Here is a 288,358-nt window from a genome sequence, read left to right as displayed (position 1 = left end):
TACCAGATTAAACCCAACTGGTTCGCTAATGTCCTTTAGGGAAAGAAATCTGATGTCCTTACCCGGTCTGGCCTATATGTGACTCCAGACCCACAGCAATGTGGTTGACTCTAAACTGCCCCTCTGAAATGGCCCAGTGAGCCCCTCAGTTGTATTCAGAAAGATGGCTCACCACCACTTTCTCAAGGGCAATTAGGGATGGGCAATAAATGCTGGTGATGTCCGCATCTTGTGAATGAATAAACAAAAGTCAACCTTGCAATGTAGGCCAGTCCAAGCAGGGTTGGTAGACTCCCTTCCCGTCCCTGAAGGATAACAGTGAACCAGTTGGGGTTTTTATGATAACAACGATCATTTTCTTTGGCCTACCTATGGCCAGACTTATTGAATTCAATTTAACAACTTTCTGCGGTGGGATTTGAGCTCGGGACCTCAGAGTTGCTAATCCAGTACCATAACCGGTACTCTTCGGAAAGCATGCTGCCTCTGCTGGCTGGCTCATAACCCTACCTCAATGGCATGGCTGAGATCAGGACCTCTGGGTGTGAGGGGCCACACTGGATGGCACAGCACCATGGCGCTTTTTCTACTTTTACTGGATATCCTGAAGTTACAATTAGGGTGAAATTTAACAACAGTTTGCAATCACTCCAGAGATTCTCCATGTTGTGTCCCTTATTCTTGTCTTCTCACTCCGCCTCAGTAGTCCCTCAGCCAGAATTTAAACATCCGGATACATTTTCCACAGGGGCTTAAGTCCTCGGGGGGTGGGGGTGGGGGTGGGGGGGGGGGGGGCGGGGGCGCGGTGATGGTACAATTGGGGGGAGGGGGGGTTGCCCGGGAAATGGGGGCGGGTCCCTGGAAAACAAGGAAGAGAATTTTGAAATCGAGGTATTGCTTAACCAGGAGCCAATGTAGGTCAGCGAGCACAGGAGGTGAAGGGTGAGCGGGACTTAGAGCGAGCTAGGACACGGGTAGCCGAGCTTTGGATCACCTCAGGTTTACGTAGGGTAGAATATGGGAGGCCAGTCAGGAGTGCGTTGGTCTAGAGGTAACAAAGGCACGGATGAGAGTTTCAGCAGCGGATGAGCTGAGGCGGGGGAGGGGGGGCGACGGGCCATGTTACGGAGGTGGAACTAGGCGGTCTTAGTTATGGTGCGGATATGTGGTTGGAAGCTCATTTCAGGGTCTCATGAAGCAATTCTGTGGGTAATGAATTGGGGCTATAGGAAACCTTTTCTACACACAAATCAGCTTTTCCCCCTATCGCCCTTTCCTCTGTCAGCAGAAAATAATAATGTAGTCATTTTACTTTAGCCAATAGGCTAGCTATATATCACATATAAGGGTAAATTAATTGATGTTCAAAAGGAGTATGGCTAAGATATAACACTACAACACTACGAACATACGAACACTGACGGACAGGTAAAGACATCTGTCCCATTGAGCCTGTCCCACACAATTGCGATACCTTGTGTATCACAACATATACACTCCACCCACCTGAAACCATGAGATCTCCTGGGAGAGGCAAAAAAAAAAACAGATTAAAAAAACACAGGCCAAATTGGGAAAAAGAAAATCTGGGAAATTCCTCTCTGACCTATTCAGGCGATTGAAACTAGTCCAGATCACTCTGGCCTTGAATTCCCTGCAGTACTTACCTTCTGTTAGAGGTGATCTCCGCCGCAGCCAGAAACAAATCCAGCTTTTGCTTGAAGGAATTCAGCGAGTTCTGTATCCGCCACCTGAAACAGAAGCTTGTTCCAGAGACCTACTATTCTCTGGGTAAAGAATCACCCACTGTCGTCTGTCCTAGATCTAGCCACTAGTGTTAATTCTCCGACCTGCGCTTTCTTCAAGAGAGGCTGCCCGGTGGCAGTGCGGGATTGGTGTATAAAAGCCATAAATCTGTCTTTATTTGGGTAACAAAAGATATTGAAAATGCACCATTTTCTCTCTCAATACTTTTGGAGTCAGGATTCCTTTAAACACTAGTGTAGTGACCCTAATTCTTTTTAGATCGTATTTACAGTTTCACTAGAAATACTGAGCAAAGAAGATCTTGGCAAATGTATTTACCATAATCACTTCACATAGTGACCAGAGGAAATGTTCCTTCTGTGTGCTAAACAGGTGCATGATGGCTCAACAGTGCCAAAAATACAAGAATAACCAAACGACAGAAGCAAGGTGCCCTGGAAGAAAAGAAGATTTAGACTTTACAGATGATGGGTCAGAAAAAGGTAAGAAGCTCATTATTTCTTATCAATACTATTTGTAGCAAATAGAAATATACAAGAACGGGTAAGCTGGACGGTAAACGCTACAAAAGTTCAGCCCGACTGCCTAACTCTCTTCTGCGGCTACACTCGTATCAGGATTTGCCTGGAGATGGAGCACGCGGTGTCCACCGGTACGCTCGTGGCCTTCCGTGAGAGATGGGCGCCGGAGGAACTGGAGTGCATCATTTCAACAGGGAACAACATTTTAATTTAATTTGATTTGACAAGGTTCTCTTTAATGTTTAATTGTTAATTTGTCAGTTTTGGTGCTCTTTAAAAAAAAAGGGGCACGATTTAAAAGTTTTACAAAAATAGTTGTAGAGCTGTTGCATTGTGAGTGGCTTAGCCAGTCATGTGATGTTCACAAGACTCAATAAAACCCCAGTCAGTTGGGTCGAGGCTTTCCACGATGAGGTATGCAGTTATGAGCCTGGTGGATGAACTGGTAATGTGTAGTGTGATTGTTAAACCTTTGCTAATAAACCAGCTAGTTCTTTATAGCAATGTGTTGCTATGAATTCTTAAACAAAGAACCCTTGAAGCAAATACATTATAAAAGGTTAGTTAGACATTTTAAACTTGAAAAGGTAAAATAAATAGGAAAGGGCAAGCAAGAGGAAATGGCGGAAGAGGAGAGTCAGAGGTAACGAAGGGTTTTACAATATTTATTTTCTTATAAAATGGTGTTTTAAATGTTTATTTTAGTTGTTGAGAGCTAACATTTAACCAATAAACCTGCTTCTGTTGTTTGAGGAGGTTTACTTTTGGAATATGATTTTTTTTCTCATGTTACAATGCATGAACTCAAAACAATAAAAAAACACGGTCAGCCCTGGGAGACAACAATTCCCCTGGCCTACGCTGACTGCATAAAGGTTAATACAGTCAACCCTTATCACATGTATTCTGCATTGAAATGCAATACAGGAAAGAATACAGGATACCCAGCACAAAGAAAGATGGTTGTGGTTGTTGCAGGTCAATCATCCCAGCCCCAGGACACTGCTGCAGGAGTTCCTCAGGGCAGTGTCCTAGGCCCAACCATCTTCAGCTGCTTCATCATCATAAGGTCAGAGGTGGGGATGTTCGCTGATGATTGCACAGTGTTCAGTTCCATTCGCAACTCCTCAGATAATGAAGCAGTCTATGCCCGCCTGCAGCAAGACCTGTATAACATTCAGGCTTGAGCCGATAGGTGGCAAGTAACATTGGTGCTGCACAAGTGCCAGGCAATGACCATCTCCAACAAGAGAGAGTTTAACCACCGCCCCTTGACATTCAACTGCATTACCATCGCCGAATCCCCCATCATCAACATCCTGGGGGGTTACCATTGACCAGAAACTTAACTGGACCAGCCACATAGTCACTATGGCTACAAGAACAGATTAGAGGCTGGGTATTCTGCAGCGAGTGTCTCGCCTCCTGACTCCCCAAATCCTTTCCACCATCTACAAGACACAAGTCAGGAGTGTGATGGGATACTCTCCACTTGCCTGGATGAGTGCAGTTCCAACAACACTCAAGAAGCTCAACACCATCCAGGACATAAGAACTTGAATGAGAACATAAGAAATAGGAACAGAAGTAGGCCATACGGCCCCTCGAGTCTGCACCGCCATTCAATGAGATCATGGCTGATCTGATCATGGACTCAGCTCCACTTCCCTGCCTGCTTCCCATAACCCCTTATCCCCTTATTGTTTAAGAAACTGTATTTCTGTCTTAAATTTATTCAATGTTCCAGTTTCCACAGCTCTCTGAGGCAGCAAATTCCACAGATTTACAACCCTCTGAGAGAAGAAATTTCTCCTCATCTCAGTTTTAAATGGGCGGCCCCTTATTCTTAGATTATGCCCCCTAGTTCTAGTCTCCCTTATCAGTGGAAACATCCTCTCTGCATCCACCTTGTCAAGCCCCCTCATAATCGTATATGTTTCGATAAGATCACCTCTCATTCTTCTGAATTCCAATGAGTAGAGGCCCAACCTATTCAACCTTTCCTTATAAGTCAAGCCCTTCATCTCCGGAATCAACCTAGTGAACCTTCTCTGAACTGCCTCCAAAGCAAGTATATCCTTTTGTAAATATGGAAACCAGAACTGCACGCAGTATTCCAGGTGTGGCCTCACCAATACCCTGTATAGCTGTAGCAAGACTTCCCTGCTTTTATACTCCATCCCCTTTGCAATAAAGGCCAAGATTCCATTGGCCTTCCTGATCACTTGCTGTACCTGCATACTATCCTTTTGTGTTTCATGCACAAGTACCCCCAGGTCCCGCTGTGCTGCAGCACTTTGCAATCTGTCTCCATTTAAATAATAACTTGCCCTTTGATTTTTTTCTGCCAAAGTACATGACCTCACATTTTCCAACATTATACTCCATCTGCCAAATTTTTGCCCGCTCACTTAGCCTGTCTATGACAAAGCAGCCCGCTTGATCGGTATCCCATCCACCACCTTAAACATTCACTCCCTCCACCACCGGCGCACCGTGGCTGCAGTGTGTACCATCTACAAGATGCACTGCAGCAACTCGCCATGGCTTCTTCAGCAGCACCTCCCAAACCAGCGACCTCTACCACCTAGAAGCACAAGGGCAACAGGCGCATGGGAACACCATCACCTGCAAGTTCTCCTCCAAGTCACACACCATCCTGACTTGGAAATATATCGCTGTTCCGTCATCGTTGCTGGGTGACTAATCTGGAACTCCCTCCCTAACAGCACTGTGGGAGTACCTTCACCACACGGACTGCAGCGATTCAAGAAGATGGCTCACCACAACCTTCTCAAGGACAATTAGGGATGGGCAATAAATGCTGGCTTTGCCCGTGACGCCCACATTCCAGGACCAAATAAATGTAAAAAAAAGAAAAATAAAATAAAAAGAAAGACATTTATAGAGCGCCTTTCATGACCACCGGACGTCTCAAAGCGCTTTACAGCCAACTAAGTACTTTTGGAGTGTAGTCACTGTTGTAATGTGGGAAACACGCCAGCCAACTTGTGCACAGCAGCTCCTACAAACAGCAATATGATAATGACCGGATAATCTGTTTTTGGTTATGTTGATTGAGGGATAAATATTGGCCAGGACACCGGGAATAACTCTCTTGCTCTTCTTCGAAATAATTGCCATGTGATCTTTTACGTCCACCTGAGAGAGTAGACGGAGCCTCAGTTTAATGTCTCATCTGAAAGACCGTACCTCTGACAGTGCAGCGCTCCCTCAGCACTGCACTGGGAGTGTCAGCCTAGATTTTTGCACTCAAGTCCCTGGAGTGGGACTTGGACCCACAACCTCCTGACTCAGAGACGAGTGTGCCACAGCTGACAGAATAATAATTAGTTAGTTGAAATACATACTTGTTTAAAAGAAATTGTGCCCTTTTCCTCCACAGGAGGGACGTCAACGTCAGAGTACGGTTCACTCAGGAGTGATGGAGAATGGGAGAGAGACGGTGAGACAGTGATGAGTGACACATCTCCCAGCAACTCTGATCATGAAATACTTAAATCAAAGAAAACTCCAGCCTGTTCAGGGGAGGACAGAAGGAAATCCAACCTACCATACGATGCAGGGCAGCGGAACATCAAACTCAAAAGTAGATGGGCGTTGAGTGAGACTTTGAAGACAAATAATACCACTCAGAGTCTGGACTCTGATGGCGAAGGTAGGCTGCGAAAGATAAAGGCATCGATGAGAAAGACAGTAAAGAAAAAGCCATGCCAAAGAGCAGAGAGGGTGGATAATACTAAGTGCAGTAGGCAAGAGTCTGCTGACAATGATGCAAATACTGGGAGGAAACTACTGGAAAAGTATTGGAAGAAAGGCCCTTTAGGCAAAGATAGGGATAGCATTGATCAAGATAGTGGGGACAGCAGTGACTCTGGTAAAGGCAGGAATATGAGGAAGAAAGCAAAAAAGAAGAAAGTAATGAGACGGGAAGCGAGAGAGAACGCTGAGGTAAACGGTGAAAGATTTGATGATCGTGTGAGTGAAGATGTTGGGAAGAAGAGACGAGGGACAGAGAAAAGGCAGAGGAAAGGAAATGATCTGGAAGATCGAGATGTTGTCTCTGTAACACAGAATGAAGCAGTGGAAGATGGTGAGTAACGAGAGTGTTATTTAGTTTGCTAATTTTGCGTACATCCATTGAAATCGCGGCAGCAATGTGAGTGAATGGGCTAGGCTTTGACTTTGTGCGATAGTCTAAAACCAGGGATAGCGGGTCAGCAGGCCGTTTTACATCTCTCCCCATCTTTGTTTCCATTGACGTATACGTCTACCGCAATACCACACAATTACATCATCTCCATAAAATATTTAATAGACGGCTGTGAAGAAATGTTTCCTGGTAACAAAACAGGAGCCCTGTGCAATATGCACATCAATCCATTTTCCACCAAAGGTGAAAACGTGCACCTAACCATTAGCATTTTTAAGTTCCAGTTTTTCTCCTTGTTTTTCCTTAAGTGCTCCACTTCCATAGCAATCTCTGTAGCAAGTGACCATTCCACATGGACAGTATGGGCCTAGATAGTAATTAAGGATCTAGACAGCAAGTATGGGCCCAGACCACAAATATGGGCCTAGACCACAAATATGGTCTAGGTGCTCAATATGGGCCTAGATAGTATGGGATCTAGATCTTCAGTATGGGCCGAGATAGTAATTATGGGCATGGACAACCAGTATGGACTGAGGCAGTCAGTATGGGCCTAGCTGGTCAGTATGGGCCTAGATGGTCAGTATGGACCAAGGTAATCAGTATAAGACTAGATGGTCAGTATGGGCTGAGGTGATCGGTATCGGCCTAGCCAGCAGTCTTGGCCTAGATGGTCAGTATGGGCTGAGGTGATCAGCATGGGCCTAGACAGCCAGTATGAGCCTAGGTAGTCGGTATGGGCTTAGACAGCAGAATGGACAAGCTATTCAAATACAGCTGAGCTTGATCTGACCCTCAACCAATACCCACGGACAGGGGCCACTGGATTATAATCAGGGAAGTGAACCATGGCTGGTTTTCTCTCCCTAGCTCAAGACTACAGAAGCCAATTATAGCACGCCAAATACTCTCTCGACTGAGAGCAGAATGAGGATTGAACGAGGGACCCACTGGTATGTGTAGCTCAGTGTAACACCAGGCAGTGCCAATGACCACTAGGTCATTGGGAGAGCGATCTTTATCATTTTAATTTTAGTTGCTTAAGCAGCATGTTGTATGAAGGGGATACACGAGGTAACGCCACTGGTTATGACCCATGCCACACCTGTGCCACTTGCTATAACTCATTCACGACTCACCTGTCAAAACCCAGTGTGATCAGTTTCTGATGTTAATTTAATATTTTTAGAACACATACTGTCGACATTATCATCAGGCTTTGTGACAAATGAAGCTGAAGTCCTTGACAACAATCCCAACAGCGTCAAAGGAGAAACGCCAATCATGCAAAGTACAGAGAGGCTGCTCGGGGCTGACATTCAGGCACGGAATTCAACAACGAATAATGGGGGGACATCAGTGAAAGATGGAACCGATGTTGTGCAGCAAGTATCGATCGACAAAGACCTGAAACGAGAAGATGCTCTTGGTAGAGAACTGAAAGAAGAACGTGCGGAGGGGAAACTTCAAGGCAGCAACATTGACAATGCAGATGGACCCGGTAAAAAGATTAACCAGAAACCAGAAGGTGACAAATCAGAAGCCCACCTTGACAAAGACAACCAGCTCAATAAAGATGGTGAGTAGTGTAATGTATGTAGCTGTGAGTATGCTTACAGGTTTGTAGAGCTGTTGAGTTGTGAGTGGCTTAGCCAGTCACGTGATGTTCACAAGACTCAATAAAACCCCAGCCGGTTGGGTTTGGGGAATCTACGGTGAGGCAAGTGGATGTGAGCCTGGTGGATCAACTGCTAATGTGTAGTGTGATTGTTAAACCTTTTGCTAATAAACCAACTTAATAGCGATGTGTTGCTATGAATTCTTAAGCAAAGAACCCATGAAGCAAATACATTACAAGTAGGAAAGATTTAGATGTCTGACTGCTACTCTGATTAATAAAAGATTAAATCCATTATCATGACCTGGATTGAGATCAATAGGGCGAATGGGACATAAAAACACTAAAGGTCGGAAACACCCTGCATGTTGGTCCGCATCTTAAGGAGGAATTACACAGAATGTACAGCACAGAAACATGCCATTCAGCCCAACAGATCCATGCCAGTGTTTATGCTCCACACGAACCTTCTCCCACCCTAACCCAATCTCACCCTATCAACATACCCTTCTATTCCTTTGTCCCTCACGTGTCAATCTAGCTTCCCCTTTAAATGCATCTATGCTACTCGCCCCAACTAATCCTTGTGGTAGAGAATCACACATTCTCACCGCTCTCTGGGTAAAGAAGTTTCTCCTAAATTCCCTGTTGGATTAATCAGTGATTATTTTATATTTATGGCCCCTAGTTTTGGTTCCCCCATAAGTGGAAACGTCTACCCTATCAAAGACTTTCATAATCTTAAAGACCTCTATCAGGTCACCCCTCAGACTTCTCTTCTCTAGAGAAAAGAGCCCCAGCTTGTTCAATCTTTCCTGATCGGTATACCCTCTCAGTTCTGGCATCATTTTTGCCCCTTCCCCAGTGCCTCTATGGCCCCAAGTTTCCACATGATTTGCGCCTGATTTTTAGGAGCAACTGGTGGAGAACGGACTATCTTAGAAATCGCAATTCTCCACATTTTCTTTTCTGCAGTTCAAGTCAGTTAGAACAGTTTCACTTTGGAACAGAATTTTTTCTTCAAAAGGGGGCGTGTCCGGCCACTGACGCCTGATTTCAAAGTTTCCACAGTGAAAACGTACTCCAAACTAACTTAGAATGGAGCAAGTGAAGATTTTTGTAGAACTGAAAAAACCTGTTCGACACATTAAAAAATCAGGCGCAGGTTACAAATTAGGCGTCCAGAACGAGGTGGGGGGGGGGGGGGGGGGGAAGGGAAGTCATTAAATTCTACAATAAATCCTTATTTATACTTCTACAAATATTATACAAATAAATCCAACCTGAATAAACATTTATAAGCAAAGAAAAGATTAAATAAACCATCTTCCTACCTGTGTGAAAGTGCTTCAGCCAGGGAGAAAGCTGCAGGAAGCCTCACAAGTTGAGGCAGCCGTTCGTTCCCGACGGCAGGGGGGGGAGGGAGGGAGTGCGGGCCCGACCGACCGAACGCAGCGGGGGGGGGGAGGAGGAAGCCGTTCCAGACGGCGGGGGGGGGGGAAGGAGACAGTGAGAAGGCTGCAGGAAGCCTCACAAGTTGAGCAGCCATTCCCGACGGCAGGGCGGGGGGGGAGGGAAACGGCTGCCTCAGCTTTCTGAGGCTTCCTGCACCTTCTCACTGGTGCGAGAAGCCTCAGTGCTGATCATGGAAGGGCAATGTGCTTTTATTAAAAAATGTTCAAAAATTAAACAGCTACAAAGAACTACAAAAATGGCCGCGTGCCAATGTTTCCTTCTCACTGCGCGTGCGCGAACGCTCCAACGAGCACGCACAGCGTTGCCAGCAGGAAAAAAACTAATTTAAATAGTACCCGCCCCCTCCCACTTACAAAATCGGCGCGAGTGGTAGGCTCCGCCCCCCCTGGGCGCCGCGCCAAGCTGCCATGGAGCTGCAGGGCACTCCAGAATCGCGCGTTTTTTTTTCCGGCGCCGTTTCCGGCGCGAAAAACGGGCGCCCAGCTCGGAGGGGCGACCGTTTTGTAGCGTGTGGAAACTTGGGGCCTATATATTCTGAAAGTGTTCATTTCTGGAGTAGTGCTGGGAAATACAGAAGTTTCTATTTCAGGCACCCAATCTTGGCATGTCACTCTCTGGGTTGGAATAGAATAGCTAGGTGTTTAGTAAATCTTGCTTGGCTTTGCCCCCAAAATGTGCCTTTCCCTCAGGCTCAGAATCACACCCCGAGTGTCCCAGTGTGACAATTGTCCATTTCCCATAAGGACCATCCTGTGGCATCTCTGAGTGCAAACGATAATTAGTGCTAAATTGGGGCCAGTTTGGTGCTGTGGACAATGGCCCTTAGGAATCAAATTGAGATGATGACAAATTCACCACACCAGCATTTTCTGTTTTAATTTCATTTTTTTTTAAACCCGGGACAGATCAGAGAGTTTCCTAATTAACTGCGCCACTTAGTCCACTTATAGTCAAATTAATTTGTTTTGTTCTAAAACACTCCTGTGAAGCACCTTGGGGCGTTTTACTACGTTAAAGGCGCTATATAAATACAAGTTGTTGTTATAAAGTGAATGCAAAACAGCATCGCTGAGGGGGGAAGAGAGGAAGTTCGATTCGGTATCTCACCATGCTTTGCCTGACCAGAGAGTGCTTGCGGGAAGAGAGAAGGACGGAGGATGGTACCGGGAATAATACTTTTTCAACTTGTGTGATCACTTTGCACCTTCTCTCTTGACCTGTGACGCCTCATGGGAATGTTTCCTTTATATAAATTTGACTCTTCAGATTTCTAACATTTGTTTCTGCAGTGGCGCTGGCTGCGTGGGTCCGAGTGAAGCTGGCGTTGGCCCTCAAATGTGTGGCGAGCGCCTGGTCCGACCCGGAGCTCAGTGAGACGAGTGAGGCCAGCAGAAGCGAAGACTGTCAGGAGAGTGGGGAAGAAAGGAAAAAAGCAGCGCCTGAAAGAACGAGAATCGGTGAGGAAAATAAACAAGCAAAACTTTACAGGGTGGGGCTGGGGTGTTCTACGAACATACAAAATTGAAGAAAGAAAGACTTGCATTCATATAGCGCCTTTCACGGCCGCCGGACATCTCAAAGCGCTTTACAGCCACTTTTGGAGTGTAGTCACTGTTGTAATGTAGGAAACGCAGCAGCCAATCTGTGCACAGCAAGCTCCCACAAGCAGCAATGTGATAATGACCAGATAATCTGTTTTTAGTGATGTTGATTGAGGGATAAATATTGGCCCCAGGACACCGGGGAGAACTCCCCCTGCTCTTATTCGAAATAGTGCCATGGGATCTTTTACATCCACCTGAGAGAGCAGACGGGGCCTCGGTTTAATGTCTCATCTGAAAGGCGGCACCTCCAACAGTGCAGCACTCCCTCAGCACTGCACTGGGAATGTCAGCCTAGATTTATGTGCTCAAAAAAAACATAGAAACATAGAAACATAGAAAATAGGTGCAGGAGTAGGCCATTCGGCCCTTCGAGTCTGCACCGCCATTCAATGAGTTCATGGCTGAACATGCAACTTCAGTACCCCATTCCTGCTTTCTCGCCATACCCCTTGATCCCCCTAGTAGTAAGGACTACATCTAACTCCTTTTTGAATATATTTAGTGAATTGGCCTCAACATCTTTCTGTGGTAGAGAATTCCACAGGTTCACCACTCTCTGGGTGAAGAAGTTTCTCCTCATCTCGGTCCTGAATGGCTTACCCCTTATCCTTAGACTGTGACCCGTGGTTCTGGACTTCCCCAACATTAATAAGAACATAAGAACATAAGAACATGGAACAGGAGTAGGCCATCTAGCCCCTCGAGCCTGCTCCGCCACCCAACAAGATCACAGCTGATCTGGCCGTGGACTCAGCTCCACTTACCCGCCCGCTCCCCGTAACCCTTAATTCCCTTATTGGTTATTGAATAATTTTACAGTGGAGTTGAATAGATTTTTGAAGGATAAGGGAGTCAAGGGTTATAAGGAGCGGGCAGGGAAGTGGAGTTGAGGCCAAGATCAGATCAGCCATGATCTTATTGAATGGCAGAGCAGGCTCGAGGGGCCAGATGGCCTACTCCTGCTCTTATTTCTTATGTTCTTATGTTCTAAGTCCCTGGAGTGGGACTTGAGCCCACAATCTTCTGATTCAGAGGCAAGTGTGCTACCCACTGAGCCACGGCTAAAGGGAAAGACCAGCTGGTCCATCAAACCTGCCCCACACCATAATGGTTCCCTCACCCACCACCCCCGCCCCCCGGCACCCGCCCCCCCCCCCCCCTCCCATCCCACCCCCGCAGCCATGCAATCTCCTGGGAGAAGCAAAAGAACAGAAAAAAACCCAGGGCCAATCAGGGAAAAAAATATTCCAAAATTCCTCTCCGACCTCGCTCAGGCGATCGATACATACCAGGAAATCGCTGGGAGCAAGTGTTACCTATGAAGACACTTACTTCCCGTATGATACAATCATTAGCCCAGTCAGGGACCGGCCCAACTCCCTTGGACCTACAACCATGGTTTAATTGTTAAATTTATAACAAAAAGTTTAATTCAATCTATTTGAAATCCCTATGTCAAAATTGATACCTTTATTTTGTCTCAGAAATAATCAGGCCGATATATCAGTCATGCAACATGTGAGATTACACCCCCAGCTCACCCACAGAATATGGCCCAGTTTATTTTGACACATAACCCGATATCATTGTCTAGGGCAGATATCTGTTTAAATCTAATACAACTTTCTTGTGAAGTTTGTTTGTTTGATTCGTAGCTCTTTATTTCGTTTAAGAGACACATATTTAAATTTGCTTTGTTCCAGTCATTCTTTTGAAATGTATTTCTCGGCCTGTCTTGCGAAGGTAAGTAGCCTATTTGAAGCCATCATAGATAAGTCAGGGAGAGACTCTCTGATTGGTAAGTAAAAAGAGGGTTAATATTTACATTGTGCTCACTGACCTACATTGGCTCCCGGTCTGGCAACGCTTCGATTTTAAAATTTTCATCCTTGTTTTCAAATCCCTCCATGGCCTCGCCCCTCCCTATCCCTGTAATCCCCTCCAGCCCCACAACCCCTCGAGATCGCTGTGCTTCTCCAATTCTGGCCTCTTGCACATTCTCGATTTTAATCTCTCCACCATTGCCGGCCATGCCTAAACTCTGGAAATGCCTCCCTAAACCGCTCCGCCTCTCTCACCTCCTTTAAGACCCTCCTTAAAACCTACCTCTTTCGCCTGTCCTAATATCTCTTTTTGTGGCTCGTGTCAAATTTTGTTTGATATTCGTGCCTGTGAGGCACTTTAGGATGTTTTACTGCATTATAGGTGCTATATAAATGCAAGTTGTTGTTGTTTATCCCATGTTGCGCAGAGCAGATAAATCTAAACTATCTGTGTGGCTTCCGTCTTCGCAGCTTGAGCCCTGTTTCCCTGGTTCTAGAATTTGTGTCAGCTACAGAAGTATAATTGGGCTTTATGTTATCTATTCCCTCAAGAATTTTAATTGGAGTTACCAATAGCTATGGATAAAAGATATTAAAATACAATGTGACGCACACACACACACACACACATATGTCTGTCAATCTATCCAGACAAGTAATTCAACACATTTGTGCCACCCGCTAGCTCCTCCGGGGGGCGCTAATGGGGCGTGAATGCGTCACCACGGCGCTGGAAACGACGACTCCTGCCATATTGGGCGTGAGATTAGCGGCGGCACTGCGGCTTTGCGCCAGATTTCCTGCGCCCGGGGGTCGTGATGTCATCACCGCACGCATCACCCTGGTCCCAAAATGCACTTTCGCCCCCTGCAGCAGCAGCGCCGGGCGGAAACACCGGCAGCTGTAGGAGGAGCGGCTCGGCAGGCCGGCCGTTACCGGGGTGATGGTTAAAGGCGAGGCGGCTGAGGTAAATTGTTGGCGGCTGCTGCTCCGGTTTCTTCACGGAGCCCTGTCCGCGACCGCTCAGCCTGGCGCTCTGCTAGAGAGCCGGGCTGATCACGTGGTTTCCCCCCCCCCCCCCCCCCCACCCCCTGCTCCAGGTAGGTCCCTCCAGAGTCGGCAGCATGGGTCCTTCCCGTTAATTGAGGGAGGTGCCCCTCGGGCGCGGCAGTGCGTAGCGTTGCTGAGGCCCCGCCCTGTTAGCGTCCCAGGAAGGAAGCGCTTGATTTCGCGCTCCACATCCGTCCGGGGAATGGTAACCCGAATTTTGGGGGTGAGACCTCAGCGCCTGGCCTCCCAACTGTTACCGTCTCCAAACAGGGCGATACTGAATTTCTAGCCGGCAGTGGTGATTTAACAGGCAGGTGTCTTCTCTGTGTTACCATTCGTTTCCCGGCGGTAGTGGAGCGGCCGGAATAATTAGATAGCAGCCCGTTAGGCTGGCCCCAATCCCCTCCCCCTCTCCATTTTCAAAACTGTTCTGGTTTTCCGGTGATTCTGGCAAATGTTGGAGAGGAAAGGAGAAAGCTGGACATTAAAAACAGGATTTCCTCTCCGACTCAGAGCTGAGCAGCTGCTATTCACATGGATGATACCAGAACCGAGAGGTTATAACTATCAGGAACGACTGAACAGACTTAGGCTCTTTGCTCTAAAAAAGTTAAGGCTGAGGGGCGACCTAATAGCGGTCTTCAAAGTTCTGAAAGGCGTTTGATAGGGTAGACGTAGTGAGGATGTTTCCACTTGTGGGCAAGTCCAAAACTAGGTGCCATTAATACAAGATAGACACTTAAAGGTCCAATAGAGAATTCAGAAGGAGCTGTCTTACGCAGAGAGTAGTGAGAATTTAGAACTGAGATGAGGAGAATTTCTTCTCTAAGAGGGTCATAAATCTGTGGAATTGAATATATTTAAGGTGGACATCGACAGATTTTTGAGCGATAAGGGAATAAAGGGTCATGGGGAACGGGCAGGGAAGTGGAGCTGAGCCCAAGATCAGATCAGCCATGATCTTATTGAATGGCGGAGCAGGCTCGAGGGGCCAAATGGCCTACTCCTGCTCCTATTTCTTATGTTCTTATATAGAATAGAAACATAGAAACATTGAAATCTACAGCGCAGAAGGAGGCTATTTCTGCCCATTGTGCCCACACCGTCGACAAAGAGCCGCACGGCCCTCGGTCAGCAGCCCTGAAGGTTACATATAAACCTATGAACAATGAACGATGGTGGAAATGTAAAGAGCACCCGGCCCAACCAGTCCGCCCCCACATAACAGCGGCACCCCTTACACCAAAACATTTTACACTCCACCCCAACCGGAGCCATGTGATCTCCTGGGAGAGGCAAAAACCAGATAAAAACCCAGGCCAATTGGGGAAAAAAATCTGGGAAAATTCATCTCTGACCCATCCAGGCGATTGAAACTAATCCAGGAGATCACCCTGGTCGTATTCAATTCCTTGTAGTACTTTCCATCGTATCTGCGCCGGCCAACAAGAAGTTATCCAGTCTAATCCCACTTACCAGCTCTAGGTCCGTACCCCTGCAGGTTACGTCACTTCAAGTATCCATCCAAGCACCTTTTAAATGTGGTGAGGGTTTCTGCATCCACCACTCTTCCAGGCAGTGAGTTCCAGACCCCCACAACCCTCTGTGTGAAGAAGTCCGCCCTCAAATCCCCTCTAAACCTTCCACCAACCACGTCCCCTCGTAATTGACCCCCCCCGCCACAAAGGGAAATAGGCCCTTGCTATCCACTATATCCAGGCCCCTCAAAATTTTGTACACCTCAATGAGGTCTCCTCTCAGCCTCTGTTCCAATGAGAACAAACCCAGCCTATCCAATCTGTCCTCATAACTAAGATTCTCCATTCCAGGCAGCATCCTAGTAAATCTCCCCTGCACCCTCTCTAGTGCAATCACATCCTTCCTATAATACGGAGACCAGAACTGCACGCAGTACTCCAGTTGTGGCCTAACCAAAGTATTATACAATTTAAGTATAACCTCCCTGCTCTTATATTCTATGCATCGGCCAATAAAGGTAAGCATTCCGTATGCCTTCTTAACCACCTTATCCACCTGGCCTGCTACTTTCAGGGATCTGTGGACAAGCACTCCAAGGTCCCTTTGTTCATCTACACTATTAAGTGGCCTACCGCTTAATGTGTATACCCTTTCCTTATTAGCCCTCCCCAAGTGCATTACCTCACACTTCTCCAAATTAAATTCCATTTGTCACTGTTCTGCCCACCTGACCAGTAGATTGATATCCTCCTGCAGCCCATGACTTTCCTCTTCATTATTATCGAGGAAATATTTAGCTTAAATTAACTCAGGCGGAGACTTTCAAAATTGCACTTCGAGAGAATTTTATTTTTAAAAAAGCGAGATATCTCGGAGAGCCTGCTTGGACCGTACCAAGGCAGAAGACTCTGCTCTACAAGCAAATTGTCCCTATCTTTATACAGAAATAGAATACAGAAATAGAAAAGGAATCTTATTCATTAGTTCCGTGAGTACAAAGGTCATCTCGGGAGGCACACACTCTATCTGTCCTTGCATAATTTCTCCCTGTTCACAGTCTGATAAGCAGAATATCAGGAGACTCCCTTTTAATACCAGATAGTCATTTAATTACATTTCTAAGTTTCAAGGCTAAAAAGTGTGGGTGTTGTTCTAGTCCTATTATTTCTTCAAATATAGCAAAAACAGAATTTAACCCTTCCCTTTACCATAAACCATAGATTCATAGATTCTTTCTTCCACAATTATCAATGTGGAACTCGCTGCCCCAAGGAATGGTTGAGGTGACCAGTGTAGATGCATTTAAGGGGAAGATAGATAAGTGCATGAGGGGGAAAGGAATAGAAGGATATGTTGATGGGGTTAGATGAAGAGTGGTAGGAGGAGGTCCGTGCGGAGTATAAACATTGACATGGAGCTGTGGGCAGAAGGGCCTGTTTCTGTGCTGTACATTCGATGCAATTCTATTTTGCAGAGGTGCTGTATTAGTTAACACATGGAATCTCATAAAAGAAATGAAATATATATCTACTAATGATTCATCCTTGAATAATTTACATCCCTCACGAAAGGTAACACCACTGAACTCGCTATCCACCGATCTCCGTCACCAGCGCACTGCGCCTGCAGTATGTTCTGTCTACAGGATACACTGCATAACTGAACAGCCTCACATCGACAGGCGCTCCCGGCTCTGTGACTCCGTCACCAAGTCTTACACTATCGCCCAAAGTCAGTATTAGTGAGTTTAAAACATCAGCCATTCATTCACGTGGGTGTTGCCCATCCCCCAAACCTATCGCCTATGGGGTGCGAAAGAGATCACTGCACTCTTCTAACTCTGGCCTCTTGAGCATCCCTGATTATACTCATGGTCACTATTAATGAATCTAAAATAACTGATTTAATTTGCTGCAATTACTGATTTTCTAATTTTAACGTAATTTATAATTATGGTAATATTATTTAATTTTGTTTAATTGTAATTAATCTTTATACTGATTTTACTATTGTATACTCCTTATTGTATTATTTCCAATGTCATTTCAATTTTTAAATTTGTTTTTAGTTTTTAGTTTTTTCGCCTGCATGCACATTTTGGCTGCCGCTTCAGACCCGAGCCTTCAACCTCTTTTGACACTTCCTTCTCACGCTTTTTCTCATTTTCCGTCAATGGTCATGTAAAGTCCGGACCGGAACCAATGTCCAAGGGGGAGTGTTTGCTAGTGCTGTTGGAGAGGAGTTAAACTAGTGTGGCAGGGGGATGGGAACCAATGCAGGGAGACAGAGGGAAACAAAAAGGAGACAAAAGCAAAAGACAGAAAAGAGATGAGTAAAAGTGGAGGGCAGAGAAACCCAAGGCAAAAAACAAAAAGGGCCACTGAATATAAAGGGGCTGCAGGAGGGGTCAAAACTAAAAATCATGGATTAAAAACGAGTATTAAAACACTATACCTAAACGCACGCAGCATTCGAAATAAAGTAAATGAGTTGACGGCACAAATCATTACAAATGGGTATGATTTGGTGGCCATTACAGAAACGTGGTTGCAGGGTGGCCAAGACTGGGAATGAATCATACAGGGGTGTCTGACGATTCAGAAAGATAGACAAGAAGGGAAAGGAGGTGGGGTAGCTCTGTTAATAAAGGATGATATCAGGGCAGTTGTGAGAGACGATATTGGCTCTAATGAACAAAATGTTGAATCATTGTGGGTGGAGATTAGAGATTGTAAGAGGAAAAAGTCACTGGTGGGCGTAGTTTATAGGCCCCCAAATAATAACTTCACAGTGGGGCGGGCAATAATCAAGGGAATAATGGAGGCATGTGAAAAAGGCAACGGCAGTAATCATGGGGGATTTTAACCTACATATCGATTGGTCAAATCAAATCGCACGGGATAGCCTGGAGGAGGAATTCATAGAATGCATACGGGATTGTTTCTTAGAACAGTATGTTACAGAACCTACAAGGGAGTAAGCTATCTTAGATCTGGTCCTGTGTAATGAGACAGGAATAATAAACGATCTCCGAGTAAAAGATCCTCTCGGAATGAGTGATCACAGTATGGTTGAATTTGTAATACAGATTGAGGGTGAGGAAGTAGTGTCTCAAACGAGCGTACTATACTTAAACAAAGGGGACTACAGTGGGATGAGGGCAGAGTTGGCTAAAGTAGACTGAAAACACAGACTAAATGGTGGCACAATTGAGGAACAGTGGAGGACTTTTAAGGAGCTCTTTCATGGTGCTCAACAAAAATATATTCCAGTAAAAAAGAAGGACGGTAAGAGAAGGGATAACCAGCCGTGGATAACCAAGGAAATAAAGGAGAGTATCAAATTAAAAACCAATGCGTATAAGGTGGCTAAGGTTAGTGGGAAAATAGAACATTGGGAAAATTTTAAACGACAGCAAAGAATGACTAAGAAAGCAATAAAGAAAGGAAAGATAGATTACGAAGGTAAACTTGCACAAAACATAAAAACGGATAGTAAAAGCTTTTACAGATATATAAAACGGAAAAGAGTGACTAAAGTAAATGTTGGTCCCTTAGAAGATGAGAAGGGGGATTTAATAATGGGAAATGTGGAAATGGCTGAGACCTTAAACAATTATTTTGCTTCAGTCTTCACAGTGGAAGACACAAAAACCATGCCAAAAATTGCTGGTCACAGGAATGTGGGAAGGGAGGACCTTGAGACAATCACTATCACTAGGGGGTATTAAAAGAGATGGCGGAAGTTATAGCAGATGCATTCTTTATAATCTACCAAAATTCTCTGGACTCTGGAGAGGTACCAGCGGATTGGAAAGCAGCTAATGTAACGCCTCTGTTTAAAAAAGGGGGCAGACAAAAGGCAGGTAACTATAGGCCGGTTAGTTTAACATCTGTAGTGAGGAAAATGCTTGAAGCTATCATTAAGGAAGAAATAGCGGGACATCTAGATAGGAATAGTGCAATCAAGCAGACGCAGCATGGATTCATGAAGGGGAAATCATGTTTAACTAATTTACTGGAATTCTTTGAGGATATAACGAGCATGGTGGATAGAGGTGTACCAATGGATGTGGTGTATTTAGATTTTCAAAAGGCATTCGATAAGGTGCCACACAAAAGGTTACTTCAGAAGATAAAGGTACGCGGAGTCAGAGGAAATGTATTAGCATGGATAGAGAATTGGCTGGCTAACAGAAAGCAGAGAGTCGGGATAAATGGGTGCTTTTCGGGTTGGAAATCGGTGGTTAGTGGTGTGCCACAGGAATCGGTGCTGGGACCACAACTGTTTACAATATACATAGATGACCTGGAAGAGGGGACAGAGTGTAGTGTAACAAAATTTGCAGATGACACAAAGATTAGTGGGAAAGCGGGTTGTGTAGAGGACATTAGAGAGGCTGCAAAGAGATTTAGATAGGTTAAGTGAATGGGGTAAGGTTTAGCAGAAGGAATACAATGTCGGAAAGTGTGAGGTCATCCACCTTGGGGGAAAAAAACAGTAAAAGGGAATATTATTTGAATGGGGAGAAATTACAACGTGCTGCGGTGCAGAGGGACCTAGGGGTCCTTGTGCATGAATCCCAAAAAGTTAGTTTGCAGGTGCAGCAGGTAATCAGGAAGGCGAATGGAATGTTGGCCTTCATTGCGAGAGGGATGGAGTACAAAAGCAGGAGGTTCTGCTGCAACTGTATAGGGTATTGGTGAGGCCGCACCTGGAATACTGCATGCAGTTTTGGTCACTTTACTTAAGGAAGGATATACTAGCTTTGGAGGGGGTACAGAGACGATTCACTAGGCTGATTCCAGAGATGAGGGGGTTACCTTATGATGATAGATTGAGTAGACTGGGTCTTTACTCGTTGGAGTTCAGAAGGATGAGGGATGATTTTATAGAAACATTTAAAATAATGAAAGGGATAGACAAAATAGAGGCAGAGAGGTTGTTTCCACTGGTCGGGGAGACTAGAACTAGGGGGCACAGCCTCAAAATACAGGGGAGCCAATTTAAAACTGAGTTGAGAAGGAATTTCTTCTCCCAGAGGGTTGTGAATCTGTGTAATTCTCTGCCCAAGGAAGCAGTTGAGGCTAGCTCATTGAATGTATTCAAGTCACAGATAGATAGATTTTTAACCAATAAGGGAATTAAGGGTTACAGAGAGCGGGCGGGTAAGTGGAGCTGAGTCCACGGCCAGATCAGCCATGATCTTGTTGAATGGCGGAGCAGGTTCGAGGGGCTAGATGGCCTGCTCCTGTTCCTAATTCTTATGTATGTTCTGACCCTGCAGTACAGACTTACATGAGGCACATGCTGAAGTCAAGGTCACTCTGGACCTGCACCTTTATTTCACAGCTCTCCAGTGCCACACTTGCCTGAGACCTGCCTTTATATACCTGTGTGGAACAGGTATGCAGTGTCTCCTGCAAGTGCACCCCTGGTGGTAAAGTATGCTTGTGGTTACAGGTCATATCTAGTTACAGTCATGTATAGCATGGTATACAGTTATATACAATAGTGTGAGATACATGACATCACCCTCCCCCAAAGTGTTATTGTCTTTATAGATTCAGTCTCTCAGGTGGTCTACGCTCTTCCATGGAGCATCTTAGTTGTGGTTCAGTTGTTTGCCTTGGTGCCTGTTTTTCTTTCGGTGTGATTGCTGGTATCTCACCTGGGCTGTCTGTTCCATTCAGTATGATTGCTGGTATCTTGCCTGCTTTCCTCAGGTTGTTCCCTCTGTCTGTCCACCAGGTGTGGTGTGAGTTCCACATTGTAGTCTGCCTCTGGTTCTGCAGTGTTGTTGGTAAATCTACTTTTTACTTGGTCTACATGCCTCCGGCAGGTTTGGCCATTGTCCATTTGTACAACCAGTAGCCTGTTTCCTTCCTTGACTGTTACTGTCCCTGCAAGCCATTTGGGACACCTGCCATAGTTTAGCACAAACACTTTGTCACCTATCTCATTCCACCTTCACCTCGAATTTCGGTCATGGTACTCAGTTAGCTTCCGGCGCTTTGCCTCAACAATTTCATGCATGTCTGGGAGGATTAACGAGAACCTTGTCTTTAAGGTCCGTTTCATCAATAGTTGCGCGGGGGGGATCCCAGTCAGTGAGTGCGAACGAGATCTGTATGCCAGCCGCAGTTGCAACAGGCGGCTCTGCAGCGTGGGACCTTGGATTTTAAGCATGCCTTGTTTAACGATTTGCACTGCTCGCTCCGCCTGGCCATTGGAGGCCGGCTTGAATGGTGCCGTCTTAACGTGATTTATGCCGTGGTGAACTATAAAATCTTGAAATTCTGCGCTAATGAAGCACGGACCATTATCACTGACCAATATGTCAGGAATTCTGTGCGTTGCAAACATGGTTCCAAGGCTCTCACAGTGGTGGAGGTGGTGCTCGAGTTTAAAATGGTGCACTCGATCCACTTTGAAAATGCATCGACGACTACGAGGAACATTTTGCCTATGAATGGGCCCGCATAGTCTACATGCACCCGCAACCACGGTTTGGTGGGCCAGGGCCAGAGGCTTAGTGGGGCCTCCCTGGAGGCATTACTGAGTTGGGCACAAATGGTGCACCGCTGGACGCGGAGTTCCAAATCCGCGTCAATGCCAGGCCACCAGACGTGGGATCTGGCTATGGCCTTCATAAGGACAATCCCCAGGTGCTCGCGGTGGAGCTCCCGGACAAACGCCTCTCTGCCTCACAGAGGCATAACTACTTGGCTGCCCCACATCAGGCAGTCTGCCTGTAGTGATAGTTCATGCATGCGCCTATGGAAAGGTTTGATCTCCTTGGGGCAGGCATCGCGAGCCTCTGCCCAGTCACCGGTTAGGACACATCTTTTTACTAAGGATAACGTGGGGTCGCTGGTCGTCCAGGCTCTGATTTGGCGAGCCGTCATGGGCGAACCTGTGGATTCAAACGCATTGATTGCCATGACCATCTCACAGTCCTGTTCGTAGGACCCTTCCATGGTTGCCAGGGGTAGCCTGCTAAGCGTGTCGGCACAGTTGTCTGTGCCTGGTCTGTGCCTTATTGTGTAGTCGTAAGACGCCAGCATGAGTGCCCACCGCTGAATGCGCGCCGAGGCGTTGGCGTTTATTGCCTTGCACTCGAATAGCAGGGACGTGAGGGGTTTGTGGTCGGTTTCTAACGCGAACTTGGGTCCGAAAAGATATTGGTGCATCCTTTTGACACCGTACACACACGCGAGCGCCTCCTTCTCAGCCATACCGTACCCGCGCTCTGCCCGCGGTAGTGACCTGGAGGCATAAGCAATGGGTTGTAATTTACCCGCCTCATTGACATGCTGTAAAACGCACCCGACCCCGTATGCTGATGCATCACACGTAAGGACTAACTTTTTACCTGGGTCAAAAAAGGCTAAAACACTGTTGGAACATAGAAGGTTGCGTGCCTTATTGAAGGCGCGTTCTTGGGCATCCCCCCAAAACCAATCGCACCCCTTCCTGAGTAGCACGTGGAGAGGCTCCAGCAGCGTGCTCAAGTTCTGCATAAAGTTCCCAAAGTAATTGAGTAGCCCGAGAAAGGCGCACAGTTCCGAGACATTCCGGGGCCTGGGTGCCAGACGAATTGCTTCGGTTTTGGATTCTGTTGGGCAGATTCCATCAGCGGCAATCCTTCTGCCCAAAAATTCAACCTTGGGCGCGGGAAACAGACACTTGGATTTCTTAACTCTTAGGCCTACCCGATCCAATCGACTTAGTACTTCCTCCAAATTTCGGAGATGGGATTCGGTGCCCCTGCCCGTGATAAGTATGTCGTCTTGAAACACAACCGTCCCCGGATGGACTTGAGCAGACTCTCCATGTTGCGCTGGAATATAGCAGCTGCTGACCTGATGCCGAATGGGCATCGATTGTACATAAAAAGGCCTCGTTGTGTGTTGATGGTGGTGAGTAGCTTAGACTTTTCGGTCAGTTCTTGCGTCATATATGCAGATGTGAGATCTAGTTTCGAGAAAAGATTTCCTCCAGCCAATGTGGCAAATAGGTCCTCTGCTCTGGGCAGCGGGTATTGGTCCTGTAGGGAGACTCTGTTTATGGTAGACTTGTAATCCCCACAGATTCGTACGGATCCATCAGGCTTCATGACGGGGACAATGGGACTTGCCCAGTTGCTAAATTCCACGGATGAGATAATGCCTTCCCGCAGAAGCTTGTCCAGTTCGTGTTCAATCTTTTCCCTCATCACATCAGGCACAGCTCTAGCCTTGTGATGGACCAGTCTGGCATCCTGTGTGATGTAGATTTTAACTTTAGCCCCTTTGAAGGTGCCCACACCTGGCTGAAAGAGATGGTCAAAACGACTTAGAACTGTTGAGCAGGAGGTCAGTTCCTTTGACGACATGGCGTGAACATTATCCCATTTCCAATTTAGTTTTGCCAGCCAGCTTCTCCCCAACAGTGCTGGAAGATCTCCGGGGACAATCCACAGGGGAAGTCGGTTCACCGTCCCATTGTGTGTGACTGAGAGCATGGCGCTGCCAAGGACTGGGACGATTTCTTTGGTATAGGTCCTTAGTTTGGTGTCGACCCTTGTGAGTTTTGGTCTGTTGCTTTTGTGCGGCCACAGCTGTTCAAATTGTTGGACGCTCATGAGAGATTGACTAGCTCCCGTGTCCAGTTCCATGTTGACGGGTATCCCGTTGAGTAGGACCCTCATCATTATTGGAGGCGTCTTGTTGTAAGAACAGTGGACATTGATCGTGTTGACCCGCTGTACCCCGGTATCCCGGGTACTGTCCCCACCGTCTTCTGGTCCGCTTTCCGACCCTTCCGATTCGTATACCAGCCGAGCTGCTGTTTTTCTGCACATGCGAGCCAGATGCCCTGTATAGTTGCAGTTTCTGCAAACAGCATGCTGAAATCGACACCCTCTTGTTTAGTGCCTTCCCCCATATCTCCAGCACAGACCGCTTCCATTGTTTCCGAAGGATGAGCTGCATCTGGCTGATCTCTCTTGAGCTTCTCTCAGTCTGTAGTTGATTGCTCGCATTGTGGGTTGATGAGGTGTGAATGGCCGTTCCTGTGGCCCTTGATGGCTTCTGGTGCCACTGCCTGCTGTTGAAGGCCTGCTCTCCTGCCTTTGTCTGTGTGTGGGGGTAGCAGCTTGTTTCACGCTGTGAACCCCTTGTTCTGATGTTTCGTTAGTTGTCGTACCCGCAGTATAGATCAACCTCGTTTCTTCTTCTCCTGCCAAGAATGTCTGTGCGACCAGTGCTGCTGCCTCTAGGGTCAAGTTCTTGGTCTCTATAAGCTTTCGGAATATGCCTGCATGGCCTATTCCTTCAATAAAAAATCTCTCAGTACTTCTCTCCTTAGTTCATCGGAGAAGTCACATAAACTAGACAGACTCCGAAGTTCCGCCACAAAGTCGGGTATTCTCTGGCCCACACAGCATCTGCAGTTGTAGAACCTGTGTCTGGCCATGTGTAGGCTGCTCGCTTGCTTCAGGTGGTCTCTCACCAGTGTGCTCAACTCCTCAAATGACTTGCTTGCTTGTTTCTCGGGTGCCAGCAGGTCCTTCATTAAAGCGTATGTTTTCGAGCCACAGCTGGTCAAGAGATGGGCTCTTCTCTTGTCTGCCTTATCATCGCCCAACCAGTCTTTGGTTACAAAGCTTTGCTGGAGCCTTTCTATAAAGTCCTCCCAATTGTCTCCAGCATTGTATTTCTCATCTGAGCTGTTAATAGCCATTCTGTGGATTCTGTAATCCCGTAACTCGTCGCCACTGTAAAGTCCTGACCCTGCAGTACAGACTTACACAAGGCACATGCTGAAGTCAAGGTCACTCTGGACCTGCACCTTTATTTCACAGCTCTCCAGTGCCACACTTGCCTGAGACCTGCCTTTATATACCTGTGTGGAACAGGTATGCCGTGTCTCCTGCAAGTGCACCCCTGGTGGTAAAGTATGCTTGTGGTTACAGGTCATATCTAGTTACAGTCATGTATAGCATGGTAAGATACAGTTATATGAGATACATGATAGGTCAATGTTGTAAAATTGTTGTGAAGCGCCTTTAAAAAAGTTATGATTATTATAATCGCTACACCATTGTCAGCTATGCCTTCAGCTCTTGAATTGACCCCGTAAACCTCTCTGCCTCCCTTAAAACCTACCTGCATTGTCCATTACCTAATTGCCCTAGAGAAGTTGGTGGTGAGCTAGCTAGCTTCTTGAATACAACTGAGGGGCAGAGGGCAGTTAAGAGTCAACCACATTTCTGTGGGTTTAGAGTCATGTATAGGCTGTACTGGGACAGGATGGCAGATTTCCTTCTCTAAAGGCATTTAACGACAATCTGGTAGCTTCATGGTCACTATTACTGATGTGAGCTTTTCAATTCCAGCTTCATTTAATTGAATTTAAATTCCCCAGCTGCCATGGTGGGATTTGAAGTCGCATTTCTGGTTTAATAGTCGAGTATCATGACCACTATGCTACCGTACACTGGTTACAGGTTCGAGTGAGGAAGTTGGACAACACTATGTGATTGGATCAGTTTGTATAACTGACACTCTGAGTGGTCAGTTTTTCCAATTGCGGCAAATGGCACTAACTCTCCTCTGGGATATTTAAGGAGCTGTTGAACCCAACACTGACACCAGGTCTTGGAACATTCAGCTGTCGAGAGGATTCTGTCACAGGGGCAGCAGCTAAGCCAGTGATACTGAACTCTGCACATCGACAGAATCGACTGGTACAGTCCCTCCATGGCCTCGCACCCTCCCTATCGCTGTAATCTCCTCCAGTCCCACAACCCCTCGAAAAACCTGCTCTCCTCTAACTCTGGCCTCTTGAGAACCCCGATTTTAATCGCTCTACCATTGGCGGCCGTGCCTTCAGCTGCCAAGGCTCCAAGCTCTGGAATCCCCTCTCTAAAGCTTTCCGCCTCTCTACCATATGTTCCTCCTTTAAGACACTCCTTAAAACCTACCTCTTTGACCAAGCTTTTGGTCACCTGTCCTGGCCAATATTTATCCCTCAATCAACATAACAAAAACAGATTATTTGGCCATTATCACATTGCTGTTTGTGGGAACTTGCTGTGCGCAAATTGGCTGCTGTGTTTCCCACATTACAGCAGTGACTACACTTCAAAAGTAGTTAATTGGCTGTAAAACGCTTTGAGACATCCGGTGGTCATGAATGGCGCTATATAAATCCAAGTCTTTCTTTCTTTTTCTTTCTAATATCTCCTTATGTGGCTCAGTGTCAAACTTTGTTTGATAATGCTCCTGTGAAGCACATTGGGACGTTTCACTACATTAAAGGCGCTGTACAAATTTGCTGTTATTGTACAAATTCCACAATACCCCCCGATATGAAAAGGATGTGGGAATAGTTATAAACCCTGAGCCATCCTCAGCAAGCTCCTTGTGTGATTTCCAATGGGAAGGGGAGACCGTTTTCAAAAATCACAGCGAAACACTGCCTCGATAAAGTTTTAAACTCCCGAGAGAGAAATTTAGCTTGAAGCCTCGAACAGATATTTTAGTATAGGCTCCTGCTGTGGTTAGAAATATTAGCAAATAAACAGTGTGCATATAAAGGTATTCTACAAAGGAATTGTTTCTTATTAGATTGCAACCTTTTATTGTCTTGAGAAGTTGTGTAGAGTTATTTCTATTGTAACGATATATAATGGCATATCTATTATAACACTATTATGTATCACGTGTAAAATACATTTGCTCAATATAAACTTAAAAACAATGGTCTAATCTGACACTCTATTCTTCACTGAAGATGAAAGAGAGACATCATATAATTCCAATTGCTAAAAGTAATTAACAGAAAGGCTATTCTGTCCGTGTATTACCAAATGCTTGCTTAGATATTAAGGTAAATAAAAATCCTCTGTTGGGAGTAAGGGACGAAGAGTGATCTGAGGTCTGAGAGATGATCAGTTTGGAGTAAGAAGGATAGAAAAAAATATAACATGTATTGTCCAACCATAGACCAGAGAGGTGCCATTGGCCATTCCTCTGCTGAGCTGGCTGGAGTGGTGATGGGATTCTATAATTAGCCTCAGTGCGACTGGAGATGAGAGGAGACAAAAAAAACAGTCCGGGTCCCCCCTTGTGATTGGCACAGTGACTTCTGTTGGATAGTGTGCATATGTGGAGGTCGGGTTAGGTCAGTGTAATGTATTTGCTTCATGGATTCTTTCCTGAAGAATTCATAGCAACACATTGCTATTAAGAACTAGTTGGTTTATTAACAAAGGTTTAACAATCACACTACACATTACCGGTTCATCCACCAGGCTCACAACTACCTGCCTCATCGTGGATCCAACTGGCTGGGGTTTTATTGAGTCTTGTGCCCATCATGTAACTGGCTAAACTACTCACAATGCAACAGCTCTACAACTGTTTTTGTTGTCATACTTTAATCAAGTGCCCCCTGATTAAAGGACCGGGGGGTGGGGGACACTCCAAAAACTTTTCAGGTGCCCACTTGTTTTAGAAACATAGAAAATAGGTGCAGGAGCAGACCATTCGGCCCTTCGAGCCTGCACCACCATTCAATATGATCATGACTGATCATTCAACCTCAGTACCCCTTTCCGGTTTTCTCTCCATATCCCTTGATCCCTTTGGCTGTAAGGGCCATATCTAACTCCCTCTTGAATATATCTAACAAACTGGCTTCAACAACTTTCTGCGGTAGAGAATTCCACAGGTTAACCACTCTCTGAGTAAAGAAGTTTCTCCTCATCTCGGTCCTAAATGGCTTACCCCTTATTCTTAGACTGTGACTCCTGGTTCTGGAGCTCCCCAACATCAGGAACATTCTTCCTGCCTCTAACCTGTCCAGTCCCGTCAGAATTTTATATGTTTCTATGAGATCCCCTCTCATTCTTCTAAACTCGAGTGGATACAAGCCCAGTCGATCCAGTCTCTCCTCATATGTCAGTCCTGCCATTCCAGGAATCAATCTGATGAACCTTCGCTGTACTCCCTCAATAGCAAGAACGTCCTTTCTCAGATTAGGGGACCAAAACTGAACACAATATTCCAGGTGTGGCCTCACCAAGGCTCTATACAACTGCAGTAGACCTCTCTGCTCCTAAACTCAAATCCTCTAGATATGAAGGCCAACATGCCATTTGCCTTCCTCACCGCATGCTGTACCGGCATGCCAAACTTCAATGACTGATGTACCATGACACACAGGTCTCATTGCACCTCCCCTTTTCCTAATCTGTCACCATTCAGATAATATTCTGTCTTCCTGTTTTTGCCACCAAAGTGGATAACCTCACATTTATCCACATTATACTGCATCTGCCATGCATTTGCCCATTCACCTAACCTGTCCAAGTCACCCTACAGTCTCTTAGCATCCTTCTCACAGCTCACACCACCACTCAGCTTAGTGTCATCTGCAAACTTAGAAATATTACATTCAATTCCATCATCTGAATCATTGATGTATATTGCAAATAGCTGGGGTCCCAGCACTGAACCCTGCAGCACCCCACTGGTCACTGTCTGCCATTCTGAAAAGGACCCGTTTATTCCGACTCCCTGCTTCCTGTCTGCCAACCAGTTCTCTATTCACGTCAATACATTACTCCCAATACAATGTGCTTTAATTTTGCACACTAATCTCTTGTATGGGACCTTGTCAAAAGCCTTTTGTAAGTCCAAATACACCACATCCACTGGTTCTCCCTTGTCCACTCTACTAGTTACATCCTCAAAAAATTCCAGAAGATTTGTCGAGCATGATTTCCCTTTCATAAATCCATGCTGACTTGGACCGATCCTGTCACTGCTTTCCAAATGCTCTGCTATTTCATCTTTAATAATTGATTCCAACATTTTCCCCACCACTGATGTCAGGCTAACCCGGTCTATAATTACCCGTTTTCTCTCTCCCTCCTTTTTTAAGAAGTGGTGTTACATTAGCTACCCTCCAGTCCATAGGAGCTGATCCAGAGTCAATAGAATGTTGGAAAATGATCACCAATGCATCCACTATTTCAAGGGCCACTTCCTTAAGTACTCTGGGATGCAGCCTAACAGGCCCCGGGGATTTATCGGCCTTCAACCCCATCAATTTCCCTAACACAATTTCCTGACTAACAAGGATGTCCTTCAGTTCCTTCTTTTCGCTACACCCTCGAGGGCACCAAAACACAAATTATACAAGTGCACTCCGGCTAAAAGGGGAAGGGGGCACTAAAAACCCCCAAATTAAACAAATTAACCTTTAGACATTAAAATCAAATTAAAATTTGGTTGCCGGGGGTGATGATGCACTCCAGTCCCTCCGGCGCCCACCTCTTGCGGAAGGCCGCGAGCGTACCAGTGGACACCGCGTGCTCCATCTCCAAGGACACCCTGGCGCGGATGTACGCGCGGAAGAGAGGCAGGCAGTCAGGCTGGACGAGCCCCTCGACCACCCGCTGCCTGGACCGGCTGATGGCACCCTTGGCCGTGCCCAGGAGCAGTCCTACGAGGAGGCCCTCGGACCTACCTGCTCCCCTCCGCACAGGGTGCCCAAAGATCAGGAGTGTGGGACTGAAGTGCAGCCAGAATTTCAGGAGCAGCCACTTTAAATAATGGAACAGGGGCTGCAACCTCGTACATTCACTAAAAACGTGGAACACGGACTCTTCCAGACCGCAGAAATTGCAGGCGGCCTAGGAGCCAGTGAACCGGCTTAAAAACTTATTGCACGGGACTGCTCCGTGCACCACCCTCCAGGCCATGTCCCCAATAAATAGAGGGAGTACTCCCGCGTAGAGTGCACTCCATTGGGGCAACGGTTCTACAACACTTTTGGGCAGGGAGGGGCAAAATAAACATTAGATCGAGTGCCCCCTGATCTGGGGGACACTCCAGACACTTTTAACTGCCCTCTTTTTTTTTTTTGTTTTTTTGGGGGATTTTTTGTGGGGTATTTTGGCTTTTGTGATTTTTTTTTGGGCATTAAAATCATATAATTTACAAGTGCCCCCTATAAAAGCGGAGGGGGCACTAAAACCCGGCAATTAAAACAAATTAAACTTTCAAACATTAAATCAAATTAAAATTTGGTTGGCGGGCGTGATGATGCATTCCAGTCCCTCCGGCGCCCACCTCTCGCGGAAGGCCGCGAGCGTACCGGTGGACACTGCGTGCTCCATCTCCAGGGACACCCTGGCGTGGATGTAGGCACGGAAGAGAGGCAGGCAGTCAGGCTGAACGACCCCCTCGACCGCCCGCTGCCTGGACCGGCTGATGGCCCCCTTGGCCGTGCCCAGCAACAGTCCTACGAGGAGGCCCTCGGACCTACCCGCTCCCCTCCGCACAGGGTGCCCAAAGATCAGGAGTGTGGGACTGAAGTGCAACCAGAAATTGAGGAGCAGCCCCGTTAAATAATGGAACAGGGACTGCAACCTCGCACATTTCATAAAAACATGGAACACGGACTCTTCCAGACCGCAGAAATTGCAGGCGGCCTGGGAGCCCGTGAACCGGCTTAAAAATTTGTTGCACGGGACTGCTCCATGCACCACCTTCCAGGCCAAGTCCCCGATAAATAAGGGGAGGACTCCCGTGAAGAGTGCACTCCATTGGGGCAACAGTTCTACAACTCTTTGGAATAAACAAAATTAAACATTAAATCTTGCCGCCCAATCTAGGGGACAGTCCAAACATTTCCCAAGGCCCTTTTTTTTTTTGTTTTGTTTTTTTGTATTTTTTTGTAGCTTTTTTGGGTTTTTTTGGGCACTAAAATCATAATTTTTCCAAGTGCCCCCTATAAAAGGGTAGGGGGGCACTAAAACCGGCATTTAAAACAAATTAGACTTTAAAACATATAAAAACAAATTAAAATTTGGTTGCCGGGGGTGATGATGCACTCCAGTCCCTCCGGCGCCCACCTCTCGCGGAAGGCCACGAGCGTACCGGTGGACACCGCGTGCTCCATCTCCAGGGATACCCTGGCTCGGATGTAGGCGCAGAAGAGAGGCAGGCAGTCAGGCTGAACGACCCCCTCGACCGCCCGCTGCCTGGACCGGCTGATGGCACCCTTGGCCAACGGCTCTACAAACCTGTGAGCATACACACAGGTGCAGACATTACAGTCAGGATCAGGCTTAGGCGTGACTTGTTTCATGCCCGAATAGCTGGCCAGTCCTTTCCGGCTCACACAATAAGAATGGCCGATTGGATGGGGTGCTGAATGTTTGCTGACATCAGTGGAATTATTGTCTTTAATCGGGTGGAGGGGCGGGGGGTGGGGGGCATGATATTGTGGGGGTGGGGGGGGGGGGGTTTAAAAAGGAAATGGGAATTAGCACCTTAGAAAATCTGCTAGGTAAGTTAGGGTGACCACATTCTTACATGAGTTGGAATAGATTGTGAACTTGCTGTTTGAAGAAATGGTGCTACAATCATGCCATCTTTAAACATGCCAATAATACCAGAAACACTTCTTTTGTATCATAACTTTTTGCAGATGAGATTGGACAACTTTCACCCAATGAGCTGATGACGACCAAAGTTGCCGTTTACATGGACGCCGCTTCATTGGCTGCGAGGATGGACAGTGGGACAGCAGCGGGCAGTGACTCTGGGCAGCAAGCTACAACAGAGGTCCCCAACCGGAGAGAACTGGGCCCTGCACAAAATGGTGGGGGTGGGTCACATACTAACTCGCAGCCCCCGTGGGATGTTGTGGACTTGGCTCCCACCGACTGGTTGAAAGAAGGTCATGAGCCTTGTCGCTTTTCAGGCAACAGGTCTGAGGTGGTGGGGAACGAGGACGTGACTGGGGAAAATGTCCCAAAGCAGAAACCGAAAGGCTCTGAACAAAACGATGAGCGTCTCCCTCTGCCGGAGCCGTTGGAAAAGTTTGTAAATCCACCCGGCGTCATCGAACTCCAGGGAGGTGGAGAGAGACAGATTGCAACTGGCCACAGGTCCAGTTTCCAGCCGCTTGACCACTTAGCTGGCCCGGCTGAACCAGACGGGGAGCATCTCCCAGCTGCACCGTGCAAGGGGGAGCCCGAGGATGGCTGCACAGGCACCAAGCCAGGAGTACGCGAGGGTACGGGTCAGAGCGCAGACACTGAGCAGCTCCCGGCAAAAGCGGCGACAGAAAACAATGAGGAAGAAGAGACCGGGTTAATTGTCAGGCCGCGGGGCCAGCAAGCAGCAGGCACGCTGAGAAAACATGTAATTATTCTCCCCCTTTGTCTTTTACTATAGAGTGCAGCAAGGTGCTCTCGCACATGCTGCGGTGTGTATGAGTACAGAATCATAGAATAGTACAGCACAGAAGGAGGCCGTTTGGCCCATTGGCGCAAGCTCTTTCGACGAGCAATAAATACCGCGGCAAGACTGGATATTGAAATGAGACACCTTTGCCCGTTTGCGAAATTTGTTCCACCTACAGGGAGTTTACATTGCCGCAACTCTGCATCAGCTTCGAGAGCGACCTCACCAGCAGTCCTTAAAGGTCCGCTGGAGGCTGCGGAGGAAGCCAGAGGGAGGGGCAGGAGTGCTCCTCCTGCTTCCACCATAAGACTCTGGCCACTGCCGCCCTCCCCCGATCCCTCCCTTCCTGATCCCACCACCCTCCTGATTTCTCCCCTCCTGATCCCTCCCCCCTCCACCCCCGATCCCTCCCCCTAATCACTCCACCCTCCTAATCCTCCCGCCCCCCCCCCCTCCCCTTCCCCGGACTCACCTGTCGACCTCGATCCAGCTCATATTGGTCAGTCTCTGACTGCGAGCAATTATAATGATGAGGCCCGAGGACCAATTTAGGGCGCACGGCGCACATCTCGCGACCGGTTTCGCTGCTAATGGATTTGGACCCCTGTGTCTTGTGTCATTTGCTAAATGTTGATCCATTTTGTCCAAGAACAAGCTCGGACTGCAGTCTGAATAAATGATCAACACAGGGCGCTCTGGTGGTGTAGCATGTTGCAGCATCAACACTAGACTGTTTCAGTGAAAGCCCTTCACCCCATTTGATCAAACTCTCAGAATACCAACCCCATCATCTACCCATTGCAGAATCTAGCTGTTTCTTACATAGAGCCAATGTCCTGGCCGAATCACCCTTCCAGGAAACCTATTTCCTACTACTGATCACCCTCTGTACAAGGAAATATTTTCTAGTGCCTTTCCTACACTTGCCCATCCCTCCCTCACCTTTCTTTTCCTTCATGGGGATGTGGGCGTCGCTGGCATTGCCAGTATTTATTGCCCATCCCTAATTGCCCTTGAGAAGTTGGTGGTGAGCCGCCGCCTTGAACCGCTGCAGTCCGTGTGGTGAAGGTGCTCCCACAGTGCTGTTAGGGAGGGAGTTCCAGGATTGTGATCCAGTGGCAATGAAGGAACGGCGATATATTTCCAAGTCAGGATTGTGTGTGACTTGGAGGGGAATGTGGAGGTGGTGATGTTCCCATGCACCTGCTGCCCTTGTTCTTCTAGGTGGTAGAGGTCGTGGGCTTGGGAGGTGCTGTTGAAGAAGCCTTGGCAAGTTGCTGCAGTGCATCTTGTAGATGGTACACACAGCAGCCAGGGGGCGCCGGTGGTGGAGGGAGTGAATGTTTAAGATGGTGGATGGGGTGCCGATCAAGTGGGCTGCTTTGTCCTGGATGGTATCGAGCTTCTTGAGTGTTGTTGGAGCTGCAATCACCCAGGCAAGTGGAGAGTGTTCCATCACACTCCTGACTTGTGCCTTGTAGATGACCCTGCCTTGTCCTCCAGCTTTACCATAAAGTTAGATTTGGACGTCTTGGCTCTGAGTGTGCACAGTGCGAAATCCCCTGCGTATCTCCAAGAAAGGAAAGATAGGTTACGAAAGTAAACTTGCGCAAAACATAAAAACAGTTTGCAAAACCTTTTACCGATATATAAAATGGAAAAGAGTGACTAAAATAAATGTTTGTCCCTTAGAAGATGAGAAGGGGGATTTAATAATGGGAAATGTGGAAATGGCTGAGACCTTAAACAATTATTTTGCTTCGGTCTTCACAGTGGAAGATACAAAAACCATGCCAAAAATTGCTGGTCACGGGAATGTGGGAAGGGAGGACCTTGAGATAATCACTATCACTAGGGGAATAGTGTTGGACAGGCTAATGGGATTGAAGGTAGACAAGTCCCCTTGTCCTGATGAAATGCATCCCAGGGTATTAAAAGAGATGGCGGAAGTTATAGCAGATGCATTCTTTATAATCTACCAAAATTCTCTGGACTCTGGGGAGGTACCAGTGGATTGGAAAGTAGCTAATGTAACGCCTCTGTTTAAAAAAGGGGACAGACAAAAGGCAGGTAACTATAGGCCGGTTAGTTTAACATCTGTAGTGGGGAAAATGCTTGAAGCTATCATTAAGGAAGAAATAGCGGGACATCTAGATAGGAATAGTGTAATCAAGCAGACGCAACATGGATTCATGAAGGGGAAATCATGTTTAACTAATTTACTGGAATTCTTTGAGGATATAACGAGCATGGTGGATAGAGGTGTACCGATGGATGTGGTGTATTTAGATTTCCAAAAGGCATTTGATAAGGTGCCACACAAAAGGTTACTGCAGAAGATAAAGATATGCGGAGTCAGAGGAAATGTATTAGCATGGATCGAGAATTGGCTGGCTAACAGAAAGCAGAGAGTCAGGATAAATGGGTCCTTTTCGGGTTGGAAATCGGTGGTTAGTGGTGTGCCACAGGGATCGGTGCTGGGACCACAACTGTTTACAATATACATAGATGACCTGGAAGAGGGGACAGAGTGTAGTGTAACAAAATTTGCAGATGACACAAAGATTAGTGGGAAAGCGGGTTGTGTAGAGGACACAGAGAGGCTGCAAAGAGATTTAGATAGGTTAAGCAAATGGGCTAAGGTTTGGCAGATGGAATACAATGTCGGAAAATGTGAGGTCATCCACCTTGGGAAAAAAACCAGTAAAAGGGAATATTATTTGAATGGGGAGAAATTACAACATGCTACGGTGCAGAGGGACCTGGGGGTCCTTGTGCATGAAACTCTTTTTGATCCTTGTGCATGAATCCCAAATAGTTAGTTTGCAGGTGCAGCAGGTAATCAGGAAGGCGAATGGAATATTGGCCTTCATTGCGAGAGGGATGGAGTACAAAAGCAGGGAGGTCCTGCTGCAACTGTACAGGGTATTGGTGAGGCTGCACCTGGAGTACTGCGTGCAGTTTTGGTCACCTTACTTAAGGAAGGATATACTAGCTTTGGAGGGGGTACAGAGATGAGGGGGTTACCTTATGATGATAGATTGAGTAGACTGGGTCTTTTCTCGTTGGAGTTCAGAAGGATGAGGGGTGATCTTATAGAAACGTTTAAAATAATGAAAGGGATAGACAAGATAGAGGCAGAGAGGTTGTTTCCACTGGTCGGGGAGACTAGAACTGGGGGGCACAGCCTCAAAATACAGGGGAGCCAATTTAAAACCAAGTTGAGAAGGAATTTCTTCTCCCAGAGGGTTGTGAATCTGTGGAATTCTTTGTCCAAGGAAGCAGTTGAGGCTAGCTCATTGAATGTATTCAAATCACAGATAGATAGATTTTTAACCAATAAGGAAATTAAGGGTTACGGGGAGCGGGCGGGTAAATGGAGCTGAGTCCACGGCCAGATCAGCCATGATCTTGTTGAATGGCGGAGCAGGCTCGAGGGGCTAGATGGCCTACTCCTGTTCCTAATTCTTATGTTCTTATGTTCCATCACTGTGGACAAGCACTGAGCAGAGGCCAGGCCTATCCCAGAAGGAGGAAAGGGCAATCAGAGGGAGAGTCATCCTTCAAGTCACTCTCATGCGATGAGGAACAGAGCAGAGGTCAAAATTTCAACCTTTCTGGTCTGTTTGGCTCAGTTTGTTGGCATATTTATGCGGATTGCATCTGCTTTGAGTTCAAAGGAATTTAATTAAACCTATGCCTTCAACTGGGTGTTCCTGGATGGGATCCATTGTCATATGATTTTGGATGCTACATGGTCAAATGCCATGTGGTCAAATCCCCCCCCCCCAGGAATATGTCCAACCAGAGTTGGCAACCCTATTCATGTATCTTCGAAAGGCCTGTTTCAGAAGTCTGGAAGAAGGAAGACTATCTGATATCTAGTTGCAGGTGATCCATCCTGTTGAGCACCGAGGAATAATTAATTTTGATAAAAGCAGTGGGGTCTTAGCATGTAAAAAAAGTTAGCAACTTTTGAAAAGTATTTTTTTTAAACAGGCTTGAGATACTGGTAAGTATAATAGTTAGTCCAATAAAATCACCATGACAGAGGGTGGGCAAGTGAATGACACAAATAGAACTTCTAACTGAAAATGTCATCTACTTTCCCCTTACTAAGTAAACTTGGGTGACACTAATCCAAATGCTTGGACTGAGCAGGGCTAAGTGGTAATTTTCTCATCTCTATATCAGAATGTTGCGGGTTCAAGCCCCACTGCAGGACTTGAGCACATAACCTAGGCTGATATTTCAGTGCAGTTCTGAGGGAGTGCCACATTGTCCGAGATGCCACCTTTTAGATGAGACATTAAACTGACACCCCTTCTGTCTGTTCAGGTGGCGTAAAAAAAACAACAGCACTATTTGAAGAAAATTAAGGGAGTTCTCTGGTTTCTAGCCAACATTTATCCTTCAACCAACACCATCATAAACAGATTAACTGGTCACAGCACGTTTTTGTGGGATCTTGCTGCGTGCAAATCTGGCTGCTCCGTCAAGTCTCTGAGTCAAAAGGTTGTGGGTTTAAGTCCCACTCCAGGGACTTGAAAGAAAGACTTGCATTAATTTAGCGCCCTTCACGATCACCGAACGTCTTATGAGCGCATAAATCTAGGCTGACACTCCCAGTGCAGTACCGAGGGAGTGCTGCACTGTCGGAGGTGCCGTCTTTCAGTTGCGACGTTAAACCGAGGTCCCATCTGCTCTTTCAGGTGGACGTAAAAGATTCTACGGCACTATTTTCGAAGAAGAGCAGGGGAGTTATCCCCGGAGTCCTGGCCAATATTTATCCCTCAATCAACATAACAAAAACAGATTATCTGGTCATTATCACATTGCTGTTTGTGGGAGCTTGCTGCGTGCAAATCGACTGCCGCGTTTCCCACATTACAACAGTGGCTACACTCCAAAAGTACTTCATTGGCTGTAAAGCGCTTGAGACATCCGGTGGTCGTGAAAGGCGCTATATAAATGCGTCTTTCTTGCATAACAACAATGAGTACGCTTCAAAATTAATTGGCTGTAAAGCGCTTTTAGACATTCTAAGCATGTGCATGGCTCTAGATAAATGCAAATTCTTTCTTTCTTTGCGAGTATTGACTCTAAAGCAAGTATTGTCGATACAAGTAATGAAGCCTGTCCATCTGGTCACCCTGAACAAACATTTCTATACATTTAACCGGCTTTTTTTCTAGTAATCCACATACGTCCAAATAAATGATCTTGTTGGCTACTAAGGAATACGTTCAATGCCAGTCTTTGCCCCTCCCTCCGCCCCCCCCCCCCCCCGAAACCCCAAGATGGAATTACCAGCGCAGGGTACATAGATGTCTCTGCACAATCACGATGATTGAGAAAGGGCCTGAATGGCAGAGCAAGCTGAATGGGGTGGATCGGCTTTTCTTTTACCTCCATCCCTATCTACGTGCGGGCTGCAACAAGTAACCGATTCATACAGCAGAGACCACAGCTACAGTAGTCTCTTATTATAAGCCAATTCTACAAAGTTGCACTTCCAGTTTGGAACCTCACCCAATGGAGTACAAATCAGGAATCTGCCGGTACGTTCCCAACAACTTTCTGTCCACTTCTAATGGACTGATCATTGGAGACATTTCCCAATATGCACTCCCATGCATGGACCGTCATAAACGTGCCTCTCTGTTTGACATTGAATTCTCATGTATTATTCACGGCGTCCCCATTAAAAGTTCATTATCTCTGGTGATGAAGTCATTCCTCACATTGCAGAAGTTACTCTTCCCTCCAGTTAGTCACAAGTTTTCAGCGCTTTCCGTCGATATGTCTTTGCTGCTCAGGCCTTGGGATGTCGTTTTATGTTCAAGGCAGTTGTTGTTATTTACATCATCTGCATTACCATGACTTTTTCTGCTCTGAGGCAGTGTGGGATTGTTGACCCCTTGCAATTGTTGACCCCTTGGGTGTGGCTGGCAAGGCCAGCATTTATTGCCCATCCCTAATTGCCCCTTGAGAAGGTGGTGGTGAGCCGCCTTCTTGAACCGCTGCAGTCCGTGTGGTGAAGGTGCTCCCACAGTGCTGTTAGGGAGGGAGTTCCAGGATGTTGACCCAGCGACGATGACGGAACAGCGATATATTTCCAAGTCAGGATGGTGTGTGACTTGGAGTGGAACGTGGAGGTGGTGGTGTTCCCATGCGCCTGCTGCCCTTGTCCTTCTAGGTGGTGGAGGTCAGGGGTTTGGGAGGTGCTGCCGAAGAAACTGTGGCGAGTTGCTGCAGTGCATCTTGTAGATGGTTCCTGGGACTTGGGAGCCCATCCTAACTTACTAAAACAGTGTCAGTGAAGAAAGCATTTGTTGGTACACAGTAACAGAAATAACATGTATAAAAAAATTATCAAAAAAAAACTGATCTCTGTGGCAAACATTTTAATGTCTGGTACCACCATGGTCTGGTGATATGATTCATAGAATCTTACAGCACAGGAGGCCACCATCTGGCCCATTGTGCCTGTGATGGCTCTTTGAAAGAGCCATGCAATTAGTCTCACTCCCCCTGCTCTTTCCACAGCAATTGTTTTCCTTTTCAAGTATATAGCCAATAATTGAAGGTAATATATTAGAAAACTCATAGTCGCTATGAGCAACCTTTCAGTTCCTTCACAGTAACTCTTTTTCAAATGAGAATGATCTCTAATGGACCTAGCTTTATACAGGAGCTCCTTCTGCAGTATTTAACCAGTAATAACAGTACTTGCTTTACAATACTCGCAAAGAAAGAAAGAACTTGCATTTATCTAGCGCCTTTCACGTCCTTAGGATGTCCAAAAGCGCATCACACCGATTAATGACAGAGCGGTAATCTGGGATGGGACGTGTACAAAAATGTAGGGGCCTAAGGAGTATGCAACAACTGTGCAATACCCACAGTAATTGGACAAATAGACTAAAGAATGGAATAAATGCTTTCACCCGAGTGGTTTAATTCCATTTTAGTACAAAACTCACATTCTAATATAGATCTCATGCTTTTGTACGGGTCCCAAGCATAGTAACAGTGAGCGTTTACATGCAGCCAATTCTCAACCCCTACTTTGCTGGCTGTGGGTTGTCTGAGGCAGAGGTCAGAGGTCGTGCAAACCAAGATTTATTTGAACGGGAGTATTTCTGAAGCTGAGCAAATAAAGTAAAGTGACATTCGAGTTAGCTGTTCCTTCAGAAACTTGAGGAGTGACGTTCAATTAGCTGGGCTGAGGGAATGTTTCACAGCCCAGTTCCTTTGTTTCCCCTGAAGGTTACAGACACAGTCGCTGTGCTCGAGGTGTGCAAATCGGTGGAAGAATTGATCCTGAGGAACACGGGGCTGACTGATGACCTCCTGGAGATGCTCGTCAGCACGCTTGTAAGCAACAGCCAGTCGGAGGTGGAAACAATTAACCTCAACTTAAATAACCTTGGGCCGCACAGCGCCCAGCTTCTGGTGCAACTTCTCAAAGCCAAGCCCTCAGTGAAGTGTCTGCTGTAAGTAACGCCTTGTCTACACTGTCTGTAACATACAATTCGCTCCTGGTTAAGCAATGCCTGCATTTCAAAATTCTCATCCTTGTTTACAACTCCCTCCATGGTCTCACCCCTCCCCATCTCTGTAACCTCCTCCAGCCTTACAACCCCCCCCCCCCCCCCGAGATGTCTGCACGCCTCTAATTCTGCCCTTTTGAGCATCGCTGATCATAATTGTTCAACTATCGGTGGCAGTGCCTTCTGCTGCCTGGGCCCCAAGCTCTGGAACTCCCTCCCTAAATCTCTCCGCCTCTCTTTCCTCCTTTAAGACGCTCCTTAAAACCTACCTCTTTAACCCAGCTTTTGGTCACCTGCCCTAATTTCTTCTTATGTGGCTCGGAGTCAAATTTATGTGTTTTGTCTATAACACCGCTGTGAAGCACCTTGGGACGTTTTACTGCGTTAAAGGCGCTATATAAATACGAGTTGTTGTTGATTTTTCTTATTCTGATTTATGAAAGCAGGGGCGAGTTAATTTTTGGGTGGGTTAATTGTTTTGAAAAGTTACAAATTTTAATTCAATTACCACTTCCCAATGTAGAGAATCCAATGAACAGAATCACTGCGGATGCTGGAAGTCTGAAATAAAAAAAACAGAAAATGCTGGATGGAAACGCTCAGCATGGAGTGAGAGACACAGAGTTAACGTTCCAGGGCGATGACCTTTCAGTGGAACTGCTGACCAAACTGCTTTTCCAATCAGCATTGCAACTGAGAATTTTAAAATCGAGGCGTCAGTACCAATAAGTATTTAGCAGTCATGTGGCCCGTGGGCAAAAAATCTTTTGTTTGCCGATTTTTTTCTTAATCCTGTCATGTGATATAAAACCACATTAACAAAAGAAGCCACTTAATGAAACATACAAACCTCAAACACAACACTCAGCATTACAAACAAACAATTTGAAAAGGGGTCCAAATCTGTGGTCCAATCAAGGGACTACGTACATAGAATTACATAGAATTTACATCACATAAACAGGCCATTCAGCCCAACAAGTCTATGCGGCCATTATGCTCCACAGGAGGCTCCTCCCACCCTTCTTCATCTCACCCTATCAGCATATCCTGCTATTTATCTAGCTCTTAAATGCATCTTCGCTATTCGCCTCAACGACTTCACATGGTAGCAAGTTCCACATTCTAACCACTCTCTGGGTAACACAGGACGGAACAACACCCTCAGGGCCTATCTCCAGGTTTGAAAAGAGTACGAGAGAAGATGAAATACATCAAGAAGTTGTGATGAGGTCATGATAAGTTTTGCTTTAAAATGGAAAAGAAAAGGACTTGCATTTATATAGCGCCTTTCACAACCACCGGATGTTCCACAGCACTAAGTAGTTTTAAAGTGTAGTCACTGCTATAATGTGTAACGCAAAAGCCAATTTGCGCACAGCAAGCTCCCACAAACAGCAATGTGATAATGACCAGATAATCTGCTTTAGCAATGTTGGTTGAGAGATAGATATTTGCCAGGATACCGGGGATAAATCCACTGCTCTTCTTTGAAATAGTGCCATGGGATCTTTTATGTCCACCTGAGAGAGCAGACGGGGCCTCGGTTTAATGTCTCATCCAAAAGACGGCACCTCCAACAGTTCAGCACTCCCTCAGCACTGCACTGGAGTGTCTGCCTAGATTTTTGTGCTCAATTCTCTGGAGTGGGAATTGAACCCACAACCTTCTAGAGACAAGGGTGGCTACCCACTGAGCCACAGCTGACACACAAGGTCTGAAGAACAAGGTCTAAGCAATTTCACTAATCACAATCCTATTGGGAATCTGCAAACATCAGAATATTAAGTTCCCTTCTATGTATAATTGCTTATATAGCCTTCAAAGTGTGTGGGGAGGGTTGCTCTATATTTAGTCCATTTTTACTACCTGTAGAGTCTGCAGTGCAGAGTCTAACCAGCCATGCACTCCACACCATTTGAAGTTGTATGGATTTCACATGAAGGAATTGAATGATTTGTGGTACATATTACAGGGTTATTGTCTGCATTTGAATACACAATCCATGTGCTGCATCAATAGATGGTTGGGTACTAAGGGAACCAAGGGAAAATGAAATTGAGGTAGAAGATCAGCCATGATCTTGCTGAATGGCAGAGCAGGCTCAAAGGGCGAAATGGCTTACCCTTGCTGCTAATTCTTATATTCTTATGTTCAATCATATCCGATTACTACTGTGATTGTTACTTTTTCAGATTATATGGAAATAGATTGGGTGACAAAGGCATCAGCATCTTGATGAATGGGCTCATTGACCTCTTCACGGCCGAGAAGGCAGAAGATGCCAAGGCTGGCGTTCTGGTGGGCGAACAGCCTGGTCCCCACCGAAAGAGGCTGCAGCTAACTGAGCTGGACATTGGCTCCAACCGACTGACCAACGAAGGCTTGAAAAGTGTGGCTGCGTTTCTCAGACTGAACCCGCCCCTTGAATATTTGGGATTGTCCCAGAACGGCGCCGTTGGCTTGACGGGCTGGTGCCAGCTGTTTGATATTCTGAAAGGCAATGGGCGTGTTTCTCACGTGCTCCTTGACGAGAACGTGCTGGGCAACGAGGGAGCAAAACACTTGGCGGAAGCGCTCCGTGTCAATGGGAGTCTCCGTAAAGTAGACCTGGACCGGAATGAAATAGGGGATGAAGGCGGCCTGGCTCTGGGCCAAGCCTTGTCCTCCAATCCTTGCCGATCCCTCACGCACTTGAGTCTCGCTGGAAATAAGCTCAGCGTTGGCGTGAAGGAAGCACTGAGCGCGTTACTCGTAGCCAATGATCAGGGGTTGCCCATACCACACAAGTCATGAACTCAGCACATCTTTTTTTGATAGACATACATAATATCAAAGGGTGGGGGTGGAGAAAGGTAGCTAATGTATGTTGGAGAAATCCTTTCATAGTTGGTAGTCCACAGCTATTTCTATATTTGCTATATTACAGTGATTTGCCAAGATATTTGCAAAATAATGAACCGAAGACTGTATGGAGAATTACTTTGTGCAAACGTCAGTTATAACAACAACTTGCATTTATAAAGCGCCTTTAACGTAGTAAAATGTCCCAAGGCGCTTCCCAGGAGCATTATCAAACAAAATCTGACACCTAGCCACTTGAGGAGCTATTCGGACAGGTGATGTAAGGAAACCTCTTAACCTTAATTAAATGATTCCTTGTGATTCAGGCTCGAATGTATTGTCCAAATGCAGGTTTATTACCCAGACACCAATAGTATAATAACTATTACGGTTATACAATAGACTCAGACAACCTGGTTTCCTGCAGATCCAAGGTGATCAAGCTGGGCCTCCGCAGTGTTGGACTTCCGACCGTCCTATGAGCTCTAACCGCAAGAAGGCTGCTACCTGCACTTTGTATATTTCGTTTGTCATCTGTCACGTGTTCAAAAACCTCCCAGTCATCCTTAAAGTACCCTCCCCCTTTTAATGTGACTCTTATCGCATGATGCCAGGGATGTGTATTGAAGCCAGGTTCCTACACACCAAACTTGACCCAATAGTCATTTTGATGGTTTAACTGTTAATCAATTTAACCTGACATCCTGCCTTAACATTACAAAAGAAACAAGATGACCTAGACAATCCCAGGTGGTTAATGTGATACTGCTTGGGGCTTGCCATTGTTCTGGCCAATTTCTGATACTAGCACCTCCACATGGGATTTAGCCATCCTGTCTGCCATTTGCTACTCCCATTGTTCTAACTAATCTCCAATATTATAATAATACTAATCGAACAATGGGCTCTACACAGAAGCAAGTTCTAACAGGAGCACATTAAAGGAGGAAAGAGAGGTAGAGAGCTGGAAAGGTTAGGGAGAGGATCCCAGAGCTCAGGGCCTCAGCAGCTGAAGGCATGGCCATCGATGGTGATGCATTGAAAATCAGAAATGCACAAGAGGCCAGAATTGCGGGACGCAGAGATCGAGGAGGGTTGGAGGGCTAGATAGGAATAGGTGGTCGTTATATAAAGAAGATATTCATCTAACCTAAGGAAGGACTGCCTCATGTTTAGAGTTGTGAATTTGCGAAATATAGAGAGTAGGTAATGGCTGATGGATGAAAAAGGGAAAAGATCAATTTCTGAATTAGCAAAGAGCAACAACAACTTGTATTAATATAGCGCCTTTAACATAGTGAAATGTTCTAAGGTGCTTCACAGGAGTATTATGAGATAAAACAATTTGACACCGAGCTGCATAAGTAGAAATTAGCGCAGATGACCAAAAGCTTGGTCAAAGAGGTAGGTTTTAAGGAGCGCCTTGAAGGAGGAAAGAGAGGTGGAGAGGTTTAGGCAGGGAGTTCCAGAGCTTGGGGCCTAGGCAACAGAAGGCATGGCCACCAATGGTTGAACAATGGAAATCAGGGATGCTCAAGAAAGCAGAATTAGAGGAGCGCAGATATCTTGGGGAGGGGGGGGGGCAGGGTTGTGGGGCTGGAGGAGATTACAGAGATAGGAAGGGGTGAGGGATTTGAAAATAAGGATGAGAATTTTGAAATCGAGGCATTGCTGAACCGGAAGCCAATGTGGGTCAGAGATAAATGAATGTGACTGGGGAAAGACTGCTTCTGTTTACTATGGACGATGAAATGGTAAACACGTAAACAAATAACACAGGAAATGTACACTAGAATGAGCTTTTAAGTTCTTAACCTGTAAAGTCCTGTCCCCTCAGTACAGATTCACAAGAGGCATGTAGTGAAGTCAAGGTCACTCTGGACCTGCACCTTTATTTCATAGCTCTGGAATGCTGCACTTGCCTGAGACCTGTCCTTATATACCTGTCTCTTGCAAGTGCGCCCCTGGTGGTAAGGTATGCTGGTGGTTACAGGTCATATCCAGTTACAGTCATGTATAGCATGTTAGGATACAGTTGTATATAATAATGTAAGATACATGACTCACCCTCCCCTCAGGTCTTATTGTCTTTATAGGTTCAGTCTCTCTCTCGCGTGGAGCGTCTGAGTTGTGGTTCAATTGTTTGCCTTGGTGTCTGTTTTTCTTTGGGTGTGGATGCTGGTATCTCGCCTGGGCTGTCTGTTTCGATTGGTGTGATTGTTGTTGACTCGCCTGGGCTGTCTGTTGGGATTGCCCTTTCCTCAGGTTGTTCCCTCTGTCTGTCCACCAGGTGTGGTGCGAGTTCCACATTGTAGTCTGCCTCTGGTTCCGCAGTGTTGTTTGTAAATCTGCTTTTGACTTGGTCTACATCCCTCCGGCAGGTTTTGCCATTGTCCATTTGTACTACCAGTAGCCTGTTTCCTTCCTTGCCCATTACTGTCCCTGCAACCATTTGGGACCCCTGCCATAGTTTAGTACAAACACTTTGTCCCCTATTTCATTCCATCTCCCCCTCGAATTTCTGTCATGGTACTCAGTCAGCTTATGGCGCTTTGCCTCAACGATTTCGTGCATGTCTGGGAGGATTAATGAGAGCCTTGTTTTTAAAGTCCTTTTCATCAATAGTTGCGCGGGGGGATCCCAGTTAATGAGTGCGGACGAGATCCGTATGCCAGCAGCAGTCGCGACAGGCGACCCTGCAGTGTGGGACCTTGGATTTTAAGCATGCCTTGTTTAATGATTTGCACTGCTCTCTCCGCCTGACCGTTGGAGGCTGGCTTGAACGGTGCCGTCTTGACGTGATTTATGCCGTGGTCAATTGTAAAGTCTTGGAATTCTGCGCTGGTGAAGCACGGACCATTGTCACTGACTAGTATGTCAGGGATTCCGTGCATTGCAAACATGGTTGTGAGGCTCTCCACAGTGGTGGAGGTTGTGCTCGAGTTTAAAATGGTGCATTCGATCCACTTTGAGAATGCATCTACAACTACGAGGAACATTTTGCCCATGAATGGGCCCGCATAGTCTACGTACACCCGCGACCACGGTTTGGTAGGCCAGGACCAGGGGCTCAGGGGAGCCTCCCTGGGGGCATTGCTGAGTTAGGCACAAATGGTGCACCTTCGGACGCAGAGCTCCAAGTCCGTGTCAATACCAGGCCACCAGACGTGGGATCTGGCTATGGCATTCATGATAACGATCCCCGGGTGCTCGCGGTGGAGCTCCCGGACAAATGCCTCTCTGCCTCGCAGAGGCATGACTAGTTGGCTGCCCCACATCAGGCAGTCTGCTTGTAGTGATAGCTCATGCATGCGCCTGTGAAAGGGTTTTAATTCCTTGGGGCAGGCATCACGAGCCTCTGCCCAGTCACCGGTTAGGACAAATCTTTTTACTCAGGATATTGTGGGGTCGCTGGCCGTCCAGGCTCTGATTTGGCGAGCCGTCATGGGCGAACCTGTGGACTCAAAGGCATTGATTGCCATGACTATCTCACAGTCCTGTTCGTCAGACTCTTCCATGGGCGCCAGGGTTAGCCTGCTAAGCGCGTTGGCACAGTTGTCTGTGCCTGGTCTGTGCCTTACGGTATAGTCGTAGGACGCCAGCATGAGTGCCCACCGTTGAATTCGCGCCGAGGCGTTGCCGTTTATTGCCTTGTTCTCGGATAGGAGGAACGTGAGGGGCTTGTGGTCGGCTTCTAATGCGAACTTGGCCCCGAAAAGGTATCGGTGCATCTTTTTGACACCGTACACGCACGCGAGCGCCTCCTTCTCTACCATTCCGTACCCGCGCTCCGCCCGCGAAAGTGACCTGAAGGTATAAGCTATGGGTTGTAATTTGCCTGCACTATTGACATGTTGCAAAACGCACCCGATCTCATACGCTGACGCATCGCATGTGAGAACTAGCTTTTTACCTGGATCAAACAAAGTCAAAACACTGTTGGAACACAGAAGGTTGCGTGACTTATTGAAGGCGCGTTCCTGGGCGTCCCCCCAAAACCAATCGCACCCCTTCCTGAGTAGCACGTGGAGAGGCTCCAGCAGCGTGCTTAAGTTCTGCATAAAGTTCCCAAAGTAATTGAGTAGCCTGGGAAAGGCGCGCAGTTCTGAGTCATTCCGGGGCCTGGGTGCCAGGCGAATTGCTTCTGTTTTGGACTCTGTTGGGCGGATTCCATCAGCGGCAATCATTCTGCCCAAAAATTCAACCTCGGGTGCGAGAAACAGGCACTTAGATTTCTTGACTCGTAGGCCTACCCGATCCAACCGCTTTAGTACTTCCTCCAAATTACGGAGATGAGAGTCGGTGTCCCTGCCCGTGATAAGTATGTCGTCTTGAAATACAACCGTCCCTGGGATGGACATGAGCAGACTCTCCATGTTGCGCTGGAATATGGCAGCTGCCGACCTGATGCCGAATGGGCATCGATTGTACATGAAAAGGCCTCGATGTGTGTTGATGGTGGTGAGTAGCTTGGATTCCTCGGTCAATTCTTGCGTCATATACGCAGATGTGAGGTCTAATTTTGAGAAAAGTTTACCTCCAGCCAATGCGGCAAATAAGTCCTCCGCTCTGGACAGCGGGTACTGGTCCTGTCGGGAGACTCTGTTTATGGTAGATTTGTAGTCCCCACAGATTCGTACGGATCCATCAGGCTTCATGACTGGGACGATGGGACTTGCCCAGTCGCTAAATTCCACAGGTGATATAATGCCTTCCCGCAGAAGCCTGTCTAGTTCATGTTCAATCTTTTCCCTCATCACATAGGGTACAGCTCTGGCCTTGTGATGGACCAGTCTAGCATCCTGTGTGATGTAGATTTTGACTTTGGCCCCTTTGAAAGTGCCCACACCTGGCTGAAAGAGATGTTCAAATCACTTTATAACTGTTGAGCAGGAGGTCCGTTCCTCTAATGACATGGCATGGACATCATCCCATTTCCAGTTTAGTTTTGCCAGCCAGCTTCTCCCCAGCAGTGCTGGGGGGTCTCCGGGGACAATCCACAGGGGAAGTCGGTTCACTGTCCCTTTGTGTGTGACAGAGAGCATGGCGCTGTCGAGGACTGGTACGATTTCTTTGGTATAGGTCCTTAGTTTGGTGTCGACCCTTGTGAGTTTTGGTCTGTCTCTTTTATGCGGCCACAGTTGTTCAAATTGTTGAGCGCCCATGAAAGATTGATTCGCTCCCGTATCCAGCTCCATGTTGACAGATATCCCGTTGAGTAGGACCCTCATCATTATAGGAGGCGTCCTATTGTAGGAGCAGTGGCCATTGATAGTGTTGACCCGTTGTACATCGGTGTCCCGGGTACTGTCCCCACCATCTTCTGGTCCGCTTTCCGACCCATCCGATTCGTATACCAGCCGAGTTGCCGTTTTTTTGCACATGCGGGCCAAATGCCCTGTATTTTCAGAATTTCTGCAAACAGCCTGCTGAAATCGACATCCCCTTGATGAGTGCCCACCCCCACACCTCCAGCACAGACCTGTTCCATTGTTCAAAGTGTTCCCAAAGAATGAGCTGTGTCTGGCTGATCTCTCTTGAGCTTCTCTCAGTTTGTAGTTGATTGCTCGCATTGTGGGTTGATGAGGTGTGAACGGCCGTTCCTATGGCCCTTGATGGCTTCTGCCTGCTGTTGAGAGCCTGTTCTCCCGGTTTTGTCTGTGTGTGGGGGTAGCAGCTTGTTTAGTGCTGTGAATTTCTTGTTCCGATATTTTGTTAGTTGTCGTACCTGCATTGTAAATCAACCTTGTTTCTTCTTCCCCTACCAAGAATGTCTGTGCAACCAGTGCTGCTGCCTCTAAGGTCAGGTTCTTGGTATCTATGAGCTTTCGGAAAATGCCTGCGTGGCCTATTCCTTCAAAGAAAAAGTCTTTCAGCATTTCTCTCCTCAGTTCATCGGAAAACTCATATAAACTAGCCAACCTCCGAAGTTCTGCCACAAAGTCGGGTATGCTCTGGCCCACACAGCGTTTGTAGTTGTAGAACCTGTGTCTGGCCATGTGTCGGCTGCTCGCTGGCTTCAGATGGTCTCTTACCAGTGTGCTCAATTCTTCAAACGACTTGCTTGCTGGTTTCTCGGGTGCCAGCAGATCCTTAAAGCGTATGTTTTCGAGCCACAGCTGGTCAAGAGATGGTCTCTTCTCTTGTCTGCCTTATCGTCGCCTAACCAGTCTTTGGTTACAAAGCTTTGCTGGAGCCTTTCTATAAAGTCCTCCCAATTGTCTCCCACATTGTACTTTTCATTTGATCCGTTGTTCGCCATTCTGTGGATTCTGTAATCCCGTAACTCGTCGCCACTGTAAAGTCCTGTCCCCTCAGTACAGATTCACACAAGGCATGTAGTGAAGTCAAGGTCACTCTGGACCTGCACCTTTATTTCACAGCTCTGGAATGCTGCACTTGCCTGAGACCTGTCCTTATATACCTGTCTCTTGCAAGTGCACCCCTGGTGGTAAGGTATGCTGGTGATTACAGGTCATATCTTATTACAGTCATGTGTAGCATGTTAGGATACAGTTATATATAATAATGTAAGATACATGACATAACCTGAAAAAATATAGATCTTTTAAGCCCTCAAGACATGAAGGAACAGAACTGGAAGATGTGTTTCCAGTCAGCCTTAAACAAGAGCCAATGAAAATGATGTGCTTCTGATTAACCTGAACAGACATCAACCAACCAGCCATGAAGCAGCACCTGTGTTCATTTTACAGTTAAATGGTCTCATCGACACATGGCAATTAACCAAATCACCAGGAAGCCTTTTGCAATTTAAGTATCCATCAAAGCCCTCAAATTAAATATTACAATTCCCTCTCTGTCCTCAGCCTCCTACACTGTTCCAGTGAAGCTCAACGCAAACTCGAGGAACAGCACCTCATCTTTCGTTTAGGCACTTTACAGCCTTCTGGGCTCAACATCGAGTGCAAAAATTTCAGAGCGTAACCACTGCCAATCTTCAGCTCCCTCCCCCCCACCCCCTCCTCACTCAGAGCCTCTTTCTTTCTTTCTTTTTTTCTCCTCGTCTCTAATGGCAGTCGGTCATTATCCCGCCAGTCACACCCTATCTCGACTAATGTTTCTCTAACTCCCGGCATTACCATTTGAATTTGGGCTATCATCCCTTTTGTCCCTCTAATCTCTCCTGTCTTCCACCCGATCACAGACCTTCCCTTTTGATCTTTCCACTCCTCCCCCTTTCAGTGCTTGTTAAGAATCTGTTCTTTCCGAACACTCTCCAGTTCTGACGAAGGGCCAGCGGCTCTGCTTCCTCTCCACAGATGTTACCTGACCCGCTGAGATTTCCAGCGTTTTCTGTTTTTATTCCAGGTTCCAGTATTTTGCTTTTGTAAATATTACAATTGACTTGAGTTGTTTGTATTAATATTTGCATATGCTCCAATATGTAAACCTCTCGCTCCCCGAGGAAATGGAACCAAGGCAGCAGGTAGATCAAGGGGACATCACTGAGCCACTGCATGGGCAGCACTGTTGGTGGAGTCTATTAGGAGCGCACAAATTGGCAGTGCTGCTCACTGTTGGCAGTGGCTCACCATCTCCACCACATGTCAAACTGAAGTCAAAGTCTGCGACAAAGTTGTGGGACCGATTTCCCTCAAATCTTTAACATGTGACTGAAACATTTCATCCGGCCATTAGTCATGGTAACCATGTGACTTCTCCCAGCAGCTGCTGCTCAATTGCCCCTGCCAACCACATGCCCATTTCCACGGTAACGGCTGCTCATTGAGCCAGTTATTTGACATTTTGTCTGCTTTACATTAAATATATATATCCTACTCCATTATTCAGGTTTTTACTTGAGATGCTGTGACTCATGTATTCCAGTCCAATACTTTCCTCTGTAATCTACAGCACGGAAAAGCAACTGTTTCAAAGGCGGCTCGATGACATCACTGGGTTTGTGCACTCGGGATGCTAAATAAAACACTGTGGAAGATATGTGCAGCTCAGAGGGCAACATGAACGGGTCAAGCTCATGATTATGTACAAACTAGGAACCGAGTCACCACACTGCAGCCAGTAATTATGTGAAGCGCTGATGTGATAAATGCCATAAAAATGCAAGTAGTAATATAGTATTTGTAACATCGTTTTTTTTTACTCTAGTACAGTACTGAGGGAGTGCCACACTGTTGGAGGTGCTGTCTTTCGGTTTGACACATTGCCTTCTCTGAGGTGGATATAAAAGATCCCGCGGCACTATTTCGAAGAAGAGCAGGGGAGTTATCCCCAGTGTCCTGGCCAATATTTATCCCTCAATCACCAAAACAGATTAGCTGGTCATTATCACATTGCTGTTGATGGGAGCTTGCTGTGCGTAAATTGGCTGCTGCGTTTCCTACATTCAACAGTGACTAGACTCCAACGAGTACTTCATTGGCTGTAAAGTGCTTTGGGACGTCTGGTGGTGGTGAAAGGCGCTATATAAATGTAAATCAAAAAGACCTGACAATTCATCCATTTAATTCCAGCATCAGTGTTAGAGTTCAGATTCTAACAATGAAACGACATTCTCTCTTATGAACGCCTCGTACTAGTTATTAATTTCTTTTTTCATACAATGAGAGCACAAGAAACGCCCCATGTTACACCCTCTGACACGGCAGAGGCAACGTCTGTCATTTTAAAACTGTGAAACTAAGATGGTAGAAGTGGGTGTGGGAGGGGGATATACCTTCACATATTCATATTTGTTTCCACAAACAAGGTTAGACAGAAGATTTAATGCAAAACTGGAGCAGAAAGCAACAGTAAGAGCTCAGTACAATTAAGCCACACAGATACGGAGGAGCCTAGATTCATGCCCCAGTTGAGTTTGCAGCCAAGGTATTAATCGGAACGCTACACGTTCATGAAAAATTGGCCAGGGATCCTATTATGTCTTTCGACGCTCTGATAATGACTCCACGAGGCAGTGTGTTGTACTTGAACTGCAGTGACCTTAGTCCATTTAATGTAACTTCAGAGTGAGGATCACACCGAGTGGCCTGCCTTTTATACTAGGCCTGGCACACCTGTACAGGTAATCTACAAGTCTCCCACTGCAGTGCCCTCTGGTGGCACATCATATGTAATAGTACAAGCAGTAAACATGTAGGATACATGACAGATCCCGTCCCTCACTACTAGCCAGCCACTGAAGCATCCACGTGGTTGAACATGATACTTAGGTGAACACCTGTGCAACCCTCATCATCATAAGCAGTCCCTCAAAATCGAGGAAGACTTGCTTCTACTCTAAAAGTGAGTTCTCAGGTGGCTGAACAGTCCAATACGAGAACCACAGTCCCTGTTGCAGGTGGGACAGACAGTGGTTGAGGGAAGGGGTGGGTGGGACTGGTTTGCTCCTTCCACTGCCTGCGCTTGTTTTCTGCATGCTCTCGGCGACGAGACTCGAGGTGCTCAGCGCCCTCCCGGATGTTCTTCCTCCACTTAGGGTGGTCTTTGGCCAGGGACTCCCAGGTGTCGCACTACCTGAGCGCACATCAGTACCTTCGGAAGAGGAAACAAAAAGCTAGGTTGTCACCATGGAAACTGCTTGATCGATAGATCCTTCTTATGACCATTTAAAACAGAAAATTGAAGGCAATAGCTCACGACTCAACCACTGATATAGTCTGACGAAGGGTCGTCGACCCAAAGCGTTAACTCTTGTTTTTCTCTCCACAGATGTTGCCTGACCCGTTGAGATTTCCAACATTCTGTTTTTATTTCAGATTCCAGCATGCGCGGTATTTTGCTTTTGTGTTGCACTGATATAGTCACAAGACCAGCAGCTGTGACAAACCAATTACAGCTTTTCTTTGTCATTGCTAAGGCATCTACAACTTTCTCTACTGTAAGCATGATTCATGGGTCTTGAGCGAGAATAATGTGCGAATGTCACTTCAACACTTGTCTGGACCATCTGGGCTGCTTTCCGGCAACATTCTAACCACCAGAAAGCAATTTCCTTTCAGTCTGCAACACAACTCAAAGAAAGTGCTGGAATTTACTGATAATCTTAGTATTGTCTGCTAGTGGCTCAGTGGGTAATACACTCGGCTCGGAGTCAGAAGGTTGTGGGTTCTTGAGCGGGACTTGAGCACAGAAATCTAGGCTCGCACTCCAGTGCAAAGCGGAGGGAGCTCTGCACTGTTGGAGGTGCCGTCTTTCGGATGAGACGTTAAACCGAGGCCCCGTCTGCTCCTTCAAGTGAACGTAAAAGATCCCATGGCACTATTTCGAAGAAGAGCAGGGGAGTTATCCCCGGTGACCTGGTCAATATTTATCCCTCAATCAACATAACAAAAACAGATTATCTGGTCATTATCACATGGCTGTTTATGGGAGCTTGCTTGTGAGCAGATTGGCTACCGTGTTTTCCATATTATAACAGTGACTATACTTCATTGGCTGTAAAGCATGTGGTGTGCATGTATATAGTTACATTATCTAACCTAAACACACCCTTGTGTAGGCACAATGACCTGTTTACAAATATAATTGAGGTATGTCACAAGAGGATCAGATGCCTGCTGTATTCGCACTTGTACTTCCTGTGGAGGATTAGTGAGGAGGCTTTCCTACAATAAAAGATGCCACCTGGGCGTCCCGTGATGTAACAGATTGGAGAGAGTGCTTCTTCCAGACACAATCTGTGAAGTTATTTAAGAACTCCGCAGGGCAGGAAACAGACTTTCGGGTTCTAAATGACAGTGCCGTTGCTGTATAATTAATTAATTAGTCCAGACCATGGGCACAGAAGGGTAAACCTCGCCCTCCTACACAATCAACCTGCACTGGAATCGTGACTTTCAGATTTAGTTTTGAAGGCAATACGCAGTTTAAAAAAAATTATTTAACCTTTCTCCATGTCACCCACTGGTCAAGTGGCAGCTTGACAGCTCTCACTCATTCTCCTTAAACCTACTCTTAAACCAGCTGTCAGCAGGACTTTGTGGCTTTTTTCCAGGGAAGCACCTAGCTTTGGGCCCACACCTCTGCACTGAGGCAAGATCGAGCTGTAACTCCAATGAGTTGAGGAACGCAGGGAAAAACAAACATACATCCACATCCTAACCCTTCGTGGCACCACCCCTCCCTCATACCTCAGGGTTGGGCCTATACTCATTGGAGTTTAGAAGAATGAGAGGTGATCTTATTGAAACATGTAAGATTCTGAAGGGACTCGACAGGGTAGATGCAGAGAGGATGTGTCCCCTCGTGGGGGAATTTAGAACAGGGGGCATAGTTTCAGAATAGGGGGTCACCTATTTAAAACTGAAATGGGGAGGAATTTCTTCTCTCAGAGAGTCATGAATCTTTGGAATTCTCTGCCCCAGGCAGCTGTGGAGGCTGGGTCATTGAATATATTTAAGGTAGAGTTAGACAGGTTTTTGGAAGATAAGGGAGTCAAGGGTTATGGGGAGCGGGCAGGAAAGTGGAGTTGAGGTCAAGATCAGTTCAGCCATGATCTTCGAAGTGCTCCTCCCAGCTGGCCCTGACTGCCTCCATGTCCTTAATGAGTGCCTCTCCATTCTTGGCCAGCAGTGGGGTGGGGCCTTGGGTTCTTGAGCCGTAGGTGGTCTTGACTGCGCTGATGAATCCTCGCACGTCATGGTTGTCAGCCAGCTGCTGGGTCTCCTGTGACTTAGCCACCCACCATCTATTCTTTAGTTCGTGGGGTTTTTTTGGACCTCGGCCTTCAGCCATCTGCAGAGCTGCTTTAGGTTTAGAAATGCCTTGCGCTTGCGGCTTATTAGCGCCTGGATCCCCTGGTCATTCTCGTCAAACCAGTCTTGGTGTTTCCTGGTTGAATAACCGAGTGGCTCTTGGCAGGCGCTGGTTATGGAGGCCTTGAGAGCAGACCAGGAGCTCTGGGCACTCTGCGTCTCAGGGTCAGCGAGGGTCGGCAGGTTGGCAGTGAGGCGATGGCTGTATAGGGCTTTCTTAATTGGGTCTTTGAGTGCCCCGGCTGGCGTTGATTTTTCTGTGGCACTGCTTCTATTGCCATCGCTGCTTTGGGGCTATATTGATGTTGATGACGGAGCAGATTAGGCTGTGGTCCATCCAGCAGTCGTCGGCTCCTGTCATGGCGTGGGTGATGCGCACGATCTTGCGGTCCCTCGCTCGGATAATGACATTGTCGAGCAGGTGCCAGTGCTTGGAGCGAGGGTGTTACCACAATGTCTTGTACTTGTCCCTCTGGTGAAACAAGGTGTTGGTGATGACAAGGTCCTGTTCTAGGCATTTTGTCAGGAGCAGGGTACCGCTGGAGTTGGTTTCCCCTCCCCCCTCTCTGCCGATCACACCTCCCCAGAGGTCTGTGTCCTTACCGGCTCTGGCATTGAAGTCGCCGAGGAGGATCAGTTTGTCGTCCGTAGGGACTCGGGACAGGGATTGATCGAGGCTGGAGTAGAATACCTCTTTGGTTTCATCTGTCGCATCAAATGTTGGGGCTTACGCACTGATAACTGTGGTGTACTGGTTCCGGGCTAGGGTGAGTCGGAGAGTCATGAGACGTTCGTTTATCCTGCAGGGTGAGTCTCTGAGACGGCCCACCAGCTCATTCGTGATGGCGAAGCCAACTCCATGGAGGTGGCGTTCTTCTGGTTTGCCTTTCCAGTAGGTATAACCACCACCTTGTTCTTTGAGCTGGCCATCCCCTGCCCGCCGGGTCTCGCTTGGGGCGGCGATGTCGATGTAGAAGCGTCTGAGTTAACCGAGACTCTTCCTTCGACACGATGTTCTCGACACCATGTCAGCAAAACCCCAGCCCTGCACTAGGTCGAAAAGGCCATCCGTCAGCTCAAGAACAGCATGGCGTCAGGAGCAAATGGAATCCCCGCTGAGGCATTAACGTATGGCGGAGAAGCACTATTGGCACAAATGCATGACCTCATCTCTCTTATCTGGAAGGAGGAGAGTAGGTCAGGAGATCTCAGAGATGCCGTAATTGTGACCATCTTCAAAAAAGGGGACAAGTCCGACTGCGGCAACTACAGAGGAATCTCCCTGCTGTCGGCCACTGGGAAAGTCATCGCAAGAATCCTCTTCAACCGTCTTCTCCCTGTGGCTGAAAAGCTCCTCCCAGAGTCCCAATGCAGATTCCGTCCACTAAGGGGTACAATGGACAAGATCTTCACCATGTGACAACTACAAGAGAAATGCAGGGAACAGCACCAACCCTTATACATGGCCTTCTCTGACCTCACAAAGGCCTTTGACACCGTCAACCGTGAGGGACTATGGAGCGTCCTCCTCCGTTTCGGCTGCCCCCAAAAGCTTGTCACCATCCTCCGCCTGCACCACGATGACATGCAAGTCGTGATCCTGACCAACGGATCCACCACAGACCCAACCTAAGTCCGGACCGGGGTCAAGCAGGGCTGTGTCATCGCACCAACGCTCTTCTTGATCTTCCTTGCTGCAATGCTCCATCTCACTATCAACAAGCTCCCTGTTGGAGTGGAACTAACCTATAGAACCAATAGGAACTTGTTCAACCTCCAAGCGAGATCCAAGTTCGAGCTATCCTCTTGTCATCGAACTACAGTACGCGGCGACGCTTGCGTCAGCACATACTCAGAGGCCGAACTCCAAGCCATCGTCAACGCCTTCACCAAGGCGTACGAAAGCATGGATCTTACGCTAAACATCCGTAAGACAAAGGTCCTCCACCAACCTGACCCTGCCACACAGCACTGCCCCCAAAATCCTCAGCTCGGCCTTGGACAACATGGACCATTTTCCATAACTCGTGAGCCTATCAGCAAGGGCAGACATCGATGACGAGGTCCAACACCGCCTCCAGTGCGCCAGTGCAGCCTTCGGTCGCCTGAGGAAGAGTGTTTGAAGACCAGGACCTCAACTATGGCACCAAGCTTATGGTCTACAGGACTGTAGTGATATCCTCCTCCTTTTTTTGGCTCAGAGACGTGGACCATATACAGCAGACACCTCAAAGCGCTGGAGAAATACCACCAGCGCTGCCTCCGCAAGATCCTGCAAATCCACCAGAAGGATAGACGCACCAACGTCAGTGTCTTTGTCAGGCCAACATCCCCAGCATCGAAGCGCTGACCACACTTCGGTGGGTCACATCATCTGCATATCCGATACGAGACTCCCTAAGCAAGTGCTCTACTTGGAACTCCTATACGGCAAGCGAGCCCCAGGTGGGCTAAAGTGTAACATCCCCACCGACACCTGGGAGTCCCTGGCCCAAAACCACCCAAAGTGGAGGAAGAGTATGCGGGAGGGAGCTGAGCATCTCGAGTCTCGTCGCCGAAAGCATGCAGATAGCGGAAGGAGCATGCGGCAAACCAGTCCCACCCACCCTTTCCTTCAACCACTGTCTGTCCCACCTGTGACAGAGTCTGTAATTCCTGCATTGGACTGTTCAGCCACCTGAAAACTCACTTTTAGAGTGGAAGCAAGTCTTCCTCAATTTCGAGGGATTGCCTATGATGATGAATGGCGGAACAGGCTCAAGGGGCCACATTGGCTCCTATTTCTTATGTTCCTTCCAGATCCTGTGCAAAAATGCATTAAACAAATATGGACACAAATACTGAAACTGCAAATATATCTGATTTGGTGATGACACCAGAAAGGTGTATAGAGACACTTATTTCAGCCTGTTATTTGTGCCACTAGGAGTCCCAAATAGTTAACCAAGAACAAAACCCTCAAGCTTGGTTTTAACTCCAGCATGCAACTTACACCAAGGTCACGTCACATATCCTGCAGTAGTATGGCTTACATCCAATGTTCCCCCTCATTTTATTTTGGGGTGCGTGGTCACTTTAGGGGCTGCACGGCCCATTCAAAGACGGGCCCGTGCTGCCCAGGACCTCCAGACAGCTGTGGGAACACTGCTTACGCCCACGATACATTTAACCTGGGATAGTTACGCAAATTTTAAAAATTTTCATGTTTGAAAATGTTCTAACTATACAAATCACAATCTTGATTTGCTTCCAGACAGCAATCCACTTTTTTTCTTTTCGAACAAAATGTACATTTTCTCCCCATTTCTGTTGAAGGATTTGACTCTTACTAGGGTACAGTTCCACAGGTGGTGGCTGCTTCCAGTACATTGCTTAAATGCCCATTCCCCCGCCGCCCCCCCACCCACCCCTCCACTTGACGTGTGAATCTAGACAGTAAGTGCAGGCAGGCCATTGCATCATGCAAGCCTTCACTCAATGTGCTCTCACCCAACATCCACAGACACAAACACACACACTCCAACATGCAAAACTGGATATTGATCAGCAGCAGGAACCAGCGGTACATTGTTTTCCCACCACTTAGGCCGGGGACACTGTTCAGTGCCCCTACCTTTCAGGCAGCGTTTATAGAAGTTTTTTTTAAATTTTAAATTTGGAATGAGGAAATTCAGCACCGTGGAAACTTTTTTTGAGGGGGGCGGGGAGTGAGGGGAAAGAGAGCGGTGGAAAGCAATGTTCTTCCTAATACAAAAGCAAAATACTGCGGATGCTGGAATCTGGAATAAAAACAGAAAATACTAGAAATCTCAGCGGGTCAGGCAGCGTCTGTGGAGAGGAAGCAGTGTTACCGTTTCGGGTCGATGACCCTTCGTCAGAACTGGAGTGTTTGAAAAGAACGGATTCCTGGGATGGCAGGACTGACATATGAAGACAGACTGGATCAACTAGGCTTATATTCACTGGAATTTAGAACAATGAGAGGGGATCTCATAGAAGCATATAAAATTCTGACGGGATTGGACAGGTTAGATGCAGGAAGAATGTTCCCGATGCTGGGGAAGTCCAGAACCAGGGGACACAGTCTAAGGATAAGGGGTAAGCCATCTAGGACCGAGATGAGGAGAAACTTTTTCACCCAGAGAGTGGTGACCCTGTGGAATTCTCCACCACAGAAAGTTGTTGAGTCCAGTTCGTTGGATATATTCAAAAGGGAGTTAGATGTGGCCCTTATGGCTAAAGGGATCAAGGGGTATGGAGAGAAAGCAGGAATGGGGTACTGAAGTTGCATGATCAGCCATGATCATATTGAATGGTGGTGCAGGATCGAATGGCCTACTCCTGCACCTATTTTCTATGTTTAACAAGCACTGAAAGGGGGAGGGAAGAAAGAACAAAAGGGATAGGCTGGAAAACAGGAGAGATCAGAGAGACAAAAGGGACGATGGCCCAAATTCAAATGGTAATGCCAGGAGTTAGAGAAACATTAGTCGAGATAGGATGTGAATGCCTGCTACTTCTGGCTAGATTTTGCATGACCAATTATCACTTGGTTAAAGTTCCTAAGGGAATCTATGTCCATGGAATAAGTCAGTGCCTTTGGGCGATTATGAACATTTTTGAACTATAGACTAGTTCACTTTTCTTCACCTGAATACAGCTACAGAGATCGTGGTGGAGGTGCGGCGAATTTGGGTTCGGGGCCCAGAAGAGGCGAGGGCCCAGGAGCAGCACAGGCCTGCCCGCACTGCTTTATGTGTGTGCACTAGGTCCGTGCAGCAGAACAGGTCTCCAATCGTCCTGGTTAACCCTTGCTACTGGATAAAGGCCGAGCTCTGTCGAGCCCGTGTGGTGCAACAGTCAACACACGTTAAAAAAAATCCACGCACAGGTATCTTCCACTCCCTCAACGAGTTCAGGACTGGAACATCGGGTCCTTCATTGAAACATCTGTGAACTCATGTGGAAGCAAGTCATCCTCGTTTGAGGGACCGCCCCTGATGAATAGTGGGATAATGCTGCAGCTCCTGACAGACCGCATGACGACACTGGAGCTGCGGATGGACTTACTCTGGAGCATGCGCGATGCTGAGAATGTTGTGGATAGCACATTTAGTGAGTTGGTCACACCGCAGGTAAGGATTAGGACAGATAGTGAATGGGTGACCAAGAGACAAGGCAAGAGCAGGAAGGTAGTGCAGGAGTCCCCTGCGGTCATCTCCCTCCAAAACAGATATACCGTTTTGGATACTGTTGGGGGGAGATGACTTACCAGGGGAAGGCACCAGCAGCCAGGTTCATGGCACCATGGGTGGCTCTGCTGCACAGAAGGGCGGGAAAAAAAGTGGGAGAGCTATAGTGATAGGGGACTCTATTGTGAGGGGAATAGATAGGAGTTTCTGCGGCCGCAACCGAGACTCCAGGATGGTATGTTGCCTCCCTGGTGCAAGGGTCAAGGATGCCTCGGAGCGGCTGCAGAGCATTCTGGAGAGGGAGTGTAAACAGCCAGATGTCGTGGTACATGTAGGTACCAACGATATAGGTAAGAAGCGGGAAGAGGTCCTACAAGCTGAATTTAGGGAGCTAGGAGTTAGATTAAAAAGTAGGACCTCAAAGGTAGTAATCTCTGGATTGCTACCAGTGCCACGTGCTAATCAGAGTAGAGGGAGCAGGATAGTTAGAATAAATACGTGGCTTGAGCAATGGTGCAAGAGGGAGGGATTCAAATTCCTGGGACATTGGAACCAGTTCTGGGGGAAGTGGGACCTGTACAAAAGGGACGGTCTGCACTTGGGCAGGACTGGAACTGATGTCCTGGGGGTAACATTTGCTAATGCAGTTCAGGAGTGTTTAAACTGATATGGCAGGGGGATGGGAGCCTATGCAGTGAGACACGGCGAAGTAATACGGAGTCAGAAACAGATGGTAGAAAGGTAAAAAGCAATAGTGGAAGGCCGAGTAAACAAAGACAAGAAACAAAAAGGGCCACACTATATCATAATTCTAAAAGGACAAAGGGTGTTAAAAAAACAAGCCTGAAGGCTTTGTCTTAATGCAAGGAGTATCCGTAATAAGGTGGATGAATTAACTGCAAATAGATGTTAACAGATATGATGTGATTGGAATTACAGAGATGAAGCTCCAGGATGATCAGGGCTGGGAACTCAACATCCAAGGGTATTCAACATAGAATAAAAGGAAAAGGAGATGGGGTAGCATTGCTGGCTAAAGAGGAGATTAATGCAATAGTTAGGAAGGACATTAGCTTGGATGATGTGGAATCTATATGGGTAGAGCTGCAGAACACCAAAGGGCAAAAAACATTAGTGGGAGTTGTGTACAGGGGAGGGCATCAAACAGGAAATTAGGGGTGCATGCAATCAAGGTGCAGCAGTTATCATGACTTTAATATGCATATAGATTGGGCTAACCAAACAGGAAGCAATACGGTGGAGGAGGATTTCCTGGAGTGCATAAGGGATGGTTTTCTTGACCAATATGTCGAGGAACCAACTAGGGGGGAGGCCATCTTAGACTGGGTGTTGTGTAATGAGAGAGGATTAATTAACAATCTCATTGTGCGAGGCCCCTTGGGGAAGAGTGACCATAATATGGTGGAATTCTACATTAGGATGGAGAAGGAAACAGTTAATTCAGAGACCATGGTCCAGAACTTAAAGAAGGGTAACTTTGAAGGTATGAGGCGTGAATTGGCTAGGATAGATTGGCAAATGATACTTAAGGGGTTGATAGTGGATGGGCAATGGCAGACATTTAGAGACCGCATGGATGAACTACAACAATTGTACATCCCTGTCTGGCGTAAAAATAAAAAAGGGAAAGTGGCTATCAAGGGAAATCAGGGATAGTATTAAAGCCAAGGAAGTGGCATACAAATTGGCCAGAAATAGCAGCGAACCCGGGGACTGGGAAAAATTTAGAACTCAGCAGAGGACAAAGGGTTTGATTAGGGCAGGGAAAATAGAGTACGAGAGGAAGCTTGCAGGGAACATTAAGACGGACTGCAAAAGCTTCTATAGATATGTAAAGAGAAAAAGGTTAGTAAAGACAAACGTAGGTCCCCTGCAGTCAGAATCAGGGGAAGTCATAACGGGGAACAAAGAAATGGCAGACCAATTGAAGAAGTACTTTGGTTTGGTATTCACTAAAGAGGACACAAACAACCTTCCGGATATAAAACGGGTCAGAGGGTCTCGTAAGAAGGAAGAACTGAGGGAAATCCTTATTAGTCAGGAAATTGTGTTGGGGAAATTGATGGGATTGAAGGCCGATAAATCCCCAGGGCCTGATGGACTGCATCCCAGAGTACTTAAGGAGGTGGCCTTGGAAATAGCAGATGCATTGACAGTCATTTTCCAACATTCCATAGACTCTGGATCAGTTCCTATGGAGTGGAGGGTAGCCAATGTAACCCCATTTTTTAAAAAAGGAGAGAAAACAGGGAATTACAGACTGGTCAGCCTGACATTGGTAGTGGGTAGAATGATGGAATCAATTATTAAGGATGTCATAGCAGCGCATTTGGAAAGAGGTGACATGATACGTCCAAGTCAGCATGGATTTGTGAAAGGGAAATCATGCTTGATAAATCTTCTGGAATTTTTTGAGGATGTTTCCAGTAGAGTGGACAAGGGAGAACCAGTTGATGTGGTGTATTTGGACTTTCAGAAGGCTTTTGACAAGGTCCCACACAAGAGATTAGAGATTAATGTGCAAAGTTAAAGCACATGGGATTGGGGGTAGTATGCTGACGTGGATTGAGAACTGGTTGGCAGACAGGAAGCAAAGAGTAGGAGTAAATGGGTACTTTTCAGAATGGCAGGCAGTGACTAGTGGGGTACCACAAGGTTCTGTGCTGGGGCCCCAGTTGTTTACATTGTACATTAATGATTTAGAGGGGATTAAATGTAGTATCTCCAAATTTGCAGATGACACCAAGTTGGGTGGCAGTGTGAGTTGCGAGGAGGATGCTATGAGGCTGCAGAGTGACTTGGATAGGTTAGGTGAGTGGGCAAATGCATGGCAATGAAGTATAATGTGGATAAATGTGAGGTTATCCACTTTGGTGGTAAAAACAGAGACATACTATTATCTGAATGGTGACAGATTAGGAAAAGGGGAGGTGCAACGAGACCTGGGTGTCATGGTACATCAGTCATTGAAGGTTGGCATGCAGGTGCAGCAGGCAGTTAAGAAAGCAAATGGCATGTTGGTCTTCATAGCGAGGGGATTTAAGTACAGGGGTAGAGAGGTGCTACTACAGTTGTACAGGGCCTTGGTGAGGTCACACCTAGAGTATTGTGTACAGTTTTGGTCTCCTAACCTGAGAAAGGACATTCTTGCTATTGAGGGAGTGCAGCGAAGGTTCACCAGACTGATTCCCGGGATGGCGGGACTGTCATATCAAGAAAGACTGAATCAACTGGGCTTGTATTCACTGGAGTTCAGAAGAATGAGAGGGGATCTCATAGAAACGTTTAAAATTCTGACGGGTTTAGACAGGTTAGATGCAGGAAGAATGTTCCCAATGTTGGGGAAGTCCAGAACCAGGATAAGGGGTAAGCCATTTAGGACCGAGATGAGGAGAAACATCTTCACCCAGAGAGTGGTGAACCTGTGGAATTCTCTACCACAGAAAGTTGTTGAGGCAAATTCACTAAATATATTCAAAAAGGAGTTAGATGTAGTCCTTACTACTAGGGGGATCAAGGGGTATGACGAGAAAGCAGGAATAGGGTACTGAAGTTGCATGTTCAGTCATGAACTCATTGAATGGCGGTGCAGGCTCGAAGGGCCGAATGGCCTACTCCTGCACCTATTTTCTATGTCTATGTCTCGAATGACCAACTGCTATTAGAGACAAGGAGAAAAAAAAAAAGAGGCTCTCAGTGGGGAAAGGGAGCCAAAGATTGGCAGCGGTTACACTCTGAAATTGTTGAACTCGATGGTGAGTCCAGAAGGCTGTAAAGTGCCTAAACGAAAGATGAGCTTGTGTTGAAACAGTGTCGGAGGCTGAGGACAGAGAGATCAGAGTGGGAAAGCAGTGAAGAATTCAAGTGACAGACGACTGGAAGCTCGGGGTCACACTTGTGGACTGCAAGATGAAGCTGAAAGGGTCCCGCACAGGCCGCTCACCGGCTTTTACACTGTAAATACCGCGCATGCACAGAAATGTAAAGGGACCGCAGATTAAAAGAAACGGGTCCCGCAGAACAAAGTGCCCTGAAAAAAAAAGGTGCATTATTACTGCAGCTGCAGGACAGATCAAGATTATACTCCACAGAGCATGGGTAAGGAAAAATAAATCGCTGGGGGGGGGAGAGGGAGAAGGAAGAGAAGGAACCAAGAACGCTGATTTGCACACAGACCCTTTACCAGGGATAATGTCCTGTTGAAATGATCATTTGCAGACAGCAGCAATCGCTCAGCCCTCCCTTCCTTGCACAATCTGGTAAAACACCCAAATGTGGCAACAGCTAGCCAACGTTACTTGGCTTAGCTCATCGCCTCTGGCCCGATTGGTGTTCAACACCAGCGGCCATTGCTTTTCACCTGGGTACCGAATTTCTCTTGTAAATTCCGACTTTGGTACAACCCAGTTTACAAAATAGCAAAACACATCCTGCAACTTCGCAAAAACCAAAGTGGTCATGCAGAAATCTGATCCAGACTCACTTACTCTTGAACCCATTTCAGGTCAACACTATACTACACAGACACTTCCCCTGCCTTTGAAATTGCAGAAGTCAGACACCACAAACTCCAGTGGAGTGCTTTTCCATTATCCTCCAAACAAAAGGTCACATGTTGCAAAACAGAAAATCATGTTTTAGTTGAAACTTGCTGCACGTGTGTAAGCTGCCTGGAAAGGTTTCCCACAACTTGCTTAGTGATCGAAGCCATGCAAATGGCACTGAGCTGCCAAGAAAACGACAGACTTCACTTTACAAACTTTAAAAGCTCCTTTTTACTACATAGAAAAATGGTGATTTACTGCTGGAAAAAGAGTTAGGTGGATGCTGCATGAGAAAATATATTGTTCTGGCCCAAAATCTCAAAATGATAGGCGTTTGTAATATTCCGAGCTGCGTATCTGACCATTGCCCCGTGGTTTCTTTAATAGCTCGGGAGGGAAGGGCGAGAGGAAAAGGTGGTGAGAATTCCGCTTGATTGAAGCTTCTGTTTGAAGCCAAGCTTCCTGCAGCGTGTCTCTGCAAAACTTCAGTAACAATTCATTTAAAAGACTTAACATCTTTCGGTTAACAACACCTTTAATGATCAGGCTTGGGTGATTACTCTCCCCCTTCCACGGCAACGGTTGCCACCGCTTTCACAAAGTAAGGGCCTTCCCGCAGGTACGCTCGCAGCTGCAGGTAATGTTGATTCCCAAAGATTTCGGCGATTGTTTTGGAAGCCGCAAGAACTTTGACCAGTTCGAACTTGGCATCCTTTGAGGCTTTGTCGGGTTCAGCCGACCGGTCAATGATGTATTCCACAAATCCTGGCGTGCTGATCATCAGCCTCTGGCCCCACGGCTGACTAGCGATTGCCTGCATTTCGAGGGAGATGGAGGAAAGGTCAGTTAAAAAATATATCAATTGCAGCAACAAAAAGAACCTTTTCAACTCAATAAGAATGTGTGGTTGAGAGCGGATAAAGATCCAACCCTTTTTTTCATTGATAAAAGTGCACTCATGAGAAAAGTAGAGTTAAAATGGGCAAAGCTGGGATAGAGCTACCATCAGCACCGTGAAAGACAGACTTGCATTTATATAGCACCTTTCACAACTACTGGATGTCCCAAAGCGCTTTACAGCCAATGAAGTACTTTTTGAAGTGTAATCACTGTTGTAATGTGGGAAACGCAGCAGTCAATTTGCGCATAAGCAAGCTCTCACTAACAGCAATGTGATGATGACCAGATAATCTGTTTTTGTTATGTTGATTGAGGGATAAATATTGGCCAGGACATCGGGGAGAACTCCCCTGCTCTTCTTCGAAATAGTGCCGTGGCATCTTTTACACCCACTTGAGAGCCGACGGGGCCTCGGTTTAGCGTTAAATGTCTGCTCTCTGAGGTGGACATAAAAGATCCCATGACACTAAGTCAAAGAGGAGAAGGGGGGTTATTCCTGGTGTCCTGAACAATATTTATCCCTCAATCAACATCACAAACAGATTATCTGGTCATTTTCACATTGTTTTTCGTGGGAGCTTGCTGTGCGCAAATTAACTGTCGCGTTTCCTACATCACAAAAATGACTACACCTCAAAAAAAATGTCATTGGCTGTAAAGTGCTTGGGGACGTCCCGAGGTCCTGAAAGATGCTATAGAAATGCAAGTCTTTCTTTCTTACAAACAAGCACACCTGCAGTTAAATCTAATGGCTCAATCAGTGTTACTGCTCACCCTGCTAAACACACGCGTGACATCTGGAGTTTTAAGTTAGGTCAGGGCATTTAAACATTTGACAAGAAAAACAAAATTGGATTTTTCATGCTCACGATCAAAGACTCACAGTGAAGACCTTTAGCGCACCAATGTGGATCTCTGGGAAAGGCTGGGTGCTCATACTGCGGAATGCTTCCATTGGGTGGCTGTGCAGAGCTTGGAACCAGGACTCGGTCATCCCGAGAAGGTCCTCGGTTTGCTGGTCAGTCTGTGAAATTGATGGGAAAGTAAGTCAGCAATGGCATAAAGAAAAGGTCACAGGTGACTGCGGGTGAAACCTCCGATACAGTGCTGCACCGCATAGGGATGCACAGCACGAGTATGTGTGTTTCGAAGAAGCACGACAGACCAGAGTGTCCTACGGGGAGAGATTGAGCAGACTAGGTCTATACTCTCTAGAGTTTAGAAAAATGAGAGGTGATCTCATTGAAACATACAAAATTCTTACAGGGCTTGACAGGGTAGATGCAGGGAGGATGTTTCCTCTGGCTGAGGAGTCTAGAACCAGGGGTCACTATCTCAACATAGGGGGTCGGCCATTTAGGACTGAGATGAGCAGAAACTTCTTCACTCAGAGGGTGGTGAATCTTTGGAATTCTCTACCTCAGAGGGCTGTGGAGGCTCAGTCATGGAGTACATTCAAGACAGATATTGATAGATTTTTGCATATTAAGCCTGGGGAAAAAAATCAGTCTACAGGAAGAGGAATTTGTTTCGCAAAACTTAATGCGGCAATATCTATCCACTGCTACCAGAAGGAACAACATTCACCCAGCTCACTTTGGAGTCTATACTGGCAGAAACCTAGTATAGCACCCGCAACCGTTGCAGCCTGAAGCATCTTTTCTTCAGTGTATTATAGGAGAGACATTTTGGACTATAAATACCAACAGAATTTTTTGATTGCAATCCTCACATTCATCTATGTCTGCGCAACTCTGCTCCAGACACATGATCCAATTGACCAAAGATGTCCCGGACACAGCTCTGCAACACTATTTCGCCTTCAAAAAGGGAATTGGATAAATACTTGAAAGAGATAAAAATTGCAGGTAAAAGGAGAAAGAGGGCTTAAATGGATTGCTCTTCGAAAGAGCAATTGCAGACTCGATGAGCCGAATAGCCTCCTTCTGTGCTACACTGTTCTACTGCTGTTATACTGTCATTGAACTGCAGTATGCGGGCGATGCCTGCTTCTGCGCACTCTGAGGCTGTACTCCAGGATATAGTCGATGTATTCACCGAGGCATATGAAAGCATGGGCTTTACGCTCAACATCCGTAAGACAAAGGTCCTCAACCAACCTGTCCTCGTCGCACAGCACAGCTCCACAGTCATCAAGATTCACGGCGCGGCCCTCAACAATGTGGACCACTTCCCATACCTCGGGAGCCTCTCGTCAACAAAGGCAGACATTGATGCGGAGATTCAACATCACTCCAGTGTGCCAGTGCAGCCTTTGGCCGCCTGAGGAAAGAGTGTTCAAAGACCAGGCCCTCAAACCTACCACCAAGCTCATGGTCTACAGGGCTGTAGTAATACCCACCCTCCTGCATGGATCGGATCATGGACGATATACAGAAGATACATCAAGTCGCTGGAGATATATCACCAACGATGTCTCTGCAAATCCCCTAGGAGGACAGACGCACCAACATCGCCCAGGCTAACATCCCCAGCATTGAAGCACTAACCACTCTCGATCAGCTTCACTGGGCAGGCCACTTAGTCTGCATGCCAGACGCAAGACTCTCTAAGCAATTGCTCTACGCGGAGCTCCTTCATGGCAAACGAGCCAAAAGTGGACAGCGGAAACGTTACAAGGATACCCTCAAAGCCTCCCTGGTGAAGTGCGACATCATCACTGACACCTGGGAGACCCTGGCCAAAGACTGCCCTAGGTGGAGAAAATGCATCCGGGAGGGTGTTGAGCTCTTCGAATCTCAACACTGCGAGCGTGAAGGGATCAGGCGCAGGCAGCGGAAGGAGCGTGCGTCAAATCAGTCCCCCCGCCACGAATATCTGTCCCATCTGTGACAGGGTCTGTGGCTCTCGTGTTGGACTGTTCAAGAACTCACTTCAGGAGTGGAAGCAAGTCTTCCTCAATTCTGAGGGATTGCCTATGATGATGATGACTGTTCTATGATTCTATGTCCAGTCTGGCACGGAGCAGGTCAGCCTGATACAGCCCAGTCACCATGATCTGCACAGAGTGCAGGAGCGAGAGATCGGATTTCTCCACCGCATGCCAAACAGGGCTACAGTATGTCATCAATTGGTGGGTACAGCCCTCGCGATTGTGACTGTGTTGTCCACACAGCTCACATGCTCTCTGAAGCTATTCCAGTTATTTTTGCCCCATATTCTTCCCGGCAAAGATCAGCTCAACTGAGATTATCAAGCCGTAGTAAATTATATTGGTTTGTTATAGATATTAGATAGGCACATAGATAAAGAGGCAGAAACCCTCACCAAATTTAAAAAGTACTTGGATGTGCATTTGAAGTGCTATAACCTGCAGGGCTACGGACCATGAGCTGGAAAGTGGGATTAGGCTGGATAGCTCTTTGTCGGCTGGCGCAGACACGATCGGCCAATTATGGCCTCCTTCCGTGCTGTAAATTTCTATGATATTTAAATAAAGATCTTTAACAAACCAACATAATTCACTACGTGCATTTAACATGAAATACGATCCAGAGTTGCGACTGAATAAGTAACGCCTTATATTGCTATTGGTAACTGGCGAAGTCTGGCTTGCACTTTAATAGACAGCTGGGCGATCAGAATTTAGTACAGTACAATAGAAGTTAAGTCTAGCGATTTGAAATGTACTTTATAACCGTCAAACAGTCGAGAGTTTCGGGGGAAACATCTTGCTTCCTGGCTTTGTTTTCAGTTCACACATTGTGACACTGAAACCCCCCTGCTGTAACATTAGTGCTAAAACTACTCAAACTGCGGGGGTAGCTATGACTGTAATACTCACCCTACACAACTAAAACCACTTTACATAAACACTTTACCTGCATTTGCCCAGTCACTCCATTTTCTCCTGTCCTCTCCTCTTCCCTCTGTCCTAGTTTAAGTTTTAAAAATGTAATTTTACTATTTTACCAACTGACAAAACTCTAATCTAACTTTTTCTCCTATATTTCGCGAAGTTTAAAATCTACATGACTTCACCGCTCGTTCAAGAGATGAAAGTGACTTTTACAAGATCCGTTGCTTGACTGAAAAAGAGCGACAATCAAGTGACAGTGTCCTGAAGATTGGTGGTCACATTGACCACATAGGCAACACTCCAAATTCACGTCACTCTGAAGGGGAAGTGTCAAAATGGATGCTTCTGGGCCACTTTTAATCAATAATTTAAAAACACGGAACACAATAACAAGACTATGACTAAGGAACATTAATATGTGGCCAAATGCATCTTCCTGCACAACATTCTTTTTACGGGAAGTGGGTGTTGCTGGCAAGGCTGGCATTTATTGCCCATTTCTAATTGCCCTTGAGAAGGTGTTGGTGAACCGCCTTATACAACTGAGGGGCTCGCTAGGCTATTTCAGAGGGGCAGTTAAGAGTTAACCCACATTGCTGTGGGTCTGGAGTCACATATAGGTCAGACCGGGGAAGGACGGCAGATTTCCTTCCCTAAAGGGCATTAGTGAATCAGATGGGCTTTTACGACAATCCGGTCACCATTACTGATACTAGCTTTTTATTCCAGATTTATTTAATTAAGTGAATTTAGATTCCCCTGCTGCTGTGGTGAGATTTGAACTTGTCATCGGATCACTAGGCCAGTGACATAACCATTCAGGACAATATGAATTCAGTACACTTTCTATTTAAACAAGGGATGACTCTGGAGACCATTTATGAGCAATGCTCCCTTTAGCTGCAAGGCCGTGCGGCACCTTGGATTTCCCGTGCAGCTGGCGTACTGGTTTTGCAATGGGAAAAAAAACCACACAAGCGCGGTATTTTGAATAGGCTGCGCAGCACCTTAAAGGGGCCGTGCACCCCCCAAAAAAGGGGAACTTTTGAGTACGAGAGCATCCTTTTATAAAAAATAGGTAAGCCTTATTGAATTATACAGCAAATGTGGACTATACAGCTTGCTTTGGCAAAAGCAGTAATATTTACCAAGTGCATTCACAAATTTATTTTACAAATTGGACATGAATTAAGCAGCAAAATGCCTGTAAATTAGCAATCTAGTTGGGCGGGGCCCCTTGGGGAAGAGTGACCATAATATGGTAGAATTCTTCATTGTACATTAATGATTTAGACGAGGGGATTAAATGTAGTATCTCCAAATTTGCGGATGACACTAAGTTGGGTGGCAGTGTGAGCTGCGAGGAGGATGCTATGAGGCTACAGAGTGACTTGGATAGGTTAGGTGAGTGGGCAAATGCGTGGCAGATGAAGTATAATGTGGATAAATGTGAGGTTATCCACTTTGGTGGTAAAAACAGAGAGACAGACTATTATCTGAATGGTGACAGATTAGGAAAAGGGAAGGTGCAACGAGACCTGGGTGTCATGGTACATCAGTCATTGAAGGTTAGCATGCAGGTACAGCAGGCGGTTAAGAAAGCAAATGGCATGTTGGCCTTCATAGCGAGGGGATTTGAGTACAGGGGCAGGGAGGTGTTGCTACAGTTGTACAGGGCCTTGGTGAGGCCACACCTGGAATATTGTGTACAGTTTTGGTCTCCTAACTTGAGGAAGGACATTCTTGCTATTGAGGGAGTGCAGCGAAGATTCACCAGACTGATTCCCGGGATGGTGGGACTGACCTATCAAGAAAGACTGGATCAACTGGGCTTGTATTCACTGGAGTTCAGAAGAGTGAGAGGGGACCTCATAGAAACGTTTAAAATTCTGACGGGTTTGGACAGGTTGGATGCAGGAAGAATGTTCCCAATGTTGGGGAAGTCCAGAACCAGGAGTCACAGTCTAAGGATAAGGGGTAAGCCATTTAGGACCGAGATAAGGAGAAACTTCTTCACCCAGAGAGTGGTGAACCTGTGGAATTCTCTACCACAGGAAGTAGTTGAGGCCAATTCACTAAATATATTCAAAAGGGAGTTAGATGAAGTCCTTACTACTCGGGGGGATCAAGGGGTATGGCGTGAAAGCAGGAAGTGGGTACTGAAGTTTCATGTTCAGCCATGAACTCATTGAATGGCTGTGCAGGCTAGAAGGGCTGAATGGCCTGCTCCTGCACCTATTTTCTATGTTTCTATGTTTCTATGACACAGTTAATTCAGAGACTAGGGTCCTGAACTTAAAGAAAGGAAACTTCGACGGTATGAGACATGAATTGGCTAGGATAGACCGGAGAATGATACTTAAAGGGTTGACGGTGGATAGGCAAAGGCAGACATTTAAATATCACATGGATGAACTACAACAATTGTACATCCTTATGTGGCGTAAGAATAAAAAAGGGAAGGTGGCTCAACCGTGGCTAACAAGGGAAATTAGGGAAAGTGTTAAACCCAAGGAAGAGGCATATAAATTGGCTAGAAAAAGTAGCAAACCTGAGGACTGGGAGAAATTTAGAATTCAGCAGAGGAGGACTAAGGGTTTAACGAGGAGGGGGAAAATAGAGTATGAGAGTAAGCTGGCAGGGAACATAAAAACTGACTGCAAAAGTTTCTATAGATATGCGAAGAGAAAAAGATTAGTGAAGACTAATATAGGTCCCTTGCAGTCAGAATCAGGGGAATTCATAATGGGGAACAAGGAAATGGCAGACCAATTGAACAAATACTTATGTTCAGTCTTCACTAAGGAAGACACGAATAACCTCCCGAAAATACTAGGGGACCGAGGGTCTAGCGAGAAGGGGGAACTGAGGGAAATCCTTATTAGTTAGGAAATGGCGTTAGGGAAACTGAAGGCCGATAAATCCCCAGGGCCAGTACTTAAGTAGCCCTAGAAATAGTAGATGAATTGGTGGTCATTTACCAACATTCCATGGACTCTGGTTCAGTTCCTATGGATTGGAGGGTAGCTAATGTAACCCCACTTTTTAAAAAAGGGAGAGAGAAAACAGGGAATTATAGACCAGTTAGCCTGACATCGATGGTGGGGAAAATGCTGGAATCAATTATTAAAGATGTAATAGCAGCGCATTTAGAAAGCAGTGACAGGATCGGTTCAAGTCCGCATGGATTTATGAAAGGGAAATCAAGCTTGATAAAGCTTCTAGAATTTTTTGAGGATGTAACTAGTAGAGTGGATAAGGGAGAACCAGTGGATGTGGTGTATTTGGACTTTCAAAAGGCTTTTGACAAGGTCTCACAAGAGATCAGTGTGCAAAATTAAGGCACATGGTATTGCGGGTAATGTATTCACGTGGCTAGAGAACTGGTTGGCAGATAGGAAGCAGAGTGGGAATAAACGGGTCCATTTCAGAATGGCAGGCAGTGACAAGTGGGGTGCCGCAGGGTTCAGTGCTGGGACCCCAGCTATTTACAATATACATTAATGAATTAGACGAAGGAATTGAAAGTAATATCTCCAAATTTGCAGATGACACTAAGCTGGGTGGCAGTGCGAACTGCAAGGAGGATGCTAGGAGGCTGCAGGAGGCTTGGACAGGTTAGGTGAGTGGGCAAATTCATGGCAGATGCAGTATAATGTGGATAAGTGTGAGGTTATCCACTTTGGTGGCAAAAATAGGAAGGCAGATTATTATTTGAATGGTGACAGATTAGTAAAAGGGGATGTGCAACGAGACCTAGGTGTCATGGTACATCAGTCACTGAAGGTAGGCACGCAGGTACAGCAGGCAGTAAAGAAAGCAAATGGCATGCTGGCCTTCATTGCGAGGGGATTTGAGTATAGGAGCAGGGAGATCTTACTGCAGCTTTGATGAGACCACACCTTGAGTATTGTGTGCAGTTTTGGTCTCCTAATCTGAGGAAGAACATTCTTGCTATTGAGGGAGTGCAGCGAAGGTTCACCAGACTAATTCCCGGGATGGCAGGACTGACATATGAAGAAAGATTGGATCGACTAGGATATATTCACTGGAATTTAGAAGAATAAGAGGGGATCTCATAGAAACATATAAAATTCTGAATGAGATTGGACAGGTTAGATGCAGGAAGAATGTTCCCGATGTTGAGGAAGTCCAGAACCAGGGGTCACAGTCTAAGGATAAGGGGTAAGCCATTTAGGACCGAGATGAGGAGAAACTTCTTCACTCAGAGAATTGTTAACCTGTGGAATTCTCTACCACAGCAAGCTATTGAGGCCAGTTCGTTAGATATATTCAAAAGGGAGTTAGATGTGACCCTTACGGCTAAAGGGATCAAGGGGTATGGAGTGAAAGCAGGAATGGGGTACTGAAGTTGCATGATCAGCCCTGATCCTATTGAATGGTGGTGCAGGCTCGAAGGGCCGAATGGCCTACTCCTGAACCTATTTTCTATGTAAAGTTTGTTTGGCAGGGGGGTTGGGGGGGGGGGGGGGGGGGGCGGTGTGGGAGCGGGGCGGTGTGGGAGCGGGGATGGCAGGAAGAAGTCCATGCTTTTTTTTTGATCACAAGGGTCGATTCAAGTTCTGTTCTTGCCGTGGGCGGAGTATAAACTCATCTACAACCACGACTCAAATCCAGAACCTTTTGAGCTTGCTCTCGCTTCCATGTGCCAACACTTTTACTGGCTTCTTACCGGCAGAGAGAGGAGAGAGGCAATCGTGTCGAGGCAGCGGATCCGTGTGTCAGTGGAAGCATTGCACGAGATGGAACCCAGCCTTCTCAAAATCTCCTGGAATGTACGACCTAAGGGTATATTTGGAAAAACAGGGATAACTTTAAATTCTAATTCTGCATTTAGTGCAGGATCAGAAAAAAAACTCCCGACAAGTATTGCGATATTTAAGCAAGACTGGTGTTATGATTTGGGTACTCAAGATAACTTGTGCCCAGCGCAAAGAATCTGTGCCACAGGCAGGTTCCTATGAAAGCGACCTTATTCGTCAAGTGATATGGGAGGCACTGTGCCCAGGAAGATTGGCCATTAATGTTGCTGGTGGGCTCACCAGAAATGAATAGGACACACCCCATAATCTTCTGTGTCAGCTGTGGCTCAGTGGGCAGAACACTCGCTTCCGAGTCAGAATATTGTGGGTTCAAATTCCACTCCAGGGACTTGAGCACATAAAATCTAAGCTGACACTCTAGTACCGAAGGAGCGCTGCAATGTCAGAGGTGCCACTTTGTGGGTAGACGTAAAAGATCCCAGGGCATTATTTCGAAGAAGAGCAGGGGAGTTATCCCCGGGGTCCTGGCCAATATTTATCCCTCAATCAACATAGCAAAAACAGATTATCTGGTCATTATCACATTGCTGTTTGTGGGAGCTTGCTGTGCGTAAATTGGCTGCCGCATTTCCCACATTACAACAGTGACTACACTCCAAAAATAAAGCGCTTTGAAACGTCCGGTGGTTGTAAAAGGCGCTATATAAATCCAAGTCTTTCTTTCTTTAAGCAAACTAGACAGGGGCTGCCAGAACTGTAATCTCACTTTCCTAAAGTCTCCACCCTTCGCACTCCATTTGCCTCCAGAACCAAAGACAACGCGTAAAGATAGCCCGAGTCTTGGTAGGAGTGGTGGCAGCCCAGATCCCACTCCTGCTCCTGCTCCTGCTCGTTATTCAGTGACTTCTTAATGGAAAGTGCAAATGCAAGTCCAAGTGCAGATGCAGAAAGAAGACCACCAGTTTCGGCTCTGACATCCTGTGTCAGCTGTGGCTCAGTGGGTAGCACACTCGCCTCTCAGTCAGAAGGTTCTGTGTTCAAGTCCCACTCCAGGCACTTGAGCACATAAATCTAGGTGGACACTCCAGTGCTGAGGGAACGCTGCACTGTCGGAGGTGCGGTCTTTCAGTTAAGACGTTAAACCGAGGCCCCGTCTGCTCTCTCAGGTGGATGTAAAAGATTCCATGGCACTATTTCGAAGAAGAGCAGGGGAGTTATCCCCAGTGTCTTGGTCAATTTTTATCCCTCAATCAACATAACAAAAAACAGATTATCTGGTCATTATCACATTGCTGTTTGTAGGAGCTTGCTGTGCGCAAATTGGCTGCCGCATTTCCCACATTACAACAGTGACTACACTCCAAAAGTACTTCATTGGTTGTAAAGTGCTTTGAGACGTCCGGTGGTCGTGAAAGTCGCTATATAAATTCAAGTCTTTCTTTCTACAACTGCACAGACTGCAGGCATTTACTGTGAAGGCGCACATGAAAGGCAGTTGGGTTAGGGAACAGAGGGCTGCTAGCACCCAGAAAACTATACTCCAGTGCAAGTCAGCGGCTTCAAGAGAGGAGAGGAGATGAGGGGAGCAAGGGGAGAGAACTGGAAAAAATAGTAAACTCAGAGGCAAGTCAATTTGGGCAATTCTGTGGCAGCCGCTAATGAATAATTACATAGCAGCATTGAAAAGGAGCAGGTTACCATCTCGTCTAACCGATTAATGGCAGCGGTATAGGACAGATGAGAGAATAGATGGTAAATAATGCTCAATGAAAGGGCAGAAAAAAAATCTAATTATAAATGAACCCTTAGAATACTGATGGGTTATGAGAAACTGCTTCTGTAAATAAATTCGACAACAGCATGCTAAATGTTTAAGTCTATTCATCAGAAGGATTGTGGAAATTAGTTATACATAATCCTGCATATTAGCATTACAACATAGAAACATAGAAATTTACAGCGCAGAAGGAGGCCATTTTGGCCCATCGTGTTCATGCCGGCCGACAAAGAGCTGCACGGCCCTTGGTCAGCAGCCCTGAAGGTTACATATAAACCTATGAACAATGACGGAAAGGCAAAGAGCACCCAGCCCAACCAGTCTGCCTCACACAACTGTGACACCCCTTATACTAAAACATTCTACACTCCACCCCAACTGGAGCCATGTGATTTCCTAGGAGAGGCAAAAACCAGATAAATCCAGCCTATCCAATCTGTCCTCATAACTAAGATTCTCCATTCCAGGCAGCGTCCTAGTAGATCTCCTCTGCACTCTCTCTAGTGCAATCACGTCCTTCTATAATACGGCAACCAGAACTGCATGCAGTACTCCAGCTGTGCCTAACCAAAGTATTATACAATTTAAGCATAACATCCCTGCTCTTATATTCTATGCCTCGGCCAATAAAGACAAGCATTCCATATGCCTTCTTAACCACCTTATCCACCTGGCCTGCTACTTTCAGGGATCTGTGGACAAGCACTCCAAGGCCCCTTTGTTCATCTACACTATTAAGTGGCCTACCGCTTAATGTGTATACCCTTTCCTTATTAGCCCTTCCAAAGTGCATCACCTCATACTTCTCTGAATTAAATTCCATTTGCCACTGCTCTGCCCACCTGACCAGTAGATTAATATCCTCCTGCAGCCCATGACTTTCCTCTTCATGATCAACCACACAGACAATTTTAGTGTCATCTGCAAACTTCTTAATCATACTCCCTATATTCAAATCTAAATCATTGATATATACCACAAAAAGCAAGGGACCCAGTACTGAGCCCTGCAGAACCCCACTGGAAACATCCTTCCAGTCACAAAAACATCCATCAACCATTACCTTTTGCTTCCTACCTCCAAGCCAATTTTGGATCCAACTTGCCACTTTGCCCTGGATCCCATGGGCTTTAACCTTCATGACCAGTCTACCATGTGGGACCTTATCAAAAGCTTTGCTAAAGTCCATATACACTACATAGTAGATACTACCCGCATCGATCCTCTTGGTTACCTCCTCAAAAAATTCAATCAGGTTAGTCAAACACGATCTTCCTTTAACAAATCCATGCTGACTGTCCCTAATTAATCCTTGCCTTTCCAAATGTAGATTTATCCTGTCTTTCAGGATTTTTTCCAATAACTTTCCCACTACTGAGGTTAGGCTGACAAGTCTAATTACTCGGCCTATCCCTTTGTCCCTTCTTAAACAAAGGTACCACATTAGCAGTCCTCCAATCCTCCGGCACCATGCCCAAATATAAAGAGGACTGGAAAATGATGGTCAAGGCCTCTGCTATTTCCTCTTTTACTTCGCTCAACAGCCTGGGATGCATTTCATCCGGGCCTGGGGACTTATTTTCTTTAAAAGCTGCTAAACCCCTTAATACTTCCTCTCTCACTATATTTATTTTATCCAGAATATCACACTCCTCCTCGATAGCAGTAGCTGCATTGCCCCTTTCCTTTGTGAAAACAGATGCAAAGTATTCGTTAAGAACCTTACCAACATCTTCCGCCTCCACACAAAGATTACCCTCATGGTCTCTAATAGGCCCTACCCTTTCTTTAGTTACCCTCTTACTGTTAATATATTTATAGAACATCTTTGGGTTTTCCTTAATTTTACTAGCCAAGAATTACTCGTGCTCTCTCTTAGCATTCCTAATGTCCTTTTTAATTTTGCCTCTTAACTTTCTGCATTCCTCTAAAGATTCTATAGTATTTAGCTGTTGGTATATGACATAAGCGTCCATTTTGTTCTTTATCCTCCCCTGTAAGTCCCTAGACATCCATGGGGCTCTAGAATTATTATTCCCAATCTTTTTCTTTAAGGGCACATGTTTGGCCTGAGCCTTCCAGATCTCTTCCTTGAATGCCTCCCACTGTTCCGACACTGATTTACCCACAAGTAGCTGTTTCCAGTCCACTGTGGCCAAATCACTCCTTAACTTAGCAAAATTAGCTTTTCCCCAATTCGGGACTTTTATTCCAGACCTATCATTGTCCTTATCCATAACTACCTTGAATCTGACTGAATTATGGTCACTGGCACCCAAGTGCTCTCCCACTAATACCCCTTCAACCTGCCCAGCTTCATTCCCCAAAACTAAATCCAAGACTGCCCCCTCTCGTGTTGGGCTTGCTACATACTGACTAAAAAGTTCTCTTGAATGCATTTCAAGAATTCCGCACCCTCTATACCCTTCACACTATATTTGTCCCAATCAGTATTTGGATAGTTAAAATCCCCTACGGTTTTTGGACTTCACAGCAATTTGCCTACATATTTGCTCCTCTATCTCCCTCCCACTGTTTGGGGGTCTATAATACACACCCAGCAGTGTGATCGCCCCTTTTTTATTTTTCAATTCGACCCATATGGCCTCATTTGATGATCCCTCTAAAATATCATCCTTCCTCACTGGTGTAATAGTTTCTTTAAACAGTACTGCGACACCCCTGCCGCCCCCGTTTTTATTTTGTCTAAAAATCCTGTAACCAGGAATATTGATCTGCCAAACCTGCCCCTCTTTCAGCCATGTTTCTGTAATGGCTATAATGTCATACTCCCAAGTGTCTACCTGTGCTCTTAGCTCATCCGCCTTATTCGCTATACTCCTTACATTAAAGCATATACCATTTAGCACAACAATGAATTGTAATTGGAACTTTTATATCGCACCTTTCACGCCCAACGTGAAAGAGAAAAATAATTCATTTATTTACCTTTAGTTCAACTGGGAAATGAAGCAACAACATTGTTTACCTGTTTTATGGAGAACTTGCTTTCCTTCAGTACACGATCCAAGAATCCCAATGGTATCCAGACCCACTCCAATCATGGTTGGCTCCTGCCCTTCAATCATCTCAAACACCTTTTCAATAAAGACAGGATAACGCTCACAGATCTGTTGAGGGCCGTCAACCATTGCCAAATTGCCAAAGAACTTCACTAAATCTACAAAGAGAGCAACAAATACAAGCTCAGATGGCGGCGTATACACAGACGTCAGTGTGTCAATTCAGTGCAAAGGAAGCATAAAAGCATAGTATGACTGGATTAATGCTCATAACCCCAAGTCACTAATCTCAACATTGACGTAGAGCTGCAATGCTCCCTCTAAATAATACCGCGGTACCTTGACATTTACAGTGTGGCTGCAACAACAATTTGTATTTATAAAGCACCTTTAACGTAGTGAAACGTTCCAAGGCGCTTCACAGGGGTATTATGAGATAAGAAATTTGACACCGAGTAGAAATTAGCGCAGGTGCCCAAAAGCTTGATCAAAGAGGTACGTTTTAAGAGCGTCTTGAAGGAGGAAAGAGAGGCGACGAGGTTTAGGCAGGGAGTTCCAGAGTTTGGGGCCTGGGCAACAGAAGGCACGGCCACCAATGGTTGAGCGATTATACTCAGGGATGCTCAATAGGGCAGAATTAGAGGACATCTCGGGGGTGGGGGGGGAAAGAGAGGCCTGTGGGGCTGTAGGAGATTACAGAGATAGGGAGGGGCGAGGTCATGGAGGAATTTGAAAACAAGGGTGAGAATTTTGAAATCGAGGCGTTGCTTAACCGGGAGCCAATGTTGGTCAGCAACACGCTGTATCTTCAACCGGACAGCTTGTGAGCGGTCTGCGCGATACCTTCACAGGTTGCTCCACGGCCGCACACCTTACAGGGAACACTGCATACCACAAGGGAGTGAAGTTTCCGCCCCCCCCCCCCACCCCCCAATCGCATCCTTTTCCGTTTTCTCCTAAAGGCACTGACCCACGTTCTGTGGACACCCACCTCTGGATATTCAAACAAGTGACCATTTACGGTGCGAGTCTAAACAATAAACATCAACAGGCCCATTCTACCAAACAGGACATCACAGCCCAACCAATCCTAGTCTCCACCCACATGCACGTTCTAGCAGAGGTTACTGTATAACGACCGGCACAGGAATCCTGGTCAATGCTCCCCCTTCCTTCGCCAACGGGCGCTGCTGGAGATTGCGCTGGGCTCCCAGAGACCCTTAAATAGATCAGCGATTCAGAGTAGTTTTTTCTGTTCGTCGAGCTTTACATGATCCGAATTCCTTGATTAGATTCATGATCTTATTGAATGGCGGAGCAGGCCTGAGGGGCCAAATGGCCTACTCCTACTTCTTATGTTCTTATTAAATTACAACTTTTAATTCACAGCCAGAAATGTATTGACTACAAAACAACTTGCTTTTAACATGGTAAATCTTCCCACGGTGTTTCACAGGAGCGTTATCAGATTAAAAAACAGATTAAGCCAAAGAAGGGACAGGCGATCATCAGCTTGGTCAGAGGTAGGTTTTAAGGACCGTCATAAAGGAGGAGAGAGGCAGAGAAGCGACTTTGCATCGCCATTCTTGTATAAATACATTTTGAAGATTGAATAATATTTTTTTTAACTCATTTTGGAATGTAGAGCAAGTACATCAAGGGTCATTTAAGGGAAAAAAAATCTTTACTCGAAGGGGATGAACAATTGGAACAATCTACCAGGAATTGGGGTCCAAAAAACATTAGGGGAATGAAAAACTGAAGCGAATTCTAAGTTGGGTGAGTTGGAAGCCAGGCCGGGGGGATTGGATCACCAGAGGAATGAGCTTTCTTGCCCGTAAATTTTTCTTATTACTGGGTTGACAAAAAGTGGGAAGTACAAAAGCAGTGTCCTTTACTTACTTGGTAGATAAAAGCCAGAGAAGGGATCTGAGTCTGCACCAATGATCATGTTTGAGATTCTATCAATGGTGCCTTGCTGAGCAAGGTACTGCCGTCCGTGCTGACTCTGAGCGAGTGCAGTAACCATCGCTATAGCAGTGGCTCTGAAAATGAATCAACACACTTGTAATTCATTGACTTAGTCATTACAACAACTTGCATTTAAACAGCATCTTTAACGTAGTAAAACATCTCAAGGCTTTTCACAGGACCGTTATCAAAGAAGATTTGACACGAGCCACATAAGGAGATATTAGGACAGATGACCAAATGTTTGGTCAGAGGTAGGCTTTAAGGAGCGCCTTAAAGGAGGAGAGGTAGAGACAATATTCAAGTAACAGACACCTCCAAAACTTGCTGCTTAAGGTTAGTAACTGAAAGTTATCCGGTTCATTCCAAAGCAATGCAACAAAGCTCTAACAAGCAATCACCCTCTCACCTGACCAGAACGTCATTCCCTGCAAGCTCACCGAGCAGCTGAGATATGAAACCACTGTTGGCGCAATAACCCAGGGAGACAGGTGACACAGACGAGATCTCCACCACCAACTGCAAGGCAATAACACAAGAGAGCTTAACGCTGCTCGCAGAATGAGATGTACAATGGTTACATTACTTTAGGTGAATAGAATTGGATTATTAAAGAAAGACTTGCATTTCTATAGCGCCTTTCACGATCACCGGGCATCTCAAAGCGCTTACAGCCAATTAAGTACTTTTGGAGTGTAGTCACTGTTGTAATGTGGGAAATGCGGCAGCCAACTTGCGCACACCAAACTCCCACAAACAGCAATATGATAATGACCAGATAATCTGTTTTTGTTATGTTGATTGAGGGATAAATATTGGCCCCAGGACACCGGGGATAACTCCCCTGCTCTTCTTCGAAATAGTGTCATGGGATCTTTTACATCCACTTGAGAGCGCAGACGGGACCTCGGTTTAACGGCTCATTCGAAAGAGGGATCTCCGACAATGCAGCACTCCCTCAGCACTGCACTGGATTTTGAGTGCTCAAATCCCTGGAGTGGGACTTGACTCAGAGGCGAGTGTGCTACCCACTGGCCGCAGCTGAATTGCACTTGTTGGCAACAATAAAAGAAATAAAAAACAAAATAATAACGCAGTTTTCTCCGGTTTAGCACACAATGAACTGCACTAAGCAAAGTTCCTGCTAAGCTGCATGGTTGCGGTCTGGAGGTCCCGTGCAGGCTACTCACCTTTTACAGGCAAGAAACCGCATATACGTGAAAATCTGAATGGGCTGTGCAGCCAATTAAAGGGACCCCGCTCGGAAAAAAAAAAATTAGCGGGAATATTGGTACTCAGATCAAACTGCATAGTCTGAAGCTGTAAATGATATATAAAACACAGTGCCACTGAAGAACTCCAGGTGCTAGAGATGCAGCATGGCAACGTAGGCTTTGACTTGCCTAATTTGCAGTGTTACGGCTGCACTGAGCGAGTTAACGGCGCCCTGTGTGTGCTCGGAACAGAGGGAGAGGTGCAAAAAGGGGGGTAACTCGTGCAGCTCCATGCAGCCTAATAAGAGTGGTACGGACAGATAACCGAGAGTAGGTCTCCTCATCTGTTGCCTGGGGAGATCAAAAGGAGGGACTACAAAAAGTAACGTTCCTGTCACATATAAATTCAACAACCAAAAAAGTGCAAGTGGTACAGACAGCTGCAATGCCATTGGTGGTTCCCTTTGAAGGATTCAACCTAAAGACTCATATCGTTAAATACCATAGGCACAGGCGATAAATTGAAGGTTACAAAATCAATGGGGATACATTCAAAGCAACGGAGACTTGAGAAAAGCAAGGAAGAATATACCAAAAGTTGAACATTATTGAAAGGAGAAAAATGTCAGAGCTCAACTCCAGCAGGTGCACTGTACCTCATAGACTCGGTACCGTACCACATCATTGATGCCCATGACAGTCTTCAACTCTTCCAGCATATCGGTCATGAACAATGCATCAAGTCCCGCTTTACTCTGGGCGACCCTGGAAAGGGATTTGATTGCCTGAAGAAAACAAAAATGACACCATTAATTAAAAATTTCCTACCGCTGTTTCCTTCACCCGAGACCAAAAAAAAACGATGCATATAGCGCTGAATGCATCTATATAGTTGCCCGTCTCTGTAACAGTCACGTTTGCAGCATTGAATTTAGGATCATGCCGTTAAAATCAGAAACATATGCAGCCCATCACACTAAAAAGGACAGAAAAGGCACAGGCACAGGCACAGCCAAAGTCCACCAGGAAGGTATTTTGCTACCATTCCAAGTTCAGGGCCCATCTGCCAGCCAGGAACAGGCAACAGAAACAAAAGCTGACCCAAACGTGCATCAACATTGCTATAGTTGTCCTAGGCACCAATCAACTTGCAATGCAATATTCAGAGTTACTGTAGGAAAGACTGGTTCCATTTTTTGACCAAAGACGACAAATCACTGGTACCGTATATATAAATACACTGCTTGATTTTTGATATTTTTTTAATATCTGTGGCAACAACAGCAGGTCAGAAGCTGGGTATTCTGTGGCGAGTGTCTCACCTCCTGACTCCCCAAAGCCTTTCCACCATCTACAAGGCACAAGTCAGGAGTGTGAGGGAATACTCTCCACTGGCCTGGGTGAGTGCAGCTCCAACAACTCTCAAGAAGCTCGACAGCATCCAGGACAAAGCAGCCCGCCCGATCGGCACCCCATCCACCACCTTAAACATTCACTCTCTCCACCACCGGCGTACGTGGCTGCAGTGTGTACCATCTATAACATGATCTGCAGCAACTCACCAAGGCTTCTAAGGCTTCTTCGGCAGCATCTCCCAAACCTGCGATCTCTACCACCTAGAAGGACAAGGGCAGCCGGCGCATGGGAACACCACCACCTCCACGTTCCCCTCCTAGACACGCACCATCCTAACTTGGAAATATATCGCCGTTCCTTCATCATAGCTGGGTCAAAATCCTGGAACTCCCTCCCTAATAGCACTGTGTGGGAGTACCTTCACAAGGACTGCAGTGGCTCAAGAAGGCGGATCACCACCACCTTCTCAAGGGCAATTAGGGATGGGCAATAAATGCTGGCCTTGCCAGTAACACCCACATCCCAGGAACGAATAAAAAAGTTTAAAAAAAAAATACAGGTTTACTCTTTTGCAGCAAGCTAGGAACAAGCATTTTATTTTAATTTGTTATTTACACTTTTTTTTTCTCCCAGGCCTGTCAATTCTGCTCTGTATTCAGCCATGATGAGATGCACAAGTGCACTTGCCTCCAGGTTTCAACCATCCTGGTGCTCAACTTTCCCTCCACACCTCCGTCAGAAGTACCGGCCCATGTCACTACTTTGCAGTAAATAAACATTTAAAGGCAGAGGAAAATACAGATCTATGCGGAGAGAACAGGGCAGTTGGATTTGTTCAGAGTTTCTCTTGCAAAGACCCCCACAGACACAATGGACCAAGTGGGCTTCACCTGTGCTGAATACTTCTATGTTTCCACCAAATATTTGCACCATGCATACCTTGTTATACCAACAGTATCTCCAGCTACAATAAGAATTTGTTTTAGCACATCAAGAGACATCACTGCCCCTTGTGGTGGAACGTTAGACGCCAAAGAGCTTTCAGAGGGCATCAATAATTATGCTGAGAGGTTGTTTCCCGTGGCTGGAGAGTCTAGAACTAGGGGACACAGATTTAGGATAAGGGGTAGGCCATTTAAGACAGAGATGAGGAGGAAGTTCTTCACTCAGAGGGTTGTGAATCTTTGGCATTCTCTGCCCCAAAGGGCTGTGGATGCTGAGTCTCTGAATATAATTACGACTGAGATACAGATAGATTTTTGGGGTCTAGGGGACTCAGGTGATGTGGAGATCGGGCGGGAAAGTGGAGTTGAGGTCGATGATCAGCCATGATCTTACTGAATGGCGGAGCAGGCTCGAGGGGCCGTATAGCCTACTCCTGATCCTATTTCTTATGACTTGCACCCCACTAAGTGTAACCTCACCTCTTTTGCGACAGATATTCTCTCGCCACCAATACAATGAATCATTTCCTTGAGCAACTCAGGCGATCCGAGAACTTCTGTGATTGCATCTGCATTTTCAACAATTCGCCCAATCTGGAAAAAGTAACACGCAATGTAAAAAGTCCAAAATGAAAGGTGTTCTTCCGACTGAAAGAAATTACAGATTTTATATAGAAGCAGTTGCACCTCAATATTAAAAAGCTTTTGTTTTTACTGCCCACACCCCCGGCTTTTCCCCAACCCTACATGTTGTGTACTATATATTTTTTTTTAAATGTACTTTAACCACAATTCTCACACTGCATTATTGCTAAACTGCTGTGAGTGGCACTAAAAACAGAAATACATATGCATATCTCTTACCAATCATGGGGGCAGGCGGTACCTATGCCAATTCCAACGTATAAATAAGGTATATTATACAAATAAGACAAGGGTTGGCTCTCCAATGTACAGAACCTTGGTTAGGCTGCTGTTAATGTACTGTGCTCTGGTCTCCATACTATAAAAAGGACATAGCAGCACTGGAAAAAAAAGTACAAAAATGTTTTTACCAGGTTGGTACCAGAATGGAGAGGTTACAGCTAACGGGAAAGATTGAACAGGTTGGGGCTTTTTCCTTTAGAAAAAACTTAGGTGTGACCTGATCGAGGTCTTTAACATTATGAATGGGTTGGACAGGGTAGACGTGGAAAGAATGTTTCCACTTGTGGGAGAATCCCAAAGTAGGGATAACTCCTAGTTAGATAACTCCTATTTAGTAACATGAATACAAGATAGTTATTGATAAATTCAATAAAGAAAGACTTGGATTTATATAGCGCCTTTCACAACCACCGGCCAAAGCACTTTACAGCCAATGAAGTACTTTTGGAGTGCAGTCACTGTTGTAATGTGGGAAATATGGCAGCCAATTTACGCACAGCAAGCTCCCACAAACAGCAATGTGATAATGACCAGATAACCTGTTTTTGTTATGTTGATTGAAGAATAAATATTGTCCAGGATATCAGGGATAACTCCCCTGCTCTTCTTCAAAATAGTGCCATGGGATCTTTTACATCCACTTAAGAGAGCAGACGGGACCTCAGTTTAACGTCTCATCCGAAACACAGTGCAGCACTCTCTCAGCACTGCACTGAAATGCCAACCTAGATTTTTTTTGTGCTCAAGTGTCTGGAGTGGAGTCCCTGAACCTTCTGACTCGAGAAGGTTCAGGGTATCACTCTGAGGCGAGAGTGATACCCACTGAGCCACGGCAAAAATAAGGAGAAATTTAAGAGTGTTTAGAATGTGGAACTTGCTACCACAGGAAATGTTTGAAGGAAAATAGCTTAGATGCTTTCAAAAGGAAACTAGACGAGTACATGAGAGAAAAGAGACTGGAAAGGTATGCTGAAAGGCTGAGATGAGGTAGCTGGAATGGGAGGAGAATCGTGTGGTGTATAAACACCACAGGCTAGTTGGGCCAAATGGGTTGTTTTTCTGCTGTATATTTTATGTAAAAACTAATGGTTCAATAAAAACATTTAAAAGAGGAGCAAAAACCAAATAATTGATAAAAGGTCATCGACCTGAACCATTAACTGTTTCTGTCTCCACAGATGCTGCCTGAACTGCTGAGTTTTTCCAGCATTCTGTGTTTTTATAACCAATTGTTCCCCAGTCTACAGCTAAATAGCACAGAGAAGTGTCTACCTCTGTTGTGTCGTGTGCACTGAAATTAGTAACAATCATTTTTCATTCAATTAAGTGGATTTGTCCGAAATAAAATAGAATATGGTTTTAGATTACACTTTCGGGAGATTATTTAAAGCCCTCAGTCACTGCAGTCGTTGTGCCAATCATGTGCAGTTTGACTTTTCTTTCTCCAAACACTTTTTTTAAACTGGGGAAACCAAGGGAAAGGCACGGGCCCAAAGTGCAATCAGCGTCATGGCGAGAAGATGAGGCAATGCCAAGCTTAAGTTTCAAAACACAATTGTAAACGATAAGAGTCATTGACATTTTTTTAAGGAAAAAACACACTTCCGCCTTACTTGGGACACTGCCAGGATTTTAACATTGTCATCTGAATGCTGAAGTCCCGCCTGGAGTTCCACCTTGAAATTCTGAGCCAGGTAGATCGGTTCCAAAGCTTGCAGAAGTCGCTCAAGAATGGCAACGCACACATCAATCTGTTCCCTGAACAAAGAGGAACAACTGGATTTAGATAAACAGTGGAAGCATGACCAGATTAGCAAACAAGGGAAGATGCAATCATAGAATCAGAGAAATCTACAGCATGGAAGGAGGTCATTTCAGCCCATTGTGTCTGCGCCGGCCGACAAAGAGCTATCCAGCCAAATCTCACTTTCCAGCTCTTGGTTCGTAGCCCTGTAGGTTATGGCACTTCAAGTGCACATCCAAGTACTTTTTAAATGTGGTGAGGGTTTCTGCCTCTACCACCCTTTCAGGCAGTGAATTCCAGACCCCCACCACCCTCTGGGTGAAAAAACTTCCCCTCACATCCCCTCTAAACCTCCTACCAATTATTTTAAATCTATGCCCATTGGTTGTTGATCCCTCTGCTAAGGGAAATAGGTCCTTCCTATCCACTCTATCTAGGCCCCTCATAATTGCATACACCTCAATAAAGGTTTCCCCTCAGCCTCCTCTGTTCCAAAGAAAACAAACCCAGCCTATCCAATCTTTCCTCATAGCTAATATTCTCCAGTCCAGGCAACATCCTCCTAAATCAGTTAGGCAACACCACTGCATGGCCAGTGGAAACATTTTTGAGCTTTATTTTTGTTCCTGGTAGATGGGAGACAGTGAAAAGGCAGTATTTATTGCCCATCCCTGATTGCCCTGAGAGCATTAAGAACCAACCGCATTGTTTCGGATTGGACCCATATGTAGGCCAGATTGTGTAAGGGTAGTGGATAAGGGTGGCAGCTTCTGTTCCCTGAATGGAATTCGTGAACCAGTTGGGTTTTTAACAAAAATCAGCAGCTTTCACAGTCATTTTCTGATACCAATGCACAAATTACCAGATTTATTGCATTCAACTCAGAATTTTCCAAAATCACAGCATTCATTAAAAAATGAAACAGTGGGGAAACTTCATGAATAGCATTTTTGATTGAAAAAGGTGAGAAAATGCAAATAGCTTTAAACAGAGGGAACATTTTTTTTTAATTAAAATGAGCTATAATTGATCAAAATACATTGTATTATAATTCAAAATGAAGACTCACAAGTCATGTAATAAACTTGCAGTTATATAGCACCTTTCACATCAAGATGTCCGAATGCGTTTCACAGCCAATTAACTCGTGTAGTCACTTGTTATAATGTAGGTAAACATGACCGCCAATTTGCGCACAGCAAAGTCTCATTATCAGCAACTGAGATAACGTTGGACATGTTGACAATAATTTTGGATGAATGATTGGAGCTTGCTAGTGTAATACTTCCAATGCTTTGTTTTGGAGATCAGGGGGTCATTGAACATATTGTAACTGTGTGAAAGTTTAACTTTGCGTTGGAGAAACTCGATATAGTTTTAAACCACAATATTTTGAAGTAGTTAATTAATGTCTGGAGTATTTGGGCAGCTTCCCAAAGCTGAATAGTTTTCAGAAAAGGAAAAGATGTCCAGGTGGAAAGTAGTCGATGGTTACCGAATCTTATTGTAAGGACGCAAAGGTACCAAGCCAGCAACAGGGGCGCCAGTTGCTCAAACACGTGTAATAAAGTTCATGTGAAAGATGAACAGAAGGGAATTGCAGCATAGCTGTCACACAGCAATAAGGGTCTGGAGGTCTGAAGCAGAGAGGAGAGGACGGACGAGGCACAGAGGAACGGGGAGGTCGGAGCCCAGAGGTGGAGAAGGATGGACAAGACCAAGGGAAGACACAGCACAGGCCAATAGCGAGGCTGCGAGGGCATGAGGCTCACATTGCGTACTATGAATTCCATGTAGAAAGAGGTCATGTGGGAAGGAGGAAGGAAGGAGGACATTTGAGTTTGTGTGTCTGTATTGGCACATGCGGCAGAGCCTGGTCTCCAGTCGTCTTGGATCCCCTTGCCAGTGGACCAAGACCGTGCTCCGTCAAGCCCGCGTGGTGGCTGGTGTGCAACGGCCACCCCACGCTTAAAGGATTCACGCACGGGCATCTTCCACCGTTTAAAATAAGTTCATCAGTCACCTGAGTACTCATTTTTAGTGTGGAAACAAGTCATCCTCGACCCCGAGGGACTGCCTATGATAATGAATAAAGGTATCAAGGGAAAATGTCCACACAGACAGGGAGCCAAGCTGCATCGTTCACATTCAAAACCAACCTGTTTTCACTGAAATTTGCCTTCCTCCAATTAAATATTTTTACCCTAGATTGCTCTCTGTCCTTTTCCATAGCTAATCTAAACCTTATATTATAATCACTGATCCCTAAATGTTTACTTACTGACACTTGCTCCACCTGACCTACCCCATAGAGTCAGCTGTGGTTCACTGGGTAGCACACTCGCCTCTGAGTCAGTAGGTTGTGGGTTCAAGGCCCACTCCAGAAATTTCAGCACATAAATCTAGGCTGATACTCCAGTGCAGTGCTGAGGGAGCGCTGCACTACTGGAGTTTTCTTCTTTCGAATTAAACGTCTCAGGTGGATGTAAACGATCCCATGGCATTATTTCGAAGAAGAGCAGGGGAGTTCTCCTTGGTGTCCTGGCCAATATTTATTCCTCAAGCAACCACAACAAAAAAAACAGATTATCTGGTCATCATCTCATTGCTGTTTGTGGGAGCTTGCTGTGTGCAATTTGGCTGCCACATTTCCTACATTACAACAGTGACGACACTCCAAAAATACTTAATTGGCTGTAAAGCGCTTTGTGACATCCGGTGGTCATGAAAGGCGCTATATAAATACAAGTCTTTTTCTTTTTCTGCTGAATTGTCCACAGAAGAAACCAACATAAGGAACTGGCATAGTTCTCAGGACAGAGCTAATCATTGTGTCCTATTGGTAATGTTGCCCTATAACAGGAATGTCGTGCAATGTCCTCTTACTGCTATAGTCATGTTGTTGCTTTGCTGGTATGTTTGAAGTCTGTCATGAATGAAGATTAAATGGATTTTTAAAAATAAATATGTAGTCAAGTCTGATTCTAAAGGCCTTAACCCAAATTATGAGAGACACGGTATCATATAACCAGCAGATAAATGTCCAGATAATCTATTTTAGTGGTGTGGCTTGAGGGACAAATGCTGGCCAGGACACCAGGAGAATTCCCCAGCTCCTCTCCGCATAGTGTCATGGGATCTTTTACATCCAATTGTTGTGGCTGTCATTTATGTTAATGTGTTGCTGTTGACAAAACCAAACCTCAAACTAGTCAACCGAATATCTGAGTACTGAATGCCACCCTGACCATTCTGCCAGTTTATTAGTGCCCCTTGCAGCTTCAAGTTGTGCTTTCTGCCCCCACACCATGAGCACTTGTTATGTGTGCGCTCACTGTGCAGAACAAGTTTGGGAAACTTGTTGGCTATCGGAACACATCACATCTATTACCATTAGCACTGTGCCGACAGGAGACTTGAGATCGGAACAACAACAACTTGTATTTATTTATTGACAGAATAGACGCATCAACGTCAGTGTTCTCGCTCAGGCTAACACTCCCAGCATCGAAGCACTGACCACGATCGATCAGCTCTGTTGGGCAGGCCACATCATCCACATGCCCGACACGAGACTCCCAAAACAAGCGCTCTACTCGGAGCTCCAACACAGCAAGCGAGCCCCAGGTGGACAGAGGAAATGCTTCAAGGGCACCCTCAAAGCCTCCTTGAAAAAGTGCAACATCTCCACTGGCATCTGGGAATCCCTGGCCCAAGACCACCCAAAGTGGAGGAAGAGCATCCGGGAGGGAGCTGAGCATCTTGAGTCTCATTGGCGAGAGCAAGCTGAAGCCAAGTGCAGACAGCGGAAGGGGCGCGTGGTAACCCAAGCATCCCACCCACCCTTTCTGTCAACCACCACCTGCCACAGATGCTGTGGGTCCCGCATCGGACTCTTTAGTCACCTGAGAACTCATTTTTAGTGTGGAAGCAAGTCATCCTAGGGACTGCCTGTGATGATGATGATGACGATGATGATGATGATGATGATGATGATTGATGATGATGATGATGATGATGATAATTATTTATCATCATCATAGGCAGTGTCTCGAACGAGGATGACTTGTTTCCACGAGTTCACAGGTGTTTCAATGAAGGACCCGATGTTCCAGTCCTGAACTCCAATTGAGGGGGGTGGAAGATGCCTGTGCGTGGATTTTTTTAACGTGTGGTGACCGTTGCACATCAGCCACCACACGGGCTTGACAGAGCTAGGCCCTTAACCAGTGGCAAGGGTTAACCAGAACGACTGGAGACCTGCTCTGCTGCACGGACATAGTGCACACACACATATCGCAGTGTGGGCTGGCCCGTGCTGCCCCTGGGCCCCTTGCCTCTTCTGGGCCCCATACCCTCATTTGCCATCCTAGCACGAGCTGCTCCAGTTATGTGACGGCTTCGAGGTGGACAACTGGACTGGGTGACATCAACAGGACCCAGGTCTCCATTTGGAGCGTGGGCAGGAGCATCGGCGGGGCCCTGGTCTAGCGGAGGAGCGAGAAGGACGTGGCGGAGGTGCGGCGAGTGATCAAGCCGGAGGAGCATGGAGGGATCGTGGCTGAGATTCGTCGGGTGATCGTGGCGGAGATGCGGCCAGTGTTTTGAGGCGGAGGAGCGGTGGGAGGTAGTGGTGGAGATACGGCGAGTGTTTTGTGGCGGAGGAGTGGCGGAGGTGCGGCGAGTGTTTTGTGGCGGAGGAGTGGCGGGAGGTAGTGGTGGAGATACGGCCAGTTTTGTGGCGGAGGAGTGGCGGGAGGCAGTGGCGGAGGTACGGCCAGTGTTTTGTGGCGGAGGAGTGGCGGAGATACGTCCAGTGTTTTGTGGCGGAGGAGTGGCGGAGATACGGCGAGTGTTTTGTGGCGGAGGAGTGGCGGGAGGTAGTGGCGGAGGTACGGCCAGTGTTTTGTGGCGGAGGAGTGGCGGAGATACGGCGAGTGTTTTGTGGCGGAGGAGTGGCGGGAGGTAGTGGCGGAGGTACGGCCAGTGTTTTGTGGCGGAGGAGTGGCGGAGGTGCGACGAGTGTTTTGTGGCGGAGGAGTGGCGGAGATACGGCGAGTGTTTTGTGGCGGAGGAGTGGCGGAGGTACGGCCAGTGTTTTGTGGCGGAGGTGCGACGAATGTTTTGTGGCGGAGGAGTGGCGGGAGGTAGTGGCGGAGGTGCGGCGAGTGTTTTGCGGCGGAGGTACGGCCAGTGTTTTGTGGCGGAAGAGTGGCGGAGGTGCGACGAGTGTTTTGTGGCGGAGGAGCGGCGAATGATTTATTTATATCGCGCCTTTCACGTAGTAAAAAAAGCGTCTCCCTGGCCGGCGCTAATCCACGGCACTGACTCGCCTGTCGCCGCTATCCAGCAGGCCGAACAGCATTCCGAAGCGCAGGCCGGCCGCCAGCTCCCTCAGCGTGTTGAGCGGCACCGAGTAGACGACGGTCTTGAGGCTGCGCAACTCCTCGAGCGGCTCCTCCAGCTCGGCGATCTCCCGCAGCAGCTCGGTGACGGAGGCCGCCATCTTGGTGTGGCCCCCGGGCGGCGGGGCAGCTCTCGCGAGTGTTCACATAAAGGACCCGCCCCCGGGATTTTGTTGTTGTCTCTCCCGGTTGCCAGGGGCAACCCCTGCCGCCTGGCCTGGCCTGGCTGACTTGTTGTACCCTCCAAATGCTGCAAAAACAAATGATCAACTAAAGTTTGGTTTCGGGCTCATCACAAAACGGGGGATGGCTGAGCAATGATTATGTTTTCAGGTAAGCCACTGAATGCATTTGTGTCTAATAAAGGTCTTTGAAATCATGAAAGGGTTTGACAGGGTATTTCCCCCAAGAACTGCTGCCTCAAGTCCCATCTCAAATTCAATTTGAATTTAAGAACTATTGCTTTTATTATTTTATTATCTGGTAGATGTGTTTTTCTATGTGATCAACTGCTTTTCTTGTTTCTTTGTACACGTTCTCCCCCATATTGATTGTTGCATTGGATGTATATGTGTTCAGTTCATTCTGATGACATTTAGATATACAAGTTACCCTATTGGAATGTTGGTTTTTTAATTAAAAAACACTTTTTGTATAATTAAAAAAAAAACACAGCGAAGTTGTCATCCTGCTGGGGGAGACCAAAAATATAACATAGTCACCAAAAAATCCAATAGGGAATTTAGGAGAAACTTCTTTACCCAGGGAGTGGGTAGTGTAATGTCTGTAAGCTTGTAATGTTTGTAGCACCACACTGTGGATGTGGACGTATTGTGTACTGCAAGTGCAGAGTTAATAATAAACAGAACCAGGCCCATGTTCCGGACGCTTCCGACAGAGCTGCCTGCCATGTTAGGAGCTGTGTGTGCTGTGCTCTGTGAATATATCACATTTGGTGATGAGATGGGATTTTTCCGATGATTTGAAGCTTAAATTTTGTTGGTGAAGGATTCAGCCAACCGGCAGAGAGATTTTGAAAGTTTCTGTCTTTGGAAAAAGCTACAAAAATCCAAGGTAAAATACAGCACATGGTGTGAACAGCTAGAGATTAAAATGGCAGGTGTAATGGGACATTTGGGTGAATATAGACCACGACCGGGAACATTTTAAAGCGTATGTGGATCGGCTAGAAATGTATTTCATTGCAAATAACATAATCGAAGTTCCAGACAATGCAGTCCAGAACCGGGCTGTGTTGGAACGTAAGAGAGCAATCTTCTTATCGGAGGCAGGTCCGGCATTGTATGATACCCTTGTAAATCTGCTTGTGCCTGACGAGCCACAGGACACAACGCTTCAAGAGATTTTAACGAAGCTAGAGCAGCACTATAACCCCAAACCGTTAGAAATTGCTGAAAGCTATCGTTTCGGGATTCGGAATCAAAAGACTGATGAAAGCATCAGTGATTACATCGCAGCATTAAAAAAGCTATTGATGCACTGTAATTTTGGAAACTTTCAAAACCGAGCATTACGGGATCGTTTTGTTTGTGGGGTGAAAAATGATGCGATCAGAAGGAAGTTATTGACAACGGATGACTTGACTTTTGAGATTGCTTGTCAGACAGCGAGGTCGATGGGCATGGCCGATAATATTCCCGAGAATTAAATAATAATTATGGTCGTCAGTCAACCGAGGTAAATCGCCTGCAGGTTCAAAGTAAAAGGCGGTGGGGGCCCAAAGTCTCAGAAACTGGAAATTCTGACAGAGTGTCGAAGTCGTGCTATAGGTGCCTGGGACAACGCATTGCTCAAAGTTGTTCATACGTGAAGGCAGAGTGTTTCTTCTGCAGAAAGACTGGGCAAGTTGCGAAGACATGCCGACTGAAGGGTAAATCAGCGTTCAAAACTATGAAGCCAGCGTTCAAAGCTATGAGTAGAAATCCCAAGAGACTACATAGCATGGAAGAACAACAACAGGACGAGGAGATGTTAGAATTACACGTCATCGGAGCACGAGGTTAACGGACAGCGATTCGGAAAGTATCAAAATCCAAATAGATGTTGCGGAATTCAAGATACCAATGGAAATCGACACGGGTGCATCTGTGAGCGTAGTACCGGAGTCGCTGTACCTCGACAAATTGCGTGATTTCCAACTGGAGAAATCCAAGATAGAGCTGCGAGGCTACTCGGGAGAGAAAATTCCTGTGGTAGGTCGTATCACCGTACCGGTGAAATATAAAGATCAATTTCAGAACTTGCCTCTAATAGTAGTGAAAGGAGACAAGCCTGCCTTACTAGGAAGAAATTGGTTGAGATCACTGAAGCTGGATTGGAGTGAGATTTTCTGTGTGGAAGCGAGATTTTCATCAACGGATGAGGTTATCAAGAAGTATCTGAAGGTGTTCTGCAAAACGGGCAGTCCGATCCAAGGCTTCAAGGCGAGTGTCAGGGTACAGAAGGACGCTAGATCGGTTTACTACAAGCCACGTTCCATACCATATGCACTCGAGGAGAAAGTTGAGCAAGAACTCAAAAGACTAGAGACTGAGAACATTATTTGTAAGATAGATCGATGTAATTGGGCTACACCCATTGTTGTTGTACCTGGCAGGTGGTCAGATCTTCTCAAAACTGTATCTTACGAATGCCTACTTACAGCTTGAACTAGATGAGGAGTCCAAGTCATGTTTGACTATAAATACTCATCTAGGCCTATATCAGTTTAATAGGCTACTGTTGGAGTGTCTTCTGCCCCAGCCATATTCCAAGGGGTGATGAACCAGATTTTGCAAGGTATTGAAGGGGTAGTATGTTATTTGGATGATAAACTAATTTCAGCTCCAAATAGGCAAATTCATAACAACATATTGAATGAAGTCCTCAAACAGCTAGAGAAGCACAGTGTCTGCTCGTAAGTGTGAGTTATTTAAAAACTTAGTGGAGTAGTTAGGGTACAGAGTAGACAAAGATGGTTTACATCCAACCATTGAAAAATTGGATGCAATTAGAAATGCACCCACTCCCAGGAATGTCACTGAACTTCGTTCATTCTTGGGTCTTTTGAACTATTATGGGAAGTTTCTACCAAATTTGGCTACAATATTACATCCACTGAATGAACTTTTGGAAAAAACAGGTCCATTGGAAGTGGTCAAAAGAATGCGATACAGCATTCAAGGAGTGTAAAAGCAAATTGGTAGAGAGCACTATGTTAGTTCACTATGACATATCTAAGGAGATTAAGCCAGCATGTGATGCCTCTCCGTATGGAGTTGGGGCAGTGATCTCTCATGTATCACTTAGTGGGGAGGAGAGACCAATTGCTTTTGCTTCACGCACTCTCAATGCCAGTGAGAGTAATTATGTGCAAATTGAAAGGGAAGCTTTGGCATTCATTTTTGGGTCAAGAAGTTTCACAAATACTTGTATGGTCGTAAGTTTACCATCGTTACGGACCATAAGCCCCTAACAGCAATCCTCCATCCAAAGTCCCCAGTTCCAACATTAGCTGCAGCCTGAATGCAGAGATGGGCTTTGATTTTGTCAGCATGTACATATGATATTGAATATAGACAATCAGCTGATCACAGTAATGCTGATGCAATGTCTAGATTGCCTTATCCATCACAAGTTACACCCGATAGGGAAGAAGTGTTTTATTTTTCATACATTGATGAACTGCCAGTCACAGCTGAAGAGATTGGTAGAGCAACCAAACATGATCCAGTGATGTCAAAGGTGTATGATTATATTACAAATGGATGGCCAAACCAGGTAACAGACAAAGATACACATTCATTCTTCATTCGTAGGAATGAATTATCAGTCGATAAAGATTGTATCATGTGGGGTGCAAGAGTGGTTATATCAAATAAATTCAGGTCCATATTATTAGGAGACCTCCATGACCAGCACCTGGGAATGTGCTTGACCAAGAGTTTTGCACGCAATTATTTATGGTGGCCAGGTCTTGATAAAGATATAGAGTACATCGTGAGTCAGTGTACGACATGTCAATCGGTAAGCAAGCAACCACCATCAGTATCATTACAGCCTTGGAAATGGCCTCCCAGGGTGTGGCAGAGGCTACATATTGATTTTGCTGAGTTAGAAGGACAACAATTGTTCATTGTGATTGATAGCCATTCGAAGTGGTTTGAGGTGTTCCCAATGTGGAAAATAACAACAAGTAAAACATTGGACATTTTACGAAGATTATTTTCTTCATTTGGCCTCCCTGAAGAAATAGTTTTGGATAATGGACCACATTTTCGTTCAGAAGAATTTGCACAATTCCCGAGCAAAAGTGGTGTGAAACATACCAAGGTTCCACGATCCTGCCTCGAATGGTGCAGCAGAGCGCATTGTTCAAATTGTAAAACGTGCCCTCATAAAACAAATGTTGGATCCAAATCCAAAGAAACGACAGTTGTCATTGGATCACAGATTGGCTAATTTTTTGATTACATATCGAAATACTCCTCATACAACTACTGGTAGAACACCAGCAGAGTTGTTTCTCAAACGACAGCCACGAATCAGATTCTCGTTGTTAAAACCAAATTTGGCACAGTCCGTAGAAGAGACACAATTAAGACAGAAAGAGAATCATGATAGAGGTAGAGTAAAAGAGAGAATGTGAAATTAAGCCAGAAGGTGAGAGTGAAGAACCATCACCATAAATGGTTAAAGTCGTTACTAGGAAGAGTGGTGAAGATATGTGGTCTTCGCACATATTTGATAAAGATGTTTGATAATGGACAGGTTAGGTTTGTTCATATTGATCATATTTTACCTACAGACATGGAAGGAGTTGAAGGTGGGAATGATTCAATTGTTTCTGACTCATCAGATAGTTTTGATACACCAGTAGCAAATCCTAAATCCAATGTACTGGAAACAAATCCAGAAGAGAATCAGAATGAATGTCTGAGTCCAAGTCAGGAAAACAAAGAGCCTGAAGTTAGAGTGAGTTCAAATGAAAATCAAGGAAATTCCGTGGAGGGAAACGTTCCTCAGGATGAGCCTCGAATGAGTGTGAAATCGACACCATGTTTGGAAGGTTCTGTTCGAGAGCAAAGGTACCCTCTTCGAAACAGAAAACAAGTGGGGAAGTTAAATTTGTAAATATGGAAAAAAAGTGTCTATATCCAGTGTTATGTATAAAAATGAAAGTTATGTATGATGTTTGTTATAATAACTTCTTCATTAAGGAGGGAGAAGTGTAATGTCTGTAAGCTTGCAATGTTTGTAGCTCCACACTGTGGATGTGGACGTATTGTGTACTGCAAGTGCAGAGTTAATAATAAACAGAACCAGGCTGTTCCGGAGGCTTCCGACAGAGCTGCCTGCCATGTTAGGAGCTGTGTGTGCTGTGCTATGTCAATATATCACAGGTACAAAGTGGAACTTGCTGCCACAAGGAGTTGAGGCAAATAGTATTGCTAGCTGGCTTCAAGACAGAAAGTAGTGAGTAGGGGTAAAGGGTAGCTATGCATATTGGCAGAAGGTAGGCAGTCGTGTCCCACAAGGATCAGTGCTGGTACCACTGCTGTTCACAATTTATATTAACGATTTTGTGTCAGCTAGTGACTCAGTGGGTAGCACAGTTGCCTCTGAGTCAGAAGGTTGTGGGTTCAAGTCTTGAGCACACAAATCCAGGCTGACTCTCCAGTGCAGTGCTGACGGAGTGCTGCACTGTCGGAGGTGCCATCTTTTGGATGAGACGTTAGTCCGAGGCCCCGTCTGCTCACTCTCAGGTGGATGTAAAAGATCCCATGGCACTATTTCGAAGAAGAGCAGGGGAGTTATACTCGGTGTCCTGACCAATATTTATCCCTCAATCAGAATCACTAAAACATGATCTGGTCATTATCATATTGTTGTTTGTGAGAGCTTGCTGTGCGCAAATTGGCTGCCGCCTTTCCCATATTACAACAGTGACTACACTTCAAAAAGTACTTAATTGGCTGTAAAGCACTTTGAGACGTCCGGTGGTCGTGAACAGCGCTATATAAATGCAAGTCTTTCCTTTTTATTTAGACTTCGGAATCAAAAACACAATTTCTAAATTTGTGGATGATACCAAATTTGGGGGGGTTAGTCAATACCAAGGAGGACTGCAACAAATTACAGGACATTAATAAAATTGTAGAATGCGCATATAATTGGCAGATGAAGTTCAACACAGATAAATGTGAAGTGTTATATTTTGGTAGGAAGAATAGGGTGCTCACAAGAATAGGGTGCTCACTTATTACATGGAGGGTGCGATTCTAGATGGGGTAGAGGAACAAATGGATCTCAGAGTACAAATGCACAAATCACTAAAGAGTTGAGACGCAGGTTAGCAAGGCCATATAAAAAGCATTCGGGTTTATTTATAGAGGTATAAAATTGAAAAGTAGGGAAGTTATGCTAATCCTGTATTGAACCTTGGTTAGACCACACTTAGAGTACTATGTATAGTTCTGGTCGCTATATTATAAAAATGAAATAGAGGCACTGGTGAGGGTGCAAAGAAGGTTTACGAGGATGATACCAGAAATGTGAGGGTATACATATCAGGAAAGGATGAACAGGTTGGATCTCTTTTCTCTTGAAAAAAGAAGGCTGAGGAATGACCTAATAGAGATCTTTAAAATTATGAAAGGTTTTGATAGAGTAGATACAGAGAGAATGTTTCCACTTGTGGGGAAGAGCAAAACTAGAGGCCATCAATACAAGATAGTCACCAAGAAATCCAATAGGGAATTCAGAAGAAACTTCTTTACCTAGAGAGTGGTGAGAATGTGGAACTCGCTGCCACAGGGAGTGGCTGAAGCGAATAGTATTGATGCATTTAAGGGAAGGCTAGACAAGCATATGAGGGAGAAGGGAATAGAGGGTTATGCTGATAGATTTGGATGAAGAAAGATGGGATGAGACTCGAGTGGAGCATAAACGCTGGCATGGACTGGTTGGGCCAAATGGCCTGTTTCTGTGCCGTATTACGATGTAATCCTATGTAATTTAAATGGAAAGCTAGATAAACACATGAGGGAGAAAGTAATAGAGGGATATGCTGATAGGGTGAGATGAAGTAAGGTGGGTGGAGGCTCGTGTGGAGCATGAACACCGGCATAGACCAATTGGGCCGAATGGCCTGTTTCTGTGCTGTAATTTCTATGTAATTATGTAATTCTATGTGATCGCCACATGTTGAGTCAAAAAAAAAAACAGCTGGAGATGATTCCTTCTGCTTTTGTATACCTTTTAAAATGATTCAGCTGTGGTTTGTTGCTGTTCTTTATACAGAGTCTGACATCTGAAGTGTGATTGATCTGCTAAGTGTAAGATATACAGTATATAGAGATTAGCAACAGAAACAATCAAGTTGTGATCTGGAGCACCCGCATCCTCACTTTCTGGATTTGGTGTCTCTTGGAAGGCAGAGGGTCACGATTTGGTAACGGGATTGCCAATCAAACAAGCTGAATCCTGGACTACAGAAATTGCAATTTTGTTGGTGATAACTTTCCCGAGAGCCCCTCAGCACCCGATTGCCTGCCCAGAAAAACCGCTAACGTTCAGTAAGTAATGCTGGCAAAAATGTCCACTTTTAAGTTAAAAATAATCGCCCGGCGAGAAAATGGATCTTGCACCATTATTCTCAGCGGTTTTCTCGGCGGTAAAGGGGAAATTAAGTAAAATGGGCGTTTTAAAAAAAACTTAGTCGGAGGCTGCGGTTGGGTCTAGGGAGGGTGAAAACTTAAAAAAGAAATGTCACTAAAAAAAGAAGTTAAAAAATATTCCCAAGACACTTTTACACCGAATCGGCGTTTTACAATTTAAAAAATAACTATATAAAGAACCTTTAACTTGCCTTTCTTTGGCAAAGTGCTCACCAACCGCCACTTTTACAGGGCGGTTCCCATGGTGATCTGGACGGGCTTCTATTGAGGCCAAACTTATGCCCTGCCGATTTTTTCAGCGGTGCACGTCGGCGGTTTGGTCCCAGCGGGTGTTTTGAGATTTGGGTGATACCATTGAAAAACTAAGGGGGAAACTTTCGCTGGGCGGAAAAACAGCTGTACTGCCAAGAAAATCGCCGAAAACCCGCCGAAAATGAAAGGAAAGTTTAGCCTATTGACTTGAAGATCCACAGGTCCCTTCTTGAAAACTTGTATTTTAGGAGAATCAGAGCATTAGAGTTAGGTTATATGCTGAACAGAAAAGTTTCCAAAGAACTGTTAATGCTTCACATATTTTTATTGAGGTGGGGGCTGTAGGAAAGGTTGCAGATATAAACTCATACAGATATTAGCATATTATATTCCTCTCTGTTTTTGCCAGCACTATGGCTACCTCCTGTATTTGCCTCGGTTTCCTCTTTAATAATGTTCTCTCCATCCATTTTAGGAGGTTGCTTTCTTGCCTGATGCTGATTCATTCTGCATGACGAAAGATTGTCCCATTCCATGATGAGTGAAGTTCGTGTTGTACCCAGTGGAAAGGTCTACAGGCAAATCTTTGATGCTGAGGTAAAGACAAAATAGACACAGTGTTATCTTATAAGAACATAAGAACATAAGAATTAGGAACAGGAGTAGGCCATCTAGCCCCTCGAGCCTGCTCCGCCATTCAATAAGATCATGGCTGATCTGGCCGTGGACTCAGCTCCACTTACCCGCCCGCTCCCCGTAACCCTTAATTCCCTTATTGGTTAAAAATCTATCCGTGACTTGAATACATTCAATGAGCTAGCCTTAACTGCTTCCTTAGGCAGAGAATTCCACAGATTCACAATCCTCTGGGAGAAGAAATTCCTTCTCAACTCGGTTTTAAATTGGCTCCCCCGTATTTTGAGGCTGTGCCCCCTAGTTCTAGTCTCCCCGTCCAGTGGAAACAACCTCTCTGCCTCGATCTTGTCTTCTATCCCTTTCATTATTTTAAATGTTTCTATAAGATCACCCCTCATCCTTCTGAACTCCAACGAGTAAAGACCCAGTCTGCTCTATCTATCATCATAAGGTAACCCTCTCATCTCCGGAATCAGCCTGGTGAATCGTCTCTGTACCCCCTCCAAAGCTAGTATATCGTTCCTTAAGAAAAGTGACCAAAACTGCACGCAGTACTCCAGGTGCGGCCTCACCAATACCCTGTACAGTTGCAGCAGGACCTCCCTGCTTTTGTACTCCATCCCTCTCGCAATGAAGGCCAACATTCCATTCGCCTTCCTGATTACCTGCTGCAACTGCAAACTAACTTTTTGGGATTCATGCACAAGGACCCCCAGGTCCCTCTGCACTGCAGCATGTTGTAATTTCTCCCCATTCAAATAATATTCCCTTTTACTGTTTTTTTTTCCAAGGTGGATGACCTCACATTTTCCGACATTGTATTCCATCTGCCAAACCTTAGCCCATTTGCTTAACCTATCTAAATCTCTTTGCAGCCTCTCTGTGTCCTCTACACAACCCGCTTTCCCACTAATCTTTGTGTCATCTGCAAATTTTGTTGCACTACACTCTGTCCCCTCTTCCAGGTCATCTATGTATATTGTAAACAGTTGTGGTCCCAGCACCAATCCCTGTGGCACACCACTAACCACCGATTTCCAACCCGAAAAAGACCCATTTATCCCGACTCTCTGCTTTCTGTTAGCCAGCCAATTCTCTATCCATGCCAATACATTTCCTCTGACTCCGCGTACTTTTATCTTCTGCAGTAACCTTTTGTGTGGTACCTTATCGAATGCCTTTTGGAAATCTAAACACACCACATCCATCGGTACACCTCTATCCACCATGCTCGTTATATCTTCAAAGATTGCAGGACTAGTGCTGTAATAGCGGTTATCAGTCTGCCAGGATGTTAACTGCAGGTGTGATTGCAGGGTGCGGAGGAGGCCAGGGCAGATGGGAAGTTCCAGGAGTGAAGTTAGGAAACACTTCTACACGCAAAGGGTAGAAGAAGTTTGGAACTCTCTCCTGCAAATGGCTGTTGATGCTGGGTCAATTGTTAATTTTAAATCTGAGATTGATAGAGTTCTGTTAACCAGGCATATTAAGGGATATGGGGTAAAGGCAGGTGTACGGAGTTAGGTCACAAAATATAAATGGCGGAACAGGCTTGAGGGGCTAAACAGCCTACTCCTGTTCCTATGACTCCGGTGGCGTGAAGTCTGGGCCATGTTAAGTCCCAGGCCATTAATCAGGACGTGAGATTTCGCATGGCGTGAGGCTGCTGCTGGGGACCTCAGGGAATGGTCCCTGGATGTAAGGTGAGGAGGGCATCCAGAGCCTATTGCAGGCAAAGGAGGAAGAGGGCAGCCCGGCCCAAGCTTCCCTTGCGGTGCTCGGAAGACCTGCTCCTACAGCAACAACAATAACTTGTATTTATATAGCACCTTTAACGTAGTGAAAGGTCCGAAGGCGCTTCACAGGAGTGTTATAAGACAAAACAAATAAATTTGACACTGAGCCACATAAGAATAAATGACAGCAGATGACCAAAAGCTTGGTCAAAGAAGTAGGTTTTAAGGAGTGTCTTAAAGGAGGAATGAGACGTAGAGAGGCGGAGAGGTTTAGGCAGGGAGTTCCAGAGTTTGGGGTCTAGGCAACAGAAGGTACGGCCACCAATGGTTGAGTGATTATAATCAGGGATGCTCAAGAGGGCAGAATTAGAGGAGCGCAGACATCTCGGGGGGGGGGGGGGGGGTTGTGGGGCTGGAGGAGATGACAGAAATTGGGAGGGGTGAGGCCATGGAGTAATTTGAAAACAAGGATGAGAATTTTAAAATCAAGGTGTTGCTTAACCGGGAGCCAATGTCGGTCAGCGAGCACAGGGGTAATGGGTGAGCGGGACGTGGTGCGAGTTAGGACACGGGCTGCCAAGTTTTGGTGACCTCTAGTTTACGTCGAGTAGAATGTGGAAGGCCAGCCAGGAGTGCATTGGAGTAGTCAAGTCTAGAGTTAACAAAGGCTTGGATGTGGGTTTCAGCAGCAGATGAGCTGAGGCAAGGTGCGGAGATGGGCCATGTTACATAGAGCTCATTTCAGGGTCAAATATGACACCTAGGTTGCGAACAGTCTGGTTCAGCCTCATTCAGATGCTAGGGAGAGGGATGGAATCAGTGGATGGGGAACGGAGGTTGTGGCCTGAAAGAAAACCGTAAAAAACTAAAACCTACCCGAGCCTCTTCTAGCTACGATCCTGCCTGCCACCAGCTTTCACTGGCGACCTCGGCATTGAGCATCACTGCGGCGATCAGCAGGTAATATCACATCAGGGCCCGAATCACATCATCAGACTCCGCAGTTTAAATAGTAATGAGGTCTCCCGGCCCACGACACTGCAGAAAACCCGACAATTGAAATAGCGTAGTGCGTAAATGCAGCAGGAAAAGCCCGACCGCCATTTTAACCACCTGCCTGCCTCATTCCTGCTGGCGGGCAGGGTTAAAATCAGCCCTGATGTAGCGGTTGACCTTTGGTTGGCAACATTTTTATGTTTGGAAAGCTTCAAAAAAAATCTGAGTTACTGAGCAGATCTCACTTTGATTGACAGAGACGAGAATGGACAGCATTTAGTAACAGATTGAGTGTTATAGAATGGACGTCAGTGGTAGTGCCAATCAGTCAGAATGTGGCCCTGTTATTGACAGAGCAGGTTCTGTGGAACAATCAGCTCCGTGATTCACAGAGCAAGCATTATGGAGTGGTTCTCATTATTATTGACATGGGGCTGTGATGGGCAGCCACCATTGTGATTGAGTGAGTAAAGCTGAATTGATATAAATGGGATCGTTACAATGCAATTCAAAAAGGCTGCAGGCAGAAATTCCCAAATTGTTCCGGTGATTCGTGTCACTCGTATGACTAAAATATATTATTGGAAGAATGGTCACTGCACAGAGCAGCTTTAAAACCATTCGCATTAAAATCAAGGGATAAACCTTAAGGTAATTTTAATCAGACTAATTAGATTCATCCAAACTCCAATATCACTTTGAACTGAGAGTTGCAAGTGTTATGTGTTGAAGGTGAGAGAGAGAGAGAGAGAGAGAGATAGTGATGCAGTAGTACGGGACATCTTTTGTTCTTTTCATCAGGGACTCATCCTGGAATATGGCCCCACAGACTGAAAGAACTTTGCTGTCTCTGCCCTTGATCTTATCTGGAGGGTGGGGGGTGAGTGAAAAGGGCCAGTGTGGATAAAAACCTTCCGATGCATGTGCCTTCTGACCGGACACAACATCTAGAAACATAGAAACATAGAAAATAGGTGCAGGAATAGGCTATTTGGCCCTTCGAGCCTGCACCACCATTCAATATGATCATGGCTGATCATGCAACTTCAGTACCCCATTCCTGCTTTCTCTCCATACCCCTTCATCCCTTTAGCCGCAAGGGCCACATCTAACTCCCTTTTGAATATATCTACTGAACTGGCCTCAACAACTTTCTGTGGTAGAGAATTCTACAGGTTCACAATTCTCTAAGTGAAGAAGTTTCTCCTCATCTCGGTCCTAAATGGCTTACCCCTTATCCTTAGACTGTGACCCCTGGTTCTGGACTTCCCCAACATCGGGAACATTCTTCCTGCATCTAACCTGTCCAATCCTGTCAGAATTTTGTATGTTTCTATGAGGTCCTCTCTCATTCTTCTAAATTCCAGTGAATATAAGCTTAGTCGTCCAGTCTTTAGAAACATAGAAAATAGGTGCAGGAGTAGGCCCTTCGGCCCTTCGAGCCTGCACTGCCATTCAATAAGATCATGGCTGATCATTCTCTCAGTAGCCCTTTCCTGCTTTCTCTCCATATCCCTTGATCCCCTTAGCCGTAAGGGCCATATCTAACTCCCTCTTGAATATATCCAATGAACTGGCATCAACAACTCTCTTCGGTAGGGAATTCCATAGGTTTAACAACTCTCTGAGTGAAGAAGTTTCTCTTCATCTCAGTCCTAAAGGGCCTACCCCTTATCCTAAGACTATGTCCCCTGGTTCTGGACTTCCCCAATATCGGGAACATTCTTCCCGCATCTAACCTGTCCAGTCCCGTCAGAATCTTATACGTTTCTATGAGATCCCCTCTCATCCTTCTAAACTCCAGTGAATAAAGGCCCAGTTGATCCAGTCTCTCCTCATATGACAGCCCAGCCATCCCGGGAATCAGTCTGGTGAACCTTCGCTGCACTCCTTCAATAGCAAGAACGTCCTTCCTCAGATTAGAAGACCAAAACTGAACACAATATTCCAGGTGAGGCCTCACCAAGGCCCTGTACAACTGCAGTAAGACCTCCCTGCTCCTATACTCAAAACCCCTAGCTATGAAGGCCAACATACCATTTGCCTTCTTCACCGCCTGCTGTACCTGCATGCCAACTTTCAATGACTGATGTACCATGACACCCAGGTCTCGTTGCACCTCCCCTTTTCCTAATCTGTCACCATTCAGATAATAGTCTGTGTGGAAATACCAGAAAGGATTAAGAAGTTAATTCAGACCTGGGGTCTAAAAAAAAAACTAACAAGCTCTCTTGCACAAAAAACAAGCAGGTGTTAACCTCAGGGTCAATGAGATAAGGGATGAGGTAGAGTTGTAACCATCAGGGAAAGTCACGGGATAATAAAGCCAAATGCCAGTTAACAAAGTTCCAGCAATTGCTAATGACCGAACAAAAGGACAGGCTAGGAATAACAGTTTGAAGACCAATGGACAAGAGGGAGTTACCTACCATCACAGGACCAGCTGTGGCCACAGCAGGGAGGGTGATAAGAAAGATTCCAGGGATCAAATTAATGGTCGGGGAAGGGAGACTCCCAACTTGGTAATAACTTTTGGAGGAGAGAGACAAGCTGAGATAACAGCAGAATGTCTCTGTATCTTGTAGAAACAAGCAGGCAATTAGTAGCAACCTATATGGCTAAGAAAGGGACAAAAAAGGTATAAAAATGGACACGTTGGGGCAGTCCGTAGCGAGAACCCGGGACTAACACTTGACAGAAGCAGGGACCAGGGAGTGACCCTTGAAGGAACAGTGTCAGGACCGGATTGATCACCTGGGACGTATTGGGTAACTATATTAACAGTGTTGAGTTGGACAGAGTATTTTGAACAGCAAGGAACACCCTTTGGAATGCCTTGTTTGCAGAGTTGAGTTAAACAGAGTTGAACAGAGAGAGTATTTGGAGCGGAGAGGAACATGTTTTGGAACACCTTTTCTGCAGAGTTAAACAGAGTTGAGTTAAACAGAATTGAACAGAGTTAGTATTTTGAGTGGAAAGGAACAGCCTCTGGAACGCCTTTCTGCAGAGTTAAGCAGAGTTAAATAGAGTATAAGTAGTGAGTCTTATATTTCCTTTGTATTGAGTAACTATAGAGTATAAGTGGTGAGTCTTGTACTTTTCCTGTATAAAACGAACATTAACGATACTGTCATTTGTCAAGTGTGTAATTTGGTATTTAACTCAGGAACCGTCGAAGGCAACTACTAGTCACACGACTAGCGAAATTGCCACTTGTGCAACATTCTGCCTTCCTGTTTTTGCCACCAAAGTGGATAACCTCACATTTATCCACATTATACTGCATCTGCCATGCATTTGCTCACTCACCTAACCTGTCCAAGTCACTCTGCAGCCTCTTAGCATCCTCCTCACAGCTCACACTGCCACCCAGCTTAGTGTCATCTGCAAACTTGGAGATATTACATTCAATTCCTTCGTCCAAATCATTAATGCATATTGTAAATAGTTGGGGTCCCAGCACTGAACCTTGCGGCACTCCACTAGTCACTGCCTGCCATTCTGAAAAGGACTCGTTTATTCCTACTCTTTGCTTCCTGTCTGCCAACGAGTTCTCTATCCACGTCAATACATTACCCCCAATACCATGTGCTTTAATTTTGCACACTAATCTCTTGTGTGGGACCTTGTCAAAAGCCTTTTGAAAGTCCAAATATACAACATCCACTGGTTCTCCCTTGTCCACTCTACTAGTTACATCCTCAAAAAATTCCAGAAGATTTGTCAAGCATGATTTCCCTTTCATAAATCCATGCAGAATTGGACCAATCCTGTCACTGCTTTCCAAATGCACCGCTATTACATCTTTAATAATTGATTCCAACATTTTGCCCACTAATCTGACAGGGAAATACCAGGTGGGGGGGGGGGGGGGGGGGAGGGGCAGTCGTAATATTCTAACCATGGGACGTCTTAGAGCCAATTTACTACATGTGGCAGATGTTAGTCTGGCCGTCAAGGTGGCTTTGGCTTTGAGGTCACAGTTTAAAACTAAGGAGGACACAAACAACCTTCCAGATATAAAAGGGGTCAAAGGCTCTAGTAAGAAGGAGGAACTGAGGGAAATCCTTATTAGTCGGGAAATTGTGTTGGGAAATTGATGGGATTGAAGGCCGATAAATCCCCAGGACCTGATGGACTGCATCCGAGAGTACTTAAGGAGGTGGCCTTGGAAATAGCGGATGCATTGTCAGTCATTTTCCAACATTCCATAGACTCTGGATCAGTTCCTATGGAGTGGAGGGTAGCCAATGTAACTCCACTTTTTAAAAAAGGAGGGAGAGAGAAAACAGAGAATTATAGACCTGTCAGCCTGACATCGGTAGTGGGTAAAATGATGGAATCAATTATTAAGGATGTCATAGCAGCGCATTTGGAAAGAGGTGACATGATAGGTCCAAGTCAGCATGGATTTGTGAAAGGGAAATCATGCTTGACAAATTTTCTGGAATTTTTTGAGGATATTTCCAGTAGAGTGGACAAGGGAGAACCAGTTGATGTGGTACATTTGGACTTTCAGAAGGCTTTCGACAAGGTCCCACACAAGAGATTAATGTGCAAAGTTAAAGCACATGGGATTGGGGGTAGTGTGCTGACGTGGATTAAGAACTGGTTGGCAGACAGGAAGCAAAGAGTAGGAGTAAATGGGTACTTTTCAGAATGGCAGGCAGTGACTAGTGGGGTACTGCAAGGTTCTGTGCTGGGATCCCAGCTGTTTACATTGTACATTAATGATTTAGACGAGGGGATTAAATGTAGTATCTCCAAATTTGCGGATGACACTAAGTTGGGTGGCAGTGTGAGCTGCGAGGAGGATGCTATGAGGCTGCAGAGTGACTTGGATAGGTTAGGTGAGTGGGCAGATGCATGGCAGATGAAGTATAATGTGAATAAATGTGAGGTTATCCACTTTGGTGGTAAAAAGAGAGAGACAGACTATTACCTGAATGGTGACAGATTAGGAAAAGGGAAGGTGCAACAAGACCTGGGTGTCATGGTACATCAGTCATTGAAGGTTGGCATGCAGGTACAGCAGGCGGTTAAGAAAGCAAATGGCATGTTGGCCTTCATAACGAGGGGATTTGAGTACAGGGGCAGGGAGGTGTTGCTACAGTTGTACAGGGCCTTGGTGAGGCCACACCTGGAGTATTGTGTATAGTTTTGGTCTCCTAACTTGAGGAAGGACATTCTTGCTATTGAGGGAGTGCAGCGAAGGTTCACCAGACTGATTCCCGGGATGGCGGGACTGACATATCAAGAAAGACTGGATCAACTGGGCTTGTATTCACTGGAGTTCAGAAGAATGAGAGGGGATCTCATAGAAACGTTTAAAATTCTGACGGGTTTAGACAGGTTAGATGCAGGAAGAATGTTCCCAATGTTGGGGAAGTCCAGAACCAGGGGTCACAGTCTAAGGATAAGGGGTAAGCCATTTAGGACTGAGATGAGGAGAAACTTCTTCACCCAGAGAGTGGTGAACCTGTGGAATTCTCTACCACAGGAAGTTGTTGAGGCCAATTCACTAAATATATTCAAAAAGGAGTTAGATGTAGTCCTTACTACTAGGGGGATCAAGGGGTATGGTGAGAAAGCAGGAATGGGGTACTGAAGTTGCATGTTCAGCCATGAACTCATTGAATGGTGGTGCAGGCTCGAAGGGCCGAATGGCCTACTCCTGCACCTATTTTCTATGTTTCTATGTTTCTAAAAGTGGCAATGCAGGTTACTAAGGGCATTAAACAAAGCACTGGGGTTCATTTCCAGAGGGATAGAATTGAAAAGCACGTAGAGAACGTTGGTTAGACCGCACTTGGATCACTGTGAACAGTTTTGGTAGCCATATTATAAAATGGATATAATTGCACTGGAGAAATTGCAAAAAAGATTTACTAGAACGATACTAGAACTGAGAGGTTATACCTATCAGGAAAGATTGAACAGGTTGGGGCCCTTTTCTCCAAAAAAGGGAAGACTGAGGGGTGACCTGATAGACGTCTTTAAGATTATGAAGTATTTGATAAGGTAAATGTAGAGAAGATATTTTCAAATGGGGGCAAGACCAGAACTAGAGGCCATAAATATAAGATAGTCACTAATAAATCCAATAGGGATTTAAGGAGAAAACGCTTTACCTAGTGGTTAGAATGTGGAACTCGCTACCACAAGGCGTTGTTGAGGCGACTAGCATTTAAAAGGAAGCTAGTAGGCACATGAGTGAGAAAGGAATAGAAGGATATCATAGAATCATAGAAATTTACAGCACGGAAGGAGGCCAATTCAGCCCATTGTGTCCTTGCTGGCCGACAAAGAGCTGCCCAGCCTAATCCCACTTTCCAGCTCTTGGTTCATAGCCCTGTAGGTTACAGTACTTCAAGTGCATAGCCAAGTACTTTTTAAATGTGGTGAGGGTTTCTGCCTCTACCACCCTTGCAGGCAGTGAGTTCCAGACCCCCACCACCCTCTGGGTGAAAAAGATTCCCCTCAAATCCCCTCTACCAATTACTTTAAATCTATGCCCACTGGTTGTTGAACCCTCTGCTAAGGGAAATAAGTCCTTCCTATTCACTCTATCTAGGTCCCTCATAATTTTATACACCTCAATCAGGTTTTCCCTCAGCCTCCTTTGTTGCAAAGAAAACAACCCCAGCATATCCAATCTTTCCTCCTGGCTATAATTCTCCAGTCCCAGCAACATCCTTGTAAATCTCCTCTGTATCCCCTCTCGTGCATGTTGATATGTTGATGGGTTTAGATGAAGAATGTGGGAGCTCATGTGGAGCATAAACACCAGCATGGACCTGTTGAGCTGAATGGCCTTTTTCTGTGCTGTAACTAATTTGCAATACTGTGTAATACCTCTAATTTAGTGTTAAAATAGCAATTTCAACAACAACAGGGCCGAAATCCAGGGTCTCAAAGAGAGGTGTTAATGCCCGTTTGCGACGGCCTTTCCTAAAAATCGAATGGCCGCCACTTTGGGGTCAACAGGTCGACCCGAGCAAAATTCAGGTCGGGGATTTTTCAGCATGGACCCCATCCCGCCCAAGTAGTTGCACCACCAATGTTGAGCAATAAAAAAATACTTACCCATCAATTTTCACCTGAATCCGTCAATCTCCCGCTGTGCGGTGCCCCTGACAGGTTATTCTGCCAGTGCACCATCTCCACACTGAGTGCGGCCCGGCAGCGCGGCCGCCCTTAAAGGGGAGGACCCACTGCCGCAATGGAAACGTTTTTGCCTGCCGACTTGCCGATCAGCCGGCAAAATACTGCCCCTGGGTTCAGCCGGGCCGCCAATGGGCAGCCTGGCACCCCCTATTGGGTGGCAGGCTACTGGCCCGGCCAAAACTCTCCCTGGTGGCCCAGTGGCCAAAGTTTAAAAAATGATAGAATCTCTCCCCTTTAACAGAGGGGAGAGAGCGTGGTGACGCACACGCGCTGTGACGTCACCACGACTCCACCGATCATTGATAGTGACAGAGGCCCAGACCCACCCATTTTCAGCCAGTCAGCCTGGCTTTGAATCTAAGGCCTGTCCCATTATGACCCATTTGCTGTAGGACTTTGAAAAAAATGTCAAAGTCCTGAAAATGGATCTACTTATCGTACCAGTAGTTCCAGCGGTAAGTACCACTCCAAAACGTTCTGGTGCACCTAAATTTCGCCCCAGTCAACTTTTATTTATATAGTGCCTTTGACGTCCCAAGACGCTTCACAGCAGTGTAATAAGACAAAACACTGAACCGCTGTTGTGTGAAATAGAAAGCTAGTGCAGTGGAGTTCCTGAAGTAGAACATGTTGCAGTTCAACATCTCTCATCTCGATTCTAGCAAAGCTTAAAAATATCACCAGTCTGAATAATGTGAAGAGAAATATTATTTTTGGCACTATAGCATTCAAAAAGATATATTTACATTTTTTTAAATCTGCACATCTGTAAAGGTTCAGCTCGTGCGTACACTGGGTGAAACAAGAAGAAAATCCGTTCACCATGGTGATTCCTTTGAAAATGGGAGGATTCCCATTGTCCGGAATCTGGACACACCACCAGGACAAATCCTCTCACTTCGTCAGCGTACATGGATGAAGGGATTACTAAACGATGGCTTCACTGAAAACCCAGTGTTGCACAGGTAACTGTGTTTGTGTCAATCTCAGCGGGGCACTTTGAAGTACAGGTATATAGATTCATTTTGACGGGCTGGGCTCAGTCTGCACTTTATGACACCAATAGCAACAGAGAGCACAGACTGATTATAAGGCAGCAATCTCGTCAGTGGGTTTCAGATGGGCTTTGATTATCATTTCAAAAAGGACATAACAGTCACCCATTCCACAAGATGATTCTCATGTGAAATTTTGTTTTTAGCATAATATGCTTTGTGATTTAATGGCTTTTGAATTTTCTTCCTTCTTGTGCCCCACCTCTCCTGAAATCACAAATTCATGTTTGATAGGCAGCACTCCCAATACTTGGTCCAAGTCGCCATTCTTTGTGTGTGAGCCTTGACGGTAAGTGTCAGCAGGCTACCGAGTTGTGGGAGCACCGCGGCTGAACCTGATCCAGGCCTCGCCAGGTGTCAACGCTTAACCACTTCCAATAAGGATCAGAAACAGCGACCGCGACTGTTTCGACGCCCCCCTCCCCCCCGATCAGGGTGTTGAGCCTAATGGTCGCACTCTTGCTCCCCCAACTTGCTGAGCACAGTGTAAGATTCACAGGGGCAGGCATGGGTGTGATCTACAACCTATTCAGGCAGAGGAACACCGGCAGCATTGTAAGGCTTCAACTGGGAGTGGCACAGTGGGGAAACAAATGATTTTATAATTTGAAGGGTTTTGAAGAAAGACTTGCATTTATATAGTGCCTTTCACAACCTCAGGATGTTCCAAAGTGCTTTAAAATCAGTGAAGTATGTTTTTGAACTGTAGTCACTATTGTAATGTAGGAAACGCAGCAGCCAATTTGTACACAGCCAGCTCCCATAAACAGCAATGAGATAATGGACAAATAATCTGTTTTTGTTATGTTGATTGAGGGATAAATATTGGCCCAGGACACCCTGCTCTTATTCGAAATGGTGCCATGGGATCTTTTATGTCCACCTGAGAGAGCAGACGGGGCCTCGGTTTAATGTCTCATTAGAAAAACGGCACCTCCGACAGTGCAGCGCTCCCCAAGTACTGCACTGGAGTGTCAGCCTAGAATTTTTTGTGCTCAAGTCTTTGGAGTGGGATTTGAACCCACAGCTTTCTGTCTCAAAGGTGAGAGTGCTACCCACTGAGCCACAGCTGACAGACAGATTAATATTTGCTAATTTTATATCAGTACAATTTTTGTTGTTGTCATCGTTCATCGCTTATTTTGTTTCGGGAAAGACTCTTGATGCGAAAACAAAGATTCACATCCAAAAGACTTTAAAAAAAAAAAAATGCTCTGAGCTCAAATAGAACCAATTTAGCTGAACTACAATGAATAATAGGATAAACATTTTATTTAGGTTGGTCGTTACAATGTTTAGTGCATGAATATTAAAGGGGGGATTTTTAACTGGCAGCATGTTTCGGGTGCAGGGGGCAGTGGGGTGAGAATCAAGTCCCTCAATCCTTTCTTCACCCACCCCCTCCAACGTCATCAAATTGAGGTCCAGCCTATTTTGACTCTTGGGTCTCATTTACAACTCACCGTTCAGCCGTTAGCGGTTGAAGACTGGGCAGCCCGGAGACTCCCCACTAACAGTCTGGTAAGTCGCTGCAGGGATTTTGGCAGGGTCTCATGGGTAGGATGGTGGCAGGGGGCGGGAGAAGCCTGGGGCAACAGAGGCTCAGTCTTTCCCTGTGGTGCCTGGAGGAGCACTCCTGCTCCTGCTAAGGAAAGTGTTACATTGGCCTCACAGGATCTCTGCTTCCTGCAGACCAGGTTTCACGAAGCAGGCCAGCTGTGACGAGCACCCCTCTCAATCAGTGGTTAAAATGACATCAGGGTCTGAACGACGTCATAGAACCCCGATTTGCACGTGTTAAGAAGGCCTAAAAAAAAGGGCTCAATTAATATGGTGGCAGGTGGGAATCGAATGGGAATGGGGAAGTCATTTTTCAGAAATTATTTTAATTGAACAGCTGCCCTGTTCCCACCGGTGATGGGCTAAAATTTCCTCCTAAGTCTCAACCTTGGCTCAGTGGGTGGCACTGTCGCCTCTGTCAGAAGGTTTTGGGCTCAATCCCCACTCCAGAGACTTGAGCAAATAATCTAGCCTGACACTTCAGTGCAGTACTGAGGGAGAGCTGCACTGTTGGAGGTGCAGTCTCTCGGATGATATTTTAAACTGAAACCCTGTCTGCCACTCCTTGGTGCACATAAAAGATCCCAGGGCACTATTCGAAGAGCATAGGCATTCCCCTGGTGTCTGAGCCAATATTCATGCCTCTACCAACATTGATTATCTGTCCATTTCTCTCTATTCTGTTTGTGGGACTTTGCTATGTGTGAATTGTCTGCTGCCTTTCCCTACATTACAGCAGTGACTGCACTTCAAAGGTACTTCATTGGCTGTAATGAACTTTGGGATGTCCTGAGGTTCTGAAAAGCACTATATAAATGCAAGTTCTTCTTTATTTGTCCATGCTTACACAAAAGAGGTATATAAGATTAAATGCTTGTAACTCAATCCAAAAACTTTTTCTGTTGTTGCATTCTTACATTTCAGAGACGCAGTCCTCTCAGCCATTAAACCTAAAGCGGTTGTTGAGCTGGACTGTGCAGTGAGGGAAGTGAAAGGTCTCCCAGATGTAATAGGTAAGCATGCTTCGATATATGCATTCTGAACATAGACACGGACACTGACAACACTTCAGTACCTCATCCAAATGGTCTTCTTTATGTGTGAGCCGGGACAATGAGAGTCAGTCGTCAATTTTCCAGAGAGGGCATAACATAGAATTACATAATTACATAGCATGTACACTAGCGAAACAGGCCATTCATAAGAACATAAGAAATAGGAACAGGAGTCGGCCATATGGCCCCTCGAGCCTGCTCCACCATTTAATACGATCATGGCTGATCTGATCATGGACTCAGGTCCACTTCCCTGCCCGCTCCCCATAACCCCTTAATCCTTTATCGGCCTAACATCAACAACAGCTTTTATTTATATAGCGCCTTTAACGTAGTAAAACATCCCAAGGCGCTTCACAGCAGTGTTATAAGACAAAACAAATAAATTTGACACCGAGCCACATAAGAAATTATGGTTGATGACCAAAAGCTTGGTCAAAGAGTTAAGTTTTAAGGAGCGTCTTAAAGGAGGATAAAGAGGTAGAGAGTCAGAGAGGTTTAGGGAGGGAGTTCCAGAGCTTGGGGCCTAGGCAGCTGAAGGAACGGCCACCAAATGTTAAGAAGTTATAAACAGGGATGCTCAAGAGTGCAGAATTTGAGGAGCGCAGACATCTCGTGGGGTTGTGAGGCTGAAGGAGATTACAGAGATAAGGAGGAGCGTACCGGTGGACATCCCTTGCTCCATCTCCAGGGGTACCCTGGCGCGAATGTAAACGCGGAAGAAAGGCAGGCAGTCAGGCTGAACAACCCCCTCGACCACCCTCTGTCTGGACCTGTTAATGGCCACCTTCGCCAGGCCCAGGAGCAGTCCTACCAGGAGGCCCTCCGACCTGTCAACAGCTCTACAACTATTAAGTAGAAACTTTAAATCATGCGCCCTCTTTTGGCACTAGAACCCACAAATTTCCAAATAAAACTTTAATGGAAACTTAGATCAAATTAAAATTTGGTTGCCGTGGGTGATGATGCACTCCAGTCCCTCCGGCGCCCACCTCTCACGGAAGGCTGCGAGCATACCGGTGGACACGGCGTGCTCCATTTCCAGGGACACCGTGGCTCGGATGTAACCGCGGAAGAGAGGCAGGCAGTCGGGCTGAACGACCCCCTCGACTGCCCGCTGCGTGGACCGGCTGATGGCCAGGCCCAGGAGCAGTCCTACCAGGAGGCCTTCCGACCTGTCAACAGCTCTACAACTCTTTTTGTTGAGAGAACAATAAATAAACATGAAATCAAATACCCCTGAATAAAAGGAGGCGGGGGGTGGGGGGGGGAGGACAGTCCAAACATTTTTCAAGTGCCCTTTTTTTTTTGTTGTTTTTTTTGTTTTTTTGGGGGGCACTAAAACCACAAATTATACAAGTACCCCCTGGCTAAAAGGGGAGGGGGACACTTAAAAACCTGGCACAATAAACTAATTAAACTTAAAACATATAAAATCAAATTAAAATTTGGTTGCAGGGGGGGGTTAATGCACTCCAGTCCCTCTGGTGCCCACCTCTCGCGGAAGGCCTTGAGCGTACCGGTGGACACCGCGTGCTCCATCTCCAGGTATACCCTGGCTCGGATGTAACCGCGGAAGAGAGGCAGGCAGTCGGGCTGAATGACCCCCTCGACCGCCCGCTGCCTGGACCAGCTGATGGCCAGGCCCAGGAGCAGTCCTACCAGGAGGCCTTCCGACCTGTCAACAGCTCTTCAAACCTGCATACTCACAGGTGTATACATTACAATCAGTTACCTTGAAGTAATCTCTTTTCCACAAAAGAACAAGCTCCAGAAATCACTCGAGGTACTATGTTTAAAATGCGTTGCTAAGCATAGTCTTTTCCTTTAAACTGCAGTTCCTGCAAAGATAGGCAGCACCATTATTCAGCAGCTGGCTGAGGTTAAACAGAAAAGCTATGAGACAGCAATAACGAAGTTGGAAGACGAACTGGCCACCATCAGCGGGGTATGAAAACATTGTCTTTATTTCTTTCCTCAGGAAATCAAGTTTAACACCATGTGTAATAGTACTAGGTGCTCTGAGATGTGACGTATGGTATGTCCCGCACCTGTTGCAGCGATGTACCTCCCTCTCACTTTCCATTACCCTGGCAGCATGCCTATAGTTCCATCTTAAAGACTAAGAGCTGGAATTTTGGGTGTTCTCCACTCTGTTTTCTGCCCCGGAGCGGCAGCAATGGCGGCGGTGAGGTGTTTTGGCCGAGTGGTCAGCCTCCAGCGCCCCGCAACGATCCTCGGGTCCGGCTTTGCTGCGGCGCTGAGCAGCGCCACCCTGAAGAGCTGCGCCCGGTGTGCAACGCCGCTGGTTGTGACGCCGGCGCGAGTCTTGACTCTTGCCCGACCCGTCCGCCCCGCAGCGCGCCCCGCACTGACCGCCTGGGAAATCAGGACGGTCCAACCATCATGTTGCCGAAAAGGTGAGTAATGGACTCCTAAAGTAGTGTGATTGTTTTTTCTTTTAATTTGTTTTGTGATGTGCGCTGTGGTGGTGTGGACAATGTTTTGGGAATGTTTTTGTAGGTTTTTGTTTTAAGGTTTTTCCCCCCCCCATCTCAAGTGTCTCTCTTTAGCTCGGGAGTTTCCCATGCTAGCACTCAAGAGAGATGTACAACGCCTCCCTTAGCGCTGCGCCCCCTGACACAGGGCCCAGCTGCGCAAACTTAATTACTGAGGCGCAAACTATTCCCTGGCACTAACTTTCCTGCCCCGCCGCCATTATCGCCCCAAAAACATCAAAGCTGAAAATACAGCCCAAAGTATGGCATTTGTATTCTCTCATGTCAGAGCTGAGATGGTAATAGAGAGAGAAAACATCAAATCATTGCAAAGGATTAATTTAGCGTCTGATGCGTTCACAATAAAGGATGAAACTGAGTACTGTGTACAATGAGCAAGTGTGACCTTAGCTCCTTTAATAAGATTCCAGAGTGCAGGTACGAGGATGACCTGCTTATATACCATGCTCCCAAGGAATGCTGGAATCCCTTGGGACTCCAACAGGTAGACCCTCTGGTGGTAGTGTAATATAGGTTGCAAGGGGTTAAATACATAACAGCGTCCTTTTTTTTAGTGGACCAATGGCTGTTTTGTTTAAATATTTTTGATGCACAGTGAATCCTGAAAGTACTGCGTAACACTGCGAGAGAGCAGGTCAGGGGAAAAGGAACCTTGGGCCAATGCAACATTAGTAGTTATTACTGTGGAACCTGCATTATCCTCAATCAAATTACCCCCGTCCCACCCCTTTCCTATGATACACTAGAATTTTTTTGGGGAAAAGCCTTGCGTAAGATGTTGCATCATTGCACAGCCCACTAAGACTAATCTTCTCCTGACGGTCACATCTCAACAAACCTTAAATTCATTTGTTGTTATTTATTCTGCGTTTGTCTTCATTGCCATGCCGAGGGCATTGGTTCAACCACATTTTGCAGTCGTGGTTTTATTCAAGTTCCCATTATCAATTGAAGGGGTGTTAATTGAGAGCCAGAAAATATGAGGGTCAGGAAATAGCAAGGAGATGCATTTTGGAATTGCAACTAATGTATGTCAGGCTGACTCTTTCATTGCTTTAAAGTCAACCTTGTGCCCTCTTGTTAAAGGGGCACAACCAATAAAACCTGAAAGTTAACGAAAAAGTTTAAAGGAACCTTAACAAATTAAATTAATATCCTATTTCCCGGTGGTGATGGTGCACTCCAGTCCCTCCGGTGCCCACCGGTCGTGAAAGACCTTGAGCGTGTTGACAGACATCACATGCTCCATCTCCAGAAACACCCAGGCACGAATGTAGCTGCGGAAGAGAGGCAGGCATGTATGTCGGGCTGTGTGGTGTACAATAACAATTTATATTTATATAGCACCTTTAACGTAATGAAACATCCCAAGGCGTATTATGAGATTAAAAATTTGACACCGAGCCGTATAAGTAGACACCCCAGGAGCCATTTTGTGTATCGTATACAGAACAACAATAATTAGCCATCAGTTATTTTGGCTTCGTGGCCAATTAACCAATTTAATATTATGACCATGATTTCTTTTCCTTCCACTTGAAACAGTTGTGGACCACCAGATATAACCACAACCATTGTATTTCAAAATAATCTTGCCTCATGTATGTTAACTGGAGATCAGCATATTATCTAGCTTTAATGCTGTCATTAATTAGCACTGCAACTTAAATAAGCCATCTGATTATGGTAAGAGAATAATTAACCTTGAGTGCTTAGAGCCTGGGGTGGGGTGTTAATTATGATTTACTGCTGGAACATGGCTAGGAAAATAGCTTTTTTTTCCAGCTGTGTGACTAAATCAGAATTTTTAAAACAAACTATAATAATCATTTGAAAAGTAATCATATTCCAGCCAGTGATAATCAGGCCAGCTGTAGATTGGCCCATTGACTAGTTACTGCGGCTTTTTTTTGTTATTCATTCACAGTAAGGCCAGCATTTATTGCCCATCACTAATTAGCCTCAAGAAGGTGGTGGTGAGCTGCCTGTGAATGCAACTGAGTGGCTTGCTAGGCCATTTCAAAGGGGCAGTTAAGAGTCAACCACATTGCTGTGGGTCTGGAGTCACATATAGGCCAGACCAGGTAAAGACAGCAGATTTCCTTCAAGGAAATTAGTGAGCAAGATGGGTTTTCACAACAATCCAGTAGTTTCATGGTCACCATTACTGCTACTAGCTGTTTATTCCAGATTTATTTAATGAATTGCATTTAAATTCCCCAGCTGCCGTGGTGAGATTTGAACTCACATCTCTGGATCATTGGTCCAGGCCTCTGGATTACTAGTCCAGTGACATAACCCCTATGCTGTCCATTGCCACTCCTCTGGTCAGAGCTTCCCATGCACAGTCCCAACATCTCACCTTTGGCCCTAAATGTAGCCTTTTCCTATTCATATTTTAAAGACAGAAATAAACTTTATCATTTTGACTCTCCTAGGCTTTGGAGAATCAGTTTACTGAAGCTGCAGAGCGTCTATTGCAGGAAGTGGAGGAGTCCCACCAAACCGTTCACAAACTATTGTCAAGTGCAGAAAATGACAGCAATGTGTCTGCATTAGCATTTCAGGTACAGTTCAAAGCTCTCTTCATTTTTAACACCACTCTACAGTCAGCAAGAGGAAGCATACAGCAGCACGAAAGTTATGCAAAGTGTTCCATCTTCAAATGCAGAGTTAACGATCACTTGCTCAACCAAGGGTCGCTGGAGTCTGTAGTGGGCTGTGGAATGTATGCCATTTCTTAATAAACGAGAAGGGTTGCCCCAGTGCCACTCAAACAAAAAAAAACTAACCAAAGTGCCCCCTTTTTAGAAGGGCGCAGCTTATCGTAAACAAAATCATAAATAAAACAAAGGGTGCTTATCAAATTAAATAATGGGGCATAAATTGCGGCCTCTCCGGGGCGCGTACGATGTGCGCACGTGCCCGAAGAGGTCCCGCAAGTTCTGGGTTTAGGCGTGTGAAGAGTATGCGCCTGAACCCGGCACTTGCGCTCTGTCAAAATCAGATCCCGTGCCTCCCCGGTAGAAGGGCCTTCGCAGACGGAGAGTTGAGCTATTTGCCTAATTCTTGCCCAGTGAATGTCCTTCAAGCTCTTACACCAGGTAAAAGCAGGCGTAAGACCTGCGTTTAACAGCGTAAGAGTTTTAAAAGATAGAAAAAATAACTTTTATTACTCAATTTTATATTAAAAACCTTGCTCATGAAGGTAAGTTTATATTTAACACTATTAAAACATTTAAAGAATTAAAAAGAAATCTTTTTTTTTCTAAAATTAAATTTAAATTTAATTCAATTTTTATTAATTTAAAAAAAGTAAAGTGTCTTTTAATTAATGTTTGTGTTTTCTTTATTTTTACGGATATTCTCATTCATAATAATAGGAGCTCTGAGCTTCTTTACTGCGAATGAGAATACTACATTTTCATTGGTGGTTCAAGCCCACGTGATCCCAGGAAGCGCTTACGCCCCTGGGATGCGTGGGCCTCTGCGCTGAGCTGCGCAGCTCGGCCTGGGACCCAAAGTCTATGTTGGAGAGGGACCACCAGTTATTTTTGGGTTTTTTTGTGGTCGGAGGCTTCTGCCAGCGGGATGTCTCCTACCGCAATTTTTGGACCAATAATAGTGCCACACGTGCCCGATATACCCTCCAGTCTCGGAAGTCCTCAAGTGTACAGGCGGATCCAGGGCCTGTGGAAGGTATGTAACTTGCCTATTGGTTTCCCAGTCATGTTCTCCAATTCTTTCTGTCCTGCCAGTGACCACTAGTATCAAATTAAGTGAAGCGCCTGTCCTTGTCACTCTTTCCTGTTAACATTGCTGATTAATGTTGGATAACACACAGACACACACTGGTAGGCTTCACTTCCCTGAAGATTTATCTCCTGTTTGTAATTAGTTAGCTGTTACAAAAAGATATCGAGTGAGTAATGGTGTCACTGTTGAACGACTGTAAAACTATTTATATATGCTCTGGGAAAAAAAAAACACAATGATTCACGTCTAAGATATCAGAGCTCCAGTCCTCAAAGCACTTTTTGTGCCAATGCTGAGGTTTTTTTGCATATTGTGTGAATATATTTAGCTCTGTGTATAAAGTTAAAGAAAAATTATTTTAATCATCTTTCATTATCATACTAATGGCAATGTGATTTCGCCCAGTTTAATTCTACATTAGGGTACGGAATCCTTCACAATACAGCACAGGTTGTGCTATATGAAAACTATTTTATTCAAGTGACTTATACATTATTCCTGATGGTGCTACCCCAGCCTCTGGGACTCTTAATTAGCTCAAGGGAGATGCACAATAGTAGTCTGAGATTGACTGTCTCTACTTTATAAACTGAAGGTGTTTGACATGCACACCAGGTTAATCAGCATCTAAAAGATAAATAAAAACAGAAAATGCTGGAAATACTCAGCGGGTCAGGCAGCATCTGTGAAGAGAGAAACAGAGTTAACGTTTCAGGTCGATGACCCTTCGTCAGAACTGAAAAAGTTAGAGATGTAACAGGGGAGAGGGGAGGAAAGAACAAAAAGGATGGTCTGTGATAGGATGGAAGGCAGAAGAGATTAAGAGACGAGTGGGATGATGGCGCAAGGCAAAATGAGATGGTAATGGGACATGTTAAGAAACAAAAGATGAGCCTAGATAGGGTGTAAATGGCAGAATCATCAACAGCTGCCGTGAGAAAGAGAAAAACACAGAAGAAAAGAAAAAAAATATAGGGGCAGAGGGTACGGTCTGAAATTGTTGAACCCGATGTTGACTCCAGAAGGCTGTAAAGTGCCTAAACGAAAGATGAGGTGCTGTTCCTCGAGCTTGTATTGAGTTTCACTGGAACAGTGCAGGAGGCCGAGGACGGAGAGGTCAGAGTGGGAGTGGAGCGGAGAATTAAAGTGAAAGGTGACCAGAAGCTCGGGGTCACGCTTACGGACTGAACGGAGATGTTCTGCAAAACGGTCACCCAATCTGCGTTTGGTCTCCCAATGTGAAGGATTACGTATGAAACATAACCTATTGTTTTCAGAGGCATGTCCATCATTTTCTGTGCACTTGTCAACATTACTCTTTTCCTTCCCTCATCCTCTCTTGAAGGAGCTGACTCTTGGGTGTATCTCTGTAATCTATTTCAGCCTCACAACCCCACGAGATGTCTGCGCTCCTCAAATTCTGCCCTCTTGAGCGTCTCTGCCTCTCTTTCCTCCATTAAGACGCTCCTTAAAACCTACCTCTTTAACCAAGCTTTTGTTCATCTGCTGTGATTTCTTCTCTGTGTCAAAAGTATCTCTTTTGTCTTATAACATTGCTGTGAAACTCCTTGGAATGTTTTACTACGTTAAAAGCGCTATATAAAGATAAGTTATTGTTGTTGTTGTTCCATTGGCAGCAGTCATCCTCTTGATACCCAAGTAGTCGTTCTTGATCTCCAGATAGTGAGTGTTGGCGGGATATTTTTATTAAGAAGAACATCAGAGCCAGGCCCATTCCTGTCCTTGCTTGATATCCACATGCACACTTCTAGTAGAGGTCACTGGATACTGTTCAGGAGTTGAAACCTAGGCTAATTATTTTTCTCCCCCTCCCTAGACCAGGGCAGGATGGTCATTGGTAGAACCCCTACTCCCGACCCGGACAGTGACCAGCTAACTCAACACATTGGGAAGGAAGGAAGCTGTGATCTACCTGGTCTATATTTATCAGCCAATCGCAGCTTTAATCAGCTATATTTTTAAAAACCTACACTTTTGATCTTTTGTGTTGTTTCTTTTCCAACTCTCTTAACACAAAGTTTAACAAAAAGGCCCAAGTCAGCTTTATCATACGAAAGGTCCTCGACCTGAAACGTTAACTCTGTTTTGCTCTCCACAGATGCTGCCTGACCTGCTGAGCATTTCCAGCATTTTCTCTTTTTACTCCAGCTTAATCTCTGTGTTTGCAGAGTCTGCAGGAATTATGGGAGGTTATTATGAAACAAACACTGCAGAGGAGGGAATGGATCAAAGAACTTGACAGAACTTACAAGGAATATGAAAAAGAAAGAGTGAAGCAGGTAAGTAACTATTAATTAATGTCTGAATGCCTTTTTCTGCATGCTCCATGTTTTGCCTGCCTCCCTCCTCATCTTTGAGCAGCACGTTGTTTGAGCTTTGGGGCTCTCAACAAATCCCAAAGCCAATCGTTCTATGAAATCCGTGGGCTGGAAATTCGGTTCGAGGCTAATTAGTGTGCTAATGGGGTAAGTTTTGCACCGGGAAATGGTTTGCGTCTGCAACCACAAAATTCAGCAGCTGGGCCCCCGAGTGTGGAGCGCAGCGCTAAGGGTGGCGTTCCACACCTCTCTTAGGGCGCTAGGCCGGCTGAGCAACTGGAAACCCTGAACTAAAGAACCAGCCCGGGAGCGTCCTGAGCGAGGCTTCGCTGGAAGAAAAAAAAAAATTGCCAAAAAAACATTCCCAATACCACAGAAACATAAATCGCAAAAATAAAAACAATCACACTTACCTGATGTAGTCATTCCTTCCCTCACCGCCGCCGGAATAGCTTGGACTGCCCGCTTTCCCAGGCAGTTCCACTAGGGCACGCTACTGGGGCACTGCAGCGTCAAACTAAAATCACCGCGCTGTCGAAACCGGGGATGTTGCACACAGGCTTGATCCCGGGCAGTACTGATCAGCGCCGCCAGTACCGGCACACTGAATGTACCGAGCGGCGCAAATGCTGGTGCTCGCGGCTCTGACCCCTTTAGCGCCCCTGTTCCGACCCGTTCCAGGGGCGCGAAGCTAACAAATTTCCACCCCCGTAGGTTTTCAAACAGGAATCCTTGGATCGCAGGCAATCATGCAAAATGATCCCAGATGTTTCACAAGATGGTCGGATTTCCAACTGTTTGTCTATCAGATTTCTCCTCAGTAATTGTTGGCTTGTAACCATGCTATTTATGTTGCTTATAGTAACAGAAAATGTTTCTCTGCAATGATGGGACTATTTCCATTTGGTTAGCTGACACTGTGGCCTCGATATTATCTTAGAGGCACGTTCGGTGAAAGGGTGGGAGGGGGGTGAGGAGTTATGGACGGAAACTCGGAAGTGCAGGTTGGCCCAAATAATTTAGGTTCTGACCAAGGGTCGCCGACCCGAAACGTTAACTCTGTTTTTCTCTCCACAGATGCTGCCTGACCCGCTGAGATTTCCAGCATTCTCTGTTCTCATTCCAGATTCCAACATCCGCAGTATTTTGCTTTTATATTAATTTAGGTGGACACCAGGGCTGGTTATGTCACCACTGCCCCCGCTGGGGGGAGGGAAATGGCCATCGTAGCATGGCTAGTGGTGTCGACTGAAGATTCATTTGTAAAAATAATTAATTGCACTCGGTAAAGTCTCCTTTGAAGGAGAATTTAGAGTGAGAGTAATTTGCTAGTGCTGCTTGGGAATCAGAGTGCAAAGTTCTATCTTGCTGAAGATTGCAGCATTTGACTGAAGTTAGTAGTTCAGTCAAGTTGCTGCGCTGGTTGGCTCAAGTGTGATTGTATCCCATTTTTCAAGGCTGTCATCCACTGGAGGATTCATTGCAAGGAGAAACAAAATGGTTCCCAATTTCAGTGACACTTGACCTCCAAACCCTCCTGGGTCACGTGATTCCCAGTGACCAAAGAGGAGTTGTTGCGAACCAATGACAAATAAGATTTTGGAATCGCATTGTTCTCACAGGCCAATCGCAGCATTCTAAACCAATGATTCCCACAAACCAATGAGAGATGCATTCTCACTCCTGACCAGCCTTCCTTTACTGGCATTGGAGCTGAGCCCTGTCAATCAAACATAGACGCAACCAAGTCAGTCTGGAGCAGCCAATGAGATTTCTCGATAGTGACATAAACCGAATGGTCACATGATTACTACTGCCCAACGAGTCTTCTCAAAAGCATCACTAACATTGATGCATCAATATTGTCCAGTGAGTTCAAGGAAGTGTTATAAACAATTGGAAAAATCACATGACTAATATTGATCAGTAAAATTACGCAATAGCGACAGCACACCAGCATTTTTATTATTACAGATATTATTCAGTAACATTAAGTAAAGAGAAACTGTTCTCTCGCAGGAATTCTGTTGATTAGAAGTCTTTAAAAAATAATAGGTGGTCTCCAGTACCACTGTTGCAGATTGTTAGGGGTCTGTCCTTGCCTCTTCCTGATACTTCTCTCGGATCCGATTGGTGAAAGATTAATAGCCTCTGATCAGGTGTCCTAATTGACGAAAATGACACTACAGCAATATATCCCATGTTCACACAGACTTTTAATAATATAAATTTATATTATTCAGATAACAGCTGTGTTTAAGGACTGCGTGGTGACTTTAGAAAAGAATACTTACTTACTGCCAGATGATATTTATCAATATATAGATAAAGAAGCCATGGTAAGAACAAAATAATTCTGTCGTAACTGCTCATTTCAGAACTGAGATCGCAAGGGGGCGGGGGGGGGGCGCGGGGGTGGTTAGTGATAGGGGCAGGTGATGGGAGGGTTTGGGGGAAGATTGTGGAAGTGAGTGGGGGCTGTTAATATATTAGCATGGATAGAGGATTGGCTAACGAACAGAAAACAGAGAGTAGGGATAAATGGTTCATTCTCGGGTTGGCAATCAATAACCAGTGGAGTGCCGCAGGGATCAGTGCTGGGACCCCAACTATTTACAATCTATATTAATGATTTGGAGGAAGGGACTGAGTGTAACGTAGCCAAGTTTGCTGACGATACAAAGATGGGAGGAAAAGCAACGTGTGAGGTGGACACAAAAAATCCGCAAAAGGACATAGACAGGCTAAGTGAGTGGGCAAAAATTTGGCAAATGGAGTATAATGTTGGAAAGTGTGAGGTCATGCACTTTAACAGAAAACATCAAAGAGCAAGTTATTATTTAAATTGAGAAAAATTGCAAATTGCAATTTTGTACAACAGGACCTAGGGGTACTTGTGCATGAAACACAAAAGGTTAATATGCTGGTACAGCAAATGATCAGGAAGGCCAATGGAATATTGGTCTTTATTGCAAAGGAGATGGAGTATAAAAGCACGGAAGTCTTGCTACAGTTGTACAGGGTATTGGTGAGGCCACACCTGGAATACTGCGTGCAGTTTTGGTTTCCATATTTACGAAAGGATATACTTGCTTTGGAGGCAGTTCAGGGAAGATTCATAAAGTTGATTCCAGTGATGAGGGGGTTGACTTATGAGGAAAAGTTGAGTAGGTTGGGCCTCTACTCATTGGAATTCAGAAGAATGAGAGGTGATCTTATCGAAACGTATAAGATTATGAGGGGGCTTGACAAGGTGGATGCAGAGAGGATGTTTCCACTGATGGGGGAGACTAGAACTAGAGGGCATGATCTTAGAATAAGGGGCCGCCCATTTAAAACAGAGATGAGGAGAAATTTCTTCTCTCAGAAGGTTATAAATCTGTGGAATTCGCTGCCTCAGAGAGCTGTGCAAGCTGGGGAATTGAATAAATTTAAGATAGAAATAGCCAATTTCTTAAACGATAAGGGAATAAGGGGTTATGGGGAGCTGGCAGGGAAGTGGACCCGAGTCCATGATCGGATCAGCCATGATCGTATTAAATGGCGGAGCAGGCTCGAGGAGCTGTATGGCCTACTCCTGCTCCTGTTTCTTGTGTTCTTATGTTTACAGGTAAGCTAGTTTGGCCTGGAGGAAACACTCCTGCTTCTCCTGGCTCACAAGCTGTAAATGCATTTACCTGATAAATCCAGCCCTTCTCACCTCAGGATAACAAAGAGAAGAGAAGCAGAATATATTAGTGCTACTTGGCCATCGCCACAGCCTTCTGCCTTTAGCCATCTTTATGTTTTTGCAAGAATGGACACCCCAGGCTTGGGACTGAGAATCCCCCCTTAGGATTTGTCCAATGTTGACAGCTGTATTGACAGCATGAAGTTCTGCTCCAGTGATACTATGAATGGAGAGTGCTGGCCACTGATCCTCGACAGAATGTCACTGAAGTAAGATGTTATGACATCACAAAAGCTGTGTTTCGTACAAGGCAGTCTCTAGCCAGCAATACTACAGTACGAGGCATTGTAACATGGATAATTGAGAGATACTTCATTAGTTCACCTCCCACCAAGTTGATGAGCAGTCGCATTAACTACATTTGTTAATCATCTTATGGTTCCTGGTCTGATTCCAATCAGGATTTCAGTAATCATGGGTGTGTGAAACCTTTGTGCTATTTTCCCTTGAACTGTCTACATCTACAGTGCAGTTATGGGATTTGTCCTTCTAAAGTCTGGCTCTTTCTCAAGAGCATTTTAAGCAAAATTACACTAGGGAGAAGTACAGATCATGGCAACAAGTTGAGACAATGAAGTAGGCTACTGGCACAAAATTAGAGCCAAATAGGGCTTAAGTGCAATATTGTCAAAGGCATATTCTACCAATGCACAAAATAAGTCGAATAACAATACTGCATTCTATTCTGATTTGGCACAGCTGGTAAACCAGGCCTTGCTGGCAAATCACAGAGCAATGAATAAGCTGAACGTTAATCTGATAGAGGCTGATCTGAAGCAGGAGTTGTCAGATCGGCAGGAGTGGAACACTAAAGTGGAAAACTTGAAAGCCCTCAAGAAGCATGACGTCCTTCAGAGATTCAAGTGGGTCTTTGTGTTACTGTAACTATCATTGTATGGAGGAAGAACTGTTTAATGGTTATGCTGACAGGCTAATTTGATAACCACATTCTAGAAGTAAAAACGGTCTACCATAATGGTCCACCATCTTTATTTTATCATTCTTTTGCCCATTGGTTCTTGGTCTCAATCATCCTAAGCTACAAAAATGCCATTGTGCGTGCATTTCCTCCTCTGTAAGCTCAATGTGTTGAAATCAAGGTTCATCTACTTCAACTCATTCTTTCCCACAACCTCAAAACCATAAAGCGCTTGATTTACCTCACTCAGTCTTTCCTTCCCTCTGCAGTTTTCAAGCATTTAGAACCCAAACCTGGCAACACATAACCACTAATACTTGATTTACCTCCTCTTCTCTCCTACTGCTTTCACCTTTGGCATGAACTTTGGCCTTGCACTATGAACTTTAGCCCTTTGCCTGTATTTTTCAAGAAAAAGTGTTTCTGCATTACCTTCACCTTTAAAATGCTGTTGTGATTTTCATGTGTCCACTTGACCATTAGCATATGGGAACAAAAGGAAAATCATTGTCAGAATAATGTTTTGTACCTGTGTGTTTTTTGGCATTGGTTGTTGGAGTTGCAGAAATACTAATCACTGTACTGATTTTTTTTTAAAAACCTGCTGCTTGAGAGGCGGAGAGGTTTAGGCAGGGAGTTCCAGAGCTTGGAGCCTAGGAAACAGAAGGCACGGCCACCAATAGTCGAGCGATTATAATCAGGAAAGCTCAAGAGGGCAGAATTAAAGGAGCGCAGACATCTTACGAGGGGGTTGTGGAGCTGGAAGACATTACAGAGATAGGGAAGGGTGAGGCCATGGCGGGACTTGAAAATAAGGAACATAGTTGAATCATAGAATCATATTGGTGAGAAGGGGGACATTCAGCCCATCGCACTTGTGCCGGTTGTCTGAAACAGTTATCCACTTAGTCTGACTCAGCTGCCCTTTCCCCGTACCTTTTGAATTTTTCTTTTTTCAAATATTTGAGGTGAGGGATTTCAAAGGATTTGTATCTTTAGCCCTTTCTCCTGGAACGTTGGTGATCCCGTGATCTGCCTCTGTCAATGACCCACCGATTCTGAGGAACTCATCCCCTCCCCACATTCCTACCTCTCTCCTCATCAGAGTTTCCCTAATTCTCTTTGAGAAATGGCCAATGGACAACTGAAACTGCTCAATTTTGCGTTTTAGTGTGACTGGAAATGGATTTACCAGATGGCTACTCTGTCCCACTATTATAGAACAAACATCCACGCCTTTCATGCTACCTTATCTTAATCTTTTCACCCAATGTGTTTGACATTGTACCGACAGCACTGCTGAATCTGTACATCTGTCTTATTTTCTAAAATACAGCAGTGCTGTGAACAATGGTACTAACTCTTCTTGGGTAGGCGTATTTATACATTTTCTTGTGCTGTTTTCTTTTAGATTTTTATATATATGAAAAAATTGTAAATAATTTATTTTTGAAAGTTGGTTAGTTAAGCCTTTCACTCATGGATAGCTCAGTAATTTTGGCCTGCGTTTGATAGTTCACATATATAATTTAGGGCTTCTTTAATATAATTGTGTAATGTTGATGCTTGTCCACTGGAATCCTAATGTTGGCCACCAATATCATTGCAAGAATCGGTAAAGTTTTAGGTAATCGTTTTCAGTATAATGGCATATCTGTTTGGCTGTAGGGATTATTTTTGTAAATACATTTGGCTTTTTGCTTTATTTGTTCCATTCGCAGCGATTTTTTAGTAAAGGATTGGAATGCTGGATTAGCAATGGACAAGGAATTATTGAAGAAGGAACAGCAAGGACTAAACAACAAACGGGTCCAGCTTCTTGAGGATATAATGTGAGTTTTAAGAAACAACGGTTCTGATGAAGGGTCACACCTGAAATATTAACCCATCTCTTTCAGATACTGGCAGACATGTTGTACATTTCCAGCATTTTCTTTTTCTTATTTCAGAATTCCAAGTTATGCAATGTTTCTTTTTAACCATCAGGAAAAATTACACTCTGGTCTGGGGGAAAATCATTTTCCTGCGGGTGATTGGACAGGTTGGTCTTGATGTTTTGATCCCCTTTGATTGGGGTGCATTTCCGATGGTGGTGGGATATCTTCCTCCCATCCTGGAGATACACCGCTGACCCTAGCCAAACCTACAGCCTCAGGAACATATCGCTGTGGCAATTGCCAAGTGGAGACCGGGCATTGTCCCCATAAAGAAAAAAAAATAAAACTATAGTACAAACAGTTCTATTAAATAGTCCCATCCTGGTTCCATTCTTATCTATCGTAGCCAGAGAATCACCTGCAACGGCTTCTCTTCACGTTCCTGCATCGTTACCTCTGGTGTGCCCCAAGGATCTATCCTTGACCCTGTCCTAATTCTCTTCTATATGTTGCCCCTTGGCGAAACATCGAAAAACACAGCATCAGTTTCCACATGTAGGCTGATGCCACCCTGCCTAAACCTCTCCGCCTTGCTACCTCTCTTTCCTCCTTTTAAGACACTCCTTAAAACCTACCTCTTTGACCAAGCTTTTGGTCACCTACTCTAATTTCTCCTTAGGTGGCTCGGTGTGAAGCACCTTGAGGCATTTCATTACATTAAAGGCGCTACACAAATACAAATTGTTGTTGTAGGGCCCCTTGACTTGCTGCATAAAAGCTAGGATAAGTCTGTCAGTAATTTTGCCTCATCATAGCAATCTCTTGCCTCATTTTGTTGAAATTAAGAAAAGCAGAGATACCAGCATTGAATGTCACCTTTTTCAACAACCTGTAAGCAGATAGGAGCTATGAATGGAGGCCAAATGACATTGGTAATGGAGAAGGTGCTACAAATGGCACTCTGGATATTTTATAAGTATCACTGCTTTAAGATAACAATATGGTCCTAATTTTTCAGTTAATGACAACATCTGAACATAAGAACATATGAAATAGGAGCAGGAGTAGGCCATTTGGCCCCTTGAGCCTGCTCCGCCATTCAATAAGATCATGGCTGATCTGATCTTGGCCACAACTCCACTTCCCTGCCCGCTCCCCATAACCCTTCACTCATTACTCCTATATCATTTACTTAGAAGCACAACAAATTGTATTTATGTTGTGATCTTAACATAGTAAACATCTCAAATGTTTCTCAGAGGAAAACAAATGATGAGTGATAATAGAAGAGTTTGGAAAGATGGCTGAAAGCATGGTTCAAAGAAATGGATTTTGAGTAAGCTTTCTAAACACTAGGGGAGAGGTGGTGAGGGTGAGGGGATTTACAAAGGGAGCTTCAGATAGTGGGGACCAAGACAGTTGAAGACTCTGTCACTGATGGTGGAACAAGGAAAGGGAGATGCATAAGAGGCCAAAGTTGGAGGACTGAAGAGCACTGGTAGAATATAAGGCTGGAATTTTTTTTTTAATTAGTTCGCGGGATGTGGGCATCTCTGGCAAGGCCAGCATTTATTGTCCATCCCTCCTTGCCCTTGAGAAGGTGGTGAGCCGCCTTCTTGAATCGCTGCAGTCCGTGCAGTGATACAACTCAGAGGGCTGTCAACCACATTGCTGTGGGTCTGGAGTCACATAAAGGCCAGACCCGGTAAGGGCAGCAGAGTTCCTTCCCTAAAGGATATTAGGAACCAGATTGGTTTGTACGACAATCGGTAGTTTCATGGCCACCATTACTGATACTAGCTTTTTATTCCAGATTTATTTAATTAACTGAATTTACATTCCCCCTCTGCTGTGGTGGGATTTGAACTCATGTCTCCAGATCATTAGTCCCAGCCTCTGGATTACTAGTCCAGTAACGTAACCATTATGCTGCCGTTCCCGCATAAGTAAGTTGAGACAAGGCCGAGGAAAGATTTGAAAAGGAGGACGAGAAATTTGAATTCAATGCATTAGGCGGGGTAAGCAATAGAGGCTGACGAAGATGGTGAAGCGAGAGTTGGGGAAGTGTGGAGGAACAAGAATGTGAATAAGGGTTTCAGCAGTGGTGGGGATGAGTAAGGGTGGATACTGTAATGTATTTGCCGCATGGGTTCTTTGCTTAAGAATTCATGGCAACACATTGCTATTAAGAACTAGTTGGTTTATTAGCCAAAGGTTTAACAATCACACTACACATTACCAGTTTATCCACCATCACAACCACCTGCCTCATCGTGGATCCCCCGAACCCAACGGGCTGGGGTTTTATTGAATCTTGTGAACATGATGTGACTGGCTAAGCCATTCCCAACTCAACAGCTCTACAACTATTTTGTTGTATCCGTAAAACAAATGTAAATAAAATGCCCCCTTATTAAAGGGGCCTAAAACCGACGAATTAAACAAATTAAACTTTAAACGATCAAATTAAAATTTGGTTGCCGGAGGTGATGATGAACTCTAGTCCCTCTGGCGCCCACCTCTCGCGGAAGGCTGCGAGCGTACCGGTGGACCATCTCCAGGGACACCCTGGCTCGGATGTAACCGCCGAAGAGAGGCAGGCAGGCGGGCTGAACGGCCCCCTCGACCGCCCGCTGCCTGGACCAGTTGATGGCCATCTTGGTCATGCCCAGGAGCAGTCTATGAGGAGGCCTTCCGACCTGTCTGCTCTCCTCCGCACAGCGTGTCCAAAGATCAGGAGTGTGGGACTGAAGTGCAACCAGAATTTGAGGAGTAGCCCCTTCAAATAATAGAATAGGGGCTGCAACCTCGCACATTCAACATATACATGGAACACGGACTCCTCAACAGCTCTACAACTATTTTAGTTGTGAATATTAAACAAGTTCCCCCTGATTAAAGGGGGGGGGGCACACTCCAAAAACTGTTCACGTGCCTCCTTTTTTTTTGAGGGCACCAAAAACATAAGTTATACACGTGCCCGCTGGCTAAAAGGGGGGTTGGGGGGGGGCACTAAAACCGACAAACATAGACAAATTAAACTTTAAACATTAAGGATCAAATTAAAATTTGGTTGCTGGGGGTGATGATGCACTCCAGTCCCTCCGACGCCCACCTCTCACGGAAGGCCGCGAGCATATCTGTGGACACCGCGTGCACCATCTCCAGGGACACCCCGGCTCGAATGTAACCCTGGCTCGGATGTAACCATGGAAGAGAGGCAGGCAGTCAGGCTGAACAACCCCCTCGACCTCCCGCTGCCTGGGCTGGTTAATGGCCCCCTTGGCCAGGGCCAGGAGCAGTCCCACAAGGAGGCCCTTCGACCTGTCAACAGCTCTACAACTATTTTAGTTTCAACAGCTCTACAACTCTTTTGGTTGGTTGCAATCAAATTAAACAAATAAGTCAAGTGCCCCCCTGATTAAAGGGGGAGGACACTCCAAACATTTTTCAAGTGCCCTTTTTTTTGTTTTTTTTCCTTTTTTTTGTGGGTTTTTTTGTACTTTTTTTAGGCCACCGAGAGGCAAATTATACAAGTGCCCCCTGACTCGGGGGACACTAAAACCGGCAATAAAAAACAAATTAAACTTTAAAATATATAAAATTAAATTAAAATTTGGTTGTCGGGGTGATGATGCACTCTAGTCCCTCCGGTGCCCACCTCTCACGGAAGGCCGCGAGCGTACCTGTGGACATCGCGTGCACCATCTCCAGGGACATCCAGGCTCGGATGTAACCGGGGAAGAGAGGCAGGCAGTCAGGCTGAACGACCCCCTCGACCGCCCGCTGCCTGGACCGGCTGATGGCACCCTCGGCCATGCCCAGGAGCAGTCTTACGAGGAGGCCTTCCGACCTGCCCGCTCTCCTCCGCACAGGGTGCCCAAAGATCAGGAGTGTGGGACTGAAGTGCAACCAGAATTTGAGGAGCAGTCCCTTCAGATAATGGAATAGGAGCTGCAACTTCGCACATTCAACGTATACATGGAACACGGACTCCTCAACAGCTCTACAACTATTTTAGTTGTATCAGTAATCAAGTGCCCCCCTGATTAAAGGGGAGGGGCACACTCTCAAAACTTTTCAAGTGCCCCCTTGTTTTTTTTTGAGGGCACTAAAAACACAAATTACACAAGTGCCCCCTGGCTAAAAGAGGGGGGGGGTGCACTAAAACCGACAACTTCAACAAATTAAACTTTAGACATTAAAATCAAATTAGAATTTGGTTGCCGGGGGTGATGATGCACTCCAGTCCCTCCGACGCCCACCTCTCATGGAAGGCCGCGAGCGTACCTGTGGACACTGCGTGCATCATCTCCAGGGACACCCTGGTTCGGATGTAACCGGAGAAGAGAGGCAGGCAGTCGGGCTGAACGACCCCCTCGACCGCCCGCTGCCTGGACCGGTTAATGGCCCCTTTGGCCATGCTCAGGAGCAGTCCCACGAGGAGGCCCTCCGACCTGTCAATAGCTCTACAACTATTTGAGTTTCAACAGCTCTACAAAACCTGTGAGTATACTCACAGGTGCATACATTACAGATACGGAATGCATTGCAGAGGTGGGAACGTTTTGTTAACGATGGATAGGCTATGGTGTTTGAAGCTTAGTTTGGTTATTTGTTAAGTCGAGTACAGCTTAGTTCGTACTTATTTGGAATATAAACATTTCTGTCTGTCATTGGTTTATTTGTGCCTTCTGCAGAAAACTGAATCCTTCTGACTGCAATAAAGCCTCAATAACTGAGTGGTATGACTCATTAAAAGCCTTAAATCTGCAGATAGGTAAGTGTATACAACCGAAGTGCGCAGAAGTTATCAAGGGCTTTGATTTCCTTTTGGTTGGATACTAGTTAACACAATCACTTACAATTTCCTAGTGATTTTTAAAAAATCAGTTGTTAACTCATAAGATAAATAGGTTAATGAGTGCATTATTTCATCGGACACTGGCACTAGTACTGGAACAGGAAGGAGCTGTTCTGCTGGGATAAAGGGGAGCAAAGTCCGAGAGGAAAGGATAAAGGGCTCTGGATAAGACTTTACACGAGTAAGACGTGAGATCCGGTGAAAATAACATAAGCCTGAAGATAAAAGAAATAAGAGATGAGAGTAAAGGTACAGTTGTAGAACATAAGTATAAAATGACTGGTAAAAATAAAGCGGGAGGAACGATTAATAAAAACAAATTAAACTGCCTGTACAACAAAACGGGGGAACTGGAGGCAATAATTCATTGTGAGTATAGAAATAGGATAGAGCAGATGAATGCGTGGCTGGAGAGATGGTGCAGGAGGGAGGGCTTCAGATTCCTGGGACATTGGAAGAAATAAAGGACGCTATCCAATTAAAAACAAGGGCATACAAAGTGGCCAAAACTAATGGGAGGACAGAAGACTGGGAAGCTTTTAAAAGCCAGCAAATAATGACTAAAAAAATGATTAAGAAAGGGAAGTTAGACAATGAAAGTAAGCTAGCACAAAATATAAAAACAGATAGCTAGAGTTTCTATAGGTATATAAAAAGGAAAAGAGTGGCTAAAGTAAATGTTGGTCCCTTAGAGGACGAGACCGGGGAATTAGTAATGGGGAACATGGAGATGGCAGAAACTCTGAACAAATATTTTTTATCAGTCTTTACGGTAGAGGACACCAATAATATTCCAACAGTGGATAGTCAAGGGCTATAGCGGGGGAGGAACTTAACACAATCACAATCACTAAGGAGGTGGTACTCAGTAAGTTAATGGGACTAAAGGCAGATAAATCCCCTGGACCCGATGTTTTGCATCCTAGGGTCTTAAGAGAAGTAGTGGCAGGGATAGTGGATGCATTGGTTGTAATTTACCAAAGTTCCCTGGATTCTGGGGAGGTCCCAGCAGATTGGAAAACTGCAAATGTAACGCCCCTATTTAAAAAAGGAGGCAGACAAAAAGCAGGAAACTATAGACCAGTTAGCTTAACATCTGTGCTTGGGAAAATGTTGGAGTCCATTATTAAAGAAGCAGTAGCAGGACATTTGGAAAAGCAAAATTCGGTCAGGCAGAATCAACATGGATTTATGAAGGGGAAGTCATGTTTGACAAATTTGCTGGAGTTCTTTGAGGATGTAACGAACAGGGTGAATAAAGGGGAACCAGTGGATGTGGTGTATTTGGACTTCGAGAAGGCATTTGACAAGGCGCCACATAAAAGATTACTGCACAAGATAAATGTTCATGGGGTTGGGGATAATATATTAGCATGGATAGAGTATTGGCTAACTAACAGAGAGTCGGGATAAATGGTTCATTCTCTGGTTGGCAACCAGTAACTAGTGGGGTGCCGCAGGGATCAGTGCTGGGACCCCAACTATTTACAATCTATATTAACGACTTGGAAGAAGGGACTGAGTGTAACGTAGCCAGATTTGCTGACGTTACAAAGATGGGAGGAAAAGCAATGTGTGAGGAGAACACAAAAAATCTGCAAAAGGGCATAGACAGGCTAAATGAATGGCAAAAATTTGGCAGATGGAGTATAATGTTGGAAAGTGTGAGGTCATGCATTTTGGCAGAAAAAAAATCAAAGAGCAAGTTATTATTTAAATGGAGAAAGATTGCAAAGTGCTGCAGTGCAGCGGGACCTGGGGATACTTGTGCATGAAACACAAAAGGATAATATGCAGTGATCAGGAAGACCAATGGAATCTTAGCCTTTATTGCAAAGGGGATGGAGTATAAAAGCAGGGAAGTCTTGCTACAGTTATAAAAGGTATTGGTGAGGCCACATCTGGAATACTGCATGCCGTTTTGGTTTCCATATTTACGAAAGGATATATTTGCTTTGGAGGCAGTTCAGAGAAGGTTCACTAGGTTGATTCCGGGGATGAGGGGGTTGACTTATGAGGAAAGGTTGAGTAGGTTGGGCCTCTACTCATTGGAATTCAGAAGAATGAGAGATGATTTTATCGAAACGTATAAGATTATGAGGGGGCTTGACAAGGTGGGTGCAGAGAGGATGATTCCACTGATGGGGAAGACTAGAACTAGAGAGCATGATCTTCGAATAAGGGGCTGCCCATTTAAAACAGAGATGAGGAGAAATTTCTTCTCTCAGAGGGTTGTAAATCTGTGGAATTCGCTGCCTCAGAGAGCTGTGGAAGCTGGGACATTGAATAAATTTAAGAACGAAATATAGTTTCTTAAACGATAAGGGGATAAGGAGTTATGGGGAGCTGGCAGGGAAGTGAAGCTGAGTCCATGATCAGATCAGCCATAATCTTATTAAATGGCGGAGCAGGCTCGAGGGTCCGTATGGCCTACTCCTGTTCCTATTTCTTATGTTCTAGGGGAGGTGGGACCTGTACAGGCCAGATGCGTTGCACCTCAACAAAACCGGAACCAATGTCCTCGCGGGGCTGGTGTGGGGGGTGGGGGGGGTGAACGGTTGCTAAGACTGTTGGAGAGGGTTTAAACTAATTTGGCAAGGGGGTGGGCACCAGGATATAGCATTAGAAAGGAGAAACAAAGCGCATAAAGGATTGGGTGAGACAGATAGCACTTGAGTAAGAAATAGTAAGGTATTGGGTGGGGTCAGACTGAGAGGAAATACAAGATCTAGGATAGGTTTACAGTGCATGTATGTAAACACACAAAACATATTAAATAAGGTTGGTGAGCTGCAGGCGCAAATAGTCACATGGGAATATGATGTCATGGCGATAACGGAGACCTGGCTCATAAGAGAAGTAAGCATTGAGGAACATCTAGGTGGCAGCAATAAATTCAGTAAGGAATTCAGGATAGAATTCAGAGAGTGGTTAGAATGTGGTACTTGCTACCACAGGGAGTAATTGAGGCGAACGGTATAGATACATTTAAGGGAAAGCTAGATAAGTCCATGAGGGAGAAAGGAATAGAAGGACACGTTGATCGGGTGAGATGAAGTAAGGTGAGAGGAGGCTCGTGCGGAGCATGAATGGATCTGTTGGGCCGAATGGCCTGTTTCTGCGCTGTAAGTTCTAAGAAAAAGGAATTTTAATTTAGTATTTGAAAAAATAAAGTGACTTTTACCAACCTTTTTTATGAGAAAGAATACATTAATGCCACTTGGCCATCACTAGTCCGTGTGATAGTTATCTCTAATTTGCCTCAGATGTATAGATCAAGATTGAAAATAAAGGCATGCTACGTTTTGGGAAGAGCAATTTACTCTATTATGAAGTTACACAATATAATTTGTACAATAGGGGATCTTTGATAATAAAAATAGTTTACATTTCTATTCTTTCCAGATTCGCTGCATATTCAGTACATAAGTAAAGTGCAGGCATATTATGAAAAACTCTATCGTGACTGGATGATTGAAATTGACCGCTGTAAGGTGGGTACACGTGTTAAAGTGGTGCAAGGTGGGAGAAGGACGAGGAGGAATGGGGAGATGAACTGTTAGGAAGGGTGTCAGAAAGGTGAGCTCATTGAAACATACAAAATTCTTACAGGGCTTGACAAGGTAGATGCAGGGAGGATGTTTCCCCATGGCTGGGGAGTCTAGAACCAGGGGACACAGTCTCAGAATAAGAGGTCGGTCATTTAGGACTGAGTTGAGGAGAAATTTCTTCACTCAGAGGGTGGTAAATCTTTGGAATTCTCTACCCCAGAGGGCTGTGAGGCTCAGAGTATATTCATTCAGAGATTGCTAGATTTTTGGATATGGGGATAGTGCAGGAAAGTGGAGTTAGGGTAGATGATCAGCCATGATCTTATTGACTGGCGGAGCTGGCTCGACGGGCCGAAAGGCCTATTCCTGCTCCTATATTCTTATAGCAAACTGAACAGACATGATCCATGTATTACCTGTTCAGATTAGAGTAATTCTGCTTCATATATAAGTACACATGTCTCCTTTTGTATATTGAGGGCAAGGGGAAGAGTTTGACTGCAGTATTCAAAACACAGTGGTTGAGGGAGATCCTAACATTTCTCTGATCTGCAAATGAGTCGTAGTTTTGATTAGAAACTGTGACTTACCTTGGAAAACGTGCAGAAAAGAGCAATACAATTGATCTCAAGCGTAAAGTGAATGAGGTATAAGGAAAGATTACAAACTAGAAAGAAGATAGATTCTTAAGAGTATATTAAATGGTACAGATAAACTGGGATTATTACTTCAAAGAAATTAGGAACCTTGACCAGAAATGGAAATGAGTGAAAAGTACATTTAGAATAGATATCGGGGAAAAGTTCTTCATTTAAATAGTAAGAAATATTTGGAAGAATCTACCAGGCACAATAATAGAAACAAAAACACTGGAGCTATTTAAAATACAATTAGATACCATCATGGCAGAATCGGTGTACTTGGAATGAGCTTCATTGAGTTGAATGACCTTTTCTCTTCCCTGACTTTTCTTAAATTTTTACCTCCAAAGATGAAACTGGTGAGATAGAGTCCTTAAAATAATGGGGTTATGCGCTATGTGTGAAAGGAAGGGCCAGGTGATCTTTCCCATTCCTGATCTTCCATGCTGCATGTTATATATGCAGACTATAGATATACTCTCTGTGTAGTCACTGTATAGTTGCATAAGATGGAGACTGGTTACCTGATGTACTATCAATAAGGTTTAAACTGTGTATATACTATGCTGGCACCACTAGAGGGTGCAGCTGGTGGAGACTGGGGTTTCCTGCCCCTGTGGCAGAGGCTGTCCACCAGAGGGCACTGCGGTGGGAGACCTGAGGGTCACCTGCATGGGTGTGCAGGGCCCAGTATAAAAGGCTGCCCACCATGCTTGTGCTTCACTCTGGAGTTACGAATAAAGGACCAAGATCACGACAGTTTGAGTACAACACATTGCCTCGTGGAGTCATTCATGTGCATTACAGACCTAACACTGCGTTACAGTGCATGTGGTGTACATGTGGCCTACAGTAAATCCAGGGGACCTATTATTTCATAGTAAGAGTATGGGAGAGTGGTTGGGGGGAGGAATGATGAAATATTGAACTGGATTTTCGGCTCTGATGATTTTGGGTGGTAATGATGGCGGGGCAGTAAAGTTTGCGGCCAGAAAACGTTTGTACCTCAGTCATCAAAATTGGGCAGCTGGGCCCTGAGTCTGGGGCGCAGCACTAAGGAAGGCATTGTACACCTCTCTTAGGGCGTTAGCATGGGAAAATCACGAGCTGAAGAGCGGGCCCGGGAGCGCTCCGAGAGAGACCTGGGGAGAGAAAAAAAACCTGGGTCGGGCGGGACTCAGACAGCACGCCGGTGTCGAAACCAGGAGCATTGCACACCGGTGCAGTTCTTCCGGATGGTAATTCTCCGCACCGCCACAAAACCGGCCCCGAAAATCCCCACAGGGCGCTGGAGGCTGACCGCCCGCTTGCCCGCCCAGAAATCCTCATTGCCGCCATTGCCGCCACTCTGGGGCGAAAAATGGAGCACAAAAGACTGTAAAATCCTCCACAAAACAGACTATTTCTCCCAAAGTCTGATTTTATCTGAACTCCAAACTTGGATTTTTCCCATTGTTCAAACCCCTTAATAAATGTAGGAGACATGCTGGTTAGCAGCAGGTAATTGGGGTTCATGAACATGCCACAAACAAGGTATCTTGCTTCTGTGTGAAGTTGTCCAGTAAAGTGTTTTAACAAAGGATGACAACAGATTTGTTTGGTGTTGCTGTGAAACAACGAGTGACCAGTTTATGTTGTGCTGAATTGCATTAAATAGAAGAGGTTCTGTATGTGTCTGTAGAATCTGCCCTGTTTATACTACAGGGTAGATTTCAAAACATTGGTGAGAATACAAAAACCTGCCTTTTAAAGGAGGTACAGATGTCACTTGAGGCATATGTAGCAACTCACATTTATTACAGCAGTGCTGCTGAGGCTGAGTGAATGGCGATGGTGACAGTGGCATTTGTTAGGCATTCATTCATTCCTTAATTGTGCCAGGTTCTGATATAACTAGAATATGGAAGTGGAACAGTCTGACTGTCAGTGCACATGATGGCCTCTGTCACTCCTTGTCAAGATCTTCTTCTTAGGCAGTCTCTTGGAGTCGAGGATGACTTGCTACACGCTAAAAATGAGATCTCAGGTGACTGAAGAGTCCAGTGCGCGACCGACAGTCTCTGTCACAGGTGGGGCAGACAGTGTTGGAGGAACGGGAGGTTGGGGTGCCTGGGTTGCCACGCGCTCCTTGCGCAGTTGAAGCTTGACTTCAGCTTACTCTCGGCGATAAGACTCGAGGTGTTCAATGCCTTCCCGGATGCTTTTCCTCCACTTTGGGTGGTCTTGGGCCAAGGATTCCCAGGTGTTGGTGGGGATGTTGCACTTTTTCCAAGGAGGCTTTGAGGGTGTCCTTGAAATGTTTCCTCTGCCCACCTGGGGCTTGCTTGCTGTGCTGAAGCTCCGAGTAGAGCGCTTGTTTCGGGAGTCTCGTGTCAGGCAAGCAGACGATGTGGCCCGCCCAACGGAGCTGATCGAGCGTGGTCAATGCTTCGATGCTGAGGATGTTGGCCTGAGCGAGAACACTGATGTTGGTGCGCCTATCCTGCCAATGGATTTGCAGGATCTTGCGGAGGCAGCGCTGGGGGTACACGTCTCCCTCATGTACTTATCTAGCTTCCCCTTAAATCCATCTATACTGTTTGCCTCAACTACTCCATGTGGTAGCAAGTACCACTACTGCTCTGTAGACCATGAGCTTGGTGCCGGGTTTGAAGTCCTGGTCTTCATCCACTCTTCCTCAGGCGACTGAAGGCTGCACTGGTACACTGAAGGCGGTGTTGGACCTCGTCGTCGAGATCTGCCCTTGTTGACACTAGGCTCCCGAGGTATGGAAAATGGTCCACGTTGTCCAAAGTCTTGTCGTGGATTTTGACAACTGGGGAGCAGTGCTGTGTGGTGGGGGCAGGTTGGCAGAGGACCTTTGTCTTACGGATGTTTAGTGTAAGGCCCATGCTCTCGCACGCCTCAATGAAGGTGTTGATCACGGTGGTGGTGATGATAGGAGAATTCTTTCGTTTAGTGTTGTCAGTCAGTTTTATGTAGATTTAGTTGCACACGATGTGATTCACTCTAATGCCCTCTAAAGAGGCCCAGTGAGCTGTTTAAACAAAAAACAATTGCTGGAAGGCCCACCATCAGGAATGGGCAATAAATGTGGCCTTTCCAGCATTGCCCATGTGCTGAGAACAAATATTGAAAAAAGTGACCATTTACAACTTTGCCTTCCCTGATAGTCCATTACAAGATAATGGGCTGGATTTTCGGATTGCTTGCGCCTCTATTAGCGTCCCGGAGGTGTAACGGCGGGTGTACACCTTTTACCGCGCAATGGGCATTTTTGGCTAATGGTTTACGGCGGCGCAAAAGCTTAGTGCCCCGTTCTCGAGTTTCACTGAGATCATGACATCATTCCTTGTGCAACGCTGTGCTACCGCTCCGGATGCAAAACTCGGCCCTAACGCCTCATTTAACGCCCACACCAGGAAACATCAGAAAAACCAAGGCATGCCCAGGGGACAGCAGGCAGTATTGGCAGCGTATTTAAATGGAGGGATGAGGCTCCTACATCGCAGGTCACATTGACTGCAACGGTTGCACGCAGCGCGCTGTGTGAAACTCTGACTGGCAAACGGCACTTTTATCTGCCATTACAGTGTCCTTACAACTTCAGTGAGAGAATTTAATGGGGCATTAGTAGTTTGACAGCGTATCATGCTCCATGCTATTGCCAGGCGGCATCAAACTAGAAGGGCTCTTGGCCATGTTGGCCCACAGATGAGGAGAGGCCGAAGACATCTGGAGAGGAGGTCCTACTCCCCACGGGTTTACAGGCACCAACGCTCAGACCTCCAGCTTTCTGAGGAGCAGTGTTTGAGAAGGCTACGCTTCCGAAAGGAAGTGCTGAAAGAGATATGCCATCTCCTACAGACAGACCGATGCCTGGACTGCTCTGGAGGCAGCCTTCAATACTCCCCTCAACAGGTGTCCGTATTCATTGTGGTGTGCTGCATGTTGCACAACTTGGCCATCATGAGGGGCCAGGCATTGCCAGTGGGGATTGCAGGCCCACCTCAGGAGGAGGAGGAGGACGACAAAGAGGAGCCTAACGAGGCGCCCATTGGATAGTCGCACCATCCACGGGGGAGACAGCGTGGAGATGTGGCCGGACCAAGAGTCGCACAATGCCAGCTCCTAAATGGAGAAAACTGAGGGATGAAGTTAATACTGAACACGCTATGTGCCCCCATGAAGGCACATCTCCGATGAACGTTGGAATGATGCACAAGACACCGATGGCAAAGGATGAATCATAACTTTTACTGCAACAAAGTAACAAAAACTCCCCCTGCCGCCCCCCACCCCCCCCAAATAAAACCATACAATATACAACATTATGTTACAGCGCACTGAGCAACAGTGAAGTTCATTAAATCAATGAAACTTTTTTAACGCTGTGATTTTCGGCTGGGGCGCAGAAAGTTCTTTGTGTAATGCCTGATTTTGCGCCCCCGATCATAGAACCTCATTTTTTGACGAATTTTGCACATGAGGACGCAAACTTTTTCCACACGGGAGTTAGATGTGGCCCTTCCGGCTAGAGGGATCAAGGGGTATGGTTGAGAAAGCAGTGATGGGGTACTGAAGTTGCATGATCAGCCATGATCATCTTGAATGGTGGTGCAGGCTCGAAGGGCCGAATGGCCTACTCCTGCACCCACTTTCTATGTATCAGGACTGCTCCCGCCACCCGAAATCTCAAAAGCCGAAAATCCAGGCCAATAAGTGAAATGTCCCGCTGTGCTTTCTTTAGCATTTATAAGTTGGCCAAATTCCATGATGTCATTTTATTAGTTTTCTGGTACAGCATGTGTTGGAGTTGCTGTACTGTCAGGTTAATTATAGTAATATTCTTTCTGCATGTATCATGATTCAGGAGGAGCTCGTGCGCTCACGGGCATGTACGGAAGAAGAGGCCAAACAGCTGATGATCACTAACTTTCTTCCACTTGTTGGCAACTTGCAACGTCAGTTTGAAGAGGAGCAGTCCTCTGTAGATGTAAGTCTGTTTAATTTTTTTTTGAACAGGCAGCAATATCATACCGTTTGTGGCAACTGAATAAATGAGGAGACTGGGAGGTCCCAGTGGGAAACCCCACACATGGCAGATACTTACATTTAAATCCAGCTCAGACTGAAGGGATGAAAGTCTCCTTTCTCTGATGGCTACGAAATGACATCCGAGCAGTTTCTTGGAAGTACAAAAGCAAAATACTGTGGATGCTGGAATCTGAAATATAAAACAGAAAATGCTGAAAATCTCAGTGGGTCAGGCTGCATCTGTGGAGAGAGAAACAGAGTTAATGTTTCAGATCTGCGACCCTTCGTCAGAACTGGAAACATTCGAGATGTAACAGATTCTTAAGGAAGGGCAGTGAAAGGGGGAGGGGGTGTAATGTATTTGCTTCATGGGTTCTTTGCTTAAGAATTCATAGCAAGACATTGCTATTAAGATCTAGTTGATTTATTAGCAAAGGTTTAACAATCACACTACACATTACCAGTTCATCCACCAGGCTCACAACCACCTGCCTTATCGTGGGCCCCCTGAACCCAACTGGCTGGGGTTTTATTGAGTCTTGTGAACATAACGTGACTGGCTAAGCCATTCACAACTCAACAGCTCTACAACTATTTTAGTAAAACAATAAATCAAGAGCCCCCTTATTAGAGGGGCACTAAAACCGACAAATTAAACAAATGAACTTTTAACAGTAATGGTTCAATTTAAAATTTGGTTGCCGGGGGTGATAATGCATGCCAGTTCCTCTGGCATTCACCTCTCGCAGAAGGCCGCGAGCGTACCAATGGATACCGCATGCTCCATCTCCAGGGACACCCTGGCCCGGATGTAACCGCGGAAGACCTACCCACTCCCCTCTGCACAGAATGCCCAAAGATCAGGAGCGTGGGACTGAAGAGCAACCAGAATTTGAGGAGCAGCCCCTTCAAATATTGGGACAGGGGCCGCAACCTCACACACTCCACATAAACATGGAACACAGACTCCTCCAGACCGCAGAAATTGCAGGCGGCCTGGGAGTCTGTGAACCGACTTAAAAACCAATTGCACGGGATTGCCTCGTGCTACATCCTCCAGGCCAAGTCCCCAATAAATAAAGGGGGGAACTCTTGCAAAGAGAGCACTCCATTGGGGACCCCTGCCTCCTCTGGAAGGCAAGGTGGTCAACAGCTCTACAACTATTTTAAGTTGATCTGTAAATCAAGTGCCCCCTGATTAAAGGGGGCACTAAAACCGACACATTAAACAAATTAAACTTTGGATAGTAACAAATCAAATTAAAATTTGGTTGCCAGGGGTGATGATGCACTCCAGTCCCTCCGGCGCCCACCTCTCGCAGAAGGCAGAGAGCGTACCTGTGGACACCGCGTGCTCCATCTCCAGAGACGCCTTTGCTCGGATGTAACCGCGGAAGAGAGGCAGGCAGTCGGGCTGAACGACCCCCTCGACCGTCGCTGCCTGGACTGGCTGATGGCCCCCTTGGCTGTGCCCAGGAGCAATCCTACGAGGAGGCCCTCGGACCTACCCGCTCCCCTCCACCCAGGGTGCCCAAAGATTAGGAGTGTGGGACTGAAGTGCAACCAGAAATTGAGGAGCAGCCCCTTCAAATATTGGAAGAGGGTTGGCAACCTTGCACATTCAACATAAACATGGAACATGGACTCTTCCAGACGGCAGAAATTGCAGACGGCCTGGGAGCCCATGAACCAACTTAAAAACTTATTGCATGGGACTGCTCCATGCAACACCCTCCAGGCCAAGTCCCCAATAAATAGAGAGAAGACTCCCACGTAGCGTGCACTCCATTGGGGACCCCGCCTCCTCCGGATGGCAAGATGGTCAACAGCTCTACAAACCTGCGAACATACTCAGAGGTGCATTACCGTAATGGCACAAGTTAGGAAACAAAAGATGAGTCTAGATGGGATGTGGAAATGGTGGAAGCATCACCATGGGAAAGAGAGAGAAAAAAAAGGGGGGGAGTTTGTAAAAAAAAAAAGAGGAAAGGGTAAAGAAATATGGATAGAGATTATAATGAAGTATTATGCTGTGGGAATGGAAAGGAATTTTAGTATAGCAAGTTCTTGTCGAGGGTCATAATCCCAACCAATGTCTTTCTTAAGAGCTACTCTCGGGAATACTGCAACACGCTTCAGCACGGAGTATGGTGCTCAGGTCTGTGCCTGGGATTCCCCACGCAGTGAGCAGCTGGTTCCCCACACAGTGCGCCTTCCCCACACAGTGAGCTGCTGGTTCCCCACACAGTGAGCCTTCCCCACACAGTGAGCCTTCCCCATGCAGTGAGCTGCTGATTCCCCACACAGTGAGCCTTCCCCATGCAGTGAACTGCTGACTCCCCACACAGTGAGCCTTCCCCACACAGTGAGCTGCTGATTCCCCACACAGTGAGCATTCCCCACACAGTGAGCCTTCCCCACGCAGTGAGCCTTCCCCACACAGTGAGCTGCTGACTCCCCTCACAGTGAGCCTTCCCCACACAGTGAGCCTTCCCCACACAGTGAGCTGCTGACTCCCCTCACAGTGAGCCTTCCCCACACAGTGAGCATTCCCCACACAGTGAGCCTTCCCCACGCAGTGAACCTTCCCCACACAGTGAGCATTCCCCACACAGTGAGCATTCCCCACACAGTGAGCCTTCCCCACGCAGTGAACCTTCCCCACACAGTGAGCATTCCCCACACAGTGAGCATTCCCCACACAGTGAGCATTCCCCACACAGTGAGCCTTCCCCACACAGTGAGCTGCTGATTCCCCACACAGTGAGCATTCCCCACACAGTGAGCATTCCCCACACAGTGAGCCTTCCCCACACAGTGAGCTGCTGATTCCCCACACAGTGAGCATTCCCCACACAGTGAGCCTTCCCCACACAGTGAGCCTTCCCCACACAGTGAGCTGCTGACTCCCCACACAGTGAGCATTCCCCACACAGTGAGCCTTCCCCACACAGTGAGCTGCTGACTCCCCACACAGTGAGCCTTCCCCACACAGTGAGCTGCTGATTCCCCACACAGTGAGCATTCCCCACACAGTGAGCCTTCCCCACACAGTGAGCTGCTGATTCCCCACACAGTGAGCCTTCCCCACACAGTGAGCTGCTGATTCCCCACACAGTGAGCCTTCCCCACACAGTGAGCTGCTGATTCCCCACGCAGTGAGCCTTCCCCACGCAGTGAGCTGCTGATTCCCCACACAGTGAGCCTTCCCCACACAGTGAGCTGCTGATTCCCCACACAGTGAGCCTTCCCCACACAGTGAGCTGCTGATTCCCCACACAGTGAGCCTTCCCCACACAGTGAGCTGCTGATTCCCCACACAGAGCCTTCCCCACGCAGTGAGCTGCTGATTCCCCACACAGTGAGCCTTCCCCACACAGTGAGCTGCTGATTCCCCACACAGTGAGCCTTCCCCACACAGTGAGCTGCTGATTCCCCACACAGTGAGCTGCTGATTCCCCACACAGTGAGCTGCTGATTCCCCACAGTGAGCTGCTGATTCCCCACACAGTGAGCTGCTGATTCCCCACACAGTGAGCTGCTGATTCCCCACACAGTGAGCTGCTGATTCCCCACACAGTGAGCTGCTGATTCCCCACACAGTGAGCTGCTGATTCCCCACACAGTGAGCCTTCCCCACACAGTGAGCTGCTGATTCCCCACACAGTGAGCTGCTGATTCCCCACACAGTGAGCTGCTGGTTCCCCACACAGTGAGCTGCTGATTCCCCACACAGTGAGCTGCTGATTGAGCTGCTGATTCCCCACACAGTGAGCTGCTGATTCCCCACACAGTGAGCTGCTGATTCCCCATGCCGTGTGTAAAATCCTGTCCCTGCAGTACCGACTCACACGAGGCACATGCTGAAGTCAAGGTCACTCAGGACCTGCACCTTTATTTCACAGCTCTCGAATGCCACACTTGCCTGAGACCTGCCTTTATATACCTGTGTGGAACAGGTATGTAGGGCCCAAGTTTCCACATGATTTGTGCCTGATTTTTAGGAGCAACTGGTGGAGAACGGACTATCTTAGAAATCGCAATTCTCCACATTTTTTTTTCTGCAGTTCTAGTCAGGTAGAACAGTTCTACTTTAGAACAGAATTTTTCCTTCAAAAGGAGGCGTGTCCAGCCACTGACGCCTGATTTCAAAGTTTCCACAGTGAAAACGTACTCCAAACTAAAGTAGAATGGAGCAAGTGAAGATTTTTGTAGAACTGAAAAAACCTGTTCTACACATTAAAAAATCAGGCGCAGGTTACAAATTAGGCGTCCAGAACGAGGTGGGGGGGGAAGGGAACTCATTAAATTCGACAATAAATCCTTATTTATACTTCTACAAATATTATACAAATAAATCCAACCTGAATAAACATTTATAAGCAAAGAAAAGATTAAATAAACCATCTTCCTACCTGTGTGAAAGTGCTTCAGCCATCGTTCGAAGGAAACCGCCGTTTGTTGCCGCGCAGGGGAGGGAGGGGAAGGAGACAGCGGCTTGTTGCCGTGGAGGGAGGGGAGGGAGGGGAAGGAGACAGCGGCTTGTTGCCGTGGAGGGAGGGGAGGGAGGGGAAGGAGACAGCGGCTTGTTGCCGCGCAGAGGAGGGAGGGGAAGGAGACAGTGAGAAGGGAAGCCTCAGTGCTGATGTGCTGATGGCAATGTGATTTTATTAAAAAATGTTCAAAAATTAAACAGCTACAAAGAACTACAAAAATGGCCGAGTGCCAATGTTTTTTTTCACACTGAGCATGCGCGAACGCTTCAATGCGCACGCGCAGTGTTGCCGGCAGGAAAAAAACGAATTTAAATAGTACCCTCCCCCTCCCACTTACAAAATCGGCGCGAGTGTAGGCTCCGCCCCCCTGGGCGCTGCGCCAAACAGACAAGGAGCTGCAAAGCGCTCGAGAATAGCGCGTTTTTTTTCTGGCGCCGTTTTAGGCGCGAGAAACGGGGCGCCCGTTTTTTATCCTGTGGAAACTTGGGCCCGTAGTGTCTCCTGCAATTGCACCCCTGGTGGTAAGGTATGCTTGTGGTTACAGGTCATATCTAGTTACAGTCATGTATAGCATGGTAAGATACAGTTATGTACAGTAGTGTGAGATACATGACATCACCCTCCCCCAAGGTCTTATTGTCTTTATAGATTCAGTCTCTCAGGTGGTCGACACTCTCACGTGGAGCGTCTTAGTTGTGGTTCAGTTGTTTGCCTTGGTGCCTGTTTTTCTTTCGGTGTGATTGCTGGTATCTCGCCTGGGCTGTCTGTTTCGTTCAGTATGATTGTTGGTATCTCGCCTGGGCTGTCTGTTGAGATTGCCCTTTCCTCAGGTTGTTCCCTTTGTCTGTTGAGATTGCCCTTTCCTCAGGTTGTTCCCTCTGTCTGTCCAGCAGGTGTGGTGCGAGTTCCACATTGTAGTCTGCCTCTGGTTCTGCAGTGTTGTTGGTGAATCTGCATTTTACTTGGTCTAGATGCCTTCGGCAGATTTGGCCATTGTCCATCTGTACCACCAGTAGCCTGTTTCCTTCCTTGCCTGTTACTGTCCCTGCAAGCCATTTGGGATCCCTGCCATAGTTTAGTACAAACATTTTGTCCCCTATCTCATTCCACCTCCCCCTCGAATTTCAGTCATGGTACTCAGTTAGCTTCCTGCGCTTTGCCTCAACGATTTCATGCATGTCTGGGAGGATTAACAAGAGCCTTGTCTTTAAGGTCCGTTTCATCAATAGTTGCACGGGGGGAACCCCAGTCAATGAATGCGGATGAGATCTGTATGCCAGCAGCAGTTGCGACAGGTGGCTCTGCAGCGTGGGACCTTGGATTTTAAGCATGCCTTGTTTAATGATTTGCACTGCTCGCTCCGCCTGGCCATTGGAGGCTGGCTTGAACGGTGCCGTCTTAACGTGATTTATGCCGTGGTCAACTATAAAATCTTGGAATTCTGCGCTAATGAAGCACGGACCATTATCACTGACCAATATGTCAGGAATTCATTGCATTGCAAACATGGTTCCAAGGCTCTCCACAGTGGTGGAGCTGGTGCTCGAGTTTAAAATGGTGTATTCGATCCACTTTGGAAATGCATCGACGACTATGAGGAACATTTTGCCCATGAATGGACCCGCATTGTCTACGTGCACCCGCGACCACGGTTTGGTGGGCCAGGGCCCAGGGGCTTAGGGGGCCTCCCTGGGGGTATTACTGAGTTGGGCACAAATGGTGCACCGCCGGACGTAGAACTCCAAGTCCGCGTTAATACCAGGCCACCAGACGTGGGATCTGGCTATGGCCTTCATGAGAACGATCCCCAGGTGCTCGCGGTGGAGCTCCCGGACAAACGCCTCTCTGCCTCGCAGTGCCCCACATCAGGCAGTCTGCCTGTAGTGATAGTTCATGCATGCGCCTATGGAAAGGTTTGATCTCCTCGGGGCAGGCATCGCGAGCCTCTGCTCAGTCACCAGTTAAGACACATCTTTTGACTAAGGATAACGTGGGGTCGCTGGCCGTCCAGGCTCTGATTTGGCGAGCTGTCATGGGCGAACCTGTGGACTCAAAGGCATTGATTGCCATGACTATCTCACAGTCCTGTTCGTCAGACCCTTCCGTGGTCGCCAGGGGTAGCCTGCTAATCGCGTCGGCACAGTTGTCTGTGCCTGGTCTGTGCCTTATTGTGTAGTCGTAATTCGCCAACATGAGTGCCCACCATTGAATGTGCGCCGAGGCATTGCCGTTTATTGCCTTGCTCTCGGGTAGCAGGGACGTGAGGGGCTTGTGGTCTGTTTCTAACGCGAACTTGGCGCCTCCTTCTCCACCATACCGTATCCGCGCTCCGCCCGCGAAAGTGACCTGGAGGATAAGCAATGGGTTGTAATTTACCCTCACCATTGACATGCTGTAAAACGCACCCCACCCCGTACGCTGATACATCACATGTAAGAACTAGCTTTTTACCTGGATCAAAAAAAGCCTAAACACTGTTGGAACATAGAAGGTTGCATGCCTTATTGAAGGCGCGTTCCTGGGCGTCTCCCCCAAAACCTTTCTGAGTAGCACGTGAAGAGGCTCCAGCAGCGTACTCAAGTTCTGCATAAAGTTCCCAAAGTAATTGAGTAGCCCGAGAAAGGCGCGCAGTTCCGAGACATTCCGGGGCCTGGCAGCCAGACGAATTGCTTCGGTTTTGGACTCTGTTGGGCGGATTCCATCAGCTGCAATCCTTCTGCCCAAAAATTCAACCTCGGGCACGAGAAACAGACACTTGGATTTCTTAACTCTTAGGCCTACCCGATCCAACCGCTTTAGTACTTCCTCCAAATTGCGGAGATGGGAGTCGGTGTCCCTGCCCGTGATGAGTATGTCGTCTTGAAACACAACCGTCCCCGGGATGGACTTGAGCAGACTCCCCGTGTTGCGCTGGAATATAGCAACTGCCGACCTGATGCCGAATGGGCATCGATTGTAGATGAAAAGGCCTCGTTGTGTGTTGATGGTGGTGAGTAGCTTCGACTCTTCGGTCAGTTCTTGCGTCATATATGCAGATGTGAGATCGAGTTTCGAGAAACGTTTTCCTCCAGCCAATGTGGCAAATAAGTCCTCCACTCTGGGCAGCGGGTAGTGGTCCTGTATGGAGACTCTATTTATGATAGATTTGTCGTACGGATCCATCAGGCTTCATGACGGGGACGACGGGACTTGCCCAGTCGCTAAATTCCACGGGTGAGATAATGCCTTCCCGCAGAAGCTTGTCCAGTTCATGTTCAATCTTTTCCCTCATCACATAGGGCACAGCTCTAGCCTTGTGATGGACCGGTCTAGCATCCTGTGTGATTTAGATTTTAACTTTAGCCCCTTTGAAGGTGCCCACACCTGGCTGAAAGAGATGTTCAAATCGACTTAGAACTGTTGAGCAGGAGGTCCGTTCCTCGGACGACATGGCGTGAACATCATCCCATTTCCAATTTAGTTTTGCCAGCCAGCTTCTCCCCAACAGTGCTGGGAGATCTCCAGGGACAATCCACAGGGGAAGTCGGTTCACCGTCCCATTGTGTGTGACTGAGAGCATGGCGCTGCCAAGGACTGGGACGATTTCTTTGGTATAGGTCCTTAGTTTAGTGTCGACCCTTGTGAGTTTTGGTCTGTTGCTTTTGTGCGGCCACAGCTGTTCAAATTGTTGAACGCTCATGAGAGATTGACTCGCTCCCGTATCCAGTTCCATGTTGACGGGTATCCCGTTGAGTAGGACCCTCATCATTATTGGAGGCGTCTTATTGTAAGAACAGTGGCCATTGATCGTGTTGACCCGCTGTACCTCGGTGTCCCGGGCACTGTCCCCACCGTCTTCTGGTCCGCTTTCCGACCCTTCCGATTCATATACCAGCCGAGCTGCTGTTTTTCTGCACATGCGGGCCAGATGCCCTGTATAGTCGCAGTTTCTGCAAACGGCATGTTGAAATCGACATCCCCTTGATGAGTGCCTTCCCCCACATCTCCAGCACAGAGCGTTTCCATTGTTTCCGAAGGATGAGCTGCGTCTGGCTGATCTCTCTTGAGCTTTTCTCAGTTTGTAGTTGATTGCTCGCATTGTGGGTTGATGAGGTGTGAACGGCCGTTCCTGTGGCCCTTGATGGCTTCTGGTGCCACTGCCTGCTGTTGAGGGCCTGCTCTCCTGCCTTTGTCTGTGTGTGGGGGTAGCGGCTTGTTTCACGCTGTGAACCCCTTGTTCTGATGTTTCGTTAGTTGTCGTACCCGCAGTATAGATCAACCTTGTTTCTTCTTCTCCTGCCAAGAATGTCTGTGCAACCAGTGCTGCTGCCTCTCGGGACAAGTTCTTGGTCTCTATGAGCTTTCAGAATATGCCTGCGTGGCCTATTCCTTCAATAAAAAAGCCTCTCAGTACTTCTGTCCTTAGTTCATCGGAGAACTCACATAAACTAGCAAGCCTCCAAGGTTCCGCCACAAAGTCGGGTATGCTCTGGCCCACACAGCATCTGTAGTTGTAGAACCTGTATCTGGCCGTGTGTAGGCTGCTCGCTGGCTTCAGGTGGCCTCTTACCAGTGTGCTCAACTCTTCAAACGACTTGCTTGCTGGTTCCTCGGGTGGCAGCAGGTCCTTCATTAAAGCGTATGTTTTCGAGCCACAGCTGGTCAAGAGATGGGCTCTTCTCTTGTCTGCCTTATCGTCGCCTAACCAGTCTTTGGTTACAAAGCTTTGCTGGAGCCTTTCTATAAAGTCCTCCCAATTATCTCCAGCATTGTATTTTTCATCTGAGCCGTTGGCCGCCATTCTGTGGATTCTGTAATCCCGTAACTCATCGCCACTGTAAAGTCCTGTCCCTGCAGTACAGATTCACACGAGGCACATACTGAAGTCAAGGTCACTCAGGACCTGCACCTTTATTTCACAGCTCTCGAAAGCCACACTTGCCTGAAACCTGCCTTTATATACCTGTGTAGAACAGGTATGCAGTGTCTCCTGCAAGTGCACTCCTGGTGGTAAGGTATGCTTGTGGTTACAGGTCATATCTAGTTACAGTCATGTATAACATGGTAAGGTACAGCTATGTACAGTAGTGTGAGATACATGACACAATGAGCCTTCCCCACGCAGTGAGCTGCTGATTCCCCACACAGTGAGCCTTCCCCACACAGTGAGCCTTCCCCACACAGTGAGCTGCTGATTCCCCACACAGTGAGCCTTCCCCACACAGTGAGCTGCTGATTCCCCACGCAGTGAGCCTTCCCCACACAGTGAGCTGCTGGTTCCCCACACAGTGAGCTGCTGATTCCCCACGCAGTGAGCCTTCCCCACGCAATGAGCTGCTGATTCCCCACACAGTGAGCTGCTGATTCCCCACGCAATGAGCTGCTGATTCCCCACGCAGTGAGCTGCTGATTCCCCACACAGTGAGCTGCTGATTCCCCACGCAGTGAGCCTTCCCCATGCAGTGAGCTGCTGATTCCCCACACAGTGAGCCTTCCCCACGCAATGAGCTGCTGATTCCCCACACAGTGAGCTGCTGATTCCCCACACAGTGAGCCTTCCCCACGCAATGAGCTGCTGATTCCCCACACAGTGAGCTGCTGATTCCCCACGCAGTGAGCCTTCCCCACGCAATGAGCTGCTGATTCCCCACACAGTGAGCTGCTGATTCCCCACACAGTGAGCCTTACCCACGCAGTGAGCTGCTGATTCCCCACACAGTGAGCCTTACCCACACAGTGAGCTGCTGATTCCCCACACAGTGAGCCTTACCCACACAGTGAGCTGCTGATTCCCCACACAGTGAGCCTTACCCACGCAGTGAGCTGCTGGTTCCCCACACAGTGAGCCTTCCCCACACAGTGAGCCTTCCCCACACAGTGAACTGCTGATTCCCCACACAGTGAGCTGCTGGTTCCCCACACAGTGAGCCTTCCCCACATAGTGAGCTGCTGATTCCTCATACAGTGAGCTGTTGATTCCCCATACCCCATACAGTGAGCTGCTGGTTCCCCACGCAGTGAGCTGCTGATTTCCCCACACAGTGAGCTGCTGGTTCCCCATACCCCATACAGTGAGCTGCTGGTTCCCCATACAGTGAGCTGCTGGTGCCCCATACAGTGAGCTGCTGGTTCCCCATACCCCATACAGTGAGCTGCTGGTGCCCCATACAGTGAGTTGCTGGTGCCCCATACAGTGAGTTGCTGGTGCCCCATACAGTGAGCTGCTGGTTCCCCACACAGTGAGCTGCTGGTTCCCCATACAGTGAGCTGCTGGTTCCCCATACAGTGAGCTGCTGGTGCCCCATACAGTGAGCTGCTGGTTCCCCATACCCCATACAGTGAGCTGCTGGTGCCCCATACAGTGAGCTGCTGGTTCCCCATACCCCATACAGTGAGCTGCTGGTGCCCCATACAGTGAGCTGCTGGTTCCTTATACAGTGAGCTGCTGGTGCCCCATACAGTGAGCTGCTGGTTCCCCATACCCCATACAGTGAGCTGCTGGTGCCCCACACAGTGAGCTGCTGGTTCCCCACACAGTGAGCTGCTGGTTCCCCATGCAGTGAGCTGCTGGTTCCCCATGCAGTGAGCTGCTGGTGCCCCACACAGTGAGCTGCTGGTTCCCCATGCAGTGAGCTGCTGGTTCCCCACACAGTGAGCTGCTGGTTCCCCATGCAGTGAGCTGCTGGTTCCCCATGCAGTGAGCTGCTGGTTCCCCATGCAGTGAGCTGCTGGTGCCCCACACAGTGAGCTGCTGGTGCCCCACACAGTGAGCTGCTGGTTCCCCATGCAGTGAGCTGCTGGTTCCCCACACAGTGAGCTGCTGGTTCCCCATGCAGTGAGCTGCTGGTTCCCCATGCAGTGAGCTGCTGGTTCCCCATGCAGTGAGCTGCTGATTTCAATTATGTCACTGCATCAAAACCATGGGGGTCGAAATTGGGTATCACCGCCTGAGTGCTGATTTTAGGCGATAGGCGCAGCCTCAAAGTCCTCAATTCGTTTTTTACGCCAAAGATGAGAGAGCAGCGCTAAAAAGTGGCGTTGTACACTCATCCTTGGCTGGGAGCTCAGGAGGTCAACTGATTTTCCTGACTGCTAGAAAAAAAAACAGGAAGCAAATAAAAAGAACTCAAACTTCTCCGATCCACACACACACATTTCCCCACTCTTAAAACTAATGAAAACATGCAGAAATAAATAAAGTGAAAAACTTACCTTCCTTTCTGGGCGATTCCGCCTGAGATCCGCTCTTTAACGACAACTGTTTCCTGGCTGTACGGCCGCCTGCCGGGACGGCAGCCGTACAAAGCAAACACCACAAAAGAGGCGTCAAAGAGGCGTTGTACGCTGGATGACGTCACCACGCGGGTGGCATTAGCTGGCGCAGTGTTGTCTCTTGGCGCCTTTGCCAAAGAGCCGACTCAATTTAGGTCGAGACTTGGCGCCTTTGCCACCTACCGCCGGCAGTAACGGGAGGTGTACACAACCCAATTTCAACCCCATGGTTCTGTTCAACTCATTTTATTGGGGCCTTTTCATTTGCTGTATGGATGCTGGGATAACCTTGTGTCCTAATAGCATTTGCTTCCCTTTGTTTGCTGGAGAGAAAGGAAAAGAGCAGGCAAAATCATAAATACCTAGCTCTGGCAGCATCCTGCAGCCAGGCAGGGTATGAATGGAAGCACAGCTACCAGGAAAAGTAGACAAGGCAGGCAGTAACTGACGTCTGGGCCATATTATGCATCCTACTGGGCTGTTGCAAATGTTCTTCACTGTGAAAGCATTGATTCCTGATGCAAAACGGTTCTTAAGCACCCACCAGTACCTCTCTGCAGTGGCCATTCCTCGCGTGTAAACTTAGTCAGTGGTGCTGGTGGGCTTTTGGGGAAGGTGTGGATTACCAGAGCCAAGCCCAATCCTGTCCTCAAATGGCACTCAAGAAAGAAAGAAAGTCTTGCGTTCATATAGTGCCTTTCAGAATCTTAGGACATCCCAAAGCGCTTTACAGCCAATGAAGTACTTTTGAAGCGTAGTCATTGTTGTAATGATGAGACGTTAAACCGAGGCCCCGTCTGCTCTCTCAGGTGGACGTAAAAGATCCCATGGCACTATTTTGAAGAAAAGCAGGGGAGTTATCCCCAGTGTCCTGGCCGCGTTTCCTACATTACAACAGTGACCACACTTCAAAAGTAATTCATTGGCTGTAAAGCACTTTGAGACGTCCGGTGGTCGTGAAAGGTGCTATAAAAATGCAAGTTTTTCTTTCTTCTTTCTTTCTAATGTCGGAAACACGGTAGCCAATAACCGCACAGAACGCTCCCATAAACAACAATGTGTTAATGACCAGATATTCTGTTTTAGTATTGTTGATTGAGGAATAAATATTGGCCAGGGCACCGGGGATAACTACCCTATTCTTCTTCAAAATAGCACTATGGGATCTTTTACGTCCACCTGAGAAGCAAGATTGCTACCAACTAAGCCATGACTGACACTTACACACACGCATTTTCCAGTAGGGGCTGCTGGATAGTGATCGGGAACAGATACTTTGGCTGATTTTTCCCTTCCTAGTCGCGAGTGCTAAGGTCTTACTGCTACTCCGAATGTGTAATGTGACTGGATTAATTACTGATCTCATAGTAAAGGATCCTCTTGGGATCCTTCTGAGGAAAGGTTGAGCAGGTATACTCATTGGAGTTTAGAAGAATGAGAGGTGATCTTATTGAAATGTATAAGATTCTGATGGGGCTTGACAGGGTAGATGCAGAGAGGATGTTTCCCCTCGTAGGGGAATCTAAAACTAGAGAGCATAGTTTCAGAATAAGGGGCCGCCCATTTAAAACGAAAATGAGGAGGAATTTCTTCTCTGAGGGTTGTGAATCTTTGGCATTCTCTATGACATAGAGCTGTGGAGGCTGAGTCATTGAATATATTTAAGGCGGAGATAGACAGATTTTTGAGCGATAAGCGAATAAAGGGTTCTGGGAAGTGGGCGGGGAAGTGGAGCTGAGTCCAGGATCGGATCAGCCATGATCTTATTGAATGGCGGAGCAGGCTCGAGGGGCCAAATGGCCGACTCCTGCTCCTATTTCTTATGTTCTTATGTTCGACGCAACACAGACCAGCAATCAAGTAAGAGGACCTTCTCATTGCTGAGGCATCAGGGAGCCGACGTAGAGATTTTTAAGAGGAAATCATCAGATAGTGAAATGCCTGGAAGATGCTCTGACTTTGTGCGCACAGCTACTGCAACCTCCCTTAAATAACTTGTGTTCCATTTGTTCCACATTGACAGCAACACATGGAGAGCTTAGCCAAGTACATGAACTTTCAGTGTAAAGTGATATATAATATTTGCAAGGGCGCCGCTCAACTGTGGGAGGTGCACAAAAAGAACCTGGATAGCAAAGAACACCAGCTGAAAAGACAACTAGACGAATGTCGCAATAAACATGATAAATTAAATCAGGTAGGCAGAGAGTCCCGGTGCTCAATGTGGAATCATACTGGGGGTCACTTCCAACTCGCCATTGGTGCGTTTATTCCACTGATAGATTGCAGCAGGTTTGCCAGTAGACCGTTGGATTTACATTTACTAGGGATCAATAATCTTCTCATTCCTGAACGGAGATCCCGGTATTCAGAGAGACAAATATCGCTTAATACTGTGCTCGCTGACCTACATTGGCTCCCGGTTAAGCAATGCCTTGATTTCAAAATTCTCATCCTTGTTTGCAAATCCCCTAATGGCCTCGCCCCTCCCTATCTCTGTAATCTCCTTCAGCCTCACAACCCCACGAGATGTCTGCACTCCTCAAACTTTGCCCTCATGAACACCCTTGATTATAACCGCTCAACCATCGGTGGCTGTGCCTTCAGCTGCCTGGGCCCCAAGCTCTGGAACTCCCTCCCTAAACCTCTCCGCCTCTCTACTTCTCCTCTTTAAGACGCTTCTTAAAACCTACCCCTTTGACCAAGCTTTTGGTCATCTGCCGTAATTTCTTCTTGCGTGTCTCGGTGTCAAATTTATTTGCTTTGTCTGCTGTGAAGCGCCTTGGGATGTTTTACTACGTTAAAGGTGCTATATAAATAAAAGTAGTTGTTGTAGTGCATACAATCTCATGCCAATGGTCTCCTGTTCTTAAAAAAAATGTTGGCGTCGTGACCTTTGCATCAGTGTGATACAGATACATTTCACTAAAGTAACTATTTGCTTGGATTTCTGGATGTCTTGAAATATTAGGAATTGGTAATATTTCAAGATTTAATGGCATTTGATGGCAAATCTAATCATTTTAAAAGGGATGTGTGTAATATCTGTTGACCCTACTTAATTAGTATACTTTTCTCATACCCCCATCCCATGCAAAAAAAAGTTGTCAAATTTTCATTCATTGGACATTTTATAGCAAAGCTCCTGTATTTGTGTATCTGTTAAAAATATAACCGTTTTATCAGGCGAGAGAAGCACAGCTGGATATGCTTATTGATCAACTAAGACAGAGAGACACGCAGTCGGACCTTAAGGCAGACCATAAGAAGGCCGTTTGCATGCTGGATATGATCAAAAAAGGGCAAGTATTTCTACGTTGCAAAGTTATTTTTAAAAAGATAAGTTTCTCTGCTTTTCTTTTTTTTAAAGCTCTTTCAGCAGAATTTAATGCTCTTCAACTGAGAGCAGGTTCTGAGACCCTGCTGAGATCTCTGGCAATTCACCAATTGTTCTGATACACAGGGAAGCAGGGTAGGCCAGTATTTCAGCAGGTACCATCCTTCACATTGACTTGCAACTTCCTGCTAGTAGATATTTCCGACTGCTGCAAAGGGTGTACCAGTTATGATTGAAGAACAGTATTTTCTTCCCATCTCTAGCCATCCGTTTCAAATAAATCACTATATTTTCAGCGAGTGGGAAATTTAGATTGAAATTTGCTCTCTGAAAAATGCCTGTCCACTGCCCCTGCCCCGTATCACATTTATGACATATTTTTCCAGGGAATTTTTTTGCATTTCCCTGGATAGTAGGATCCTTTATGAATTTCTAGCATATTTATTAAGAATGTATTATCTTTAAAGAAAGATTTGCATTTATATAGCGCTTTTCACTACCACCGGACGTCTCAAAGCGCTTTACAGCCAATGAAGTACTTTTGGAGTGTAGTCACTGTTGTAATGTGGGCAGCCAACTTGCACACAGCAAACTCCCACAAACAGCCATTGATAATGACCAGGTAAACTGTTTTTGTTATGTTGATTCAGGGATAAATATTGGCCAGGACACCAGGGATAACTCCCTTGCTCATCTTCGAAATAATGTCATGGGATCTTTTATGTCCACCTAAGAGGGCCGACTGAGCCTCGGTTTAAGGTCTCATCTGAAAGACGGCATCTCCGACAGTGCAGCACTCCCTCAGTGTCAAGATTTATGTGCTCAAGTTCCTGGAGTGGGACTTGAACCCACAACCTTCCGACTCAGAGGCGAAAGTGCTACCCACTGAGCCACAGCTGACACCCTTTATGGTCAAAACACCCTCTCCTTTCTCATGAATAAAGTGGTGCTGGGCTGGTGTTCCTCTCCCTCCATCTCTATCTCATTCCCTGTGTCGAGACTCACTCCATTTGGCTAGTTTGCTGGGAAATGCTCTCCGATTTGCATAGGCTTGGTTCCGTGAGTTTATCAGGCTGTTTTCTTTTCAACCCTAACGGCTCTCACCATTCTTGCCCTTTTTTCAATAACTAGATTGAGACTTGCAATTTTTTTTCCTGAAGCGTACAGTTAAAGGCCAATTTTAGCCCAGCCGCCCACCCCCCCCACCAATGGAATGTGCGGGGGTGCTTGGTAAAATAGAGGCACCATTGGTAACCACATTCATGCCAGCCAATATTTTAACTCGCAGGTTTCAGGAAACATGTCAGGCCCTTCCTGCACGATGGCAACAGCCTCATTAAAATGTAGACGCCCGGGGTCTCATTCCGCCAATTTTAACTTTGTGTCACAGGGTCAGCGACCTGGTGTAGGCATCGCTGGGGAAACCCGGCACGAAGGAGCAGCAGGCCCAAAGAGGACCAGAAGGGAAAGTCATTTCTTTTTGAAAAGAAGGTTTTCTTGTGGGCCAGGAAGAACAAGAGTGCTCCTCTGTACCCTACAATAGTGTCAGCTGTGGCTCAGTGGGTAGCACCCTCGCCTTGGCATCAGAAGGTTGTAGGTTCATGACCCCACTCCAGGGACTTGAGCACATAAATCTAGGCTGACACTCCCAGTGCAGTGCTGAGGGAGTGCTGCACTGTCGGAGGTGCCGTCTTTTGGATGAGACATTAAACCGAGGCCCTGGTGTCCTGGCCAATATTTATCCCTCAATCAACATAAACAAAACAACAGATTATCTGGTCATTATCACATTGCTGTCTGAGGGAGCTTGCTGTGCGCAAGTTGGCTGCTGTGTTTCCCTACATTACAACAGTAACTACACTTCAAAAGTACTTCATTGGCTGTAAAGCGCTTTGAGGCGTCTGGTGGTCATGAAAGGTATGAATAATGCAAGTCTTTCTTTTACAAGAAAACCTAAGACCTGGGCGTCCTTTCCCTGACCACGAGTGGCGACCTACTTCCCCCGCCCCACCCCTTTTGGTCATGCTGGAATAGAGAATGTGCTATCTTTGGATTAGAGACCCTTCCAAATCACTCCGATTGACTATTTACTGAGCTCAACTTAGATGCTTTCTTACTTTCTTTTTTATTTCCAATGTTCTTCCCTGCTTCCTGCGATACAGTCTTCTGGGCAAAGGAAGCCCTGTGGATTCGCCCCCATGTGGCCATTTGACCATAGCAGGCATTGCAGTCAAGCCCAAGCTTGTTCTCACGTAAGATCCATATATGCACACTTTCTGGTAGAAATCACTGGAGAGTGAGCAGGAGCAGAAAGCCTGGATGCTTTTTTCCTTCCCAGCACAGGTTTGTAGCGAACAACTGCAGCATCCCAATTATTGCATTAATATCAGCTTACTCTATATAGATTGGGATTCAAATTTGGTCCTTATTGATCAGCACCACTTAAAAGTGGGGAGAGTGGATGCTTTCTCTGTTTTATCAAGCTGAACTTTTGCTAAAATGCACAAGTTTCACTATAAAATTCACAAGTTTCACAATAAAATAGTTCTTCTTATTTATAGTACATTCATTTTAATAAGTTCATTGTAATTATATAATGCTGTTAGCTGTTTTAACTTATGGTTTTAACTTATGGTTTTATTCCATACACAGATACAAGAGCTTTTACCAAAAACTGCTGAATATAGTTAATAATTACCCTTCCATGTCGGAAAAGGAGCTGTACAGATTCAGCACTGCTATCAGTAAATATTTTGAAGTAAACGAAATCTATAAACTGGTATGAAAACTCTTCAACTTGTGACAGAAGTAATAAGATACTTGGGAGAATATTTTCCTCTATTTGTTGTTCGTAACCAAAAGTCAATATGAGTATAAAATAAAATTACTCCCAGCTACGGCAGAGGAAAATATATATTTTTACAATCGACTTTCAAATCATCGTCAAATGAAATAGAATTGGAAAGTAGTGAAGTTATGCTAAACTTGTATCGAACCTTGATTAGACACACTTGAAGTACTGTGACAGTTGTGGCCGCCATATTATTAAAAGGATATAGAGGCCCTGGAAAGGGTGCAGAGAAGATTTACAAGGTTGATACTAGAAATGCGAGGGTATATCTATCAGCAAAGGATGAACAGGCTGGGTCTCTTTTCTCTTGAAATTGTGAACAGTTTTGATCGAGTAGATACAGAGAGAGTGTTTCCACTTGTAGGGAAGAGCATAACTAGAGACTGACAATATAAGATAGTCACCAAGAAATCAAATAGGGAATTCAGAAGAAACTTCTTTACCCAGAGAGTGGTGAGAACATGGAACTCGCTACCAGAGGGAGTGGTTGAAGCGAATAATATCGATGCATTTAAAGGGAGGTTAGATAAGCATATGAGAGAGAAGGGAATAGAGGGTTATGCTGATGGATTTAGATGAGGAAAGACGGGAGGTGACTCAAGTGGAGCATAAACGCCGGCATGGACTGGTTGTGCTGAATGGCCTGTTTCTGTGCCCTATATCCAGTGTTATCCTATGTAATATATATTTCCTGCTCATTTGTTGCCTTCTTTTCTCCTTCGTGCTCAGCACTTGTTCCAACAGAGTCCCTAAGATTCTGTAAATGCCACTCTCTAAGTGATGTCCTTAGAGAGATGCAGCACATCTGACCCAAAATAAAAACAGCAAATGCTAGAAACACACTGCACGTCCATCAGCATCAGAAAAGAGTTACGGCAGGTTAGCGTTCCAGGCTTTGTCAGAAGATTGGAGTCTTTATCCAATACATTTTTCTTTCTCTTTTCAGAAGCTGACAGATTTCTAGCATTAGTAGTTTTTTTCTTGGTTAAACTAACCTGCAGTTGTCAAGCTATCAAGATAGGATTTCCGTCTTTAATTGAGTCCAGAGACAGGGGGCGCGGTAACAATGGGGAAGTGAGTGAGTGAGATCGTGCGTTGAGTTCTGATGTTTAGTTTTCTGTTGGTGAAAATGAATTGAAGGCCTTCCTAACTAATGCCTCTGCACCATAAGACATATAAGTGTGATACGAATGGACTTGTAAGTTTAAAGATTTGATGTGTGGTTTGTATTTTAGAAATTTTCGGATAATACACTCCAAAACCGAGCTGTTCAAAAATTGGATTGTTTGTAACCAAGGCAGGCAGTGACAGATCATAAGCTCCATGACTTTCTTGTGTTACCAGACTTGCATTGTAAAATTATTAATATGCATTTTCATTGCTTTGTAGATTAAACTAAAGATAATAATACAAAGCCCTTCGATGCTGAAGGTAAACATATTGAATGAAGGTATGCTTCTTTAATAACATTAATTTATAAATGTATCAAGTTCAGACATAAGCATATGCCTTGATATTAGTAATGGAAGTGCTTTCATGGTCAAATGAAATCTCTCTGTCTGCCATTTTAACAATATTATTAACCCGTTTCTGCTTAGTATCTTCATTAAGGTAGTTGACAAAGAAATTTCATATCAACGTGTTAATGTAGTCATGGAAAGTGCACAATTTCAAGACAACAGCTTTATTACAATTATGGTAGCTTTCAGAAGAATTTACCTGTATGAGCTGTACGCTAGTTAGTTCGATTTAAGTTTGAACTGCAAAAATATGCAGGCATTTTCAATGTGTCTTCGCTACATTAGAGTATACGACGCATTTCAATATACTGATGGGAGAATATTCTGAACATGTGAGCAGAAACTTCTAAAAATTTTTAACGATCCAGCTGACTTCTAAAATAATAATTCAGGAGAGAGGTGAGACTGTTTCCCACGTGTAGGGCACTGAAATCACTTCACAAGAACACAAGAAATAGGAACAGGAGTAGGCCATTTGACCCCTCGAGCCTGCTCCGCCATTTAATAAGATCATGGCTGATCTGATCATGAACTCAGTTCCACTTCCCTGCCCGCTCCCTATAACCCTTTATTCCCTTTATCACTCAAAAGTCTGTCTATCTCCGCCTTAAATATATTCAATGATCCAGCCTTCACAGCTCTCTGGGGCAGAGAATTCCACAGATTTACAACAGTCTGAGAGAAGAAATTCCTCCTCATCTCAGTTTTAAATGGTGGCCCCTTATTCTGAGACTATGCCCCCTAGTTTTAGTTTCCCCTATGAGTGGAAATATTCTCTCTGCATCCAACTTGTCGAGCCCTCTCATTATTTTATATGTTTTGATAAGATCACCTCTCATTCTTCTGAACTCAATGAGTATAGTTACAACCTACTCAATCTATCTTCATAAGTCAACCCCCTCATCTCCGGAATCAACCTAGTGAACATTCTCTGAACAGCCCCCAATGCAGGTATGTCCTTCCTTAAATAAGGAGACCAAAACTGTACGCAGTACTCCAGGTGTGGCCTCACCAATACCATGTACAGTTGTAGCAGGACTTCTCTGCTTTTATACTCTATCCCCCTTGCAATAAAGACCAACATTCCATTTGCCTTCCTGATTACTTGCTGCACCTGCATACTAACTTTTTGTGTTTCATACACAAGGACCCTTCAGGTCCCTCTGTACTGCAGCACTTTGCAATTTTTCTCCATTTAAATTATAATTTGCTTTTCTACTTTTTCTGCCAAAGTGGATAACCTCACGTTTTCCTACATTATACTCCATCTGCTAATTTTTTGTCCACTCACTTAGCCTGTCTATATCCCTTTGCAGATTGTTTGTGTCCTCCTCACTATTTGTTTTCCCACCCATGTTTGTATCATCAGCAAACGTGGCTGCATTATACTCGGTCCCTTCATCCAAGTCATTAATATAGATTGTAAATAGTTGAGGCCCCAGCACCGATCCTTGCGGCACCCCACTAGTTTTTGTTTGCCAACCGGAAAATGACCCATTTATCCCGACTCTCTGTTAGTTAGCCAATCCTCAATCCATGCTAATATATTACCCTCAACCCCATGAACTTTTATCTTGTGCAGTAACCTTTTATGTGGCACTTTATCGAATGCCTTCTGAAAATCTAAATACACCATATCCACTGGTTCCCCCTTATCCATCCTGCTCGTTACATCCTCAAAGAACTCCAGAAACTTTGTCAAACATGATTTCCCTTTCATAAAACCATGCTGACACTGCTTGATTGAATTATGCTTTTCCAAATGTTCTGCTACTGCTTCCTTAATAATGGCCTCCAGCATTTTCCCAACAACAGATGTCAGACTAATTGGTCTATAGTTTCCTGCTTTCTGTCTGCCTCCTTTTTTAAATAGGGGCGTTACATTTGTGGTTTTCCAATCCACTGGGACCTCCCCAGAATCCAGGGAATTTTGGTAGATTACAACCAATGCATCCACTATCTCTGCAGCCACTTCTTTTAGGACCCTGGGATGCAAGCCATCAGGTCCAGGGGACTTGTCCGCCTTTCATCCCATTATTTTACCGAGTACTAACTTGTTTATTGATAGTGATTGTATTGAGTTCCTCCCTCCAGGCAGCCCCTTGATTATCCACTATTGGGATATTTTTAGTGTCTTCTACTGTGAAGACCGATACAAAATATTTGTTCAAAGTCTCTGCCATTTCCCTGTTCCCCATTATTAATTCCCCAGTCTCATCCTCTCGGGGACCAACATTTACTTTAGCCACTCTTTTCCTTTTCATGTACCTGTAGAAACTCTTATTATCTGTTTTTATATTTGGTGCTCGTTTACATTCATAATCTATCTTCCCTCTCTTTATTATTTTTTTCGTCGTTCTTTGTTGGCTTTTAAAAGTTTTCCAATCCTCTGGCCTCCCACTAGTCCTGACCACATTGTATGCCCTTGTTTTAAATTTGACATCATCTCTTATTTCCTTAGCTAGCCATGGATGGTTATCCCTTCTCTTACAGCCTTTCCTTCTCCTTGGGATATATTTTTGTTGAGAGTTATGAAATATCTCTTTAAATGTCTGCTCATCAACCGTCCCACTCTTTAATCTATTTTCCTAGTCCACTTTAGCCAACTCTGCCTTCATACCTTTGTAGTCTCCTTTATTTAAGCTTAGGACACTGGTTAGAGATCCAACTTTCTCACCCTCCAACTGAATTTGAAATTGAACCATGTTATGGTTACTCATTCCGAGAGGATCCTTTACTCGGAGATCGTTTATTAATCCTGTCTCATTACACAGTACCAGATCTAAGATATTCTGCTCTCTGGTTGGTTCCGCAATGCACTGTTCAAGGAAACTATCCTGGATACACTCTATGAACTCTTCCTCAAGGCTACCCTGGCCAATTTGCTTTGTCCAATCAAAATGAAGGTTAAAATCGCCCATGATTATTGCCGTTCCTTTTTTACAAGTCTCCAATATTTCTTCATTTATATTCCGTCTAACAGTGCAGCTACTGTTAGGGGGCCTACAGGCTATGCCCACCAACGACTTTTTCCCCTTATTATTCCTTATCTCCACTCCATTCAACATCTTGATCTTCTGAGCCAATAGCGTTTCTCACTATAACACTGATATCATCCTTTATTAACAGAACTACCCCACCTCCTTTTCCTTTCTGTCTGTCTTTCTGAATTGTCAAATACCCCTGAACATTTAGTTCCCCAGTCTTGGTCGCCTTGCAACCACGTCAATGTAATGGCTGTCAGATCATACCCATTTGTATCTATTTGTGCAGTCAACTCATCTATTTTATTACGAATGCTGTGTGCATTTGGATAAAGAGCTTTTAAATTTGTTTTTTTACCCTTTTTTCCTGCTTTGACCCACTTTATGATTCCCTTTAATGATTATACATTCTGTCCCTTCCTGTCACACTCTGGTTTTCATTTCCCCCAGTGCTAACCTGCTCTATTGCCTTCTCCTTATTAGAAACATAGAAACATAGAAAATAGGTGCAGGAGTAGGCCACTCGGCCCTTCGAGCCTGCACCACCATTCAATAAGATCATGGCTGATCATTCCCTCAGTACCCCTTTCCTGCTTTCTCTCCATACCCCTTGATCCCTTTAGCCGTAAGGGCCATATCTAACTCCCTCTTGAATATATCCAATGAACTGGCATCAACAACTCTCTGCAGTAGGGAATTCCACAGGTTAACAACTCTCTGAGTGAAGAAGTTTCTCTTCATCTCAGTCCCAAATGGCCTACCCCTTATCCTAAGACTGTGTCCCCTAGTTCTGGACTTCCCCAACATCGGGAACAATCTACCCACATCTAACCTGTCCAGTCCCGTCAGAATCTTGTATGTTTCTATGAGATCCCCTCTCATCCTTCTAAACTCCAATGTATAAAGGCCCAGTTGATCCAGTCTCTCCTCATATGTCAGTCCAGTCATCCCGGGAATCAGTCTGGTAAACCTTCACTGCACTCCCTCACTAGCAAGAACGTCCTTCCTCAGGTTAGGAGACCAAAATTGAACACAATATTCCAGGTGAGGCCTCACCAAGGCCCTGTACAACTGCAGTAAGACCTCCCTGCTCCTATACTCAAATCCCCTAGCTATGAAGGCCAACATACCATTTGCCTTCTTCACCGCCTGCTGTACCTGCATGCCAACTTTCAATGACTGATGAACCATGACACCCAGGTCTCGTTGCACCTCCCCTTTTCCTAATCTGCCACCACTCAGATAATATTCTGTCTTCGTGTTTTTGTCCCCAAAGTGGATAACCTCACATTTATCCACATTATACTGCACCTGCCATGCATTTGCCCACTCACCTAACCTGTCTAAGTCATCCTGCAGCCTCTTAACGTCCCCCTCACAGCTCACACTGCCACCCAGCTTAGTGTCATCTGCAAACTTTGAGATATTACACTCAATTCCTTCATCCAAATCATTGATGTATATTGTAAAGAGCTGGGGTCCCAGCACTGAGCCCTGCGGCACTCCACTAATCACTGTCTGCCATTCTGAAAAGGACCCGTTTATCCCGACTCTCTGCTTCCAGTCTGCCAACCAGTTCTCTATCCACATCAGTATATTACCCCCAATACCATGTGCTTTGATTTTGCACACCAATCTCTTGTGTGGGACCTTGTCAAAAGCCTTTTGAAAGTCCAAATACACCACACCCACTGGTTCTCCCTTGTCCACTCCACTAGTTACATCCTCAAAAAATTCCAGAAGATTTGTCAAGCATGATTTCCCCTTCATAAATCCATGCTGACTTGGACCGATCCTGTCACTGCTTTCCAAATGCGCTGCTATTTCATCCTTAATAATTGATTCCAACATTTTCCCCACCACTGATGTCAGGCTAACCAGACTATAATTACCTGCTTTCTCTCTCCCTCCCTTTTTAAAAAGTTGTGTTACATTAGCTACCCTCCAGTCCATAGGAACTGATCCTGCGTCGATAGACTGTTGGAAAATGATCACCAATGCATTCACTATTTCTAGGGCCACTTCCTTAAGTACTCTGGGATGCAGACTATCAGGCCCCGGGGATTTATCGGCCTTCAATCCCATCAATTTCCCAAACACAATTTCCCGCCTAATAAGGATATCCTTCAGTTCCTCCTTCTCACTAGACCCTCGGTCCCCTAGTACTTTCGGAAGGTTATCTGTGTCTTCCTTCGAGAAGACAGAACCAAAGTATTTGTTCAATTGGTCTGCCATTTCTTTGTTCCCCATTATAAATTCACCTGAATCCAACTGCAAGGGACCTACGTTTGTCTTCACTAATCTTTGTCTCTTCACACATCTATAGAAGCTTTTGCAATCAATTTTTATGTTCCCGGCAAGCTTCTTCTCATACTCTATTTTCCCCCTCTTAATTAAATCCTTTGTCCTCCTCTGCTGAATTCTAAATTTCTCCCAGTCCTCAGATTTTCTGCTTTTTCTGGCCAATTTATATGCCTCTTCCTTGGATTTAACACTATCCTTAATTTCCTTTGTTAGCCACGGTTGAGCCACCTTCCCCGTTTTATTTTTACTCCAGACAGGGATGTGTAATTGCTGAAGTTCATCCATGTGATCTTTAAATGTTTGCCATTGCCTATCCACCGTCAAGACTTTAAGTATCATTTGCCAGTCTACTCTAGCCAATTCAAGCCTCAAACCATCGAAGTTACCTTTCCTTCAGTTCAGGACCCTAGTTTCTGAATTAACTGTGTCACTCCGTCCTAATAAAGAATTCTACCATGTTATGGTCATTCTTCCCCAAGGGGTCTCGCACAACAAGATTGCTGATTCGTCCTTTCTCATTACACATCACCCAGTCTCGGATGGCCAGCTCCCTGATTGGTTCCTCGACATATTGGTCTAGAAAACCATCCCGAATACACTCCAGGAAATCCTCCTCCACTGCATTGCTACCAATTTGGTTAGCCCAATTAATATGTAGATTAAAGCGCCCATGATAACTGCTGTACCTTTATTGCATGCATCCCTTATTTCTTGTTTGATGCTGTCCCCAACCTTACTACTACTGTTTGGTGGTCTGTACACAACTCCCACTAGCGTTTTCTGCTCCTTGGTATTCTGCAGCTCCACCCATACCGATTCCACATTATCCAAGCTAATGTCCTTTCTTACTATTGCATTAATTTCCTCTTTAACCAGCAATGCCACCCCGCCTCCTTTTCCTTTCTGTCTATCCTTCCTAAATGTTGAATACCCCTGGATGTTGAGCTCTCAGCCTTGGTCACCCTGGAGCCATGTCTCTGTGGTGCCAATTACATCATACCCGTTAACTGCTATCTGCGCAGTTAATTCGTCCACCTTATTCCGAATACTCATATTGAGGCACAGAGGCTTCAGGCTTGTCTTTCTAACACACTTTGCCCCTTCAGAATTTTGCTGTAATGTGGCCCTATTTGCTTTTTGCCTTAGGTTTCTCTGCCCTCCACTTTTACTTTTCTTCTTTCTATCTTTTGCTTCTGCCCCCATTCTACTTCCCTCTATCTCCCTGCATAGGTTCCCATCCCCCTGCCGTATTAGTTTAACTCCTCCCCAACAGCACTAGCAAACTCTCCCCCTAGGACGTTGTTTCCGGTCCTGCCCAGGTGCAGACCGTCCGGTTTGTACTGGTCCCACCTCCATCAGAACAGGTTACAATGTTCCAGGAATTTGAATCCCTCCCTGCTGCACCACTCCTCAAGCTACGTATTCATCTGAGCTATCCTGCGATTCCTACTCTGACTAGCACGTGGCACTGGTAGCAATCCTGAGATTACTACCATTGAGGTCCTACTTTTTAATTTAGCTCCTAGCTCCCTAAATTCGTCTTGTTGGACCTCATCCCTTTTTTTAACCTATATCGTTGGTACCTATTTGCACCATGACAACTGGCTGTTCACCCTCCCTTTTCAGAATGCCCTGCACCCGCTCCGAGACATCCTTGACCCTTGCACCAGGAAGGCATCATACCATCCTGGAGTCTCGGTTGCGGCTGCAGAAACGTCTATCTATTCCCCTTACAATTGAATTCCCTATCACTATCGCTCTCCCACTCTTTTTCCTGCCCTCCTGTGCAGCAGAGCCAGCCACGGTGCCATGAACTTGGCTGCTGCTGCCCTCCCCTGGTGAGTCATCCCCCTCAACAGTACCCAAGGCGGTGTATCTGTTTTGCAGGGGGATGACTGCAGGGGACCCCTGCACTACCTTCCTTCCACTTTGACTTTTCTTTGACTTTTTAAATTTTTGCTCAGCTGAAGCCGCCTCCCGCTCCCCGCCCCCCCCCCCATCCCCACCCCCACTAATTAGTTTAAAGCCCTCTCCACAGCCCTAGTTATTTGATTCGCCAGGACCCTAGTCCCAGCACAGTCTAAGTGGAGCCTGTCCCAACGGAACAGCTCCCTCTTACCCCAGTACTGGTGCCAGTGTCCCACGAACCAAAACCCATTTCTCACACTCCAGTCTTTGAAGCACATGTTTCACTTTCTATCTTATTTACCCTATGCAAATTTGCTTGTGGCTCAGGTAGTAATCCAGGGATTATTACCTTTGTGGTTCTGCTTTTTAATTTGGCCCCTAGCTGCTCATAATCCCTCAGCAGAACCTCTTTCTTTGTCCTACCTATGTCGTTGGTACCTACATGGACCATGATAACTGGATCTTCCCCTTCCCATTCCAAGTTCCTCTCTAGCTCAGAGGAGATGTCCTTAACCCTGGCACCGGGCAGGCAACACAGCCTTCGGGATTCATGCTCTCGGCAGAGAACCTTTTCTATCCCCGTAATGATACTGTCCCCTACCACTACAATGTTTCTTTTTACTCTCCCCACTTGAATGGTCCCCTGTACCACAGTGATGTGATCAGTTTGCTCATCCTCCCTGCAGTCCCTGCTCTCGTCCACACAGGGAGTAGGAGTCTCGAACCTGTTGGACAAGAGCAAGGGCTGAGGCTCCTCCATCACTCAATCCTGGGTCCCCATACCTGCCTCATTCATAGTCATACCCTCCTGTCCCTGACCACGGACCAAATTTGAATGAATTAATCTAAGGGGTGTGATTGCCTCCTGGAACACAGTGTCCAGGTAACTGCCCCTCTCCCTGATATGTCATAGTGTCTGCAGCTCGGACTCCAGCTCATCAACGCAGAGCCAAAGTTCCTCGAGCTGCAGACACTTGTTGCAGATGTGGTTGCTGTGGACCTCAATGGGGTCAACCAGCTTCTACATACAACAGCAGAGACACATTGCCTGTCCTGCCATCTCTAATGTATTTAATTAATTACGTTTTCAAGTTTTGTTTTTAATCACAGCTCTTAATTCAAACCAATGCCCCAGAAAATTAAGAAACACTCACCACCCAATCACTTCCCTTCTTTCCTGAGCTGTCACACTTTGCTTCATCGGCAGGAGGACTAGGAGGGAGTCCGTGTTCTGCTGGCACAGCCCGGATATAGTGTGTCACGCTGCCTAGTTCCCTTTTTAATGGAATACGGGAATGCCTATGTTTTCTCGGATATAATGATTTGTTAATGGATTTGCTGGACACAAAACTTTCTGATTTCCGGCGGAATGTGGTTTAATCACTTATGGAGAAAGACAGGCATTTTCACATTATTCCTTTTAAAAGAAAGGCCAATGCATAAAAATAAAATAAAATTGGATTTTTGGAATGTACTTTCAAAGACTGCCCAATGTCGAGCATTCAATCTGTGCAGCACCTCTGGTGACCGGTCACCATGATATCATTTATGTGTGTACAATATTTGTCTCTAAGTTTTGTGTGTCAGCTGTGGCTCAGTTGGTTCAAATCCTACTTCACAAATTCCAGGTTGACCCTCCCAGTGCAGTGCTGTAGGAGTGCTGCACTGTCGGAGGTGCCATCTTTCAGATGAGACGTTAAACCGAGGCCCCTTGTACAGTCAGGTGGATGTAAAAGATCCCATTGCACTATTTCAAAGAAGAGCAAGAGGAGTTATCCCCAGTGTCCTGGCCAATATTTATCCCTCAACCGACATCACTAAAGCAAATTATCTGGTCATTATCACATTGCTGTTTGTAGGAACTTGCTGTGCGCATATTACAACAATGACTACACTTCAACAGTACTTCATTGGTTGTAAAGCACTTTGGGATGTCTGGTAGTCATGAAAGGCGCTATAGAAATGCAAGTCTTTCTTTCTTTCTTTCTGGCTCCAATTGTATTGCTGTTCTCCACTCTAGATGCCAGTGTAGTTTCTGAGGAAATTACAGAGGAAAGTGATCGGAGTCAAAGTACCATAGGAGAACTATCCACGGACCAGCCACTCAGCTTTGAGGAACGAAGTGTAAGATCATATGATGACACCAAGGGCTAAAAATTCGGTTGGATAGCGCTCCTTCCCGGGGAACAGGGGCGCTAAAGGTTTTGCAGCCGCGTGCGCCGGTATTTGCGCCGCTCGGCAAATTCAGTGTGCTGGTACCGGCGGTGCTGAGGAGTATCGCGCGGGAGCGTAGCGCCGATGTACAACGCCCCCGGTAGCGACACGGATGAGAAATTTGTTTTGCACTGCACCCATAGCGCCCTGTAGTGACACCGCCAGAGAAAGCTGGCGTGCTATGGTGTCCCGGGACTCTAAGGGAAGGATCGACTGCATGAGGTAAGTGTGATTGATTACTTTTTTGCAATTTAACTTTATTTGGGGTGAGTAATATATACGGAATTGTTTTGTGTGTTTTTTGTCCTGATTTCTTTTTTGCAGGGAGGCCTCTCTTAGGGCGCTACGAAGCCGGCTCTTTAGCAATTGCTCACCTGGCCTAGCGCCCAAGAGAAGTGTGGAACGCTTCCCGTAGCGCACCACTCCACTGTCAGGGCGCAACCACTTAATTTTTTGGCTGTTGTCGCAAACCATTTTCCGGCTCTAAATTTAGCGACCACTCGACATTAATGCCTTTAAAAACCTTCAACCGAATCCCTGTTAAACTAGGTGGTCCTGTTTTCTTGCCGCTAACGTGGTGTAACTATTCGCACTGTATGGGGTAGCTCCTGTCTGACAAGACTTCTCATTTGTATAGTAGCAATATGGTTATGTGCATTAAAGTTGCAATTCTCATGCAAATACTGTGTCCTCGCCACATGTAGTAGCTATACTTAGCTAATAGCCAAGTACAACAACTAAAGCTAAAATTGTGATATATTCTTTACAACATCACAAACGTACAGACTACAAGATGGCTCTCCAGGAACTTGTCATGTGACCTTGTCACATGATGCTTTTATTTGTATTTACATCAGCAGTTGCATTACCCCAGTAGTCCACAGGGTGGAGCTCTATTATGGAAGTGAATTATCCAATGGCTTTCACACTGGTAATGTATTTGCGATGTTTCTTATACACTTATAAGGTCGATCGTTTTAAACAGCTGCCATCTTCATACAAAGGTGTTTGGCAAACTTTTATTAATTTGTTTATTTAGACCTGATTGTGACGAGATGAATCATGTCAAAAAACGTCATCATGTATCTTCATTGTGGTAAAAATGATATATGGTTCTCCTCCTCCCCAAACAAAAAGAGTTTACCAATGCTTTATCAAGACAGTACCTCGTTAAAGAGGGTTATGATAACATAATTTTCACAGCAAATGATAACTGACCTGCATTACTATGTTCTAGGAGGAAGAAGTGGAGCTTCTAGGGCATGAACAAACCCCTCAATACCCAGGTGTGTATTTTTAAACTAAATAACTTCAACATGGAACCTCCTAAAGTTCAGGCTGTAGACTCGTATTTATTATTCGATGCCTCAAGTCGTCTTTAAAACAATTACAGCTGTTTTCAGAATGTGTACTGTGTAAACTTGAGTCAGAGTCTGGTTTACATTATGAAAATAAGAATGTGCTTCAAATGGGAACCTCACCATAAAAAATGAAAGTTAAAAAGAATTCTGTTTAACGTTGAACACTGAGCACTAATTGCACTTTCTGTGGATGTGCATAAAGGATTTACTGAGGCTAACTGTGCAAGGGAGCTGAATTAATCTACACATTTAAAATGTCTCAGTCACTGACTCAGTCACTGACTGTTTTCTAATGCTCACTCAACTCTTACACACCATTGGACCCGGCAAATCCTCCTGTACAGTTCCCCCCAGCGGCCCCATCATCTCAATTACAGTCACTGGGAATGTCAGGATGAGGATAAAGCATTTTGCTCACGCTGACTTTTTTTTACTAACATTAAACAAAGAAAAATATTCTGCACTGTTTTATTTTTTTTAAATAGAATAGAATAGAATGTGAAAAAACCACATGACTCGTAATTCTTTATAATGGTTTGATTTTCTCAGCTAGAGTAGAATTAGGGGCTTGACAGGGTCGATGCAGAGAGGATGTTTCCCCTTGTGGGAGAATCTAGAACTAGGGGGCATAGTTTCAGAATACGGGGTCACCATTTAAAACGGAAATGAGGAGGAATTTCTTCTCCCAGAGGGTTGTGAATCTTTGGAATTCTCTACCCCAGAGAGCTGTGGAGGCTGGGTCATTGAATATATTCAAGACTGAGATAGACAGTCAAGGGTTATGGGGAGCAGGCAGGGAAGTGGAGTTGAGGCCAAGATCAGATCAGCCATGATCTTATTGTTTGTTTGTCGAGGGACCAAATGGCCTACTCCTGCTCCTATTTCTTATGTTCTAATGTTCTTATGAAAAAAAAATCAATCTTATAGATCAGATTTAATGGGTGAAGTGTTAAGAATATGCCAGGCACCTGGGGGTGAAAATTCAGTCGCACTTCTGTTGCAGCATCAATCCAAGCGGAGCGGTAAATTTTGCGCCGGGAAATGTTTTGCGTCTCCAGCCGCAAAATTCACCAGCTGGGCCCTGAGTGTGGAGCGGAGCGCGAAGGGAGACGTTCCACACCTCTCTTAGGGCGCTAGTTCGGCTGAGCAACTGAAAATCCTGAGCTAAACAGTGGCCTCGGAGCGGCCAATGAGAGGCTTGCGTGGGAAAAAAAGAAATCTGAAAAAAAAAACGCCAAAGACATTCCCAATTCATTACTGACGCCACATCAACAATAATCGCAAATATAAAAAACAATCACAGTTACCGCAGGTCGACATTACTTCACTCACAGCGGCCGGTACAGCTCGGACCGCCAGCTTTCACAGGCGGTCCAACCAGGGCGCGGTACGGGGCGCTACAGATCAGGCACGGACCAAAGATCGAGCCGGTGTTGCAATCAGGGGTGTTGCACACCGGCTTGCCTCTCCCGGGTGGTACTGCCTCGCACCCCGAAAACCCGGCTCCGAATGTCCCAGCGAAGTGCAGGGAGCTGGCCGCCTGCCTGCCCAGAACTGCTTCCCGCTGCCATTACTACCCCTCCGGGGGGAAAACAGAAGCGGCAACAAGCAGGAAATCCAGCCCTTTAGTATTGTTGCACTGCACAGAGTGGTGGATGAAGGTTTGGTTTCCTCCACTCAGCTCAGTCTCTGCTCTTGGTCCCTGGATGTGCTGAGCAGATGTCAGGCATCCCTCAAAGGAGAGAGGGAGAGGGAGAGAGAAGGGAAGGGAAAAGGGGAAGGGCAAGTCTTTGATGGGACACTCAGACAGCTCCTGGTAACTGGCCAAGGGCGGTAGCCTGGGGGCAGACATTGCCTCGCTCTCTTAGTTACAGAAGGTGCATGATATAGGAGGGGTCAATAAGAGTGAAAAAACATGAAGAAAGAGGAGTTATGTACATCCGAAACAGAGAACAAACTTTTGGGGGAAGGTGAGATCCAAGATGAGAGGGAAAACCTTTGGAGTTGATAGATATAAAGTATGATTGGTAAATTAACTCATTACACATATACACTTATTTTAAAGGAGACTATTTTGAGCATAGCTAACTTAAAAAAAAACATCCCATTGTATCATGTGAGCTGCGTCTCTGCAGATTAAATACAAATATCACAATGCAGAAAGGGTTAATGTATAATTAGCATTACCTGTAAGGCCGCATGCTGCAATATTTTTGTATAGGTACATCGAATATACACCATTCGGCCCAACTGGTGTTTATACTCCACTTAAGTCTCCTCCCATTCCACCTACCTCATCTTAGCCTTTCAATGTGTCTTTCTATTCCCTTCTCTGTCATGTACTTGTCTAGTTTCCTTTTGAAAGTGTCATGTATTCAACTATCATTGTAATCCATGTATAAACTGACCTAAGTTGTACACCATGAGAACACTGACCACTAGGTGGTGAACTTGTGGGAGACACTCTTAACCTGGACTTTCAGGTATAAAAGGGGAAGCTCCACCCATCTTCTCCACTTCAGTGCTGGCTAATAAATGTTACTGGTCACAGAGTGACCTTCTCTCTAGTATGGGCCTCGTGTGCATTTGTACTGTATAGTAAGGACATATTATTGGCTCGAGAAACTGGGATTTAAACCACGTGAGCATGGCCACTAGCAGCACAGACGAGAGGTACTGTGTTGGTGATGATTGGGACGACTTTATTGAGAGACTACAACAAAGTTTCGTCACTAAGGAATGGCTGGGACAGGATTCAGCCGACAAACGCAGGGCTCATCTCCTGACGGTTTGTGGATCCAGGACGTACTCCCTGATGAAGGACCTTCTAGCGCCAAAGAAGCCGGTGGGCAAGACTTTTGAAGAGCTCAGTAAGTTGATCGGGGAACACTTTAAACCAGCGAGCAGCATGCACATGGCGAGACACCGGTTTTACACGCACCGGCGGCGAGAAGGGCAAAGCGTTCCAGACTTCGTGGCAGACCTCCGGCGACTGGCAAGCCTATGTAAGTTCCCAGATGCATGCAGAGCAGAGATGTTGCGAGACTTTTTTATTGAGGGCATCGAGCATGCTGGGGTTTTCAGGAAACTGATTGAGACCAAAGACTTGACCCTGGAAACGGCAGCTTTGATGGCCCAGGCATTTATCTCAGGGGAGGAAGAGATCAGAATGATGTTTGACAAAAATCTTGGTTTAAATGCAGCAAATGGACAGGGAGTCAACATGTTAACGCAGCACACAGTTCTCCAGGCAGACAGGGGCAATCGGACATGCCCAAGCATGTAGTCGAACCCAAAGGGGGAATTCAACAATGGCTAGCTGAACGGCGATTCATGCCATCGCAAGGGACAATGCGGCCAGTAATGGGGCCATCAACAACTGTCAATGGTGCGTTTAAGGACAGTTACAGAGACAGTCAGAGACGATTGACTGGTAATGGACCTTTTGTTTCCAACAACGGCTCATGTTGGAGGTGTGGAGGCAAACACACAGCCAGAGCTTGCACGTATCAGCAATATACCTGCAGAAATTGCAACATCAGCGGTCACTTGGCACGTATGTTCAGAAAGCCTGGTTGATGTACGAGAAGGACGGGCCCGATGTAAGCCCTACGAGGCCAAATGGACACTGGGGGAAATCGCTGGAAGCTGAAGTTCAACGAGTTCATGTGGAGCACACACACAGTTCATACACCAGGACGCCACCGATAATGATGAAAGTGCTCCTCAATGGCATCCCAGTATCAATGGAGCTAGACACGGGGGCCAGAAAGTCCCCGATGAGTATCAAACAGTTCGACAAGTTGTGGGCGTCCAAGGCCAGGAGGCCAAAATTATTGCCGATTGACGCACAGCTATGGACATATACAAAGGAGATCATTCCGGTGCTAGGCAGCGCCACGGTAGTCGTGACCCACAAAGATTCGGAGAACAGGTTGCCACTCTGTATTGTCCCGGGGGACGGTTCCGCACTGCTGGGGAGGAGCTGGCTTGCTGTCATGAACTGGAAATGGGGCGATGTCAATGCAATTTCTTCTGTGGAGCGAATATCATGCTCACAGGTCCTGGACAAATTTGACTCACTATTTCAACCCGGCATTGGCACTTTCATGGGGACCAAGGTAGTGATTCACATAAACCTGGACGCCAGGCCAGTACACCACAAGACCAGAGCGGTGCCGTACGTGATGCAGGAAAAGATAGAAGGCGAATTGGACCGCCTGCTGAGGGAAGGCATCCTCTCGCCAGTCGAATTCAGTGACTGGGCGAGTCCGATCGTGCCGGTGCTCAAGGCGGATGGGTCGGTCAGGGTATGTGGCGATTACAAGGCCACCATCAATCGGGTGTCACTCCAAGACCAGTACCCGCTACCGAGAGCGGAGGACCTCTTTGCGACGCTATCCGGTGGCAAACTTTTTTCAAAATTGGACCTGACCTCAGCTGACATGACCCAGGAGTTGGCGAGTGAGTCGAAGAAGCTGACCACCATCACGACACACAAGGGGTTGTTTGAGTACAACAGATGTCCGTTCGGGATTCGCTTGGCCGCCGCGATCTTTCAACGAAACATGGAAAGCCTCCTCAAGCCGATTCCAAGGACGGTGGTTTTTCAGGACGACATCCTCATCACGGGTTGCGACACTGAAGCACACCTCCACAACCTGGAGGAGGTGCTTCGCAGACTGAACTGGGTAGATCTGCAACTGAAAAAGGCGAAGTATGTCTTCCGAGCTCCAGAGGTAGAATTCCTGGGGATGAGGGTAGCAGCAGACGGGATCAGACCGACTGCGTCCAAAACAGAAGCGATCCAGACCCCGTAACACGACGGAGCTGCGTTCGTTCCTGGGGCTCCTGAACTATTTTGGAAACCTTCTTCCCAAATTGAGCACGCTGTTAGAGCCGCTACATGTGCTCCTCCGCAAAGGTCGCAAATGGGTCTGGGGGGACAGCCAGGAAAGGGCTTTTGATAGAGCACGCAATTTGTTATGCTCCAACAATCTGTTAATGCTATATGACCCATGTAAGAAACTTGGGGTCGTCCTATGGGGTCGGGTGTGTTACAGCATGTTAATGCCAAGGGTCAGTTACAGCCGGTAGCTTATGCCTCCAGAAGTCTGTCCCAGGCAGAAAGGGGCTACGGAATGGTAGAAAAGGAAGCGCTTGTATGTGTATATGCAGTAAAAAAAAATGCACCAGTACCTGTTTGGCAGGAAATTTGAGCTGGAGACAGATCACAAAACCCTAACGTCCCTTTTGGCCGACAACAAGGCCATAAATGCAAATGCGTCGGCACACATACAGAGGTGGGCACTCAGGTTAGCCGCCTATGACTATACAATTCTGCACAGACCGGGCACTGAAAACTGCGCCGATTCACTCAGCAGGCTCCCACTAGCCATCACCGAGGGGACAACCGAGCATGCTGCTGAGATGGTCATGGCTGTTGAAGCTTTTGAAAGTGAAGGCTCACCCGTGACAGCCCGTCAGATCAAAGTCTGGACAAATAGAGACCCGCTACTGTCTTTAGTCAAGAAATGTGCCCTGAATGGGGACTGGGCAGCCATGTACGGGGAATGCCCTGAGGAATTCAAACCATTTCACAGGCGCAAGGATGAACTCTCGATTCAGGCCGATTGCCTACGGTGGGGAAACCGAGTAGTCATGCCCCAGATGGGCAGAGAGGTGTTTATCAGAGAACTACACAATGAGCACCTGGGCATTGTCATGATGAAGGCAATTGCCAGGTCACATGTTTGGTGGCCAGGGATGGATGCAGACCTGGAACTTTGTGTTCGCAGGTGCAACACGTGTGCCCAGCTGGGCAATGCACCCAGGGAAGCCCCCCTTAGCCCCTGGTCCTGGCCCGCCAAGCCATGGTCACGCATCCATGTGGACTACGCAGGTCCTTTCATGGGAAAAATGTTTTTGTTTGTAGTAGACGCCTACTCCAAATGGATCGAGTGTGACATTTTCAATTCAAGCACATCCTCTGCCACGGTAGAAAGTCTTCTGACAATGTTCACCGCCCATGGTCTACCGGACGTCTTGTTCAGCGACAATGGCCTGTGCTTTACAAGCATTGAATTCCAGGACCTCATGGCAGGAAATGGAATCAACCATGTCAGAACGGCACCGTTCAAGCCGGCCTCAAACGGCCAGGCGGAACGAGCAGTGCAGATAATCAAACAGGGGATGCTCAGAATCCAAGGGGGTTACCTACAAAGCCGCTTATCACGCCTCCTGTTGGCCAATAGATCCCGACCACACTCACTCACAGGGGTTCCACCCGCAGAGCTGCTAATGAAAAGGACGCTCAAAACCAGATTATCCCTTATACACCCCACCATGAAAGAAATTGTTGAGAGCAGACACCGGTCACAATGTGACTACCATGACGGGAATGTGAGGGCGCGATGTATTGATGTCAATGACCCTGTCTTTGTCCTCAACTACACTGCAGGGCCCAAATGGTTCACAGGCACTGTGATTGCCAAAGAGGGGAATATGATTCTGGTAGTTAAACTTACCAATGGACAAATCTGCTGCAAACACGTGGATCAAACAAAAAGGAGGTTCAGCAACCCCATAGAAGAAGCAGAGGAAGAACACAATGTAGAGTTCACTCCACCACAGGTGACCGAACACCGGAACCAAGTGGAGGAGAGCCCAGTCACTGTGGGCAGTCTGGACAGGCCCGAGGCACCGCAAACAGCAGACACTCAGGCCAGCGCCCAACAACCGGAGCCCCAACTCAGGCGCTCTACAAGGGAGCGTAAACCACCAGAGAGACTTAACCTGTGATCCCAATAAGACTTTGGGGGGGAGGTGATGTCATGTATTCAACTGTCATTGTAACCCATGTATAAACTGACCTAAGTTGTACACCTTGAGAACACTGACCACTAGGTGGTGAACTTGTGGGAGACACTCCTAACCTGGACTTTCAGATATAAAGGGGGAAGTTCCACCCATCTTCTCCACTTCAGTGCTGGCTAATTAAGGTTACTGGTCAGAGTGACCTTCTCTCAAGTATGGACCTCATGTGCATTTGTACTGTATAGTAAGGACATATTAGAAAGCATCGAAGTGATTTGCCTCAATCATTTTCTAGCCACTCTCTGAGTAAAGACTTCTCCTTATTGCCCTTTTGGATTTATCAGTAACTATCTGGTATTCATGGCCCCTAGTTTAGGATTCTCCCACAAGTGGATACATTCTCTCCACATCTACCCTGTCCAACACATTCATAATGTTAAAGACCTCGATCAGGTCAACTCTCAGTCATCCCTTTTCTGAAGGAAAAAGGCCCAACCTGTTCAATCTTTCCCGTTAGCGATAACTTTTCCGTTCTGGTACCATCCTTGTAAATCTTTTCTGCACTTTCTCCACTGCTTCTATGTCCTTTTTTATGGTCTGGATCTCAGGACTGTGCACAGTACTCCAAGTGTGGCCTGTCTTATGTCCTAAACAAGTTTAACATATCCTTGCTACTTTTAAATTCTATAACCCTAGAAATAAATCCCAGTGCTTTGTTAGCATTTTGAATTGCTTTGCTTGCCTGCGAGTCTACTTTTAATGAATTGTTGATCTGTATCCCTAGGTCCCATTGCTCTTCCACCCCATTCAGTTTCTTACTTTCTATGGTGTAGGTGATGTTTCTGTTTTTTTCCACCAAAGTGCTTCACCTCAGATTTATCTATTTTAAAGTTAATTTGCCACTTAATTGCCCAGTCTGCAAGTTTTCTAACGTCTTCCTGGATTATGTTGCATTCTTCCTCTGTGTTAGCCCCCATTTTGGTAGCACTGCAAATTTTGACATTGAGTTACTTGTTCCTAAGTCCAATGTAAATTATGAATTAACAGTGGTCCCAACACTGATCTGTTATGTACTGATGTGAGTATCGTCCTGGTACCTTAAATGTAATGTAAGCACAATGCCACACCACAGAGGGCGCTGTGGTGGGAAACCTGGAAGTACCTGCAACAGGCACTATAAAAGGCTGACCACCACACCCGAGAGGCACTCTGGAGCTGAACAATAAAGGACGAAGGTCACAGCAGTTAGATTTACACCAGACCGTATGGAGTCAGTGATTCGTGTGCTACATACACCACATGATCCTTGTGGAATGCCACTTTCTACCTTCCTCCAATCTGAATAACTACTGTCTGCCCCACTTCCTATTTTTTAGCCAATTTGCTATCCATTCAGCTATTTGTCCCCTGACTCCACATGCCCCTAACCTTTGTCATGAGCCAACTGTGTGGTACCTTATCGAAGGCCTTAAGAATGTTTCCAAAAATATGAATTGTCAATTACTTTTCTGTTTCCACAATTGGTACGTATTCAATTAGTGTCTGCCTATGGCTCAGTTGGTAGCACCCTCGCCTCTGAGTCACAAGGTTGTGGGTTCAAGTCACAGTCCAGAGATTTGAGCACAAAAATCTAGGCTCACTTCAGTGCAGTACTGAGGGAGTGCTACACTGTCAGAGGTGCCGTCTTTCGATTGAGACATTAAACCGAGGCCCCTTCTGCTCTTTCAGGTGGACGTAAAAGATCCCACAGCACTATTTTGAAGAGAAGCAGGGGAGCTATTCCCGGTGTCCGGCCAATATTTATCCTTCAACCAACATCACTAAAATAGATTATCTGGTCATTACCACATTGCTGTCTGTGGGAGCTTGCTGTGCACAAATTGGCTGCCGCTTTTCCTACATTACAACATTGACGACACTTAAAAAGGACTTCATTGGCTGTAAAGCGCTTTGGGACGTCCGGTGGTCGTGAAAAGTTACCTTTCTTTTTTTCTTTCAAGTCTTTCTTTAATTACAAGTGCATTTTGAAAGATTTATTTATTTCCTGATTTTCTCCCCTTTTCCCAGCTGCTCACCTGAAGGTGCTTACTGTTGTTTCCTCTGGTACCTCACCCAAGCAGCCCTGATGGTGCATTTCTGAAGGCTTGTGACTGTCCCAATCACACACATGCATATGCAGCCCTTACTGTAATAGAAACATAGAAAATAGGTGCAGGAGTAGGCCATTCGGCCGTTCGAGCCTGCACCGCCATTCAATAAGTTCATGGCTGAACATGCAACTTCAGTAACCCATTCCTGCTTTCTCGCCATAACCCTTGATCGCTCTAGTAGTAAGGACTACATCTAACTCCTTTTTGAATATATTTAGTGAATTGGCCTCAATAACTTTCTGTGGTAGAGAATTCCACAGGTAATGTAAGCACCTGTGAGCATGCTCACAGGTTTATAGAGTTGTTGAGTTGGGAGTGGCTTAGCCAGTCACGTAATGTTCACAAGACTCAATAAAACCCCAGCCAGTTGGGTTTGGGGGATCCACGGTGAGCCTGGTGGATGAACTGTAATGTGTAGTGTGATTGTTAAACCTTTGCTAATAAACCAACTTCTTAATAGCAATATGTTGCTATGAATTCTTAAGCAAAGAACCCATGAAGCAAATACATTACACTTACCTCTTTGTGTTTCTAATTCTTCTTCACTTTAGGCCTCAGCGTCGAAGGCGATCACAAATGGAAGAATGCTGATGGAAGTAGAAACATCAGTGATCAGTCAGTCCCGGAGTCAGCACTAAGCCAGTACCTTTCTGAGTTTGAGTATGAGGGCGAGGATGCTTTCTTCCTTAAGCCACGAAGTGTAAGATCAAAGAGAAAAATGATGCCATAAGCTCATGGAATCACCTGTTTTTTAATGTTAATGAGATCCATGATTTGAGCTCACTTTATTCACACTATATTCTTGACAGGGCAACTCTGGTGCCCAATAAGTAATTAGTAGGAGGTTTAGAGGGGATTTGAGGGGAAATTTCTTCACCCAGAGGGTGGTGTGGGTCTGAAACTCACTGCTTGAAAGAATGGTAGAGCAGAAACCCTCACCACATTTAAAAAGTACTTGGATATCAACTTGAAGAGCTGTAAGCTACAGGGCAATGGATCAAGAGTTGGAAAGTGGCATTAGGCGGGATAGCTCTTTATCGGCCAGCGTGGACACAATGGGCTGAAATGGCCTCCTTCCGTGCTGTAAATTTCTATGATTCTAAAAGATGTCTGTGATAAGCCTTCACAGACACATTGTTGACAAGATTGGGGAATTTCTGTCCCAATGGATGATTCAAATATGCATGTATATGACTGAACTGGGTGGTGGGGTGCCCAACCTGCATGCAGACTCTGTATTTAGCTGATACTTATATGAAGCCCCTATGCAAACTGAACTAGAGATTAAACAAATTTTCCCCCACATGGTGTGGCAGATTTGTAGAGCAGGCTCCTAGCAAAACAATTACAGTAATGTTTTATTTTTAAGTCTTCAATTAACAGGTGGCTTTGTACCTGGTTGGGAACAGAACTGCAGGTTATTGGGATGGATACAGGCCAGCAATTTTCTCGGAGCTGTTCCTGTTCCTGCTCCTGCTCCATTGCTAGAAGTGTGGCAGTGCACGTGTGTAATGTATGCACCTGTGAGTATGCTCACAGGTTTGTAGAGCTGTTGCCGGTTTTAGTGTCCCCCTCCCCTTTTATAGGGGGCACTTATAAAATTTATGATTTTAGGAGCCAAAAAAACCCCACAAAAAAACCCCACAAAAAACACAAAAATGTTTTTAAAAAAGGGCAGTTGAAAAGTGTCTGGCGCGTCCCCCAGATTGGGGGGCACTTGATTTAATGTTTATTTTGTCTCCTATCAAAAGAGTTGCAGAGCTGTTGCAATGTGAGTGGCTTAACCAGTCACGTGATGTTCACAATACTCAATAAAACCCCAGTCATTTGGGTTCAGGGGGATCCAAAATGAGGCAGGTGGTTGTGAGCCTGGAGGATGAACTGGTAATGTGTAGTGTGATTGTTAAACCTTTTTCTAATAAACCAACTAGTTCTTATTGCTAATAAACCAACTAGTTCTTAAAACTAGAGCTTGTGATAATTCCTCCATTCACATCCGAGCTAGACTCATCTTTTGTTTCCTAACTTGTGCCATTACCATCTCATTTTTGCCCATCATCCCTTTCGTCACCTAAATCCCTCCTGCCTTCCACCCTATCACAGACCTTCCCTTTTGTTCTTTCCTCCCCTCCCCCATTCACTGCCCCTGCACTTCCTTAAGAACCTATTACATCTCAAACTTTTCCAGTTCTGACAGAGGGTCATCGACCCGAAACGTTAACTCTGTTTCTCTCCACAGACGCTGCCTGACCCGCTGAGATTTCCAGCATTTTCTCTTTATTTCAGATTCCAGCATCCGCAGTATTTTGCTTTTGTATTAGTTCTTAATAGCAACGCGTTGCTATGAATTCTTAAGCAAAGAATCCATGAAGCAAATACATTACACCGTGTAATCGGGGTTTCCGGCGCACACCTGCCATAGTCACGGTGGAGCACCAAGGAAATTTACGGCCATATCGGAGATTGTTAAATATGCACGCTGAGGGAGCGGGAATATTTGTAGAGGCCAGTGGGGCAGGGTTGAACAGTACGATGTGGATATAGGTGAATATTCTGCAGGCCTGGTTAATAAACTTTGGGAAATTAGGGAGTATAAGTGCAGAGACTTCATTTTGGGATATGAAATGGGCGTGATACGCTCCATGATAGGTTAGCCTCTGCAAAATTTGTGGACAGAGCAGGGTCTATTTGGATGAGTGGCCTTTTCTCATTCCATGCTTTTTTTTTTTACGATTGTTTTGTATTTGTATTTATATCCTGGAAAGCCTTTTAGAGGTGGTTATGTGTAGACATAAAGCTGACAATTCAAAGATATTTACAGTATAATCTATTATTAGAATTTTTTCAAAATGAAGTTCTCCCCATGTAATTCGCAATTCCACGATTGTGTGAGATCATCTCCGAGGGCTCGACCAGTGCTGTTCTGTACCTGTGGGTTAGTCGTTCACCTCCTCTCAACCTCTGTTCTAAATATCGTAGCAGGAATCAGTAACATGTGAGGACTTGCAAGTGTGAAATCTGTGTCCTACCACTACAATGTACAATGTGTTCATACGATACGCTATAGCACTCGGCCACTTTCATTGAAAGTTTTTTTTTCTGTGAATTTTTTTCTCTACTCTCCTCCCTCTGATACCTCACTCAAGTGGCTCTTCTTCAGATGTGAGTCTAGCCACGTGAGTGTTGCCAGCCTGTTCAAGTGTGGAGAGCAGCACAGCTGAACCCCAGATGTGTGCACCCACATAACCTTCCAGCAGGAGTTTGGAATGTGGTCCAGAGCAGGAACTCTGCCTGATTTTCTCCTCCCCCAATCAGGGGTGACGAGAACTGTTATTGCACCCTTTCTGCACCCCTGCTTGAAATCAGATAACTCAGGACAGACTAGCAGTGGGGGAATCTAGAACTCGGGGACATAGTTTCAGAATAAGGGGTCCCCCATTTAAGATGGAGATGAGAAGGAATTTGTTCTCTCAGAGGTTTGTGAATCTCTGGAATTTTCTACCCAGAGAGCTGTGGAAGCTGAGTCATTGAATATATCCAAGGTTGAGATAGACAGATTCTTGAACTAAAGAGGAGTCAAGGGTTATGGGGAACAGGCGGGAAAGTAAGAGTTGAGGCCAGGATCGGGTCAACCATGATCTTATTGAATGGCGGAGCGGGCAGGAAGTGCCGTATGGCCTGCCCCTGCCCCTGCTCCTATTTCTTATGTTCTTATGTTCAATCAAAACTGGAGCCAGCAACCATCTGGCCATGAGGGAAACTGATTGTCACCTAAAGCTTTAATTCAAGTACTGTATGGGTTTCTGTTGCGGTTTCTATAACAGTTGGCCAGGAATAATATATTATTTTACATCCTGAAGCACAGGAACTTCCCTTTTTGTTTCTCTAGAATGGTTTTGATGGAACAAATCAAGACCAAAGTGTTATTCAATTTGAGTGCTTCAGAACCTCCAGAGGGAACACCTATTCAGTGCTGCGTGAGAAAATAACAAAAGACATGTCAAATGAGTTCACTTTTCTGACTGATGTTGAAGAGCAAAAGTATCTTCTAGACTACATGAAATATGCCTTTCTTCCTGAAGAAATGTTTCTGAGTTTAAAGAAAAGGTTAGCGGGGAAAACTTCTATCTATATCATAATTGTGTTGTATTGTTTAGATCCGAAAGGAATTTGGGAGACAGAAAGAAAGACTGTGCATTTTCATAGTGCCTTTCAAATTCTCAGGATGTCCCAATGAACTTCACAGCTAATCAATTACTTTTGAATGTTGCAGTCACTATCGTTTTCTAGGCAACCAAAATGCGGCCAGCAAGATCATACAAACAGCAAATGAGACAAATGTCCAGTTCATGGTTTTTGGTGATACTGGTTAAGGGTTTTGTGGTGCTAATTCAGAGGTGAACATCAGCCACCATACTGGGATCTTTTACATTAGAAATAGGAGCAGAAGTAGGCCTTCTGGCCCCTTGAGCCTGCTCCCTCATTCAATAAGATCATGGCTGATCTGCCCAAGCAAGCAGATGAGTCCTTGGTTTAATGTCTCATCCAAAAGACATTATAATCCAGATAGGTTTGATCCTCTGTTAAACAGTCTGGTATTTAAACTGCATACATAGAAGGTCAGAAATATGTAAGTATGTTTTAGCACAGTATGTTGTATCATTTTCTGTGCTGTTTTCAATTGATTTATATTTTTGGAGTGGAAGCAAGTCTTCCTCGATTTTGAAGGACTGCCTATGATGTTGATTCCTAGCACTGCCCAGGTCATAGGTCGTTGCCAACACCATTGCTAAGCTATACACGAGCAGTCCAGATTGACTTGTCCTCAGATTTTTTTTTTCCCTTCCTGTCATAAAGAGCCTATCCTGTGTGTTCTACGTTTCCTCTCCCGTACCCCCTCCTCACCTCGATTGGGAACTCAGCAAGTTGGGATTGTGGTTGTGAACCTGTAGCCCCTGACGCAACTGCGTGCTACATTGAACTTTATGTGTCCGTTGCTCCCTCAAGCACATTAGGGTGTGAAACATTCAGATACATTTAATTTCCTTTTAAAATTTCAGGTTTGATTTCTGATCCGTGCTAAGTTAGCTGTTCCCAGCTTGGTAGCAGTAGAGGTACTACGAGCGACTTCAGTGCTCCTTGGGCTACAGAGGGGAAATCAGCCATGGTTTCCACTCTTGACCCCAATCTGATGAGAGGTGGATGTGTCGCAATCCGATGAGGGTTGGGCTTGGTTGTTATGACTCCACATTGACTACTCTAAATCCCCTTCCTAAAGAATGGCTATTGGGCTGCCAGTGTCTGTGAAGCCACGAGTCAGTACCTGTCGGAGACAATTTGGGGGGGGGGGGGGTATGGGCACAAGGGGAACTGTAGCTAGTGCAAAAAGAAATACTAACAGAATTGCTGCAGTGAAAGACCCAGCAACAATGTTGTAAGTGTCTCTGTGGCTTCAGTTTAATTGAAATTAAGTTACCCACACAACAGCATTTCCTTTTAGCCTTCAGCCAGTGATTCTTAGTATTACTGTTCAGAAAATGGGCTGAGTAGCTCAGGAGGGCTGGGAGGTAGAGCACAATGGGCAGGGAGTGAATCTGTTGGAGCTTGAGAGGTGTAGGGACTTAAAGGGGTTGAAATTCGGTACTGCCGTTTTTGAGGCGGTGTCATTGCCTGAGTGCTGATTTTACCGCCCGGCGTTAGGTGCAGCCTCAAACTGGCAAATTCAGTTTTTACACCGAAAGATGAGAGAGCAGCACTAAAAAGGTGGCGTTGCACACTCATCCTCTGGCGGGAGATCAGGAGGCCGACTCAATTTTGCAACAGGAGGCTGCCGGCATGCTAGGTGAAAAAACAGGAAGAGGGAAATCAGCTCAAAACTTCTCCAACCCACACACGCACACTTCCCCACTGTTACAGCTAAAGGAGAAATGCAGAAATAAATAAAGGAAAAAAACTTACCTTGCTTTCTGGGCGATTGCGTCCGGGTTCCACTATGAACTCACCACTTTTCTCAGGCTGTAAGAACGCCTGCCGATAAGGCCGCCGTTGAAACCAAATATTGTGAGAGCGGTGCCAAGGGGGCATTGCACGCTGGATGACGTCATCACGCGTTTGAGGGCGCAGTGTTAATTTCTCCGGAGGCGTGGAGACCGCTTGCCGCCGCTTGCCACTGGCGGAAACGGGCAGCGTAAAGAAACAAATTTCGACCCCTAACTGTTTAATACGCCAGGCATGTGACTAGTTGATGGCAGGTGTTGAGATTATTTTTTCCCTAGATCTATTTTCCAATCAGAAAGGGTAGGACATAAAAAAGACCTTTGCTAGAAAAGCAGAATGTTTCTTTAAAATGCAAGGGTTTTCTTTCATTAACAGGAGGACTGGCCATATGCAGAATGAACCATGACCTCCTGCTCAGAAGCCCACACTGTCGTGTCCATTTTGGAGTTGTAGTTTATCAGAATGACACCGGCATATTACATGACTTGTAATCCACCAGAGTGATGTATGTGCACAGAGTTGCACGGATGAATCTTGAATCTCTTTGCTCAGAGCTCTGGGGAGGCAATAAAGTTCAAGAGCCAGGCTTTTTCTACCACAGAGACAGATAATTATGACTATAAATTAAACTGTATTCCTAGGATTCCCTGATGACTGCATTGGTCAAAGCACTGACCTGTGTGAATCATATAGACCAGAAGCTACCAGGTTTTATTTCTGTTCTGTGTTGAATGAAGACATTTCAAACATATAAATCAATGATGTATGTAAGCTAATGCTTTTATCATGGACTGTTTAATATTTTTTTCTTTCTCTTATGTCAAAAGCTTTATTTTATTACTCTTTTCTGAGGTATCTAATGAAAGAAAATGGTCGCCAAGAAATATTTGGAGCGATTTCATTGGTTCCCATTCATCTCCTACTTGGTTATTCTGTTGATTGTTGCTTTCTCACCAGTGATTGTTGATGGTTTATATGTATGTTTGGTAGATCTTGATTGGTAGTTTTTGTTTGCGCTCTTGATCGATATATTCCTTACCTGTAAGTTTGTGATTTGTTACTTTTTATGAATACGGAATTTGAGCCAATTGCGTCCCAGTGTGACATGGAAATTTAGACATGTGACAAGTATGACAGTTGAAGTTTGACAGGTAAAAATGTGCACGAGATTTTTATCTATGCCAGTGGATCTCTGGTGTTACACACTGTAAAACAGAGGATGTGGTGTTTAATGGAATGGAATAGGATCATTATATCATGTAAACCCAACAGGGCTAAAACGTTTAACTGATTTGCGTTAATGCAAAGGTTGATTGCTATTTGGACTGCTAACTTGTTTATGTGAAGGTTGATTGAGAAGGTACAGACTTTCTGGCTCTGGTATGTGCTCCGCGGCGAGAGATTGTGGCGGAGGTGCGGCAAATAAGGGTACGGGGCCCAGAAGAGCCGAGGGCCCAGGGTCAGCATAGGCCAGCCCACACTGCAATATGTGTGCACACTTGGTCCGTACAGCAGAGCAGATCTCCAGTTGTCCTGGTGAACCCTTGCCACTGGATAAAGGCCTAGCTCTGTCAAGCCCGTGTGGTGGCTGATGTGCAACGGTCACCACACGTTAAAAAAATCCACGCACAGGCATCTTCCACCCCCCCTCAACTGGAGTTCAGGACTGGAACATCGGGTCCTTCATTGAAACACCTGTGAACTCGTCCCTTTTATAGAAACATAGAAAATAGGTGCAGGAGTAGGTCACTCGGCCCTTCGAGCCTGCACCACCATTCAATAAGATCATGGCTGATCATTCCCTCAGTATCCCTTTCCTGCTTTCTCTCCATACCCCTTGATCCCCTTAGCCGTAAGGGCCATATCTAACTCCCTCTTCAATATATCCGATGAACTGGATCAACAACTCTCTGTGGCAGGGAATTCCACAGGTTAACAACTCTCTGAGTGCAGAGGTTTTTCCTCATCTCTGTCCTAAATGGCTTACCCCTTATCCTAAGACCGTGTCCCCTGGTTCTGGACTTCCCCAACATCAGGAACAATCTACCCGCATCTAACCTGTCCAGTCCCGTCAGAATCTTATATGGTTCTATGAGATCCCCTCTCATCCTTCTAAACTCCAATGTATAAAGGCCCAGTTGATCCAGTCTCTCCTCATATGTCAGTGTTGAAGCAAGTCATCCTCATTCGAGGGACTGCCTATGATGATGATGTGCTATTGCTCGGGAGTTTCACTATTGATTCCAAATGCTAGCTTTTCTCCTTTATACTTCTCTCAAGTGTGATACAGAAACTTGCATTAGGGTGTGATGCCTAAAGTGTGATGGATTGGTACGCTCACGGCATAATGTTTGTAGATAAATACTGTAAATATCCGTGAATTACAGACACTAATCTAATCTTGAAGGTCCAAGAAATGGTTTTAAACTACTTGAGCATTTTTTGGAATGATCAGATCCTCTCGATTGGATTACTATCTGGTAATTCACTCTCGGCATTCATGTAGTGTCTGTGGTTACATTCGAAAGCCTGTCAATATATTGCTGCAGAACAAGCTCTTCATTTAACAATATTGTACTTTGGAAATGTATTGTTTTTGTCAAATCTCTCTCTCTCTCTCTCTCTCTCTCTCTCTCTCTCTATCTTTATCTATATAGGATTCGCATAAATATTTTTGAACACTTAGAGGATTGGTGTGATAAAGCCATGGAAAATGCCAGTAATATCATTGTGATCAAGAAGAAAGAGTTTAAAGCGGAGTTTGAGCTGCAAAATCACCTGCACGAGCCCAGAGCAAAACGCATTAAGATGGATGTACTCAATGTCAGAGCTGGTACAGTATCAGTGCTATTTAAAAAGTCTGTATAAACTGAAAGGCCCAGTTAGCCGCCCCACCCCCCAACAAATCAGAAGGTGAATGCACCACCTAGTGTTATATTACATCCTACACTTTGGCTCAGTGGATAGATAGCACCCTTGCCTCTGAATCAGAAGGTTGTAGGTTCAAGTCCCACTCCAAGAACTTGAGCACAATAAATCTAGCTGACACTCCAGTGCAGTGCTGCCGGAGTTGCCGTCTTTCAGATGAGATGTTAAACCGAGGCCCCGTCTGCTCTCTCAGGTGGACGTAAAAGATCCCATGGCACTATTTCGAAGAAGAGCAGGGGAGTTATCCCCGGTGTCCTGGCCAATATTTATCCCTCAATCAACATAACAAAAAACCCCAGATTATCTGGTCATTACCACATTGCTGTTTGTGGGAGCTTGCTTGTGCGCAAGTTGGCTGCTGCGTTTCCCACATTACAACAGTGACTACACTCCAAAAGTACTTCATTGGCTGTATAGCACTTTTAGACATCCGGTGGTCATGAAAGGTGCTATATAAATACAAGTGTTTTATTCTTTACATACCTGTAAAGTCCCATGTTTGATTCCTGGTTTGTTCACTACCAGTTACAATAGGGGAAACTACAATTAGTCCCCATATCCCTAAACTAAAAAAAGAAAATAATTCCTTTATTATTCAGTGACTCTTGCTGGAACATAGTTGTAGTCGTCTGGTAATGACAGGATTGGGCTCATTCGTGACGCCACCCACAGGCAAATAGCCTGTCAACACCCACGGTCTAACCTCATGCCCAGGAAATGGTCAATAATGGTAGTGAAGGTTGCGAGTGCTAGTGAAACCATATACAAACAACTTGCCTTACCAGGCAACCATCTGACGAATTTTCTCCCTCTTTTTGGTAGGCCATGATACAGTTATCACTCTGTGTAGGTAACCTGCTCCACTTTGTTAGTGCCGCGGCTTACGTGCAAGACCAGACTGCTGCCTTTTATGCCATTTTTCCGGGTGTCCGCAGCTCTTTGGCCAAAATTGTAGGAGACGGGTGGGAGAACCCCGTGTGGAATTTCCCCCACTTTACCTTTTCAGCTTTGTCGAAAATAACTATTGACCTTGTCTCACAGTGGAACTGCGCCTGCACAAGCAGAAAGTGGAACGTCACTGTAAAGGGGTGGATGAAGCTTTGAAAAAACTGAAAAATGTATTTATAGCACTCCAGGCAGAGCACTGCAAATACATCCTGAAATTCAATAACAGCATATACGCCTTGGAGGACATCTTCAAAAGTGCAGTGAAATCTGACAGGTAAATTACGTCCCAGAGTTGAATGTAAAGAGCTCCCCTTGTGGCTTAATGCATAATGGCACTGCCTGATGTTAAATGGAGCTGCACGAACCTGGAGATCTATGTCCTGTTCTAAATTAGTCGTACACAATCGAGGTAGCAGTGAAAGGGATGTAATTGGCTGCAGTGTCTCTCGGCCAGGAAAGAGCCACATTAGTCAGTAAGTGTAATGTATGCACCTGTGAATATGCTCACATGTTTGTCGAGCTGTTGAGTTGAGAGTAGCTTAGCCAGTCACGTGATGTTCACAAGACTCAATAAAACCCCAGCCCAGTTGGGTTCGGGGGATCCACGATGAGGCAGGTGGTTGTGAGCCTGGTGGATGAACTGGTAATGTATAGTGTGATTGTTAAACCTTTTGCTAATAAACAAACTAGTTCTTAATGGCAGTGTGTTGCTATGAATTCTTAAGCAAAGAACCCATGAAGCAAATACGTTACAGTAAGGGATATGGTGACGTGGTGGGTATGTTACTGGAGTAGTAATCCAGATGCCTGGACTAGTAACTCAGATCGCGAGTTCAAATTCCATCACGGCAGTTTGCGAATTTGAATTCAGTATGAAAGAAAAGTGACCAAGAAGCTTACGGATTGTTGTAAAAACCCAACTGGTTCACTAACATTCTTTAGAGAAGGAAACCTATCGTCCTTATCCGGTTCGGCCTATATCTGACTCCAGTCCCACACCAATGTGATTGACTCTTAACAGCCCTCTGAAGTGGCCAAGCAAGCCACTCATTTTTGTAACCACACAGACTGCAGTGGTTTAGGAAGAAGGTTCACCAACAACTTCTCTTGGCAACTAGGGGTGGGCAATAAATGCCACACGTATCAATGACACCTGTAATGTTTTAAACTCTTCAGGGTATGAATGGTAAGTATCACCTAAGACTGAAACACTTCAGAACGGTTTTAAACACTCTGAACAATTTTATTGACGTTAAGACGCAACAGTTTTCCAGATAAAGATGCCGTACAATCTTATCCGGGGAGAACAGCTCAGAGCAAGAGGGAATCGGAAGGGGAGAGAGAGAGAGAGGAGGGGGAAAGAGGGCAGGGACTCGGAGGGCATGGAGGGAGAGCATGATGGGGATGGGGAAAGAACGTAATCCATTTCTAAATGGGGGGGGAATAAGAGCGAGAGTTGTTCAGACAGATCACATTCCCCTAACCCCATCCCCTTTCCACCCACACCACATTCTTCCTCTCCTCCCCCTAGATCTGGTTGATTTCTCGGAAAGCTCGGTGCATGTGTGGCAAGTGACATCATTGGACTGGACAAAATCCGGAAGTCATAACACTGTCGCTATTCACTTCACAATAAACCTGTTAACAATCCGTGACCCACACACTATGGCGGGGGATGGTCAGGAATTTGTTGGTGGGGGGAAGGTCATGAACCTGGGGCAGGGGGAGGAACCTGGGCAGGGGGAGAAGGTCAGGAACCGGGGGGGGGGGGGGGCTGTTGAAGGTTAGGAACTTGGGGTAGGGCAGGGGCAGGAACTTGGGCAGGGGAGAGAAGGTCAGGAACTTGGGGTAGGACAGGAGCAGGAACTTGGGCAGGGGAGAGAAGGTCAGGAACTTGCGTGGGGCAGGAACTTGGGCGGGGGGGCGAAGGTCAGGAACTTGCGTGGGGCAGGGGCAGGAACTTGGGCAGGGGGGGCGAAGGTCAGGAACTTGTTGGGGAGGGAAAAGGGTCAGAAATCCAGGGGTGTGAGGAAGATTAGGAACTTGTTGAGGCGGCGGGGGGGGGGGGGGGAGGGAGGAATTTGTTTGGGGATTGGGAGAAGATCTTAACCCGTGAGGGTGAGCCCTGACTGTTCTATGTGAGCTGTAAAGCAAGGCAGTCAGAATGGCTCGAATTATGCCTTGCAAGCTAACTGACTTCTTATGCAGGAAGGATCTGATTACACATTCCAGAGAAACTGCTGGGTGTGTCTTGTCCTCCAAGGGGACTAATCAGAAATGTGATGTTGCTTCAACATGACCAATCAGAGATCTGGTGTTGGAAATAAACGCGACCCACGTTTATTGCCGGTCCCTAATTGCCCTGGGATGGTAATGATCAGCCTTTTTGAAACACTGAAGTCCATTTGGTGATAAAGCTCCTGTGAGGATGTTAGGTTCGAAATTCTAGGAACTTAACTCAGCGACAATTTAGGAACAGCAATATATGTCCAAATCAGGATGGTGTGTGACTTGAAGGGTGATGATGTCCCGATGATATTAGTGCTCTTCTCCTTCTCAGCTGTAAAAATCATGGCGTTGTTTATTACTCTATAAATAGCTTTCGTTCTCATTTTCTGCTCTGTCCTAGGCTACTTACTCTGGTAAACTCCCTTCAGAGCAAGCAGGACAAATACATGGAAAATGTCGACACATTACTTCGAAACTTCCAGCAGAAGCTGGACAAATCTTTAGCAAAATTGCACAATGATAATGAAAGGTTTATCGTATCATTCAGGTACCAGTGGAAAAATATTGACTTGGCTTTAACAATGTCTCTAAGCTTTAGATACACCAAGGGGAATGTGTAAAAGTCCTATTAATAATGGGTTCTTGTTTAGTGACTAGTAGATTAGAGTTGAAACTTTCACCTCAGGCATCTACCTTAGACTGCTGGGGTCAACTTTGTCAAGTGGCTGTAAGGGTCCTACTTAAAATGGTACTCTTGAAAGGTACTTTTCAAGTGTCGTCACTGTTGGAATGTATATTTTAAAACGTGAGTTATCTAATGTGACGGATATCACTTGTGTGAACAAATACAAAGTCATGAGATTAGGAAAGAATCATAAACAGTGGCAATACAAGCTAACTGTTAATATCCTACAAGACTCGGCACAGCGGAGAGATTTGAGGATAGTGGTAGATGGATCAGTACAGTGTCCAGTTGCAGTAAAGAGATCAGATAGGATCTTGGACTGTATAGCTGGAGGAATAGAGCAAAAAATTGCAGGAAATCTAATTTGAGCTGGTTTGGCCCCTACTAGAATACCGTGTACAATTCTAGGGCGTATTATGAGAAGGACATTCAGGCATTGGCGAAGGGGCAGTGAAGGGCAACTCCATTGATGGCTGAGATTAGGCACCTAGGTTATGAGGAGAAGCTGCAGAAGTGGCCATTTAATCTTTGGCGGGGAGAAGGGTTTGAGGCGGAGGTGCCCCTCTGATCAAACAGCTCAAGTATAGGACGTCATATAATCATGGAGAACCGCAAAAATTATTCCAGGCATTTAAGTGATGAGGAAGTTGGGCTTGTTTTCTTTGGAAAAGAGAAGACATCAAGGTGATCTTGTTGAAGTGTGAAGATTGTGAAAGAGATTTACAAAATTGATGGAGGCAAATTGCTCAATGTGCTGAATGAAGTGTTCAAATGCTAGGAGACACACATTTAAAATGTAGGAGTACGAAGGGTAACATTGTTGTGGAATAAAGCTTTTGAGGAGGGCCTCTGAAGCATACAATATAAGAGAGTTTCGGGGCAATTAGAGAATTTTTGAGTGATACCCATGTAATGCTCTGACTTTCAGGCTATTTGCAGAAGGCGGTAACTTTTCACCACCAGAAATTGACATGTACCACAGGAGCTTGGAGAAGACAACCATCAGCATTGCCAAGACAGAAGGGACAATTATGGTTGATTTAGAAATAATGCAGGCCATGTCCTTAGAACAGGTATATGCTGAATATTGAATAAGAAGTTGTTACTTTCAGTTTATTTTAAATGAAAATGTCTCTGAAAACATAGCTACTTATAGACTTTGGCCTTGAAATTCCCCACCTTACCGCCGTGTGTTTGTGCCGTACTTCTGCAAAAATTGGCGACGGCCTTGCTTCCACCCGCTCCTGGCGCGGGCCACAGCGGCTGCCATTTTGGTGAGGTCCATAGTTGGTCTCTCAAATTCACTCAGCGTGCAACGCCTGATTTGACCCATGACTGCTATTTTCGGCGTCGCTGCACGCCATTACAGTACAGGTGGTAGGAGATGGCTTTTGATAATGCATTCACTGACCTTGACCACTGGTCTGAGGTCATGAAACATCTTTGGGCACTGGTGCCAGGTTCCTGGGGGCGACACTGCTGCAGTCACAGCCTCGGTGATCTGGTCGCATGTCCTTCTTTCTGGAGTGCCTCCTGGTGGGTAGAGGACATCTCTTCCCCTGCATAAAGCTGGAATCATCTGTGCGAGACCCTGGGTGCCATTTCCCTGGCCTGTTGAGCCATTTGTGTTAGTGCTGAAGCACTTTTACCATTTTTTTATGTGCAGAAGGCAGCTCAGCTTTAAGAGCTGAAGACTGCCATTTTGGAATCATTTGTAATGTTTTCTTTTCAGAAGTCAGTGGAGCTCTGAGGCCTAAAGACTGCCTATTTTTAATTGAATTTTATTTTTTATGTTAGACAACAGTTCCCCTTTAAGGGCTGGAAATGGCTTTCAAAATTGACAACCTTGCTTTAAGAAAAGGCTGCATCGCTCCAGCGACGCTACTGCCACACTACATTGGGCATCCTGCTGAGCGCACAGCCTGAAGCAGCGCGCTCCACACTCGGCTGTGCGCTCCAATCATTCAACTCAGCAGGCAGCACCAAAATAAAGGAGCGAACAAACCTCGCACTGCGGTGGTACCGCCCCAGTTTTCGGGCCTTACCGGATTTCTCGGCCTATGTCTGGACAGTTGCCATGGCTTTAGCATGTCTTAGTGTGGATCTATACCTGAAATGGATTGAATGTTTTTATAATTTACAGCCTACGGTTGACTTCAAAAGAAGCAGGGCGGGATTATCAGCTTTTAAGATTTCGGGGCGTGAATGGCAGTGGGGCGGGTCCTGATACCGCCTGCAAAAAGTTTGCGCCTCAGCCAGCAAAATTGGGCAGCTGGGCCCTGAGTGTGGAGTGGGGCGCTAAGGGAGGCATTGCACACCTCTCTTAGGGCGCTAGGCCGGCTTAGCTTGCCAGAATCCCGAGCTAAAGAGAGGCCTGGGGTGAAAAAAAACCTGGTAAAAAAACCACCAAAAACCTTCCCCCCAAAATACCTCACTCCACCACTACATAAGTCACAAAAACATAAAAATAAAACAATCACCCTTACCTGAGGTGGACATTACTTATCTCTCTGCAGCCACAGGACCTCGATTTTCTTATTAAAGGGCGTGACTGTCTGAAACAGGTGGGCTCTCCAGCTGATCAGCGGTCGGTCTCTTTAAAATGGTGGCAGCCAGAACGCCGGCGCTAACGGGGTGATACGTTCCACGACCGCATTTTGAGCCCATTTGGTGCCTCATTAACACCAATGTGGCCAAGTTAAAATCAGCCCCGCTAACTGTTTAATATATTGATACACACTTTCAAACAAAAACTGTTTCCATACAAAAGTTTTGTCACAAATGTTAAATCAAGACAGTGCGCTGAATCGAGATCCAGGATTGCTGTGTTTCTGCTGGGCCGCAAGAGTAATTTTTTTGAAACAGACAGATCTGTATCAGTGGTGGAAAATGTTGTTTAGTATATCCACTCCGTCCCTTTTCAATCATTGAAGAAACATCGGGGAAACGGAATTGCAAGCTTGCACTGAAAAGAAAAATACGGCCCCCGGAAATCTGAAATAAAGACATAATGGGGCCGGAATTGCCCTCGCCCCGATTCTGAGCGGTAACCTTCCGGGGCCGAGACTTTTATCGCCCGGCCTGGAAGTCCCGCCCCCGAAGCGGAATTGGGCTGTACGCCCCTCAAAGGAAGCGGAGTGCTGTCTCCGACTCGCGAAGCTGGCGTTGGCTTCCGCCCAGGCCACCCTCATGGCCAATTTCATCCGCAGGGCAGAAAGGGGTCGCTGTGGTCGCTGAGGGGTCGACGGACATAGTCAGCGGTTGCAAACTGGCCTGGGGCGCTAATCGCAGGGCGTGACACTGCCGGGACAGCGCTCCTCAAACCTCCCGGGCAATTTCCCGGGAGGCGGTAGCGCACCCATCCCCCCCCCCCCCCCGGGAGAAAATTGCATTGCGCCCCGGTAGCACCCCCGGAGGCACTAACGGGGTGCAAAAACGGGTCAATTTTGCCCTCAAAATGTTGAAAATGCACACAACAGGTCAAGTCATCATCTGAATGTGGGAGATGAGATCCTGCATCAGAACTGGGAGGAGGTGTGGCTCTGTAAATGGGTTTTAAGCAAATATACAGTCACAAACAAGAAGGGAAGAGGGCAAATTGATGATGAACTTGATAAATGAAAACACAACAAAGAGAGGAACAGACTTCTTCAAGGCTGGCTTATCTGGAAGGGAAGTCAATCAAACTGTAGAGATAGAAGGACAAATGCTGGAAATGCACCATCGGCCTGTCGGCATCAGAAAGAGAATGACAGACTCGCATTTCCAGTGGGACTTTTAACCAATACATCTGCAAACTTCCTTTTAAAACATTAGCTGAAGATCAGTCTATTTTATTCTTAAGTGCCCTGCAGATTATTGGCAAGGGAGTCTGAGGAATTGTGAATCGCAGCTTGTTATTGAATGTGGCGTTTTTATTTATTCTTTCAAAAAGTCTACTGTGGTGATCAAAGCCGTCGAAGAGAAATTTATGCGTTACACGACGGATTTGATGTTCATTGAGAAAATTAAACGATTTCTGACAAACACTCAAGCAAGAATCAAAAGCGAGGTAAGAGAGGCTTTCGATGTCAGTGGGCCAGTTAAGTGAGGGCATTGTGAAATAGTCTGCTGGAATGACAGTCAACTTTATCTGGTGGCTGTAACGGTCCTATTTAAAATGGGTTTGGGCAATCTCATTTGAAAGGTACTTTTGAAGTGTAGTCACTGTTGTAATGTATATTTAAAAAGTGAGTATATTTTAAAAACTAATGTGACGGATGTCACTCATGTGAACAAATACAAAGTCAGGAGGTTGGGAAAGAATCATAAACAGTGGCAATATTTAAAAAAGGAGGCCGACAAAAAGCAGGAAACTATAGCCCAGTTAGCCTAACATTTGTGATTGGGAAAATGTTGGGAGCCCATTATTAAAGAAGTAGTAGCAGGACATTTGGATAAGCAAAATTCGGTCAGGCAGAGTCAGCATGGATTTATGAAGGACAAATTTTCTGGAATTCTTTGAGGATGTAACAAACAGGGTGGATAAAGGGGAGCCAGTGGATGTGGTGTATTTGGACTTCCAGAAGGCATTTGACAAGGTGCCACATAAAAGGTTACTGCACAAGATAAAAGTTCACGGGGTTGGGGGTAATATATTAGCATGGATAGAAGATTGGCTAACGAACAGAAAACAGAGTCAGGATAAATGGTTCATTCTCGGGTTGGCAATCAGTAACTAGTGGGGTGCCGCAGGGATCAGTGTTGGGACCCCAGCTATTTACAATCTATATTAACAATTTGGAAGAAGGGACTGAGTGTAACATAGCCAAGTTTGCTGACGATACAAAGATGGGAGGAAAACCAATGTGTGAGGAGGACACAGAAAATCTGCAAAAGGACAAGTGAGTGGGAAAAAATTTGGCAGATGGAGTATAATGTTGGAAAGTGTGAGGTCATGCACTTTGGCAGAAAAAAAATCAAAGAGCAAGTTATTTAAATGGAGAAAGATTGCAAAGTTCTGCAGTACAATGGGACCTGGGGGTCCTGGTGCATGAAACACTAAAGGATAGTACGCAGGTACTGCAAGTGATCAGGAATGTCAATGCAATCTTGGCCTTTATTGCAAAGGGGATGGAGTATGAAAGCAGGGAAGTCTTGCTACAGTTGTACAGGGTATTGGTGAGGCCACACCTGGAATACTGCGTGCAGTTTTGGTTTCTATATTTACGAAAGGATATACTTGCTTTGGAGGCAGTTCAGAGAAGGTTCACTAGCATGATTCCAGAGATGAGGGGGTTGACCTATGAAGGAAGGTTGAGTAGGTTGGGCCTCTACTCATTGGAATTCAGAAGATTGAGAGGTGATCTTATCGAAATGTATAAGATTATACGGGGGCTTGACAAGGTGGATGCAGAGGAAATGTTTCCACTGATGGGGGAGACTAGAACTAGGGGGCATAATCTTAGAATAACTGAGACGAGGAGAAATTTATTTTCTCCGAGGGTTGTAAATCTGTAGAATTCGCTGCCTCAGAGAGCTGTGGAAGCTGGGTCATTGAATAAATTGAAGACAGAGATAAGCTGATAAGGGGCTAAGGGGTTATGGGAAAAGGGCAGGGAATTGGACCTGAGCCCATGATCGGATTAGCCAAGATCGTATTAAATGGCGGAGCAGGCTCGAGGGGCCGTATGGCCTACTCCTGTTCCTATTTCTTATGTTCTTATGTATAAGCTAACTGTTAATATACTGCAAGACTCGGCACAGCGGAGAGATTTGAGGATAGTGGTTGATGGATCAGTACAGTGTCCAGTTGCAGTAAAGAGATCAGATAGGATCTTGGACTGTATAGCTGGAGGAATAGAGCAAAAAATCTCAAGAAATCTAATTTGAGCTGGTTTGACCCCGACTAGAATACCGTGTACAATTCTAGGGCGTATTATGAGAAGGACATTCAGGCATTGGCGAAGGGGCAGTGAAGGGCAACTCCATTGATGGCTGAGATTAGGCACCTAGGTTATGCGGAGAAGCTGCAGAAGTGGCCATTTCATCTTTGGCAGGGAGAAGGGTTTGAGGCGGAGGTGCCTCACTGATCAAACAGCTCAAGTATAGGACGTCATATAATCACGGAGAGCCGCAAAAATGATTCCAAGCATTTAACTGATGAGGAAGTTGGGCTTGTTTTTTTTGGAAAAGAGAAGACATCAAAGTGATCTTGTTGAAGTGTGAAGATTGTGAAAGAGATTTACAACATTGATGGAGGCAAATTGCTCAATGTGCTGAATGAAGTGTTAAATTGCTAAAATTAAGTGATTTCTGACAAACACTCAAGCAAGAATCAAAAGTGAGGCCAGAGAAGCTTTTGACGTCAGTGGGCTGGTTTAGTGGGGGCATTGTGAAATTCTCTTCCTGGACCTGCTCATTCTATTTGAGGGATGCCGAAAGCGAAAATATCAGCAGCTTCCCTGAGTGCTTGGTGAGCAGTACAGACTAGGATGAACCCATGTTTGATTCCCGGTCGGTGCTGAGTTAGCAGGTCTCAGCCAGAGTAGTTTTGGGGGAGTTACAAATGCCTCTGGGGCTCGGGAGAGTAAAGACCCGTTGAAGGTTCCAGTTTCTAACCGCTCTCCTACTAGAAAATGCATTGGTGAAGACAGATGCGTTTAGTGAAAACATAAGCCTTTTCTTTTAGAATGCTTGCACGATTTTGCTGAGAAATGCCGAGCACAGGAAATCCTCCTGCTTATATTTAACTGCCATGAATACATATGGGGAGAGTTTTGACTCTTCCCCGTGTGCCAGAATGGAGCGGGCGAGCAGATAAAATGGAGCAGTTCCATTTCCCACTCTGTTATCGGAGATCTCCCGATCTAACACCGCTGGCTTTAACAGCTCAGGCACCTGCTGGACTTAGGCAGCAGTCTACTGTGTGAATGCTGATCAGGGTCCGATTACGTCAGTAGGATAAAGGCCTGGCTCTGTCAAGCCCGTGTGGTGGCTGATGTGCAACGGTCACCACACGTTAAAAAAAATCCACGCACAGGCATTTTCCGCCCCCTCAACTGAAGTTCAGGACTGGAACGTCGGGTCCTTCATTGAAACATCTGTGAACTCATGTGGAAGCAAGTCATCCTTGTTCGAGGCACCGTCTATGATGATGAGGACCCTGATGGCATTTTAATCGGGCCCTGAGCAGAAAAGGCCCCACAGCTTTCCCACTACACTGAGGCAGGTCGGCAACTGATGGGAAAGACGAAGAAGCCCTCCAGGGAAGTGATAAAGTTTCCTTTGTGGAATACAATGTCGGAAAATGTGAGGTCATCCACCTTGGGAAAAAAAAAACAGTAAAAAGGAATATTATTTGAATGGGGAGAAATTACAACATGCTGCGGTGCAGAGGGACCTGGGGGGTCCTCGTGCATGAATCCCAAATAGTTAGTTTGCAGGTGCAGCAGGTAATCAGGAAGGCAAATGGAATGTTGGCCTTCATTGCGAGAGGGATGGAGTACAAAAGCAGGGAGGTCCTGCTGCAACTGTACTGGGTATTGGTGAGGCCGCACCTGGAATATTGCGTGCAGTTTTGGTCACCTTACTTAAGGAAGGATATACTAGCTTTGGAGGGGGTACAGAGACGATTCACTAGGCTGATTCCGGAGATGAGAGGGTTACCTTATGATGATAGATTGAGTAGACTGGGTCTTTACTCGTTGGAATTCAGAAGGATGAGGGGTGATCTTATAGAAACATTTAAAATAATGAAAGGGATAGACAAGATCGAGGCAGAGAGGTTGTTCCCATTGGTGGGGGAGACTAGAACGAGGGGGCACAGCCTCAAAATACGGGGGAGATAAATTTAAAACCGAGTTGAGAAGGAATTTCTTCTCCCAGAGGGTTGTGAATCTGTGGAATTCTCTGCCCAGGGAAGCAGTTGAGGCTAGCTCATTGAATGTATTCAAATCACAGATAGATAGATTTTTAACCAATAAGGGAATTAAGGGTTACGGGGAGCGGGCGGGTAAGTGGAGCTGAGTCCACGGCCAGATCAGCCATGATCTTGTTGAGTGGCGGAGCAGGCTCGAGGGGCTAGATAGCCGACTCTTGTTCCTAATTCTTATGTTCTTATGACACGCCTGCGGGACCCACAGGGAAAGTTGCAGCTTCCCCTGTCTGGCAATCCTCCCACCTTCATTCTTCATTACCACGAGACTCTCCCGAAACCCCCGTCCCCACCACTTACCTGGAAGCCAGTGGTCGGCTAAGTCCTGTCTGATCTTGACCTGTCGGAAGCCGCTCTGCTCTTTCGTCCCGCCCTCCGACTCACCCAATAAAAAACAGGACATGGTAGCAGTACTTAAATGAGGCCTGGGAGTTGAAATATACTGAGCCTGAAACTTTGGTCAGGGAGTGCATCGTGCACTCATCCTGCCCCCTGCCCATTCGTTACACGCCGTGGGTTAAAATCGACCCCATAATGACCAAAATAAATCTTCTTCCTGCAGTGCAGTGATGAAGGAGTGCTGCACTGTCGGAGGTGCCGTCTTTTGGATGAGACGTTAAACCGAGCTCCCGTCTGCACTCTCAAGTGGACGTAAAAGATCCCATGGCATTATTTCAAAGAAGAGCAGGAGATTTAACTCCAGTGTCCTGGACAATATTTATCCTTCAATCAAGAGATTATCTGGTCATTATCACATTGCTGTTTATGGGAGTTGATGTGCACAAATTGGCTGCCTATATTACAACAGTGACTACACTCCAAAAGTACTTCATTGGCTGTAAAGCGCTTTGAAACATCCGGTGGTTGTGAAAGTTGCTATATAAATGCAAGTCTTTCTTTTACTTAAAAGTTTCTTCAAAAAAGCATTTACATAAAAATGTAATTTTTGAAAAAATAATTTCAAACATTGTTATCTGGGCCAAAATTTATATAAACTTATTTTAAATATTTGTGCGTGATTTTTTTAATTTTAAAATGTTTAATTTAAGATTTATCATATTACTTACGCTGGTGAAAGCAGGCCCTACGCCTGCTTTTACCAGGTGTAAGGGTTTTGTAGGCATTTGCTGGGCAGTAGTTGGACCTTGCTTCACCTTGACAGGTCGCAAGTTCTGGGTTTTCGCGCAGGCACAACGCCTGCAGAAACCTGGGACTTGTGGAGCCTTTTACAAGGCTTATGGCAGCATACGCTGTCATCGGTGCTGCAAAATCCGGGCCATAAAATCTACCCTGATGCCAATTATGGGGTCATTGTGAGATAAAACCCTTTTCTATTCTTATTTTAAATTAATATGACTACATTGCAGGTGGCCATCAGCAACTACAACATGCTAAATATAACCTCCTACATTGAAAAGTTTGCAAAGAAAATAGATGCCTGTGCCCGACCCAACCTGGACAAAGAGGTGAGTTGTATTTCTACTGGATTAGCTCTTCTTTTGCAAAGCTTTACTCCACAAGACCAACATGTAAGATTTTGTTCCATCTTGTACTTATGATTGTTTCCTCTTTTATCACCACCAATGCTCACATCTTCCTGCATCACCTGGAATAATACCACTTCACATAGACACTGCTAAGGCCTAGTAAGGATGGCCCAAGGCAGTTTTACACTTTGTGCATTTCCGATACGGTTGCAGGAGAGCAACCTTCGTACACAGCTGTCCCTTTTTGCGTTCACTGTGGGGATTTAGTCTCTATAACATTGCTTGGCTGTACAATATGGAGACCCAGAGTGAAAATCCACTCGACCAGTTTAGTTTGCTAAAATCTTCTGTCTTAATCCAGCAGCACACTCATAAACCACGGATCACAAAGCTGTCCAGTGCCCGGGTCATTTATACTCTCATCATCATCATCATAGGCGGTGTCTCGAACGAGGATGACTTGCTTCCACATGAGTTCACAGATGTTTCAATGAAGGACCCGATGTTCCAGTCCTGAACTCCAGTTGATTTGTGTAGATTTTTTTAATGTGTGGTGACCGTTGCACATCAGCCACCACACGGGCTTGAATAGAGCTCGGTCTTTATCCAGTGGCAAGGGTTAACCACGACGACTGGAGACCAGCTCTGCTGCACGGACCTAGTGCGCACAAACATTCACCGCATTTATACTCTAGTGTGCTGCCAACTGAGGCAGAATCGGGCATCTGTTGTTGATTGCACTCCTGTAATGTAAAAGCACTTGTACTGCTCTGGGTGTTTGCCGCACCTTTTTTAAAAAGATTTTTTTTTCCATCCACTCCCTTTTTTTTATCTATTTCCTACAATCGCTTTCTTGTCTCCTATGAGCCCCAGGCCTTTATAGCCAAAGTTTGGCAACACCTAATCACCGCTCAGCTTTTCTCCTGCAAGCTCTGTCATTTGTGATATCCTGCATTTCTGATCTCGGGGCCGGATTGTCGGGCTTCTGCTGCCTCTGTTAGCTGCCCGGAGGGGTGGCAATGGTGGCGGTAAGCACTTCCGGGCGGGAGGCCAGCTTCCAGCACTCCGCCGGGACATTCGGTGCCGGTTTCGACGGGGCACGGAGCATTACTGGTTGCGACACCAGCTCGATATTTGTAGCGTGCTCGACCCTTAGCGCTCTGTAGAGCGCCCACGTGGCAACGCCTGTGGAAGCTGTAGCGGCTAGTAATGAGGTAAGTAATGTCAACCTGAGGTAAGCGCGATTGTTTAAAAAAATATCTTTTGCGATTTACATTGTGGTGGTGTGAGATATTTATTGGGAATTTTTTTGATGTTTTTTTCCAGATTCCCCTCCCCCCCCCCGGGGCCTCTCCAAGGCCGGCTGTTTAGCTCGGGATTTTCACTTGCTCAGCTGGCCTAGCGCCCTAAAAGAGGTGTACAGCGCCTCCCTTAGCGCTCCGCTCCAAACTCAGGGCCCAGCTGATGAAATTCGCGGCGGCAGACGCAACCATTTGCCGGTGCAAAATTTACCGCCCCACCAAGGTTAACACCGCAACAGAGACACGACCAAATTTCCACCCCTTGATCTTTCAGTAAGGTTTCTCAATTAAAAAAAAAAAATCCTCAGACAATTATATCCCACGCTGCAGCTTGACAAATGCAGTACAGATGCCCAAAAAGGAAGGACCTGCATTGCTCACTTTCTGGGGTCGCTCTTGCAGCCTCTCTCTCACTCTCCTGAGCAAGATATAAGGAAAAAAATATCTGATATCTAATAGAGACAATCTTTCTAATTTATCCATATTTTATCCTCATTTACTATAACCATTGCTCCTCACAACCTCATTCTCTTCCTTGTAAACTGCTTTCCTACAACCAACACTCCCCGTACTGTCTCCTCCCGCAACTTATTTTTCCCTGCATTTCAAAATGGTGAATTCCTTACTATCACCTTTCCTTCCTCTTACATTCTAGATTCTTTTAAATCCTAATTTTAGCCGCAATTATGCTCATAATAAAGGATGAAACTGAGTACTGTATGCAATGAGTAAGTGTGACCTTAGCTCCTTTACTTAAACTCCAGAGTGCTGGTACAGCGTGGGAAGCCTCTTTATATACAGTGCTCCCAAGAGATGCTGGGATCCCTTGGGAGTCCAACAGGTAGGCCCTCTGGTGGTATTGTGATACAGGTTGCCAAGGGTTACATACATTACAGCCACTATTTTTGATTTATTCCATCTTATCTCCACAACTTTTTCCACTCAATGTTGACTATGAGGTCTTCCCTTAAGATCTTCGATATTCTGCAACTTTTGAAATCACACCAAACAATCATCAGATTTGGAGCATATCCCTTACTGACAAATATAACATATGGCAAAACAGTGGCACTGGAATGCTGGCGCATGACAGTCATTGCATTCCACTTAGTCACAACCAGTTTGCAACTTCTGCTCACTTTTGAAATGGATGAAGCAGCAACATTATATGTTGTTTTCAGTTCAAGTTTTGCTTGTACCTGTTCTTGCATTCCCTTCATGTATCGCATGTGCCAATAACTGTGAGGTATGAGTGAGTATTGCAGGGTAACCAGTGCCTTTGAGTTTCCCCCTCAGTCCTGGTGTGCAAGTCCCCACTCAGCCACTGACAGCTGAGATGGGGAAAGGACCCAGAACCCTGTTCTTCTGCTTCTTGGCAGAGTGTGATGGGACTTGCATGTACCATGACATTGTGCAATAGCAAGAGGGGAAGGGCTGCTGTCATTTTTCTCCACTAATCAAAACAATTACATTTTAAAGCAATATTTTTCAACCAGAAGAATACAGAATGAGCTATTCATTATCCAGAAAATACTCATTTTTCTATTGTATGATCTTGTATTAATGTAATTTTTGCATCATTTATGCACTGAAATTTTGGATACTTTGAATGCTATAAACAAACTCATGCTCCTCACAACCTTGTTCTCTTCCTCGTAAAGTGCAAATAAACCTTCCGACAATCAACATTCCCCGTACTGTCTCCTCCTGCAACTTATTTTTCCCTGCATTTCAAAATTGTGAATTCCTTACGATACAACATGAAAAATATCCTACATGCTTGTAGGATCACACTTACACATTCAGAAATCTACTGCATTGGCTAGACAGACTAGGACGTTCTCAGCTTTGATCCCTGGTCTATATGGCTAACACAGCAGACTTGCGAATGTGAGTTGTCTGATCTCTGTTAAGGTAGTAATGAGGGTGCTTACAATTGGTCTCAAGATTCCTGGGATAAAGAAGCTTTCTAAAAAAAATAATGTAGCCAGAGTTCCTGCTTCTGGTCACTGTCCACTGGTGCCGACTGAAAAATGCACGTGTGTATGTGCGGTGAGGGCATGATTAGAATCATAGAAATTTACAGCACAGAAGGAGGCCATTTTGGCCCATCGTGTCTGCGCCGCCCGACAAAGAGCTATGTAGTCTAATCCCACTTTCCAGCTCTTGAATCGTAGCCCTGTAGTTTACGGCACTTCAAGTGCATATCCAAGTACTTTATAAATGTGGTGAGGGTTTCTGCCTCTACCGCCCTTTCAGGCAGTGAGTTCCAGACCCCCACTGCCCTCTGGGTGAAATAAATTCCCCTCAAATCCCCTCTAAACCTCCTACCACTTACTTTAAATCTACGCCCCCTGGTTATTGATCCCTCTGCTAAGGGGAATAGGTCCTTCCTATCCACTCCAGGCTCAGTTGTGGTGCATGCAGTGGCAGAATAGTTGGCCAACACTCATTCTCCAGGCTGAGACGTGAAGACTAGCCGAACCTGGTAAAGTGCTGGAGGACAGCCAGCGCTCTCAGAGCCCGACTGCAACATCAGCCAGCAACTTCAGGAAAGGAATGGAATTGGACACAAAACCACAAAACCTCTTACTGATTGCTAGACACAATAGAAGCCCAATTTGACGATGGCCTCTGAAAACTAATGAATTTGGTAACTGCATAGTTTAAAGATAAGCATTAAACTGTAAATGCTGGAAATATCAAATAAAAAATTGCAAATAGTGCCTGTACTCATCAGCATTTGAGAAGCAAAAAGGTAAGCTAACATTTTAGATCAAAGACTTTCATCAGAACTGAAAAAGAAAGACTGGTTAAGAGACAACTAAGGCAGTTAGCATTCTAAGGCAGAGACAATGAAAACAGATTTAGTCCGTGTGCTTTCTGTTGCTGTAAGTAATACAATTGTTACTTCCCTCCCCTCCCAGACTGTGTCGCCTAAAGAACTGTATAACTTTTCCAAAGTTATCGGGGACCTAATGAAGAAGAATACGAGCTATCTCAACTGTTTGGCGGTAAGTGGAAACTGTGTGTGTGTGTGTGTTTTTACTGAAACATCTTAAAATTACATTCCCTGATAGCTCATAAAATACAATGCCTTGAGTGATACTGAGCCCATGGAGGGCAGAAAGACACCAAGTTCAATCTTCACTTTGTGTTGGTAGCTGATCTCTTGGAGCAGCAGTGGAAGCACATCAGCTGATCCCAGTGTCCCTGGGCTAGAGCGGTCAAAATCAGCTCGGACCTCTATCCGGTGATGACTCCCGGAGAATGCAAGTGTGTGGATGTTAGCTGAGGATAGAATTAGGCTTTATTGTGATAGGAGCATAGGAACAGGAGTAGGCCTTTCAATCCGTCAAGCATATTCCGCCATTTAATTAGATCATGGCTGATCCGTATCTTGTCTCCATCTATCTGTAGATGTCACCCATAGTTGAATGAGCACTTGAGCAAGGTGCCAGAGGCAACAGATCCGTGTCTTCAATATTTGCAGGAGAGAATGGAAGACAAAGAAATATTCCATTCATCAGCACTGACATCCTTTATATTTGCATCCAACAACAACTTATATTTATATTTATATAGCGCCTTTAATGTAATAAAACATCCCAAGGCACTTCACAGAAGCGTTGTCAAAAATAGAAACAAAATTTGACACCGAGCCATATAAGGAAAAGTTAGGACAGATGACTGAAAGCTTGGTCGACAAGGTAGGTTTTAAGGAGTGTCTTAAAGGAGGAAAGAGAAGTGGAGAGGCGGAGAGATTTAGGGAGGGAATTCCAGAGCTTAGGACCTAGGCAGCTGAAGGCACAGCCACCAATGGTGGAGCGATTAAAATCGGGGATGATCAAAAGGCCAGAATAGATGGAGTGCAGGGGTCGAGGGGGATTATAGGGCTGGAGGAGATGACAGAGGTAAGGAGACGCGAGGCCATGCAGGGATTTGCAAACAAGTATGAGAATTTAAAAATCAAAATACAAAACAAATATAACATAAATGTTACAAAAGGATTCTCAACAACGGAGAAACAAGTTTTAAAAAAAGACTGTGCACAGTCCAATATAGTAAGACGTGTGATCTACCTCAGTTGGACATTCCGTGGTGCAGTCCATAAATTTCATGGCCTGTAGGGGATCGCGTGTGTAAAGTCCTGTCCGCTCAGTACAGATTCACACGAGGCATGTAGTGAAGTCAAGGTCACTCTGGACCTGCACCTTTTATTTCACAGCTCTGGAATGCTGCACTTGCCTGAGACCTGTGCTTATATACCTGTCTCTTGCAAGTGCACCCCCGGTGGTAAGGTATGCTGGTGGTTACAGGTCATATCTTATTACAGTCATGTATAGCATGTTGGGATACAGTTATATATAATAATGTAAGATACATGACAGCGTGAGATGTAAGGGAGAACCAAGGGGTGTAAGGCCAGAGCTGGGTTAGATGTCAGGAGGTGGTTCTTTTCCCAGAGAGCAGTGGAGCTCTGAAACAGACTGCCAGCTCGTGTGGTTAGCACCGAATCACTGAATTCCTTCAAGTGAAAGTTGGACCAGAATTGTTGTGGGACAAGCTGGATAGACCAGAGGGTCTTAGCCTGTCCGTCATTGTTCGTATATTTCCTGTGCCACCAGCACTGTGCCTTAAGAAAATTCATATTCTTATCTTTTTTTTTCTCCATATTTTTGTATTTGTTGTCTTCCTGACAAGTTATTTCTATTGCTGTATATTTACAGTGAGACCACTACTTCCCTTTAGGTATCTGACATGGTGGGGCCGAAAATCAGGCCTGCCAGAACTGTGGCGCACTTACCGTTTTTTAAGTGTTTTCACCGCCGGGTAAGATGAGATCGACACTTGATCGATATTCAGCTCTTTGTCCTTTTTTTTTGAAGCTGCCAGGGAGTCGATCATAATGGGGGCGGAAGTGCGGCGATAAGTGCTAGTGAGGGGCGGAAGTGGAGGGGGGGACGGATTCTCCGTCGCTGTCAGTCAGCAGCAGAGCGGTGATGACGTCACTGCGTGTCTGCATCACCACGTCTCGCTTAAAGGGGAGAGAATCAGCGATTATTTAGGACCGGCCACTGGGCCACCAATAAGGATTTCGGCCGGGCCGGTGGCCTGGCACCCAAGAGAGGGTGGCAGGCTGCCTGTTGGCAGCCCGGCCAAACCTGGGGGCACAATAGTCCAGCAAAAAAAAAATGGCGGCCGTGGCAGTGGGCCCTTGCCTTTGATGGCAGCCGCACAGCCATGACTCACAGACAGAATGCAAGGTGCACCGACGGAAAAAGCTGTCGGGGGCACCGCTCGACGGTCATTAGATTTTTCGGCCTGAATTTCGACAGAAGTGGGAGGTCCCAGCGATGCGCGCACTGATGATGCACTTACGGCTGCTTGGCAGCGGCGAGGCAGAAGTGGGGACCGCCAGAAAACACCCATGCTAAATTTGGCTGTCGACGGCCATTCGACCAGAAATCGGCGGCCATTGGATTCCGCTGCCTGACCGCCGCATTACGACGGTAACGGGCCTTATCCAAACCATGAATTTCAGCCCCTGTATTTGGTAAATTAGAGCAGGGGTTTCTGAGTGTGTCAATACTTGCAGGGGGCACTCTGGGAGCGTCCTATGGAAAAGCATAATTCGGTCAGGCAGAGTCAGCATGGATTTATGAAGGGGAAGTCATATTTGACAAATTTGTTGGAATTCTTTCAGGATGTAACGAACAGGGTGGATAAAGGGGAACCAGTGGATGTGGTGTATTTGGACTTCCAGAAGGCATTTGACAAGGTGTCACGTAAAAGGTTACTGCACACAATAAAAGTTCACGGGGTTGGGAGTAATATATTAGTGTGGTTAGAGAATTGCCTAACGAACAGAAAACAGAGAGTTGGGATAAATGGTTCATTCTCGGGTTGGCAATCAATAACGAATGGGGTGCCGCAGGGATCAGTGCTGGGACCCCAACTATTTACAATCTATATTAACAACTTGGAAGAAGGGACCGAGTGTAACGTAGCCAAGTTTGCTGACGATACAAAGATGGGAGGAAAAGCAAAGTGTGAGGAGGACACAAAAAATCTGCAAAAGGACATAGACAGGCTAAGTGCGTGGGCAAAAATTTGGCAGATGGAGAATAATGTTGGAAAGTGTGAGATCATGCACTTTGGCAGAAAAAACTCAAAGAACTAGTTATTATTTAAATGGAGAAAGATTGCAAAGTGCTGCAGTACAGCGGGACCTGGGGGTACTTGTGCATGAAATACAAAAGGTTAGTATGCAGGTACAGCAAGTGATCAGGAAGGCCAATGGAATCTTAGCCTTTATTGCAAAGGGGATGGAGTATAAAAGCAGGGAAGTCTTGCTACAGTTATACAGGATATTGGTGAGGCGACACCTGGAATACTGAGTGAGTTTTGGATTCCATATTTACGAAAGGATATACTTGCTTTGGAGGCAGTTCAGAGAAGGTTCACTAGGTTGATTCCGGAGATGAGGGGGTTAACCTATGAGGAAAGGTTGAGTAGGTTGGGCCTCTATTCATTGGAATTCAGACAATTGAGAGGTGATCTTATCGAAACCTATAAGATTATGAGGGGGCTTGACAGGGTGGATGCAGAGAGAATGTTTCCACTGATGGGGGAGACTGGAACTAGGGGTATAATGTTAGAATAGGAGGCTGCTCATTTAAAACTGAGATGAGGAGAAAACTGACTGCAAAAGCTTCTATAGATATGTGAAAAGAAAAAGATTAGTGAAAACAAACGTAGGTCCCTTGCTGTCAGATTCAGGTGAATTTATAATGGGGAGCAAAGAAATGGTGGACCAGTTAAACAAGTACTTTGGTTCTGTCTTCACGAAGGAAGACACAAATAACCTACTAGGGGACCGAGGGTCTAGCGAGAAGGAGGAACTGAAGGTAATCCTTATTAGGTGGGAAATGGTGTTAGGGAAATTGATGGGATTGAAGGCCAATAAATTCCCGGGGCCTGATAGTCAGCATCCCATAGTACTTAAGGAAGTAGCCCTAGAAATAATGGATGCATTGGTGATCATTTTCCAACAGTCTGTCGACTCTGGATCAGTTCCTATGGACCGGAGAGTAGTTAATGTAACACCACTTTTTAAGAAAGGAAGGAAAGCTAAAATGGGTAATTATAGACAGGTTAGCCTGACATCAGTAGTGGGAAAATGTTGGAATCAATTATTAAAGATGAAATAGCAGTACATTTGGAAAGCAGTGACGGGATCGGCCCAAGTCAGCATGGATTTATGAAAAGGAAATCCTGCTTGACAAATCTTCTAGAATTTTTTGAGGATGTAACTGGTAGAGTGGACAAGGGCGAACCAGTGGATGTAGTGTATTTGGACTTTCAAAAGGCTTTTGACAAGATCCCACACAAGAGATTGGCATGCAAAATTAAAGCACATGGTATTGGGGGTAATGTACTGACGTGGATTGAGAACTGGTTGGCAGACAGGAAGCAGAGAGTCGGGATAAACGGGTCCTTTTCAGAATGGCAGGCAGTGACTAGTGGAGTACCGCAGGGCTCAGTGCTGGGACTGCAGCTCTTTACAATATACATTAACGATTTAGATGAAGGAATTGAGTGTAATATCTCCAAGTTTGCGGATGACACTAAATTGGGTGGCGGTGTGAGCTGTGAGGAGGACGCTAAGAGGCTATAGGGTGACTTGGACAGGTTAGGTGAGTGGGCAAATGCATGGCAGATGCAGTATAATGTGGATAAATGTGAGGTTATCCACCTTGGGGGCAAAAACACGAAGACAGAATATTATCTGAATGGCGGCAAATTAGGAAATGGGGAGGTGCAACGAGACCTGGGTGTCATGGTTCATCAGTCACTGAAAGTTGCCATGCAGGTTCAGCAGGCGGTGAAGAAGGCAAATGGTATGTTGGCCTTCATAGCTAGGGGATCTGAGAATTGGAGCAGGGATGTCTTACTGCAGTTGTACAGGACCTTAGTGAAGCCTCATCTGGAATATTGTGTTCAGTTTTGGTCTCCTAATCTGAGGAAGGACGTTCTTGCTATTGAGGGAGTGCAGCGAAGGTTCACCAGACTGATTCAAGGATGGCAGGACTGACATATGAGGAGAGACTGGATCGACTGGGCCTGTATTCACTGGAGTTTAGAAAGATGAGAGGGGATCTCATAGAAACATATAAAATTCTGCCCAAACTGGACAGGTTAGATGCAGGAAGAGTGTTCTCGATGTTGGGGAAGTCCAGAACCAGGGGACATAATCTAAGGATAAGGGCTAAGCCATTTAGGATTGAGATGAGGAGAAACTTCTTCACTCAGAGAATTGTTAACCTGTGGAATTCCCGACCACAGAGAGTTGTTGATGCCAGTTCATTGGAAATATTCAAGTGGGAGTTAGATAAGACCCTTACGGCTAAAGGGATCAAGGGGTATGGAGAGAAAGAAGGAAAGGGGTACTGAGGTGAATGATCAGCCATGATCTTATTGAATGGTGGTGCAGGCTCGAAGGGCCGAATGGCCTACTCCTGCACCTATTTTCTATGTTTCTAATAAGGAGAAGGCAATAGAGCAGGGTAACACTGGGGGAAATGAAAACCAGAGCGTGACAGGAAGGGACAGAATGTATAATCATTAAAGGGAATCAGAAAGTGGGGTCAAAGCAGGAAAAAAGGGTAAAAAAACTAATTTAAAAGCTCTTTATCCGAATGTACGCAGCATTCATAACAAAATAGATGAGTTGATGGCACAAATAGATACAAATGGGTATGATCTGACAGCCATTACATTGACGTGGTTGCAAGGCAACCAAGACTGGGAACTAAATATTCGGAGAACCCAACTGGCTGGGGTTTTATTGAGTCTTGTGAAAATCACGTGACTGGCTAAGCCACTCCCAACTCAACAGCTCTACAACTATTTTGTTGTAATACTTTAATCAAGTGCCCTCTGATTAAAGGGGGGAGGGGGCACTAAAACCGGCAAGTTACACAAATTAACCTTTAGACATTAAAATCAAATTAAAATTTGGTTGCATGGGGTGATGATGCACTCCAGTCTTTCCGGCACCCACCTCTCGCGGAAAGCTGCGAGCATACCGCTGTTCCGTCTCTAAGGACACCCTGGCTCGGATGTAACCGCGGAAGAGAGGCAAGCAGTCGGGCTGAACGACCCCCTCAACCGCCCGCTGCCTGGACCGGCTGATGGTCCCCTTGGCCATGCCAAGGAGCAGTCCTACGAGGAGGCCTTCCAACCTGCCCACTCCCCTCCACACAGCGTGCCCAAAGATCAGGAGTGTGGGACTGAAGTGCAATGAGAATTTGAGGAGCAACCCCTTCAAATATTGGAAGAGGGGCTGCAACCGTGCACATTCAATAAAAACGTGGAACACGGACGCTTCCAGACCGCAGAAATTGCAGGCGGCCTGGGAGCCCGTGAACTGACTTAAAAACTTATTGCACGGGACTGCTCCATGCAACACCCTCCAGGCCAAATCCCCAGTAAATAAGGGGAAGACTCCCGCGTAGCGAGCACTCCATTGGGGACCCGCGCCTTCTCTGGACAGCAAGATGGTGCGCCATGGCGTGTCCGGACGGTTGACGAGGATGGCAACATGGAGAATGTGCAAGAGCGGTCCGTACAGGAATATCCTACCTGCAGAACTGAAAGACACGGAGGGGATTTCCCCGAGGAGGCTCAAGTTGTGAGGCGTCGGCTCCCAAGGGAAGTTTCGGGGCTTGGCGCCAATGAGGAATTACGTCCGGACGGCGGTCAGTTCGGACGGGATCTCCCCACGTTCTTGAGCCTCCTCGTCACACCTAACGGAGTCAGGGCCCAGCGCTGTTTTTAGCGACTCGATGGCATCGGCCGCGTGCCAGATGTCAGCCCAGGATAGGTGCGTGCCATCCAGCCCGCTCCTCCGCCATCGAGCAGGTCCCTGATCCTGGTCACATCGCCAGCCACAGCCCTCTCGTCCACCTGCCACCTAAAACCGCGGTCGTGGAGGTATGGATTCCTGAGCAGCGGCTCCTGCAGGACAGCCATTACTCCAGACGGTGGAGAGCTGCGCTTGGTGGCGACTCTGTTTCAGACCCTGATGAGTTCCTGGTAAAAGATAGGCAGCCTCCGCATGGCGGTCTTGACGCCCCCCCAAGCTCACAAACAGGAGCTGCGTGTCATAATTGAGGCAGTACTGCTGCCGGAAGAAATACGTCGCCAGCGCACGCCACCTAGGAGGGAGCTCGACGTAAAGGTATCTTTGCAGGGTCTGAAGACGGAAAGTCGCTAGCTGGGTGCTGACGCACACCAACGACTGACCGCCCTCCCTAAGCGGGAGACTCAAGACCGCGGCAGAGACCCAGTGCTTCCTGTTGTTCCAGAAGAAGTCCACCAGCTTCTTCTGTATCTTGGCAACAAACGCAGGGGAGGGATCAAAGTGACCAGCCGATACCACAGCATAATGGCCACCAGCTGGTTTATGACTAGCGCTTGACCCCTGTAGGACAGCACTCGGAGCAGTTCTGTCCAGCGCCCTAGGCGAGCGGTGACCTTGGCCTCCAGCTCCTGCCAGTTCGCCAGCCAGGCTTCCTTGTCGGGGCTAAGGTAGACTCCCAGATAGAGGAGATGGGTCGTGCTCCAAGCAAAAGGCCTGAGCTCCTCCGGCAGGGAATCCACCCGCCACTGACCCACCAGGAGTCCGGAACATTTCTCCCACTTGATCCTGGCGGAGGATGCGGCCGAGTAAATCTCCTGGCACTCACACATCCTCCGCAGGTCAACAGGATCCTCGACCACGAGGAGCACGTCATTGGTGTAAGCCGAGAGGACGACCTCCACGTCCGACCCTTGCAGAGCCAGTCCCGTCAACCTCTTCCGTAAGAGGCGCAGGAAAGGCTCCACGCAGATGGTCAACAGACCTACAACTGTTTTAGTTGTGAAACAAAATTAAACAGTTAAATCAAGTGCCCCCTGATCTGGGGGACACTCCAAACACTTTTCAAGGCCCTTTTTTTGTTTTTTTTTGGTGTTTATTTGGGCACTAAAACCATAAATTTTACAAGTGCCCTCTATAAAAGGGGTGGGGGACACTAAAACCCGGCAATAAAAACAAATTAAACTTTAAAACTTATAAAATCAAATTAAAATTTGGTTGTCGGGGGTAATGATATACTCCAGTCCCTCCGGCGCCCACCTCTCGCGGAAGGCCGCGAGCGTACCGGTGGACACCGCGTGCTCCATCTCCAAGGACACCCTGGCCTGGATGTAAGCACGGAAGAGAGGCAGGCAGTCGGGCTGAACGACCCCCTCGACCGCCTGCTGCCTAGACCGGCTGATGGCACCCTTGGCCATGCCCAGGAGCAGTCCTACGAGGAGGCCCTCGGACCTACCCGCTCCCCTCCACACAGAGTGTCCAAAGCTCAGGAGTGTGGGACTGAAGTGCAAGCAGAAATTGAGGAGCAGCCCCTTTAAATAATGGAATAGGGGCTGCAACCTCGTACATTCAATAAAAACGTGGAACACGGACCCTTCCAGACCGCAGAAATTGCAGGCGGCCTGGGAACCCGTGAAACATAGAAACATAAAAAATAGCTGCAGGAGTAGGCCATTCGGCCCTTCGAGCCTGCACCACCATTCAATAAGATCATGGCTGATCATTCCCTCAGTTACCCTTTCCTGCTTTCTCTCTATACCCCTTGATCCCTTTAGCCGTAAGGGCCACATCTAACTCCCTCTTGAATATATCTAATGAACTGGCATCAACAACTCTCTGCGGCAGGGAATTCCACAGGTTAACAACTCTCTGAGTGAAGAAGTTTCTCCTCATCTCAGTCCTAAATGGCCTACACCTTATCCTAAGACTATGTCCCCTGGTTCTGGACTTCCCCAAAATCGGGAACATTCTACCCACATCTAACCTGTCCAGTCCTATCAGAATCTTATACGTTTCTATGAGATCCCCTCTCATCCTTCTAAACTCCAGTGAATAAAGGCCCAGTTGATCCAGTCCCTCCTCGTATGACAGTCCAGCCATCACTAGAATCAGTCTGGTGAACCTTCGCTGCACTCCCTCAATAGCAAGAACGTCCTTCCTCAGATTAGGAGACCAAAACTGAACACAATATTCCAGTTGAGGCCTCACTAAGGCCCTGTACAACTGAAGTAAGACCTCCCTGCTCCTATACTCAAATCTCCCAGCTATGAAGCCCAACATACCATTTGCCTTCTTTACCGCCTGCTGTACCTGCATGCCAACTTTCAGTGACTGATGAACCATGACACCCAGGTCTCGTTGCACCTCCCCATTTCCTAATTTGCCGCCATTCAGATAATATTCTGTCTTCGTGTTTTTGCCCCCAAAGTGGATAACCTCACATTTATCCACATTATACTGCATCTGCCATGCATTTGCCCACTCACCTAACCTGTCCAAGTCACCCAACAGCCTCTTAGACGTACTGCTCACAGCTCACACCGCCACCCAATTTAGTGTCATCCGCAAACTTGGAGATATTACACTCAATTCCTTCATCTAAATCATTAATGTATATTGTAAAGAGCTGCAGTCCCAGCACTGAGCCCTGCGGCACTTCACTAGTCACTGCCTGCCATTCTGAAAAGGACCCGTTTATCCCGACTCTCTGCTTCCTGTCTGCCAACCAGTTCTCTATCCACGTCAGTACATTACCCCCAATACCATGTGCTTTAATTTTACACACTAATCTCTTGTGCGGGACCTTGTCAAAAGCCTTTTGAAAGTCCAAATACACCACATCCACTGGTTTTCCCTTGTCCACTCTGCTAGTTACATCCTCAAAAAATTCCAGAAGATTTGTCAAGCAGGATTTCCCTTTCATAAATCCATGCTGACTTGGTCCGATCCTGTCACTGCTTTCCAAATGCGCTGCTATTTCATCCTTAATGATTTTAAAAGTGAACGGACTTAAAAATGTGTTGCATGGGACTGCTCCATGCACCACCCTCCAGGCCAAGTCTCCGATAAATAGTGGGAGGACTCCCGCGTAGAGTGCACTCTATCGGGGACCCCCGCCTCCTCCGGACGGCAAGATGGTACGCCATGGCGTATCCGGATGCCAGATGAGGATGGCAAGGTTGAGAGTGTGCAGGAGCAGCCCGTACAGGAAACCCCTCCGCGCAGAACTGAAAGGCACGGAGGGGATTTCCCCGACGCAGCTCAAGTTGTGAGGCGCCGGCTCCCGAGGGAGGTTTCAAGACTTGGCGCCGATGAGGAATTCCGTGCGGACGGGGGTCAGTTCGGACGGGATCTCCCCACGTGCTTGAGCCTCCTTGACACACCTAACGGAGTCAGGGCCCAGAGCTGTTTTTAGCGACTCGATGGCATCGGCCGTGCGACGGACGTCAGCCCAGTTTAGGCGCCGTGCCAGCATGTCTGGGGCCATCCAGCCCACTCCTCCACCATCGAGCAGGTCCCTGACCCTGGTCACTTCGCCAGCCACAGCCTTCTCGTCCGACTGCCACCTAAAACCTCGGTCGTGGAGGTATGGATTCCCGAGCAGCGGCTCCTGCAGGACAGCCACCACTCCAGCCGGTGGAGAGCTGTGCTTGGTGGAGACTTTGTTCCAGACTCTGATGAGTTCCTGGTAAAAGACAGGCAGCTCCTGGACGGCGGTCCTGACGCCCCTCAAACTCACAAACAGGAGCTGCGTGTCGTAATTGAGGCTGTACTGTTGGCGGAAGAAATACGTCGCCAGCGCACGCCACCTAGGAGGGGGCTCGACGTAAAGGTATCTCTGCAGGGTCTGAAGACGGAAAGTCGCTAGCTGGGTGCTGACGCACACCAACGCCTGACCACCCTCTCTAAGCGGGAGATTCAAGACCGCCGCAGTGACCCAGTGCTTCCTGTTGTTCCAGAAAAAGTCCACCAGCTTCTTCTGTATCTTGGCGACAAACGCAGGGGGAGGGGTCAAAGTGACCAACCGGTACCACAGCATCGCGGCCACTAGCTGGTTTATGACTAGCGCTCGACCCCTGTGGGACAGCACTCGGAGCAGTCCTGTCCAGCGCCCTAGGCGAGCGGCGACCTTGTCCTCCAGCTCTTGCCAGTTCGCCAGCCAGGCTTCCTCGTCGGGGCTAAGGTAGACTCCCAGATAGAGGAGATGGGTCGTGCTCCAGGCAAAAGGCCTGAGCCTCCGGCAGGGAGTCCACCCGCCACTGACCCACCAGGAGTCCGGAACATTTCTCCCAGTTGATCCTGGCGGAGGATGCGGCCGAGTAAATCTCCTGGCACTCACGCATCCTCCGCAGGTCAACGGGGATCCTCTACCGTGAGGAGCACATCATCGGCGTAAGCCGAGAGGACGACCTCCACGCCCGGCCCTTGCAGAGCCAGTCCCGTCAACCTCGTCCGCAGGAGGCGCAGGAAAGGCTCCACGCAGATGGTCAACAGACGTACAATTCTTTTGTGGGGGGGGAACAAAATAAACGTTAGATCAAGTGCCCCCCGATCTGGGGGACACTCCAGACACTTAACTGCCCCTTTTTTAAAAATGTTTTTTGTTTATTTTTTTTTGTGATTTTTTTGGGGGGCATTAAAACCATATATTTTACAAGTGCCCCCTATAAAAGGGGAGGGGGACACTAAAAATCCGGCAATTAAAACAAATTAAACTTTAAAACATATAAAATCACATTAAAATTTGGTTGCCGGGGGTAACGATGCACTCCAGTCCCTCCGGCGCCCACCTCTCGCGGAAGACCGCGAGTGTACCGGTGGACACTGCATGCTCCATCTCCAGGGACACCCTGGCCCGGATGTAACCGCGGAAGAGAGGCAGGCAGTCAGGCTGAACGACAGCCTCGACCGCCCGCTGCCTGGACCGGCTGATGGCACCCTTGGCCGTGCCCAGGAGCAGTCCTACGAGGAGGCCTTCGGACCTACCCGCTCCCCTCCGCACAGGGTGCCCAAAGATCAGGAGTGTGGGACTGAATTGCAGCCAGAAATTGAGGAGCAGCCCCTTTAAATAATGGAACAGTGGCTGCAGCCTCGTACATTCACTAAAAACGTGGAACACGGACTCTTCCAGACCGCAGAAATTGCAGGCGGCCTGGGAGCCCATGAACCGGCTTCAAAATTTGTTGCTCGGGACTGCTCCGTGCACTACCCTCCAGGCCAAGTCCCTGATAAATAGAGGGAGGACTCCCGCGTAGAGTGCACTCCATCGGGGAACCCCGCCTCCTCCGGACGGCAAGATGGTACGCCATGGCTTGTCCGGACGGCAGGCGAGGATGGCAAAGTTGAGAGTGTGCAGGAGCAGCCCGTACAGGAAACCCCTCCGCGCGGAACTGAAAGGCACGGAGGGGATTTCCCCGAGGCGGCTCAAGTTGTGAGGCTCTGGCTCCCGAGGGAGGTTCCGGGATTTGGCGCCGATGAGGAATTCCGTCCGGACGGGGGTCAGTTCGGACGGGATCTCCCCACGTGCTTGAGCCTCCTCGACACACCTAACAGAGTCAGGGCTCAGAGCTGTTTTTAGCGACTCGATGGCATCGGCCGTGCGGCGGACGTCGGCCGAATTTAGGCGCCGCGCCAGCGTGTCTGGCGCCATCCAGCCCGCTCCTCCGCCATCGAGCAGGTCCCTGACCCTGGTCACCTCACCAGCCACAGCCCTCTCGTCCGACTGCCACCTAAAACCTCGGTCGTGGAGATACGGATTCCCGAGCAGCGGCTCCTGCAGGACAGCCGCCACTCCAGCCGGTGGAGAGCTGCGCTTGGTGGAGACTTTGTTCCAGACCCTGGTGAGTTCCTTGTAAAAGACAGGCAGCCCCTGGACGGCGGTCCTGACGCCCACCAAACTCACAAACAGGAGCTGCGTGTCGTAGTTGAGGCCGTGCTGCTGGCGGAAGAAATATGTCGCCAGCGCACGCCACCTAGGAGGGGGCTCAACGTAAAGGTATCTCTGCAGGGTCTGAAGACGGAAAGTCGCTAGCTGGGTGCTGACGCACACCAACGACTGACTGCCCTCCCTAAGCGGGAGACTCAAGACCGCGGCAGAGACCCAGTGCTTCCTGTTGTTCCAGAAGTCCACCAGCTTCTATATCTTGGTGACAAACGCAGGGGAGGGGTCAAAGTGACCAGCCGGTACCACAGCATAGCGGCCAGCAGCTGGTTTATGACTAGCGCTTGACCCCTGTAGGACAGCACTCGGAGCAGTCCTGTCCAGCGCCCTAGGCGAGCGGCGACCTTGACCTCCAGCTCTTGCCAGTTCGCTGGCCAGGCTTCCTCGTCGGGGCTAAGGTAGACTCCCAGATAGAGGAGATGGGTCGTGCTCCAGGCAAAAGGCCTGAGCTCCTCCGGCAGGGAGTCCACCCGCCACTGACCCACCAGGAGTCCGGAACATTTCTCCCAGTTGATCCTGGCGGAGGATGTGGCCGAGTAAATCTCCTGGCATTCTCGCATCCTCCGCAGGTCAGCGGGATCCTCTACCGTGAGGAGCACGTCATCGGCGTAAGCCGAGAGGACGACCTCCACGCCCGGCCCTTGCAGAGCCAGTCCCGTCAACCTCTTCGTCAAGAGGCACAGGAAAGGCTCCACGCAGATGGTCAACAGACCTACAAAGCTATGAGACTCCTCACAGGTGCATACATTGCAGTGATTTGTACTAATTTTGCTCCTGGAGTTAGTTTATTATTGAGGTTTGGAATTGTTTTCCTGCAACTTGATTGTTGCACTGCTTTTTTCCGTTGGTGAACCCGTTCCAATTATTTGGTTTTCTACCCTTGCTCTTCCCACCAGCGTATTTCTATCTGGTGAAATGTTGCCTGCAGGACCCCTTTAGATCTGAGCAGTAGCCCTTTGTTGAAAATACCACCCCTCCCCCATCATCAGCGTGGTCTCTTGGCATGGTCCAAAGTGCACAGGGGGCACAAAGAATTAATTAAAATGGGCAGATGGTGGGAGTTCCAGTGAAGTCAGGTTTCTGGACTGGATTGTAGAGTAGTAGCTATGAGGAAAGATTGGATAGGCTGTGTTTGGAACAGAGGAGGCTGAGGGGAGATCTTACTGAAGTATATAAAATTATGAGGGGCCAAGATAGAGTGGATCGGACATTATTATGGCACTTTACAGCCTTCTGGACTCAACATTGAGTTCAACAATTTCAGAGTTTAACCGCTGCCAATCGTTGGCTCCCTCCCCCCCCCCATCCCCCTCCCTCAGCCTTTTTCCTTGTTTTCTCCTTGTCTCTAATGGCAGTTGGTCATTATCCTACCATTCACACCCTATCTTGACTAATGTTTTTCTAACTGCTGGCATTACCATTTCAATTTGGCCCATCATCCCTTTTGTCTCTCTAATCTCGCCTGTCTTCCACCCTATCTCAGACCTTCCCTTTTGTTCTTTTCTCCCCTCCCCCTTTCAGTGCTCCAGTCCTGACAAAGGGTCATCGACCTGAAGCGTTATCTCTGCTTTCTCTCCACAGATTCTGCCTGACCCGCTGAGATTTCCAGCATTTTCTGTTTTTATTCAAGCACAACTGTGCTAGGCCCGAATCTTTACCCTTGTATTGACACTTGGTAACAGCCTTCAAGCACAGGTGTAATGGCTGATGTGCACATGTACCTTCAGTATACAGCTGGCCTTTAATACCCCATTTATATTGTAGAACTACCTCCAGAGCCAAGACCCTTTTCAGGAGTGGGTTCTCCTGCCATCCTCCTCCTGAGGCAAAGGTAAACGGCCACTTGTGGCAGCACTTCATGCCAGCTTTGTCATTTTGATGAATAAAAATAGGCACGTTCAACACCAACGGCAGGTGGTTCACATTGAGAGTTCTGCATGGGGATATAAGGATGGCTTTATTGTATCTTGCTTACTGTTCATTAACATTAATACATCAGAATGCCCAGAATGATTTCATTGTCAATCACCGATTAGCTGAATTGTTTGAGCTATTCGATTTCTTTTAATTTTTCTTGATCCTAGGAACCAGCCTTAACAAAGACTCCTCTCCAGGGGCCAATTTCTACAGCCACTTTTCAGAAAGAGGAGACTAAAGTGGGATTCTCTATAAATGAGAACCTGCTGGTGCCCACCAGAAAGGGAAGAACTGCCACTGACGATGCGGCTGTTGGTGTCATCAAAGAATTACTAAAGTAAGTGAAAACGGCTCAATGATTTCACTGGCACGAGCAGGGAGCCAGTGGCAGCATAGTGATGGGTGTCGACAAATGCATCATTGGGTTAAAGCTCCCTGACCCACAAAGGTAAATGTAGGATACTGGTTGTTTGTGTGCTCTGAGTCTTTGGGCCCAAAATTCACCGTCCTCGACAGGACGTCTACTGCGGAGTTTGGGCACTCGATCGAAAAAATCGATCGGCCGTTGCGGTCGGGTAATTTCCCCTCCCCCGAGATATATTCAGCTCGGGGGAGGGGGGATTTCAGCGATGTTCACTTCCGCCGGGAATGGTGCGGTGAAGCCGCTGTAAAGGAAGATTTCCAGCGGTGAGCTCTGCACCGCGCGGGCCGTTGGAAAGCGACTACCACAGCGAAATTCACCGAGGCAAAGGTAGGCCTTTTCCCGGCAGTGCCCCTGGGAGGTTTTTGTTGCAGTGCTCGAACACGACACCGCTGGGGCCCTTTGGTAGGTAAAAAGTTTTATTACTTATTGTTTTCCAGCATCCGCAGTACTTATCTTTTGATATAGTTTTATTCGTTATTAGTGTTTTTATTTCATTTCCAGCATGCATCCGCAGTATTTATCTTTTAATATAGTTTTATTAATTATTAGTGTTTTTATTTCATTTTCCAGCATGCGCAGTATTTATCTTTTCATATAGTTTTATTAATTGGTTTGCCTCCATTAAACCTGCTGAGTGCTGCTCAGAGGTTTGCACATACCTCTGTACTTCTGTACAACTTTCAGGTCTGACTCTTTAGTGGAGTCCTGTGGGCTGCAGAGACCTGCTTGGCAGGGTTCAGCCTGAGGATGGGAGGAGTGTTGGGAGAGCGACACCTGGTACACTTGCTCAGAAGCAGGGCGGTACGCAGGAGAAGGCATCACCATCAGCACTGTGCAGACAGGCAGCGGGCAAGTGAGGCAGCAGCCATGATTGGTTCATTCTGTGCCAGACCAGTGTGCCCGCCGTCTTCACCGGCCCGAATCAGGATTGTGATTGGCTGCTTGGGGACATGGGATATCCCCTGTCCACTTGGCTGCTCACTCCTCTGTGGAACCCCAGGACAGCGCTAGAGCATGCATACACTCATTGTGCCACCAGGTACATCATCGAGCAGTGCATAGGCATCCTTAAGCAGAAATTCCGGTGCCTGGACCGCTCTGGTGGCCCCTTGCAGTACTCTCCTCAACGGGTCTCCATAATTGTCATGGTCTGCTGCATGCTGCACAACCTGGCCATCATGAGGGGACAGCCACTGGAGGTCGATCCAGCAGTACCACCTGAGGAGGAGGATCCCCGTCGCCCCAGAGCTAGGAGGCACCCACCCATCACCACCCTGGAAGGGCCGGGTGCAGACTGGCCAGTGCTCTCCTGGGAGGGTGCGTCCTCACATATATGGAGGTGCCTGACAGCTCCAATGCAACCTCCCTCCATGCATTATGTACTGGCGGTCTGCCAGGTCTCCCCACGACAGGAAACATTATTCTTCATCTGACCTCCACACCGTCCATCAGTGTCTCCAGCTCCATATCAGTGAACCTGTTGGCTCTCCTTGCACCTCTTACACCAGCCATCCTTTCAACCTCCTTCCCCCCTCAGGGCCTTGCTGCAAACCCTGGCCTTTAAAAAGACCCAGGGAGCAGCTGGCTCATCAGAAACCCTTACTTGAATGCTGAATTTCTCAGTGGTGATAACGCTCAAATTAAGACAACCACACCGCTGAAAAATCCACTTTGGAAGGGTCCATTAGCGCTGGAACCCATTTGTTCACTTCTGGAGCTGAATACAGGGTGGCCCAGCCATGAAAAAATTTCAGTGCTAATAGCCACAAAAAGTTGGGGGGAGCACCAGCTTTCCAGCGGTACTGAATTTCGGGCCCTTTGTATTACACAGCACAACCCAGTATGGAACAGAGAAAGGGACCAAGCATCAAATGTAAAAGAGGGAGAATGGTGTGCAGTGATCACTCTGCTGAGACAGAAGTGAGAAAATCTTCCTGTTATCTGCATTGATTCTTTTCCTATCTCTATCATGACAGACTTGAGTGCAGTTATTCAATGTTGCATTCAATATGGTTCGAGATGGCTGCCCAAGTCACCAAATCTTACAAACCCATACACTTTCTAGGGGAGTAACTGGATAGCAATCACAAAGGGAACACTGGCTATTATCCCCCTCCCTAGCCCAGGGACGCTGGACCAACATCTTTCAAATGTCCCTGGATACGGAAATTATGCCAGAGGACTGGATGATAAGCTGTGGACAGTGTGTATGTGGATTTTCAAAAGGTGTTAAATAAGGAGCTTTAATCCAACGATGAATTTGAAGGGTTGTTGATAAAATTAAGGCAGCATGGTATTAAAGGGAGTGTGGCAGCATGGTTGGTAAATTGGCTAAAGGGCAGAAAACAGAGAGTAACGGTTAATGGGTGTGTTTTGGACTGCTGTAAACAGTGGGGTTCCACTGCTATATATGGGCCCAAGTTTCGTGGGAGGGGCCCGAAGCACGCAGCCCCTAGCCCTGGCCGAATGGCCTCACTGGGGCTGCGTGAATAAGGCTCCTCCCACGCCCAGCTCCTGCTTCCTCCCGACTCGACTCCCGCTGCCCCCCCCCCCCCCGGACCGGACGGGACCCCGACCTGCGCTCCCCGCCCCCCCCCACCCGACCTGACCTCCCTCTCCCTCCGAACCGAACCGACCTCCCTCCCGCCAGCCCCCCGACCCGACCCACGTTCCCGACCCCCCCGGACCCGACCCAACCTGACCTCCCTCCCCCTGCCTCCGACACGAACCGACCTGCGCTCCCCCCCTCCCCCCCCCCCACCCGAACCAACCAACCCGACCTCCATCCTCCTCCCTCCCCCCGGACCAGACCGGACCCAACCCCGACCTGCGCTCCCCCCGACCCGACACGCGCTCCCGACCCCGGACCCCGGACCCGAACCGACCCAACACCACCTACCTGTAAATCTGGTGCTGGGGACGGGCCCTGCCCGAAGTCTTGGGCCCGGCCGGGCCCGGCCCGTTCAGCCTCCCTCCCAATTTCCCTTCTCCTTTCCCCCCCCCCCTTCTCCTTTCCCCCCCCTTCTCCTTTCCCTTCCCCTTCTCTTTTCCCTCCCCCTTCTCCTTTCCCCCCTTCTCCTTCCCCCCCTTCTCCTTTCCCCCCTTCTCCTTTCCCCCCCTTCTCCTTTCCCCCCTCTCCTTTCCCTCCCCTTCTCCTTTCCCTCCCCCTCTCCCCCCTTTCCCCTTCCCCTCCCCCTCCCTTCCCCTCTCCCCCCCTTTCCCCTTCCCCTCTCCCCCCTTTCCCCTTCCCCTCTCCCCCCTCTCCTTCCCCTCTTCCCCCTCCTCTCCTTCCTCTCTCCCCCTCCTCCTCCTCCCCCCTTCTCTCCCCCTCCTCCTCCCCCCTTCCCTCCCCCCTTCTCTCCCCCCCTTCTCCCCCATCCCTCCCCCTCTGCCTCCCTCCCTCCCCTCCCCCTGCCCCCCCTCTCTCCCTCTACCCCCTCCCTCTCTCCCTCTACCCCCCTACTCCCCCTCCACTCGCTGTCAGAAACACAGACACTGACAGACAGAGAGTGAGAGACACACACAGACAGACAGACAGAAAGATAGAGACACTGACAGAGACACACTGGGGGGGGCATCCCAGTACGCTGTTGGAGGGCTCCCAGTGCTGCAGTTGGTAAGTAGAAAATGTTTTATTTATTGATTTAAAAAAAAAATTATTTCTTATTAATTTTTTTTGATTGATTTATTGGTTGATTTATTGATGTTTTTATTATTGATGGCTCTTTATTTGTAAAACTGAAGTGTTTAATGTTTGTAAACTTCCCTTTAAACCCCCCCCCCCACCCCGCCATTCCCTACGCCTGATTTGTAACCTACGCCTGATTTTCTAAAGTGTAGACAAGGTTTTTTCGAGCGTACAAAAATCTTCACTTACTCCATTCTAAGTTAGTTTGGAGTAAGTTTTCACTGCCGAAACTTTGAAAACAGGCGTAAGTGGCCGGACACGCCCCCTTTTGAAAAAAGAATTCTGTTCCAAAGTGAAACTGTTCTAACTGACTAGAACTGGAGCAAACTAAATGCCAAGAATTTGAATTTCTAAGATACTCCGTTCTACACCAGTTGCTCCAAAAAATCAGGAGCAACTCAGGCCGAAACTTGGGCTCAATATATTTATCTTTCTCTCATATATATATATATATATATCCTCGATTTGGGAGCGGGGCAACAAAATCAAAATTTGGAAACAGCACAAAAACAAGGAGTGTGGTTAATTGTGAAGAGCACTTTTGATGATCTCAGGAGGACATTGATAGATTAGTAGATTGACAGATAGATATAAAATGAAATTTAATGCAGAGAAGTATGAGGTGATTCGTTTTGGGAGGTTGAATAAAGAGCGATACATATTCTAAATGGTAAAACTTTAAAAGGAGTAGAGGAGCAGAGACAGTTAGGGTTCAGATACACAAATCTTTAAAAGTAGGAGGACAAGTTCATAAAGCTGTTTTTAAAAAAAAGCTATATGGGGCCTAAGTTTTATAAATAAGGGCATTGAGTACAGAAGCAAAGAGGCAATGCTAAACCTATATAAATCAATGATTAGAGTATTGAGTCTAGTTCTGGATGTCTTTAGGAAGAATATCAAGGCCATGAAGAATGTGCAAAGGGCATTCACTAAAAGAATACCAGAGATGAGAGGCTTTATGAGGAAGGGTGAGAGAAACTGGGACTTTTCTTATTAGAATAGAAAAGGTAAAGAGGCGATCTGATTGAGGTGTTGAAAACTATGAGGGAGATGGATGTTGGAGAATTGGTAACTAGAGGGCATAAATTTAAGATGATCACCAAAAGAACAAAGAGTGAGATTATGAGGGTTTGTATTATGCACAGGGTTGATAGTGACCTATCAGAAACGGAAGCAGAATCAATAATAGCTTTTAAAAGGGAAATGGATCAAAGGGGAAATGCAAAAAGGGAATGGGAAATGGCAATGGAATGGAGCTAAGTGGATAGCTCTTTCAAACAGCCGGCACTGGTTGCATTCAATATGGTTCGAGATGGCTGCCCAAGTCACCAAATCTTACAAACCCATACACTTTCTAGGGGAGTGACTGGATAGCAATCACAAAGGGAACACTGGCTATTATCCCCATTCCCTGGTATGCTGGGTGAAATATTAAACTTCTGTAATTCCATGCTACTGTGATCGACACTGGATATATAATAATTCTGTATTGTACTGAAAAAATGTAACCTGCAGCGTTCATAAATCAGAAGTATTGGTTGAAGCAGAGCCTGAAGCAACTGAGGACCAAGGAGCAGCTAGAGGTAAGACTTGTGTACAAAACAGAATCCTTTGCATTTTCAACTCGACTCCAGTGGTGAACCAAAGTGGCATTAGCTGGACACAGGCGGAGTTTATTCCTGTTTACCCGTCGATCAACTCACCTATCGAACCAAATGCAGAGCAAGGACTGCGACTATCTGTAAATTTAAGAGCGTGACAATGAAGCACTCTATTTGGCCACTCCAAGCCTGGGCTAGGGTAAGGGCAAAAAAAGGCTACTGCTCGGCAATTTCCCTCTAAATTGTTTTTTTTCCTGCATGCTATCTTTAAATTCGCTGCACGGCCACTGGTACACGGAGTATCTTAAATGACGAACAGCTTATGAGCGGCCTGCGCAGTACCTTCCCGGATACTGTGCAGCCGTGCATGCACGCAGCTTAGAAGGGAGCATTGCTGCCCAGCAGGGGCGGATTCACCACGGGGCGGATTCACCACGGGGCGGATTCACCACGGGGTGGATGGGGCTGCAGCCCCAGGACCACCAAATAAATATAGGAAAAAAAATATAAGGCCTCCCAAAAAAGCTGAATTGAATAGACAATAAGAGAGGAAAAACAAGACCCAGAATCAGAATCATATACGTAACGTAATGAACATGAACAAACATAACTATAGGCCCATTTGGATCCGTTTGCCCCAGGCCCTTAATTCAGCCCTGCTGCCCAGTGCCTCGAGCTGAAAAGTGCACGTGTGTACACATCAGGTAGGGGGCTTGGCTTGAAAACGCCCGCCTTCAAATACGCTGCCGATACTGTCGCATCTTGTACACGAAGTCTTGACGGGTTGCCAATGCCCCAGCAGAAAATGGCCCATTAAATAAGCTAAAGTTGTAAATAAACCTGATTTTCCCAAACCGGTTTGTTTCATAGCTGCTTTTTGTTATGGGATTTGGCTGTACACCTTCCACTGGGCTGAATGGTACCCAAGAGTGTCAGTCGAACATGACACATTTAGTCGTTGATTGCCGTAGAATTTTTAAAATTACGTTCTTTTCTCTTTTTTGATTTTTCTGCCCTTATCTCACCTCCTCACCCAAAGATACTAAGTCATGGAGCAGTTACCAAAGGTACCAGCAGCCTTCAATACTTCCCTCAAGGCGGCCAATGAGTGTCAGCAGGCTATTTAACCGTGTGGCGATTCGCAGCCCAAACCGATCCTAGCCTCACCGAAGCACTGCCCAGCAGAGGTCTTCGAACCATGATCAGGAATGGTAAACCCTGCCTAATTTTTCTCCAGAGGCACTGAGACCAATTATAACTTCCTTGTCACCATTACTGTTACATATGGAGAAAGAGTCAGACTGAACACTGTGAGCTCAAAGTGAAGTATGACCATAGTCTTTTATTGCAAGTCTCCAGAGTGCCTCTCCAGCCTGTGAGGCCTCCTTAAATACCTGTGCTCCCAAAGGATTATGGGATCCCTTGGAACTCCAGGGGATGAGCCCTCTGGTGGTTGTACAGAGTAAATACAAGTTTACATATATAACAATTACAGTTTAGATCAGTGAACTTAGCATGGATTGTGCATTGAACTGAGGTCTTTTTGATGTGTATGGCTCACCCTTCACCTGTTCCACTTTACCAGGAGATTTATGAGGATGTTGCCTGGACTGGAGAATTTTAACTATGAGGAAAGATTGGAGATGCTGGGGTTTGTTTTCTTTGGAACAGAGGAGGCTGAGTGGAGACTTTATTGAGGGGCCTGGATAAAGTGGATAGGAAAGGCCTATTTCCCTTAACAGAGGGGTCAATAACCATGGGGCATAGATTTAAAGTAATTGGTAGGAGGTCTGCAGGGGATTTGAGGGGAAATGTTTTCACTCAGAGGGTGGTGGGGGTCTGGAGCTCACTGCCTGAAAGGATGGTAGAGGCAGAAACCCTCACCGCATTTAAAAAGTACCTGGATGTGCATTTGAAGTGCCGGAACCTACAAGGCTACAGACCAAGAACTGGAAAGTGGAATTAGGCTGGGTAGTTCTTTGTCGGCCGGCACGACCATGATGAGCCGAATGGCCTCCTCCCGTGCTGTAAATTTCTACGATAAACCGTGTTCCGCCAACTGAACCCTACACCTTGTTTCACCAACTGTGCCATTGAAGTAGCTTTTTGAAATTTAGTACATTTCTGTGTGTGTAGAATAATAAAGAACACTACCAAAAATATCAGTAGGTATGTGGAACGTACGGAGTAACTGCATTGGAAAAGTTTAGAGTTTAGAAAAATGAGAGGTGATCCCATTGAAACATACAAAATTCTTACAGGGCTTGACAGGTAGATGCAGGGAGGATGTTTCCCCCTGGCTAGGGAGTCTAGAACCAGGGGTCATAGTCCCAGAATAAGAGGTCGGCCATTTAGGACTGAGATGAGGAGAGAGAAACTTCCTCACTCAGAGGGTGGTGAATCTCTGGAATTCTCTACCCCAGAGGGCTGTGGTGGCTCAGTCATTGAGTATATTCAAGCCAGATTTTTGGATACAAAGGGAATCAAGGGATATGGGAACAGTACAGGAAAGTGGAGTTGAGGTAGAAGATCAGCCATCATGTTTAACTAACTTACTGGAATTCTTTGAGGATATAACGAGCATGGTGGATAGAGGTGTACCGATGGATGTGGTGTATTTAGATTTCCAAAAGGCATTCGATAAGGTGCCACACAAAAGGTTACAGCAGAAGATAAAGGTACGCGAAGTCAGAGGAAATGTATTAGCATGGATAGAGAATTGGCTGGCTAACAGAAAGCAGAGAGTCGGGATAAATGGGTCCTTTTCCGGTTGGAAATCAGTGGTTAGTGGTGTGCCACAGGGATCAGTGCTGGGACCACAACTGTTTACAATATACATAGATGACCTAGAGGAGGGGACAGAGTGTAGTGCAACAAAATTTGCATATGACACTAAGATTAATGGGAAAGCGGGTTGTGTAGAGGACTCAGAGAGGCTACAAGGAGATTTGGATAGGTTAAGCGAATGGGCTAAGGCTTGGCAGATGGAATACAATGTCGGAAAGTGTGAGGTCATCCACCTTGGGAAAAAAAACAGTAAAAGGGAATATTATTTGAATGGGGAGAAATTACAACATGCTGCGGTGCAGAGGAACCTGGGGGTCCTTGTGCATGAAACTCTTTTAGAGCAAAATTTCGCTCCCGTGTTATTTCTGCCGTGAAAATCTTTGGCCCGCCTGGCGGTGCGGTGCAAAAACCTGTTTTTTCCCGGTGATCCAGTGAGCCTGAGGCCTTCTGCAATGGCGGTGGAGCTTCCCTTAAAGGGGAGGATGCACTGATGCTGCCGCCATGTTTTCTTTTGTTGGCCAACGGCCATGTCGGCCCGACAATTATGCCCCCGGGTTCGGCCAGGCCGCCAATAGGCAGCCTGGCACCCCCTCTTGGGTGCCAGGCTGCTGGCCCGGCTAAAACCCTCCCTGGTGGTCCAGTGGACCGAAGTTTTAAGATCGCGGAGGCTCTCCCTTTTAAGTGAAGAGGAGAGCAGTGGTGACGCGGCACCATGACGATGATGTCATCGCGGCGTGCATGAAACTCTTTTAGAGTCTACCTGTGAAAACATAAAACAATAACGGTGCCACCCAACCTGGGTGACACTCCAGACATTTACAAGGCCCTTTTTTTCCCCCCCTTTTTTTGTTTTTTTTTGTGTTTTTCTTTTTTTGGTTTTTTTTTTTGGGCACTAAAATCACAATTTTTCCCCAGTGCCCCCTATAAAAGGGAAGGGGACACTAAAAGCACCGGCAATTAAAACAAATTAACTTTAAAACGTAAAATCAAATTAAAATTTGGTTGCCGGGCGTGATGATGCACTCCAGTCCCTCCGGTGCCCACCTCTCGCGGAAGGCCGCGAGCGTACCGGTGGACACCGCGTGCTCCATCTCCAAGGACACCCTGGACCGGATGTAAGAGCGGAAGAGAGGCAGGCAGTCAGGTTGAACGACCCCCTCGACCGCCCGCTGCCTGGACCGGCTGATGGCACCCTTGGCCGTGCCCAGGAGCAGTCCTACGAGGAGGCCCTCGGACCTACCCGCTCCCCTTCGCGGCGTGCATGAATCCCAAAAGGTTAGTTTGCAGGTGCAGCAGGTAATCAGGAAGGCAAATGGAATGTTGGCCTTCATTGCGAGAGGGATGGAGTACAAAAGCAGGGAGGTGTTGCTGCAACTGTATAGGGTATTGGTGAGGCCGCAACTGGAGTACTGCGTGCAGTTTTGGTCACCTTACTTAAGGAAGGATATACTAGCTTTGGAGTGGGTACAGAGACGATTCACTAGGCTGATTCGAGAAATGAGGGGGTTACCTTATGATGATAGATTGAGTAGACTGGGTCTTTACTCGTTGGAGTTCAGAAGGATGAGGGGTGATCTTATAGAAACATTTAAAATAATGAAAGGGATAGACAAGATAGAGGCAGAGAGGTTGTTTCCACTGGTCGGGGAGACTAGAACCAGGGGGCACAGCCTCAAAATACGGAGGAGCCAATTTAAAACCGAGTTGAGAAGGAATTTCTTCTCCCAGAGGGTTGTGAATCTGTGGAATTCTCTGCCCAAGGAAGCAGTTGAGGCTAGCTCATTGAATGTTTTCAAGTCAAAGATAGATAGATTTTTAACCAATAAAGGAATTGAGGGTTACGGGGAGAGGGCGGGTAAGTGGAGCTGAGTCCACGACCAGATCAGCCATGATCTTGTTGAATGGCGGAGCAGGCTCGAGGGGCTAGATGGCCTACTCCTGTTCCTAATTCTTATGTTCTTATGATCTCATTGAATGGCAGCGCAGACTCGAGGGGCCGAATGGCCTACTCCTGCTCCTATTTTTCATAAAACATCATATTATTTCTTCATTCACTTCCAACAGGATCTCAATCATCATTTGTTTCTGCCTCCCCAAATGCGCATTCCCCAGGTGGGTCTTCCAGAGGGCAAAAGACTGCTTCAACGCTACCTAGGTCAGTAACAACTGAGTGTTCAGGCCTATTATTTTTGTCACAGTTTAGTCTCTAAGCTTCTGTTTTAGCTTGCCTTTTTTTATATTTCCGTTCCTTCGTCCCCATTTATACTGGACCTTTAAATTTGGGTCGGTGGGGGCGGGAGGGGAGTGCGGAAGGGGATAGCGGTAATGTGGATGGCTCGTCTTACCTTCCCCCTTTGCCCTATTATTAAAGAGAGGATTTCAGGGGCTCTTTGTTCCCAGGCTTTGCTGGAAAATTCCTCGCTTTATTCCCTCTAAAGGACGTAGTCATTTGAACCTGGCACAAGTCCCTTTGAGGCCTATTGAAGGTTTCAAACCTTTACTAGAACAGGTCATTGATCTCAGTGGGTATTGAATGCCTTCTCTCGCGGCAAAGTCGCTACAGTGGGAGCCAAGATTTATCCAGAAAAAGAACTCTTTCGGCCCGGTTGGATCTCGGGGAACGTGCTGTGGCTCAGTGGGTAGCACTCTCCCCTCTGAGTCAGAAGGTTGTGGGTTCAGGTCCCAGTCAGAGACTTGAGCACAAAACTCCAGTGCAGTGCTGAGGGAGCGCTGTACTGTCGGAGGTGCCGTCATTTGGATGAGATGTTAAACCGAGGCCCCGTCTGCTCTCTCAGGTGGACATAAAAGATCCCATGGCACTATTTCGAAGAAGAGCAGAGGAGTTCTCCCCCGGCGTCCTGGTCAATATTTATCCCTCAATCAACATCACAAAAACAGATTATCGGGTCATTATCACAGTGCTGTTTATGGGAGCTTGCTATGTGCAAATTGGCTGCCACGTTTCCTACATTACGATAGTGACTACACTTTAAAAAGTACTTAATTGGCTGTAAAGCACTTTAGGATGTCCATGGGCTGTGAAAGGTGCTATATAAATGCAAGTTTTCTTTCATTGCTCAGCCTTACAAGGGCCGATCTGCCGGGGCTGGGCTTACCAACTTGGTTTGGATGTATTCCTTGAGATTTTGTCACATGACCCTCTGCTACCAACCGCGCCACCCAGTCCAATACCAATAGTCCACTACACCCCCACCTCCAGTATTTTTTTTAATTAATAAAGGAGTGTTCAAAGAAAATGAAAAGACTGCACACGTTTTTTATTTCCTGGATTGATTGCAGCAGTGGCCAGCAGATTATTGTTTGCATCCTGGACAATCCTGCAGGTTTGGCAACCCTAGCTCGGGCTGGGTTGGGCGCCATCGATTCACCGTTGCAGGCTCCAACTGCTCAGCCCAGACATGCAAATAACCGCGTCTGTGGGATTTGGGATGGATGCTTCAGCCTACGCTTGGGGCTAGGGTGGTTGGGGGCTCTGTGATATTGACACTAGTGCAGCAGCACCTCTGCCCCCACCCCCCTCTGAACACCCTCACCCCAGCAACAGTTTTCTGATTACTGACTCATCCTAACCCTAATCCTAAATGCAGTGGGACAGAAATTCAGTTGCAGGGCTCCTAAGGCGCTATTATCCTTCGGGCACTAAATTCAGCAGCGGAAGATTTTTAGTGCTGGCCCCAGCAAAATTCAGTTTGATCCAGATGAAACTATTACTGTAACAATTATGTCCTTCTAAACTGAAGTGTACTTTTTGCGTAGGCTGCGCAGTCAGAGGGATTGTGAAGTTTACCAAAGTCTCCTCAAGTGATTGAAAACACTATTAATATTCGTTGATGAATTTCACAGCATTGCCCTCGATTTTGCAGACTCTGGGGCCGAAATTGCACCGCACAATTGGAGCGTTTGGGGCGCACAAATCAAATTAGATAAAAATGTAATCACCCGGCAAAAGTGGAACCTGACTGTTCTGGGATTGGGGTCTTGGTGCACGAAAAAACATCTGGGTGGTATCTGAGGCACTCTGCTCCTCCGCCGGGGTGGTAGCGGGCCGAGAGAGAGGCGGAAGCGCGGCGATGTCACTCAGCATCACGTTGACAAGTCACAACGTCCCGCCCCTTCTCTTAAAGGGGAGGGCCTGCTGCGAACTCTGCAGCCGCTTTCGTGGCACCCGCTGGGCCACCAGGGAGGGTTTTAGCCAGGCCAGTGACCCGGCACCCAAGAGGCAGCCCGGCCAAACCAGCAGCTGCCATTGTCGTGCCAACTGCAAAGTCGGGTGACAAAAAAAAAGATGTCGGCCGCGGCACAAAGCCTTCACCTTTTAGGACGGACGGGTGTCTCAACCTCCACAGCTGTGGGTGGCATTGTCAACCTCCCGTGGGGGCAGTTTCCCCCGTGGGGCGTAAAGGGGTCGGCGCGAGGCAACAAGTAGTCGGCGCGCATGGGTGATGACGTCATCAGCGCGTGCGCCGCCGCTCGGGGCAAAAACTCGGGGGGCCGGCACAAAGCCGTTTTCGCCGCCTCTATCCCGGGAGCAATTCTGGGTAGGTCGCTTCTGCCGCCTGCCTCCAGGCGAAAAGTCCTTAATGGGCCTTTCGGAAAGGGGAAATTTCGGCCCCTCTGTGCAAATGTGCAGCATTAACAAGAACCTCCGACTCAATTTCAAATTCCTTCCTTTAGGTTTGTTCGCAATATCCTTTATTCGCTGCTGACTATATGCTGTCACCGATATCTCTAGGGTGAGTCAGCTGTCACATTCAGGGCTGAATCACAACTAAGCATTTCTGTCTTTCTAGTGCTCTCAAATATTCCAAACCGAACCGCCTTGACGCGAAATATCACGTTTTTGGTGAAACAGCAGAAAAATCTGAGTACGTAGATTCTAATTATTTTTTGAGACGGTAGCGATGCAACCTTATTTTTGTAATAAAGTATGTACATTGCTTTCTGTTATAGGTACACACTGAAAGGATAACTAGACAAGTTTCACACTAGTGTGCTGCTTAGCAACGTTTCAAAAATCATAGCCCTGATTTTCTAACTCAGGTTGGGAGTGAGGTGGGCAGGGGCCGAGGCACTTGCTGCTCCCTCTCTCTCTCACTCAGGAGGTAAACATATCTGCTCCTTCGCCACACCTTCAACCAACACCTGCCATGGTACCTGTCACAGCTGGGCCAGACTGACCTGACTGCAACCAAGATGCAGCAGTCTGCAGCCGGGTCTTCACAGGCTCGATTGAGTATCCAGAGGTCACCAACCTCAATCATCTCAATGATTCCAGCATGAGGAACAGCAGACTTCCACCAGCTCTGCTGGAGCACTTCATGGCAGTAGTAGAGCTCTTCGTTAAAGAAAAGCACTATGGGTTGCTCACTTGGATGAGAAGTGAATGGAAGGAAATTAGCGTGTTTGCTATTAAATTAATCAGCATTATCACATTTGGCACTTTGGTCTGGAGTGTGATTTAATAGCAGCTTCTGAGTCTGTATAAATGTTATCTAAATGGTTTAAATTATCTTTATTGATCTCTGTATGCTGAGTTTCTGCAGTGTGCTGCGTCAGCTATCATTCAGTGGGTAGCACTCACTCGCCTCTGAGTCAGAAGGTTGTGGGTTCAAGTCCCACTCCAGGGTCTCGAGAACATAAATCTAGGCCGACACTCCAGTGCAGTGCTGAGGGAGTGCTGCACTGTCGGAGATGCCGTCTTTCAGATGAAACATTAAAACCGAGGTCCCTGTCTGCTCTCTCAGGTGGGCGCACTATTTCGAAGAAGAGCAGGGGAGTTCTCCCCGGTAGCCTGGCCAATATTTATCCCTCATCAACATAACTAAAACAGATTATCTGGTCCTTATCACATTGCTGTTTCTGGGAGCTTATTGTGCGCAAATCGGCTGCCATGTTTCCCACATCACGACAGCGACCATACTCCAAAAGTACTTCATTGGCTGTCAAGCACTTTTGAGATGCCCGGTGGTTGTGAAAGCGCTATGAAAATGCAAGTCTTTTTCATTTTTATGCAGCACACGAGCATGATGTGGGAGACTCTTCGTGGGTCATGTTGCAGGGAGCTCCCAAACCTGTCGCGACACCTGAATCTCTGCTTCAGCCTCCCTCTGGTGTGCTCGTTCAATATCATGGTGGCCCTCTGCTTTCGAATTTGTACCCGTGTTGCTGAGACGTTGCAGAGGGGTGTCATGAGCCACATCTGTAGGGGCCATCTCTCGTGCCCCCAGCAACCGTCCTGCCACATTCCTGGGAGGGACGGATATTTGGGGATTGTAGACTGTCTCGGGTTAAAGGTGTCATGGTAGCTGCCTGGTACCTCACAGAACCTTTCAAAATCCTTCCTTAGATAAGGAGACCAAAAACTATGCCCAGTCCTGCAGGTGTGGTCTCGCCAAGGCCCTGTAAAGTTGCAGCAAGACTTCCTTACTCTTGTACTCCAACCCCTTTGCAATAAAGGACAGCATGCCATTTGCCTTCCTTATTGCTTGCTGTACCTGCACGCTGGATTTCTGTGTTACTCGCACAAGGACACCCAAATCTCTGAACACCAACATTTAAAAGTTTCTCACCATTTAAAAAAGATTCTATTTTTCTATTCTTTCTACCAAAGAAATAGCCTCACATTTCCCTACATTGTATTCCATCAGCCATCTTACTGCCCACTCACTTCGTCTATCTATATCCCTTTGCAGATGCTTTGTGTCCTCCTCACAGATTACTGTCCCAGCTAGCTTTGTATCGTCAGCAAACTTGGATACATTACACTTGGTCCCTTCATCTAGATCATTAATATAGATTGTAAATAGCTGAGGCCCCAGCACTGATCCTTGCGGCACCTCATTAGTTACAGCTTGCCAACCTGAAAAAGACCCGTTTACCCCTACTCTCTGTTTTCTGTCCTTTAGCCAATCCTCCATCCATGCTAATACATTACCTCCAATCCCATGAGCCCTTATCATGTGTATCACCTTTTATGAGACACCTTAACGAATGCCTTTTTGAAATCCAAATATATCATCATCATCATACACAGTCCCTCGGAATCAAGGAAGATTTGCTTCCACTCTAAAAATGAGTCCTTAGGTGGCTGAACAGTCCAATACGAGAACCACAATATACTACATCCACTGGTTCCCCTATATTTACCCTACTAGTTACATCCTCAAAAAACTCTAATAAATTTGTCAAACAAGATTTCCCTGTCATAAAACCATGTTGACTCTGCATGTTATGATTATCTAAGTGCCCTGATACCACTTCCTTAACAATGGATTTCAGCATTTTCCCGACGACTGATGTCAGGCTAACTGGCCTGTAGATCCCTCTTTTCTCGCTCCCTCCTTTCTTGAATAGTGGTGTTACATTTACTACCTTCCAATCCGCTGGGACCGTTCTAGAATCTGGGGAATTTTGAAAGATCAAAACCAATGCATCCACTATCTCTGCAGCCACCTCTTTTAGAACCCTAGGATGTAGGCCATCAGGTCTAAGGGATTTGTCAGCTTTTCTTCTGTCTTCGGTCTTCACGAAGGAAGACGCAAATAACTTTCCGGAAATACTAAGGGACCGAGGGTCTAGTGAGAAGGAGGAACTGAAGGAAATCCTTATTCGGCGGGAAATTGTATTAAGGAAATTGATGGGATTGAAGGCCGATAAATCCTCGGAGCCTGATAGTCTGCATCCCAGAGTATTTAAGGAAGTACCCTGGAAATAGTGGATGCATTGATGATCATTTTCCAACAGTCTATCGACTCTGGATCAGTTCCTATGGACTGGAGGGTAGCTAATGTAACACCACTTTTTAAAAAGGGAGGGAGAGAGAAGGCGGGTAATTATAGACCGGTTAGCCTGGCATCAGTAGTGGGGAAAATGTTGGAATCAATTATTAAAGATGAAATAGCAGTACATTTGGAAAGCAGTGACGGGATCGGTCCAAGTCACCAGGGATTTATGAAAGGGAAACCCTGCTTGACAAATCTAGAATTTTTTGAGGACGTAACTAGTAGAGTGGACAAGGGAGAACCAGTGGATGTGGTGTATTTGGACTTTCAAAAGGCTTTTGAGAATGTCCCACACAAGAGATTGGTGCGCACAATTAAAGCACATGGTATTGGGGGTAATGTACTGACATGGATAGAGAACTGGTTGGCAGACAGGAAGCAGAGAGTCGGGATAAACGGGTCCTTTTCAGAATGGCAGGCAGTGACTAGTGGGGTGCCGCAGGGCTCAGTGCTGGGACCCCAGCTATTTACAATATAACTTAATGATTTGGATGAGGGAATTGAGTGTAATATCTCCAAGTTTGCAGATGACACTAAGCTGGGTGGTGGTGTGAGCTGTGAGGAGGACGCTAAAAGGCTGCAGGGTGACTTGGACAGGTTAGGTGAGTGGGCAAACAAGTGGCAGATGCAGTATAATGTGGATAAATGTGAGGTTATCCACTTTGGGGGCAAAAACACGAGGGCAAAATATTATCTGAATGGCGGCAGATTAGGAAAAGGAGTGGTGCAACGAGACCTGGGTGTCATGGTACATCAGTCATTGAAAGTTGGCATGTAGGTACAGCAGGCGGTGAAGAAGGCAAATGGTATGTTGGCCTTCATAGCTAGGGGATTTGAGTATAGGAGCAGGGAGGTCTTACTGCAGTTGTACAGGGCCTTGGTGAGGCCTCACCTGGAATATTGTGTTCAGTTTTGGTCTCCTAATCCGAGGAAGGAGGTGCTTGATATTGTGGGAGTGCAGCGAAGGTTCACCAGACTGATTCCCGGGTTGGCAGGACTGACATATGAGGAGAGACTGGATTGACTGGGCCTGTATTCACTGGAGTTTAGAAGGATGAGAGGGGATCTCATAGAAACATAAAATTCTGACAGGACTGGACAGGTTAGATGCAGGAAGAATGTTCCCGATGTTGGGGAAGTCCAGAACCAGGGGACATAGTCAAAGGATAAGGGGTAAGCCATTTAGGACTGAGGTGAGGAGAAACTTCTTCACTCAGAGAATTGTTAACCTGTGGAATTCCCTACCGCAAAGAGTTGTTGATGCCAGTTCATTGGATATATTCAAGAGGGAGTTAGATATAACCCTTTTGGCTAAAGGGATCAAGGGGTATGGAGAGAAAGCAGGAAAGGGGTACTGAGGTGAATGATTAGCCATGATCTTATTGAATGGTGGTGCAGGCTCGAAGGGCCGAATGGCCTACTCCTGCACCTATTTTCTATGTTTCTATGTATGTTTCGTCCCATTAGTTTCTCTAGTACGTCTGCTCTACTTATATTAATTACATTAAGTTCCTCACCCTCACTGGACCCTTGGTTCCCCACCATTTTAGGATGCACTGAACTCCAGCTCCTTGCCCCTTTATAGACCTTCAATGGTCTATAGAGCTTCAGTGGCTCTGACACGCCAATCCCACCAGGTTTTACTGGCTGATTGGTCACTAGGCAGGTCTCCTGCGATTTTGAGTTTTACATTTTAGCCTGCCTGTGGTGAGGGCCGCAACTAAAAGCAGCGGGGTTAAAATGGCGGTGGGCGGACATACATATGGAATGCAGCAGGAATCGTCTGAGCATCCTCCTAACCACCCACCTACCCTCCCCTTTCCCTCCAGGGCATAATTAAAATCGAGCCTTTTTTTTTTACAAAGTTGCCCCCTTCATCCATCAATGATGATAGACGATCAAGCCGACAGAATTTGTAGATGCACCCCACATAATGATTGCCCAGAAATAGATATGGGTCGGGTCTGCTGAAGGAGAGTTGGCTATCTTCTACCCCACGAAAAGTTGCCCTTTCAAAGTGAGCTATCTCACGAAGTGGCCCAGTCAGAACTAGCCACCTTCGAAACAGTCTCACAAAAAAAATTGGCCCCCTGCTCTGTCCCCATAACTATAAAGGTGCAGGAATTGTTCCCGACCAGTGGGAGGAATTTCCAGGGGCAGACCAGTTACGTAAAATCGGCATGCGCCCACACTAGTGTCGATATCTTAGGCACCCACTGGGTGGAGGTAGGGGTGGAGGGGGAAGGGTTGAGAACAATTTCCTGGTGTCTGCCTGCAATCCAATGCAGTTGTGACCTAGAACGCTCCATTGTACGCTGCTCCAACGATCCAGATAGCGTCGTCTTGCCTTTGTCCAGGTAATTTGGGGCAGAGGGAGGCAGGAGTGGTGGCAAATCCCACCGTCGCCGCCTCCTTCTGAACGTCAGGCCTTCAATGGGGCAGAAGGAACTTCTGGCCTCACCCAACAGGAGTTCCCAGTGAGTCCCCATGGGGCACCAGCCACCAAGTCAGTCGCTCCCCCAAAGCTTCAGCCCCACAGCTATTATGTGTGAAACTTTTAATGTGAACTATTTGTCTTTTCTAGCCATTTTAAAGGAATAATAACATACATTTTATGGGAGAATACCAATGGCTTACTGGCTGTTGCTGAGGTGAGCAATTATTTTGTTCTTTACCACACTACAAGTGTTGAATGTTTTGCCATGATTTCTCATTTGCGTGTACAGCACTGTTGTATCATAGGAACAGGAGTAGGCCATTCAGCCCGAGCCTCGAGCCTACTGTGCTGAATTCTGGATTTTTAACTTCTCTTCCCCCCCTCCTCCTGCCCCAGCCCCCCTAGCTTTGCAATTTACTTTCCTTCCATTCCCTCCTCCTGAAGATGTTGGCTCTACTGGGGTACAGTTCCATCGTGCTGACAGTGTTTTCATAACGTGTCTCTTAACGCGAGCCTAGAATTTTGATAACGTCAAGCCTGTTTTTGGACAGGAACTGCATGCTCATTATGAGCCGGAAGTGTGCTACCCGCCTTATTGGTAAAGGCAAAACAATAGGGCCTGTGTATCTGAAACAAGCGTGGGCCCGCTGCATGTGCAAATAAGAGACCTATCACCTATTTGAGACCGTGGTGCAAAATCGGGTTACTCCGAATACAGCTGGCGCCAGGCTGGCTGCGTTGAGGAAAGGTCGGCCCAACCGGCAGTCTTTAAAGGGATGGCTGCAGGCTGCCACCAAAAGCGAAAGTGTTTAAAAAATACTCCCCTGAATGTGGAGCCAGGAGGTGCAGGAGTGTTCCCCCCCTGCTCCTCATTAAAACCATAGGCTGCTACCAGAGACACCCTCCCCGATCACCCGGTCGTGTATCCCCCTGCCCCCGATCACCTGGTCGTGTACCCCCAGCCCCCAATCGCCTTTCCTTCCCCTCTCCTTTATGCACTTAACCGAAGGTCATGACCGATGACGCAGCTGCCTGATATTCCAAATCTCTTGAGCTGCTTGGGGATACCCAGTAGCTATCTGCTGTTCACCGGTGTCATTTAAATGAGGCCCAGTGCCCAATATCAGGTGCACCTAAGGTCTATCCGTTCAGGCGTAGGGATTGTTCCCCACACCCAGTTTGCGGCGGCCTGAGCGTTGGCAGGCTATTTTACCATGGAGAACACCACATGATCCACAGTGTACCGTCAGGAGTCTCTGAAGAGTAATTAGGACTGGGAATCCTGACTGATTTTCTTCTCCCTCTCCCAGGGGAGCCGGGGCCAATTGCAGGTTCTGCCCTGCTGACAGCAGCTAACTAAGCACAGGCAAGGGCTTGAACTTTAAAACCGCCTGAGCGAATGAATTTACCAATTAACCAGTTAGGGCAGGCAGTATTTCAGTGATCTCATCCAATCCTGTGCCGTATTCAGGCAAGTAAAATCATCCCCCACCACTCCAGAGTCTGGTGCTTATTTTTGAAGCTATATTTTTTTCACTAGAAATATTCAAAATTCTTGCTGAAGGCAGCGAATCTTCGCCTGTCGACCACACATGCTAGGAAATCACGGGCACGGAGGTTGTGAATGTGGTAATGACGGAAAGTCAAAGGCAGCACACCAGACTTTCCAGATATGTGCTCTGCTGGAAATACAATTTCAGAAAATGAGATGGACATTATAATTGTTTGGATTCAAAGAATGAATGCTTTTTAGGAATTGGAACGTATATGTAGAACAGATTAAATAGATGGAGTATAGTCCTACAGTAGGGTCGATTGTATATGGTCTATGGAAGGAGCAGGCTTGAAATGCCAAATGCCTTTTTATTGCTCTGTACGTCATTTTGTTAGTAAAGTGATCTTACTGGATAAATGTTTTTTTAATGTGTCCTGTGACTCCTCTCCTCCCACCATGGGGCCAGAATTGGGGCAGATAATTCGAATTAACTGGCGTTTTACCACCAGTACTGATGGGGTGGGGAATAAAGCGAAAATGGCCACTTTTGCCTCTAAAAATCAACAGGGGCGGGAGCCGGGTGGAAGGTGGGCAGTCTAATCAGTGCCGCGCTGAGCACGTCAGCGCGATGTGGATAAGCACGACGGAACTGTACCCTAGTAGAGTCAGTACCTTCAGGGGTAGGGACTGGAAGGAAAGTACTTAAAGGGGAGGGACGCTGTGAGGCCTCCAGGGAGGGCACCGAGAGGCAGCCCAGCACTCCCTCTGCAGAGTCGGCCAGCAATTCAAATAAAATGCCGGCCGCGGCAGTGCGCCCTCCCCTTTAAGGGCGGCCACACCGCCCCCAGCCACGGGCAGCTACCCGCCGTGCGAAGCTGTCGGGGGCACCGAACCTAACCCTAACCCTAACCCGAACCCTAAATTTCCCTCGCGGGACGGAAAGGGGTCGGCGCGTGCCCAACAACGGATCGGAGGGCGCGGCGGAAACCTGCGTTGGCTGCCCCCGGCCCGGGAGATATTCTGCATGGGTTGCACCATCCGCCTGCTCCCGGTCGGAGAGGCGGTAATGGCCTTAAAGAAGGGGGCAATTCGGCCCCCCACCCCCCCCCCCCCCCCCCCCGCCCCAGCTGTCTATGAACACATAGTTCCATAAGTATTAGTCCTCCAGTTTCTGTGAATTCAAAAGCAGTGTTATTTTTAAAAAGCACGTAATGCCACTTCTTCACCTGCAATAGGACTATTACAAGAAGAAGGAACGAACTCCAGTCTACAGGCCCGAGTACCTGAAGGACACATTTGAACAATGTGCAGACGAGCTGATTCAGAAGATGCAGTCGTATCAAACTCAGTCAGATATCTATCACATTAACTGTCTGCAAGGTAATGGAACGTTTTAGATTAGAACTTCATGGGGCCGAAAATGCCACTCTCTATAAGCTCCATTACCGCCGCTAAGAGGCGGGAATGGAGCGGAGGGGCTTTACCCACCGGGGGCGGACGGATGGACCGACCTGTCCAAAATTACCCCCGGGCCAGAAGTGGCGGGAATGGGTTACTGCACCGCCTGTTTTCCCGCCCCGTCGGGCACGCGCTGACCCTTTACCAACCAGCAGTGACCTGCCTTCCGACCCCAGTGGGAAATTGCCCCGCTTGGGTGCCAGGCCGCTGGCCCGGCCGGAACCCTCCCTGGTGGCCCAGTGGACCTAATTAAAAGCTTTGCAGAGTTCGCAGCGGCCCTCCCCTTTAACTGAAGGGGAAGGATGTTGAAATGTGTTGGCTCGACGTACCTGCTGAAAGGGCACTTCTGACCTGCAACCGCCACAACTTTAGCTCTTGGATTTACTAACACTATCTACCTGCATTCTCTCCCTGACTTGTCTGTTCTCCACATTCAGCCCCCATGTAAAGTAATTCTAGATAAAGGGAATGAATTTCCACTCACACTGGTCCTGCATAACTACAGAGGATGAGCCTTAGAAAAAAATCGGTAAAACGGAATGAGCAAGTTCTGAGACACGGGCGGAAGAACCCCTGTGGAAATTCGCCCCCAAACAATCTGACCAGCTTTCCTCTTCTGAGCTCGTGTCCATGACCCCTGGTCACACAGTTTGTGATACGCGTGTCCATGACCCCTGGTCACACAGTTTGTGATATGTTGTGTCCATGACCCCTGGTCACACAGTTTGTGATATGTCGTGTCCATGACCCCTGGTCACTCAGATTGTGATATGTTGTGTCCATGACCCCTGGTCACACAGTTTGTGATATGTTGTGTCCATGACCCCTGGTCACACAGTTTGTGATATGTCGTGTCCATGACCCCTGGTCACTCAGATTGTGATATGTTGTGTCCATGACCCCTGGTCACACAGTTTGTGATATGTTGTGTCCATGGTCCCTGGTCACACAGATTGTGATATGTTGTGTCCATGGTCCCTGGTCACACAGATTGTGATATGTTGTGTCCATGACCCCTGGTCACACAGTTTGTGATATGTCGTGTCCATGGCCCCTGGTCACACAGTTTGTGATATGTTGTGTCCATGGCCCCTGGTCACACAGTTTGTGATATGTCGTGTCCATGACCCCTGGTCACACAGATTGTGATATGTTGTGTCCATGACCCCTGGTCACACAGATTGTGATATGTTGTGTCCATGACCCCTGGTCACACAAATTGTGATACGTTGTGTCCATGGCCCCTGGTCACACAGTTTGTGATATGTCGTGTCCATGGCCCTTGGTCACACAGTTTGTGATATGTTGTGTCCATGACCCCTGGTCACACAGATTGTGATATGTCGTGTCCATGACCCTTGGTCACACAGTTTGTGATATGTTGTGTCCATGGCCCCTGGTCACACAGATTGTGATATGTTGTGTCCATGACCCCTGGTCACACAGATTGTGATATGTTGTGTCCATGACCCCTGGTCACACAGATTGTGATATGTTGTGTCCATGACCCCTGGTCACACAGTTTGTGATATGTCGTGTCCATGACCCCTGGTCACTCAGATTGTGATATGTTGTGTCCATGACCCCTGGTCACACAGTTTGTGATATGTTGTGTCCATGGTCCCTGGTCACACAGATTGTGATATGTTGTGTCCATGGTCCCTGGTCACACAGATTGTGATATGTTGTGTCCATGACCCCTGGTCACACAGTTTGTGATATGTCGTGTCCATGGCCCCTGGTCACACAGTTTGTGATATGTTGTGTCCATGGCCCCTGGTCACACAGTTTGTGATATGTCGTGTCCATGACCCCTGGTCACACAGATTGTGATATGTTGTGTCCATGACCCCTGGTCACACAGATTGTGATATGTTGTGTCCATGACACCTGGTCACACAAATTGTGATACGTTGTGTCCATGGCCCCTGGTCACACAGTTTGTGATATGTCGTGTCCATGGCCCTTGGTCACACAGTTTGTGATATGTTGTGTCCATGACCCCTGGTCACACAGATTGTGATATGTCGTGTCCATGACCCTTGGTCACACAGTTTGTGATATGTTGTGTCCATGACCCCTGGTCACACAGATTGTGATATGTCGTGTCCATGACCCCTGGTCACACAGTTTGTGATATGTCGTGTCCATGGCCCCTGGTCACACAGTTTGTGAAATGTCAGGCACTTTGTTTGGCTTCAGCTGATCAATGTCCCTTCGCATTTCGAAAACTACAAGATTTCCCCATTTTGGCCAGAGCAGACATTAGCATACATTTGTTAGTCTCTACCGATAATTCTATTTCCTTCAGAGTTCCGCGAGCAACTGAAGGTGTTTGAGCAGTTGGTCGCCTCCATGCCGCAATTCCTATTCGAAGAAGTCCTCGAGCAGCACACGGAATTGATCGCGAGGGCCATGGCAGAAATACGCTCCACATTCGCAAAAAAACAGCAGCAACTGGAGAACAGTAAGGTAGAACAGCAAAATGGAAAATCTCTATATATTAGAAAAAAATAGCACTACTTGTTGTGTCTTTTCTGTTGCTGCTACTTGCTTGTGTTTTTCAATCCATCCTCCTCAGTCAATAAGAACGGTCTAAGTCTAGGATTATCCTGGAGGGCTGTTTACACCCCAGTCCCCCCACCTCTTCCCTGCTCCCCCCGCCCACACACACACACACACACACACACACACATACACTTATGACTGAGTGTTGTCCTGCTGTGAAATGCTGGGATTGTTGGGAACTGCCCAATATGTGCAGGGAAGTTCTAATGTCAGTCAAGGTTTGGATTCGAATTGAAGCTGTTCAGGAGTCCAGTGTTCGACCATGTTAGTGCTGCTGGGTTGGCAGTTTAGTGCTCCGCAAATGACACAACTGTTTTGCAGCTATTCCTCTATTTAATCCTTATACAAACTAGAGAATGAGGAAAGTGTTATGGCAAAGAGTTCCCCCACTCTATTGTTTTTTAAATTCATTCCTGGGATGTGGGCGTCGCTGGCAAGGCCAGCTTTTATTGCCCATTGCCTGATTGCCCTCGAGAAGGTGGTGGTGAGCTGCCTTCTTGAACTGTACAGGTTTCGTACAGGAGCTGGCTGGAAAAGGACATCACTACCAATGTCACCGGACCTGGCGAATGCACCAAAAAGGCTGTCCCCTGCTTTACCCGACACAAGCCGTCCCTATCGAAGCATTTAAACCTTTATAAATGTTGATGCACGTAAGCTCCTGTGTCATGTAGGCCGACGTCAGATCCAGTTTATTGAATGACTTTCCACCGTCTAGCGTTGCAAACAGGTCATCAGCCTTCGGTAACAGGTATTGATCCTGTTTCGAAACTCGGTTGATCGTAACCTTGTAGTCTCCACAAATCCTGATAGTGCCATCACTCTTCAACACAGGAACAATGGGGCTGGCCCATTCGTTAAATTCGACCGGTGATATGACCCCTTCATGCTGGAATCTGTCCAGTTCGATTTCGACTTTGTCCCTCAGCATGTACGGAACCGCCCGAGCTTTATGATGGATGGGTCTTGCATCCGAGTCCACGTGGATCTGCACCTTGGCTCCCGTGGAATTGCTGATGCCTGGTTCAAACAACGAGGGGAACTGGCTCAGCATTTGAGCACATGGAGGATCATCCTCCGACGAGAACGCTTTGATATCGTTCCAATTCCATTTGATTTTTTCTTGACAATTCCTGCCGAACAGCGTTAGACCATTGCCTGGAACAATCCATAATGGTAAATCATGAACCGCACCATCATACGACACCTTGACTACTGCACTGCCAATAATCACCGTTATGAGCTCTTTAGTGTACGTACGCAACTTGGCATTGACTGGACTCAGCTTAGGCCTCACAGCCTTAGTGTCCCACAGCTTGTCGAATGTCCTCTGGCTCATTATTGATTGACTTGCACCCGTATCCAATTCCATCGGTACCGGCACACCGTTAAGTTTCACATTAATCATTATCGTTTGGCTCTTTGTTAAGAACGAATACAGTCCATACACTTCCTCCTCTGGTATCTCGGATTGCATATCCGGATCCGCGCTATACTGGTCATCATCCTCCACGTGGTGTGTCGCAGCACGCTTGCTCAGTTATGGACATATGCGCTGGAGATGCCCCAGTCTCGAACAGCTTTTACAAATGTACTGTTTAAACCGACACTGATGAGGCTAATGATTGCCCCCACAACGCCAACACGGTGAAATCGGATCCATGCCCGTTGGCAGACTTAGGGCAGCCACAGGTTTCTCATGTGTAGCTCTGCCAAATGACGATACAATCTTGTTTACAGTACTTGCTGAGTTCCGATTTTTCGATGATATCTGCTTTACATTTTTGTCCGTCGTCATGCATGCCTGGGCAATCGTGATGGCCTTGCTCAAATCCAGCATCTCCGCCGCCAGTAGCTTATGCAGGATCAGCTCGTGGTTGATGCCGATTACAAAGAAGTCCCGCAGCATGTCTCCCAACGCGTTTTCAAACTTACACGGTCCAGCTAGACGTCTTAGGTCGGCAACGAATTCCGACACATTCTGGCCCTCAGAACGAACGTGCTTGTAGAATCGATATCATGAGATGATGATGCCTTCTTCTGGTTTGAGATAGTCACATAATCTAAGGATAAGGGGGAAGCCATTTAGGACCGAGATGAGGAGGAATTTCTTCACCCAGAGAGTGGTGAACCTGTGGAATTCTCTACCACAGAAAGTTGTTCAGGCCAATTCACTAAATATATTCAAAAAGGAGTTAGATGAAGTCCTTACTACTAGGGGAATCAAGGGGTATGGTGAGAAAGCAGGAATGGGGTACTGAAGTTGCATGTTCAGCCATGAACTCATTGAATGGCGGTGCAGGCTAGAAGGGCCGAATGGCCTACTCCTGCACCTATTTTCTATGTTTCTATGTTTCTAAAAGGCCGTGCGCAACTGGGCCACACAGACTACAATAACCCACAAACCAGAGAATAAAACTCTTCCAATAAACAAAACTATCTTCCAATACACAAACAGTGACAGGGAAATACACAATCCTCAAGTTTTCTGGGAAAAGAAAGACTTTAAACTGCATGTTTTTAAGTTTACATATTTTATGATTCAACTTACATTTTACTTTGGGAAGGAAAAATAAATGTTTTGATCCATGATGAGCAATGCAAAAATACAGTTCAAAAGGAGTCTGGGTATGGCAACAGTGCGTCGTTACAAAAAAGGGTAGTTGTGATACAAGAGGAGAGGTGTGGGTGTGAGGAGAGGTGTGTGAGATGAGGTGTGTGAGGAGAGGTGTGTAAGGCGTGTGAGGAGAGGTGTCTGTGTGAGGTGAGGTGTCTGTGTGAGGAGAGGTGTGTGTGAGGAGAGGTGTGGGTGTGAGGAGAGGTGTGTGAGGTGAGGTGTGTGAGGAGAGATGTGTGAGGAGAGGTGTGTGAGGAGAGGTGTGTGAGGAGAGGTGTGGGTGTGAGGTGAGGTGTGTGAGGAGTGTGTGAGGAGAGGTGTGTGAGGAGAGGTGTGTGAGGAGAGGTGTGTGAGGAGAGGTGTGTGAGGTGAGGTGTGTGAGGTGAGGTGTGTGAGGAGTGTGTGAGGAGAGGTGTGTGAGGAGAGGTGTGTGAGGTGAGGTGTGTGAGGAGAAGTGTGTGAGGAGAGGTGTGTGAGGAGAGGGGTGTGAGGAGAGGTGTGTGAGGAGAGGTGTGTGAGGAGAGGTGTGTGAGGTGAGGTGTGGGTGTGAGGTGAGGTGTGTGAGGAGAGGTGTGTGAGGAGTGGTGTGTGAGGAGAGGTGTGTGAGGAGAGGTTTGGGTGTGAGGAGAGGTGTGTGAGGAGTGGTGTGTGAGGAGAGGTGTGTGAGGAGAGGTTTGGGTGTGAGGAGAGGTGTGTGAGGAGTGGTGTGTGAGGAGAGGTGTGTGAGGAGAGGTTTGGGTGTGAGGAGAGGTGTGGGTGTGAGGAGAGGTGTGTGAGGTGAGGTGTGTGAGGAGAGGTGTGAGGAGAGGTGTGGGTGTGAGGTGAGGTGTGTGAGGAGAGGTGTGTGAGGAGAGGTGTGTGAGGAGTGGTGTGTGAGGTGAGGTGTGTGAGGAGAGGTGTGTGAGGAGTGGTGTGTGAGGAGTGGTGTGTGAGGAGAGGTGTGTGAGGAGAGGTGTGAGGAGAGGTGTGTGAGGAGAGGTGTGTGAGGAGAGGTATGTGAGGTGAGGTGTGTGAGGAGAGGTGTGTGAGGAGAGGTGTGGGTGTGAGGTGAGGTGTGTGAGGAGAGGTGTGTGAGGAGAGGTGTGGGTGTGAGGTGTGGGTGTGAGGTGAGGTGTGTGAGGAGAGGAGTGTGAGGAGAGGTGTGTGAGGAGAGGTGTGTGAAGAGAGGTGTGAGGAGAGGTGTGGGTGTGAGGAGAGGTGTGTGAGGTGTAGTGTGAGGAGAGGTGTGTGAGGTGAGGTGTGGGTGTGAGGCGAGATTTATAGTTTCGATTTTAGTCCAGCGTTGAATCTCATCCTTGATGAGCACACAAAGAAAAGGATAATGCAAGCTCAAACCCATTACATAGAGTGATGGGACATGCCCTGCGTGAATCGTACAGTGCTTATTTCCCTTTGTTCTATTTATTTTCATTAGATGGAAAACGAACACAGGTTGCGCCCAATTTTGGGTCATCCTAACAACTGGCAGAATCTGGAGAGCCTGTGCAGAAAGGAGGAAGAAAGGCAAGACAATGAGGCTGAGGATATCTTTAGCAGTGCAGAGAAGCTCAAGGCAAGAAAGCAATAAAAAATTCCTAATATTGGAGAGTTAGCTGACAATCTTCAGTTCATGTTCTCCATTTCTAGGTGGTCCTCAGCAGAGGTCAAGTGATAGGCAACCTAAAGATGTACAGTGATGCTCTTTCAGGATGAAATCGTACTGTGTGGAAGTAGTGTAACGGACACATTTGTGTGAAATTGCTTCATCTGCTCTGTTGACAGAAGTAAAGAACTGAAATGAAATGCGCCCGTTGCCACCAAGTTTGCAGTGTACATACTGGATACTCGGGGTTCCCCTGATGCTTTGCTGAGTAAGCTCACTGCCTGGTGGGATACGAGACCATAAAGACCAGCTCTGTGTGGATTCAGAGCTCAGCTGTCAATGTGTTGTACAGTATTTTGGGCATTTTCCTGTGGGCAACCTAGATTTGCTTTTGAGTTCTGGTTTCATTCGCATTGGAACTGTCATCATCATCATCATAGGCGGTCCCTCGTATCGAGGATGACTTGCTTCCACGCCAAAAAGGGATGAGTTCACAGGTGTTTCAATGAAGGGCCGAATATTCCAGGTCCCGAACTACATGTTGAAGGGTGCAAGATGCTTGTGTGTGGGTTTTTGTAACGTGGGGTGGCCGTTGCACACCAGCCACCACACGGGCTTCACAGTGCTAGGTCTTGGTCCAGTGGCAAGGATTACGACGACTGGAGACCAGGCTCTGCTTCACGGACCTAGTGCGCACACATATCGCAGCGTGGGCTGGCCCGTGCTGCCCCTGGGCCCTCGCCTCTTCTGGGCCCTCGCCTCTTCTGGTCCCCGAACTCACGCCTCTCCTGGGCCCCGGTCACATCGCTCCTGCGCCCCCTAACCTCGCCGCTGCTGCTGTACCTGCCCACACACCAATCAGCGACCTGGACCTTGCTGATGTCCAGTCCAGTCGCCCTCTTCACAACCATCACTCTCCGTAGGTCCTGACCTGCTGATGGTCCTTGCAGGTCGGGGCCGCTCCACTGAATGCCGGGTCGGGCCGCACGCTGCTCCTTTGTAGGCTCCGACCCGCTGATTCGAACCATACTGAATATTTCGCTATCCAGTGCCCTGTGTCTCTGTTAGAATGTGCCTGTTGTCTCACTTGTAAGTGTCCTTAATGCAAGCTTTTAATCCTTTCACAGCAATGTAGGCGAGAACATGCCATGGCCTTTGTGTCTGCGATCTCCTGCCTCTCGGAACAGCTCCTCTTGGAATTTGACGACTTCACCACCGTTGATGATGTCCAGGCTGCTGGTGGTAAGCTGCTGATCCTTTCATGGTTTTGTTTTAAAATTTAGTTTCAAGATTCCCAGAGAAAGAGTATCCCTATAGCTGGGATACGTTGAGTATGCTCCACAAACATGCGCAGTCACCCCACCAGTTAACACTTAAACAACGTACTGCTATGCAGCACTCCCCATTGTAGAAGAATGGCTCAGAGCCTCTCACAAGGGAGAAAGGTGGACGACAAGCAATAGGTAAAGGAATTTTGGTGTGGAAAATGAAGAATGGCCCATTGAGTGAGGTACTGGAGAACAGCTGGGACAGCAAGCTTGCTTTTTGTAATGTATTTGCTTCATGGGTTCTTTGCTTAAAGAATTCATAGCAACACATTGCTATTAAGAACTAGTTGGTTTATTAGCAAAGGTTTAACAATCACACTACACATTACCAGTTCATCCATCAGGCTCACAACCACCTGCCTCGTCGTGGATCCCCCGAACCCAACTGGACGGGGTTTTATTGAGTCTTGTGAACATCAAATGACTGGTTAAGTTACTCCCAACTCAACAGCTATACAAACCTGTGAGCATACTCACATTACACTTTTACTTGATCATTAGTACATGATTTAACCTTTCAACTCTGGTGGTGTCTCTCACGATAGGCCAAGTGCCTTCAACTCAGTTTCTCAATTTAAAAAAAAGAATCACTCTACAGCACGAGTCAGAGGCATCAAGCGATAAGGAAAAAGATTGGAGGGAAATCTCCATTAGCTGGCTAAAGAGCATCTCTCCATGTATTACACATAAAATGTGCCAGAGTTTCCAGGAATACCTGAATTTGAATCCAGCCAGCAAATATACATAAGAATATAAGAAATAGGAACAGGAGTAGGCCATTCGGCCCCTTGCTCCACCATTTAATGAGATCATAGCTGATCTTCTACCTCAACTCCACTTTCCTGCACTATCCCCATATCCTTTGATTCCCTTAATATCCAAAAATCTATCAATCTCTGCCTTGAATATACTCAAAGACTGAACCTCCACAGCCCTCTGGGGTAGAGAATTCCAAAGATTCACCACCCTCTGAGTGAAGAAGTTTCTTCTCATCTCAGTCCTAAATGGCCAACCCCTTATTCTGAGACTGTGACCCCTGGTTCTAGACTCCCCAGCCAGGGGGAAAACATCCTGCCTGCATCTACCCTGTCAAACCCTGTAAGAATTTTGTATGTTTCAATGAGATCACCTCTCATTCTTCTAAACTCGAGAAAATCTAGGCCTCGTCTACTCAATCTCTCCTCATAGGACAATCTCCTCATCCCAGGAATCAGTCTGGTGAACCTTCATTACACTCCCTCTATACAAGTATATCCTTCCTGAGGTTAGGAGACCCAAACTGTACACAGTACTCCAGGTGCAGTCTCACCAGGGCCCTACATAATTGCAGTAAGATATCTTACTCTTATATTCAAATCCTCTTGTAATGAAGACCAACATACTATTTGCTTCCTTAATTGCTTGCTGTACCTGCATGCTAACTTTCAGTGATTGGTGTGTACAAGAGACATCCAGGTCCCTCGGAACACCCAACATTTCCCAATCGCTCACCATTTAAAAAATACTCTGCTTTTCTATTTTTCCTACCAAACTGGATAAATTCACATTTCTCCACATTATATTCCATTTGCCATGTTCCTACCCACTCACTTAGCCTGTCTATATTCCCTTGAAACCTCTTTGAATCCTCCTTTTTTAAAATTATTTATTCATGGGATTTGGGCGTCGCTGGTGGGGCTAACATTTATTGCCCATCCCTAATTGCCCTTGAGAAGGTGATGGTGAGCCGCCTTCTTGAACCGCTGCAGTCCGTGTGGTGAAGGTGCTCCCATAGTGCTGTTAGGGAGGGAGTTCCAGGATTTTGACCCAGCGAATGAAGGAATGGCGATATACTTCCAAGTCAGGATGGTGTGTGACTTGGAGGGGAACGTGGAGGTGGTGATGTTCCCATATGCCTGCTGTCCTTCTAGGTGGTAGAGATCGCAGGGTGGTTGAGAGGCGCTGCCGAAGAAGCCTTGGCAAGTTGTTGCAGTGCATCTTGTAGATGGTACACGCTGCAGCCACGGTGAATGTTTAAGATGGTGGATGGGGTGCTGATCAAGCGGGCTGCTTTGTCCTAGATGGTGTTGAGCTTCTTGAGTGTTGTTGGAGCTGCACTCATCCAGGCAAGTGGAGAGTATTCCATCACACTCCTGACTTGTGCCTTGTAGATGATGGAAAGGCTTTGGGGAGTCAGGAGGTGAGTCACTCACAGCAGGATACCCAGCCTCTGACCTGCTCTTGTTACCACAGTGTTTATATGGCTAGTCCAGTTAAGTTTCTAGTCAATGGTGACCCCCAGGATGTTGATGGTGGGGGATTCAGTGATGGTAATAATGCTGTTAAATATCAAAGGGAGGTGGTTAGACTCTTGCTTGTTGGAGATGGTCATTGTCTGGCACTTGAGTGGCACAAATGTTACTTGCCACTTATCAGCCCAAACCTGAATGTCGTCCAGGTCTTGCTGCATCACAACTTACATTCCCACCTAGCTTTATATCATCAGCAAACTTGGATATATTACATTTGTTCCCCTCATCCAAATCATTGATTTAGATTGTGAATAGCTGGGGCCCAAGCACTGATCCTTGTGGCACCCCACTAGTTACAGCCTGTCTACTCGAAAATGATCCGTTTATTCCTACTTTCTGTTTTCTGTCCATTAACCAATCCTCAACCTAGATTACCCCCAATCCCATGAGCCCTAATTTTGTTTAATAACCTCTTGTGTGGCACCTTATCCAATGCCTTCTGAAAATCCAAATACACTACATCCACTGGTTCCTCCTTATCTATACTGCCAGTTATAACCACAAAAAACTGACTTTGTCAAACATAATTTCTCTTTCATAAATCCATGTTGACTTTGCCCAATCCTATTATTATTTTCTACGTGCCCTGTTACCACGTCTTTAGTAATAGATTCTAGCATTTTCTTTACCACTGATGTCAGGCTAACTGGTCTGTTCTCCATTTTCTCTCTCCCTCCTTTCTTAAATAGTGGGGTTACATTAGCTACCTTCCAAACCACGGAAACCGTTCTAGAATTTATAGAATTTTGGAAGATGACAACCAATGTATCCACTATCTCTATAGCCACCTCTTTCAAAACCCTAGGATGTAGGCCACCTGGTCCAGGGGATTGATCACCGTTCAGTCCCATTAATTTCGCCAGTATTTTTTTTGCTAATACTAATTTCTTTCAGTTCCTCATTCTCCCTAGACTTTTTAACTTCTCTTGTTAGCCATGGTTGGATCACTTTTCCTGTGGGGTTTTGTGCCTTAAAGGAATGTATATTTGTTGTAAATTATGTATTAATTCTTTAAATGCTAGCCATTGCTTGTCTACCGTCATACCTTTTAATGTGGTTTCCCAATCTACCTTAGCCAGCTCATCCCTCATATCTACAACATTTGCTTTGTTTAGATTTAAGACCCTAGTTTCAGATTTAACTAAATCACTTTCAAACTTAATATAACATTCTATCATATTCTATCACTCTTCCCTAAGGGACCCTTTACTTCAAGGTTATTAATTAACCCTTTCTCATCGAAAATAGCCTGTTCCCCACTTGGTTCCTCAACATACTGATCTAGAAAAACTATTTTGTATACATTCCATGAATTTCACACGTGGATTTCATCTCGCTTTTAGCAATTCAAATGCCGATTGTTTTGCTTGGGACAGTGTGAATCCTGCTCCTAACATATGCGTGAGCCACAGTATCAGAAATACAGGTAATCCAAATAACTCGAGAAATCACCAGCTTTGACTATGCTTTCTGTCTCCCTCTTATTTTTCAGAAGCAGTGAAAGAACCCACAGTCCCTTTGATTCGATTGAAACTAATTGAATCCCCATTGCAAGAGCAGGACTATTATCCCACCTTTGTCGTTGACGTTCCCAGGGACAGCAGGTGATCAGTTCAGAGTCGCCCGAAACGAACCGAAATCTTTCTTTTCCAAACCTTGCCTGTTTCTTGAGCTGGAGTTGGTTCCAGGAGATGGGGGTGAAATCTCGCACACCCTGTGGTATCTCAACCTCTTGTGGCCCAGTGATCATGTGTCAGCCAGGGCAGGGCAGCCGAGAATTTCCACGTTCCATCATTGTTTGAAATTACTGATCCGAAAATCCAATTTTGAATGTCAGTAAGGAATTGAATGTAGGGGGTGGATGGGGGAGGGGGGGAGACCTCGCAGTGGTCTCAATCAGGGAGCACACTTCTACCAGGCATCGGCAGGTAGTGATCGAGGGCCCAAGTTTTGGGTGGAGTTGTTTCTATTTTTTTGGAGCAACTAGTTTAGTTTGGAGTATCTTAGAAATCGCAATTCTCGGCATTTAGTTTGCTCCAGTTCTAGTGAGTTAGTTTAGTTTCATTTTAGTTCAGTTTTTTTTCAAAAGGGGGCGTTACCAGCCACTTACGCCTGTTTCACAAATTTAGACACCGAAAAGTTACTCCAAACTAACTTAGAACGGAGTAAGTGTCGACTTTTGTACGCTCAGAAAACCCTTGCGTACACTTTAGAATTAGGCGCAGGTAGCCAGAGATAGGGTGACGGGAAGGGAAGTTAGGGGATTTTCCAAAGCATTAAACACTTCACTTTTAAAAATAAAGAACCATCATCAATAATAAATGATAAATAAATCAATAAATAAAAAATTAAAAAAAATAAAAAATAAAAAATCATTCAATAAATAAAAAATAAAAAGTTCCTATGTCACCAACCTGTTCGGGAGCACCGGGAGGCCGGCCAGGGCTAGGGGCTGCGTGCTGCAGGCTGGAAATCGGCACTCTGCCCACTCCAGGAGCCCATTCAGCCAGGGCTAGGGGCTGCGTGCTTCGGGCCCCTCCCACACAGCCAGCGACACACGCACACAGAATCTGGGGGCCAGGAGCTACTGTGCACGCACGCAGCTGCCGGCACTCTTTGGCCCAGGGCTGTAGCTCCGCCCTGCCGCTGTTGTGCTGCGTCGCGCTGACTGCTGAACAGGCCTGCTGCACTCGCCGGAGAATCCTGAGGTAAGTTTTTGGCGTGCTTTTCATTCCACAAAATAGGTGGGCCTCTCGGAGGTGCGCCGATCTAGCGGATATCGGAAACTTGGGCCCTTAGTATGGGAATCCAGTAAACTATCAACAGGAGCACAGATTGTGAGGAAGTTAAACCTCATCATCATCATAGGCGGTCCCTCGAAATGAGAATGACTTGATCACCAAAAAGGGATGAGTTCACAGGTGTTTCAATGAAGGGCCTAATATTCCAGGTCCCGAACTGCATATTGAAGGGTGGAAGATGCCTGTGCTTGGATTTTTTTAATGTGTGTTGCACACCAGCCACCACACGGGCTTGACAGAGCTTGGTCTTGGTCCAGTGGCAAGAATTAACTAAGACAACTGGAGATCAGTTCTGCTGCACGGACCTAGTGTGCACACATATCGCAGTGTGGGCTGGCCCGTGCTGGTCCTGGGCCCACGCCTCTTCTGGGCCCCAAACTCGCGCCTCTGCTGGGCCCTGATCACTTCCCTCTACAATCTCTCGCCGCTCCTTCACCCAGTTAAGTTAAACCTACAGCATTGGTGAATTACACAGTCTTCATTCCAAGGAGGCAGTTCTGCAATCTTATGTCACGTTGTTCAAAGCTGCTCAAAATGTTGAGACCACACTTGGAGTATTGTGTATGCAGTTTTGGTCTCCTTACCTAAGGAAGGATATACTTGCCATTAAGGGAGTGCAATGAAGGTTCACCAGACTGATTCCTGGGATGGGGGGGGGGGGGGGGGGATTGTCCTATGAGGAGAGATTGAGTAGACTAGGCCTATATTCTCTAGAGTTTAGAAGAATGAGAGGTGATCTCATTGAAACATACAAAATTCTTACAGGGCTTGACAGGGTAGATGCAGGGAGAATGTTTCCTCTGGCTGGGGAGTCTAGAACCAGGGGTCACAGTCTCAGAATAAGGAGTCGGCCATTTAGGACTGAGATGAGGTTTGAAATGCTCTACCCCAGAGGGCTGTGGAGGCTCAGTGTTTGAGTATATTCAAGACAGAGATCGATAGATTTTTGGATATTAAGGGCATCAAGGGATATGGGGATAGTGCAGGAAAGTGGAGTTGAGGTAGAAGATCAGCCACGATCTTATTGAATGGCGGAGCAAGCTCGAGGGGCCAAATAGCCTACTGCTGCTCCTAATTCTTATGTCCTTAAATCCATAGTAATGTCACACTTTATCATATCTCTGGTGTTTGCAATCCATAACTCCTGCTGAAAAGTGCTTATATGTGGGTGTTGGGTGAGTGCAGGTTCAGCCGCTGCTTAGGTAGCCTTCCACCCATGATTGAGTCGCCTGGTGATCCTCACTGCTTAGTATTGTACACCAAGACTGGGAAAACTGGGACCTATTGAAGCGTACCTCAATCAGAGCCCCGGGACATTAAAGAGAGGTGGGGTGAAAATTAGCAGGAAAAAAATAAATGTACGTGTTTGCCGTAGATCATGATTACATTGTGTCAGACTCGGACATAGCAAGGGTAAAGGCAGCATGAAGGTCCTCACACTCCGCTCAAATAATGTCTCAGGCCAACCTTGTACCCTTAGCATACCAGTGTGACATTTTTCCCCACACCAGCCTATCAGTGGTGTGTAGTGACAATTAGGGACAGATTTGTGCTCTACACCCGTGCCCACTTGGAACTGGGTTGAGACAGCCAAACTTGCGCACATATTCGACTACAGAGGCATCACAGGCATCTTTTCACCCAATATTCACACATGTACCATACAACTCGTAGATAGAGGAGACTTTCAGCCTGGATTTAGAACCCAGCTCCCAGGTGAAAGGCTAGTATCTGTCTCACTGCACCAGCTAGTTTTCCTTTGTATAACTATTGTCTCAAGACACCTGTGTTATTACAATTGTGGCTGTATTACCTTGTCTGGTTTGTGAAAACAAGAATTATGCCACATTGGTGCAGATCAAACTTAAAAGTGGACTGCATGTTACAGAATTGCTCCACAAGTCACGAGGGAGGTTATTTATTGCTTGGAGGGTACGAGTCTGGGTGGGGTACGGAAGCAAAGGGATCTCGCAGTACAAATACACAAATCGCTAAAAGCAGCAACACAGGTTAAAAAGGCCATAAAAACAACAAGCACTAAGGTTTATTTCTAGAGGGATAGAATTGAAAAATAGTGAAGTTATACTAAGCTTCTTTCGAATCTTGGAGTACTGCATACAATTATAATCACCGTATTATAAAAAGGATATGTAGGCACTGGAAAGAGTGCAGAAAAGATGTACAAGGACGATACCAGAAGTGCAACGGTATACCTATTAGGAAAGGATGAACAGGCTGGGTCTCTTTTCTCTTGAAAAGAGAAGGCTGAGGGGTGACCTAATAGAGGTCATTAAAGTTTTAAAAGGTTTTGATAGAGTGAATACAGAGAGTGTTTCCACTTGTGGGGAAGAGCATAACTAGAGGCCATCAATATAAGATAGCAACCAAGAAATCAAATAGGGAATTCAGAAGTAACTTCTTTACCCAGAGGGTGGTGAGAATGTGGAACTTGCTACCACAGGGAGTGGTTGAGGCAAATAGTATAGATGCATATAAAAGGAGGCTAGATATGCATATGAGGGAGAAGGGAATAGAGGGTTATGCTGAGAGAGTTAGATAAGGAAAGACAGGAGGAGACTTGAGTGGAGCATAAACACCGGCATGGACTGGTTGGGCCGAATGGCCTGTTTCTGTGCTTTATATCCTATGTAATCCGATGTTTTTTTTCCCCCACTGCTAGCACTTATTTGGAAAATTACCCCCATTTGTTCCCCTCCAATGTAGGGGGTCTAAACTTCCACTTCAGTGATAGAAACATAGAAATTTACAGCACAGAAGGAGGCCATTTTGGCCCATCGTGTCCGCGCCGGCCGACAAAGAGCTGCACAGCCCTCGGTCAGCAGCCCTGAAGGTTACATATCATCATCATCATAGGCAGTCCCTCGAAACGAGGATGACTTGCTTCCACGCCGAAAAAGGATGAGTTCACAGTGTTTCAATGAACGACCTAATATTCCAGATCCTGAACGACATCCTCAAGGGTAGAAACAATAATTGGCCCCAAGTTTCCACACACTACAAAACGGGCGCCCCTCCGAGCTGGGCGCCCGTTTTTCGCGCCGAAAACGGCGCCGGAAAAAAAACGCGCGATTCTGGAGCGCCCTGCAGCTCCATGTCTGTTTGGCGCGGCGCCCGGGGGGGGCGGAGCCTACCACTCGCGCCGATTTTGTAAGTGGGAGGGGGCGGGCACCATTTAAATTAGTTTTTTCCTGCCGGCAACCCTGCGCGTGCGCGTTGGAGCGTTCGCGCACGCGCAGTGTGAAGGAAACATTGGCACTCGGCCATTTTTGTAGTTTTTTGTAGCTGTTTAATTTTTGAACATTTTTTAGCAAAAGCACATTGCCATCAGCACATCAGCACTGAGGCTTCTCGCAGCAGTGAGAAGGCCGCAGGAAGCCTCAGAAAGTTGAGGCAGCCGTTTCCCGACGGCCTCCCCCCCCACTGCTGTCGGGAACGGCTGCCTCAACTTGTGAGGCTTCCTGCAGCCTTCTCACTGTCTCCTTCCCCCCCAGCCCCCCCCCCGCCCACCGTCGGGAACGGCTGCCTCCTCCCCCCCCCTGCCGTCGGGAACGAACGGCTGCCTCAACTTGTGAGGCTTCCTGCAGAATTCTCCCTGGCTGAAGCACTTTCACACAGGTAGGAAGATGGTTTATTTAATCTTTTCTTTGCTTATAAATTTTTATTCAGGTTGGATTTATTTGTATAATATTTGTATAAGTATAAATAAGGATTTATTGTAGAATTTAATGACTTCCCTTCCCGCCACCTCGTTCTGGACGCCTAATTTGTAACCTGCGCCTGATTTTTTAATGTGTAGACAAGGTTTTTTCAGTTCTACAAAAATCTTCACTTGCTCCATTCTAAGTTAGTTTGGAGTACGTTTTCACTGTGGAAACTTTGAAATCAGGCGTCAGTGGCCGGACACGCCCCCTTTTGAAGAAAAAATTCTGTTCCAAAGTTAAACTGTTCTAACTGACTAAAACTGCAGAAAGAAAAATGTGGGGAATTGCGATTTCTAAGATAGTCCGTTCTCCACCAGTTGCTCCTAAAAATCAGGCGCAAATCATGTGGAAACTTGGGGCCATAGAAACATAGAAAATAGGTGCAGGAGTAGGCCATTCGGCCCTTCGAGCCTGCACCACCATTCAATGAGTTCATGGCTGAACATGCAACTTCAGTACCCCATTCCTGCTTTCTTGCCATACCCCTTGATCCCCCGAGTAGTAAGGACTACATCTAACTCCTTTTTGAATATATTTAGTGAATTGCCCTCAACAACTTTCTGTGATAGAGAATTCCACAGGTTCACCACTCTCTGGGTGAAGAAGTTTCTCCTCATCTCGGTCCTAAATGGCTTACCCCTTATCCTTAGACTGTGACCCCTGGTTGTGGACTTCCCCAACATTGGGAACATTCTTCCTGCATCTAACCTGTCTAAACCCGTCAGAATTTTAAACGTTTCCATGAGATCCCCTCTCATTCTTCTGAACTCCAGTGAATGCAAGCCCAGTTGATCCAGTCTTTCTTGATATGTCAGTCCCGCCATCCCGGGAATCAGTCTGGTGAACCTTCGCTGCACTCCCTAAATAGCAAGAATGTCCTTCCTCCAGTTAGGAGACCAAAACTGTACACAATACTCCAGGTGTGACCTCACCAAGGCCCTGTACAACTGTAGCAACACCTCCCTGCCCCTCTACTCAAATCCCGTCGCTATGAAGGCCAACATGCCATTTGCTTTCTTAACCGCCTGCTGTACCTGCATGCCAACCTTCAATGACTGATGTACCATGACACCCAGGTCTTGTTGCACCTTCCCTTTTCCTAATCTGTCACCATTCAGATAATAATCTGTCTCTCTGTTTTTACCACCAAAGTGGATAACCTCACATTTATCCACATTATACTTCATCTGCCATGCATTTGCCCACTCACCTAACCTATCCAAGTCACTCTGCAGCCTCATAGCATCCTCCTCGCAGCTCACACTGCCACCCAACTTAGTGCCATCCGCAAATTTGGAGATACTACATTTAATCTCCTCGTCTAAATCATTAATGTACAATGTAAACAGCTGGGGCCCCAGCACAGAACCTTGCGATACCCCACTAGTCACTGCCTGCCATTCTGAAAAGTACCCATTTACTCCTACTCTTTGCTTCTTGTCTGCCAACCAGTGATGCATAAGAACATAAGAATTACGAACAGGAGTAGGCCATCTAGCCCCTCGAGCCTGCTCCGCCATTTAACAAGATCATGGCTGATCTGGCCGTGGACTCAGCTCCACTTACCCGCCCGCTCCCCGTAACCCTTAATTCCCTTATTGGTTAAAAATCTATCTATCTGTGATTTGAATACATTCAATGAGCTAGCCTCAACTGCTTCCTTGGGCAGAGAATTCCACAGATTCACAACCCTCTGGGAGAAGAAATTCCTTCTCAACTCGGTTTTAAATTGGCTCCCCCGTATTTTGAGGCTGTGCCCCCTAGTTCTAGTCTCCCCGACCAGTGGAAACAACCTCTCCGCCTCTATCTTGTCTATCCCTTTCATTATTTAAAATGTTTCTATAAGATCACCCCTCATCTTTCTGAACTCCAACGAGTAAAGATCCAGTCTACTCAATCTATCATCATAAGGTAACCCCCTCATCTCCGAAATCAGCCTCGTGAATCGTCTCTGTACCCCCTCCAAAGCTAGTATATCCTTCCTTAAGTAAGGTGACCAAAACTGCACGCAGTACTCCAGGTGCAGCCTCACCAATACCCTATACAGTTGCAGAAGGACCTCCCTGCTTTTGTACTCCATCCCTCTCGCAATGAAGGCCAACATTCCATTTGCCTTCCTGATTACCTGCTGCACCTGCAAACTACTTTTTGGGATTTATGCACAAGGACCCCCAGGTCCCTCTGCACCGCAGCATGTTGTAATTTCTCCCCATTCAAATAATATTCCCTTTTACTGTTTTTTTTCCCAAGGTGGATGACCTCACACTTTCCGACATTATATTCCATCTGCCAAACCTTAGCCCATTCGCTTAACCTATCCAAATCTCTTTGCAGCCTTTCTGTGTCCTCTACGCAACCCGCTTTCCCACTAATCTTTGTGTCATCTGCAAATTTTGTTGCACTACACTCTGTCCCCTCTTCCAAGTCATCTATGTATATTGTAAACAGTTGTGGTCTCAGCACCGATTCCTGTGGCACACCACTAACCATCGATTTCCAACCCGAAAAGGACCCATTAACCCAACTCTCTGCTTTCTGTTCGCCAGCCAATTCTCGATCCATGCTAATACATTTCCTCTGACTCCGTGTACCTTTATCTTCTGTAGTAACCTTTTGTGTGGCACCTTATTGAATGCCTTTTGGAAATCTAAATACACCACATCCATCGATACACCTCTATCCACCATGCTCGTTATATCCTCAAAGAATTCCAGTAAATTAGTTAAACATGATTTCCCCTTCATGAATCCATGCTGCGTCTGCTTGATTGCACTATTCCTTTCTCGATGTCCCGCTATTTCTTCCTTAATGATAGTTTCAAGCATTTTCCCCACTACAGATGTTAAACTAACCGGCCTATAGTTACCTGCCTTTTGTCTGCCCCCTTTTTTAAACAAAGGCGTTACATTAGCTGCTTTCCAATCCGCTGGTACCTCCCCAGAGTCCAGAGAATTTTGGTAGATTATAACGAATGCATCTGCTATAACTTCCGCCATCTATTTTAATACCCTGGGATGCATTTCATCAGGACCAGGAGACTTGTCTACCTTGAGTGCCATTAGCCTGTCCAGCACTACCCCCCTAGTGATAGTGATTGTCTCAAGGTCCTCCCTTCCCACATTCCTGTGACCAGCAATTTTTGGCATGGTTTCTGTGTCTTCCACTGTGAAGACCGAAGCAAAATAATTGTTTAAGGTCTCAGCCATTTCCACATTATTAAATCCCCCTTCTCATCTTCTAAGGGACCAACATTTACTTTAGTCACTCTTTTCCGTTTTATATATCTGTAAAAGCTTTTACTATCCGTTTTTATGTTTTGCGCAAGTTTACCTTCGTAATCTATTTTTCCTTTCTTTATTGCTTTCTTAGTCATTCTTTGCTGTCGTTTAAAATTTTCCCAATCTTCTATTTTCCCACTAACCTTGGCCACCTTATACGCATTGGTTTTTAATTTGATACTCTCCTTTATTTCCTTGGTTATCCACGGCTGGTTATCCCTTCTCTTACCGCCCTTCTTTTTCACTGGAATATATTTTTGTTGAGCACTATGAAAGAGCTCCTTAAAAGTCCTCCACTGTTCCTCAATTGTGCCACCGTTTAGTCTGTGTTTCCAGTCTACTTTAGCCAACTCTGCCCTCATCCCACTGTAGTCCACTTTGTTTAAGCATAGTACGCTCGTTTGAGACACTACTTCCTCATCCTCAATCTGTATTACAAATTCAATCATACTGTGATCATTCATTCCGAGAGGATCTTTTACAAGGAGATCGTTTATTATTCCTGTCTCATTACACAGGACCAGATCTAAGATAGCTTGCTCCCTTGTAGATTCTGTAACATACTGTTCTAAGAAACAATCCCGTATGCATTCTATAAATTCCTCCTCTAGGCTACCCCATGCGATTTGATTTGACCAATCGATATGTAGGTTAAAATCCCCCATGATTACTGCTGTTCCTTTTTCACATGCCTCCATTATTCTCTTGATTATTGCCCTCCCCACCGCGAAGTTATTATTTGGGGGCCTATAAACTACACCCACCAGTTACTTTTTCCCCTTACTATCTCTAATCTCCACCCACAATGATTCAACATTTTGTTCATTAGAGCCAATATTGTCTCTCACAACTGCCCTGATATCATCCTTTATTAACAGAGCTAACCCACCTCCTTTCCCTTCTTGTCTATCTTTCCGAATCGTCAGATACCCCTGTATGTTTAATTCCCAGTCTTGGCCACCCTGCAACCACGTTTCTGTAATGGCCACCAAATCATACCCATTTGTAATGCTGTGAACACAATGTCATCAGAGCTGAACGTCAAGGTGTCACATCAAGGCACCGTATACAATAATAGAAAGGCAAAATACTGCAGATGCTGGAAAACAGAAAATGCTAGAAATACTTAGCAGGTCAGGCACATCTGTGGGGAGAGAGACCGAGTTAACATTTTAGGTCAATGGCCTTTCAACAGAACTGGAAAAAGTTAGAGATTGTAACAGGTTTTCAGCAAGTACAGAGGTAGAGAAAGAACAAAATGGAAGGTCTGGTGATCGGGTGAAAGTTAGGAGAGATTAAATGACAAAAGCAATTTTGGTGCAAGGCAAGAAGGAGATGGTAATGTGACAACTAAAGAAGCAAAAGATGTGTTAGAGGAGGTATAAATGGCAGCATTGAAGCACTGACCACACTTGACCAGCTCTGTTGGGCGGGCCACATTATCCGCATGCCCAACACATGATTCCCAAAACAAGCGCTCTACTCGGAACTCCTGCACGGCAAGCGAGCCCCAGGTGGTCAGAGGAAAGGTTTCAAGGACACCCTCAAAGCCGCCTTGATAAAGTGCAACATCCCCCACCGACACCTGAGAGTCCCTGGCCAAAGACCACCCTAAGTGGAGGAAGAGCATCGGGGAGTGCGCTGAGCACCTCGAGTCTCGTCGCCGAGAGCATGCAGAAAACAAGCGCAGGCAGCGGAAGGAACGTGCGGCAAACCAGATTCCCCACCCACCCTTTCCTTCAATGACTGTCTGCCCCACCTGTGACAGAGACTGTCATTCCCGTATTGGACTGTACAGTCACCTGAGAACTCACTTTTAGAGTGGAAGCAAGTCTTCCTCGATTTCGAGAGACTGCCTATGATGTACGATGAAATAGCAATAACAGAATTATTACCAACAGCTGCTGTCCAAAAAAATGGGAACGGTGGTTATGATTCGAAACTGTTGAACTTAATGTTAAGGCTAAAGGCTCAAGGTTGAAGGCTGTAAAGTGCCTAATCGAAAGATGAGGTGCTATTCCTCGAGCTTCCATTGAGCTTCATTAGAACCGTGTAGGAGGCCAAGGACAGAGTGGGAGTGGGGCGAAGAATTAGAATAATATTTCTATTTCTGTGAATTTTTAGATTGAGGCAGTGCGGAGGCACAGCATGCTAACAAGAATGACTGAGAGACATCAGTAAATGTGACGATAATGTATTTCCTTTCCCCCCCAATTATTTTTTTTCTCTTGAAGACATTTATTGGCTCTTGCTGCTGTGTACTTCCTCAGCTGCTAGCCTTCTAGTACTTGGCCCAAGTAGCCATTATTGCACATAAGCTTGGTGTCAGTGGGCTATTTGACCATGAAGGGCTTAATAACCATGCCTCATCATGCCCTTACCCAACATGCACACTTGCACATCACAGCAGGAGTCACTGGATGGGAATCGGGAGTATTGGTGATTCCCCTACACCTGCCCACACCCCGCCACCACTGCCCCCCCCCCCAACTAGAAAACGCTAAGTACAGTTGTAGTGCTCATAGTGCTGCCCCAGCTGATATCAGACAGCTCAGCACAAACTAACGACAATAACAACTTTTATTTATATCATCATCACAGACGGTCCCTCGAACGAGGATGACTTGCTTCCGCATGAGCTCACAGATGTTTCAAGGAAGGAACCGATGTTCCAGTCCTGAACTCCAATTGAGGGGGTAGAAGATGCCTGTGCGTGGATTTTTTTAACATGTGGTGACCGTTGCACACCAGCCACCACACGGGCTTGACAGAGCTAGGCCTTTATCCAGTGGCAAGGGTTAAACCAGGACGACTGGAAACCTGCTCTGCTGCACAGACCTAGTGCGCACTGGAGTTTAGAAGGATGAGGGGGTCTCATAGAAACATATAACATAAAATTCTGACGGGACTGGACAGGTTAGATACAGAAAGAATGTTTCCGATGTTGGGGAAGTCCAGAACCAGGGGACACAGTCTAAGGATAATGGGTTAGCCATTTAGGACTGAGATGAGAAACTTCTTCACTCAGAGAGTTCCTAACTATTGCATTAATCTCCTCTTTAACCAGTAATGCTACCCCACCTCCTTTTCCTTTTATTCTATCCTTCCTGAATGTTGAATACCCCTGGATGTTGAGTTCCCAGCCCTGATCATCCTGGAGCCACGTCTCCGTAATCCCAATCACATCATATTTGTTAACATCTATTTGCACAATTAATTCATCCACCTTATTGCGGATACTCCTTGCATTAAGACACAAAGCCTTCAGGCTTGTTTTTTTAACACCCTTTGTCCTTTTAGAATTTTGCTGTACAGTGGCCCTTTTTGTTCTTTGCCTTGGGTTTCTCTGCCCTCCACTTTTCCTCATCTCCTTTCTGTCTTTTGCTTTTGCTTCCTTTTTGTCTCCCTCTGTCTCCCTGTATAGGTTCCCATCCCCCTGCAATATTAGTTTAACTCCTCCCCAACAGCACTAGCAAACACTCCCCCTAGGACATTGGTTCCGGACCTGCCCAGGTGCAGACCGTCCGGTTTGTACTGGTCCCACCTCCCCCAGAACCGGTTCCAATGCCCCAAGAATTTGAATCCCTCCCTGCTGCACCACTGCTCAAGCCATGTATTCATCTGCGCTATCCTGCGATTCCTACTCTGACTAGCACGTGGCACTGGTAGCAATCCCGAGATTACTACTTTTGAGGTCCTACTTTTTAATTTAGCTCCTAGCTCCTTAAATTCTTTTCGTAGGACCTCATCCCTTTTTTTACCTATGTCGTTGGTACCAATGTGCACCACGACAACTGGCTGTTCTCCCTCCCATTTCAGAATGTCCTGCACCCGCTCCGAGACATCCTTGACCCTTGCACCAGGGAGGCAACATACCATCCTGGAGTCTCGGTTGCGTCCGCAGAAACGCCTATCTATTCCCCTCACCATCGAATCCCCTATCACTATCGCGCTCCCACTCTTTTTCCTGCCCTCCTTTGCAGCAGAGCCACCTACGGTGCCATGAACTTGGCTGCTGCTGCCCTCCCCTGATGAGTCATCCTCCCCAACAGTACTCAAAGCAGTGTATCTGTTTTGCAGGGGGATGACCACAGGGGACTCCTGCACTATCTTTCTTGCACTGCTCTTCCTGTTGGTCTTCCATTCCATATCTGGCTGTGGACCCTTCTCCTGCGGTAAGACCAACTCACTACACGTGATACTCACGTCATTCTCAGCATCGTGGATGCTCCAGAGTGAATCCACCTTCAGCTCCAATTCTGCAACGCGGACCGTCAAGAGCTCGAGGCGGATACACTTCCCACACACGTAGTCGTCAGGGACACCGGAAGTGTCCCCGAGTTCCCACATGGTACAGCAGGCGGTTAAGAAAGCAAATGGCATGTTGGCCTTCATAGCGAGGGGATTTGAGTACAGGGGCAGGGAGGTGTTGCTACAGTTGTACAGGGCCTTGGTGAGGCCACACCTGGAGTATTGTGTACAGTTTTGGTCTCCTAACTTGAGGAAGGACATACTTGCTGTTGAGGGAGTGCAGCGAAGATTCACCAGACTGATTCCCGGGATGGTGGGACTGACCTATCAAGAAAGACTGAATCAACTGGGCTTGTATTCACTGGAGTTCAGAAGAGTGAGAGGGGACCTCATAGAAACGTTTAAAATTCTGACGGGTTTGGACAGGTTGGATGCAGGAAGAATGTTCCCAATGTTGGGGAAGTCCAGAACCAGGGGTCACAGTCTAAGGATAAGGGGTAAGCCATTTAGGACCGAGATAAGGAGAAACTTCTTCACCCAGAGAGTGGTGAACCTGTGGAATTCTCTACCACAGGAAGTAGTTGAGGCCAATTCACTAAATATATTCAAAAGGGAGTTAGATGAAGTCCTTAGTACTCGGGGGATCAAGGGGTATGGCGTGAAAGCAGGAAGTGGGTACTGAAGTTTCATGTTCAGCCATGAACTCGTTGAATGGCGGTGCAGGCTAGAAGGGCTGAATGGCCTGCTCCTGCACCTATTTTCTATGTTTCTAACCTGTGGAATTCCCTGCTGCAGAGAGTTGTTGATGCCAGTTCATTGGATATATTCAAGAGGGAGTTAGATGTGGCCCTTATGGCTAAAGGGATCAAGGGCTATGGAGAAAAAGCAGGAAAGGGGTACTGAGGTGAATGATCAGCTATGATCTTATTGAATGGTGGTGCAGGCTCGAAGGGCCGAATGGCCTACTCCTGCACCTATTTTCTATGTTTCATATATCGCAGTGTGTGCTGGCCCATGCTGCCCCTCGGCCCCGTGCCCTCATTCGCCGCACCTTTATTTATATACTGTAGTGCCTTTAACATAGTAAAACATCCCAAGGCGCTTCACAGCAGTGTTATAAGACAAAACAGATAAATTTGACACCGAGCCACAGAAGAAGAAATTACGGCAGATGACCAAAAGCTTGGTCAAAGAGGTAGGTTTTAAAGAACATCTTAAAGGAGGAAAGAGAGGCGGAGAGGTTTAGGGAGGGAGTTCCAGAAGGCACGGCCACCGATGGTTGAGCAATTATAATCAGGGATGCTCAAGTGGGCAGAATTAGAGGAACGCAGACATCTCGTGGGGTTGTGAGGCTGAAAGAGATTACAGAGATAGGGAGGGGCGAGGCCATGGAGGGATTTGTAAACAAGGATGAGAATTTTGAAATCAAGACATTGCTTAACTGGGAGCCAATGTAGGTCAGCGAGCACAGGGTGATGGGTGAGCGGGACTTGGTGCGAGTTAGGACACGGGCAGCCGAGTTTTGGACCACCTCTAGTTTACGTAGAGTAGAATGTGGGAGGCCAGCCAGGAGTGCATTGGAATAGTCAAGTCTAGTGGTAACAAAGGCATGACTGAGGGCTTCAGCAGCAGATGAGCTAAGGCAATGGGCAGAGACGGGCAATGTTACGCAGGTGGAAATAGGCGGTTTTAGTTATGCCGCGGATATGTGGCTGGAAGCTCATTTCAGGGTCAAATATGACGCCTAGGTTCCAAATGGTCTGGTTTAGTCTCAGACAGATGCTAGGGAGAGGGATAGAGTCAGTGGCTGGGGAATGCAGTTTGTGGCGGGGACCAAAGGCAATGGCTTCGGTCTTCCCAATATTTCATTGGAGAAAATCCCACAACCTTATGGTCTGTGCGGCTTATTACTGCAGACGGTGGGGACTTTCCAAAGCAGGCCTAATGAGGAATTTTGGGGCAATGCATTTTTTTTAATGAATTCATGGAATGTGGGCGTCTCTGGCAAGGCCAGCGTTTATTGCCCGTCCCTAATTGCCCTGGAGAAGGTGGTGGTGAGCCGCCTTCTGGAACCGCTGCAGTCCGTGTGGTGAAGGTGCTCCCACAGTGCTGTGAGGGAGGGAGTTCCAGGATTGTGACCCAGCGACGATAAAGGAACGGCTGATATACCGGGAACTTGCAGGTGGTGGTGCAAGGACTATATTTTGCTTGTAATGTAAAAGCTAGTATCACCGAGGCTCTCCCTCTTGTGCAGAATCCATTCGCCATTCAGAATTATTTTCTTAACTGCATGACATTGATTGCGCTGCGGGTGGACAGCGTTTTCCAGTATCATTTCATTTCGTTTTCCTTATTCCCTGCTGAAGGGTCTGGCCAGGAATTCCAGCCTTTGAACTTTCATACACTGCTGTTCGGAGTCCCGTCAGCAGCATACAATCCGCGAAAAGCCAATCCGTGGAAAGCATTTCAATGGAAACTGCGGCAGTGACAACTGCGAAGACGGTACTAGCTCACATGGCCACAGTGGAAGCGAGAGACGCTGCTTATGTGGTTAGTTTGCACCCGAGCTATTTATCTTTTTATTGGTCTGTTTTTGTATTTCTTTGCTAGTGAATTTTCTGTACAATTTGTGTTTTTAAAAATGAAAGATGATTTATACTTCCACTGAAGGGCCAGTGGGTACTTGCATCACCCATCATCATCATAGGCAGTCCCTCGAAACCGAGGGAGACTTGCTTGCACTCAAAAAGTGAGTTCTTAGGTGACTGAAAAGTCCAATACGGGAATTACAGTCTCTGTCGCAGGTGGGACAGACAGTTGTTGAAGGAAAGGGTGGGTGGGACTGGTTTGCCGCACGCTCCTTCCGCTGCCTGCGCTTGCTTTCTCTTATGCTCTCGGCGACGAGACTCGAGATGCTCAGCGCCCTCCCGGATGCTCTTCCTCCACTTAGGGTGGTCTTTGGCCAGGGGTCAGTGAGGATGTTGCATTTTATCAAGGAGGCTTTGAGGGTGTCCTTGAAACGTTTCCTCTGCCCACCTGGGGCTCGCTTGCCGTGTAGGAGTTCCGAGTAGAGCGCTTGCTTTGGCAGTCTTGTGTCAGGCATGCGAACATTGTGGCCCGCCCAACGGAGCTGGTCGAGTGTGGTCAGTGCTTCGATGCTGGGGATGTAGGCCTGATCGAGGACACTAACGTTGGTGCGTCTGTCCTCCCAGGGGATTTGCAGGATCTTGTGGAGACAACGTCGGTGGCATTTCTCCGATTTGAGATGTCTACTGTATGTGGTCTCCTCTTTGAGCCATACAGGAGGGCGGGTATCACTACAGCAATGTAGACTATAGGCTTGGTGCCAGGTTTGAAGGCCTGATCTTCGAACACTCTCATCCTCAGGTGGCCGAAGGCTGTGCTGGTGCACTGGAGGTGGTGGACCTTGTAATCGATGTAGGCTCCCGAGATATGGCAATATGATATTGATCATACACAGCAGGCTCTGCCCTCCGCCTGTGCAGGCAGGGCAGCAGCTGCAACACCGCAATTGGTGGCAGCTGTGGCTAGGTGGATAGCACACGCGCCTCTGAGTCAGAAGGTTATGGGTTCAAGTCCCACTTCAGAGACTTGAGCACAAAATCTAGGCCAACACTCCAGATGAGATGTTAAACCGAGGCCCCTGTCCAATCTCTCAAATGGATGTAAAAGATCCCATGGCACTACAGGTATTTCAAAGAAGAGCAGGGGAGTTCAGCTCGATGTTCTGGGTCAATATTTATCCCTCAGTCAAAAAAACTGATTATCTGGTCATTATCACATTGCTGTTTGTGGGAGCTTGCTGTGCGCAAATTGGCTGCCGCCTTTACTATATTACAGCAGTGACCACACCTCAAAAGTAGTTCATTGCTGTAAAGCACTTTGAGGCGTCCGGTGGTCGTGAAAGGTGCTATATAAATCCAAGGTTTCTTTTCTATTTTGAAGCAGAGCAGGGGTGAGAAAAGATTAGGTTCAGCCGCAGAGCTCTCCACAGTCAAACCTTCTGTTGACACGCGCTCCGTAGGAAGAATGGCGACTTGAGCAAGCAGTCAGGAGGGCTGCCAATAATCTTCATACTGCTACTCCTGGCCCAGCTTAATCAGCACAGACTGCAGATCGAGTGTCGGACCTCGCTGGTCTGTATAGTTCATCTAATCATCGAGCCATCGCCAATGTTGCTCTGTGGACCCTTGATTGTCGTTGAAACTTCTCTCCTTTTTTTTGAACAGTTTTAATTCTGCTGACTGATGAAAGGTGAACCTGGTTTGGACGAATTGCCAAACCACTCAGAACAACCTTGCTCTTTGTGTGGGGTTGCCGAACCATTACAAATCAGTGCAATAATCTTTTTTTAACTTTACAAAACTGATCTAAATATACCCAAAGTCAGTGGAATTGCAGTTGCCTCAAGTTCAACGTCAAGGGAGGAAAAACTTTGGTCATGAGGAGAGTCTGGAGAAACTGGGGATGTTCCCGCTCGAGGGGAGGTTTGATAGCGGTGTTCAAAATCGTGAAGTGTTTTGATTAGAGTGAATAAGGAGAAACTGTTTCCAGTGGGAGAAGGGTTGCTAATGAGAGGACACTGATTTAAGGAAATTGGCAAAAGAAGCAGAGGCGATTATGAGGACAAAAAATGTGCACGTTTGTTGTGATCTGGAATGCACGGCCTGAAAGGGCGGTGGAAGCAGATTCAGTAGTAACTTTCAAAGGGGAATTGGATAAATACTTGAAGGGAGAACATTTGTAGGGCTATGGAGAAAGAGCATGGGGAGTGGGACCAATTGGGTAACTCTTTCAAAGAACCGGCATAAGCACGATGGGCCAAAAGGCCTCCTTCTGTGCTGTGTCATCCTATGATTCTATAAATGGTAGCTGTCACTAGTGGCCCAGCAGATCAAGGCTCTGCCTGCTGCTCTATTAAGCCAGATAGGTTAGAAGGCTCCAGGTTTGATATTTGGGCCTGTGCAGACCAGCAGTTGGGACTTCTCGGTGCCCCAGCACTCCTGGACTGGCAAAGGGAGAAATCGACCAGGCCTCCGACCCCATTCATTGTCCAGTGACTCCTGCTGGGAATGCAAGCACAATGGAAGTTGTGCTTCCCTCCCACGATCACTGTCTCGGCTCACAAGGGCGAGCTGCTGAAGGGCAGCGTGCTTGTGGAACCAAACCATCAGTGGGACAGATTGTCCTGTTCCTGGGGCATGGGCGCGGTGAATGCAGGGAAACCGGGTCAGCTGCTTTAAGGACGTGTGCGCTCCTCACCGTCCAGGGAGCGCATTAATCTTGGAGCAGCTTGCGGATTTGTCCATAAGATACTGACACTGTACCCCGGCTCCAGCTCCAGCATGCTCTCCATTCACAAACTCTCCTGCACTTTTTCCGCACTCTCTGCAGCCGCTCACGCTTTGGTCATTGGTTCTTTACTAGTGACCACGGGTATTCTGGTCTCGTGTCCCGACCTCCCTGCTGGTCCGTGCTGTACCTTCCCTGGGTCCCGACCTCCCTGCTGGTGCGTGCTGTACCTTCCCTGGGTCCCGACCTCCCTGCTGGTCCGTGCTGTACCTTCCCTGGGTCCCGACCTCGCTGCTGGCCTCGACCTCCCGACCTCACTGCTGGCCTTGACCTCCTGACCTCGCTGTTGGCCTCGACCTCCGGACCTCACTGCTGGCGTTGACCTCCTGACCTCCCTCTTGGTCTTGGCCTCCGGACCTCGCTGCTGGTCCGTGCTGTACCTTCCCTGGGTCCTGACCTCGCTGTTGGCCTCGGCCTCCCGACTTCGCTGCAGGTCCGTGCTGTACTTTCCATCGTCCAGTATATTCACTGTGACCAACAGCCCTTGTCCCTTATAAGTAACAAAACATGCATTACTTTTAATGCACTTGGTTTGGGAGAATTGTTTTAGTCTGACACGTGCCTCCCACACCCCCTCCCCCCACGCACTCTCTACCTGCTCCTCCGCGATAATTATTGAATCTCTCCTTTCGACAGAAATACAAGAAGCGGTTTCTGCAGGAGATGACACTGATGGAACATGAGACAAATGGACAGCTGATCAATGCCCAACGCTGGCAGGACGGCTGGAGAGACTCTGTGCTGAATATAAAGAAGCTGTATGCCCAAGTCCGAACTACTTGCAATATTCCTGTACTTTGAATTGCTCAATATTTATCCATCAGTTGCATTTTAGTTTATTGAACTAATAAATGTATATTTTGTTTTTCTCAATTATCTATTAACTTTATCAATTATCCGTGGACAACAATGTTGGTGCTGAACACCTTTATTCATCTTTTAGATTGAGAAATTATTATTTATCTTGTGAACTTCGGTCTCCAATTTTGGGTTCCACACACCCCACAGTCAAAGCCCACACACTGGGTCATACTGTATGATACTAAATGGTATATGTCACTCCTTCATCTAAGGAACACTGCTTTAAACCATACTATGAGAGTAGGACAGGTTCAAACTCGTGAAAGGTAAATTTCGGGCCGATATCAGCATGTTCTGCTCGCAAAGAAAGAGCCAGCACGTGGAATAGACTGTCAGGTAGAGTAACGGAGGTAAAAAAAAACCCTGGGATTGTTTTAAGAAGTGCTTGGATTTGGTGATGGGAGGCTGGACCGAAGAAGTAACGACCTTCCTCATCGATATTTGTCATGTAGATCATCAACAGCAATAAGTTGTATTCATATAACGCCTTTAACGTAGTGAAACGTCCCAAGGCGCTTCACAGGAGCAATTTACAATTAAAATTTGACACCGAGCCACAAAAAGGGGATATTAGTACAAAAGCAAAAATACTGCGAATGCTGGAAATCTGAAGTAAAAACAGAAAATGCTGGAGCCACTCAGCAGGTCAGGCAGCATCTGTGGAGCGAGAGAGAGACAGAGTTAACGTTCCCGGTCTCTGACCCTTTGTTCTGACCAATTTCTCTCTCCACAGATGCTGCCTGACCTACTGAGTGTTTCCAGCATTTGCTGTTTTTATTTAAGGAGATACGAGAGCAGACAAAGCGGTTGACTTTAAGGAGCATCTTAAAGGAGGCAGAGAGGCTTTTGGGGGAATTCCAGAGCTTAGAGCCCGGGCAGCTGAAGGCTCGACCGCCAATGGATCGGAGCAGAAGTGGAACTGTGATATTTTCTTTCATCATCATAGGCGGTCCCTCGAACGAGGATGACTTGCTTCCACACCAAAAGGAATGAGTTCACAGATGTTTCAATGAAGGACCCGATATTCCAGTCCTGAACTTCAGTTGAAAGGGTGGAAGATGTATGTACATGGATTTTTTTTAACATAAGGCGACTGTTGCCACCACACGAGCTTGATAGAGCTAGTGGTAAGGGTTAACCAGGATGACTGGGGACCTGCACTGCTGTCCGGACCTAGAGCGCACACATATCGCAGTGTGGGCAGGCCCGTGCTGCCCCTGGGCCCTCGCCTCTTCTGGGCCTCATTTGCCGCACCTCCGCCATGATCTCTCGCCGCTCCTCCGCCACGATCTCTCGCTGCTCCTCCACCACAAACATTCGCCACACCTCCGCCACGATCTCTCGCCGCTCATCTGCCCCGACCTTCCCGCTCCTCCGCTGTACCTGGGCTCCGCCGAAGTTCCGGCCCATGCTCCAAACGGCAACCTGGGCTTTGATGACGTCACCCAGTCGCCCACCTTGAAGCCGTCGCACACTTGGATCGGTTGTAGTGGTGCGCACCAGTTCTTTTATCCTTCTGACCTGCGGTGGCGTCCTCTCGCAGGTCGGGGTGGCCTGCCATGTTCTTTACGACATTACTAATACACACACATTCGACAAGCTGGCTCCAATATATTGTGACTTTTTTTTGTATTTACAGCAGCAGTTGCATTACCACAGTATTCCACTAGGTGGAGCTCTATATTACAGGAACGAAAAGCAAAAATACTGCAGGTGTCAGAAATCTGAAATAATTGCATAAAATCTGCCGAAAGGACGCAGCAGGCCAGGCAGCACCTGCGGAACAAGGAAGGTAAGGTTAACATTTCGGGTTGGTGATCTTTCATCACCCACCCACGAAAGCAAACAGCTGGAGAATCGGTGACTGAAGCACCTTGCAGCTTAAATCAGATTTTTCAGCACCCTGTCTGCTGTTCTCCATTAGCCCACAAGATGGCAGCAACTAAATCAGTGGGACATAAAAGGGCAACTTTGTTTAAATTTGTCACTCCAGAGCTTTCGACGTTTAATCTTCATCTCATGAGGCTTCTGTTAACCAAGATCCTTAATATGAACAGTCTTACTTCCGCTGCATTTTCTTTCGATCTTAAAATGTGATTAATGTCTGCAAGTGTTTTCTAAGCTACCAACTCCAACCAGGGAGGTAGGCTTGGAGCAAGCTGAACGGTTTAGATGTAACTACTTTACATCAAGTGTGGTGAATGTATAGAATGAAGGAGAGAGTGGTAGCAAATAGTGTGGGGGAAATGCAAGAGGTAATCTGATCATTCTTTTTAGCAAAAATAGTGATTGAGGGTTATAAGAGACAACATATACAACAACAACTTGTATCTATATAGCACCTTTAACGTGGTGAACCGTCCCAGGCTCTTCACAGGAGAATTATGAGATAAAAAAATTTGACACTGAGTAGAAATTATCGCAGGTGAAGGTCACAGAAGTTTTAATGTGCGTCTTGAAGGAGGAAAGAGAGGTAGAGAGGCGGAGAGGTTTAGGGAGGGAGTCACAGAGCTTGGGGCCTAGGCAACAGAAGGCACGGCCACCAATGGTTGAACGATTATAATCGGGGATGCTCAAGCGAACAGGATTAGAGGAGCGCAGACATCTCGGGGGTTTTTGTGGGGCTGGAGGAGATTACAGAGATAGGGAGGAGCGAGGCCACGGAGGGATTTTGTAAACAAGGATGTTAAACTTGAAATCGAGGTGTTGCTTAACCAGAAACCACTGTAGGTCAGCGAGCACAGGGGTAATGGGTGAGCGGGACTTGGTGCGAGTGAGGACAGGGGCAGCCGAGTTTGGATCACCTCTAGTTTACGTAGGGTAGAATGTGGGAGGCCAGCCAGGAGTGCGTTGGGTTAGTCAGTATAGCACGGGGTCAAAGGTTATAAGAGAAGGACTACAGTATGGGATTGAGGGGTCTAAAGGCTGACTGCAGTATGGGTTGAGGGCATTGTTCCCTGTAAGCTGTGCTTTGTTCTGTACGGTCGGTAGCTATGAAATTTCTGCACACGTGCGGTATTTCCGATGTAAAAGCTTGTGAGCAACCTGCGCGGGACCTTGTAGATTACAGCGCAGCCACGCACACGCGCAGCTTAGAGGGCACGTTGGTTGAAGGGTATAAAAAATAGAGGATGGGTTTAAGAAGTGTAAAAAATATAGCATGGGATTGAGGGATTTGAGAGATAGAATATAGTACGGGATGGAGCAGTTTTAGATGAGTGCAGTACTGTATCTTTTGCTATAACTGTACAGGGCGTTGGTGAGATCACAACTGGTACTGCGTACAGTTTTGGTCTCCTTATTTAAGGAAGGATATACTTGCATTGGAGGCAGTTCAGAGAAGGTTCCTGAGATGAAGAGGTTGACTTAAGAAGAAATGTTGAGCAGTTTGGACCTATTCTCATTGGAGTTTAGAAGAATGAGAGGTAATTTTATTGAAACATATAAGATTCTGAGGTGGCTTGACAGGATAGAGGCTGAGAGGATGTTTCCCTTTGTGGGGGAATCTAGAACTAGGGGTAAAGTCTCAGAATAAGGGGTTGCCCATTTAAAATGGAGATGAGAAGGAATTTCTTCTCTCAGAGGGTCGTGAATCTTTGGAATTCTCGACCCCAGAGAGCTGTGGAGGCTGGGTCATTGAATATATTTAAGGTGAAAATAGACACACTCTTGAACGATAAGGGAGTCAAGGGTTATGGGGAGCGGGCGGGAAAGTGGAATTGAGGCCAAGATCAGGTCAGCCGTGATTTTATTGAATGGCAGAGCAGGCTCGAGGGGCCAAATGGCCTACTCATGCTCCTATTTCTTATGTTCTTATGAGTTTTGACAGCAGTCTGATTGACTCCCAGATGATCTGTAGATTCCTGTTCCAAGTAAAGGTTCTTTGATTTAATTTTGGAAACATTTCCACTGCATCAGTTTTATACGTCAGACTAGAAACATGACCAACCCAGAAAGAAAAGGCATTTCAGAGAAGGTTCCTGAGATGAAGGGGTTGACTTAAGAAGAAAGGTTGAGCAAGTTGGGCCTATACTCATGAGTTTAGAAGAATGAGAGGTGACCTTATTGAAACATATAAGATTGTGAGGGGGCTTGACAGGGTAGATGCTGAGAGGATGTGTGGCTGCGAGCAAGGAAACGCAGGGACTTAACTCATGTCAACAATGTATTGGAGGGGAATCATGGCCCCCTTCATCCTTCTCTCCTACACATGCTTTGGACTGAAGGCCTTATCTGTAAGGGCTGTGAATCTTTGGAATTCTATACCCCAGAGGGCTGTGGATGCTCAGTCGTTGAGTATATTCAAGGCCGAGGTCGATAAATCTTTGGGAAGGAAGGGAATCAAGGGATATGGTGATAGTGCGGGAGTTATAGAAACATAGAAAATAGGTGCAGGAGTAGGCCATTCGGCCCTTCGAACCTGCACCACCACTCAATAAGATCATGGCTGATCATTCACCTCAGTACCCCTTTCCTGCTTTCTCTCCATACCTCTTGATCCCTTTAGCCGTAAGGGCCATATCCAACTCCCCCTTGAATATATCTAAAGAACTGGCATCAACAACTCTCTGCGGTAGGGAATTCCACAGGTTAACAACTCTCTGAGTGAAGAAGTTTCTCCTCATCTCGGTCCTAAATATCTTACCCCTTATCCTTAGACTGTGACCCCTGGTTCTGGACTCCCCCAACATCAGGAACATTCTTCCTGCCTCTAACCTGTCCAGTCCCATCAGAATTTTATATGTTTCTATGAGATCCCCTCTCATTCTTCTAAACTCCAGTGAATACAGGCCCAGTCGATCCAGTCTCTCCTCATATGTCAGACCAGCCATCCCGGGAATCAGTCTGGTGAACCTTCGCTGCACTCCTTCAATAGCAAGAACGTCCTTCCTCAGATTAGGACACCAAAATTGAACACAATATTCCAAGGCCCTGTAAAACTGCAGTAAGACCTCCCTGCTCCTATACTCAAAACCCCTAGCTATGAAGGCCAACATACCATTTGCCTTCTTCACCGCCTGCTGTACCTGCATGCCAACCTTCAATGACTGATGTAACATGATACCCAGGTCTCGTTGCACCTCCCCTTTTCCTAATCTGCCGCCAGTCAGATAATATTCTGCCTTCATGTTTTTGCCACAAAAGTGGATAACCTTACATTTATCCACATTATACTGCATCTGCCATGCATTTTCCCACTCACCTAACCTGTCCAAGTCACCCTGCAGCCTTTTAGCATCCTCCTCACAGCTCACACCACCACCCAGCTTAGTGTCATCTGCAAACATAGAAACATAGAAAATAGGTGCAGGAGCAGGCCATTCAGCCCTTCTAGCCTGCACCGCCATTCAATGAGTTCATGGCTGAACATGAAACTTCATAACCCCTTCCTGCTTTCTCGCCATAACCCTTGATCCCCCGAGTAGTAAGGACTTCATCTAACTCCCTTTTGAATATATTTAGTGAATTGGCCTCAACTACTTTCTGTGGTAGAGAATTCCACAGGTTCACCACTCTCTGGGTGAAGACGTTTCTCCTCATCTCGATAGAAACTTGGAGATATTACTCTCAATTCCTTCATCTAAATCATTGATCTATATTGTAAATAGCTGGGGTCCCAGCACTGAGTCCTGCGACACCCCACTAGTCACTGCCTGCCATTCTGAAAAGGACCTGTTTATCCCGACTCTCTGCTTCCTGTCTGCCAACCAGTTCTCTATCCACATCAATACATTATCCCCAATACCGTGTGCTTTAATTTTGCACACCAATCTCTTGTGTGGGACCTTGTCAAAAGCCTTTTGAAAGTTCAAAGCACCACATCCACTGGTTTTCCCTTGTCCACTCTACCAGTTACATTCTCAAACAATTCTAGAAGATTTGTCAAGCAGGATTTCCCTTTCATAAATCCATGCTGACTTGGACTGATCCTGTCACTGCTTTCCAAATGCGCTGCTATTTCATCTTTAATAAATGATTCCAACATTTTCCCCACTACTGATGTCAGGCTAACCGGTCTATAATTCCCCGTTTTCTCTCTCACTCCTTTCTTAAAAAGTGGTGTCACATTAGCTAACCTCCAGTCCATAGGAACTGATCCAGAGTCGATAGACTGTTAGAAAATTATCACCAATGCATCCACTATTTCTAGGGCCACTTCGTTAAGTACTCTGGGATGCAGACTACTAGGGATTTATCGGCCTTCAATCCCATCAATTTCCCTAACACAATTTCCTGATTAATAAGGATTTCTTTCAGTTCTTCCTTCTCACTAGACCATCTGTCCCCTAGTATTTCTGGAACGTTATTTGTGTCTTCCTTCGTGAAGACAGAACCAAAGTATTTGTTCAATTGGTCTGCCATTTCTTTGTTCCCCATTATAAGTTCACCTAATTCTGAATGCAAGGGACCTACGTTTGTCTTCACTAATCTTTTTCTCTTCACATATCTATAGAAGCTTTTGCAGTCAGTTTTTATGTTCTCAGCAAGCTTCTTCTCGTACTCTATTTTCCCCCTCCTAATTAAACCTTTTGTCTTCCTCTGCTGAATTCTAAATTTCTCCCAGTACTCCGGTTTGCTGCTTTCTGGCCAATTTATATGCCTCTTCCTTCGATTTAACACTATCCCTAATTTCCCTTGTTAGCCACGGTTGAGCTACCTTCCCCGTTTTATTTTTACCTCAGACAGGGATGTACAATTGTTGAAGGTTCATCCATGTGATCCTTAAATGTTTGCCATTGCCTATCCACCGTCAACCCTTTAAGTATCATTCGCCAGTCTATTCTAGCCAATTCACGTCTCATACCATCAAAGTTACCTTTCCTTAAGTTCAGAACCCTAGTCTCCGAATTAACTGTGTCACTCTCCATCTTAATAAAGAATTCTACCATATTATGGTCACTCTTCCCCAAGGAGCCTCGCACAACAAGATTGCTAATTAGTCCTTTCTTGTTACACATCACCCAGTCCAGGATGGCCAGCTCTCTGGTTGGTTCCTCGACATATTGGTCTAGAAAACCATCCCGAATACACTCCAGGAAATCCTCCTCCACTGCATTGATAACAGTTAGGTTAGTCTAATCAATATGTAGATTAAAGTCGCCCATGATAACTGCTGTACCTTTATTGCACGCATCCCTAATTTCTTGTTTGATGCTGTCCCCAATCTCACTACTACTGTTTGGTGGTCTGTACACAACTCCCAATAGCGTTTTCTGCCCTTTGGTATTCCGCAGCTCTACCCATACCGATTCCACATCATCCAAGCTAATGTCCTTCCTTACTATTGAGGTAGAGTTGAGTTAGAAGATCAGCCATGATCTCATTGAATGGTGGAGCAGGCTCAAAGGGCCAAATGGCTCACTCCTGCTCCAATTTCTTATATACATTTGCTGGCTGGATTCAAATTCAGGTATTCCTGGAAATTCTGGCACATTTTATGTTTAATACATGGAGAAATGCTCTTTAGCCAGCTAATGGAGATTTCCCTCCAATCTTTTTCCTTATCTCTTGATGCCTCTGACTCGTGCTGTAGAGTGATTCTTTGTTTAACCTTGACAAACTGAGTTGAAGGCATTTGGCCTATCACGAGAGACACTACCAGAGTTGAAAGGTTAGATCAGGTACTAACGACCAAGTAATAGCAAGCTTGTTGTCCCAGCTGTCCTCCAGTACCTCACTCAATGGGCCATTCTTCATTCTCCATGCCAAAACTCCTCAACCTACTGCTTGTCTATTTAAGGTGGAGATAGACAGATTTTTGAACGATAATGGAGCGAAGGGTTATGGGGAACGGGCATGGAAATGGAGCTGAGGCCAAGATCGGATCAGCCATGATCCTATTAAATGGCGGAGCAGGCTCGAGGGGCCAATTGGCCTAATCCTACTCCGATTGCATATGTTCTTATGTAAGAGCCATTTTTCTACAATGGGGAGTGCTGCTCAGCAGTAGGTTGTTTGAGTGTTAACTGGTGGGGTGACTGTGCGTGTTTGTGGAACATACCCAACATATCCCAGCTAAAGGGATACTCTTTGAGATTCTTGTGTTCTTAAGTATAGACAGGTTATTTACAAAGGTCACTAACTTTTTATCAGTGAATGATGAGAGCTTACAGTAGGAGGTGTGAGGTTCCCAATGACTCTGTGGGTAAACATTTTGTCCGGTGTGCCACTGAACCATACAGGGAGATTGGTCTCGAGGTGAATCCCTGGTCTGTGCTGAGTTCACTGGGAGGGTGCTAGTGGGGGCAATTTTCTTTAACCTTTCCCCCTCCCACCTGATTCATTTTCACAAGGCGCTGACCTGTGCAGTTCCTACAGGTGCTGGCAGCCCTCCGCAGTGCTTTCTCTGCACACGCTTCGGACTGTTCGACCATGGGAGGCAGCGTTAGCCAAGCCAAATCCTCCCCTCATCCAACATCCACATACAGGCACATCACGTGACGTCCCTGGTCTGCACCATTCATTGCAACAGCACGTGATGCACTTAACCACTCCCACATTCTACCCTACGCAAACTAGAGGTGATCCAAAACTCGCTCACCCATCGCCCCTGTGCTCGCTGATCTACATTGGCTCCTGCTTACGCAATGCCTCGATTTCAAAATTCTCATCCTTGTTTTCAAATCCCTCTATGGCCTCGCCCCTCCCTATCTCTGTAACCTCCTCCAGCCCCACAACCCTCCGCCCCCACACCCCCCTCAGATATCTGTGCTGCTTAAATTCTGCCCTCTTGAGCATCCCTGATTATAATCGCTCAACCATTGGTGGCCGTGCCTTCTGTTGTCTGGGCCCCAAGCTCTGGATTGGGGGTTGGTGGGGGGGCTGGCGGGTATGGTCGGAAGACCGGGGACCCTCAGCAAGGGCAGGGACTGGAAAGTTGGAAGGGAAGTCGGGGTGGGGAAGGGGCCTGCAGATTATCATCAAGGTTGGGGCTGGAAGATGTGGCCGGAGGCCCGGGGGGACTGGAGGGGGGATTGGAAATCGGAGGCCTCGTGACGGGGAGGATGGTTGGAGGCCTCTGGGTGAGGGGGGAGCGGGGGAGGAGGTCAGGGGAAGATTGGCAGGGGGGGGGTGGTCCAATCGCGGGAGAGGGGGGTCGGCGAGGTTCGAACTCTGAATCCAACAGGGATGTGAAAAGGCCCTTACCTCCTGGATCCAGCAGACCTCACCTCCCTGTAGCAGGCGGGACTTGGTGCGAGTTAGGACACGGGCAGCCGAGTTTTGGATCACCTCTAGTTTACGTAGGGTAGAATGTGGGAAGCCAGCCAGAAGTGCATTGGAGTAGGCAAGTCTCGAGGTAACAAAGGCATTTAAAAAGAACCATTTTAAATTTAACTCTGGCTGGCCGGATTTCCCAGGCCTCGGGAAACCAACTTTCCCCAGCTCCCATCTTTCCCCATTCCCATCTTTCCCCATCCCCCATTAATCCCCATTCCCATTATTCACCATCCTTCCCATTCCTATCCTTCCCTATCTCCCATTCTTTCCCATTCCCCATCACACCAAGTCCCACTCCACTCATCACTCCCTGTGCTCGCTGACCTACATTGGCTCCCGGTTAAGCAATGCCTCGATTTCAAAATTCTCATCCTTGTTTCCAAATCCCTCCGTGGCCTCACCCCTCCCTATCGCTGTAATCCCCTCCAGCCCCACAACCCCCTGAGATATCTGCACTTCTCTAATTCTGCTCTCTTGAGCATCCCTGATAATAATCGCTCAACCATTGGTGGCCGTGCCTTCTGTTGCCTAGGCCCCAAGCTCTGGAATTTCCTGCCTAAACCTCTCCGCCCCTCTTTCCCCCTTCAAGACGCTCCTTTGAAATCTACCTCTTTGACCAGGCTTTTGGTCACCTGCCCTAATTTCTCCGGTGTCAAATTTTTTCATCTCATAATTCTCCTGCGAAGCGCCTTGGGATGTTTCACCACGTTAAAGGCGCTATATAAATGCAAGTTGTTGTCACACAGATTCCTCTTGCCCTCGAATTTCTCCAGCTGCTGCCTGCTTAGACAGCTTGGATGGTCTGAGATCTGCAGGTCATGATCTGATATCATCGCAGAGTCAGCCGTTGGCAAAACTCTCGCCTCGGCGTCAGAAGGTCGTGGGTTCAAGTCCCGCTTCGGGAACTTGAGCACAAAGATCGAGGCGGACACTCCCAGTGCCATGCTGAGGGAGGCTCTGTCTCCCCGCTTGGGTGAACGTAAAAGATCCTTGTTAACACCGTTGCAATGTAGGAAAATTGTAGCACAGCTCCCGTCAGTCCCAACTGGGATGAAGCTGTCTGGGAGCTTCTGATCTGTATGGCTACCACATCCTAAAGGGGATTGGGGGGGGGGGGGAGAGTAAAAATCAGGGACAAACATTACCAACTCATTCAATTCTTGAAGAAGGATATTCATGTGAAACCTTTGAGATGTTGACAGACCTGCTGTGCAATTCCAGCATTGCACCGTTGTTATTTCAGATTTTCAGCATAAAGATGATAAAGATGAAAGAGCCTGTTCGAGTTTCATCACCGTGCTAACGTGCGACCTTTAGTTTTATTCCCCGCGCTCCCCGCAGCGTCAGTTCCCAGGGGCATTTCATCGCCCAGGTTGCCCCAAAATGACGCTGACGGAATTCCCCGGTGGGCAGTGGGACGCACGCACCGTGCCGGGAAAACCAACAATAATTCTCCATTTCCCCAGCCCCCTTGCTCCCAGCACGGTGCAGCTACAGCGTTGCCATGGCGACAGACAGCTGAAAGCACTGTGTGGCACATTTCCCATGTCAGCTTCTTGCCAGATGCAAACCGGCAACTCAAACAATGCAGAATCAAGGGGCCGTTGATTGCTCCCAGAGATTACCCAGAGCAACATCTAACAGAAAGAATGAATTATTAAGAACCCCATTTACACTTGACCTACATTGCACACTGCTGAGTTTCTTTGAAGACGTCACGATGCTGTCCCAGTGCTGCTCTGTCACAAAGACTTCAATCACGGGGAATGAGATGTGCAGGGGGGCGCTGAGGCCATTGGTTGACAAGGTGAAATGAAACCTAAAGGTTACCGAGTGAATTCCTGGTGTGATCCTGGGCTATATGTGTCAGCTGTAATCTCCTTCAGCCCCACAACACCCCGAGATGTCTGCGCTCCTCTAATTCTGCCCACTTGGGGCATCCCTGATTATAATCGCTCAGCCATCGGTGGCCGTGCCTTCTATTGCCTAGGCCCCAAGCTCTGGAACTCCTTGCCTAAACCTCTCCACCTCTCTACCTCTCTTTCCTCCTTCAAGACGCTCCTTAAAAACAACCTCTTTGACCAAGCTTTTGGTCACCTGCGTTAATTTCTACTTATGAGGCTGGGTGTCAAATTTTTATCTGATAGTACTCCTGTGAAGCGCCTTGGGACATTAAAGGCGCTATATAAATACAAGTTGTTGTTGTTGTTTTTGTGTAGGCCTAGGATGAAAGAGCTCTGTCCAATAGAAATTGATGACGAGCCACAGGCTTAGCCAAGGTGACACCATTTTAGACATGTGCATTAATTTTAGTAGAAAACGCCTTACACACGATGCAGGTAAACATAGTTGATGTGTATACAAATGGAACATTGGCCTTTATTGCAAGGGGGATGGAGTATAAAAGTAGGGAA

At 46.5% G+C, this 288,358-nt stretch overlaps 2 protein-coding genes across 7 annotated transcripts; one reads left to right on the top strand and one right to left on the bottom strand.

The window, feature by feature from the left end:
• Positions 1-64,869: 64,869 nt before the first annotated feature.
• Positions 64,870-92,652, bottom strand: psmd5 (proteasome 26S subunit, non-ATPase 5). 3 transcript variants are annotated; one of them, XM_070863366.1, is made up of 11 exons: positions 92,456-92,652; positions 86,992-87,136; positions 84,932-85,045; positions 82,808-82,936; positions 81,347-81,456; positions 80,869-81,011; positions 78,933-79,124; positions 74,076-74,185; positions 69,405-69,452; positions 66,446-66,586; positions 64,870-65,476 (listed from the first exon to the last, which is right to left on the bottom strand). In XM_070863366.1, exons 1-11 carry the CDS (start codon positions 92,626-92,628, stop codon positions 65,219-65,221), a joined length of 1,563 nt encoding a protein of 520 aa, XP_070719467.1. In that variant the 5' UTR covers positions 92,629-92,652; the 3' UTR covers positions 64,870-65,218. The 3 variants fall into 3 exon arrangements, with proteins under 3 accessions (XP_070719467.1, XP_070719468.1, XP_070719469.1); XM_070863368.1 differs by having other exon boundaries at positions 65,405-65,476; positions 66,432-66,586; XM_070863367.1 differs by lacking the exon at positions 69,405-69,452.
• Positions 92,653-92,726: 74 nt separating this feature from the next.
• On the top strand, positions 92,727-276,737 carry ccdc180 (coiled-coil domain containing 180). Of its 4 annotated transcripts, none has more exons than XM_070863771.1 (40): positions 92,727-92,860; positions 100,934-101,055; positions 111,768-111,958; positions 114,533-114,621; positions 116,502-116,611; positions 119,621-119,749; positions 123,137-123,238; positions 125,521-125,616; positions 127,707-127,870; positions 129,648-129,758; positions 134,504-134,583; positions 138,073-138,161; positions 143,733-143,855; positions 157,667-157,840; positions 158,830-158,945; positions 161,633-161,759; positions 163,221-163,281; positions 172,568-172,671; positions 173,999-174,047; positions 183,640-183,788; positions 186,978-187,195; positions 191,743-191,918; positions 193,055-193,235; positions 195,591-195,737; positions 196,804-196,948; positions 199,810-199,926; positions 205,158-205,256; positions 209,506-209,592; positions 224,529-224,698; positions 229,989-230,056; positions 234,926-235,016; positions 237,673-237,747; positions 243,248-243,314; positions 245,831-245,975; positions 248,365-248,525; positions 252,653-252,790; positions 253,948-254,062; positions 257,932-258,043; positions 272,858-273,041; positions 276,501-276,737. In XM_070863771.1, exons 2-40 carry the CDS (start codon positions 100,993-100,995, stop codon positions 276,663-276,665), a joined length of 4,788 nt encoding a protein of 1,595 aa, XP_070719872.1. In that variant the 5' UTR covers positions 92,727-92,860; positions 100,934-100,992; the 3' UTR covers positions 276,666-276,737. The 4 variants fall into 4 exon arrangements, with proteins under 4 accessions (XP_070719872.1, XP_070719871.1, XP_070719873.1 ...); XM_070863770.1 differs by having other exon boundaries at positions 123,128-123,238; XM_070863772.1 differs by lacking the exon at positions 157,667-157,840 and having other exon boundaries at positions 123,128-123,238.
• The last annotated feature ends 11,621 nt before the right edge of the window (positions 276,738-288,358 follow it).

Source organism: Pristiophorus japonicus, chromosome 20, assembly GCF_044704955.1.
Source record: "Pristiophorus japonicus isolate sPriJap1 chromosome 20, sPriJap1.hap1, whole genome shotgun sequence".
NCBI classification, from domain to species: Eukaryota; Metazoa; Chordata; class Chondrichthyes; family Pristiophoridae; genus Pristiophorus; species Pristiophorus japonicus.
The sequence above is the reverse complement of the archived record's forward strand: the minus strand, read 5'-3'. Positions and strand labels throughout refer to the sequence as shown.

Excerpts from the sequence above, each read along its gene's own strand:
- ccdc180 (XM_070863770.1), top strand. The coding sequence starts at position 100,993 with ATGATGAGTGAAGTTCGTGTTGTACCCAGTGGAAAGGTCTACAGGCAA. Across the intron at positions 138,162-143,732 it reads TTGAAATTGACCGCTGTAAG|GAGGAGCTCGTGCGCTCACG; the intron begins GTGGGTACACGT and ends ATCATGATTCAG. Across the intron at positions 187,196-191,742 it reads TTTCTGAGTTTAAAGAAAAG|GATTCGCATAAATATTTTTG; the intron begins GTTAGCGGGGAA and ends TTATCTATATAG.
- psmd5 (XM_070863366.1), bottom strand. The coding sequence starts at position 92,628 with ATGGCGGCCTCCGTCACCGAGCTGCTGCGGGAGATCGCCGAGCTGGAG. Across the intron at positions 81,457-82,807 it reads TACGGTACCGAGTCTATGAG|TTGGTGGTGGAGATCTCGTC; the intron begins GTACAGTGCACC and ends ATTGCCTTGCAG. Across the intron at positions 65,477-66,445 it reads GTGCGCTAAAGGTCTTCACT|GCAATCGCTAGTCAGCCGTG; the intron begins GTGAGTCTTTGA and ends CTCGAAATGCAG.